This window comes from Equus quagga, unplaced genomic scaffold (assembly GCF_021613505.1).
Source record: "Equus quagga isolate Etosha38 unplaced genomic scaffold, UCLA_HA_Equagga_1.0 203_RagTag, whole genome shotgun sequence".
In the NCBI taxonomy this organism is placed as follows: domain Eukaryota; kingdom Metazoa; phylum Chordata; class Mammalia; order Perissodactyla; family Equidae; genus Equus; species Equus quagga.
The window spans coordinates 3,479,052-3,767,409 of NW_025798627.1; the positions used below are offsets into that span (position 1 = coordinate 3,479,052).

At 40.0% G+C, this 288,358-nt stretch overlaps 3 protein-coding genes and 1 long non-coding RNA gene across 8 annotated transcripts; 3 read left to right on the forward strand and 1 right to left on the reverse strand.

Annotated features, from left to right (window-relative positions):
• Positions 1–5,972: 5,972 nt before the first annotated feature.
• LOC124233480 (E3 ubiquitin-protein ligase HECW2) lies at positions 5,973–224,389 on the forward strand. 4 transcript variants are annotated; one of them, XM_046650597.1, is made up of 28 exons: positions 5,973–6,299; positions 84,950–85,057; positions 92,721–92,815; positions 97,105–97,180; positions 101,304–101,473; positions 103,820–103,962; positions 108,594–108,694; positions 109,107–110,456; positions 111,693–111,788; positions 120,214–120,364; positions 121,062–121,165; positions 121,990–122,114; positions 132,329–132,514; positions 149,054–149,188; positions 152,467–152,569; positions 154,558–154,654; positions 170,008–170,091; positions 174,234–174,343; positions 184,422–184,542; positions 186,006–186,119; positions 196,445–196,597; positions 198,384–198,482; positions 201,820–201,949; positions 202,983–203,129; positions 203,779–203,893; positions 206,698–206,783; positions 207,808–207,920; positions 222,637–224,389. In XM_046650597.1, exons 1-28 carry the CDS (start codon positions 6,008–6,010, stop codon positions 222,746–222,748), a joined length of 4,716 nt encoding a protein of 1,571 aa, XP_046506553.1. In that variant the 5' UTR covers positions 5,973–6,007; the 3' UTR covers positions 222,749–224,389. The 4 variants fall into 4 exon arrangements, with proteins under 4 accessions (XP_046506553.1, XP_046506557.1, XP_046506556.1 ...); XM_046650601.1 differs by lacking the exon at positions 5,973–6,299 and adding an exon at positions 29,054–29,072; XM_046650600.1 differs by lacking the exon at positions 5,973–6,299 and adding an exon at positions 70,294–70,650.
• Positions 121,547–128,963, reverse strand: LOC124233481 (uncharacterized). Its single transcript, XR_006887065.1, has 3 exons — positions 128,886–128,963; positions 128,031–128,129; positions 121,547–121,647 (listed from the first exon to the last, which is right to left on the reverse strand). It is a non-coding gene; the product is annotated as an uncharacterized LOC124233481 (long non-coding RNA).
• An 11,367-nt stretch (positions 224,390–235,756) lies between the features above and the next one.
• Positions 235,757–249,948, forward strand: LOC124233444 (translation initiation factor IF-2-like). Its single transcript, XM_046650548.1, has 4 exons — positions 235,757–235,795; positions 248,208–248,444; positions 248,560–249,418; positions 249,833–249,948. Exons 1-4 carry the CDS (start codon positions 235,757–235,759, stop codon positions 249,862–249,864), a joined length of 1,167 nt encoding a protein of 388 aa, XP_046506504.1. The 3' UTR covers positions 249,865–249,948.
• LOC124233497 (serine/threonine-protein kinase 17B) lies at positions 248,556–283,733 on the forward strand. Of its 2 annotated transcripts, none has more exons than XM_046650637.1 (8): positions 248,556–248,787; positions 258,166–258,330; positions 264,776–264,988; positions 274,940–275,084; positions 277,008–277,134; positions 278,946–278,994; positions 280,141–280,320; positions 281,712–283,733. In XM_046650637.1, the coding sequence occupies exons 2-8, from the start codon at positions 258,209–258,211 to the stop codon at positions 281,992–281,994; spliced, it is 1,119 nt and encodes a 372-aa protein (XP_046506593.1). In that variant the 5' UTR covers positions 248,556–248,787; positions 258,166–258,208; the 3' UTR covers positions 281,995–283,733. The 2 variants fall into 2 exon arrangements, with proteins under 2 accessions (XP_046506593.1, XP_046506594.1); XM_046650638.1 differs by having other exon boundaries at positions 248,580–248,647.
• The last annotated feature ends 4,625 nt before the right edge of the window (positions 283,734–288,358 follow it).

The window sequence follows — 288,358 nt, forward strand, 5'->3', positions numbered from 1 at the left end:
TTACAATCGAAATGTGAACTCTAAAAGATACATTACTTTTCCTATAGGGGAAAAATGAAGTTTTCCAAAGCAGATTTGGTGATAGTCCCTCATTGTCATCTAAGCATTCTGGTTTTATTTCTTTTGCATTGATCTAACTTATGTAAAGTATGACATCTGAATGAGGCTTTTAAACCTTGAGCTAAGCCTTTTAGAGATACATTAGCGTCTTCAATTGTAATTAATCAACACTAAGGCTATTATTAAGCAGAAACTTGTATTTGAATATTTGTTTTACCTCTGTCCTCATAATAACCAGCAATTCGAGCTCACCCTCACAACAGTCTTTGGGACATAGTTACTTGGATATATTGCATTTACTTTAAACTCACCCAGAATGATATTGATTTTCTCAGCCCTGTCAGTGTTTCTGGGGTTCTATTGTCACTTGATTGAGAAGTCAGAATTTAGTCCTAATGCTTTCCTCACTTTTATCCCCTATATTCAATCTGCTGCCAAGTCTTTGTGCTCTTTCTTTGAACTATTCCTGTTGATCCTCTTCCTTTTTGTGTTACTAAAATCCATTCTTGGGCACTCAGGGCCCCAGGCCTTAACTAATCTGTTAGCTCCTAACTGGTTTCCCACCCTGTTTTCTTCCTCTTACAATCGGCCCTGCATAACCTCTCCGATTAAATTTCCCATACTTAAATTTAGTATTTTGACGCCTCTGCTCGAGACCCTGAATGGCTCCCTGCGCATCACTGTTGGAGAGGTTCCAGCTGAATCACTTCACACTCTGTGCCCAAGGTGCTCTAAATCCTCTCTTATTTTCTCTAATCTCATGTCTCACTATGTACAGTTACTGGCTTGTGGGTGGTGGGCTCTAAGAGTTCTTTTACCAGTGGGTTATTTGGAAGTTAGAATTAATTTTTTATGTAGAAATAATTCTTTAAGATCTGTCGTTGAGTTCCTAAGCCATAATTCAAAGACCTGTGTATCCTAATGTAGCTGATTTCTGGGCTCTGGGAGCCAGGAGCCATGTCAAATAGGGAAGCCAGAGACCCATGGACTGTGTTCTCCTTCTTTCCTAAGCACAGGGTCACCAGCACTAGGCAGAACTGATGGTGGTTTTTTTGTGTATAAAGGTGGTCTTTAGCATTTGATTTCTCTTAACTGTCTTCCAGGTCCTAGTGTTTCTGTCCCCAGACTCTTAGGCATGGAGAGCTATTCCAAACCAAATAATGCATTAATTAATTCAGTAATTATGTTGTTTGCTTACTAAAATAACAATAGTTGCTTTTTATTGGTCACTTTTGCATGTGATTTTTCTAATCCTTACAACAGTCTTGCATGGTACATTAAAGTTACTTGCATTTAATAGATGAATACATTGAGGCTGGGTGCACTTCGTACATTTTTTTTCTTTCTTCTAATCCTTTAAGACTCACCTCAGATATGTAACCTCTGCCACAAAGTATTTTCTCTCTCCTTCGGACAACCTTCTGCTTCACAGATCCTCAGTTTCCTCATCTGAAAACAGATAATGGTGATAGCGCTCAAATTTAATTCACAATATTCTGGGGTCTCACTTGAGAAAATACACGGGAAAGTGCTGTGGAAATGTTTGAACACTTTATAAATAGTATATTGCTATCACTTCCTGATGCCCCACAAGCATTTATTACCTCTGTCATGTATTTGTTAGGACACATTGTACATAGAGATGAAGTGTCATTGATACCAGATTAAATTCTTTTGTATGTGAATATTTGGTCTTCTCTCCAAAAATCCGACGTTCCTGGAGGGTAAGGGCCATGTTACATGCTTTCGGAAAAGAAAAGAAAGAATTTGAAAGAAAACCTCACTCTTTTTCCTGTTTAGCCTCCTTTGAGGCTTTATGCTAGGTATGTACCGGTAGATGCTTCATACGATTTTGCATGGTTCAATTAAACTAGCAAATTCACACTTTTCTAGCTTGTATTTTCTTTTCCACTAAAAGTAAATATATTATTTACTCAGCTTTTGGATCCATCTATTACATATCTCTTCTTGTAAAAATGCAGGGTTCCCAAGAGCTGGGCCTTTGTCTTTTGCTCTGTTGTATCCTTAATGCCTTTCACGTGGGAGGTGCTCCGTAAAATTTTGTTGAAGGAAGGAATGAATGAATGAACCCAATACTGGTGAGAAAGTCAAATTTCCACCTGTATCTCTGGATTGAGGACCAGAAAATGGCTCTTGTCAGGATTATGGGGTCAAGGCTCACATTTCAGAGTAGTTGAGTCCCTCAGTGCCTACAAGGCTCTTTTTTTCCCCCTATTTTTGGGGCTGTGGCCTTGAATAATTGAGGATGCTGACAGCCTACTCTCCCAATGGCTGGGGGATGAAGGGACTAGAATTAAAGTAGGCTGCAGTCACATCATAGTATTAATAACAACTTGATTGATTATTACTGTATATCAGGCCCTGTTCTAAATGCTTTACCTGTACAATTATTCAGTTCTCTCCGGTATCCTATGAGGCAGGTGTCATTATGTCCTTACTGTACAAGTGGGAAGATGGAAGCACAGAAAGTTAAAACAAATTATCTGAGACCACAGAGCAATTTAATGTAGAGACATGACTGAAACCCAGAAATCAGGCTCTGGGCTTATTCTCTCTCCACTGTGCTAACCTGTCTCCCTGATTAAATAGAGGTCATTTTAAAACAACAGTGTTGGTGTACTTACATGTTTTTTTCTTTTTTTCTGGAGCCAAGTAATTTTCTGTAGTTCTTCTGTTGTGACTTTAAGGTATGAAGGTTCTGGCCTCTTCCTTTCTCTCGGGGATGTGGTTCAGTGATAGACAGCCTGCATTTGCTGTCTGACTGCAACGTGTTAGCAGTTAATTATTTATAGTGCTCCTTGAAGCTGATGTGGTGCTTTCCTCACTCTGCATTTACAAAGAAAGAACGGCCTGTTGAAACCCACTGAAATGAACATGTCATGAAACCCTCAGATTACAAGTTGACCTGTATTTTAGGCTTCATGAGTGTGAGGTTGTGCAATGGTTATGGGTTATATTGTGTCAGAATTACTATATACCACATCAGGAAAAGAACTGTTAAGTTTATGAAGAATATCAGTTTCTCTGTTCATTTTATTTTTGTCCTTTTCACATAGGGTGTCTAGCCCGCCAATCCAAGTTATTTTAATTCAAGGGATAGTGCTAAAAATAGGAGATCAACTTTATGACAAATTAATTGAATAAATACATTTACTAGTACCATTACCCCAGCAATGGCAGAATTTGGGTCCTCTTCACTCAAAGTGTTTATGAAATGGTTTGGGGGATTGGAGAAATTAGGGAATTCACCTGTTTTCTTCCCTGAGACTCAGTATCCAAGGTTTTTAGTTGTAATGTAACTATTGCACTAAGACTAGTTTTTTGTTTTTCTTTTTTTAGTGGAAGCTCATGCTGACTTTGCAGGACATCTTTGTAGGGGTGGCCTTTAAATGAAACATGGTGTATCAAAGAGGCCAGCACGTGCGAGGGATGCAGAGTAAATGTTAAATTCATAAATTTATAAACTGCTGAATTATGTAGTTCCGAAATGGGTAATATAGAGGAGAGCTAGATTCATTCTGTGCAGAGCCAATAGGATCCGGGTGAGGTGGTGTGAATCCATGGGCAGACAGGAAAGGCACTGGCAGATAGAACCTCAAATGCACTAGATTACAGTGCCCAGGTCTTAGAAAGAATCTCTGTCAGAATCTGGCAGTGGAGAGAAAAATGGATATTTTAGGGCTAGACTCTCAGTGAGCCAAAATGGGACTGTATCTGTGTTCCAACAGGAAAAGCCCTGTTTCTTTAGATGGAGGCCTAGTGGAGCCAAAGGAAATAGCTTATCGTGGGTCCAGATGGTAGAAATAGTGTGGACTGGCCAGAAAATCAGAGATGGCGAGGGGCAGCCCCAGAAAAGGGACACAAGGTGTAAGCCGTGCCCCTAGGAGCTTAAGAAGTATCTAGGAGAAAAATGCTCACTGTTCATTTAACAAATATTTATGAATACCTACTGTGTACTGTGTACTGTTGCAGACACTGGGGATAAAATAGTGAACAAAACAGATGAAAATCCCTGCCCTTGTGAAGCTTACATTCTTTTTTTTTCCCTTTCAATTTTATTTAGGTATAATTGACAAATACACTCTACTCTCTATGCTACACTTCTGCTCTGTTTCTAAGAGTTTGACTTTTTTTAAGATTCTACATATAAATGATACAATGCAGTGTTTGTCTTTCTCTGTCTGACTTATTTCACTTAGCATAATTGCCCTCAAGGTCCATTTATATTGTCGCAAATAGTAGGATTTCCTTCTTTCTCATGGCTAGATAATATTCCATTGTATATATATAATAAATCTTCTTTATCCATTCATCCATTAATGGACACTTGGTTGTTTCCATATCTTGGCTATTGTGAATAATGCTGAAATGAACATGGAAGTGCAGATATCTCTTTGAGATCCTGTTTTCACTTCCTTTGGATATATACCCATAAATGAGATTGCTGGATCATATGGTAGTTTTATTTTTCGCTTTTTGAGGAAGATCTATACTGTTTTCCATAGTGGCTATACCAATTTACGTTCCCACCAACAGTGCGCAAGAATCCTCTTTTCTCCACATCCTCTCCAACACTTATCTCTTGTCTTATTGATAATAGCCATCCTAACAGATATGAGGTGATATCTCACTGTGGTTTTGATTTGATTTTCTTGATGATTAGTGATCTTGAGCACCTTCTCATGTACCTGATGGCCATTTGTATGTCTTCTTTGGCAAAGTATTTACTCAGTTCCTCTGCCCATTTTTTAACTGGATTGTTTCTTTTTTGCTATTGAATTGTTTGAGTTCTTTATATTTTATATTTTGGATATTAACCACTTATCAGACATATGATTTTGCAAATATTTTCTTCCATTCAGTAGGTTGCCTTTTCATTTGTGTTGATGGTTTCCTTTGCTGTGCAGAAGCTTTTTAGTTTGATGTAGTCTCATTGCTTACTTGCCTTTGTTGCCTGTGCTTTTGATGTTAAGTCCAAAAATTCATCCCCACAACTGATGTCCAGGAGCTTGCCTCCTATGTTTTCTTCTAGAAGTTTTATGGTTTTAGTGCTTAGTTTCAAGTCTTTAATCCATTTTGAGTTGCTTTCTGTATACGGTATAAGACGTCGTCCAGTTTCATTCTTTTGCATATGGCTGTCTGGTTTTCCCAACACCATTTATTGAAGAGACTGTCCTCTCTTCAAGCTTACATTCTTGTTGGGGGAAGTACACAATAACCAAACAAATAAGTACATGGTACTGTGCGGTACATCAGATCATAATAATTGCTATTGAGAAAAATACAGCAAGAAAGGAGAGATGGGGAAAGCTGGGGTGCTGCAGGTTTAAATATGATGGCCACTGTGTTTAAGTGAGGAGATGATATTTGAGCAAGCTTTTGAAAAAGACAGTAAAGTTTTTTTCAAGAGTTAGGTTCCTATGCTAAGGAAATTGAGCAAGTGAACTTGTTCTCAATGGTATATTTTAAGTATGTTTAGCATGTGTCAAAATTTTGTGTCCTGCTATTTTAAAATTTAGTTGCAGCAGGAAATAAATACATATGTGGGGTGAAGGAGAAGAGGATGCCATTTCTGAAGGTGGGGTGTCTGGTAATGAAGAGACCTAAAATGGATGGTAGAGAAATCCCCTTCTCCTTAATTGCTAGGAGAAGTTGTGCCGAGTGAAATTGAGGGCCACAGGTGTGTGATGGTCTTTGCCGTCGTGTGACCTCAGTCTATAGAAATTGTTTCTGACATCATCAGTTGACAGTAGAATAATAGGTTTTGACAGCAGAAGATTATGATATGGTCAGGCTTTAATAAATGCTCCTCAAGGCTTTATATCTGGGAAGCTTAAACCTGATTCCTCCCGTTGTAGCGCTAATGCTTTGCGCCTGTCTGTCTCTTGCAGCTTTGTAGGAAGCCAACCTCAGAGAGGCAGACGGGATGGCTAGCTCAGCCAGGGAGCACCTGCTTTTTGTGCGGCGTCGAAATCCCCAGATGCGGTACACACTGAGCCCAGAGAACCTCCAGAGCCTGGCCGCCCAGAGCTCCATGCCCGAGAACATGACCCTACAGCGGGCCAACAGCGACACGGACCTGGTGACTTCTGAGAGCCGCTCCAGCTTGACTGCCAGCATGTACGAGTACACGCTGGGGCAGGCCCAGAACCTCATTATCTTCTGGGACATCAAAGAGGAGGTGGACCCCAGTGACTGGATTGGTCTCTACCACATAGGTGAGTCAGGTGAAATGGACCTACCTGTGACTCAAGAGCATCCCCTTTTACTCTGATGTCATACTATTCTGTATTTTCTCCTGGAAAAAAAAAATCACACACACAAGTAAGCATAGCAAGACTCTGGGAATTTTCCTTTCTTCTTTGAGAGTGAAAGAGTCAACAGTTACAAACACCTTTGCTGATATGAATTTTGTGGTTACGTTTCTGCTCTGATTAAATGCCAGAACCTGCAGATTTTACAGTATTTTCTTTTTAAAACTTCTCTTTGCCCTTGATCAGTAGTCCTATTCTGGAAAGAGGTGCTTATTAACGTTTACTTATATTTTTACACTGATGAGAAAGATATCTTAGATTTAGATAACTGATGTGAAAAAATGTTCTGTATTTTCTAAAGGTTGAACTTCATTAAGAACACCTTGCAGTCTAAGGTATCTTTTCATTTGAAAATTCCTTGATGTGTCCTGGATCAATTAGATGAAGAAAGTGTCGTATTTTCCTAACAAATAAGTTAGAAATAGATCGCTATTTGTTTTAATAAAAATGTCCCAGTTCTGTGTGGCTAATTTGCATCAGTTATTCAAAGGTGAGTGAATGATGAATATGCATCCCAGAAAATACAGAGTCTGCTTTATTTGAAAGCCAAAGTCAAAACCTACTAGTCAACCATGAAGAAAATCTAAATCCAACCTGATAATGAAATCTAGCATTCCCCAAAGTTGGAGAGCTTTTTAACGGAATGAAGGGAATTCCTTTCAAAGTTTAACATCAGATATGTTATTAGAAAGACATCGTTGGTTTCAATGCTGATCATAAACCAAGCAGCTCCTTCCCCCCTTTTTAATGAATAAATTAGCAGGAAAAACAGACCCATCGTTTATGGCAGTGCTGCTCAGTCAGGGACGATTTTCCTCCCTAAGGGACATTTGGCCATGTCTGGAGACGTTTTTGGTTGTCACAACTGGATAGGGGATGGGAGACCAGGGATGCTGCTAAGCATCCCACAATATGCAGGACAGCCTCCCACAGTAATTATCTATCCCCAAATGCCAACAGTTCCGCCGTTGAGAAACCCTGTTTTGAAGCAAAGTAATATTCTTGCTGAAATTTTATTAAAATGTTAAACCCACTGTACTTTATGTTTCTCTGGGACCCAGAATTTATTTTATGTTGACTAACATAAAGTTGGTTCGTATTTACCTTCGTAGCTCGTAATGTTTAGTCATGCTGGATAGCAAGAAATCTAAAATGACAAAAAAAAAAAAAATCAATGAATTCTTCTCTTTTTTTCTCTCATGACAGCAAAAGGGGGAAAAGTCTTCAGAGTTTAGCATTTTCCCCAAGTTTATTTAAATATATATTAAAAGTGAGGAAGTGCTTAATATGAGACAACAAATAGACTGTGTTTTTCTTAAATGCTTTTTATGTGATATTTCTTTGGGACACAATCAATTTTACTTTCTTGATTGAAGAAAGTAATTTTTGTATGAATAACTTAATCTGTAAAATGCCGGAATCACTTAAGACAGTAATGCCTATTACTTCATACTTTTTTCCCTGACTTTCTTCCTGTTTCTCCATCTCACTTGTTATATTTCCCTTTCTAAATGTATTCAGGAAGGAACTCAAGTATTCAAAGCTGAGTTTATCTTATCTCCAAGTGATGAAAACCACAAAATCTTGGTGTTCTTATATTTTACTTTCTAGAGGGAACAATATAGGTCAAAGTTCTAAATCTGGAATTAACCCAAGGATATAGCTAGGAAAGTAGAATTAGGAAATAAATCTGTTTAGAAAAATACTAACTCTTCCTCAGTCTATTTCAAGAGGCTTCTGTATCTTTCTCACATAGCATTGTATCTTGGCTTTGTTGTATGTAATGTCATTTCTTTTCCCCTTTGGCCAATTTCAACATTTTCTCTTTATCTTGGTTTTTAGCAGTTTGTCTACGATGTACCTAGGTGTGATTTTCTTTCTGTTTATCCTAGTTGGAATTCTCTGAGCTTCATAAGTAAATGTTTTTGATGAAATTTTTGGCCATTGTTTCTTCAAATACTTTTTCTATCTATTTTCACTTTCTTCTTCTTTTTCTGAGACTCCGGTTACACATATGTTACATCATTTCATGTTGTTCTACAAGGCCCTGAGGCTCTGGTTAATTTTCCTTAAATCTCTTTGATATTCAGATTTGTTAATTATCAGTCTTCAAGTTCACTGACTTTTTCTTTTCAGCTTCATTCTGCTATCAGTCTCATCCAATGGATTTTTAAAATTTCAGTTGACTTCTCATGTATGGAATTTGCATTTCTCTTTAAAAAAAAATTTGTTTTTTCTCCCCAAAGCCCCAGTGCATACTTGTATATTCTAGTTGTAGGTCCTTCTAGTTCTTCTATGTGAGTCACCACTGCATAGCATAGCAACTGACAGGTGAGTGGTGTGGTTCCATGACCAGGAACCAAACTTGGGCCGCCAAAGAGGTGAGAGCACTGAACTTTAACCACTAGGCCATCAAGGCAGGCTCTGCGTTTCTCTTTTTATAGTTTTCATTTCTCTTATGAGATTCTCTATATGTTAACTCGTTCAGACTACATTTTTTAATTGAATTAATTACAGTTGCTTTAAATTCTCTGCTACATCCAATATCTGGGCCACCTAAGGAGCAGTTTTTATTGTCTGTTTTCCTCTTGGCCATAGATCCCATTTTCCTGTTTCTTTGCATATCTAGCAATTTTTTTCTTTTACATTGGACACTGAAGATTCTATGCTGTAGAAATTCTGAGTTCTGTGGAATAATTTTATTTGAATGTTAATTTTTATTCTAGGAGGCAGATTTATTTCCTTGTACTTGCTAGGTGTGATTTTTACACTTTGTTAGGATGGATCCATGGAAAGCCCAGTGTAGTTCCCCAGCACTTCTGACTTGATGGGATTCAGCCTCCAAGTTTGGTCTTGCCTGTGAATTTTGTTAGGGCTTGGTTTGGGGCTTTGTTAGGTGGGTCTATGGTAGACCTTACTCTAGGACTTTGCACTTATTCCTGAGTAGTGGCGTTTCTGAGGTCTTAGCTGGAGGCCCAGAATGTTAACCAGATCTCGCCGCTCTGGCTGGGCTGTAACTCTGGGGTTCTCCAGCATGGTTGACCTCTAGCAACATCACTGTACTCTCAGCCCTGTAGCAGCTGCTCTCTGGAAAGCCTTGGTAGTCTCACCCTGCACATGTGTAGCCCAGACTTTAGCCAAGGCCTGTAGGGGATCCCTGTGTCCACTTTTGGCCTTCACTCTTGCATAGTTCTTTCTTTCCAGTGCCCTGCCTTGAGATTCCAGTCACTTTGGTTGACTCACACGCTGATCTCTGCCTCCCCAGCTCATTAGAACTGCCCTGGACCCCGGCCTCCCTGCACTGTGCTCAGAAAATCATCCCCTGGCTGAGATCTGGGTGGTCATAGAGCCACCTCATAAGTTTCTCTTCTCTCTGGGATTTTAGTCTTATACCACCTCTTGTGCAATGTCTGAAAACCACTGCCTCCTACTTTTACAGTTGTTTACATTAGGAAGAATAGTCTGGAACTAATTACTTCAGTATGACCTGAAGCAGAAGTTCCTCCCATGCTTTTGATTTAGGGTAGGCAGTAAGAGGTTCCACTTAATTCTCCCATGTAGCATTTGCAGAGAATTCTGAATAAAACTGATGGTTTGAGGCCCATGTGTTCGTCAGTTTTTCTTAGTGTATTTTCTGATTGTTTCTGATCCCTAGCAGGGAAGAGGCGTGAGGAACTGGCACCCCTAGACCTCTCAAGGGATTGAGATGAACACAGACTAACATTCACGAATGAAAATAGCGCACAGGTAGAATGAGGTACCTGGTGTTCTCAGACATGTTGTTGGTTTTGGCAGGTTTTCCACAATGAATAATTTTAAAAGGCATCTAGAATATTAAATATGGTTCACTTATATAGTTGCAGGGTCGTGGCTGTTTAAAAGGCTTATCTGGGACCTCAAAATGAGTGAGCAGAGGCCCTGGCTTTAAGCAGAGACAGCCATTTATCTCCTGAGGTTAAGTCAGGCTGTTCTGACCACTAGACTGGAGGCAGCCTCGCTTCTGTGGGGACTTTGCCCTTCCACATGGAGAGAGATGGGTGACAGCACTGTAGTCTTTGACTGACAGCCATTTCTTGATCCCTTCTTCCTGATGGGGTTGAGGGTGGGCAGCAAGCCCTTGATCCCCAGCCTCAGGAAAGGTCTAGACCTACATGGGAATTCAAATAGTGAGTAGTCTAGGAGAGGGCATGAGACCCAGTTCTGGCCAGTGAGATGGAAGGGGAGACTTAGGGGGACTTCCTTTTCCAATGAAAAGCCAGAGCTTCATGGAGAGAGAGTCTTTAAACCTCCCCTTCTCTTGTACTTGGGATTCTGGTGAAAGGATGTGTAATCTTGAGTTGTTGCATCCGTTTAGCAACCATAGGCATCAATCAAGAAGATAAAAAGCTAAGGACAACAGAGCAGAAAGATAGTCCAGACTTCTTGGTATATAAAAAAAGTCTCCCCCTCTTTGTTTAAGTCATCATTTCTTTCTTGTATGAGCATTTATTCCTAACAGAGCCTCTGGGGTGGCCATAAAGATGGGAAAAGGAAAGGAGAGACACAAGTGCTTTTAAAGGCAGGTGAAGACTGAGTGGGCCACTTCAGGAGTTGCTGCTCCAGGGAGAGTGCTTGGGCTGCTTTAGTATAGGTAAAAGCCACTAGGTTATTTTTATAAGAAGTAACAAAAATTTGATATAAAAATTTTGAAGAGAGTAACCCCAAGCCCTGGAAATTTTTGAAAGTTTAACAAGACCAGGAAAGTGATGGGAAGAATCTTTCAAATGAGTAATTAGTAACTTGAAAATATGCAAAAGAGTTTTCGTGTACATCATTAAGTGAAGGTTGGTGAGGTGATATGTTTGGAGAAGACCTGAGAGAAAAGAGGAAATGCAAGGCTAGGATGGGGAAAAGAATCTCAGGGTCCAGGTTGTGTTGTACTTTAAGGCTATAATGGCTAAACAGGAATATGCATAATAAATTATCTCAGGCTCTGGGAAGTAGATGCGCTGAGAATCCAGGTTTCATGACAGTATGTCAGGAAAGTCTTCAGGTTTCTATACCTCTTGGTAGGAAGCAGCCGCTCCCCACCAGTTGTGTCCCAGGAGCCGGACTGTTTCCTAGCAACGTCTGGTTTTATTTGTGGAACAGAGAGATGGTCTCTATAGAAATAAGTCCCGAAGGGGAGGGATTTGGGCGGAACACCGGGCTGGCGAGGTGTGGCCTGTTGGCACACTCTGCATCTTGATTGTGTTTCTCTTGGCTTACATTTTCTTCCTCTCTAGAAGTGTGGTTAGTTTTGTTTGGCTAATTGTTAATAATGTTTTGCACTGTACAACTCACTCCAGATGACTTATAGCACTGTGAATCTGGAGGGAAAATATATTCTCCTGAATCAGGAAAATAAATCTTTCTTTAGGCAGTTTAGGCTGTAGGGGAGAAAGACTTTTCCTCTACCTAAATGTGGGTTCGTCTGGCCGGAGAACGAGTTAAATTCACATGAGACAGAATAGCAAGAGAAAATTGAACAAAGCTTTATGAGGACCATGGCCTGGGGCCTTTCTTCCCAAAGGAAGAAAGGGCACCGAAGAAGTGGGGTGCACATAGTGGTTATATACCCCCAAACAGGATATTTCACATATGATTGAAATGTCCCTCCCACAATAGTCACAAGATTGCCCTGTCAGCACAGAGCTTGATGGACACAGCAGGTAGTGGGTCTGCTATCTCAGAGGGCTTGTAGCAGGAGGCAAGTCTATTGTCTCGAGCTGGACGGTCATAGGTGAGCGCAGCAATCAGTTCCTAGCCTAAGGAAAGATGCTTAATCCTTAAGGAAATGCCAACGTTGGGAGGGGGAGGGAGTCAGTTACAGGAGGTTACCAGACAAGCACAATAAACAAATGCAGATTTAAGTCCTTGCCTTCCCCATTGATTAAGAGTTTCTAGAGACAAGGTCATCTCCCCTTCTTCCAGGTACAGAGGGAGATATCTTTACAGATATCTTTACAGATGGAGAGTTCTTTTACAATGTAAATGTCTCTTGCAAAGAGTAAGTAAATTCTACTTTTCAGTTGCTTTCCTGTCTGCAAAGTAACTAGCCTCAAATAATCATCATGCCAAAGAGACATATCTTGGGGTGGCCAAATCCAGGTCCCCACAAGGCAGTATGTAGATCCTACTGGGAATACAAAGAAAAAAAGTTGAAAATATCAAGGCACCACTTAGAGACACTTTGGATACGAACTTGGTTCTCAAAACAGATGCTAATTACATCTTCTCCCTTCAGGAAGTTTCACATACATCCTGAGATTTCCGGAGAGGATCGCAGTGTGGCCCTGAATCTCCAAATTACAACAGTTAATACCTTGCGGATGGTTTTCAAAAATCACTAAGTTTATAATTTATGGTTGGTCTCCAAAATTGGAATCGACCCCTCACAAGTTTAACCGTGCTGCTCGCTGCCTCCTCCTAAGCTCTCTAAATGAAAAGAGCCAAATGCTCATCTCGTGTAGAAACACGTAGGGGGCCCAGCTCACACAGCTTTTCACGAACAGCCAAGTGGATGCCTTGGAAAGAGGGGGCAGAGCATATTAAATTCGTTTCAGGTTCACTAATTCTCCTTAGCCTTTCGGTTTGTGCGTATTTTTCTGGCTATTCAAAAGAAAAACACTTCAAAAGGCTGAATTTCCTTTTTCTCATTTGCAGGCCACTTTAGGTACCTGAACAGAGCTAGGAAAATGCATGTTATGAACATTTTTAAGGGTCTGCTGTGCTGTCCAGGAGTGCTACTCAAAGCGCTGATCTGCCAACCATTTGTTACTGATCTGTGACTAGATAAGAAACTTTCTCCAGGGTGTAAATCAGTGTAACTGTTTCCTTCACTGAGAAAATCTTGCTATTAAAAAAAAAATTCTCTTAAGCTAAATAATGGGCTTATTGAGGTAGATGTTTCATAGTCTGGCTCAAGCTTCTTACCTTGCCATGGACCAGTGACTAGCAGTTGACCAGAATCTGTCTGGACCACACTGAGTATACCTCTCATGTCCATCTGTTGATGAGCTCTTCAAAGACGAAGGGCAGAACAACTGTATATTGACTCTGTCTTAAAAAAATATCATGGCTTATGTATTATGATGTTTCTCAGATTTCTTTGCAATTGGATGGTAAAATAAAGTAAGATTGCAACAGTCAGCCAAAGCATTAGGATCATGAATTTTAGAGCTCTGATCCCAATGTTTAAGCTGATGTTTTATGGATAAAAAAGGCTGAGGTCCGGAATGGTGATGCCATGCAGCTAGTTGAAGGCCGTCAAGGCTGGAGCTCACATGTTCTGTGTCTCAGTCTTCATTTCTTCCCCTCTGTGTTGAAAAATATAGTCTAGTGTTTTCTAGCCTTTAGTTATTCACTCAGCACCTTCTAGATTTTTACAGTATTGGATTATCACCTGTACTCTTAATATTTTTCTGTAAACCATCTGATTAAAACAAAACAAGCTGGTTATCTATCCTGACCTTGTTCTAAGCAATGAGGTCTGGGAGAGTTTTGCTGTGTTAGTTGTATTTCTTTCTAACATGGATTAACTCTTCAAAAATAGCTTTTGTCGATGAACCACCCAGGATCATTCCATGCAGCGCGCTTTGAGAAATTCTGAGGTTATCAGTGGTTAAGAGCACAGGCTCTGTCGTCAAATAGACAAGTCAATTCAAATCCTAGCTTGGATGAATTATATAATCTTTTAAAACCTCATTTTCCTCATCTGTAAAAAAAAAAAAAGACTAAGAAAAGTACGAATATCATGAGAATTAAATGCGATAATGTGTGTAAAGCTCTCAGCAAGATGCCTGGGCTCGTTGTAAGGTCCTGCTGATTATAAACTCTCATCATTATTTTGGCTACTGTTAATGATAGTGAAGTCATTTTCCTGGTAGTATAAAGCTTCAGCACAAACTTACCACTAAATCAGTCCACGAGAAGGGATTTCCAGATTGAAGTGACATACTAGGACAATTCTGCTTATAGAAAACAAAAGCCATTCCTTTGAAACTGAACTCTAGGAATTATACAAAGCACTAAAAATATGAATGCTAAATAAGGCAGTATTTTAATTTGAGTATTATGTAGGTTCTAAACCAACATGCTTTCCAAAGTGATGGAAAAGTTGCCGTTTAATCTGAAATTCAATCAAATGGAACAAAGAATTTATGTATAAGGTATTCAGTTTCCAGAATAGCTATCAAATAGTTGAGTGCCTATTCTTAAGCTCTTTTTGTATTTTTACATGATTACTGCCAAAGAGATATTATTTAAGGTCATGTCTTTACATTTTAAAAAATGCTCTTAGAAAATAAGAGGTTTGAACGTGACGTTATTTCTTGGAGCAACTTAACTCTAAATTACTTTTTGTTACTTAGTAGTATCAGTCAGAACAGGTCAGATGCTGCAGTAATTAACTAACCCTGAATCCTCAGTGGCTTACCAGAACAAAAGATGATTTGTTGCTAATGCTGCCTGTCTAGCATGGGTTGGCAGGGGGCTTGAATTGTACTGTAATTTAGGGATGCAGTCTCACAACCCTCTTGGTTTTTACCATATTGGAATATTAAAGGCTGACCCACCTTGTCATTATAGCATCTGTAACACAGGGCCTCTCAGGCAGGTGTGAAGGGAAGAGAACTGGAGATTCTTTCGCCAGCTCTTAAATGCTTTGGCCCCAAGGCGACACATTTCACTTCTACTCAGAGTTGATCATTCAGCATTAGTCCCATGATCTGCCTCACTACAAGGGGACTAGGCAATGGGGGGAAGCTCCTGGGTAATTAGTGAGCAGTCAAGGTCTCTGCCATTAGTAGATATGTCTTGCTCGTGTGGGGACCTGGAATTGGCCACCCCAAGATATGTCTCTTTGGCATCAGGATTATTTGAGGCTGATTGCTTTTGATAAACTGGGACAGGGAAGGAGGCTCTGAGGAATGGAACTTGCCCTTTGTTAGGACACTTACATTTGTAAGGTAAATCTCTATCTGTAAAAGGTGCCTCCCTCTCTGTACCAGGAAGAAGAAAGGAGATGACCTTCTCTCTAAAAACTCTTAATCAATACCAAAGGCAAGGACTTAAATCTGCGTTTTATTGTGCTAGTCTGGTAACCTCCTGTAACTGACTTCCCTCCCCTTCCTGACATTGGCGTCTCCTTAAAGATTAAGCATCTTTCTTTGGGCTGGGAACCGATTGTGGCGCTCATCTGTGACTCCCCCCACCAGCCTGAGGCAACACACCTGCCACCCCGCAGCGTTCACTGGGACAGCAGACCTATCTGTCGTTTCCATCAAGCGCTGTGCCGACAGGGCAATCTTGTGACTATTGTGGGAGGGACATTTCAGTCACATGTGAAACACCCTGTTTGGGGGTATATAACCACTATGTGTACCCCACTTCTTCGGTGCCCTTTCTTCCTTTGGGAAGAAAGGCCCCAGGCCATGGTTCCTCATAAAGCCTTGTTTAATTTTCTCTTGCTATTCTGTCTCATGTGAATTTAATTCGTTCTCCGGCCAGACGAACCCACATTTGGGGAGAGGAAATGTCCTCCTCCCCTACACTCACAGCATCTCTGGTCCTCTGATCTGTTGCAAAGCCTAAGGCAATCCTTGCGTTGTCACTGCAAGAATAGATGCTGGGGGTTAAAAAGTGGCATGCTTTGGAAGACACTTTGCAAGGTGTTCAGGAGCCTGAATGAGAGCACACCTCTGGGGGTGGGGGACCGAGAACAGTACCTGACATCATGGATGCACAGTGGCAGTGAGTGGAATCTGCATTCACAGCATTGCATTGGTTTCTCAGACCATCATGGAGCTTTCTTTTTAAACATGCATGTCAAAGATTTGGTTCACAGAGAAGAATGGTTGTGGAAGACTTCCTTGGGCATTAGGTAGATTTTAAAAAATGGTATAGCTCAGTGTACTGAAGAGGCTAGAGTATATTTTATCCCCTAACGTACTGGTTGAAAGCCATACTTGAAATAGACATTCATCTCTCCGTATATTGAGATGGTTTTTATTTTCTGTCCAGTTATTCTATAAACATTACCTGAGTTTTTTTCCCTCGTGGCGATTTGTGTCACTTTTCCGTAAAGGAGGCTTATTTAGGTGCCATAATTACTCACGGTTACATAATTGTAAATATTTTGTGAAGATAGCATTGGTATGAGGTTTAGAAACTCTTCATTTTGGTAAAATCCATTACTAACCCACGGAATAATTGCTTACCACATCTTTTAATTTTGCACTGTTTGTTATAATTGGCTTTTCTTACTTTTCTAGGGACTAAATAGTGGACACACCAATAAAGAACACATTTTTAATGCCATCTTTTTATCCTGATATCACTCTTAAAGTCTGTTGTCTGTTCTTAGCTGCTGTATCAACTGCCTTTTAGTTGTTGCTGATGTACCTTTTCCCACCAATTCACTTTCCGCCATTCTTTGGCTGCTTCAGATACAGCTGCTGTAAATCATCTATAGCTTTATGGTTTTAATCCAATCTGGGTGACTAGCTTTTAAAATTTGTGCATTTAGTGTTTTTACATTTGCTCTTATTTTTTTTTATACATTTGGATTGATTTCCACATCTTATTTTGTTTTCTGTATTCCGTGCTTTTTCTTATTTTCCCCCTACTTTTATGTCTTCCATGGAAATGATGAGTTTTCTTACTCCGTACCTTCTATATTCTTCCTCAGTGTGTTTGCTTGGAAGTTCAACATTCTGGTTCTAGTCCGTTAGTGGTTGCCTTTAAAATTTTGTCATGTATAATTGAGTTAATAAACGATATAAGGAATCAGTATCTTTAAACACCTGCGAACTGTCCAAGGATCTTAGGACATATTCATTAGAATCGCTTTCCTCCCCATCTTCTCTTTTATTGTTGATATTTAATTCCCTCCTGTTTCAAACCCCTTCTTCCATGTTAGTCATTATCATTATTGTTTTGTTTTTTTCATAGACAAGAATCGTTCTGGTTATATATTCTGCCTGACAAACCCCTACAAAATGTCGTGGCTTAAAACAACAATTTACTGAATGAGTAGACAATTTAATGATGAAAAAAAGACATCTGAATCAGCGGCACTAAGTACATGGGATTTGGTTTTCCTATAACACTCACATACACACATACAGACACACACCAAAAGTTGCGTTCTAAAATAAATGGAAGCAAGTAGGAGAAGTTTAAAATTTAACTTCAAATCCATGTGGATTTACCAAACCAAAGAATACTTTTTTCCCTCTGGTTAACGTAGGTAATGATAAAAGGGGTCAGATATGTCTGAAATCTTCTCTTCATTTTCCCCAGGGCGTTTGTCCCTCTCTGGGCTCTCACGTGTTCTCTCTTTCATTTTGCATCATTTATTTTTATCCTTAGTTTAAGCCAGGCTTAAATCTGAATTACAGTAGAGCTGTGATAACTATCAAAGTCATTATGTGAATTTCTGTCAGTTGTCTTCCACAGTCTGGCTGGCATTATTGTGGAGTTTTCGAATAAATACAGACTCGCTTCACAATAGTGTGTACTTCATATGGACTTCAGAGGATCTATAAGGAGCAATTCAGATTTTCAGTGTGTTTTAAGTTGTGGAGACAGTGTTATAACTCAGATTTAATGGTGACATTAAGGAATTCTTCCTCTAAGTCCTTGTAGTTTTGCCTTTTGTGTGTATTTTATTTAAATTATGAGTTGCAAAACTCCCTATGTATGCATGCTCAGGAAGAAAGCCTGATTTTTCTTTTCCTACATCAAAATTTATAAAACAACAATAAATACTATAGATGGTCACATTTTCTCGAGGTACTGTATAAAATAGTTTCGAGAACCACACTAATGTCTTAATTACAAACAAAGGTTGAAGTGGGTAGAGTCCAGTGGATCCATTAACCTTGGCACTGGGGAGTAGGTGGCCAAGAGGATGGTTTTGGTGTCGGGATATGGGACAGACCTGGGTTCAGATTCTGGCTCTGCCACTTAGTTGGTGCTTAGGAATTATTTAACCATTCTGAGCCTCAGTTTCTTCATGTACAAAGAGGGAACAATACCAAGTTTACAAAATTGAAAGGAAGATGAAACGAGATGACATTTGTAATGTGTGTACAAAGGTAGTTGCTTCATGAGAGGTAGCAGCCACACCCCCCACAAACATTTGTTGAGAGCCTACTATTTGTCTGCTGCTAGGCAGAAGGACACCAACACGAATCAGATCACATTTTTGTGGGGTGAGAAAGAGGTCAGAATGGTGCAGTGTGTTCAGAACAATATTACAGAGGCCATGAGAGCACGGAGCAGGAACAGTTTAATGCCTGAGGTGGGTTCAGGGATGGGAAGTGTACAGAAGGGGCTTCACCAAGAAGGTCATATTTAGACTCATCACGAAATAGGATTTTCTTTCTTTCTTTTTTTTTTTTTGGTGTTCACATGAGAAAGTCATTCTGGGAATTGGAAATATCCTATGCACGTGCCAGGGCTTCCTTATGCTCTACTTGAAGATTGCACCTCCTGTCCTCATCGCCCTTTCTGCTTGGCTGACTTCTGTGCATCCTTTTAGACAGGAGTCAGAAGTCACCCACTCTGAAACAGTGATGTGAAAAAATTGCTAAGGGACTCTTTCAGAGCTGGTGACTCTGTGTTGTAATTTGTCTTTTTCCATATTTGTCTTTTCATGCCCTCTTAGCTCCTTAACTGCGTCCTGTTCATGCTGTGTCCTGAGCACCATACCTGGCTCTCAGTGCTGCATTATCCATACAGATTAATTCATTTCATTAAAGAGTAGGTTTTAGCCAAGAACCATTATGACATTAAATACTTTTTTATTGAAGATTATTCCATATTATGTAGTTTTCTCCCAATGATTTTTATTCAACAGATTATTTTTGGTATTCATTCATTCATTCATTCATTTGTGCAGCAATATTAGGAGTTTACTATGTACCAGGTATCAGAAAGAATTTTTTAAATATCTATATTTAAGACTGTAGTTAAAGGGCTGTCATTCTAGATTTTTCAATTATTATATAAAATATTGGCCTTTTGCCTCCTATTTCCTTACCCATGGATTCTGTCTTGATTAGGAAAGCATTGTATGTTTAAATAGAAATAAATGTATTCCCTGAATTCAGCTTATTTATTGCTTTAACTCCTATTTTTTTTGTCCTGTCTTGTTCTCTTATTTCCAAAAATATGCATCTGCTGCTCTAAGCAATCATGAATGTTTTTCTGAAAATTGTGTGTAGTTTGGCGTGAAGAATATCTATAGTGTTTCTGATGTTCTGAAATATGTATTTATATATTCACAGTATAACTGTTACCTCTATTGCAAACAAGTGCTGTTATAAATTACTGATGGGTCAAGAAATGGTCGTCCTGTTACTCTACAAAAATAAGTACTACATTTTGAGGGGGATTATAGTTATAGCACTAGGCTAAAATATTATAAGCAAATATGTTACCGAAAGACAAACTGAAAAAAAAAGCCGCCTTGAAAATTCCAACTGAGGATTTACATTAGGTTATCTAGTAGGATCTAAATATTGATTCTATTTCTTTTTAAAGCATCCAAACAGACAGGTTTCTTTAAGTGTAAGTCTGTGGCCTATTTTTGATAGGGTAAAACATTCTGTGTGAAAAGGAAAGCATTAAGAATTCAGTGAACCTCCGGAGGAGGTTAAATTCTTAATTTGGGGCTGTGTGACAGCCGTTTCTTCTCCTGTTCGCTTTAACTACCAAAACCTGTCACTCCTGAGCCATTTCAAGGAGACAAACAAGGTGAACTGTGCTCTGCCCATGACCCACTGTAACTTCTGATTTGAGCAGGGTTCCAGGGCATATGTCAGGTAACTTCGAATTTTCTGGTCCATCTTGTGATTCGCTGGCCTGAATGGAGTGCTGCTGAAACTAATAAAATTTCTTTTAAAATATCATTATTATTGCACGTAAAAGTCTAACTACAGCAATACAGCTGAGATAAGCAGCAACGTTATCATCTTTGTGTTGTGCTGCTATCCATGGGAGCTCCAGAATTCCTCATTTTCCATAAGTTTCACTCAAATGTAAGGAAACTGTGTTACTTATTTAAGGAAATTGAATGCTGGTCGTGAAGTACTGCATTTTTCATCATTTGGAATCATTAAAATATATTATTCGTCTGTCGAAATTTATTTTCAAGCTTAGAGTCATAGAGGTTTTAGATTTAGAAAGGAAATTAGTGACCACTTACTTCATTGGCCTCATTTTACAAATAAGAAACAGAGGGCCCAGATGAATTAAGTAGTGTGTCCATGGTTGATAAGCAAGATCATGGAAAAGCATGCAGTGTTTAATAGGAATTGCCTCCACGGTGGAGTTACTCGTGAAGGGAAGTTAGGTGCTAACGTCAGTTACTGCAGGTGATTTTTGAGTGTAGTTGAAATTACCCTTGAAAAGGCAATGTGGCTTAACAACGAGTTCAACACAGCCAGGTTTTCTTCCAGTGTTGGAATAGACTGCTGTTAGACAGAGTGCCAGGGAAGAAGTTGGCTTGTGTTTAGGGGCAGTTTTTATACCAAAAAACCCTATCATTTAAAACTAAAATTCTGCCCAGCCTGGTGGGCTGCTTGGAAGAACTGTGTATTTCACGCTCCCTCGAGGGCCGTACACTCAGGGGCTGGCCTGGGTCCCGTGCTATTTAGATTGTTCTCTTTCGCAGCCTCTCTCCTTGTCCCCAGTGGGCCGTGTGCTTACACCAGAGTATGCAAAAGGGGCATTTGCGGTGGCTCCTCTGAATATCAGTTCACCTTTGAGGATTTGATAGAATCTGATGAGTCGCTTCCTTTAATGAAGGCTCTGAGAGATTTATTCAATAAATTGGTTTTTTTACTAGTTTTTAAAGCACTGTCTGAAATATCTCCCCAATACTTACTGTCAGTTTGTCTGAGCAGTACTTCAGTGAAAGAGTTTTTCTTTTACAGCTGTCACGGTTTTCAGATGACTTCTCTTTTCAGATACATAAGCATATTTTTTGTTCTGTTGTTTCTTATGCTTCTTTTTTCAGTTCTGCTCCGTTCCTTGGGATTTGGAGTCCACAGGGCTGAGTGTGAACCGCAAACTCTGGGCCTAGGAAAGGCTCAGATGATTGTTTAGGGTACAAAAATTCCTTTGCCGTTAAATTTCAAACCGACTCATCTTTCCCTAAACTGTCACTGATGTAATTTATTGTTTCCTAAGGGCAGATGTGACCAACACCAAAAGGGTCCATGAGCTGAAGTATTTCAAATATTAAAATATTTCAAAATTTCTTCAATATCTCTTGAGAAAAGAACATGAAGAAATAAATGATGTATATGGAGGATTCTTATTTATGAGAGGTTACGTTTCCCGTTTACCAAAACCATGACTTGCAAGTCAACAATAACTCTTAAAAGTGACACCAGACCTTTGTCAGTCTCTGCCGCCCCGCCCCAGATGCTGTCCGCTGCCCTTTATTGTTGACGCTTTTCTTTTCCTTGGCTGTGACACTGTCCTGGCTCCCCAGTTTTCTGGTCATTCATTTTTTCCTCTTTACTGAAACTCCTTTCTCTCCTTTTTCTCTAAGTAGTCGTCAGGCTTTATTGTGATCCTTTTCTTTTTAATAACCGTCGCCTTGGATGCTTTCATTCACTCCCAGCTTTAGGCTGTCGAAGCTTTCTAACCAAGGGGGGCTGGAGCCATCTCTTCCTGGCTCATGCACATTTCTTCCCAATTCTGCATTCAGTGCCCTCACCTTGGTGCGTGAAGTCAGTTGTGATGAGAGCATGTACACCACAGAAAGGGGCGAACACTGCACCACAGGGCCCCCAGAACCCCAGCCAGCCCAGCGCTCGTTTGCCAGCGTACCAGTATTGAATCCTAACCTCTGTCTGAAGCTCCCAAGATCATCTTCTTCTGCATAACCTACTCCTTCCTCGAACTCAGCTCGTTCAGAACAAATTGATTGGCATGCCAAACCAGTTCTTCTTGGTTTCCCTATTTTTGTTAGTAGAAACCCCAGTTTAGTCTGTCAGCTTTGAAAACCTTGCCCAACTTGACTCCTATACCGCTGTCAACCTGCACATCTAGTCTGCTGCTGCGTGATGGAAGTTTTAAGTCAGCCAGGTTTCTAACTGGCACTGTCGCATCGTTCAAGTCTTACTTTCTTTAGGTCTTTATCATTACCTTCCTCAGTAATCTCCTCAGTCTAACATACTTTTGTCCAAGCCATGTTCCACATTATTGCCAAACATTTAATAAATAACAGTTTATTTTTGCTAGGCATTAAGCTAAGTGCTTTACATATCATACCTCATTTAATCCTTAAACAACCTCGTGGAGTAGTGTATCAGTTAGGATTTGTCAGTGACTAACAAAAACAACAAACTAATCTAGCCCTTCCCTGGACCCAATGTCTGTGGCCAGGAGGATGGCGGAAACAGATTATCCTTCGAAACCACAAGGCCACCTGGAGGTAGGATGGGACTAGTGTCATACAAGCTCCACTGCGGAGGCTGGGGAGAGGGATGGATGCCAGGTAGTGCCATAAGTGGCTAATTTAGGCAGCTGTTAGTATTCTCATTTTACAGCCAAAGTAATAGACCAAGAAGTTAATTAACTTCTCCGGGGTGTTTTCAGTTAGGATAAGGAGGAGCTGAAATTTTCCTGACTGGGCAGCTTAGGCCATCCATTATCCTTTGTCATAAGCCCCCAACTCATGTAGTAGAGGCTGTGAAGTTGGGTAGACCTGTGCGACACTGGACAGGTTACTTACCCTCTCTGATAATATCAGTCTCATAGGAAATAATAAAATCCTCAGCAGGATTTTTCTGCATACATATAAAGTGCTTGGCACAGGACTTGGTTTAATAAAAGTCTAAGAAATGTCAACTATGATAATGATGATGATAATTAAACTGTATATTTCAGCAAGGCAAAGAACATATTTTTCTCTTTCTGTTTGCTCTACTGGCAAGTATAGCCTATTGCTTTTGGATAAAGTATTTGTTGAGTCAAAAAAAAAAAAAACCTAAACACTATGTGTAGGAAAATGGGATGATGGAAATTGTACTTCAAGGATTACTAGCATCATTAACGTACAAGGATGTTAAAATGGAACTCATCCGGGATCAGTTTCAGCTGAGGCCCCCAGTGAAAGGTGACAACCACCTCCACACTCCAAAGTGAGGTACTTGCCCATCCAGGCAAGACGTGGGGAGGAGGTGGCCCAGAATCATTCTCATGACCCTTACCTGGCCATGCAGGTGAGAGAGGAGTTGTTGGCTTGATGGAGGATTTCTTTGGGGCTATCGTCAATGTGCTGGGGAGCCCATTCTCTCTGTCAAACACGTACATGCTGGAGAGATGCGGGGAGCTTTCCTCCACCTCAAGTCAAGTGAGGGCTGTCCGAGGAACTGCTCCGAGTGCTTCGTGAGTGTCCTCTGCAGTGTGAGGGACACCGTGGACTGGTGTCTGACCCCACCTGAGGACTCTAAGGGCGAGAAGCTGTGGCTGAACTCCGAGTGAGGAGGGCTCGCTGGAGTGGCCTTCACTGCCTGAATTGTTGGGACGCGAAGGCATGTTTCTTGTGGGCCAGAGGTAGGATCCACCCACAATAGAGCTGGTGCGGGGTCATTGTCACACCTGCTCCAAAGGACTACCTGGAGGAGCTGATGTTGCCCAAGGGCCACCTGCAGGGACAGGATGGAAGACCTCTGCTGAAAGAGGCCAAGTGTGCTCCTGGAGGCCCAGCATCTGAGGGGCGGAGGGTTGTAAGTGACTACATTGAGGAAAGTGCAGGTGAGAATCCCTGGAAACGGAGCATCTCTCCAGAACCGGGGAAGTGTCCCCTTGAGAGAAAAAGACACTCCAGGCTCATAGAGTGTGGCATCAGATTGTGGCAGTGCCAGCTCAGCCAGACCATCTCTGCCTCCTGACCTCTCCTTCCACTGCTGTCACGCTGCTAGAGTCAGACGCAGGTGGGCGATGGAGAATGCAGCCACGCCTGCTATCTCTCCGCGGGCTCCCTGCCTGAAGGAGGCCTGAGCTAAGACAGAGGGAAGATTTCATTGTAACTGAAGTTTGGAGTTTTGACCATGACACAGGACTGGACATTTTTTTACAGAAGCAAACATTTGTGTGTCTTGATGTAACCAGAGAACTTTTCAGTTATCTCAGCATGGCCAGAAAAGCCAAGGGGCCTGCTCTCATTTCATCCAGTGTGGAGCACAGAACTAGTCCCACAGCGCAGACTGGAGCAGGCAGCTGAATCAACGAACAATGCTGCTTTAAGTTGCACCCAACGCGCCCTGCCTGCTCGGTGTAGTAGTTCACCGAATACCCAGTTATAAAATTCATACTGGAAACGATAGGGTTAAGCATTGTCTTTGGAGTGTGATGTGGAGAAGACATCCTGAGATTTGTTTGGTTTGATTTTCAAGTTGCAAATTGAGATGTTACAGGAATGGGGGCCAGGCCCGGCTTTAGTCTTAGATTTAGGGTGAACTTGAGCTCACCGCCCCTGGGCCGAGTGGGATAGAAAATGGAACTGCTGGGGAAAATGTTGCCTTTCTCTGTCTCTTGCTTCTAAGTCAAGCCAACTGACAGCTGTGCTCAAGTCCCCTGGAGAGAACCACTTTTGAAGAAATATGCATGTGCCATCAGGCTCTGAACTATTTATGGAAAAGCAAAGCACTTCGCTCAAAAGCTGCAAAGAAGAAAGAGCAAATCAGAGGACCGTGTTCTCCGTGCTTTTGACGACGTTGGTGGGAAACAGCCGGGTGAGGAGGTGGACAGCGGAGTAGTAATCATCACCAACAGCGACAAACAACACACTGAGGCAGGAGCTGCCTGAGTTCTTGAGGCGTGAAGCACAGAGAGACTGAAGAGAGGCCTCCTGTCCCTAAGAACGGCCTTGACATTCCTATAGACACCCGCGCAGACCGACAGGCTAAGAGAAAGGAGGGATGCTGTGTGCCGTCTGTGTGGCTGGGGTAAACTTCGAAGAAGGAAGGGGGAGCTCCAAATTAGCAAGCGGAAAAGAAGGCAGCATTAAGGTTTTAAGACTTTGGTCTTCCCTCCAATTTACCCATGATAATGTGTCTATCGTGCCTTTATGTGCTCTTTCAGGAGCATTTCATGGAATTCTTAGAGCAGCTCTCCGCCTGATTGTGCCACCTGAGGGTGGAAACCAGCTGAGGAAACTAAACGGGTGACGTTGCTTACCCCAGGTCAGATGGGTGGTAACAGAATTTGATCAAATTTGTCTTACAATTTCCTAATTCAGAGGGCTCTTGTGGTGTACCAGCCTTTCGTGCTGTGTTAACAAAGTGGGGTGAGAGGATTTCAGATGGTTTGTGGGCAATATTTTTAAAATTTAATAGTGATGTGTTTATTTTTAAGGTTATGTTATATTATTGGCAGGAAGACTGGTTTTCCATTAATGGACTAAGACAAACTTATTTAAGTAAAAAGAGTAGAAATAAAAAATCATCAAGTAAATAGTGCTGCCGAGATTTGTTGGTGATTGTGAACAGGGCCTGTGCACTTGTGATGTTTAGGAACCCCTGGTCTAAAGGCTTATTGGCCAAAAACATAGAACTTATACTTTGATTACATCCTCTGAATCTTATACTTGAATTGTCTCATGTGGCTCGGTCCTAACCTCACAAGTGCATTATAAACTCTGTGAACAGGGACTGTGTCTTATGTAATGTAGGTGTTATGGGTTGAATTGTGTCCTCCCAAAATTCATGTGTTGAGGTCCCAACCCCAGTACTTTAGAATGTGACCTGATTTGGAGATAGGGTTTTTACAGAGGTAATCAAGTTAAAATGAGGTCATTAGGGTGAGCCCTAATCCAGTATGGCTGGTGTCCTTGTGAAAAGAGGAAACTTGGAGAAAGATGTGCCGTACAGGGAGAACGCCATGTGAATGTGAAGATGGCCATCTCCAAGCCGAGGAGAGAGGCCTGGAACAGATCCTTCCCTCACAGCCCTCAGAAGGAAATAACTCTGTCCACACCTTGGTCTCATTCTTCCAGCTTCCAGAAGTGTGAGACAATAAGTTTCTGTTGTTTAAAGCACCTAGTTTGTGGTACTTTGTTTTGGTAGCCCTGGGAAACAAATATAATAGGTATTTGCTTAAATACTGGGAATGTAACTAAAAAAGCCTCAAACTGAATAACACAGTCTCCTTCCAGTGTAATTTTGATCACAGTTGTAGCAAGTTTCAAATTAAAAATGCTTCCTCAGGAGCTTTAAGGCTTTCCCGGGCTGCCTCTTCTCTCTTTTTCTGCTTCAATAATGCTCTCCCTACCCCACTCCCACCCCAGCACCACCATCTCCTGAGCTTGGCACCCTCTGCTGTGTCTCTTTCATGTACAGTGCCCTAAATGTCTTGACTTGGCCACCCTGAGTCATGTCAAGGGCTGTCTTCCTTTCCACAAGCCTTTGGTATTGAACTGGATTGCTTTTTTTAACTTCCATTGCTTTGTGGTTTTTTGATTTCTTCTGACCAGGAAAGAACCTTTAGAAGTGGTAGCACCCAGTAAAAAGAAAGGGCACTATTTGAATTCACCACAGAACCTGGCCCTTAATTAAAAGATGCTGCTGCCTCCCACTGAACTATTGCTTTGTGTGGCACTTGGAGCTCAGAGTCTGTATTTATCTCGGACTAAATGTTGAGTTATCTCAGCACACTGCATCCTTACCATTTGTGGGTGTGTGCCTTCCACTGGATCCTGTGAGCTTACAGACTGGCCGTGGCTTCATCATGTTTGGATCCCCAGTGCCTAGTACCCGATTCAAATTCAATAACAATCTGTTGAATCATGACCATTTTAAAGGAGAACAGAGATTCAGTGTCCTATAGGCTGTATTTCAATTTGACATACAGTGAAATTCTGTGATATGATGCACCTGAAATGTTCTTCTAGTCTTTAGATTCAGAATCTTGTTGATAAGGAGACTGCTTTTAGTCCTGAACTGGGTTCCCAAGATTTTGTAGATCCTGTATTCCTAGGGAGCTTTAGGAATTGTTTTCAATGGTTTAGGAAGTGATCTATTTAGACACAGGAGATGGACCTAAATAACTCCCCCTTTTTTCCATGATTTCTTAAAGATGTATTTCTATGAGTTAGATTGGACAGATATGATCATTTTCTAGAATCCATCTAATTTAAACCACTCTGTCTATTTTTAAGTTCTGCTCTCTGTGACTGAATTTTTAAAACTCTAACTGTCAGCACCTGACACATTGGTCCTCCTGGATGATGTTATACTTTTCATCACTTTTAGGATTTTGTCCAAATGTAATGTTGCCATTTACCGATGGAATACTTCCATCCAAATGTGTTATATGCACTTTTGTTTTGAAGAGCAAGACAATGGAATGATGATGATGTTTATAAATCTCTGCTTCCAGAAATGAGAACACTTGGGAAAGCAACAGCAGTTTTACATCTTTTCATGATCAAACCTTGCGCGAGGATGCTGCCATTCTATCCCATGGGATAAGTCTGTGCTGGCTTGTCGGGGGCAGCTATTTTAGAGTCTTTGCTGCTGTGGGAGAAACAAGTAACTAAATGTTGTTTCCCATATCCCAACCTGGGGTTGATGAACCAGGGAATTCACTTTAGTAGATCTTTCATGATTCTCACGCCAGGTTTTGTGGGTAATACACAGTCTCTACCTTTAAGGGAGTTACTGTGTGATGGGCTCAGGATGGTGGCTCAGGTTCGAGGCTGGGATCTGGCATTAATTAGCACCTGTGCGTCTTCTCAGTCTTATTCTGGCACCATGGCACGTTTCATTCCTGCCCTCACGCCCAGAGGGCTCCTCACTGAACCTTACCACTGCCACAGGATGTAGAAGTGGCACCTACTTGACAAATACGGCTGGGAATGCTCTGTGAGCCTTTAGCCTAATTCTACAGGAAATCCTTGGGTCAGCTGGAGGCTTTCTGAAACTTTCTTTGATATAACTCAGTAATTAAGAGATCCTGGGCACTTTAGAACTGTGGCTAGGTTTGAGTCTGGTTGGTTGGCCAAAAGCATGGGATTGAAGTAGCGCCATTCTGTGCACTACAAATGGAGGGAAGATTGGTCACTGTCTTGGTGGTGCCTAATTTTTGTTTCATGGAGCATTTCCTGTAAGAAATCCTCACTTCCTCAGGAGTCAGAGTAGGTATGACTCAGACAGAAAGCCATAAAGTTCTACGTTTTGTATCCTAAAGGAATCTTTGAACTCACTTGTTTAACTTCTCTTACATTTTAGTCAGCAAAACAGAGGTTTATAGACTTGCTCCATTTTTCACAGCCTGTTGGTGGAACTGTCTAGCTCTAGAATTCGGGTCTTCTCTTTGTCCTCTGTTGGTCTTGCGTTGTCTGTTTTGCCCAAAATCTTTCTAGCCAAGCACTGTGTTCAGTGATATGTTGATAAACTGGCTCTCTCTTAAAAAAAAAAAAAAAAAAAAAAACCTCTCTGATTTGTAGTGTTTATAGATTTCCATGGTATAAATACTTCCACCATGGCCAATTTCAAGCTGCCAACAATCTAACAACCAGCTTTCAAAATTCTAGAAACTTAACGATTGGCTCCAGCACACGGCTGATTGTATTCTCCTGCCTCTTCTTTTTAGGCATTGTTGGTGGCATGTCAGTGACCAATGTCCTGTGAGGTAGGTAGACCCTGTGGTGATGAGAGAAAAAATAATGTGACTAAGAAAAGGGCCATTCATTGATTAGCTCAGTTAAAATAAGTCCAGCATTCCCTGGTTCTAATCTCTTCGTAAGACTCTGTAGTCTTCTTGAGTTAACATGTGATAATAAATACCGGAGGCTAAGGGTGCATGTTTCTTTTGGTTCTAAAGCATGTTAGAACAGTCACGTTGTGGGACTTAGAATTTCCTATTCCTGAAGATTCTGCATCTTGAAAGAAAGTCCAGTGGAGGAGTGCAGAACATTTCCCATCCATCTCATCGTTTATTTATATTTGACTATCACCACTGCACCCAAACCCAATTTGGCACTCCTCCATCTAGCTATTTTGAGTTTAGAGACCGGAGGGGACAAGATATTGGGGACAATGTCATCAGAATCACAACTGCTTACAGAATAACAGATTCTAGAGCTGGGTTGACCCTGTAGGTAATCATCACTCATATACTATAGTTGAGGAATCTGAGAGACCGATGGAAACCTGAACATAACCACCGGGCTGTTGGGAGTCATCATTTGGGATTGTAACATATGATTCTTGATACCCCATTCAGTGTTCTTTCCATGACATCATTATGACTATTTGTTTTTTTCACCACATTCAGAGCATGGGAAGAAATATAGCATATGTCACTAGCCTCTGACTTCAGATGATAAATCTTGGATTTTCTATATGTCCTTTGTTCATACCAACAAGTGGGAAGTGAATAGAGTACTGATTTGGAGGACTGCCTAGGAGTCGTTTAACCTCCTGCCACTTGTGGTGCATAAGTTGTCAGTGAAAGGACTCGGAAGGTACTGGATGATGTGAAACTTGAAGCTTTTCAAAAGAATCATTAAAGGGTGTTTATATATTCGGAGTGAAATCTTCAGGATTAAGATAGAGAATACCCCAACTGTCTTGCCTTGAGAGGAAGACTTGGCTTTGTATGAGGATTCAGTTAGATCCTTCAAGAAATTAAACACCTACAATGTGCCAGGCATGTGCTAGGCACTGGGAATACACAGATGAATAAAATAGCAACTTTGTTTTCTAGGAACATACAGCCTGAGGGAGAAGAGACGTGTCAATAAATAACTTGAGTATATCTTTCTAAGTGCAGCACATGCACAGAGCACGTGAAGGCAGAGGGTCCAGTTCAGTACAGGTTTTCATTTGGTAGCCTAGGCTTAGGAAGAAGAGCACTGATCAGGGAGTCCAACAATTAGGTTTTGGTCCCAGCACTGCACTGCCTGACTGACCTGGTATAAATCATTTAGCATCTTTCTCTCAGTGTTAGCAAAAGGAAGAGTCTTGGTGACCTCCTAAAAGGTTCTTGGGAGGATTAAACAAATGTCTATGCAAGTGTTTTGAAAGTATTGTCTGTCACATAAATGCAAGTATATTATTTTCATTTTGGAAACAGGTAATTTTTTTTTTTTTTGACCAGAAAGCTCATACTCTTTGACTCAGCTCTCCATATAAGCATTCGTTATAAAATATTTATTGAGCACCCTCTTGGTGCTAGACATACTTCCAGGTCCTGGGCTACACCAGTGAATAAAACAGACTGGATCCTTGCTTTTGGAGCTTATATTCTAGAGGCAAAAGACAGAAAATCAACAGAGAAGAAGAAGATCAGATAGTAGTTCAAGCAAGTACAATGCAGATAATAAAAACAGAGTAATATGATAAGAATGATTGGGTAGACTTTATATTAGAGATCAGGAAAGACCATTCTGAAAGGTGACTATTTTTTCTATTTTATTTTTTATTGAGATTATGATAGTTTACAACCTTGTGAAATTTCAGTTGTACCTTATTATTTGTCACTCATATTATAGGTGGACCACTTCACCCTTTGTCCTACCTCCCACCCCCCCTTTCCCCTGGTAACTACTAATCTTTTACCTTTGTCCACATGTTTAACTTCCACATATGAGTGGAGTCATACAGAGATTGTCTTTGTTTATCTGGCTTATTTCACTTAACATAATACCCTCAAGGTCCATCCATGTTGTTGTGAATGGGACAATTTTATCCTTTTTCATGGCTGAGTAGTATTCCATTGTGTATATATATATATGTGTGTGTGTGTGTGTGCGTGTGTGTGTGTATACACCATATCTTCTTTATCCAATCATCAGTTGATGGGCAATTAAGTTTCTTCCATGTGTTGGCTATTGTGAATAACACTGCAGTAAACATAGGAGTGAATGGGTCTCTTTGAATTGCTGATTTCAAGTTATTTGGGTAGATACCTAGTAGTGGGGTGGTTGGCTCATATGGTATTTCTATTTTTAAATTTTTGAGAAATCTCCATACTGTTTTCCATAGTGGCTGCACCAGTTTTCATTTCCACCAGCAGTGTATGAGGGTTCCTTTTTCTACACAACCTCTCCAACATTTGTTATTTTTTGTTTTGGCTATTTTAGCCATTCTAATGGGTGTAAGGTGATATCTTAGTGTAGTTTTGATTTGCATTTCGCTGATGATCAGTGATGATGAGCATCTTTTCACGTGCCTATTGGCCATCCATATATCTTCTTTGGAGAAGTGTCTGTTCATATCCCCTGCCCATTTTTTGATTAGGTTGTTTGATTTTTTGTTGTTGAGTTGTGTGAGTTCTTTATATATTATGGAGATTAGCCCTATGTCAGATATATGCAAATATTTTTTCACAGTTGGTGCATTGTGTTTTTGTTTCAATCCTGTTTTCCCTTGCCTTGTAGAAGCTCTTGAAAGGTGACTTTTAAGCTGAGTGACAAGAAGGAACAAGCCTTGCAGATATCAGAGATAGGAGCTTTCTAGGCAGACGAAACAGTTCCAGCATAAGCTCTAGGCAGAAATGAACTTGCAAGTTTCAGGCACAGAAAGAGGGGCAGTGTGGCGAGAGCACTATGGATAAGGGCAAGTAGGATGTGATGGGGGTCAGAGAAATGGGCAGGTTGGATCACAGAGCACTTTATCAGCCAGTGGGAGGAATTTTGGTTTTATTCGCAGTGCAGGGGAGACCAGTGAAGGGTTTTAAACAGCAGAGTAAGAAGATTGTTTTGTCTGCTGGTGGAGAATGAGTTGTAGATCAAAGTCTTGTAGCAGAGAAGGTAAGAGAGAATATGGGCTTATAGCAGAGAAGTTGATAGGAATAGAATGTATATATGGTGTTATTGAAGATACTATCAACAGAATTTCCTCGTGGCTCAGATATTGGTGTGGGAAAGAGAAGAATCAGAGATGACTCCTTAATTTTTGACTAGAGCAATTCAAATTACTAAGGGAGGAGTAATTGTGGGGAATGAGGAAGAAGAGAAGAGGCAGTTAAGAATTTTTCTGTCCCTGTCAAATTTGACATGCCTATTAGACATCCAGGTGGAGATGTCAAGAAGGAAGTGTGGTCCTTGAATCTAGAGTCTAGAAATCATTGAAAAATAGATGGAGCTGGAGAAGTGCAACCCCGTACTATCTTGAAGGGGTTTAGCATGGAGGCTGGGCAGAGGGGAGAAGGAGTCACAGAAGTCTGAGAAAGAGTGGTCGAGAAAGAAAACCATGAGAATGAGGTGTCCTGGAAGCTGTGAGGAGAAACTAGGGAATGATCAAGTGGGAGGGAAGTAATCAACAGCGTCAGTTAGAGTTGAGAGGTCAAGTACTGTAAGAGCAGAGAAGTGACAGTTGGGCTTAGCAACATGGTAAGGGGGGTCATTGGTGTCTTGACAAGATTGGGGGGGATAGAAGTTGGAAGGAAGTGAGTTGGGGAGAAAATGTGAGTGAGAAAGTGGCTATTTTGGCTGCAGACCATTCCCTCAAGAAGTTTGCTGTGAAGGGGCGTAAAGCAATGGAGTAGTGCCTAGAGGACATTCGGAATAAAGCGAAAGCATTTTTGTGTTTTGTGTTAATAGATGTGACCTAGTAAACATTGTCCAGGTGACGTTGGTGATGCAGGAGAGAGGATAATGGCAGGAGATAAATCCTGGAGAAGATGAGAGCAGATGCAATTTAGAGCACAAGTCAGTGGCTTAGACTTTAGCAGGAGCAGAGGTACTTGATCCAGAAGGGCAGAAGGGAATGTAGAGAAGATGTGTCTAGAGGCAGGTGAGTGGTAGATCTGGCAGTGAAAAGGTGAGTCTCTTTGCTTGTGTTTTTTTTGCATTGGAAGGCAGTAGGGAGGCAGAGGAGAGAGGTAAACACGTGACACAGTTACCCAGGGAAATGAGAGAGTACGTATATCAGAGCAGTGTAACAAGGTTGCCTGGCAGTGTTGAGTTCCGTACAAGATTTGTGGTCACGAGTCTAAAGTAAGACCAGTGAGCATCCTTGTGTTTGGTTTTCTTTTATTTCCACCAGCCAGGCTGCGAGGGTGTTGTAAGTAGGTAGCTAGGTTTAACTACTGCTGAGCTTTGCCATGAGAGTACAGCAGACGGGGAGAAGGAAGATGGAGTTAGAGGGTAAGTGTAAGAATAGATCAAGGAAGCTATTGGGATAAAGAAGATATGGATGACTTGGGGTGATTGACAGAGAAAGTGAATTGGAGGGCTTGAGATGGAAGGATTTCTGGAGTGAGGACACTGGAGCTGGTGAGCTGGAAGATCAGGAGGTGTTTGAATACAGAAATATGCCAAAAGACGGGAAACAGTTTCCAAGATGATGAAATGAAAATCTCAGGAGTAAAAATCACTTTGGGGTTTGATGCAAGTATTTAGAGTGTTTCTCCACGATAAAAGAAAGTGTCAATACATTCTCAAGTTATAAACTTTTGACTAGGAGAGGCATTAGAAGGCCCTCCAAACCTTCCTGGCTGGTCTGGAGAGGTTTATTGGGTGTTGGGAAATGAGAACATCACTTTCTTCTACTAAAAGACTTTGAAAAATCTCTTTATTCCTAAATAACCCTGGGAGACATGGCACAAAGAAGCGTGACTAATACTTTGGGCAAGGGACTAAACATTCATGGGGAGAGTCATAGGGAGAATTATGCTTTTTAACTATAAAAGTTAGAACGGGACTCATCGCCAGCCTCCAGTTCCAGTACCATGTGTCTCCTTACCAGTAAGAATGATTTAAAAAATCAGCTTCGTCCAATGTGGACACTACGAGTTGCTACAGACACTTCAGCTGTAAGGAAGCTGTTTGTTGTGTGGATTCAAACAGAAAACTTTCTCCTGGAACTTAACTGCATGTAGTGCAGTGGTTAGCCAGCCACAGCCAGTGAGTAGTTCTGTTGTATATTATTAAAACGAAGCGTCACTTAAAGCATTGATCTCAGGTGAATATGAGGCCTAAACCACATTCATGTAACATAATTTGAAAAGAAATTGTGGATGCTCTGGAACATGTTGACAGTGTGGTGGTGAAGTAGACAACATGTTTGATATACAGCCTGAGTGAAACCTTGAGAAAGTGTCTGGCTTACAATCTGGCTACATATATTAAGCTGGGAGACAGACATGTTTCTATTTTTTGTTTTTTAAATTTCCTTCAAAAGATCTGAGGCCCCATTACATTTTGTCATTCTTCTTCCCTGTGTGTTTCCTTACACCTACTGATCTTATGGCTATCTTATGGTTATCTTATCTTCCCTGCAGAGAATGAATTTTCCAGAATGTTGTGCTTCATTTCCTTGAGAGCTTTTCAGCTGTAGAGTTTTTTCTCTGACAAGAGATAGCTGTGAAACTTCAGGGAAGTGACTCAGTCTCCTAAAATAAATCATGGAAGTTGCCGAGGACTTTGTAATCAAGTCACATTTTGCAGAAATGAGCTACATAGTATAAATGTCTTTTTGAAAGGACGTTTTAAAAATTATGGCATCTTGAAGATCTGAAGGTTTGCATTTACTGAATCCTTTTCACATGATGAGATGAACTTTTAATGACAGAGTCGACCTTTCCTGGGAAGTCTTTTTAACAGTCTATTTGTGTACCCAGGTTTATGTGAAAAGCAGAAACATTTAGTGATCTGTTGCTTTATTAGGATGATCATGTTCCCTAAAACCTATCTATTAAACACTTTCTTGCACATTACATCAACTGTCAAACAAAGAGTCAAATACAACATTGAGTTGAGCGTCACTTTGGTAGCCTGTGGCTATTCGGTACTTCAGGCTCGCCCTTTGACCAGGTTCTGCCCTGCCCAGCACAGTTACAACCAACCGGTCATCAGTTGGGGAGAGCCACAGAAGGATAAAAACCCCAAGGCAAAGAGGTCCGTTTGTTAGCTAATTCTTGCTCTATTTGGTTGACAAATACTTAAGTTTCTTTCATAAGTACGTATTTGGTCTCCCAAATTAAATTGTTGGCCATAGATGTTTTGTTTGCTCACTTACAGTTTGTTTTTTGGAGGGGTTCTGAGCTCTTGTCAAAGGCCCACTGCAGTGACTTGTATTAGGTGCATGAAAAACACATCACTGGCTGTGCTGCATTATTCATTCTGAAAAAAACGCTGTTAATGGAATGACAGAGAAACGTTCTGGAGCATTGTATCTCTCTGGGGGACTGAATAATCAAAGCAAAAGTGGCCGAAGTAACCCACGATGTGGAGAGGCACTGGGTACAACATTTATGGCTAAAAGTCTCTCACTTGGATTCTCACTTTGGACAACAGTTCCAAAGTATCTTTGACTAAGAATAAAAATTATACTGCCTGCAAACCCTCTCCCAAAAAACGAAATCCGAGGTCTGTTAAGTGGCCAGGTACAACGTAGCTGCTTGATGATTGAATTTTTGACTAAAGCTTGCATTTCTTTTTTTCTTTTAGTGAGTTAAGGTTATTATGGCAAGTTTCTCTCCTTGGGATGCCTAGTTACTGCTGGTCCTCCATCCGTCTGATGATCCTACAAACAGTAGCCATCCCATGATTCAATGTTTTAACTTATCTGGGAAATTTTGTTTTCTATTGGAAATCATATTGATGAATTAATAAATTTCTCTCATTAATAAAACTTTTTCTCTAAGATGATAAAGGGAAGCTCTTTAAATGTTCATATTTCGTTTTAAAACATCTGTGGATGTATATTCATATTTGTGTGTATAAAACCTCTATGAAAGGTATATTGTTACCTGATGTGATAATTTGAAATATTTGGTAAGAGGAAGGGATGATTCATATTTTTAGAGGTAGAGTTTTTAAAGAAGAATTTTATTTAAAAATTGCTACAAGAGTATTATATTTTTTTGTAAAATTTTGAGCAATATGAGTTGTTTCTTTTTTTCCACTAAAGGTAAGAAGTATTAATGAGGGACTATATATAATAATACGCATACATAAACACACTTGCACAAATAAACTTTTAAACAAAAAAAATGTATCATGCTAGACGTATTCTTCTGTAAATTGCTTTTGTTTTCTCTTTGTAGTACATCTTGGACATCCATCTGTCTTAATATTTATTGTTTTAACTTTTTTATAATATTCCCTAATATGCTTGCGCCATAATTCGTTTAACCATGACCCTACTGATAGTTATTTGGGTTGATGCCAAAATTTGATATTACAATTAGTGCTGCAGTAAACATTCATACACTTACATTTTTGAACATTTGTGTTAATATTTCTAAAAATTTAATTTCTAGGCATGGAACTGCTGAGGCAAAGAATGTGCACATTTAACTTGAGTGATACGGCTAAGTATCCCTCTAGAAATGTTCTATCAATTTAAAAGCCTATTATTAAGCATGAAACCAAATTAGAAATTTCTCAAATGATAGAGATTACAAGTCTGCTGAATGATTAGGACATACATCACAGATGAAGTGGTATACCTTTTTAGATTTCATGGAAATTTAAAAATTGTATTTTAAGTAGACTCAAGTTGAATATAAGAATAGGAAATTATTTTAAACTTCGTATTTTGCATTTTCTGAGAATGCAGGTTAGTGGCACAGAGAGAGGGCAAAGAGTCACCGTTTGGCCTTGGAAGGGGCGGTGAGTGAAATGCATCTGTCAGGAAGATGCTATCTGGAACAAGATGGTATTTAGTTAGGTTTTCATGATTTTTAAGTAAACTAACAGTGACTGGGATTCCGTCCAAGAAGGTCTTTGTGCTGGGACAATGCATATCTTTAGGCTCTGGAATGGAAGTAGAATAACAAAATTTCCTGTGCATATTTGGTTTATAAAAATAACCTCTTTGAAAGCACATTTTCAAGTTTCAAGTATCCCGTGCTTCTGAACTATTTCTAGGCTATCCTGTTTCAGTCAAAGGGCTTGATTTTAATACAATACACAAGCTTATCTTTTCACTCAAGAGCAGAATGCTATATCTTTTCCAGAGGTATGCAGGCATTAGTCATATACCCTACTCTCCTTCCCCCCAACACGAAATCCTTCCTCTGTCTGTCCCACTTCCTTGCTGATGTATGCAACGGGAGGATGCAGTTTCTCTGCAACGTTGGCAGTTATAATTAGGCTATCCCTTTTGGAAAGGCCTCAAGAAACCCATAGTGGAGGTTCCAAAGGCACCGAACACTATTCACTGTGATTAGAAAAATTGTTGAAAATTTGAGATTTGGTTCTTGGATGTATGGATAATGCTCCTGAAGAACTGGCCTGGGGGAGGGAGCCAGTTAATTTCATGTAAGATAAATTCTCCTTGCTTACAGATTCTAGCATAGTTTATTATTGTAGGGCCTACTCTGTTATTAGTTACTCTTGTAATTCAATTACGTACAATATAATTGTTGAGTACTACTCTATTAGGACCTTCTCGAGGAGTTTGTTTAAATCCAGAGGACCCTCTCTTGTGCTGAAAACTTGCCAGCTTCCAATGCTGCTATTCTCTTGCCTAGAAAACATCAGTAGACACAGCAGTGAAAAACTGTCGAACCGTTTGTTTAAAGATGTGTTAATATTTGTTTATAATTTGAAGTATTCTCTTGAAAACTAGTTTGGCCTCCAAGTCCAAGCACCCATCAGTCCTTCTTAGGAGACTGTGTGGTTAGAGCGCCAGCGTTGGGGTTCAGTAGGCCTGGGTTTGAATCTTACCTTTGTCACCTACTAGTGGCTTACACTTGGGCAAGGTACGTAAATTTACAGTTTTGTCGTCTGTCAAATGGGCACCATAACTCCTGTGGGACTGGAGAAAGAAATGAATAAATGTTTGTGAAGTGTATAGCGCCATATTTGACCTGGAGGAAGATCTTGATCCTGAGTCGCTGTTCTTGTAGTTGTCACTTCCTTCTCCGTTTTGTGGAAACTTAGACTTGTACTCCCCAGAATTTTGCCTCAGAGTTCCCACTGCAGACAGTGGTGAACAGGTATTGGTCTCTGGAAGTTTAAGCCAAAGTAGTCTGCTACTAGAATAGAATTATTTGAAATCTTGTTTTATCTCAAGCTCTTGGTAATGTAAGTGTGCTTTCACATAGAAATGCTTTTTTGGGATTACTAGTTAAATTACTTAATGTTACTCCCCTTTCTTCTTTAAATCTTTAAAAGAAATTAACCTCCAAAAAATACGCTTCATGTTTGTACTGGGACCAGGGTGGCCCCTGGCACACCAGTGTGTTCTTCTGGAGTATGCATACCCAACTGGAGAACCATGGCCAGTGGCTGAGGTCCACAACCACAGCCCCGGGAACAGTAGAGAGGGACTCTAGGACTATCAAGGGCTGTATGCAGTTGTCCTTTTGAGATTAAGAATGAATTTTTTGGCCAATACATCATCACTAATTGAAACAAAATCATGTAATAACATTGGATTGTAAACATACGTTGGTTTGGAAGCCATACTTCTATCGCTATTTTAAAAATTTGTTTCTCCTCAGAATTGTTGAGCGCCTGAATCTGTAGAATACTAGGAACCTTTTACTCTCACTGTGGAAACAAAATTTGGGGATACAAGATATCCAGAGAGTCATAGCTGCATACAGCGACATATGATGAAAAATGAGTGGTGTGGTTAGTAAATGACATTTTCTTTTTTTTAAAAGATTTTATTTTTTCCTTTTTCTCCCCAAAGGCCCCTGGTACATAGTTGTACATTCTTTGTCGTGGGTCCTTCTAGTTGTGGCATGTGGGACACCGCCTCAACGTGGCTTGATGAGCAGTGCCATGTCCGCGCCCAGGACTCGAACCAACAAAACACTGGGCCGCCTGCAGCGGAGCACGCGAACTTAACCACTCGGCCATGGGGCCAGCCCCAGTAAATGACATATTTAAGAGAGAAAGATTCTGCTTTGGACTGAAAGCCAGAGGTGGCTTCGTAGACATTCATAAAGGACTTAAGAGTTTGAAGAACAGGTGGGATTTGGTTGGTTGGAAAAGAAGCTATTGTAGGGGTATTTCTTCTCTTCCCTTCTCATAACCAAGCTGTTTCTAAGTCTTAACTGCTACATCCTCTACCAACACCCAATTTATTAAAACCTATAGCAATATCTCTTGCTTTCACAAAGACCTACAATAATTACACAACATCTCCCCAGCTGAAATTGTTTATTTAAACTGTCACGTTTTGCGATAGATATCCCTGTTTCTCTGCATGCGTAATTAAATTATTTTTCCCCACTGACTTGGCCATGTTGTTTTGTTTTCAAAACCCGTAAGTTGATCATTAGCCTTCCTTGTCAAATTCAGTCCTTCTCATCCAGCTGAGACTGTTTCCAGACCAATGTGTCCTCTCTCATTTCTTACATGGACACATTCAGACTTTCCAGGCCATTTTATCCTCCTCTCTCCCTGCCGACCACCCCTTTCACCCCAACCTTTTTTCCTTCTTTGCCTTCTTCCCTCCCCTTTGCTGTCCTGAAACAACCTTCCCTTTCTTAAGAACAGCTCCACTTCCTGCTCATGTATCTCAGGAAGGACATGCTTTCTGCGGGGCTGTCCAACCTTTGTGGAACCTAGCCCTTACTATTATCCGGCTCACCCTGTCTCCAGTGAGCCCTTCTGTGAACATTTTGGGTGCAGGTGAGAAGGATGCGGCAAGTGAATCAGTGGTATTGGGGCATTCTGTTGAGTTTTAAAGGGCTTGGCATCAGAAGCATTTGAAAAACAATGTCTTGGCGTGTATGAAAGGAAGTGATAGCTAAACGCGTCAGTGAAGACCCATAACCCAAAGAATTTAACTACTTCCAAGGGAAGACTGATTGTGGCAAGTTGAGCACCTTAATAAAAATGGGAAAGGTGCCTTGAGTGTTTGCAGCTGATGATGCTCTCTGCCATTTGCTGGGAGATGAAGGGGGTTCTGTCACGATTACCTGTGAAGTTATGCAGAGAGCTAGCAAACCTGTTGAGCATAAACATAATACGTTCTTTAAAAAATAATAGAAAGAAACCACAAAAACCAAACTCACTTACGTCTTCACTATCCACTGCCTCCCAACCCACCAAAGGATTTAAGATTTGACAAATCCAGGTCCCTAGAGGCTGCCTGGGAGGAGTTTGTGTGTATAGATGCAGGTCATGGAGATGACGTGAATGGGGTAGGGACAGTGGCCCCAGGATGTGAACATCAGTAAGCTTTTGGGGAGGTGAGTGAAAGGCTTACTTTCTGAAGAAGTGATATTTCTCTGGTACCTGCATTTTGCTAGGCACTACCTATGGATGCCCTCGTTTGTTCTTCTGGAGCCGGAAGCAGGACACAGTGTCTTTCCTCTGTCATGCCTAATTGGATAAACAGCTCCCATTCTTCCATATGTGGAAGACTTCACAAAGGCAGTTTTTTTGAGTTGGAATATATGCAAACCTAGGCCTCTGTTATATCCGCAAGACAATTTGCTGGAACTGGCAGGGACGTGGCCACCGTCCCACCTAAGCGCTTTACTCATTCTTGTTCCCTCCCTGACCTCTGTGAACATTTCAGCTTTATCACCACCACTGAGAAAATGCCTGGAGGCAAGTCTCTGTGTATATAAGGGCGTTAATTTGAGGAGTATTTCTCCAAAAGGAGACACAATAAGGATACTTTTATAGCTTATGTTGAGCATTTAAAAATTGTTCTTTTTAAAAGGTAGAAACAGTCTTATACATTGCAACCAGAAATGTATAAGAATGCCTGTTTTTGCTTGTTTATTTTTATATCTTTTACTAGATATGCAGAGAATCTTTAAAAACGGCATTTAAAAATTATTTTATTTTATTGAGGCCATATTGGTTTATAACATTATATAAATTTCAGGTGTATGTCGTTAGATTTCGATTTCTGCGTAGACTACATGAGGGCATTTTTGAACTCTTCTCTGTATGATAATTTGCTGTCTGTTTTTGGTTCTGTGTGTATTTTCTTTCATCCCTTTGATGAAAGAGATGTAAATCATTTTGTAGAAATAGATCACTTTGATGTAAAGAGACCCTGGGAATTGACCATCTGTGTTTATCTAAACACTCTCTCTGTAGTTTGAATTATAAACTTCTCAATTACTTTTATGCTATTGCTTTTCCTTGTATATTTTTATTGCATTTAGACATGTGACCCCCGCCCCCATTCTCTATCCCCAGCCCTGGCAGCCAACATTCTACTGTCTGTCTCTATGAATTTGACTACTTTTAGGTAGCTCATTTAAGTGGACTCTTACAAAATTTGTCCTCAAGTTTCATCTATCTTGTAGCATATGTTAGAATTCTCTTCCTTTTTAAGGCTGAATGATATTCCATTGTATGTATAGAACACATTTTGCTTCTCCATGCATCCATCCATGAACACTGGGTTTGTTCCACCTTTTGGCTATTGTGAATAATGCTGCTATGAACACAGATATACAAATACCTGTTTAAGTCCCTTTTCAATTCTTTGGGTACAAACGCAGAAGTGGAATTGCTGAATCATGTGGTAATTCAATGTTTGATTTTTGGAGGAATCACCATACCGTTTTCCATAGCAGCTGCACTGATTTTCATTGCCACCAGCAATGCACAAGAGTCCCAATTTTTCCCCTCCTCACCAACAGTCATATTTTGTTTTCTTTATAATAGCCATCCTAATGGGTGTGGAGTGGTATCTCATTGTGGTTTTGATTTTCATTTCCCTAGTGTTTAGTGATGTTTAGCATCTTTTTATGTGCTTATTGCCCATTTGTATATCTTTGTTAGAGAAATGTCTATTCGAGTCCTTTGTCCATTTTTTAACCAGGTGGGTTTTTTTTGTTTTTGCTGTTCAGTTGTACAAGTTCTTTATGTATTCTGGATTTCAATCCTTTACAGATACAGGATTTGTAAATATCTTCTCCCATTCCGAGGGTAGTCATTCATTCTGTTGATAGTGTCCTTTAATGCATAAAAGTTTTTAATTTTGGTGAAATCCAACTTATCTATTTTTTCTTTTGTTGCTTGTGTTTTGGTGTTATATCCAAGAAATCATTGCCAAATCCAATATCATGATGTTTTCTCCTTAAAATTTTATAGTTTTAGCTCTTACATTTACATCTTTGATCCATTCTGATCATTGTTTATCATAGTATATGAGAAAGATACAGCTTCAGGGGCCGGCCCCATGGCCGAACTGTTAAGTTTGTGCTCTCTGCTTCGGTGGCCCAGGGTTTCGCCAGTTTGGATAATGGGTGCTGACCTAGCACCTCTCATCAAGCCATGCTGAGGTGGCGTCCTACATAGCAGAGCCAGAAGGACCTACAACTAGAAATTACGACTATGTACTGGGGGGCTTTGGGGAGAAGAAGAAGAAGAAGGGAAAAAAAAAGAAGATTGGCAACAGATGTTAGCTCAGGTGCCAATCTTTAAAAAAAAAAAGAAAAAAGATCCAGCTTCATTCTTTTGCATGTGGATATCCAGTTTTCTCAACACTTGTTTAAAATTCTGCCCTTTCTCTATTGAATGGCAAACATTTAAAAAAATAATATTTGCAAACCCATTGTTTTTTTCTCTCAGAGAGGCATTGTGGAATATTGGGTTTTGGAATCATACAAACCTGAATTTAGATGTAACTCTACTACTAACTAACTATATGATCTGGGTAAGTTAACTGACCCTTCTGAGCCAAGTTATTGGATGGATGATCCATCTGTCTGGCTTCTGATCAACTTCTAGATGGTCTGAACTCTGTATGGACTAAAGGGGTGGTGTTTATTGACTCACTGAATTTTACACCAGCCCCAAGTTCAAGCAAAGGGATGGACAAAGCATCTTATTCTCAAAGTCAAGATACAGCAGAATTTTGTTTCCCTTTATCTAATTGATTTGCCTTATATTTATGTAATGAGAGAAATAGAAAGCAAATTCCTTCTATCTTCACTCTTTTTATCTGTAATATTTTTTCTACAGTCATTTTCTGGGATCATAAAAGTTTTGTATGCAAAGAATGATGTTTCCATGTCTTCCTTTTCTCTATTTATTTACTGTTTTTTCAGTGTTGATTTCTATTGTTTTTGTATTTATTTAATGTTTTCCAGCGATATTTCTGAAATATATTGGTAACATTTGACATTTTTGTATTTTTTTTTTAAGGAGAATGATTCATGCTTTTTCATTACCTTCTCCTACTTCTGAGATTTATAAACTATTATTTTGATGTTTCGAAGATAGATATGTGTTACATTGCTCACAAAAACACTAGCAAATCTTTTCTCCTAAGTCCTTGACTTGAACATTTACTATTAAAAAGTAAAGTTTGTTTATATAATAAATTTCCTTAAGCTTTTGTACATAGCATTTTAAATAATAAGTATAAAACTTAAAATCAGGGGCCAGCCCCGTGGCCTAGAGGTTAAGTTCGAGGGTTCCACTTCGGTGGCCCAGGGTTTCACTGGTTCAGATCCTGGGTGTGGACGTGGCACCGCTCATCAAGCCATGCTGAGGCAGTGTCCCACATGCCACAACTAGAAGAACCCACAGCTAAAAATACACAACTATGTACTGGGGGGCTTTGGGGCGACAAAGGAAAAATAAAATCTTTAAACAAAACCCAAAACTTAAAATCAAAGAACTGGAAGGCTCCTTAGCGATCAGACAGCCCTGGCACGGAAAATAGGTTTTATCTTACATGCCTGTTTGAGCTGATTAGTAGAAGTTACATAGAGTGCTGTTTAGTAAGATTGAAGCTTCATTCTGGAAAGAGCTGTATAATCCATTAGTGGTGTTTAGTGTGAGTAAGAGATGGAGAACAACATTATTCAATTTTTTTTTTGAAGATTGACACCTGAGCTAACATCTGTTGCCAATCTTTCTTTTCTTCTTCTTCTTCTCCTTCTCCCCCCTCCTCCCCCTCCCCCTTCCCCTTCCCACCTCCCTCCTCACCTCCCCCCGCAAAGCCCCCCAGTACATAGTTGTATATTCTAGTTGTGAGTGCCTCTGATTGTGCTATGTGGGACGCCGCCTCAGCATGGCCTGATGAGCGGTGCCATGTCCACGCCCAGGATCCGAACCAGCGAAACCCTGGGCCTCTGAAGCAGAGTGTGTGAACTTAACCACTTGGCCACAGGGCCGGCCCCCAACATTATTCAATTTTATTCTATTCCATTACCAATCTTAATATAATCTATTTTACAGGTTTAAAAAACTTAATCTAAAAGGAAAATGATTTGCACAAATTTATATAGGATATCTGTAGTGGGTTGAATGTTGTCCTCCCAAAAGTCTTGTCTACCTGGAACCTCAGAATGTGACTTTATTTGGAAATTGGATCTATGCAGATATAATTAGTTAAGATAAGGTCACACTGGATTAAGATGAGTCCTAAATCCAGTGACTGGTATCCTTAAAAAAAGAGGAGAGGACAAATAGAAAGACATAGAGAAGTCCAGGTGAGGACAGAGGCAGAGATTGGAGTGATGTAGCTACAAGCCAAGGAACACCAAGGATTGCCAGCAACGACCAGAAGCTAAGGAGAGACAAAGAAGGATTCTTCCCTGGAGCCTTTAGAGGGAGCTTGACTGTGCCAACAGCTTGATTTCAGACTTCTGGCTTCTAGAACTCTGAGAGAATATATTTCTATTCTTTTAAGCCACTCAATTTGTGATATCTAGTTATGGCAGTCCTAGGAAACTACTAGAATATCTGGGACTAGAATACATAATACACCCTTATTCTACTTTCAAAGAGTTAAGCACAGCACGAGAGAAAAAGCATAGAAGACCTAAATGTTGAAAAGTGGAAATTCTATAGATTTTGTTAAAATTTTCGGCGCCAGATGTTGAGATCTTAATCTAAATTATATATTCATAAGAACTAAATATTATAGTGAGAGCAATATCAATTCAGTACAAAAATGGAACAAGGAAGATCTTGATTGAGCGCTGTATCAGTCAGGGTCTGTGCAGGATGCAGGTAACCATCTCAATTTAGATAATTTGAGGAGCCTTTAATACACAGACTATTTACAAGGGTATGAGAAGGGCAAAGGAAAATCACAAGGGCTGATACATGGCTAGCAGCAGTGGTGTGGGGTACCATTACCACTCCTAGGCCTGAAGACGCAGGAAGAGGGGACAGTCGACTAGAACCTGGATGATAGAGAGCCAGGTGGAGAGGGTCACCTGGTAGGAGCTGTGTAACCTCCAGGGGAGCTGCATATTTAAGACTGGGAGTTTAATATCCTAACCTTACTCTTCTCCCTCCCTTCTATCACTTGCTATTGCTCCCTGTTGACTAAGCCCAGAGCAATCTTGAAGACAAAGGAACTGAAGGATACAGTCCATACAAATCAGTTTCCCAGGGCAGAGAACAGAATGGAGAAGTGTGCAGAGTGGATGGGGTGAGGGTGGGGCAAATGGAAGACATCCAGCCCACTGCCAATGAGTATAAGAATATCATGATGTAGAATTTCTTAGACAAGATATGAAGTTCAAGTCAGAAAATCCTCTTGTCTAGACATTTAGCCCATTCATCACACACAAAAAAAATTTTGCCTAGCATGAAGTCTTAATCTACTTATCGGTAAGTGTCTTGTTTCTTATGGTGATAAGGTCTGTAGAAGTGTGTATTTGTTTCCAGAACATTGAATGCATTGGCCCCAGCTGGCATTAAGTATGAAAGCATTGTGTTAATAAAAAACAACAAAGTTGAAGATGGCGTTATTTCCCCCAGGAGGCTGGAAGTGCAGTCACAATACTCTCTCTGCCACGTTGTGAATTAGTACAGTGTAATTTCTGTTTTACAGATGAGAAAAGTCAAGGACAGAAAAGACTAGTAATCTACCCGGGTCACTTCTAGTGATTTTAGTATTCCTGCAGGGACTTTTGCCGCTTAGTTTGAGAAGTGATCAGCCGGCTGCTGTGAAGTCATGATATCTGATAATTTGGGGTAGTACAAGGAGTACTGGCAAGAATGTAAAAATAATTCCCTCTGAGAAGTAAATTGTAAAGTCGACTTATTGAGTGTGCCAAGTAGCCTTAAAGAACTTGCACAGTTCTGACTTGAAATCCCTGAAGCAGCTGGTGAAGAGCATGGATTCCAAAACCTGGTGGCCTCAATTCAGATTTCACTTGGCCACTTTTTCCCTGTGACATTGGGTAAGCCACTTAACTTCTCTGAGCCTCAAGTACCTCAGGAATAAAGTTGGTGTTGGAATAGAGTCTACCTCATGCAGTGGTAGGGAAAATTAAAAGAGTTAATGAATATAAAGCACTTCATACAATACCTGACATCAAAGAAATACTGAATAAGTGTTAACTGTTATTAGGCCAAGCCCTGGCTGTAACAGACTTAACATTTTGAAATGTCCAAAGAGGTTTTCAGAAGGGGCCTTGGCTAGCTGTAGAAGCTTAGAGCGAGCAGTGTGGTCCTTGGCAATGTCCATCTAATCACTGTCCAGGGAGAGGTCTGCCCAACGATAAGGTCTGTGTGGTCCCAAGGGCCAGAGGGGCATGTGTCAAATGGCATTAGCCAGAGGCCTTTAAACATCTGAAGTCACTCCCCTACTTCTGATTTCTTGCTACCAAGTAAACTTGTGATGATAATTTGGCTTTCTGTGTAGTTTTCCTAGAAGGCAAGAGGATGGAAGAATTAGGCCCCCTTCAAAGTCATCAACTTAGTCTGCCTCTGATTCTGCCCAACTCTGGGGGCCTGACAAGAGCGAACCTCTTGCAGAGCCAGGAGGCAGATCTCTAATATTGGGGATCTCACCAAGTCACAGTCTCCCAAACCACATTCCCCAGGCTGTTTGTAGTATTCATTGATAAAGCTTCCCTGGTCGGATCAGTTTCAGACACCATAGGAGTCCAAAGGCTTCTGGGAGCTTTTATATTTGCTAATGCATGTTGTGAGCCTCTAAGAGGGGTATAGTGTCCACCACATTCTCCTCTTATTTGACCAGGAGCCGCTTTTCCTCATAACTTCTCAAAACGCTAAGGTTTCTCAAAACACACTAGAAAATGCTGTACTCCTAGGGAACCATCTCTCTGTAAGGCTGCTTGGTAGCACATCCATTTGCCTGCAGCAACCAGTTCCCCAATACGACAGTTACTTTCATGCATGGAATATCGTTCAATTAATGACATGAGGTCGCTGTGCCATATGGAGAGAGAAACCAGACATGGGTGAAAAATTTGTCCTGAATGGTCCATAAAGTGACTAATCCATAACAGACTGCACTTCAATCACAACTCATTATACACTGATTTATTTATGCTTCAAATCCTGGGAACTGGTACTTTCCTGTCGCCTGTCAAGGGTCCCCCATAGAGAGGTCTGTACTTTCGTTCTGTGTTTCACAGGTGCTCCTCCTCGTGGCAGGAGCCACGCCCCCAGTGCCCGTCTTCCCTGCCAACAAAAGTAACTGACATAATAATCAGAAAGCAGCTCTTTGGACAGTGACTCTTGTGTCTGAGAAGTAGACATCAAGTAACCCTAATATTTTTCCTTCAGAACTGCCACAATATTTTGCTTTTGGTACCCAGAAAAATTTACCCCTTGTTTTATTTTTCTAGGTTTCCAGTCTTATCTATTGAAAATCAAACATATGATTAGATGCTGTACATACATTAAGGAAAAATAAAATAGGTGTAGTTTGAAGGCCCACAAGTAAACAGAAGGTTGTGTAGCATAGTAGTTAGACTCATGTACCTTCAAGCCAGATATCTGGATTGAATCCTGGCTCTGCTACTCGTCAGTTGCATGCCTGTGGGCATATTACATAATCTCTCTGCGCCTCAGTTTCACTATCTATAATACGGGAATAATAATAGCATTACCTCTTAGGGTTGCTGTTAAGATTAAATTAATTCGTATTTAGAAAACACTCAACATGACTGATAATACTATATAAAATGTTAAATACATATACCTAAAGAAGGTCATGAAAAAGCAAAAAATCAGTCTTTCGAAAATAACCTTTTTGTACAATTAGAGTAATAAAATTGTGTTTTAAGGAATGTGTTTGAATAACTCAGTGCTCCTAAACCCTGTTTAATTTAATTGAGGCAAATGAGGGCTTGGAATTTGATAAAAATTATCCACTGCTGCTACTCTTCAGTGAAATAAGCAAGTTGCCAAATGATGGTCCCACAGTCACAGCAAGGAAGACAAACAGTGTAGTGTGGCGTGTTCTTCTCTTAGCATCACCTCACCGCACGCACCTCAGTGGTCTCTTCTCTACTACTGACTGAATGCTGAAATGGGGCCACAAGATCTCTATCCTGGGGGACGTGTGTGCATATTCTCAGGGGTGTGTTTTTTACAGTAAGTTTTAAGTTTTGTGTTTCTGTTCCAGGGATAATCTCTCCAAAGTATTTAAACATATTCTGACTCATTAAGATCATCAGTTTATAGCATTGGTGCTTACAATGTTGCTGTCACCAAGGAATACTGCTTTAATTGTCTGAGCTTAGGAGAAAAGGTAAAAGGTAGGTTTAATACGTAAATGATGTGCTTGTGCCAAGAAAGGGCCAAAAACAAAGATTTCACAGTAGTTTTAATAGAGAAAAATGAGAAGAACTGAGTCATCACCCAGCATCATACATTATATTTTTAAAATAACCTTTGCCGTTGGTAGCTGGTGTCGTAGTCTCATTATAGTTCCACAAAACACCATCACCAATGACGGTAAATAAGCATTGTTAATTAGGATTTTGTTTTCTAGTTTTGCTTGTGTTTAATGCATAATTTTTTTGTTTTATGAATTTGTTTAGTACTATTGATATTTAGTTATATATTTGTGTATATTAAATATTATAATAAAAATAACCTATCTATGCTAGGGATCATGCCAGAAATCTTTTTCCCCTTTATATAAGGAATTTATTCATTAGTCAAATTCAAAACACTGCCTAGGAAGGAGATGGTCTTGGCCCTGAGAGCTTCGTTTTGCTTAAAAGAGACTCAGGACACAAAATGTGGAGGAGATTTTTCCCACCTTTTCCTAACTTGCAGTGCTGGGTGCCCAGCTTACCAGCCTGGACAAACAAATGCTGTACATTTTCTATACAAATGCTGTAAATGGTGGCAGTGACAGGTAATTCAGACAGGTAGTCTGTTTCTTTATATTGCCCTCAGTTTCTCTGCTCCTTTTACGTCTTCAAATTTTCCCTTTATCTCCTTGCTGCTCCTCGAGCATTTTCTGGCAAGCTTCTGCCTTAGGGCCTTTGCACTGGTCATTCTCTGCCTAGGACACAGAGGCGACCTCTCACACCTCACTCCCTTCTTTGCTCAAGTGTCACCTTCTGAATGAAGCCTATTCTGCTTTTCTGCTCTCGAGCCCCTTACCCACCCTACTATTTTTCCCTGAACACTTATCACCTCCCAATATACTCTGTAATTTACCTGATATGTTTATTGTTTCTTGTCTATCTGCCCCTGCCATCTCCTGCTAGAATGTCAGCTCCATAAGGCCGGGAATGTTTTTGTTTGTTTATTTCACTAATGTGTACCAAGGGCTTAGAATTGACCTGGCACAAAGTAGTCACTCAATAAATAACTGCTGAATAAATTTGCATTCCACTTTCTCCTTAGTCCATTTCTTCAAGTCATAGCCTACATTTCTTCTTTCCCAACAGTTTTGAGGATGGGAGTGGAGGTGGCACATTGTATATCTTGGTACAAAGAAGTTCAGGATACACAGCTCTGCACTGTCCTGACATTTTTGACATTCAGTGAGGCATTTTACATTAGATGAAGTATATTTAATAGATATTTATAGATAGGCTTCTATCTATCCGGTTAGTTTCCTTTGGACTAGTTGAAATAACTAAGTAAGAGAACAGAACTCATCTCATACAGCAGTTATTTTAATCCAGCTAAGTTACATTCCAATAAAATACTCTGCGTTAGTATTGCACTTGACAGTTTGAAGAGCACTTTGGTAAAAGCGTCCTTGTATGTTCTTTTCCACAACTTTGACTAGACTGAACAGATATATTCAGTCCTCTTTCACTGGAGTTCCAGAGAAGTTAAAGAACTAGCACCAGATCACAAAAATGGGCTTCTAAAACCTGCAGCCTCAGTCTCGAGTCCTACCTCAGTGAGCAGAGCCCTGTTTTTGTAGCAGTTGCGGCATCAGATTACAGGCTGTTAGTAGAGAGAGATGACTTGGGAAGGTGTTTTACAGGACGAAATTTCTCTCTAATGAGGCCATTATAAAAGATTTATTTTAATATTCCCATTTTCAGTGGTTTATTGAGTACTTTTCATTAAGTAACTATAGCTTTAATATTCTGATTAAGTAAATGGGCTGTTGTTTGTAAGGCAGAGAAAGCTTTTACATCTTAATGAGATTACATTGTGATGTATTGCCTGTGGGATACAGGAAAGAAACCATGCAGGAGGTGACTCAGGAGATTTATTGTAATGTCATGAAGTTATTGAGAAATGCGGAGAAGAATAAAATAGATTAAACACAGGTGTTCAGGACAAGTGACTAATATTTTATGAGGCATGCAAAAGAAATGAGTCAACTGGCAGCATAGCTTTTTTTTTTAAATTTTACTCAGGACATTGTAATAAGGACTGTAAAAAGTACTAGGGAGGGGTATCACAAGTGTTTTCATGATTTCACTGTGTAAATACCTATAAATTTTTATTCTCTTGTCTGCTTCCCTACAACCCTTATAAGTAACCCTTTTAATAACACTTCTGTTATGTGACTTGCCACGTTGTGATTTTTTTTAATGTAGCCATTGCCTCCTCTGGCCTGTGAGAGATGGGACCAAACCTTCATCATTTTGGTGTTCCTGGGATCCAGCATGTATTTGGCCATGGAAGGCCATGCACAGTGCATGTTCATTGTCAAGTGAATGAGTGAGCTTAATGAGCAGTCCTGGATGAGATTGTTGCTTTAAATAATCAGACCTTCAGTTGGGGAGATCCACATTTCATTTCTTTCTGGGTTTGCACAGATAGAATTAGGAAAAAGAACATCTGAATCTAGAGTGAGCAACACCAAGTTAATTGCTTTGCACGCGTTACCTCATCTAATCCTCAACAACCTGTGGAAGTTGTACAATTCCCATTCCCGTTTTAAAGATGAGGAATATGGAGCCTGGCCCCATGGCTGAGTGATTAAAGTTCCGTGTACTCCGCTTTGGCAGCCCGGGTTTGTGGGTTTCGATCCCAGGCACAGACCTACTCCACTCACTAGCCATTCTGTGGCAATGTCCCGCATACAAAATAGAGGAAGACTGGCACAGATGTTAGCTCAGGGCTAATCTTCAAGCAAGAAAAGAGGAGGATTGACAGTGGATGTTAGCTCAGGGTGAATCTTCCTCAGCAAAAAAAGATGAGGAATATGGAGCCCAGAGGTATTAAATTATTTGTCCAAAGTCATACCAGTAATAATTGATAGAGTAGGGTTTGAACACAGGGAATATATTTAACCACTATGCTAAACTGCTTAACTTTTTTGCCATGAAGTAAAAGAAAATATAGTTTCCCTTTTCATTTATTAAAGATTTGAAGTGAGTGGTGTGCACGCAGTGTGAAAGTTCACCATGGAACGATTTAGTTTGATTAGTTGAAATGTTCACCATCCTTTTTACTCCTCAGCTCACCTCAGTCTAACTTCCAGCTCCGACATTTGACTGTCACTGCCCCTACGAAGGTCACTAGGGACCTCATCATTGCTGAATGCAGTGGGCATTCTTCAGGCCTTATCCTCGAATCTTTCAGGGTTTGATGCTGTTGATCTTGTGCTTTCTTTTTTGAAAACGCATGTCTTTTGGCTCACATAAGGCCTTTCTCTCCTAGTTATTTGCCTATATTTGTTTCTGCTTTGTGCTTCCCCGTCTCTTGTTCCACTTTAAATATTGGTGTACCCCAGCCTTTTCTCTTATGTCATTTTCTTCTCAATTTCTTGGACCTCTCTGAGCAATTTCATCCATTCCCATGACTTCGGTTAACACCCATACACTTAAATCTCCAATCCTGATTGTTTCTGGGTGCCATTATTGTATTTCCAGTGTTGACTTGACATCTTTATCTGGATAGGCCCCAGACTCCTCAAGCTCATTATGCCCACACCGAACTTGACCACATCCTCTGTCCTGTAACCCATTCACCTCTTCTTTTCTCTATGTTACTGGCGGCAAATCAGAGATTTCAGACTTATTGTTAAATTTTTCTTTATCACGTCCACCCAGTTGGCCTGGTTAGTTTACCTCTTCAGCTTATCTCTTTCCCCCCCACTGGCTCTGATCTGTCCCCTACCTTTGGAGCCCACTTCTGACTAGTGTTCCTGCCGCCAGTCTCTTCCCGCTGCACTTCATCCTCCATACGGCCACCAGAATCAAGTGTCTCATAAAAAATAGAGTTTTATCCTTGATCATGAAAGTTAAGCTCAGTGAAAAACGTGGAAAATACAGGAAATAGAAAGAATAAAATAAAAATTTCTTGTAGTCCTGCTGCCATCTCCAATATAATTCTTACTAATATTGAAACCAATTACATCTTTAAAGTACAGTGTGATCATCTCAACTACCCTGGTTTAGAACCTTCACTGTGAAGCAAGACGGAAGTGCAGTTTCCTCTGGAGTCAGTTGCTGTAGATATGTTTTAAAGCCAGGCCATTTATAAATAAGGAAGACAAAGTGGAGCGTCTCCTACTACCAGATGGAGAACACAATTCCCCATCACCTTGTACAGACTCTCACTGTATCCTTTCTGGGCTTCATCAACTTTCTCTTGACTACAGTGATTTGTAAAATTTGGACCCCTCTCTAGATTCTAATTTTATTTAAAAATAGTTGTGTTAAGGTAATTTTAATATTGAGTCTTTTGTCATATTTGAATACCCGTGTAACAAAGATCTTTTGTGATTTAAGTGATATTGTTATATGGCTCAAAACTTTCTTAAATGCAAAAAGGAATAGACTGAAAAGTCTCCTTTCAACCTCTCCTGCGTTTCCAAATTTCTCTCTTTCCCTCCGACAGGTAACAGTGCTTATTAGTTTCAGGTTTGTTTTTCAGAGTTTATATGTATATGTAGTTTTTATAAGTAAATGCAAATATATATATTTTTTGTTTCCCCTCTTTTTGTATAAAAAGTAGCAAAATATATACCTTCTTCTGTACCTTGATTGCTTCACTTAATATATTTTTCAGATTTTTCCATGTCAGCACGTAGAAAGAGTCCCATTCTTATATGTTTGTATACTATTTTATTGTTGAAGTGTACCATAATTTATTAACTGGCATGCCTGATGGAGATTAACATTTTCTCCAATCTTCTCCTACTATAAACAAATAAAGCTATAATGAATATATATGTATATATACATATATATATAATCACTGCAATTATTCTTTTTTCAAGTGAGGTAAAATTCACATAGCATAAATTAACCATTTTAAAGTGTACGGTTCAGTGGCATTTAATACAGTTATAATTTTTCACAACCACCACCTATATCAGACTCCAAAATATTTTCATCGCCCTAAGAGAAACTCCATATCCATTAAGCCGTCACTTCCCAATACCCCTACCCCCAGTCCATAGCAACCACCACTTTGCTCTCTGTCTCTGTGACTTACCTAGTCTGGATATTTTATATAAATGAAATCATACAATATATGACCTTTTGTATGTGGCTTCTTTCACTTAGGATAATGTTTTTGAGGTTCCTCCACATGGCATGTATCAATGCTTCATTTCTTTTTATGACTGAATGATATTCCATTGTATATATATATATATATATATATATATATATATATACCACATTTTCTTTATTTGTTCATCTGTTGGTGGATATTTGGGTTATTTCAACATTTGGGCTTCTGCGAATAATGCTACTATGAGCATTCATATACAATTATTTGTTTGAATACCTGTTTTCAATTCTTTGGATATGTACACCTATACATGAAATTGCTCAGTCTTATGGTATTTCTTTATTTAACTTTTTGAGGAACCTCCAAACTTTTCCACAGCAAATTCACCATTTTACATTCCCACCACTAATGTGTGAGGGCCAATGTCTCCACGTCCTTGTCAACACTTGTTATTTTTATAGTCTTCCTCGTAGGTGTGAAGTGATCTCACTGTGGTTTTGGTTTGCATTTTCCTAATGACTAATGATGTTGAGCATCTTTTCATGTGCTTCTTGGCCAATTATATGTCTTCTCTGGAGAAATGTCTATTCAAGTCTTTGGCCCATTTTTTAAATTGGATTGTTTGTCTTTTTGTAGTTGAATTGTAAGAGTTCTTTATATATTCTGGATACTGGACTCTTAACATATATGCGATTTGCAGTTATTTTCTCTCATTCTGTAGGTTGTCTTTTCCCTTGCTTGATGGTCCTTTGAAGCACAAAAGTTTTTAATTTTGATGAAGTTCAACTTACTATTTTTTTCCTTTGTTGCTTGTGCTTTTGTTGCCATAACTAAGATTCTCTTCTCAAATCCAAGGTCATGAGGATTTACTCCTATGTTTTCTTCTAAGAGTTTCATATTTTTTGCTCTTACATTTACATCATTGATCCATGTTTGAGTTAATTTTTGTATATATGGTGTGAGGTAGTGTTCTGACTTCATTCTTTTGCATATGGAAATCCAATTATGCCAAAACCATTTGTTGAAGAGACTCTTCTTTCCCCATTGGAAAGTCTTGGCACTCTTATTGAAGATCAGTTGACCATGAATGTATTGGCTTATTTCTGTACTCTCACTTCTGTTCTGTTGGTCTGTATGTCTATCCTGTGCCACTACCACACTCTTTTGATTGCTGTAATTTTGTAGTAAGTTTTCTAATCAGGAAATATGAGCCCTCTAACTTTGTTCTTTTTCAAGATTGTTTTGGCTATTTGGGGCCCCTTGCAATTCCAAATGAATTTGACAGTCACCTTTTCTATTTCTTCAAAAGAAGGCCATTGGAATTTTGATAGGGGTTGCGTTGAATCTGTAGATTGCTTAGTATTGATATCTTAAAAATATTAAGTTTTCAATCCATGAACACAGGATGTCTTTCCATTTACTTAGGTCTTCTTTAATTTCTTTCAGCAATGTTTTACAGATTTCTGTGTACAAATCATTCACCTGCCTGGTTAAATTTATTCCTAAAAATTTTATTCGTTTAGGTACTATTATAAATAGAATTGCTTTCTTAATTTCCTTTTGGGGTGTTTATTTCTAGTGTGTAGAAATACAACTGATTTTTGCATTCTGCAACTTTGCTGAATTCATTTATTAGCTCTCATAGATTTTTGTGGATTCTTGAGAATTTTCTATATGAGATCATGTCATCTGTGAATAGAGATAGTTTTACTTCTTTTTCAATTTGGATGCCTTTTCTTGCTCTTTCTTGCCTGATTGCTCTGGCTAAAACTTCCAGTACAATGCTGAAAAAAACGGAAGTGGCAAAAGTGAACATCTCTGTCTTATTCCTGATCTTAGGGAGAAGGCTTTCCGTCTTTCACCATTGAGTGTGATGTTAGTTGTGGGTTTTTCTTAAATGCCCTTCTATTCCTAGTTTGTTAAGGATTTTTATCATAAGGGTGTTGCATTGTTTCAAATGTTTTTGTCTGCATCAATTGAGATGATCATGTCCCCCCGCCCCCCCTTCATTCTGTTTCTGTGATGATTACATTGGTTGATTTTTGTGTGTTAAACCACCTTGGCGTTCCTGGGATGAATCCCACTTGATCATGGTATATTATCCTTTTAATATGCTTCTGGGTGCAGTTTGTGATGTAATTACTTTTATGGCACATATAGGTAGTCCTTTGGGAATGTGATGAATGCTATGGGCCCTCTCTACAGAAAAAAATGAAATATATACATACACAACAAAGTCTGCCTGCCATTTCATGGATTTCACCATCCTCAAAAGTCCACCGTTAAGGATCCAAGAACTTGAGGCTAAGAAGGGCTTTTTAAGGTTATAAAGCAAGATTGCTGCTAACCATAAATGGGAATATTGTGGTTCATCCATTTGCTTCCTTTTCTTTTTAAGATTTTATTTTTCTTTCTTCTCCCCAAAGAACCCCGGTACATAGTTGTATATTTTTAGTTGTGGGTCCTTCTAGTTGTGGCCTGTGGGATGCTGCCTCAGCATGGCTTGATGAATGGTGCCATGTCTGCGCCCAGGATCTGAACCGGCAAAACCCTGGACCACCGAAGCGGAGTGTGCGAACTTAACCACTCGGCCACGGGGCCAGCCCCATTTGCTTCTATTTAATCTTAACTTTCAAGGGACTTTATTGTTAATATTATATTTAATTTTATTTCAATTTGAGCTGGTTAAAAAACTATCAGCCATGTCTTGCATTAGATGGTACACTTCCTGGCAGTTTAGGAAAGCTCACTTCTTTATATCACACTAAGCTTCCAAATCATGGTCCACAGAGAGCCTTAGCATAAGGATGTTGCCTCACTAATGACCCTTCCAACCTCAACTGGGTCTGGTTTCTGGGAAACTCTGCCCTCCTGATAGGAGGTAAGTGTCTGCTTCCTGACTTCCGAGAACTTCTCCTCTGCTTTTATTTATTATGATTTTAGAAACATTTTCTACTTACTAATAGACTAAAACCTGCCCCTTTATAATCCCTTACACTATGAGAAACCAGTGACCAGCTTGAAAATTCCACTTTTGATTCATTTTTAGTGAGACTTTTGTATGGACATTTATTTTACTTTATTTTGCTATGCTGGTTTATAAGTTGTTAACAATCAAGGTGACAAAGCCTTATGAAATGATGATACAACCTTAATAGAAACTGCTGTCGTAGCCCACATGGTCAGTAGGGCGTGTTGTACTTAATTGCTTTTCCAATAGGAGGGATGACTTTGTGCTGAACTGATCTTTAGAGTCAGTGACATGATAACCATGTGAGGTTATCAGTCAAGTTTGTAGTCACAGAACAGTGTCGTAAAAGACTTTTGACTTCACTGAGGATCATGCTTTAAGCAACTGTGCTTGTTGAAAGTGGCCGCTGGTGGAACTGAGGAGTTCAATAGAAAAACCCCTAATCCGATCTTCAAGAGACGACTATGAGGAGAAGCACTTCTAAATAGTAGCGTTAGGACCTCCAAAAGTCTGCTTCTCTAAAAAGCAATGAGAACACTGGAGAAGATTTTCAAAATCAGCTTTTTCAGAATTCTGGAAATCAACCAAAGGCTTACAAGAGGAGCGTTTATTCGGGGAACAGGTTGAGTCTCAATTAGAACAGCAGGCTTTGGATCTGTGGTGTTTTAACTTGCCTTATTTCTATCCCCCTCTGCCCAGCTCCACAGTAGCTTTGAAAACCAATAGCCTTGTGACCATGGTAGCTAAGAGAACCAACAGCTTAACAGCTGCTAAAAGGGGCAGAATGGATTTCCAGCTCCCCTAAAAGCCTCATCCTTAGAGAATTGTCACTACTTGACATGTCTGGCAGTTCTCTGGGGAAGCCCCATTCACAGGGCCTCCCTTTATATGACCTAGTTCAGAGCTTACTCAGTGCAAACAGCCCTATCTCCAGGACATTTGTCAAAAACAATCAATGGCAATTATTTAGCATCACAGCTGCCTGAGGTGACGATACGGCTTGGGGCACACAAAGGGCTGAGCAAAAAATGGTAAAAGGAAAAAATGGAGAATGACTTGTCCATAGGGGCTTTGAAAAACTTTGATATATTCCTGGGAATCTAGAAGGCCACCCATTTATGCAGGGCTGTGTGATGCTCAGGAAGAGTGTGAAAAGGCCCTCATTTCTCTTATCTAGCCAACCTTGAGGCTCTGGGCAAGCAGGAAGTGAAGGCCAAGGTAGAATTGTAAGCTGCTAGAATGTTGAAAGTGTGATCCGTCATACACACAGAGTCTATTAGCAAAGGCTGGGAGACTTATTGGTTCAAGGCATTTAAAGAAATCTCTGTTAAACTGTTGTCTGACCACTAAGCTATCTAAGCATAGACTTCAGTGGCCTCTCATGACAACTGTTTCACCCCCATAAACTTCTAATAAATAGGGACATTTTCTTTTTTGTGCTGAGGAAGATTAGCCCTGAGTTAACATCTTTTGCCAATCTCCTCTTTTTTATTTGCTTGAGGAAGATTAGCCCTGAGATAACATCTGTGTCAGTCCTCCTCCACTTTATATGTGGGTCGCCGCCACAGCATGGCTGATGAATGTGTGGGTCAATGCCTGGCATCCGAACCCGCAAACCCGGGCCGCCAAAGCAGAGCACACCTACCTTAACCACTACACCACGGGGCCAGTCCCAGGACATTTTCTTATAGAAATACAATGCCTTTTTACCCTTAATACAATACAGAAGAATTATCCAATATTAAAATTGTATTGTTTCTCAAAAACCAGTTGATTTGCTTCAAACAAAATCCAGCAAACTATTTATTATGTCCCCTTTAATATAGTGTAGTACCTCCAGCCTTCACTTTTTCAAATTGGAGAATTACATACATACTGAAAAGTAACCCTAAGTTTACAGCTTAATTAATGGTCTCAAAGTGAACATATTTATAGTGAGAGTGCTCAGATCAAGGAACGAAACATCTCCAGCACTCTGGAGGTCCTCTCCCGCCTTTCCCAATCACACTCCTAAAGGCAACTGTTGTCCTGACTTCTAACACCACACCACACATAGTCATGCCGCTCACATTGTGTTTGCTGAGGAATAGCACATACTTTGGAAAGTCCTTAAGGTGCTTTAATCTTAAATATACAGCATGGTGAATTTTTACATATGCACACACTCTTATAATACCACCTAGACTGAGACGTAGAACGCTCCCATCACTCCAGAAGCCCTCCTCATGTTTGCCTCCAGTCACAATCTGCCTAAGGGTTGACTTCTAAAACTACAGGTTAGTTTTGCCTCTTTTGTACTGTAAAAAAGAATCATATAGAATATTTTATTTTGTGTCTGGTTTCTTTCACTCTCTTTTCTCCTTTTTCTTTTTCTTGGTGACACTTACAACTTTATCAGTTATCCTGGAGAACGTCCCATATTCTGGATTTGTTGTTTGCTTCCTGGTAGTGTCCCACTTTTGTTGATGTTCATTGATCCATGGGTACAGATTGTGACAGCCTAATGTAAGTTAGGCTCATTGTAAAGTTTCCCATTAAGTTTTTAGGTAATGTTTTCAGTTATGTTATTTTCTTAGGTGTTGAAAAATTGTGAATTTTTTAATTCTCTCATTCCTTCCACGTTTGTTTCCTGGAATTCTTGTGTAAAAAGCACTTCCCCTCATCAGCTATGACTCTTTGGTTACTCTGAAATACAATTTATACTGTAAAGACAAGATAAATGCTTAATTCTTTAATTTTCGTTGATAATTTATTTTCAGAGTACTTGAGCATTGGTGGCCTAGTTATTATCACTTGTGACGAAAGAGGTTTGCTTCTTTTCGGTGAGTTGCTGTGTATACTTTAATATCGTTATGAAGTTCTGTGCTTAAAAATAAATTGTGTTTTAATGAGTTGCAGATTTTTTGTAATACTCAAATTGTACCATTTGGGCCAATGGAAAAACTATATAAGAAGGTGTTTTAAAAGCGGTTTTATATTTTATCCTTGATCTCTCCACCCTGAACCTTCATTCTCTTTGCAGCTAACCATTTGTGGTAGCTTCTTCTTTATCATCCCCTTGGTTTTTTTCGTAAATAAAAGCAAATTGTGTGTGTATGTGTTCTTGTGTGTGTAGCACACTATGTCACTATAAATACTATCTTGACCCTATGCAATGGGAGCTAAAGTGACTTGGCCAAAATGACAGAAAGATGACAAGGCAAGATCTAGATTTCAACCCAGCAATCTGACTCCTGAGCTTGGGCTCTTAACTGCTGTACTGTACTTATGGCAGTCTCATTGACCCACAACCCAAAAACAAGGCCAGAGGGGAGGCATTTGTGACTTTGTTTCTCTCAGAGTCATGAGTGGAAAAGTAATCTGAATACAGAATTAGCAATGAACCTGTTTTTACAAAAAATTGTAAAAATGCCATTTGAAAATGCATCAGAATAAAGTTATGCCAAGAAAAAATATACTTCTTGATTTTCTTTCTTTTTTTCTCTTTTATATTTTATTTGTTTGGTCCACATTTTCTGCTTTTAATTTAGCAGTATTGATTTAATCTGTAAGGATAGGAAGAAAAGCTTATTTTAAGCCCTTTCAGATGTAACCATTGTTACTGCATGGTCAATTTGTAAAATGGAAGCTTTGCCTCGTTTGTGCATTAAGTATTCTGAGGACATTTCAGGAAAATCTACACCAAGATAATTTTAGCACCTTCAAGCAAGAATACAATTCTTCCAAGTAGATACCCTTAGCACATGAAGAATTATGTGACCGTAATATGATTTGCGTCTTAGGGTATATTTGAGACTATCCGTCTCTTTCCTCAGGATTCTGAGAATTTACTCACTGGTGCATCTCCTCACGTCCCAGCTGCTTTGCCTTGGCACTAGCTAGAGTGCAGCTTCAACCAGCTTGGTTTCCATTTGATTTAGGGAGTAATGTTATTAAAACTTCCTTGGCCTGTTTATGAAATTGCGACATCTTCAAAGAGTAGTCTTTGTAGTTTGTAATTCTTTTCTGCTTTTCCGCTGAAGAATGAAAAACTATTTTATGTTTTGTTATCAGATTCTTTTTTACTTGTCAGTATAATGAGATTATTTAAATGTGGCTTTGTGTTTGTTCTGCTCTTAGCGTCTCTTCAAATTTTTGTTTTAACCATTGCTCCTAAATACATAAACTTGGAGACTTACTGAAGTTATGAAGTACTTCACATCCATGATGTTGAAGGGAAATGAAAACCAAGATAGAGAGTCAGTTCTTATTCATTTAATCAAAAACACGTTTTGGATGTTTCCCAGCATTGGATCATTGTTAGGAATATGAAGATTAATAAAATATCTTCTCTGTTCTTATCTTAGAACACAGACTGACAGAGGGGATTGGATATGACAGTATATCCAAGTGGACCAGACTGTCTAACATTGGTGTATGAGGACAAGATTGAAAAAAAAGAGCGTATATGAAAGTACTTTGCATAGTAGCTGATACATGATGGACATATAAGTTTTAAAAAATGTTGTCTTAATGAAAAAGTAAAAATTGTTTTTCTAGTAGAATCTATCAAGTTTCTTTAAAGAGAAACTGGAAATGATATCTGTGGTCATGAATGTTTATGATGGTTGATTGTACTATGATTTTTCCCTATGTGTGTATGCGTACGCGCTTGTGTTTCCAGTAGGAGTTAGACAGGCCCTGAGAGAGCCGGGGCCCTGATCTTTCAATAATTACGTTTGATTTAAATTGATGTGATAATTCCATTTGGAGCAGGTCTCTTTGGGTTCATGACTGTTGAGTACTTGAAATTTTGAATACAATTTTAAACTCAGTCAGATTCAAACCAGTTTTCATGTGACGTCTTTTGCTTCAAACTTTTTTTTACTGTTCCCTTTCCAGATGTATCCTGAATCTCTGTTTTGAATCTCTGTTTTGTCCCCCTGCCTTTATGATGGATGATACTTGTGTTTTTTAGTGTCTTGAGACGTGGGTTATTCATAATATGTGGTTAGCTACAAGGTCACTTTTTTTGACAACTCCATTTGATGAATAAAAATTCCTTATGAATGAGTACTTCATAAATCCACAATATAAGTAATATTTTCAAATGTCAGAATAGCTGATGGTTAAAGATATATTCACAAGGGAAATACAGAGGCTGTAGAAAGGTAGGAAAAAGATGCCAAACTTCATTTTTTTCTGTATTACTGTTTCTGTCTTTCTCATCACACTTAGCCAATTGAAGCCTCTCTTTTCTGATTATTAAAGTAATGCAAGTTCATTATAGACAAGTTGGAAAACATGAAGAATATAAAGAACACTTAAGTTTTCTTGCCACATAATAATTACCATGAACATTTTGGCATATTCCTTTTACAATTTTATTTTTGTAAATATTATACTATATATTTTTAAACTCAGTTAAGCTCATATAACTCTGTAGTATGTTTTTCCATGTATTGTATCATGAACATTTCCCATGTCATTAAAAATTATTTGGGAACATCATGTGATGGCTACATAATATCCTATAAAATGGCTGTGCCATGGTTTACCTATTAATTTTTTTGGACACATATAGTTTCTAATTATTCCAGATCATGACACAATGACCACTGAATTTATATAATCTTTGGTGGTACATGTTTCTTGAACATGCATCTTATTTTGCTTATGAAGCCATGGCAGATAATTTTTTTTTCATGTGTAAAATAATCCTCACTTTTCTGCTGTTTCTGTTTTTTTTTTCGTTTTATGCCATTATCCTTTACTGAAGGAAGTTTTTAAATTTGAGAAACAATAGCTTTTTTTAAGTTTGGAGGAGATGTTTATAAATAAACTCGAAGACATTAGAAGGTAAAATTACAAATCCTGATGAAGGCAGTTTGTAGTGGAAATGCTTACAGACCCTTAAATATAGCTGGGTAGGGAAGGGCGGAGGGAGCCCAGTTGTTACAGTCTGTTCCAGGAAAGGCAGTTTGGATGAACGCCATCTGCTTTTACAAAGATGTCTTGTGATCTTACTTTTATCTGCTCCACTTAACCTTTCCTGAAGTGATCACTGAAACAAATGTATGTAGTGCCGTAAAAGGAATTAACATAAAATTACAATTCCTGGAGTTAAAGGCAATTCTTTTTCTCCAAAGATGTCACTTGAATTTTAATAAAAGTACTGAATTGGAGCCCCATTTAATCATATCAGATAACCTAGATCGCGATGACTCCAGAGGTCGGTCCATCTAGCCAGCTGCCTTCCTGGCAGACTGTCACTCTCTGCTTAGTATAAGTATATGTCACAGAAATAAAATTCTGAAAACTTCTCCAGATATTTCAGTGATTTAGAGTCTTCTCTGTTGAGAATAATGACAACACTGATGTCTGAGAGTTTTCCGACAATGAGTAAATACTCTGCACCAGGCCCTGTCTGCTTGCTTTGGGTACCTTTGCAATCCTCTCAAAAGTGTGCTGGTTGTGCATTGTTATCATCCCCGTTTTCTCGATGAGGGAACTAAAGTTTAGAAAGGTTCATCATTTGGTCAAAGTTGCACAGCTAATAGATGTCCATTTAGGCTGCAGAACCGGTGCTATTCTGTACTGCCCATAAGCTGTCAGAGAGTTCTTACATAATTAACTAAATGAGAAAATGTCTTACAATGGATTTTAAAATGTTAAGAAAATATAATGAACAAATTTAGTGCATGATTTATACCTTTTGAGCATCACAGAACAAACTTGCATATTTAAAGGTTGACTTTATTCTCTTTTAAAAAAAGGGATGCAGTTATTTAGGGGGGAAAAATCCTCATTTTTCATTCTTCCTGGCTAGAGATCTTAGCAACTAAGAGTACAGTTGCTGTGATAGTGACTTTGTCTGCTGTGTGTACTGATCCATGCTCCCAGGGTCACCATCCTACACCTTTTATAAACACCGTGTTTTCCTTGGAATGGGACAAGTTATTCTTGGCAACACTCGTAGAGCAGAAGTAGCAACTGCAGGATGTCACCAAGGGTTATATCGACCCGAAGCAGGAATTGTAGGAATATGTCTAGAATTGAACTTGAATACTATTTAGGATGCAGGTCTTCAACAAGGGAGAGAATTATTATTCAAAGTTTCTAGGAGGCAAGAAAACTGCAAAATGAGATCTGTGTCCCATGCATTCATGCTTGGAAGAATATATTGATGCTTTGTGCTTCTTCCTACTGTTGTCATTGGCAAACATCAGTAAAATCGTTAGATAGCTGACAGGAACCCCACATAAGATGACCAAGGCCATTAAAAGACCTGCTTTTTGAGAACAGCCTGAAACAATAATTTCACGTCAGCAAAGATTCACAGATAGGGTGTCTATACCTTAAAGTCATGAAGTTCATCACTGAATCCTCAAATATTAAAGCTCAAGGGTCTCTTTGAAAGTTGAAAAATATACATTTCTAATAAGTAAAACAAGTGCTGCTTTATGCTGTTGAAAGTAAACTGTTAGGAAATTTTACTAAAATGTTATTCTTAGAGGTGGTACAAGCTAAGAAAAAGTCAATTCACAAAAAACAAAGAGTGGTGTATTGCTGAGAGATTCAGAGTGAGTTGTTATGAGAAGTTAAGGATGTTCATTCAGACGTTCATTCAGTAAATCCTTTCTGGCCCCTGAACTTTTGAGATGATAGCACAGAAAGCCACTTTTGTGTCAGATCCTGGGCCAGGAGGCTCACTGGACTGGCCAAGATGGCTGCATTCTTCTATCTAGAGTCTACCAATGCTTCTCAGGTTACCTATGATCATTCAGTTCCATCAGAGACACTGATCCTTTTGTAAAACAGAACAAAAATAAACCATTAGAAGAATGATATAGAATAAAACAAGATCTACAAACTATTAGCCCACATTTTCACTGCTGGATTAAACAGACTTAAAATGACTCTGACAGATTTCTGCAGAAGTTTCTAAAGGCTTAGGCTTAATTTCCATACATATCTCAGATCATTGCCAGCCGGTTTGTGGTCCGGCACTGGCCATGGTATGTATTTTGGGGAGCAGTGTTTGAGACTTGAATACAGACGAAATGTGTTTCCTCATGTTAGTGTCCCATCCTGTCTTCATCTTCCCTGTACTTGCTTGCCTTCCTACTGTACTCTTTTTTTCTTCTTTTCAAAAGGATCGAACGTATTCATCATGAGAATTGTTAGGGTAGGGGACACTGCAAAGGTACAAAGATACATGTCTTTTTTTGAGTTTTCTAGTAAAACGTATTTGCAAAGTCAAATGTGACGTTCACATGTACATGTACATTAACATATAGTTTATTAGATTTTGAGACTGTAGACCAGTGTCTCTTAAAGTGTGGTTCAAGGACCACCTGTATCAGAATTAGCCGGGGGACTTGCTTAAAAATGCGGACTTCTGAGACTCGTCCTATACCTACTGAATCAGAATTTCTGTGGTTTTCTCTGCGGAGTCTGAATTTTAAGCATGAGCCCCAGATGATTCTACTACACAATGAAATTTGAGAACTATTCTTTCTGGATTTGGGAATCTATGTGATTATTTGATTCTGTATCATACATGGTGGTAAATTATAAATGCGGATTCTGAAAATGTTCCCTGATGTGAATGTAGTGGAGTCTCTACATGTGTGCTTTCAAAGGAATCTCCAAGGTATATTATTGAGTTCGTTGCTGTCTTAGCCCTATGCAAAGCATTATTGGAAAAAGGCAGTGTTCTCATTTTACAGACAGGAGCAAAGAACACACATACACAAATAAAATAATTTTATATATATACTTCTCTATTGGTTTCATTTTATTTGCAGGGTTTTACGTGCCAAAAATCTATTCTTAAGTTCACCCTGCTTTACAATAATATGATTTTATTTGAAATAGTAAATAATGTAGCTGCGGAACCCATTAACCATGCAATTAAACAATCATTATGCATTGAATGAGGGAAATGGGATTGTATATAAACTGCTTTAATATTTTATTTAAAAATACTTGTCTTTACATTAACATAGGAGTAATAGAAAGTTCATCAGTAAGGAAAAATATAATGTTCTTCGATATGAATACAAAATTCACTCATAAGGAAAAATATATCCTTAGAGCTTCAAGATACATCTCAATCAAATAATGGAGACACCGCTATAGCTCAGTCTTAATACTGTCGTGGAAATTACTGAAAGGAAAAGAACCACATTTATTCTTATTTGTGTATGCCTTTCAGAGTTTTGGATGCATTACATCTGCTTGCACATATCTGTCTGTTGGAAATAGAAAAGTGAGGGTCATTTCTTGTTTATGAAAGCGATGGATCGCAATCCTAATGTTTTGCCTTGCATGGACATTCTTAAATGGATTTCCTCATCCACCTAAGATGAGAAAATCAGTCCTTTGGGGACTTTTCTTCCAAAGCATAATGATAATTTCCCAGATAAAACTATGAAACTCTAAGAAAGTCTGCCCATACCTGCTTGTACTGAACTCAGAGTACCACAAAAATGTTGCTGTCGTGAAATTGTGCAGCCTCCTGGAAAATCTTCCTCTGCAGCTGTCAACCTTCCATTGTTTGCCCTTGATCACGTTACTAGGCCTCTCTGAGCTCAGTTTCCTCATCTTGGGCATAGTAATGGCTCTCAGAATTGCTGTGAGAATTCTGTCATTCAGTGAGTCTGAAATACCGAGCACAGTCCTTGGCACATGATGAATGGTGGTTAGTCATTCTTGGGGACGTTGTGTAACAGTGGGAAATGTGTGGATAAGTTTTGACATCATCAGACCCCAGATTTGAAGTTCAGCTAGTTTCTTGCTGTGTGATCTTGTGTGAGTAAATTATTCAGGCTCTCTCTCAGTTTTCTTATTTTGTGAAGTGGGGATTGTAAAGACTGTCCCAGACAGTTATTCTGAGGATTAAATGAGGGAGTGTGTATACACACGTACAGTACCTGGCACGTAGTGAATTCTTAATAGATAACAGGTGAGAGCCATTATTATTTGTATTGAACTTGATTGTCTCCCACTTTCTAAGGTAAGTTTTAAAAACCACATATTTCATGTGCGTGTGTCAACCTGGGTTCAGATTTGAGGTCCTACTCTTCATCTTTTATCAGCTGTCTCGTTTATGAACATATTTATAAGTTTTCTGATTTATACACAAACTGATATGTATTTCCGTTGGAAGATTTTAGGAATCGGAAAACAGAGTGATGATGAGACATGCATTCATCTGGCTGCTGTATGAGCAATGTCAGAAAAAAAAGCCTCCAATAAAAACTGCAGCAGATAGGCAGATACTTGCTGCAAGACTTAAATAATGCATATGAGTGATGTCAGACTCAGAGGCATGCAAAATGCGTAAACACAAAGGAAATTCATAATGTGCTTTTCAGGAAAAGGGTTGTTCCTTCCTGATGTGCTAACCTTGATTCTGTTTTGTGTTTTTGGTGCCAGCATAAAGATACATGGAGGAGACACGACTGAATTTTTCCATTGTATTGTAATCTGAGAACTGTGTCTTTGCTCTTCTCTGCTTTACTGTTAATAAATATTCTGTGAGCTTTTGGGAATAAGCTACTTTAGTTAAGTGATGTCTTTAATTTTCTATGATTAATCCATTCAGTGTTCACAAAGCACAGTTCCACCCCTGAGCATCCTTGCTAGATCGATAAATTTGAATGTTGACAACTGTCATAACCAATTGGCTTTCCGAAGGACATCTTATGGAGATGGGGAAAAGGGACAATTTCTATTCCCTTATTCTTAACCTTCCCTTTCTCTCCCTATACACTGATGGTTACAATTTCTAGGCTTTTCTCCTTCACTGGCCACCTGTCTCCCTCACCCTCTGTGCTCTAGTCACTCCTTGAAAGTGCCATGCATGCTGCTCCCCACCAGTGGGCCTCTCCACAGCGCTGCTATCTGGAATGATCTCTCTTTCCTCTCCCCTCCCCTGTCTACTCAATTCCTAATCATCCTTCAGAGCTTAGTTTGCACACTGATTCTCTGATTTTCTGGCCCAAGTCGTGTCGGCAGCTCATCTGTTCCTTATAGCCTTTTCTTTTTCCTTTGTAGCATGTATCATAATCATAATTAAAGCATTCATTTTATATTTGTGATTTAATGTTTCTCTCTTTCTCTAAAACCAAAGCTCTGCAAGAAAGAGCTGGGGCTATGTTTGTCTTTTTCCCAACTATCTCCCCCATGCCTGGAACCATATGATATCATAGTAAGTGAAAACGCTACAGTGTTAGATGGATGCAAAGTTAGTGTTAATGTGCTTCCCCATTTTATTTGTTGTTGTGGTTTTGGGGGGTTTTTCTTCACACAAGGATGTGGTTTGGAGAAAGCAATAGCATTTGTAAATTTGAGGTCTGACACCATGGTCTTCTGACTGTACCTTCTCAATACAATAGTTTACTGTGATTAAAGAGGTACTGGCTGAACTCCTTGAGTTAAGAAATACCATCTCTGTGATAGGGTACATGTATGTGATGGCCTTAAGTCTAAGCTCCAACATTCATTTAACCTCCCTTGTTCTACGCTGTAAGTTTCTTTTGTGATCAACTTGGAAATCTAGTTCCATCATGACAATGGCTTGTGCTGTGGAAAAGTAGGTTTCCTTTACATAAGAAAAGAGCCTATTTGTCATATGTGGACATCGGTAACACATGAGTGGACCAGAACCTAGAGTTCAGCTAAAGTGGTCTATCTGGCAAATGTTACAATGTTTGGGAGGCGAAGGATCATGGCTTGGAGGGCCAGAGTGATGGGAGCATCAGGTGGGATCCAGAGACCCAGGAGTGAGTGGCGGTAAGATTGCACGATGAGCAGAACGCATGAGCTTCTCTTCAGCCCCATGGACAGCCTATTGGTCCATAACTAGGAAGTAGTTAAGAGTTCAAGATTATATACTTTCTTTGACTGGGGATGAAAACAGAGATGCTGACATTGTTGAGAAGTCTGTTGTTCATAGGCTGTAATCACCTTTGATGCCAATAAGAGGAAATGAATTCATCCTTTCTAAATTTATTTTTCCTAATTTAATGGTGACTGAGCCTACTGTGGACCCATTGGTCACCTGCAAACTAGTGAGGTGGTTGGCATATTCAGGAGAGTTATTTGAGAGGCAGTGTGTTGTAAAAGAGCTTGGGCTTGGGTGTCATTCAGATCTGACTTTAAATCCTGGCTGTTGTTACTTCTTCTCTGTGAGCCTCAGTTTCCTCACCTGTGACATGGGCCTAATAACAATATTGACTTCAGCCTTAGAGCACAGTGGCATTCATTAGAGACAATTTTGAAAGCCTGTATGATGTGTCCCTGGTACATAGTAAGCAGTCTGTACATGCTTGCTGTTGTTATTGTTTGCTGGGACACACCTGAAAATTGACAGTGATTTGTTCTAAGTTTCGGCCGGGTTTGCATGTCCAGAAGAGGCCCGGGCCCTATGTTGGTGATTCTGGAGTGCCCGGCTTACCGTGTCCACTCAGTCTGTTCAAGAATTAGCCCAAAGCTCTGTGGCCCCCTGAAACTTCATGGCAAAGTATATCTGGATTAAGGAAACAGTAGGGAGGAAATTGCTGCCATCAAATGTAGTGTGGAGCTTAAATCCAGTCAGCCTCAGTTCACAGCAAAAGCACATGACAAACGAGGACATTTCGTCTTGCTTTCCTGGAAGTTTGCTGGAAGGAGATGATCTTGCCACCTTTAGTTGCATTCACCCATTCAACCAGCACTTAATAATTGCAACTACTGCCTGGGCTGGGCCAACAGCTTCAGGAGGCCCCTTTCGCCATTAAAGAACAATGCGTCTGCACTGCCGATGCAGCCCACCCCAACCCTTCCCAGCAGAAGACAAGAGCACAGCAAGGTTGATGATTGTGTCTATTGTTGCATTAGAAGTGAGGTCTGAAAATAACTTCTGGAGTGATAACCACATTTTTGGATTTTCATTAAAGCTATATGCTGTTTGAAAAAGTTTTAGTCCTTTTTTACAGTTGAAATCACAAGTCCACAAATTCCATTCTGGCTTAGTTAGGATGTGCGGTAAGCCTATCTGTATCTGAGTAATGGTGATAGTAAACTGGAGTGCGGGGATAGTGGTCCCTGTATTCTGAGTACATCAGACAGAAAGCTCTCCTCTCCGTGATAGCAGTCAGCTTGTTGACACAAGCCCACTGTGTATGAGAGAGAGCGAGAGAGAGAGAGATAGTGTGTGTGTGTGTATGTGCGTGTGTGTACACGTAACTCATTCTTTGGAATTCTCCCGTGGAAAAGCAGAGGAAGGAAGCTGAGGGGAGGATGGGGCGATTGCATCCTGTACCCTTCGCAGGGGTGTGGCCACAGCTGCCTCAGCCAAAGGGACACTAATCCGTTACGTTTTTCACTTCAGGAAGCCTGAATGGCGATAAGTCTTGATGAAAGGCCGAGTGGCTCGCAGTGTCGTTCTTAGCTGGACAGCAGTCTCCTGGTGGAGGCCTGCTTGAATCCCTCTTAGTATTTCATTTCTAGAACTTTTGGGCAAGAGGCAGAGAAGCAGGCGCATCAGTGAAGTGGACCTGCAGAGCTCTCAAAGCCACGATAGGACTCCAGACTCACCTCGACTTCAGTTCTGGCCACTCCTGTGAATGAAAGTGCCAAGTGGTAGGCCAGGTACAGGATTTTAAGGAGAATGAAACGTATTTCTTCTTGCTGCTTCCTAAATCTGATTTGAAAAGATGGATTCTACTGTGGCAAAGGCAGAGGGAAACTCTTGGGGATTATATGAGGTAAGGTATTAGAAAGTTCTGTGAAATGGATTAGACTCTCACCTGATTTCTGTGTCCAGCTGTTTGAGATTTACAGTTGTCCATACCTTTCTCTTTGGAAAGTTCTTAAGTGCGGTCCCCTCCCAGTTTGGTTAGGTCCAATTATTACCAAAGTATGTGGTGTGTTTATTACATTTAGTCACTTGATAACTCGACATCGGAGATCAATGCTGGATTAAAGCATGTAAAACTTTTACAAATAAATATGCAGTCCCCTCCCTGTGAATTTCTGGATTCCACTGGTTTTAAATGACTTAGTTTACTGCGATAGTAAGTACTGGGTCTGCCTACAAGAATGCTTTTGAAATGGCATTAGATTGAGTCTAAATAGATTTCATGACAGGTGATCTGCCTCTGGAATAATGTTTTTTGATAGATTTTAAAGCTCTTCTCTCATGAATGAGATGTTAAAGCAGATTTACTTGTGATGTAACATTTATACGGACAAGTATTCATAGATGGTCACATTCTAGACACTGTCGATTTAGCAACAATCTTAAAACAAAACTTTAACTTGAGAATGAAACCATGTGTTTTAAGATTTTCTTGTGGCAACAGTGACAAACTGACCCAGTGTATTATAGGCCTTCAAAATATGCTTTAATTGTTTAAAAACCAGGAGGAATCCAGAGCAAAATTTCAGTTCTATCCTAATTCTTTACAAATTAATTTTTTCCAGTGAAAATTTCTGCTTTTTGGCTATAAAATGCCAGTCGGTCGTTCTCAAGGGATGTGGGCATGTTATTTTTTATTGTCGTTTAGGGTGCAACCGCCATTTAGTGCCTGAAAGCCAGGGATGCTAGCATTCTTACAATGCACTGGACAGGCCTCACAAAGAATTATTTTCTAGAATGACAGTAGCACCCTCATTAAGAAACGTTGATAAATGCTGAGTTTAATGAAAATTAAGGTGATGATTTAGTAAAGATTCAGGGGAGCGGTCTAATCTCGAGGAAGGTCATTCATCTTCTGAGTACGCCGTTTTGGAGAGGGACCCACAGGGAGCAGCCACTTCTGCAAAATTAATTTTTAAGATCAGTAGCAATGAAAGTTCCAGAGAACTTGCTCCCACACACGTCTAGTTAATATTTTCAGACCTAGTTTGGAGTAGTGCCAACGAGTATCTGGTTCACTTCAATAAGGATAACCTCCTTCTTTAAATAAAGTTAGCTGTTATTGGTTCCTGATGCTTATTGTATGAGCTCATTAAGATCAAAGGAGTAATTTACCCCTAACCAAAGGATGCTTTTGTGCTAAACATTATTTTTTATAATGATGGTACAGTTCTCGAAGTCATCAGCTATTAGGTGAGGTAAAAGTAACATCCTGAAGGATCTAGAGGTTGCTTTTAAATTTCACTTAGTATTAAAAGGAATTATCTCTGAGTTGAGAGCTTAGTGTATGCGTGGTATTTTTAAAAAAATAATTGGAGGAAAGAAAGAGGGATGTATAATCAAAACCTCGTTGTCGTTCCTGAGGACTTTTTACACATACAGCGCCACGGCAGATTCCCAAGTTACACGCTGTGTTCAGAGTCCTGGTTTCGTTGTGTGGGGAGATGAGGGCGCCTCCGCCTGGTTCTTTATTGAGCCAGGCTCACAGCTCATTGACAGCGTTTGAAGCCTTGAGTGAGCTTGCATCCAAGAACTGGGCAGCACTGAGATGCTCTGTGAGAGTCTGTGCTCCGTGTGTGACGGCATAACGTACCATTACTGTGCGTCTGGGCTGTCCTTGTGCTGCCTAGTCATTTGGCGTCCATCGAGTCTCCGAAAACATATAAATAAGCATGCTTTTGTTTTAATTTATGTCTATTTATAGAAATTAAAATAAAATAAATTTATTTAAAAGAAATAAATTTAAAAAGTAAAAACTAAGGAAATGAAGCTGAGGAATTGTGCTTTTGGGTAGTATTTTAAAAAAAATAGCACCCTTTGAAAGAAGGATGAAATGGATTGAAAAATTTGAAAAACTCACACGTTGAGCTCCTGATACGTGCCAGGTTCCCATACTGCACTCAGGTACTCCTCACAGCTTCCTGAGCTAGGTGCTGTTATCATTTAAACTCAGGCCCACCGTTTCTCTAAGTTCTAGGATCTTACCGTCACCTAGCAGCCACAGCCTGGTAGCGTCATTATCAAGCGGTGTATTACTTTTATTGCACCTGCAGTAAATGCTATGTACCTAAAAACGTACAGCATACTTCTGTTGGTGCATAGAGGGTCCATGTGGACTAATCGCCAGTGATCTATTAAGCATGTTGCACTAAGGGTTTTATTGAGTTACTAAGTGATGGAGAATTGGAGCTTTATATTTTGACTGATCAAGGTTGAGTGTGGGAAAGTTGGACTTTCAGGAATTGTTTGAATAAAGAGAGGGAGGGGAAGAGTATGGTGAACTTAGTGAAACTGCAGGATGGTGGTTGGACTTGGCCGCGGCTTAGCAGTGGATGAGTCACCCCACAGGGTCATTGTACCGAAGAGTCTGGTATTGGTTCATGGCCTTTTGCACTGAGGGTGGATGTTTATAGTTACTGCAGCTCTGTCTACGCAGGAACGATGGAGACGGGAGGAGGGTCACATTTAGATTGTGCTGCCACGCTTGGTGCTGGGCCTAGGCGCGAACCATTGTGAGCCGTCGTCTCTTGTCCTTGTACAGTCCACTCTGCACACAGCAGCCAGAACGATTGTTTTTTAAAAAAATGTAGATCATGTCACTTCCCTGCTGAAAATCCTCCCGTGACTTCCCATCACCCTCAGAGTGGAATCCAAACTCTTCACTGTGGTCTGCATGGAAAGGGTGGTGTGATGTCGAGGAGCGTGGCCTCTGGAGCAGGGCAGGCTGGGTTCACTCTGCACATACTAGTTTCGGGATCTAGGACAAATTTCCTAACTTTTAGTTTCCCATTGTTAAAAATCTGATAATAGTACCCCAAAGGATTGTTAGCGGTTTCAATGAGTTAATAAAGGCAGAGCAGTAGAACAGCGCCTGGCCCGGAGTAGGCGCCATGGTGTTGTTGTTGTTGTCCTTATGTCTACAAGCTGGTGCTGCCTAGGCTGGCGCTGCCTTCTCTCTGATCTCCGCTCTCCAGCTCTCTGCCTCGCTTGCTCTGCTCTGGCCGCATCAGTCTGGTGTTCCGCGGAACGCCGTGGGCTCGTTCCTGACTCAGGGTCTTTGCATTTTTGTTTTTTCCCTCTTCCCAAATCTCTCTGTGGAAAACGCTCTCATTTCATTCAGGTCCCTGTTGAAATGTTTTCCTAACTAACCTACGTATAACAGTACTCTTCCACCAGCCTCTCTCCCCACCTCCCCTGCTGTCTCTGTTCAAGCCATGTTATCACTACCTGACAGTACATTCTATCTACTGTACCATCTGACATAGGCATTATTTTGTATCTGCTTTTTTTTTTTTTTTTTGAGGAAGAATAGCCCTGAGCTAACTGCTGCCAATCCTCCTCTTTTTGCTGAGGAAGACTGGCCCTGATCTAACATCCATGCTCATCTTCCTCCACTTTATATGTGGGACGCCTGCCACAGCATGGCTTGCCAAGTGGTGCCATGTCCGCACCTGGGATCTGAACCAGTGAACCCCAGGCTGCCAAAGTGGAACGTGTGCACTTAACCGCTGTGCCACCAGGCCGGCCCCTGTATCTGCTTATTGATCATTTTCCCACTGGACCAAAATCTCCACAAGGACAGGAACTTTGACTCTCTTATTCCCCCTGGAACTCCTGTACTTAGAATATTGTCTGACAGATGGTGGATGCTCAAAAAATATTTGTTGAATTAAATTTTCAATAAACTTCATTTTCCCCGTCACTTCTATATTGCTTTTCTTTCTATCTTTAGGCCTTCACTGTTCCTTCTAACTCTCATCAGCCTGTCGTCACCGTGCCCCAAATTATGGACCTTAGAAAAAGATCGTTTACTTTACTCTTTCTCCTGAAAGTTATTTAGCAATAGGAAGTCTTGTTCTAACCTGTCAGCCTTGGTACATGGAATGGATTGAGGCATCTAGTGTCGTTTTATAGAATATTCCTGAAGGGCCTAATGTTAGATCTTATGCACAGGTGTTTACCAAGTTACCAAATGCTGGCCATACTTGACCCTTTAAAAGAACCTGGGCTTATATTCTCTGCGTAAAGTGTCATTGCTGAGGAAATACTCATGCAAACTGTCATGGCGAAAATTAGGTACCGACTGCAATGTGTACTTCAGAGAGACTTTGGAAATTTTTAAGCCTCACATTTTACAAAGAGCACCTAATTCTTGCTGATATTTTAATCATAAAATTAGATAAAACTACTATAAATTGCGTGTTCTGGTTTCACAATGATATTTATGATAAATTTGTACAACCACCAAATAAAATATAGACTTCTTGTTTGATATAAGTGAGCCTTTAGTGATTTTTCCATTTGAGGTATTATCAAAGAATTTGTTTCCTATATTTTATATAAGTAAACATCCAGTTGGGGAAAAAGTAAAACAATTTAGAAGTTCTCTGAAAGTCTTTGTCAAGAAAGAACTTGTTTAAGATGTTTCAAAGGCCTTTACTTGAAACTGGCCATGCGATCTTAGGTAAGCCAGTTCATCTTTTTGTGCATTGGTGTGACCAACTGTAAGATATAAACAAAATTGAATGTCCACTCAGCACAGCAGTGTGGTTAAATTAAGTTAGTTAGAAATTCATGTTACAAAGACTGTGAATTTAAATAAACTGATCTTGTTAAATTAGTCTAATAAAGCTTACCATGGAATTTGCAATGTTGTCCTTGTTTTTCTCTATTCTGAAAAAGATGGAGATCTCTTGGTGAGGATTTTATTTCTCTTTTGTGTATTTTAACACTCTAATACTAATATTCAGTTGACACTGTATCATCGTAATCAAAAGAAGATATCAAGACATCATTCATTCAACCAAATCTGAGCACCCACTATGTGCCAGATATTGTTCTAGTCACTTGAGATACATCAGTGAACAGAACAGACAAAGTCCTTGACCTCTTGGAGTTTATATTCTAGAGAGAAAGATAGACAATATATGAGAAGTATTAGTAGATGATATAGTATGTTAGTTGGTGATAGGGTTTCAGAAAAGACAGAGAGCAAACCAAGATAATCCAGGGATGTTGGAGGAGCTGCAGTTTTAAATGGAGCAGTCAGGAGAGATTTCATTGAGGTGATGTGCAAGCTAAAAAGAAAAAAATTGAAGGAGTGGATTGAGCCATAAGGATATATGTGGGGAATGTTCCAGACAAATGGACCCTGAGGCAGAAGCCTGACCACTCCTTTGAGGACATTGTAAAGGACAAAAAAGACTTTTGTTTTCCCTTGTAGGTTCACCTACTGGACCTGCAAATCAGACTGACAAAAGACAGATTAGCAGGAGAAAAGACATACAAACTTAATTAGATGTTAACCTTTTAATTCTATGTTCATGGAAGCCTTCATGGAAATGAAATGAAGACCCAAAGAAGCAGTTACACTCAGGAGCTTATATACCATTTTAACAAAGGACAATATATTGTGGAGAAGTAACTAGACAAAGAAAGGGGGGCTTGGCTTCTAAGGGTGGTAAATTGTGGGAAGGTAAATAAATATATGGGGGAAACTAATAGGAGGTAAGGGTTATTTGGTAAGGTTGTTTATGCAGACTGAAGTCGGTTCCTTCTCCATAAGGGTAAGGATAAGGGTAGTCTCCAGTGATTGAGTCATCCTCTTCCTCCTGGTATGGGAGAAGGAGACACCTTTACAAGTGGAAATTTATGTCTCGCTTTTAGACGTAAAGGGGAAGAGCAGAGAGCTAATTGCGTTCAACTCAAAGGGGCCAGTTTTGCCATGGCACTCTGATCGCCTTTGATGTCCAGAAGTCCAGTGCAGCTGGAGGGGAGCGATGAGGGATGGGGAGAGGGTAAGGAAAGACAAGGTCAGAGCTGTAATTTTTGGGGGGAGTTGGGGGAAATGGGGCTGCCCATCCTGTAGGGCACTATTAGCCATCGTAAAGACTTTGAATGTTACTCTGAAAGAAACAGGGATCCACTGAACAGAAGCGAGACATGTTTCAACAGTAAACATGACCTGTGTTTAAAATGAATTCTTCTGTAAACCATCTCTGAGCTGCTCTTTATTATCTGGCATTCTGGGCCATGACTGAAACTCTTGGGAAATATGTGCTGAAATGAGTCCAAGTGTTTCTTCCCACTGGTCTGTCGGTGGCTTCCTCCCTTGTCAAAGTGAGTGTTTAAGTGAATGGTTTAGGACCAGGTATTTTATACAGGAAGTTGCTTAGCAGAACCTCCTGCCTCTGCCCGGTGTGTGTGGGAGTGTGAATGATCAGGAGGCCCCTCGGGGTTGTGGTTGGGACTTGGCTATAAGTTAGAAGTCACCCAGCATGGATGATGGATGTAGTGAAACATTTAGCTCTTTGGCTTGGGCTCCACTTCCCCCTGGTGAGGCCTCCTGTGGGGAGGCAGTGACAGAGCCTCTCTCTCTCCTTGGTGGTGTGTGACGATGAATCAGCCTGTGCGCCCCCACTCCACTCCACTCCACTCCACTCCACTCCACTCCACTCCACTCCACTCCACCTGCCAGTGCTGCCGTCGCGCGGGCGATGAGCACGCCTTTCAGTGCACACATCTCCCCGAGACCAGGCCTTGCCGACTTGTCAGGGGCTCTTCTCAGCCTCTGTTGCTTTTCTCTCCTGGAATGTGCTGGTGTCTTTGTCCCATCTCTGGCACGTTATGAACAGCAAATCTTTCTGGTATCTATAAGAAAATTGCCATTCAAGTGGCTTCAAAACCACAACCGCCAGTGGAATGGTATCGTCACTGTAGTCTCTAGGCATGTCTGACACTCACACTCTCTTTTGCATCTAGAGAGCTTCAGTGTAAGGAATTGGGTATCTAGGGAGATTGAGTTGAAAACTAATGCCAAGTGTGCAAATTCATGAGGGAGTTTGTTCGTGAATTCTCATGGTGCTTCATAACATTGGTGCTCACTCTCCCTCCCCTGCATTGTAGTTCACATCTCAAAGTCGTTGGTGGGGTTTTCCTGTCTCATTGCAGTGGGATTCTGTAATCTGCCCAGGACATGCTGGTAAATTTGCGGTTTTAATAGCCAAGCAGTCCCTGTGAAGATGTGTTCTTTGCTCAGGTCTAGAATGATCGTTTTGATTCAAACTGTAGCTTAGTATTGCTCTTCAAATTGCACATCCCAGACAGGGCGTCTAATTCCCAGGTGTAGCGAGAATAAAGCCAGGCCCCTTTATGATCCGATCTCAGGGCATAGTTATATTCAATTTGTATCCAAAAGGTAATTTAAAATCAATTTAGATGTTTATGCTGGTTTTTGAGAAAATGTAGAGAGGGATTACTTTAAAGCCAAAGCAAATTTATGTGTCATTTTTCATCTCTCTGGCACAATCTGTCATATGGCAGATTTCTCACAATGGCAAATTTCTCATCTTTTCTCAGTTTCCTTGGGTTGATTGATAGAAGAGTGAGGGTTTTCAATCCTTTTTCTTGGTTCCTCTTCTATCTCCAGTGCTATGTGGAGGTTTTGGAAATACTGAGGTAGACGTAGAAACATTTCCAGAACTAAATTATGTTTGATATGTTCGGTCCTGTCTCCTATAATCTTTTATTGTCATAAAAGCCTATTCACAGGACACTTTCTGGAATCCAAAAATAATGTACAAGAAAAAAAATTAATCTTTTTTTTTTCTTGCTGGGGAAGATTAGCTCTGAGCTAACATCTGTGCCCATCTTCCCCCACATTGTGTGTGAGTTGCTGCCATGGCATGGCTGACGAGTTGTGTAGGAATCCAAAAATAATGTAAAGGAAAAAATTAATATATATATATTTTTTTGCTGAGGAAGATTAGCCCTGAGCTGACATCTGTGCCCATCTTCCTCCACTTTATGTATGGGTTGCTGCTACTGCATGGCTGACGAGTGGTGTAGATCTGTGCCCGGCGTCTAAACCTGCGAACCCAGGCTGCTGGAGCAGAGTGCCCCAAACTCAATCACTATGCCATTGGACCTGCCTAAAAATTAATCTTTTAAAGATGGTTTTCACACTGATCTCTGTGTGTGAAATATTGTAGGGAAGAAAGAGTTTGAAAAAACTTAAAAGACTTTATCCTTACATTGTTTTAGCTTTTTGTGGCATTTCAAAAGAGAACTCTAAATTTAAAAACTAAATTTTTAAAAACTAAATTTAAAAAAATTATCCTTTACAAGCACATTATAGGTTAATGTGATTAATCCTACTTTTGCAGGGAAGAAAAGGATAATGTCCTGGGTCCCAGGCAACAACAGTAACTTTTCTTTCTTTTTTTTTTTTTGGTGAGGAAGATTGGCCCTGAGCTAACATCTGTTGCCAATCTTCCTCTTTTTGCTTGAGGAAGATTGTCACTGAACTAACATGGATAGCTCTAAATATGGCCATTTATCTGTTGCTTCTGATGACCATTCATGGAACCAAAAAAAATGAACCCTCAGAGGTAAAAAAATATGTATAGAGAATGGTGAAACAAAGGAATAGATGGGACACTTTAATGAGTGTTAAACGTGTAGATCTCCCAAAGGATATCTTCATAGGCATCTCCCAAAGACACTGCAGACTTGATGGGTCCAGAGCCGTAAGAGTTACACATGGTCACAGGGAGCACTGATCCCTCTTCCTCAGATCTGCTTTAACACTTTGTGAAGTACGCACACCTCTGTCATAACACTTTTTACACTGCGTTGTACCTTATGTGGCGGTCTTCTCCCACTACACTGTCAGCTCCTTATGGCAGGAAATGGGTGTCTTGATCTTCATAGTAGGCAGTCAATAAATGCCCTTTGAAGGAAGGAGGGAAGGAAGGAAAGAGCTAACAAATGAGAGGGACAGTAGTCAAAGAGATGTACGTGGTCCACAGCATTGCTATAATTGTGCGGTTTCCCTGGAAATAACCATGGAACAGAATTTTTCCATGGGTAGTGTTTGTACCTCCTGTATCAGGATCACCTGGTTGGGGTATTTTCTAAAATTCAGATCCCTGCATCCTGACTCAAATCTACTGCATCAAAAAAATCTCTGGAACACCAGCACAGGAGTCAGCATTTTGAAGAAGCCCCTAGGATGTTCATTTGGAGCGATGGAGTTTGGCAGTCATTGCCCTGGTGGATCAATTAACTAAAGGGGAAGGCAGCCAATGATGAATTGTGACCTACTGAATGTGCAGGAGATGTTAGTAGATCTGCTTACCTATAGATTTTGTTTAAAACCCCAAGGTTTTCCTCCTAAAAATCGTGTAGTTTTAATTAAGAAAAAGGGGCCTGTTTCTCAGCTAATTAACCAGCTCTGAGAAAATTCTCTGAGCCACTGAAGTCTGTAGTTAATAGAAGAGAGCTGTGTGTGTGATCTTATATCTCTACTCCTTTACTCCTGGGTCCAGACACTATTTGCTTCTTCCTTAGAAAAGCAGACTTAGCAGAACTAGTCCAGGATTAATAACAGAACTAACTGGAACAGCCCTAAAGAATAATTTAAAAAACACTGAATGATCGTTTTGGAAACGTTCCATGAATTGCTAAAATAAGGCAAGAGTAAAGATTTTCTAAAGTTTTGTTAATCGTGATATTTGCAAACAGATAGGTATAAGATTATGTTGGAAGGATTTAGGGCTTTTTGTGAGTTCTGTGCTTTTCTATTTAGAGAAAATGTACTGCCAACTAGACTTGTAAGAGAACAAAGGAGATTTATGGGACCTGATGGACAGGCTTTATATAAACCTTCCCAAACAAAATTAGATTTAGAGAAGGTATTTTGGTGTATGAATTAAACGTTGCCAACATTTCTTTTTTTGTAATATTATTCCAGTTAGAAAGTTACCTAGGTATCTAGAATGTAGATTCTATTGTAACTGGAAAGCAGACACTTTAATCCTAGTATGAAGGGAAATAAGAATGAGGATGGGAAAGGGGGCAGGGAAAGTAATGGTCAGAGAGCAAAAGCAAAAGCAAAGCAGGGGAGTGTGGCGCGTAGAAGCTGACATGTTTCCAGGTTGAGAGGAAGAAGCTGAAGGTCAAGGTGAGAGAAGGTGACTGATGGAGGGGATTGGGTCAAGGGCACCATCATGATGGAGGGGTGAACCTGAGCAATAAACAGATACAGATACAGAAAAGATGGTAGTACGGAGATGGAGAAACCAAGGAGAAGAAGCCTGATGTCCTCCAGGTTTGGGATGCTCTAGGATGCATGGTACCCTGCTCCTAGTAAGAGGGTGGAAATTAGATCAGGAATGTGAGGACAGTGGGACAGATTTGAATACTTGTTAAGAGGAACGGGGAAAGGAAGTGACCTAATATACATGGAACAATTGGTAATTGGTTTTAAAGACCAATGACATCTCTTTGATCTATCAGAACTTTTATTCAGTTAAAGGAAGAAAAATATTTATAAGTGCATCTATATTAAACATGTAGGGGATTTAGAACTCTTCCTCTGGTATACCCTTTTATACTTGGTTATTTTTCTTATTTGGAGTGGAGGCATTTTAAAAAGACTGAATCACCTAATACAGATGTTAAATGAGGGTCAATAAAAACAACTCATACAATCTGGGAAAAAATATCCTGTCCTCAAATATCCATGAAAAATAGATTTGAGCAGAGAAATGCTGTCACCGAAAAGGTGCTCCTGGGCTGGACTAGAACTGACTGCGATCTGAACCAAGGTGTTAAGCTACTTAAAGAAAAAGGTTTTAATCTGAAGGACCAATTAAAATTGGTCTTCCTGAGACAAAGAAAGGCATGAGTCATTCTAGACATTCTGTAGCCTGGTGTGACCAAGGCTGGCCAGGGCTCTGCACACTTACAGCAGTAGGAGCAGTAGTTGCGGTGGAGGTTGTAATGTCATATCAAAGTAATTTGAACTCTGTACCCCTAAACTGGTTTATTTCTTGGAACTTTATCTTTTCAATTAAAGGTCACTGCCACTCAATGGCAGAAGTGCTTGTATCTGTCAGGGATAATGAGCTATCCGAGACATAATCTCATCAGAGAAAAATTTCAATCTAGAGTAACCAGAATATTAATTAACTTGAGTATCTGCCACGTGACAGACACTGTGCTTGGGGAAGGAATAAGACCTTCCCCATGAAGCTTATGGGATGGTCTCGCTGTGGCATTTAGATCTTTTTTTATCAAAACAGACCCAGCAAGCTTCTTCTCTGGGCCTGCTCATCCTAATTCTGACCCATTTCTCATCATATAGGGGACGTTTGAGTTTTGAGTTCCAGATAAACCTGGATGCTCATGGTACATTTTCGATATTTTACTTTAAGAGGCTAGCCTTTATTTCTTTAAATATCATAAGTTTAACCAAAGGGAGTTGTCTTCATGGACTGTGACCCAATGAGGGGAATTAAAGTCAGAGATATATGGTTTATCCCAACGCACACGAGCTGGTGGGTGAATTGAACGCTTAACTCCAGGTTTATTTTTAGCTAAAGGGTCTGGGAAGGAAGCACCCATCCCTTGTTCTCCCTTATTTCCTCCTTCTGAGACCGAGGAGGGATATTCACCTCGTCCAGTATTTCACTTTGAAGTGAAGGTGGCTGGCAAAGAAAGTGTTATTAGTGACGGTCTTGGAACAAGAGATGTCGACACTGGTTCTCTGTCAAAGTTCTCTCTAGGGACGATGGAAGGGGCTGTGTGAAGCCTCAGGCATCACTTCTGTCAGGGCCCAGACCTCTTCCTGTAGTTCTCCTCATCCCATCACCGCCCTGCCCTTCTGTCTCTGTTTCTCAGTGGTCCATCTTCCCAAGGTTGTTATGGCAGAAGTGCACTTAGTCGGACTCAACTGCTGGCCTGTGGAGAAGAAGTCTAGCAATCCCAGAAGCACACACCCTCTTACAGTGAGGTCACATTAACAAGTACAGTTTTATTACTGTCACTCCTTATCATCATGATCCTAGTGCTTGCTCCTTAAAACAAGATTTGATGCTGCCTTATCTTTCCTGAGGCCTCAAGAGGAAACTGCCACAACAATAATTTCAGAAAATTTCCCATGTGCCTCGTCATGTTTTTTTTTTAAAAAAGCATTTTGAATAGCTGGACACCATCTACTCCCTTTGCCTGTGTCTGTTCCCTGCAGGGTCCAGCTTTCTGTGCCCTCAAAGTGACCAGTAGCTAATAGAGTACATTTATTTGTGAAAACATGAGAGTTGCTCTCCCCATCCAAGCAGCTCTGCCCATTAAAGAATCTCCTAGAAGGGAAGCAACCACCTTTGTTGTCTAACCTGGAGAAGTGAGGCATCTTGGAGATTCTAGGTCAAGTCAGGCATGAAGAGTCTAAATCAATGGGTGATTGTTGTGATGGTGAGTATATCTGTTAGGAATTGTGTGCAGCTGCAAGTAACAGAAACCCACCCACAGAGGCTTAACCAAGTAGGAGTTTATTTTTGCCTAGGTAGTAAGAAGCCAGAAGATCATTCAGGGCTCAAAGAATCATCATGGTTGCTTCTAGCTTCTTTCTCTACCATCCTTAGCATATGGCTCTTGTCTAAGAAGAGGGGAGGAGCAAGAATAAAAGGATGACTGAGTTTACTCTTTTATTAATGAGGAAAATAATAGCTTTCCCAGAAGTCCCATCAAGTAGACTTTCTCTTATGTCTCACTGGCCAGAACTTAGCCGCAAGGGATTCTGGAGAGGTAAGTGTTTTTAACCTATGGGCACATCACTGCCTGGGACAAAATTGGGGTTCAGTTGGCAAGGAAGAAGTTCAATGGATAGGCAGTGAGCAGGATGTGCCCTCAGGCGCCACATGACATCTTTGAAATCCAGTTTTTGGTGATTGCCTGAGTGCCTTCTAAGTATCAGCGTTGTGGGTATATTTCTGTGATGGAGTGGACTGGTTTCCTTGTATTGTTTGTCTAGGATTGGAGGTGTTGCCGTGAGTGGTGTATGCCTTTCCATTCTTGCAAAGAACAGTGGCTACTTCTTGGCCTTTCACAGTAAAGAACTTTTGACTTATCATATGCTGAATGCAAGTAGCATGAAAGGACAGTTGCACCCAAAGTTCTCTGGCTTATCGATATGATAAAGCCAGTGGGCCCCAAGAACAACCATGGACAGAACTCCTCCAGAGCTGAATTATCCGAACCCTCCCTTTAGCCCACTTTCTGTTTCCTTTATGCTCAAAAGAAGAGAGGTTTTTCTTCTCGGGATTATTCCCTTGGGCCTGGGACCTTTTCTCCATCTGTCCTTTTTTAGTGTAGCTCTTACTTCACCCTGTCTGGTTTATTCCAGCAATGAGTCAATCTTTCCTCCTGGGAAGGGGATTTGGGGAAACAAATGAGGAACCTCTGAGAGCCAGTGTCACTGCACACGTTTCCATGTACCTATAAAACTCTGAGTGGTCTCTTTTTCGTGTTTTTAGTTTCCTTTCCTACTCTGGGGCCTGGGACAGAGCTTGAGACCAGTGTGATATGAGCAAGTTACAGAACATGAATCTCTTAAGCCTTCGGGGAGGGGCAGGTGGGGCAGGCAGAGCACCCTGCCTGTCATCTTCAAGTGTAAAATCTGTTCTGTTTACCCCGGTCTGCCTACAAATATCATCATTGCCTGTGTGCCCTGAGGTCAGAAAGCTTGCAAAATGCTGCTCTCAGGCCTATTCTCTGGGTCTGTTCTTTCTATCCTTCTTCCGTACAAAAGCCTAAATTCTGTCTCTTTCCTTTTCTTGTATTGGCTCAAGATCTGCTGCCTTTGGCCTTTTGTAAAATGTTGTCCTAGCAGACCCAGTGGCATGGTGTCTCCTGAGCACCATTCATGGCAAACCTGTGCTGTGTCCTGACACAGTTTCATAGCTTAATGTCCTTTGTTTTCATCAGCTCTTCCTTTCCTTTTCATAAAGGATTTTATAGATGGGCGCGCACCCAAGCCCTTCCTCATATGCATCAGCTGAAGCTTCAGCACTTGTACCTTTTGCTCTTTGCAGTTTTCTCTTTTGGTAACGTTGGTCAACCTGGCCAAGCCCAGGGGTGCCATCTTCTTTCCACGGCCACCACCTCCGCCCCAATTCTCCTGTGTAAATGCAAGTATAGAAATTCAGGGGAATAATCTGCTGGGGGATAGTCCTTGATGATAGTGTTCATTACCATTGCCCCCTGCATCTTTTTTCCATTTATTTTAGAACTTATATTAGTCCTTGAGCTAAAGAAGGGCAAAGAGGTTATAATTAAGCTGAAAAGTGTTTCTTTGGTTTTTCCAGATGAGAATTCTCCAGCCAACTTCTGGGATTCTAAAAACAGGGGTGTGACCGGAACACAGAAAGGACAAATTGTATGGAGAATTGAGCCTGGGCCCTACTTCATGGAACGTAAGTAACTAAGTGTGAAATCTGAATTTGTTGTTAAACATTGCATAAACATGCAGAAATCTGTGGAGTCTTTTCTGAATGTTGTTTTAAAAGTTTTTGGCTCTGATTTACATGTTTATGCCATGTAGCCCCAAACTGGAAAATACGTTGTTATAGAAAATGTTCATTAGAGGATGTTCACTGGAAAATACGTTTTTTAGAAAATATTCATTAGAGGATGTTCACATATTTTGAAAAAAGTGTGTGTGTGTGTATGTGAGTGTGTGTATATATATGTATATATTACCTATACCTTATGAATGTATGGTATATAGATTATGGTTATTTTAATACTTTATACATTTTTCTATAGCCTTGTGTCTGCATTTGTGATTAATACTTAATTATATTAACTTTAGGGAGCAGAAAGAATAACTCAAGGTTTAAGTGAAATTTAAGAATTTAACAACTTAAGGATTTTATTTGCTAACTTTGCTATTATTTTTCCCAGCAGCAAAATCACTTTTGATTTGAGTCCTGCTCTTTGCAAGCGTAGATAAGGTAGTCTGGGGCCCACTGCCATAGAGGTCGATTTACTGGGAATCGGAAATTGGCTGCAGATAACTCAACCATTGGCCAGTTGATCTGATGTTGTATTTATTTGTAAATACTAATTCTTCTATAAAATACATGGTTTACAGAAATATTTTCTCTCTTTTTATTTGGGGAGAAGGGGAGTGTTTTTATTTGCCATGAATATTATTGAGAACATAATAAATACATTATTGTGGAATAGATAGAGGCGTGAATGAGTAAATGATTTACTGGTTGATCCAGGTTAGTTTGCATTTACAGAATTTTTCTTTAATGTAGAAAAACATGGACTCTTCAAAATTTTTTTGAGTTGTTTAGCTCTGTGTAAGAATTAAGCTTTCTATAGGCAAAGGATTTAATATTAGAGAGGGTGTGTGGATACTCATACTTAAGGGTAGGAATTACTAAACCTTAAAATATAAAGTAGAGTTTGACTAAATGGAAACCTGCTGTCTTCATATCTTTACTGAAGCATATAAAACTTGTGTAATGTAAAAAGTTATTTTAAAAGATCAACATCTGTTGCTTTGAATTGCCATTAAAGGCATCAGATAATTTCTTACACGTCCTTACTGATAGGTCAGCATTCCAGAACTTTCTGTAATCCTGTTTCTGCCCCCTAAGGAATGTCCTCTTTTCATAGTTCAATTTCTGGCTAGATTCTCTCTTTAAACTTTAAATGGAATGTAGTTTTTAAGGGAATAAGCTCGGGGTTGGCCCGGTGGCGCAGTGGTTAAGTGTGCACATTCTGCTTCGGCGGCCCGGGGTTTGCCGGTTCGGATCCCGGGTGCGGACATGGCACCGCATGTCAAGCCATGCTGTGTGGCAGGTGTCCCACATATAAAGTAGAGGAAGATGGGCATGAATGTTAGCTCAGGGTCAGTCTTCCTCAGCAAAAAAAGGAGGATTGGCAGATGTTAGCTCAGGGCTAATCTTCCTTGAAAAAAAATTTTTTAAAAACGGAATAAGCTCATGATATAAAATTATCATGATATATCAATAAGCAAGGAGAAAAAAGGAGATACGTGTGGCATAATCCCAATTAATATCATAGCATGTAGGAAACAGTCTAGAGGAGATTTGCTAAAATGTGAAGAAGAAAGAGTTGTGTCTGGGAGGTGAGATTATGGGTGATTTGTTTTTCTTGCCTATTTCTACTTTTCTTTACTCTCCAATGTTGGCCCAGCTGGCGTTACTGTCTAAGTAATGAGAAAAATAAATGATCCAAGAATGTGGGGAAAAAATGGAATGGGGACTAGCCGGGTTTACTTTCAATATGGTTCCTCGTTTGGAAGGCTTCCAGGGTTCGATAGGGTGATCTAACTGAGAAATATTGCCAGCTGAACTTCAGGGGAAAGGGTAAAATAGCTTTCCTATTCTCTTCAAAATGCTGAAGACTGCTAGGAATGATTGCCTTCTTATGGAATGTGCAGATCCAGCTTATGGCGCTCACATGAACACCTGGGGAGAAGTCAGTATCGCACGCTGCTATAAGTGGGACATTATGTGTGAAAAAACCCATTTACGGAGTATCCCATTTGCCATGATTGATTTCCCTTCCTCTGTCAAAAGTGTTAGAGATTTGTAATATCCTAGCTGATGTGGGTATAGTAAATGTTTTTCTTGACCCCTCGCTCTAGTATGAAGTAGAAATGGGCTTGACATTGAAGCCAGGAATTGGAAATGAAGAAAACAATAGGGTTTCTTTCCTTTTTCTTTTCTCCTCAAATTTAGCATTCCTACCTTAATTCTTCACACACAGAATTGGGGATATTGTGTAGCATGATTGTAAAACTGAAAATATTCTGGAATGTACCTTTTAAGGACTGAGAAAAGTCATATAAGTTAATGTCCTGGGCAGTGAATAGGAATTACAGAAAGATTTGGCTTTATAATAAGTTTATCTTCATTAATCAGAATGAGGCCTCCCCCAACACATCCCTATCCTTTCAATATCTGTTCACTGTAAAAAACCTCAGGTGCTGTTTATATCAGTGCTTAGAACTGGAGTCTGTGTCTTTTAGACATCATTTTTTTACCCCATGTCTGGCTAGAGCAGACCTAAGGGGACTTCACAGCATAATGAAGTTTTACTTGAATCTCTGGAGTTGATGGCATGGAACTTAAAAAAAATCAGGGTAGGGGCTGGTGGTTAGGCAGCTTCTATATTTTCTACCCCTGATCTTGAAAACTTAAGACATTTAAAAACTTTTGCTGTTATCTTCAGGAGAAAAATTTATCTTTAGCTCATCAAAAGTCCAAGCAAAGTAAAATTCTCTGAAAATTGATCTAAGTTCACGGGCAGACCTGGATTTGAGCACTATCTAAGCTATTTGTGAGAGTAAAGATGGCTTCAATTTGTCTGGATAAACCCCAGAGGAGGCAGGTGGCTCGGACTTATATTATTACTTGGGGCCTACTTGAATGAATTTCAAGGACAAAGGTTTAATTTGGGGTAGATGGCCCTCGCAGGCGTCGGAGAGGAGGATCGGCTTCATCTGCACTTACTCGTCATAAGACTGTCAAGTATTCCTCAAATGAGCTTCTGCTCCCAGAAACGGAATGGGTCATCTGTGCAGTGTACATTCTTGAGGTTTGAAATGTAAGAGGTTTCAAAAGTTGTCTTTGCATGCCAGGATATCTATTTTATTCTTATATAGTTCTTTATAGATCATGGTTATTCATTTATTCATTCATTCAAGCCTGTCCTTCCTTCATTGTCCTTCCTTCATACCTGTTAGCTCAGTGCTAATCTTCCTCAGCAAAAAAAAAAAAAAAAGAGCACATAGGACAATGGTTAAAATACTGTTTTAGGATAAATAATAAATTGCAGGTAGCTTGATTTTCTTTTAAGATATTCTATTTTAATGAAATAGAAATGATTAAAAGAACAAGGACATTTCCATTCCATTTATCTTTATGGTTCAAAATATTTAACTTCTAGACACTTGAGGAAAATCCAGACTTTCTAAATAGGAACAAGCTATTTACTACAGCCTAAGTGAGTTTGTAGCTATTTAAGTTGATAGACCAGATCCCAGTCTTTGAAACAAAACCATTTCTTGCAGGAAGTGGCCTGTGGAACCTTTTTTCAGAGAGGGCTTGAAATGGAATCTTATGCTAACACCTGGAGTTAATGTAGCTGAGTTGAGATTGCTTTTAAAAAATAATTTTTGAATAGATAATATATGACAAGAGTATAATGTTAAAAAGACAAAAAGTGAAAGTAAATATCTCCCCAACTTGATGCCCCAGTCACCATTTTTCCCTCCCTGAAGGCAATCACTTTTACCAGTTTCATGTGATACATCTGGAAATATTTTATTGACATACAAACCCAGAAATATATTCTTCCTTTAAACAGATGGTAGAATGATTGCTTTAAAAATGCGATGTCAGACTCACACAATTACAGAAGCCCCTTTCCTTAGGAACAGTAAGTTAAGTTCCTGAACACTGTCCTCCAAGGTCCCTTCCATCTCCACAAGTACTGAATGCGTGTTTGCACAGTGATCGCCTCCCATCTGCGTTGGAGATGGGGTTGGTGCGCTGTCTATTGCTCTGGGGGGCATCTTCATTTGTATTTATGAAAGTTAACAAGTTAAAAATTTGAAAATAAAAGAGCTTCTGTGTCTTATCAGCATTTTAATAGAGGATAGAGGCTGCCAAATCTTTATTTTAGTATCTCCATAGATGAAACTGTCCTTAAGATTGTTGAAAGGGGCCAAAATGTATTTCCATGATTCATGACTGGCTTCAGCCCCTCAGAAGGGACCTCAGAGAGAGGAAGATGCTGCTCGGGCCGTGCTGTCTTCCTTCCGAGGCTGGCCCAGCAGACTGTAGGTCCTTGCAGGTTAAGGGGAGAGCCTCACCCTTCTCCTGGCTTCCCGCCCTCGGAGGCAACATCCTTGTTATAAGTGGATTTTTTGGAGAATATACTCTTGCTTTTTATACTCCAAAGGAATGGCTATATATGTATATATTATAATGGCTATATATTATGGAGGGGAATGTATATATATATTTCCCCCCCATAATTTGAGGCCACAAGGACGAGATGTTGGCTGCCGCCTCAGGCTGTGGAGAAAGCATCCTCGGGTGTACAGGGTGGTGCATAGCTCCTTAGTCCGTATCCTCCATCTCCCCTGCCTGTGAACAGGGCTCCCCCTGTGGGCCATGGGCTCCTCTCTTCTCTGATGCTCGGCCTTCGTGCCTGCGTTTGCTTTCACCTGTCCTATCTGTTTCTCAGGAACAGCTTTTGTTTTCCACTTGCAGTTGGGAGTTCAAAATGTAGTTAAAATGGAAACATGACACCAGCTTCCCTTTCCTCCCTTTTCAGTATGCTTCTAGTTACCTTTTCTCATAACTAAAATGTTCAAGAACATTCATCAAAATGCTGCTCTCTCTCTTCTCTCTCTTACTCAGAGGGGATGTTGTTTAGTTACACCATTTTTTAATTTTTTATCTTGAGTGAACTCCTAAAACACTAAATAATATTTGAAGAAGGAAACTCCCACTCAGCATGGAACATTCCTGTATTTTAGGGGCAGGAATCTTCACTGGTGTCCTGCTGAAAGGGCCAGCTGGTTTCAGCCCAGGTGCAAACAGCTCGTTCTGTCCAGTCCTGTGTTTCTCTCCCTGGTGACCAGAGTGTGTGTTTGGTTTTGTAATGAGTGAACTGTGTGACTCCCCTTGGCTTTGCCCCGAGCCTTAAAGCATTATGAAGCTGTCAGCTTTGTGGTGTTTTTGGTGATCATATCCACAAAATCTGCTGTGTGCAATTCAGAATGAGTTATTTTATAGCTTCAGGGATTTTAATTTGTCACCGGGGTTGGAGATTTTTGTTATAGTAAGGAATAAAACAACCCCCAAATGGGTCAGCTAGTGGAGCTGGCCTGGCTATCCACATCCTATAAATAAAAATCAGCAGTCACATTTTTTTTGTGTCTCATAATCTGTTACCTAGCTGACTATTAAAACTTTAGAAAAGAGGAGATGGCAGCCTAACTTGAGAGGGAGTTCGGGGAAGATGTCTTATAAAAATGCACTTCTCCTCGTTGGAAAATGAGCTGCTCACTCACTATCGGTTGATTTGATCTGTGGGGTGCTGCTGCCGGCAGAGTCACAGCCTGCTGGGCCCCAGCATTTGAGTGTGATTGTGAGCTCCTGCCACAGAATTCAGGCTTCACACACGTCCCCATGCTTGTTCTCCGTTGACAAGCCTTGTGCGTGTTGCTTAACTTTGTCCTTGCAGGATGCGTGCTACTGGTCTTGGAAGAAAGCGAGTGGGAGAGTAAGGTTTGCTCAGATCCATACAGCTATTACTATTTCAGTAATAACCAAAAACCTGTGTTAGCGTTCAGGACGGTCATTTGTGGCGTATGCCCAGGGAGGGGAAGTAAGAGTAAAGCTGGAATTCCTTGCTGGTCCTCCAACCCAGCATGCTAGTTCCTGCCTCGTGCTTTGCCACTCCTCAGTCCTAACTCTCTCCACACCCTTTTTCTCATCTGTAGCTTTGAGTCCTGACCCATTTGTTCCATGAGGCCTTTCCGACTCTCCTGTGTCCCCACTCCTCTTCTTTGTGGTCACACTTTTCTTCCCTGCACCCTTCCTTTTGAGAATTTATCTTCTGTATTTTGTCATGCCTGCAATTCTCATGTCAACAGCTACACTGGAAGTCACCTGCTAGACACACACCTTTCTGTGATTCCCTCGTGCTCTCTGGCTTAGTGCTGGGCATGGGTTGTGGTGGGGCCATGGTAAAAATCTTTTGCAGGACTGTGCTGACTACATTGTGAATCTCTGCATAGTGATTAACATGCATGATGGAAAGCTCAATATTTTACCCAATGACAGACGGGGTTTTTTTGAGATTTAGCATTTCATCATTGATAGGAAAAGTATAATAATATAAATTCCTAAAAGAGGATTTTTTAAAATCATTATATTGTTCTCTTAAAAGAAGCAAAGCAAATACTCTGGAGGAGGCCATTTGGTACAGTCAGAAGAGTCTGTGAAGATTAACCTCCTTGGGGAAATAGATTGAGTGGCCCCACTTTGGTAATCCGGTGACTCAGCTGAGAGAGGAACTCCACTCCTGTAGGCTGGGACTCCCCCTGGTCCCTGCCCTTCAGCATCATTGCCTATAATGAACAATACCTTGGGAAAAGGCATCTGCCAGTGACACTTCAGTGACTCAGACGCTCTGTATACAGAGAAATTCCGGTGACTGTGGCTTTAACCTTTGACACATTTTGGCTTCATGGTCTTGGAAATTGTAGTTACTTTCCAAAATCAGTAATTGACATTTGTATTTCTTTTTATCAAGTTCAAATTATATATATATATATACACACACACACATATACATGTAGATTTAGATACACATGCACACACACTTGTGGAGATGATATCTATAATCTGTATCTGTCTACATGCTGGTACTCATATATACCAGAGGTTCCTAAATTTGATCTCTGTCTAGTGGCTGCATTTAAGTCACTTGGAAAATTGGAATAATACAGATTCCAGCCCCTACCACTGCAGAGTCTACTACAGTGCTCTTTCTTGCTTTGTTAGCCTGCTTTTCTTCTATTTCCACTGACAGCTGCAGTCTGTCTGTATTGTGGAGGATAGGAGCGAAGGCTTTGGAATTGGGCTTTTGAGTCCTGACTCTGTCGTTTCCTGTTTGTTTGGCCTTGGACAAACCTCAGCACTCCCTCTGTAATACGGGGGCGGGCAGTTCTGCCTCCCGTGGCTGAGGTGAGGATTCAGTACGACAGGAGCAGACAGAGCCCCTCAGTGAATGGTAGCTAGTCTTGTTCTTATCTCTACACTATATATATTTTGGCATGCTATTTTTGTGCGTTATCTTTCTAATATATTTGGGCTGTCCTTAGAAAATTTCAGAGGCTCATATAAAGTCAAACAGGAATTGGTATATTCTGTTCCCTCTGCTTGGAAAAGCAGGGATCATTCCAAGAGTCATGCGGAGGGTTTCCTGAGAGGCAGTGGGGTGGATTTCCTCGGCTGATTCCTAATTGACTTGTTTTGGTGTTTACATCGTTGTTTTTCTCCAATCAATTTGCAGCGGAGATAAAAATCTGTTTTAAATACTACCACGGCATTAGCGGAGCCCTGCGGGCCACGACCCCCTGCATCACGGTGAAGAACCCCGCTGTGCTGGTGAGTGCCCCCACTGCCCGCTTCCTTGGGATGTCCGGCCAGGATGTCTATTTTTGCCCGTGCAGCTCTGGCAGGGAGGGTGGGGAACAATGAAAAAGAAAACGCAGAACAGCCTGGGCACCGTTTTAGCAGAGGAAGTCCCTTATAAGACTGGCATACCTGAATCCATAGCACAAACCAGTGGGAAATTATGACTGGATTTGTAACAATTCTGTATATAGCAAAGGAACCCTCTCATGAAGCAACTTAGCGAGCGCCCCATCATGGAAAGTGTTTTCAACTTAGTCTGGGTGACTGGTTGGTAGGACACAGTGGCGTTGCATCTTACATGAATTTAATTTTCATAAGTTTAGTGAGGAAAAGAGAGAAAAATAACAATTTAAATAGTGTATGATTCTACCTGCCAGTCAACTTAAGGAGCTTTGGCCCCAAAGAGAATGTGAGACGAAGATCAGGAATGTTCTGTTCTCTCAGGAGGTCTGAACGCTGGGTCCCTCTCGAGGCTGAGTTGAGGTCTAGTGTCTAAAGACACCGCACATATTTTTGGTATGACGAAGCCACTCAGTGGAAGCCAGTCTCTTCACCAGGACCTCAGTTGAAGAAAGAGAGATCTAATTTAGCTTTGGAGGAAACTGGTTGTATTGGACTTTTGAAGGAAAGTATGTCTATTTCCAACACGGCGCTTTCCTAAGGATTGCTTTTCACAGTTTTGTGGTTTTTCACTCCATCAATTAACTTTGAAATCTAACAGCTTTGCAAGATGCACTGCATTGTCCATAGGGGTTTGGACTCAGACAGTTTGGGGGGATTCTTAGAGTCTAAGATATGTAAATCATTGCAGTGTTTATTGGTTATTAATAAAAACCAAGTCATGAAAATATAGAAGAAAAATATTGACTTCTATAACATGGAATCTTCATATTATGTCTGTAGTGTGTGTATACACATTTATAGATGCATGCATTTTCGGAAATAGGCCAGTGGCCAAGTTGACCCCCTGAAATTCAGAAAGTAGTCTCTGCAGATGGCATTTTGAAATTGTCCAGACCTACCAATGCAGTATCCAGCGACCTTTCCTTTTATTTTATTCATTCGGACAAGTAGTCTCTGGGTGCCTGCAGTCGCCACTAGGGATGAAAGGATAATCGGAAACACAGTCCTTGCTCTCCTTGGTCTGGTGGGGGAGAAAGACATCAATTAAATTAAATTATATTTATTTAAGTGATCATTGCTCCATTGAGTAAAATGGAGCTGTGAGACTACACGCTAGTAGGATTTATCTCGATCAGGAAGATCTTGGAAGGCTTCCCTGAAGAAGATGTGTTTGTGGGACAATCAGAAGGATGAGTAGGAGTTATTTAGATGAAGAGGGGGAGGGAAGAGCATTTCAGGCAGAGGGAACAGTATGTGCAAAATCTTCAACATCTAAGTACTCTGCTCACGTTTGAATTATATTTGAGGTCCCATTATAGTAAACATAGTATAGAATATAAAAGGATAACCCACACTACCTATAGATCTTTGAAGGTCACAAGGAGAATAACAGTTGTTGACTTCAAAATCTGCCGTGTCACATAGTAAGCAGTGAAACATGCTTTAATTAATAGTCTAAGAAGAAAAATTATAAAACTAGAAATGTGGGGCTGTTTATAATAAAACCTTTGAAAAATTAGCTGTGTATGAAATTAGAAAATAGCTTCCAAGCATGATTTTCTGGAATCAGATTTTCTTGGGCATGAGCAATTTCAATGATCAGGGATCATTGAAGGCATCAGATCTCATTGCAGCCTGGTGAACATTGATCTCATCCATTGGTTTTGCATTGTGATCACTCTGTCAAAGCCTGTGGATAGTTGGAGATGGTTTGCTTCAGACAGGTTTTAGAACACCTTAAAAGCTTCATAGATACAGCACTGGCAATCAGAACAGAATATTTTGGTTCAAAGGCTGACTAATGGAATTGGTGGTCAATATATTTCTGACCAAGCTTGAGACAATTGAGTCTGTATCCAAAATTGAGCGGCTGTGCCATATGGACACCTCATTGCGGGGGCTAGTGCTGTGTTTCTATCACAGCGTGATGGTCATTGAGCTGTATGACATGTGTTTGGTTATTGTGACTGATTAACTACATTGACATTCACAATGCCCATTTGGTATGTTTGTTCCACAACCAGTTGCAAAGAATAGACCTGGAAGAAGTAACTGAGAAACCATAGGGAAGGAAATAGCTGCTGTTCTAATTGTGCGGTCTCCTTTCTCACATATCCTTTTGCAATGAATCAAGGATAAAAAAAATTGTCATTTGCACTTTGACATCATTGTCATTCATCAGTGTACACAGTGAAATGGCTCAGACCCTTGGAGCAGGAAATCCTTTGGCTTCAGAGACAGATGAAAGCTACCATCACTCACGACCATGTACTGTTTCGGCACTTGGTGGACAGTGTTGTTTCTGGGTTTTCCTGGAGTGAATCTAGGGAGCGAGTTTATTTTACAAACCCCTCTCTAAACATGGAGTACAGGTGTGTTTATTATCACTGATGTCCCTGTATCTAGAGGTAATGTTCGATCTTTCCTGGCTTTATTGTAATGAATGATAAAATTGAATTCTTTGAGTGTTATTTCAGAGAAGCATTTTGCCGCAGGTATCTGTGAATTCTGTGGGAATGATTTCACAATAGCCTTTTGCCAGACAGTGAATTACATTTAAAAAAAGGAGAATTTGGGGGGTTTTCTTTTGTTTCTATAGTTTCTTATAATATTTTAAATAGATTTTAAATGAAAACACGCTAGGACTCTTTCCAGTCTCATTTAACTCACTTAGCATGGGTATCCCTTAGCGGGGAGAGAGGTTGTATCCTTGGGGTGGGACATCTCACTGGCTGGCATGGTCCGTTTGAGGGGAAGCCACAGTTTATCAGATGTCTGGCTATGCCCAGGGCACAGGGTGGGTAGGTTACTGAGTGTCTGTCTTAGTTGTCTTCTGCACAACCTCACTACTCACCAATCTATATTCCAGGGTGAAAACAGGACGAGGTGGTCACAACGATCACTTGTCTGGCCAGTATGCTGCTCTCTCTGCTCCAGTTTACCTGGGGGTGATGAGTCAGAGGGGTACAATACAAAATAATAAACTATACCTACCTGTTGAGAGCCAACCCAGCGCTGTCAAGGAGTTGGTTCTAAGGACGGAATAAAATAAAGATACCTGGCTATTGCCCTAGTATATTGTGAATGACACGTGAAACAATCAGGAAGCAGTCACACAAAATAGTCTTAACTACAGTACAGGAAAGGGAGGAGGAAGTAGGAATTAATATTTCAAAATTTCAATGGAATTTATTTTGAAATTTCTCAACTTTGCTTGGAATAGTGAAATTTTTATTTTGGGGAGGTATATGAATTTTACAGGAGTATGGGAGCCCCCCAAAGATGGGACGGAAGGGTTTAATCTACACTTTAGAATTAAAATGTAGTTTCTGTCTCCCAACTATTCAAAAAGTATTCTGCCTTCAATTCTGCCTGTTACAGTATTATGGACTTCTTTTTTAGAGACCCGTGAAACTCTTTTTTCCTAGTGTACCATAAATTAAGTACTGATTGTACATAAATTGAGGTAAGGCCTAAATCTGCTATGCAGCTTATAAATGACTGGTTTTAAGTGAGATATAATTTACTTGAAAGCTTGTAGGAAGAGCTTTACAATACAATAGCATTGCAAATTCTTATTATTGCTAATTATAATTGCCTGTGCCATGTACCTGCAGCACAATAAAACAGAAGCTACAAGGGTGAGGGGACACCCACGTGTCACTCAGAAATATTTGGCAAGAGAAGATAGTTATACATATATATGGATGAATCTGATATAAATCAACTGCGTAGTTTATTCTAGGTTTTCCTAATAAATCTGAAGGAATTTGATGTTTGGTTTTTAATTTAGGGAATTATTTTAATATAGTAATATAAGTACATTTACTACCTTTCAACTATATTCTTAACAAGGGAGTAAAAGGATGTAAAGTAGGTTGATTCATATCTTAGGGAATTTAGAGGCTCATGTCCATCTGATTTGGAGTTAAGATTAAATTTAAGTATGACTCTTTCTCTTGTCTCAGAGAATCTGCCTCCGTCTCAATTCCAAGATTTGTAGCACATGAAAAGACATATACTACAATACAGGTTGGATACAAAAATCACCGTATTTGCAAATGTTGTGGTTCCCTGGGGAGGTTGAGAAGCATCATACTCCTGTGAAACTTCAGATACGTGCTTTTTCTCTGTAGATGGGGGCAGAAGGCATGGAAGGAGGTGCTTCAGGAAATCAGCATTCGCGGAAACTCGTTAGCTTTACATTGTCAGGTAAGGCTGTCTGTAAGCGTGGTGTCCAGTTTGCAAGTGTGCAATTTCAGAGGCATGAATAGTCATTCTTTTCTACACACTCATATGTGATATGTGAACTAGTTGTTTATTTTTTTGGTAATACTTCTAGAAATTCAAGTATAACTCTTACAATGATAAAATTAGATTATTGATATAAACTTACAAATTATTTATTCTACCAAGTTTTCTGGTGATAAAAAGACCATAACTATGTATAGTTACTTTAAAAAAAAAACAACTGCAATGTAACATGTGCTAATCCCACTGGAGAGCTTTGATTATCGAAAGCAATTTGTGCTTACCTTGTCTAAAGAAAGGAAAAATTTGGAGACTAGGAGAAAAAGGCCAAGGGACACTTCTCTTTCTGTGGAGGAATACACATAAAAATTGAAAAGTGGATAAGACAATTTTTTTCATTTGTTTTCTGGTTAGTAAAATATTCTAATTGCTTGTGTGTTTATCATACTACTAAAGCACTGTTTTTCAAGTTGTGAGTTGGAACTCTTTTGTGGTTTGTAAGATTTATTTAGTTGAAATCAACAATTTTTGAAACCAATTTAAAAAAAAATAGACAAAAATCAGAGTTTACCACCAAGGGAAATATTTTTTCATAGAACATCAGTTTATACAAACTGAAAATTTTCACACACAAAAATATACACACCTATGTATGTGTTTACTAGGTTTCAGTTTAAAATGTATTTCACACACACATGTCAAAAAAGTTTGAAAGCCACTGATTTAAAAAAAATTAGTTGGCAGCCATAAAGTCAAGGATATTTGGAATGAGCTCTTAAAACAGACAACTCTGATGCAATGCATACAAAATAAAGTCTAACAGACATCTGCCACTGTAAGACGTTTTGTTTTTATTTTTCCATAGGTGTAGTGCTTCTGAAATTTAAATTAGATTCATTTTTTCTTGGCAGCAAAAAAATGTTGTGAATGAAAATAGACATTTTCAAGAATGAGAGTTAGACGGCTGATTGAGAGCAGAATGGCCATGATGCACAATTATCACATGTGCTTAATTGTGCACCCTAGTTCACTGCTGGTGCCTGGCCTTCCGAGGATCTGTGTCTCTTCTAGCATTTCCTTCTTCCCACTTGAGATTATTTACTATGAAAGCCTTTTTTATTTTGGTTATCTGGTGAGTCTCAGAGGTTGTATTCTGGTGGCTTATGGTTCAAATTTGACCAATAAATATGTTTTGTTTGGAACCCTCAGGGTTTAAAAAATATTTAGGATTTTAGGAGGGCACCTAGAAGTACCCTTGCTGTGGTACTGCTCCCCCAGCCCCTTATCTGTCTGTCTCCTGGAAACATTTCCATTGGCTGCCTGTGCTCTAGACACTCACAGTCCTGAGGGGCAGCAGGTACAGAAATCCTTCATTTGTAGGTAGGGAGCAATTAGCCAACTTCCAGAGCTCAGAAAAGAGTGAGACCATACCAAGAGTTTTCTAAGTTTTGAATCATTGCCCTATGCTTTCAAGTGATCAATGTCATTCTAAACATAACACACACATATTGATTTTGACTCCAGAGGGTATGTTAATTAACTCACCATGGGAGAATGACCATCTGAAAGTCAAAAATCCCAAGACATCTTCCTTAAAAAGTAGGAGCTAAGCTTTGGAGCAAAGCCAAATGCTTCTTCTTTAAATACAACTTCCAACATTTCACCTCTATACACATGGCAGCTGGCTACCTAAAATCTGTTTTATTTCCTACCACAGAGTCAGATATTTGCAGATGGTGTACAGAAATTGCTAAAAATTATAGAAAATGAAAGCAATTCTATAATGGCAACTCTAAAAAATGAACCTGATTGTAGTATATTGACAGTGGATGATATTATTTATCCAAGAGCATTGAAGCACTGTAGAATGGCTGCCTGCAAATGTTCTACTCTCGATTATTTTGGATAAGTAGGGACACAAATAATTGAACTCTAGGACAAAAACTGTGTTCTGATTGATATCTTAAACCTCTTCTCCAAATAAACCTTTAAACTAAGATGTTTAAAATGTCCTACCTTTGTGACTTTGAGTCCTTATTAGGTGGTGTGGATATTTATGAGCAATAAAATATATTAAAGAAAAAAGAGACAAGCAAGAGCAGAAATGAGATAGATAAAGGGAACTGAATAACCAGACTATAAATAATTGGTAGTATATTGTATTTAATAATGAAGATTTATTTGTACAGTGTCCCTTGTGGGCAAGTTTAGTATAAAGGTTATCTAACAGTGACATCTTTCATCACAGAGACTTAATCTTCTGGTGGCATGCTTTTTGTTCAAAGGAATGTTTGCATGAATAATTTAGCTTTGTCAGATGTCACGGCAGCCATTTCTGTACATGTTACTTCTCATTTACGGCAAAGAAATACCTTGTTTAGAAGTAAATTTAATATCTAAAGAATATCATACTTCTGTCTTTGAGTCCAAGGCGAGCATAATCAAGAAAGGCAAGAAAATAAATATGTAAATTGCATTTTTCTCTCAAAGCTATTTTATGCTAAATAAAGCCAAGTGAAAACGTGTAGCATTATTAAATTGATAGTAAAATGCAAATGGTGTATTAATAGTGACTTCATAGTTTATGAAGTACTAGGAATGGAATCTATAAGGCTAATGGGATTCCGGCAGCTTCTCAGAAGTGCCTATCTAGTTCTTTACTCATCTTTCCCGTCTCCCACTCCTTTTCAGATCAAAGATCTTACTGTGTTTCATGCAGTGTTTTTAACATAAGGTCCTCTTGATTGAATTTTTCAATCTTTGCCAACATATTAGACTGCCTCCCTCTACTGCCGGTTATGTGTCATTAGACAGTCCTGGTCTGTTTTCATCACACGCATCTAGGCCACTAGTTCTTGTTGGCCATTGGCGTACTCCTCCAGGGAGTGCTCCCTAGAGATATGGCTCTGTGGGCAACCCTAAGCCAATTCTGTCCTTGTGAGAAAGACTTTGTGTCTCAGGAAGGGCCTTGTGTAGGATGACCCTGGTGACCTCCTGTAAATTTAGGGTCACTATACAAAGTCTGTTCCCTGGCCGATCTGGGTAATCCAAAGGTCTTTGAAGGTTCCAAGGCCATCTGCAGAATTTCTATCTGAACCAATGGTCAGGACCTCCCTAGACTGATCATAACGACATGACGTTACCCAGAAACAGTCTATTCTTCCAAAAGCTTTCAGGTTCACTTGGCTGTCAGGCCAGCCTTATTCAAACTGATATTCTCAGAAAGGCGTTGGGGGACTAAGCAAAGCCAGCTTTGTGTCCTGACATTTTGTATCTCGTAGCCTGACCACTTTTAAAATGTCGGTCTCTTTACTAGCCAGAGTTTGGCCAGAACTTTTAGCAGATCCCATATTAGGAAATAACAACTGGTAAATCTAAGATGAGTTGTGGGATATTCATCAAATACTTGTTAGCTAAAAGTTATTGAGCAAGTAACCTTGCAGTTATTTAAAATAGCAGGTAGCATTCAAATTTTAGAAATATAAATAGATATATAAATCTCCTCTGTTCCCCTAACATTCATTACATTTGTGGAATATATGTAACATTCTAAATGTGATACAACTGGATGTGTGCTCCAAAGTTTCATCCCCAATTAAACTTAGTCAGTGCATTCCATACATGTATGTAGAAGATTCATTTTTCTCTCATGAAGGAACATATTGGTGTTCCTTTTTAATAAACTGTTTACTAAGGATTTCTCTCAAGACATTGTTTGAAATGCTGGTTGCCAAACCACGTTGAAAAAGGTGGTGAAGATGCACATGTTAGAATGAAGATGGTTCCCAGGAAAACTCAGTCTAGGTATATAAGGTGGTGGTAAAAGTTTGGCTTCATTTTTGCAGCCTGTTAGGAAACACCCTGCTAGAATTAGTCATGACCCTCTTGTCCTCACTTATCTAAGCAATCATAATCTGAATAACTTGGTTATTGTTTTGCCAAATAGATTCTGTTTAGAGTGTCCTATGTGATTATTTAACAACAAATTGTCATTGAGTTGCTTGTTCTAATCAGGATATGTGAATCCTTCCTCTCCCTCTCTCTTCCCCTACCCCTCTCCTCCTCCCTTTCTTTGTCTTTAAAGATCTTAGAGCAGTTGGACTAAAGAAAGGGATGTTCTTCAATCCTGACCCTTACCTTAAGATGTCCATTCAGCCAGGGAAGAAGAGCAGTTTCCCCACCTGCGCCCACCATGGGCAGGAGAGAAGGTCCACCATCATCAGTAACACCACTAATCCAATTTGGCACCGAGAGGTAAGATGATCCTCCAAGGTCTTCTACTTGACGGTTAGGATGTCGGCCAACTCCATCTCTTTCCTCTGGACTCTGTGCATCATTGAGCTCTTTATGGGCATGGGCAGGATGGTTGAGGTGTCTAGAGCGTCTGTCAGAAAGAGGGTACAATGAGATTGAGATGGTCCTTTCTAGCCAGGGCCAGGTCTGGGGTAAGGCATGTGAGGCACTCACCTCAGATGCACGATTTAAAGGATGCCAAAAAACCCAATAATCCAAATAAATATTTTCATCTAACATTTTTTTAAAACATCAAAATCAATGCAAAAAGTTCCTGATGAACAAAATATCAAAATTTTAAGTCAGGGCAGGATCAGTAACAGCGCCTTGCAGAGCCATATTGGAGCCCGAGGCAGGAGGAAAATCAGTAATACTGATTTTGTTTTTATTAAAAATTTTGATATTTTCTTGTAGCCTATAACAGTACAAATTAAAGGAATTTCTCTCCCTATGGACTTTGGCAAATGTTTTTTGGATTTCTAGATTTCGGTTAATTAAGTGAGCCATGCAGAGAATTGTCATCCTGAGCGAAGCCGGGTTGTGTTGACGGTACTTAGACTTCCTCACAGCTACGTCCTGCTTCCAGTCATCTTAGTGCACCTGTCAGTGAAAGCAAGTGAAGGGTTTTCTCATTAGAACTGCTGAAAGTCAAAGAATGAACAGAGACATCGCTTCCCATGGAGTGAGCAAAGCATGAGTCTCCCACCATTTCTCGCGGATGCGAGGCACTAGTGTTAGAGTGTCCTTGGGTAAACCTTTATTGGCACAGGAGTTACACAGTTAATTCAGTCATTCCCTAAATGTTTAATGGCAATATGTTGCAACAAGGTTGTAGAAATATTTCACAGGAGAGGGAGATAATTCAGGGGCTCTAAAACCAATTGGAGAGAAGGTGTGGCTATTTGAGACTGGCCAGCACAGCAGGATGTTCCTCCGGGGCAGTTCTTATGGTTATTTAAATGGATAAATATTGCATGTATTCTTATACCTGATTTAAAAAACTATTTATGGTCTCCAAATAGTAAATAACTCTTAAAGGAATGCCACTTAAGTTAACACATTAGAAGCCTAGAAGAGATAAAACTTATCTCAGTATGAGCTCTGGAAGGCACATAGTGGATATACTAATGACACTAGCAATAACTTTATTTCCCAACATTTTATATTTACAAAGTTCTTCACCATGTTCCCAGTGCAAACCTGATAAGGGGGCAAGGGGATGAGATGTTCAGCTCTCCAGTTTGGTGATGAAGAAGCCAAAACTTAGAGTGTTTATGTAACTAGCTACTCAGAGGCAGAAATAATGCTTAAACTCAGCTCTCTTATTCTAAGCAAGTGCTTTTTCCGTTAAGCAGATTACTAAACTGCATGGCCCTTTGGAGAACTTTAATTGTTATGACTAAATAAACTTAGTGGAGCCTAAGTGTCAAGCTGGCTAGCACCATTCACATCACTGTGGTTGCATGGATGCTGTCAGGGAAGGAGTGAAATGATTCAGGTTAGATTCTTGGCTCCATCACTTACTTTTCCTGAGATCCTCATCATCAAAAAGAAAATTTTATCTTTGTAAAGATAAAATGAAGACAATATATGTGAAAGTCGCTATAAATGAGGAAAGCTCTTTCTGTGAATTTTGTATCCTTATTAATGCCCAATCCCATTTTCTCCAGTGGCATCCTTGAAGAAAACAAGAAAGCTTGTCTTAACCTCATACTTTTATTTTTCTCTCCCAGAAGAAATGACCCTGTGTGCCTTTTAAATTAAGTAATCTCCATTTAAACATTGTTTTATTTTAATATTGATCAGGGAAACCACAGTATTCTGCAGATGTTCCGACTTTAACCACTAAGTGAAGGAGTATTTTAACCTGTGCTGTGCAACTAACTTCATGATGACATGGGATCAGGAATTCAAATTGCCATTAATCAAATACGTTGGTTCATTCTAAACCTTCCTATAGCAGGATATTAAATTTCAAAGCATTAAGATACAATAATGTAGTGAGTACAAAAATTGTATTGTGCATAATTTAATATTTGATAACATCTGAAACCGTTGAACCAGGAAGGGCTGGATGATTGAAGGGACTCCTTCGTCATGCGGATCCTTCACTGTTGCTTTTTAATCATTGTGAATGTTAATGATTCTGAGTGAATAAAAGATTGACAATAGCTGCAGATAATTCTAGCAGTGGAGAGTCTATATGTCGTTAGGATTTAAGAGATACCATTTTCTATAGTAATAAAATGATATAATTTCATACTTGTCTTTCTTTTGAATCAAAATGTTATCTGGTTTTGTTTCCAGAAATATTCCTTTTTTGCACTTCTTACCGATGTCTTAGAAATTGAAATTAAAGACAAATTTGCCAAGAGCCGTCCTATCATCAAGCGTTTTCTGGGGAAACTCACCATTCCAGTGCAGAGGCTGCTGGAGCGGCAGGCCATCGGGTAATCAGCCCTCACTGTGGGCATCTCGTTGAGATTCGTTTGTACAGAAGCAACTGAAATGATACTTTGTAGTCCTAGGACTTTTCTTACTGATAAGAAGTGGTAACATAATTCTTTTAGAAATAAAAGTACCGGATATTCATTAAAATGTGCAGGACCAAAAGTCCACTGTTTTAATTATGTACCTTGTTTTCCCTTGGTCTCTGTCTTTCCCATCATGTACCTACTGTTAGCACTTCAGCGTCCTGTCAGAGTGCACGATTGTTTTTGAGTGTGTTGAAATCTGCCGTGAATGCCTCTCCCTAGAGCGAGAGCCTAGTGTCAGGCTGACGTCTCCCTCATCCTGATTATTCCCACCCGGAGAACTTGTGATTCCTGAAAAACAAAGCCACCTTGTTTTGGATCTGTTTAAAACATGACCTAGAGCCTGAGGGGGTGTTACAGTGGAGCTCCCAGACATGTGCATTCATCCGGGCAACTAAAATGTACTCATTGAGAGAATTTTAAAATGTGATTCGATGTCTGTTCTCTTTCTGTGAGGCTTTTGTAAGTTGTCAATAAGGTGGTGAAGAAGTCATCACATGCCTCCATCCCTCATTAGAAATGGTGTCTATATTTTTACACAGTAAATACCAGCAAAGCCAGTTACACTGGTACTCCGAGGTAGCACTGGGAGCAGCTTTCTTGTCTCTTTTTCATTGTAGGAGAACATTAAGAACAGATGGCAATAGCAGTAGTGGTAGTAAGAGTATTGGTAGCAGTAGTAGTCGCAGCAGCAGCAGTAACAGTAGTAGTAGCAGCAGAAGTAGTAACAGCAGTAGCAGTAGGAGTATAAAACAAAAGTAAACGAAAGATGCTGAGAGCTTCCTCTATGTCAGGAGTTAAGAACATCACGCCCATTAGCTCCTATAATCTTCTCAACAACTCTGCTAGTTAAATAATGGGATTATCCCCATTTCAGAGATGAGGAATCTGAGGCTAGAGAGCAAGTGGTGGAGCGGAGATTTGAGCTCAGATCAGTTTGCTCTAGAACCCTATAAGGACTGGCGGTGTTGCTACATTTCTCTAGCTAACTGAGGGAGCTTGATGGTTCATAGTCATTCTGCTGCTAATTAACTGTCCTATTTCAGAAGTCACAGTTTCCCTGGGCGTTAGTTTCCTTATCGGAAAAATCAAGCATTTAGACCAGATGATCTCTAAGGCCCCTTCAAAATCTGAAACCAGTGAGTTGTAATTCTCTGGTCATCATAGGCAATGGAATTGTGGTTGAGCCAGCCCATGTGAAGTAGAAATATTATACTGCATTCTAGCATCCTGGTTTATCTGATAAAAGCTGGGAAATCACATTTTTAAGGATAATTATTGCTTCTTGTAGAGGTAATATACTTTGGGAAATTTTTAAAAATTATTTTTAGGATTTATAGAAAGTGAAAGATTATAAAGAGTGAGAATTAACCATGGGAAATACATCTATCATTTGATTTATATAATTATAATCATGTAATTTAGGAAATTCCTGTGACACTTGGTAGAAGTGTTGATTTCTCTATGCCAGTAAGAATGATCAAGGGAAAATAAAATCTTGTCAGTGCTTGAAACTCTTGTTGACTTTTCATTTAGTCTTTTAAAGAACTGGACACCAGAGAAATGCCAGTCATGGATTCCATGTATACTGGAAGAAAGTCCAGCATGAGCTCATAAAATTCGGAATTATGATATGTTTCTATATAAGTACGTTAAAAGCATTCCCTGTTACTGATACTTAGGGATTTGCTTTATTAAGTAAGAATGACAGTGCACATTAGTATATCAGCTAGTAACATCGAAATATATATTTCTGATCTAATTATTGCTTTTCATCAAGTAATTGATACATCTTGAAGAAGTCTGGGTTTTCAATACTTACATGTTTGGTAGATTGCAGCTCTCTGAAGTGGTTGAGGTTTTACAGGGTTCAGTTTTAGAGGATGGGCTAGACCTCCTTGCTATTTACTATTTTGAGAGCATTTGTTTGAATGTGACATTTTTCATAGAGTGGCCTGCATTCTGTCCAAGAATCACATCACTTTCCCATGCTTTGTGAACCGCTCTGATCACATCAGTGAGAGACTGTCTCAGCCAGGTAGTGCGAATTCTTGGCACTTATTCTTTATAATTACATATCATAATCATATATAATATATTGTTCACAATAATATATCACAGCAACAGGCAGGATGACTCAGATGCGACTGGTTGAGAACAAGAAAGCAGGTGAATCCCTGACAGGCACACAGCAAAGACGGAGCCCTTGACTCAGAATCTCTGAATAGGGAGGATTTCCTGTATTTATAGGTGGAGTAGTTGAACTGAGTATCTTATCAGTTTGGCTAATAAACAGCACTAACACCTGTTAACATTCTTTTCTCCCAGTAAAGAGTCTCATTTGTTCGACAAATATGTGTGTCTGTGCACACGCAGATGTATATAATGTCGACTAGATGTTAAACACTGTGTGGTGCTGGGGAGTGTGATTGCGAGCAGAACCGATGGATGCCGTTCTCTCCTTACAGTTCCTCCTAAACGTTTATTTCCTAGTTAAAATCCATCACTTTTATAAATCTTTATCATCAACAGCAACACTTTACTTTTATTGGCCAAGGAGGAAGAAAGGAGAGTCAGTTTATTTTTTACAAAGAAGTGACGATTTTATTATTCCAGGACTGAATGTCCAAAGAGATGAGTGAGGAAGCACGATGTTGAGAGCAGGGCCGTGCAGTTTGCTGCTGGGTTCATGCATTAGTGGGCAAAGGTGGAGCACCTGTGTGTGTCAGGCACTGTCTGAATGCTGGGAAGACAGTGCTAAGCGAGTATTATGCAGATAGAGCCATTCTATAATGTTATTTGAGCACTCTAATGTAAAAGCATTTAACATACCTGTAATGTCTAATAGTTACAAACGCCTATATATCCCTTTACAGAAATTTTGTTTTAATTCCAGTTTAAGTAGAAAAAACATTGTGATAGCAGTTGCACTGAGGTGAGCCACGAGTAAATGTCATTAAAATGCATGCTACCAAAAGCAGCCTAGAATCGCTGAGAATATACCTAAAATGAGATCGTGATATGGTGACTGCAGAGTAGGGGCTCTGTGTCAGCTGAATCTGTGTTCTAATCCCGGTTGTGTCACTAAACAGGTGTCTGGCCTTGGGCGAGGTCCCTACCCTCCCTGTGCCTTAGTTTCCTCCTCCAGAAAACAGGACCACCACCTCCCTCACGGGGAGGCAGAGCCCTTAGCAGAGTGTGCGTGGCACACAGTAAACACTCAGTGTGGGGAAACAAAGCATTTTAAAAGCATCAATCGAGTAAAAAAATTATTACCATGTTTCTAGGGAAGACAAAGAAAAAGGTAAAGGAAATAATCTTATTGTTTTAAGAAATTCTTGAACTAGGATTTCACATTAGCGTGTGTTCTTTTCCATGGATAACATCTATTTAGACTTGTGCTGAGGGGGCAGAGAAGAGCAAACAGAATAGTTACGCAGATTAATGATAAATAGCAGACTAGAGGCTCTAAACTTTGTACCAGTGCAAATATGAGGTAGACGCATTGCTTTCCTTCTGAAGTTGCCATTAGAGGGCAGTGTGAGAGCAGAAATGGTGAGATTTGGTACTGTCCCTTTGATTATTTTCCTTAATTAAGAATAAATCAGATTCAGAATGAAAGTTGTTTGCATACAAGGAAATGATGTAATTGCGTTTGACTTTGATAAATAAACAGGGAATTGAAAATGATGGACAACTCAATCCTTGAGGAGGCTGGTAGCCTGGGCCTGGGCCTAAGGTGCTGCAGAAACTGGGCAGGCCCAGTTCTGGTCCCCTCCAGGATGCCACCAGGTGTGGCGACAAGACCCCGCCCCAGTGGCATATCTAACTTGTCCAGCCGTCCCGTCAGGACCGCTCACAAGCCACCCTGAGCATCAGTGAGAACCAGGCTCCCCCCAGTGAGGGCCAGCAGCTCCAGCGCCTTCCTTTCCACCTGAGGATGGGGAGGCTCAGCACCTGCTGCCCCTCACACAGCTGGAGCAGCTGTCAGGGTGCGGCCTGTTCTCACACTGCTCTCCCTTGACTCCCAGCTCCTGTGTTGCAGAAGACAGCAGCAGGTGCCCTCCATGCCGTCGAGTGACAATCCTTACCTGTGCGTGTCCTTTTAGAACTAGCTTCCAATCGTGCTAAGTGCTAAGGAGCCAGGCCCTCTATACTTTAACACCTGAGTCAAAAAACACCTAAAATTTTAGGCTTTTCACAGCTCCTTAATGACTTTCAAATGCCTTTTCCATGGTCACCCTTGGCAGTGACACAGCAAATCAGTGCCCTTTAAAAAAATCATATAATAATACTGTTTTGGATTTTCTGCATCTACTAATAATTGTCCTTATGACAAGATCTCCTTTTATCCCTGGGTTTATAAGTATTTGTTTATGTGAATGAATAATATTGCATTGGACTGTAACATGCCTTTGAGCCTTTTATTTTCTTGTAAGTCTGAAAGTTTTAAGAGCAATATGTGGGATTTGGGGGGTGGCCAACGGGAAGGAGATTAAGGCTGGCCCTGGTGTCGTAGGATGAAAGGACCATTTCTCCTCTTACAGTGATCAGATGCTGAGCTACAACCTTGGCAGAAGGCTCCCGGCTGACCATGTGAGTGGATACCTCCAGTTTAAGGTGGAGGTTACATCTTCTGTGCATGAAGGTGAGATATCTGTATAAGTATGTCGCTGTTGGAAGAACCTGTTAAATCTTACTCAATTGCAGGTTGCATTTGAATGGAAATGATTTGTGTCCTGTTCCAAAAATAAAATAGCTACCAAAGGATTACCTGCTGGAGTTTTCCAAGCAGATATAAAAGCCTATTTATCAAAAAATATCTCTTAGGTTTATGCCTGCATTCAGAAACTGAGCTGTAGAAATTCCAGCCCGGTCAAACTTACCGGCAATGTATTCGTTTAGTAAGGAACAGTGAATCTTAGCAAGTCAGTGGTCCTGTAAAAGGGCCTCAGTGGGATGGCCAAATTCTTTGAACTGATTGGTGGTAAAGGAATAGGACATTAAAAGTTCTTTCCTTATTGCTGCTTCATTTTCATAAATGCTGCTTTCTCCTTCAGATGCTTCTCCAGAAGCTGTTGGCACCATACTTGGAGTCGGTACTGTGAATGGAGACCTGGGAAGCCCTTCTGATGAGGAGGACCTGCCAGGGGGCCATCAGGACAGCACGGTTTGTTCTAATGGCCCAGTTTCTGAGGAGAGTGCCGATGGGACGCCCAAGCATTCTTTCAGGACTAGCTCTACTCTGGAAATAGACACAGAGGAGTTAACGTCTACTTCTTCCAGGGCCTCACCTCCCAGAGGACGTCAGGATTCACTCAACGATTACTTAGATGCTATTGAACAAAATGGCCATTCCAGGCCGGGCGCAGCTACCTGCTCAGAGAGGTCCGTGGGAGCCTCTCCGAAACTGAGGAGTAGTTTTCCCACTGACACGAGGCTCAATGCAATGCTTCATATCGACTCCGATGAAGAAGACCACGAGTTCCAGCAAGACCTAGGTTATCCATCTTCCTTGGAGGAGGAAGGAGGGTTGATAATGTTTAGCAGGGCTTCAAGAACTGATGATGGGAGCCTGACATCTCAGACAAAGCCAGAAGACAACCCAGTGGAGATGGAGGAAGCCTCCATACATGAAGCCGCTTCCTTCGAAGATAAGCCAGAAAATCTTCCAGAGCTTGCAGAGAGCTTCTTACCCACAGGCCCTGTCCCAGAGGAAACTGAAAATGGCCCAGAGTCTCAACCAAGTGCTGACCAGGGCAGCACCGAATTGTGTGGCTCTCAGGAAGTAGATCAGCCCACAAGTGGAGCAGACACGGGCACTTCCGACACATCGGGAGGAAGCCGAAGAGCCATCAGTGAGACTGAGTCCCTGGATCAGGGGTCTGAGCCTTCCCAGGTGTCCTCTGAAACAGAACCCAGTGACCCTGCCAGGACAGAGAGTGTGAGCGAGGCCAGCACCAGGCCTGAGGGAGAGAGTGACCTGGAAGGCGCGGACAGCTCCTGCAATGAGAGCGTTACCACACAGCTGTCCTCGGTGGAGACTCGGTGCTCGTCTCTGGAGAGTGCGCGGTTTCCCGAAACCCCAGCCTTTTCTTCTCAGGAGGAGGAAGATGGAGCCTGTGCAGCAGAGCCCACCAGCAGCGGCCCTGCTGACGGGCCCCAGGATTCCATATGTACTCCCGGTTCTTTACCTGTGCTGCAGGTGCCCAGTGGAGAGGAGGAAGGGCCAGGGGCAGAATCAGCCACTTTACCTGACCAGGAGGAGGTGGGGGAGGTCTGGCAGCGGAGGGGGAGCCTGGAGGGAGCTGCTGCTGCTGCTGAGAGCCAGCCCCAAGAAGAGGCTGATGCTGGCGAGGCCCAAGGGGCTTGCGAAGGGGCCACTGGCCAAGAAGAGGGCGCCACTGGAGGTAGGATGTAGAAGACAGCATGGCTCTTGGCTCAAGCACGTCTGCTCAAAGAGAAGTCTTGTGGTTTTGTCCCTCAATGTGAATTACACTCCCGTCAAAGATTTTCTGAATTCTTCACCTTGGGGTTCAACAATTAGCTTTTTTTTTTTAAAAAAAGTGGATCTTCTATTGCTGAAATAAGAGGGCTGTAAAATAATAGTCTTCCAACTTAAATAATGAATTTGGAGGCTGCGCATCAGGAGTGCAGTGTGGGAACTTACCCTCCCCAGGAAGATGGCCTGGTGGGCGGGGCGGCCCCTGTCCACACAGGTCCTAGGGCCTGGATGCCTGAGGGCTGGTGCATAGGAGCAAACTGCGCGTGTGCATGTGTGTGCTGTGGGACAAGGCATCCTGGGTGCCCAGAACCGGGTCCCCTTGTCTGGGCAGTGCTAAAAAAACAAATAATGAATCTCTGGTGAGACCTGGGTTTGTAGATACAAAACCAAACAGGTCAGCGGCTTCTACACTAGTGTAATACACAGAGATTTCCGGGAACTCCTGAAGTCACTCCTTCTTATATAAAACCTTCAAAACAGAAGGTTATGTGTGCTTTGCATCAAATGTGATATTTTTGCCTTCTGCAGTATAAGAAATGTCACCTCAAAAAAAAGAAATGCCAACTAAGATAGGTGATGCATTCTGAGACTTGAAGGAGAGCTGTTTGAGTGTCTGAGGAGGCGAATTTACACCTGAAATTTGTATTATGTCTTAATGAATGTGGCTCGGTAGAATGACTCTTTAAAATGTTCTATTATAGATGCATCAGAAAGTCTAAGGATAATTTCATATGCCTAAATAGCGTAGACTCAGAAATAGGAAGGATTTTCTTGTTCTGCAATTTATTTTTCTACCTAAAGTATCCCCTTCTTTTCTTCCTCCTCCTTTTTTTGCTTTGTTCTTGTTTCCTTCATTATCTTGCGTCCATTATGTGACCCTGAAGCATTAGTGCGTGAGCAGGACAGAGGCCCCCATGGGAAAAGGTAGGGAGGGACAGACGTCTGCCTAGAGGACCCGCTTCTGACTAAGCATTCACCTGCTGTTGTCCTCTTTAGTTTCTGGTTCCTCATACGGGAAATAAGACGAAAGAGAGATAAAAGATTAGCCCCAGAAATTAGATGTTAGATGTTTTTTTGCAAAGGCTGTTTTGACATTGATGGGGAAAACAATACCTGGGTAACTTTTTACCTTTAATCCTAGGTTCTCAAGCCAACGGCCACCAGCCATTGCGATCACTGCCTTCAGTGCGCCAGGATGTTAGCCGGTACCAGAGGGTGGACGAGGCTCTCCCACCAAGTGAGGACCTGTTAACTAAAGAGCTCGCCTTGATCAAAGGGGGCAAGGGTGGCAGGACCCACAGGACCTAAAAGATGGCTGCCCAGTCCCTGAGGTGAAGGGATCTGGAGATATTAGATGTAGTCTGGAAAGTGCTAGGCTGATGACTGCTGTCTCGCACTGTTCCTCCGAATGAAAGGGCAGCTGGGGGAAGAGTAAATACTATAATGTCATGGAGTAAATATCGTAATCAGGAAATTAGATCCAGATATTTTGGATAGTTGGGTATATAATAGAATTTTTCAAAACTGTGCCCAACCGGTGGCATGAATTTTCAGTTAGTAGACAAGTTGGTATCATCTTAGAAAAGCCTCCTTCTGTGTAATATACTGCTTTTTATTCACTTACAACATTATAAATCATTAAATACAGACCCCTGATTTCTTTTCTTAGGGATATTCAGAGAAGTGTTATTAATTTCAGAAATTAGTCTACCATTTATCTGGATCATGACAATTATCTGGGGATTTGAAAGATAATTTATTTCTCTCGCTTTCAAGAAACACATAGCAGTTAAAGGAGAGATGGTTGATGATCTGGGATGCTGGGAAATAGTTGTGTAACCTGAATTCAAAGGTCAGAGTGCTACCCATTGCCAATCATAATCTTGACATAATTTAAATTCTGTTTAAGTTTCTACAATCCCTTAAAGCAATATTGCTCTGTGAGAGCAAAGCATTTTGATGAAGAGTAATAAAGCTCAGTAAATACTGCTTTTTAAGAAACATTGGAAATACATGTTTCAGCCTTATTGCTTTTCCTTCTCATCCACTCTCTCTACTCACCCCTCTTATGTGTGACCGTGACAAGAGGCTGAGGCCTTTGGCCCTCAGGGTTTTAAAAATGGTGGGACATAAAGGGAGGGACTATGCATTTAAAGGGCTAAAATGCCAAGTGGTTAGTTTTGGTGAGTGCTGACAGAAAACTGAATGGTAACTATGTACAATTCATCAAAATATTGGCTTGATCCTTTGGAAATTCTCTTGTCTGCAGATCCTTCTCTTGTTCATGTATTTAGGTAACTGAGGATGGTTTCTCATAGGAAACATATGTTTTAAGCAGTTTTAAAAAATAGACTAAAATTAATTAACCATTGTGTTATCTTAAGCAGATGGGGGGAAAAACCCTTCTGTATTGTTTACCCTTGGAAAAAAATTAGAGGCAGAAAAGATAAATATCCCTGGGAGATATTTAGATATAACTGGAGGAAAATGAATTAGGAACACGAGGAGAGAATTCTGGGAGAGCTTTATTTATAGGGGTATGTGGATTACTAGTAAGGAATTAGAGTTTCAGGGGCCTGGACAGGAGGCATAGTATTGCACTATGTGTGGATAAATGGCCTTCTCCCGGCTACATCCAATAGCTCTGAATTTTGTTGGACCATAATATGGGTCTCTAGATTGCATTCAATAAAGACAGGCACTTTCTTGCTGAAATTATGACCACTATTTGTGATAGTTCAATGCATTTGTTTAAACACTGATATTTGTGTTACACAGAGTACATCTTAGAATTTTTAAAAATAAACAATTGGCAGTTCATTTTAATATGTTGATAAATCCAAAAGTAAAAAAAAAAAAATTTAATAGTATGTCCAATTTAATGAGTGACTGATGAACAGGAAGAAAATTCTTAAGACATATTCCCTCTTATGCAACTTGCAAATTTGGGGATTTGTATTATCAGGGATGGGTTACAGATTATGGTCTGAGCATACCTGATAACTGTTCAAAGCTGTCCCCACACTGCTTTGCCCCTTCCTATCACCAGTCTGTTTCCTCCTTCCAACGGTCTATTAACACTTTGCTGCCCCTGCTTGTTGTCTGTCTCCATCCCAGCCTGTTCTCTGCCTTCCTTTCCTCACCGGGCAACTCTGCTGCTCTCTCTGGCAGTGCCTCTGCCTTAGAGCTGGGCATTCTGCATTCCGCCTTTACTTCTGCCTTCTGCCTTCACACTGCGTCTCCCGGGAGGCTCAGCTAAGGGGCATCTGGTTGGAGCGTGCAGACTGATCCGTCTCTTAAATGACCTGGCTGAATTCTTTTAAGGCCAAGACTTAGACTTTTAACACTATTAATTTTAATAGCTCAAACTTGTGTAGTTACTTACAGTTTACAAAGATCTTTTACATGCTTTATCTGTTTTTTATTCTTTGTAACAATTTTGTGAGGTAGGTCAAGCAGGTCTTGCCTGTAATTCATAGATGTATGGGTGAAAACCAGCTAATCTGATTCTTTAATTTTATAGATGAAGAAATTGAAGCCTGGATAAATTAAGTAACTTGCTTAAGATTGCATACTAGTGAGAGTTGAGACAGAGGCTCAGACATTCCTTCTCTTCTGTTAGGTATTCTGGTCTAAGATTAGAAGGGGCGGGACTATTGTGTGGGTGGGGAATGTAAATTCTGAAAGCCTGGTTATGTTATCTATTAGGCGCACACGACACTTCAAAGCAAAGGGTTTGGGAGTTTCACTGAAAGTTTATTGTATTGTAGGTTTTGAGGTCAGACCTAGGAAAGCTCAAAAAGTGCTCAGCTTTCTTCTCCTTCTTCCCAGCGGAGGGCCCTCATTATAAAAGAAGTGGTCACAGTCACTGGATGAGCAACTATCTCATGGCCCAGACCCCAGACAGGTCTGCTCTGTGAAGCATCTGTATCAGACTCAGAATTGCCTTTTCCTCTCTGGAGCGTGTGCAGGTCACATCCCCAGACCTGCAGGACAGGCGTCTGAAACATTGCGCCTGGAGCTCTGATGCCCCTCATTCTTGATTCTTGCTTTTCTTTTTCCTTATGATTATTGTTGTTATTTTAGCTCATTTTCACCTTAAAAATACTTGTGTACTAACATATAGTGAGGAAAGCATCCAGCAAACTTATGCTTTTCTCTGAAGATTTCCCCACTCAATTAGGGGGAGTCCGTGGTGCCCTTGCTGTGCTGCCTCACTCTTAGAGCTGGCCCCGTGCTGGTCTTCTCGTCAGTGTTAGAACTTAGTCTCTGAACATTGAGTTGATCTCTTTTGCTGCAAAGCAATTTTCCTTGTTTGTTTGCTCGTTCTTGTAGTCTTCTTCCTCTGGCCTCAGGATCTGGGAACAGACCTCAGACTTAGTACAAAGACTGCTCAGCTGTGATGATGATCCACCAATTGGTTCTCCAAATCTTACTCTTGCTTTAGGCTATGGACCATGTGCTGTGACCCTGTGGGCTATGTAACTCCAACCACTGGTTGAGAGATATCCTAATGATCCATACAAAATAAGAAAGTGCCAGATCTCGAGGGCAGCGAGGCACTGTTGAGAGCCTCCCAGGGAACAGCTTGAACTTGAATATGCGCTGAGGGTCTTAAGAATGTGCTGCGTCCTGCTCTGAGATGATTGATGGTGTTGGGCTGGAGGCAGCTCAGGGCTGAAGTCCACTAGAACATCGTCAGCATGACAAATCTTGGTCTTTTTAGCATTAAGATAAGTGAAAAAAGAATGACCAGCTCAGCCCCTTCTGAAAAATTATTTTATTTTTCTCTTTTGGCTCCAGTGTAATTGTGACTTAACCCATTGCTGCACTGGAGACAAAAGGGAATTGTTGAATAAGTGTTTTTCCCCCAAAAGGGTAGGAATTGGAACAGATTCAGGATGAACAGTCTGGATTAATGGGCTCATAGGATCCCAGGATTGTTGCCATAGCGTTAGGACTAATGTGTTACTTATGTGGTGGGTTCAAATGGGTAGGTCTGGAAAAACACGAGGGAATGTTTATCATTTTTGCGGTTGTGCACTTTCATTATTAAAGCATCCTTTGAAATGAAAGTTTAAAAGAAGACAGTGAATCTGAAAAGTATAATTAATCTTCACTTAGAGTTTCTACTATGTTTAAGGCTAGGAGCTCTTATGCTCTACAGCCTAAAAGGTAGTTTTGAGAAAATAATTGATACTTTTAATCTAAAAAGCTACTTTCTTAAAAGTTGAATATTAAGGTCCAAAATATGCAGCTACTTGAGATTCTTTTTAAACTTTTTATTCAAATATAATATACATACAGAATAAAGCAGATTCTCCCAAAATGAACACGCCTCTGCAACCAGCACCATACCACTGGCACCTGCAGGTCCCTTTGTGCCTCTTCCAGTCACTAACCCCGCTTCTGAAGGGGAAGAAGAGTGACTATCCTGCCTCCCAAAATCATAGATAAGTTTCACTTTTGTACTTTACACAAATGGTATCATACTTCCTTGACTATTAAAATAAGGAAAAAAATAATCTTTTAAACACTGCTGTCTAGCATTTATCACAAAGCTTAATTTTTTTCCTTAAAGTGCCTTTAGTTCATTATAACTTCATCATCTTGCCATTTTGGTGAAGATGCCATGGTTATTATAACTTTTTTATAGGGGGTTTATAAATTTGTTTTACAATGTTCAAGTACTTCGTGTGTCTAAATCCAGGTTGGAACCAGTTCAAGCCCCACTCAGAGTCCTCTCACGTCTTTGATTCATGTAGACAGCCTGATGCTGGTTTCCCCTGGTAGGTGATTCATTCTGTCTAGACACTTTCTTCCCAGGCTCAGCATTCACTGAGATGTGTTCATATCTTCATCTGATCACCTGGATGGTACAGTGGAGACCAAGGAGTGGTTTGAAGGGAGTCAGAAAGAAGAGTGACTACAGAGGAATCATAGGGACAACTCCTGCCCCCTTCCCAAACATGTTGGTTCTCAAAGTTGAAAATGTCTACGACCTCACATGTTCCTGCCTCTGGTGTCCTGTCTAGGGATTGATGCCGTGACAGTGGCCTTGCATAATTTTACATGCTTTCTAACTCTCGGACTTCCCCTTATTGTTCAGCTATTTCAAGGTGCTATTATATTTGAGTCTCAGGCTGTCTCCACATCTACTTGCTCCTGGATTTCCGTTTGGGGCGTTCAGGCTAAAGTTTAGTTTCTTGTGAGCTTGTCCTTCAAGACCTCTGAGAAATCTAGCATGAGCTCCATGGTTTGTCCAGTACATTAGCTGCTGTTCTAAGTTCTTACTAATTTATGTCAGTGTTCCTCAAATGTTAGTGTGTCTAGGAATCATCTGGAAAGGTTGTTAAAAATGTAGCTAACTGGGTCCTAGTTTCAGATAGTCTGATTCTGAAGACATGAGATGTATCCTGGGCATCTGCGTTTTTATTGATCCTCGAGTAATCCTGACACAGGCTGAGTCTCACAGCTTAAGAAACAGTTCTTGAGATAATAGTTTTCAAACTTTATCACTGCCGTGGCTCTTAAGGCAAATGAAATCTTAGGTGGAAGACCAATATATGCAACAGATAATACTGAGCTGCAGTGGCTAAAATGGGACTGGCAGGTGGTTCCAGAGCCCTACCCCTCAGGACCCCAAAGCCCCTGGCGCTATAAGGCTTAAATTTAATTAGAGTTAAATTTGGAAATCGTGGCCTAGACAAGATATTGCTAGATTCTTCCTGAGCCTAAATTTGGAAATCGTGGCCTAGACAAGATATTGCTAGATTCTTCCTGAGCCTAATGTAGTAAAATCATTTTGCAGATTCATAATAATTTTAGAACTGAAAGGGACCTTAGAAATGTTTAATTCTGTCCTCTAATTTTTCAGGTAAAGAAACTGTAGTCCATAGAGTTATAGTAATTTGTTGAAGGTCATGTAGCAAAGGCATGACAAAGCCATGGCCAGAAACCAGGCCTTCTACTTCCCAGTTTAGTGCACTACACATGCATACCCTGATGTGTTGTTCTCAGGCTCGCTGCACGCTGATCATAGACCCCACTTCACAGTGTGACAAGACAAGGGAGTAAATGCTATGATCCCAGTCTTGTCTGATTTTAGCATTGTCTGTGAGAGAAAACTTGGATGAGTGCTCATGTGCTTTCTTGTACCAAGAACAAACTGTGGCCAATATAAAAACTTATCAGATGTTAAAGCAGCTCTACCCTCATTTCCACCCCACGAAGTAACTCTGATAGATACACTAGAGAGCTGACTTTCCTACTGGCTCCTCCACTGTCTGTCTGGACTTCCACTTGAAGAAGAGTGCATATGTAGTTCATGAATAAGTCAGCAGCATAACCGTCTTTCTCTATCCACTGCCAAGTGTCCACTTGAAACCAGCAATATAGCATTTCTCTTTATGGAGACCCAAGTGACAACCTTGATTTAAAGATACGATATTTAATAGGGCTGGTCTTAATGTGCATCCAATGTCCTGTGTTCTTAGAAAGCAAATTTTCAGAACTTATTTTCTTATTCTCCCTATTGCACATAGAAATGTCTTTACGGAAATACAAATTAAGGTTATTACCTTAATAACCTTTGCAGAAAGTGAATACAAGAATCATTCTTCTTTATGGCTTTATGTTGTTTAAATTATTTGTTCATTCATTACATGCTGTGTGCAAGGCACAGTGGTGAACACATTTGGAGATTCACCCCCACCCCCATATGGGCCTCGTCCAGACCACATTCCATGAGGTAAATTTTTATTGTTTGTTCAAGGAAAAAGTTCCATCTTTGAAGATAATTTTTTGACTTTCTTTTGTCAGCAAATGGAAAGTATGCAACAATGTGTTTTCTTTTCTGCCTTGGCTGCCAGAAAACTTAGAGCCAAATTTTACTTACAATCTTATCTTGGGAGTTTGGCAGCGTCTCTCTTTCTGCTTCCTTTAGTTGGTTTCTGTTCTGTTTTTATCCCTAATTGACCTATTCTACATTTTTTAAAATTGGAAGCTACTGTAAACATTCTTGGGGGAAGGAATGGCCATTTGTTTTCATATGCATTTGATTTGACATATAACATGTGCTTGAATGATCCTGGCTCTAAGGAGAAAGGAATGCGATGGGAATAATCAGCTCTCAAAGTTTTCGAGATGGGAAAGTACTCAAGGAGCAAGGCAACACACTGGAATAGATCAAAGCGTTTTGGAAAACAGTTCCTGAAAATGCTTAATGTACTTCCTGTTTGTCAGCATATGGCAGGCTGAGCATGAGGTCTTTTGGAAATGTCCTACTGCTGGGACTGTGGCTGTGAATTCAGATTTGGCAGGCTGGTTCATTGTGAGTCTAGCTTACCTTGGAGGATGAGACATTGAGTTATTTGCTGTTTGTGTGGTGCTCTTCCTCAGCCCAATTTTTCTTTCTCTTGCCATTTGTCATAAATCACCATGTGCTGAGATCAACAACAAGAAAATCTTTTCCACTCCCCACGAAGGCAGCCTTCAGTGATTGCCTGGAGCTGGCTGGGATCTTCCAGGCAGGTCTTTCCAACCCTAAGGACTTTGTTGGAATCCTTGTCCTTGCTCCATTCACCTCCAGAGCAAATGCCACCAGTGGTCAGGAGCAAACCTGCCTTCCTCCTCGCCTCCAGGATTAGACCATGGTGTCTGTTATGAGCTATGTGAGCACATGGAGAGTTTTGAAATAATCTAGCTGCTCAGGAGAAAGGTGCTTACTAATTTCAAAAATTAATTTACAGATAAATAGAAATGTATAAGGAACTTTCCTGGTTAAAGCATAGATCTCTGCTGTTTTCACGTGTGCCTATATAAATTACCCTTCCCAACTTGCATCAGTTTCAAAATTTTTGCCTTTTGCAAAGATCAGCCCACGCTCTTCATATTTTAATAGGGGAATGGCCTTTTAGAGAGTCACAGAGGTGGGATGGCTGGCTCTGAAGACCAGTCTGCTTGCTGTTTTTATTTAACATGCACTTACATATTTGTTTACAAAGATTAACACACTTCAGCAATGAGATTGCTTCAACATAAAATTAAATAATCTTTTAAAACATTGTATTTATTTGAGATTGGAGGAAAGTAATTACCCTTGCTCTAAAAATGTATTCATCTTTGGGAAACTGCAAATGGAAGTTTGTAGATAATGATACTGTTTAACCACTAGGCTAGCATTATTTTCTTCTGAAGACTACATTTATTAAAATTTTATGTAAATATGCACGTGGAAATTTCCAACTCTGAGTCTTTCATCTAAGTTGGAAAAAACAGAGAAAAATCCATTTTGGGTGAAAACAAACATCAATACCAATTTTGATGTGAATATCTAAAGTATTATGATACCAACTGCTTGTATTTTTAAAATGCTGGCACTCATACGTGAAGGATGAGCATTGTGGGTGGGTCTGGAAGAGTCTCTTCATTCAGAGATTCTTTAAGGGGTTGGTGTTATACACACAGAGTATATTTACTAACCGGCCACAACAGATTCTGGTGTGGACTGGGGGCAAGTGTAGGATTATGCAGTGAGGGGAGTGTTATTAGCCCCAAATTATAGCGTGTCTGAGAGAGAAATCACGTGCTGCACTTAATGAACCACACTGATGCCTTTGGCTTCTCCTCCTAACCCCTCTCGGTGCGTTGCTGCTGTTTAGACTGGGAGGCGCGCATTGACAGCCACGGCAGAATCTTCTACGTGGACCACGTAAACAGAACCACGACGTGGCAGCGGCCCACGGCGCCCCCTGCCCCGCAGGTGCTGCAGCGCTCGAACTCCATACAGCAGATGGAGCAGCTGAACCGGCGGTGAGCACGTGTGCCTTGGTCTGACTCTTCTGTTTTGCGGTTGGGCTAATTTTTACATGGTGCAAAGTAGAGAACACGGTTGTCTCTTTCATCTTTGGGTGTCTTGTCATTAAGGTGTAGCTGTTACCTCTTTTGATTCGTAGACTTCATTGATCTTCTCTTGGTTAAGAAAGTAATAACCATACACATACACAGCTTGATTGGAAACAAGAGAGGAAATAAGTAATGATGACCCCTTCTGTCAACCCAAGGCATTGATTTTTAGTAAAACAGCACGTACATTCATAATTTGAAGCCAAATAGCTTTTTATAGATATCTAGAATCTTCATTCATGATGCTTCTTTATTATCAACCGAAGCCTTTTAAATGTCATTCTTTTTCAAAAACGAATTGCTATGGAATAAAAAGTTCTTTTCTTTAACACTATAGGAATTTAATTTTCTTTGGTTAAGGGCCATGCTTTTTAAAAAAAGTTTTATTAATTTGTTAGGAAAATGTTTCCTAAGCCATGAGCAGAAGAAATTCAGTGCAATGTGTTTACTTAAACAACAGATGGCCCAGACAGTCAGGGAATAGGGGTCTGGGCAGAAGATGGTTGAGGGTGAGAAGACGGTGAAAACTTGTGGGCTATAGGGGAGCGGTCGAGTCCCAGGTTTTAGAGGCCGCTGTGGTGTAACTCCAGGCTCGTGACTTTAGATATCAGAGTATCCGCAGAACCATGACGAACGAGAGGCCTGAGGAAAATGCCAGTGCGATCGATGGGGCCGGGGAGGAAGCTGACTTCCACCACGCCAGTGCGGGTAAGAGCCTTTGGGTTGGTTTGTTTCATCATCTCACAAAAGTAGAAAACAAATAAGTAAGGATTTCCAAGAACCGAGGCTTTTCTTTTAGTGAACTTTTGATCTTCGTTAAGATCTGATAACCCAACTCAAAAAGTTTCATTCACCAGAGACCTCTTCCAATCCTTGACTTTTTAAAATTTAATTTTGTTTATTTATTTATTGTAAAGATTGGCACCTGAGCTAACATTTCTTGCCAATTTTTTTTTTCTTCTTCTTCTCCCCAAATCCCCCCAGTGCATAGTTGTATATTTTAGTTGTAGGTCCTTCTGGTTGTGGCACGTGGGATGCCACCTCAGCATGGCCTGACCAGTGGTACCATGTCCGCGCCCAGGCTCCGAACCAGCGAAACAGCAAAACCCTGGGCCACCACAGCAGAGCGTGCGAACTTAAGCAGTTGGCGATGGAGCCGGCCCCTTCCAATCCTTGACTTTTTATTAGTACTAAGAAAAGAATCACACAACCAAATACAATATAAATTACCTTAATATCTGCATGTGTGAGATAGTGGAAAAAGATTAAATCCCATCACTTAGAAAATCTAAGCATGCATTAAAATGTTAACAGTGACTAGAAATTTTATTCAATTCCATTTTGGTGTAATTAAGAAAGTCAGGTTTTATATATGAATTTACAGCAAAGGAAAAGGTACTTTGGGGATTAAAATAATAGCAAGTGATATAGGTATTCTTTGGTTCTTTGAAAATGTAGATGGAAGTGAATAGATATGTGTCTCCACCTCGTGGAGAAATGTCCCTGAAGCCTTTGTGGTCTGCCCCATCTAGATTTCCGACGGGAGAGCGTCCTGCCTCACTCTACCTCCAGATCCAGGCTCACGTTGCTGTTACAGTCTCCCCCCGTGAAGTTCCTCATCAGCCCAGAGTTCTTCACCGTGCTGCATTCTAACCCTGTGAGTGTCAAATCTGAATGTCTGAGATGGGAAAAGCAACAGGCCAAAGGAAATGATCCTCGTTTATGTAATGAGAGTAAGAAGGATAATAGCTGATGTTTACTGAGCACTGCCTGTGTTCCAGGCTCTGTGTTAAGCATTATTATGTTAAGCCAAAACTTCTTTGTATGAAGAAAAAAATTAGAGTATGATAGAAAGCATTTCTTTGTGATGTGAATCTTAAGTTGTGTCACAGAATCAATAATGGACACTGGTTGGTAAAAAACAGAGTAGGAGGGCCTTCCAGGTGGAGGATATGCATGAGCAGATAGAAGTGAAGAGAGTGTCCTAAATGCATAACAAGTTATCTCATTCATCCAGTATGTATTACTGAAAACATGATTTATGCTAGAAATTATGGTAAGTGCTTCAGACACAGTGGGCAGTAAGATTAAGTTCTTACCCTGGAGTGGACAGAGCGTAAAGGCCACTTTAGAAAGATGGTTATAGAATGCCTGTCTGAAGAAACAGTTTTGAGTTGAAAGCTGAAGGATGAGAAATCGTTGACCATGGGAAAAGCCAGGGGAAGGTCATTTCAAGCAATTGAAACAGCAAGTGCAAGGACCCGAGGCTCCGAAAAGAGAGCAGAGGGGCTCCTGTGTTGTGATGGAAAGAGGGAGTCTGGTGATGGTATGTGGAAAATCAGCAAGATCCAGACCATGAATCTGGCTGCGGGACATGGCAAGGAATTAGGATTTTATTCTGAGATGAGTGGGAAGCCATCATGTGCTTAGAGTTACTGCTCCCGTCTGGAAACTGTAGAAAGGCAAGAGTGGAAGCAGAGTGATGACAGCGAAGGCTCTTCCATGGTCCAGGGGAGAGACAAGGATGACTGGGACCATGATGTTGACATGGAGCTGGGGAGAAGTGCATGGATTCAACAGGCATTGAGAAGGTAGAATCAATATGACTTGGTGAAATTGGTTGTCAGGGATGAGAAAAAGAGAAGAAGCAAGAAATACTTTTAGGCTTAGGTTTGACAGACGAGTTAGCTTGTTGGGTCAGTGGTGCTAACGTGGGACTAAACAGCTCTCAGTTTGACTGGGTATGAGGAAGACACGAAGAAAGAGCTTTCTGTATCTCTGAGGTGTTTGGGTATAACAGGGTGGGCAAAGGGGATTGCTGCGCAAGTCTCTAGTGCTGAGGGAGTGGCCTGCTGAAGATATTAATTAGAGGAAGGTTGTCTTAGCTGCACAGAATGATCTAGAATAAGGGAAACACTTGCCATAGAAGTCCAGCTGTATAATCCATTCATCAAGGCATGAGTGGCTAAGAGCCTGGACTATGAGGTAAAGAAATAGAGAAGAAGGATCCAGCATGAGAGGAGTCACAGGCAGAGAGCTGGCAAGATTTGGAGGGTAAATAAAAAGAATAGAAACAAGAAGATGACCCTGAGTGTTAATAGTAATACATAAATAATAAACAATAATACATAATGAATAATAAGAGGAGAGTTAGAATGAGAGGCTTGTTAAGGGAGTAAAACAACATATTGAATTTAACAAAACAGATGATGCGGCTTAGGAAAAATAGAGTAGACTGTGGGAAAAGTGGAAGTCAGCATCGTCCAGTCACCAGGCGTTATCATGGGGTTATTCATGTGTACGTGTTTATTGACGTTAGCATATTTCTGTCTTATTTTATTAGCTTTGCTTTGTAAGTATAGCATCTGTCTGGCTTTAGTGATCATTATCTCCTGGTTTACAGGTTTAGCTTGAACAGAGAAGACTTACGAGGAGGGTGAGCAATGAATAGGGTTCTAGCTGTCTTCAGATTTCTTGCGAGAGGGATTAGATGTCAATAAATTGTGTGTTCAATTTAGCAACAGTTTGTTGATGTCCTATAATGTATGTAAGTACGGTACTAAGTCCCAGAGGTACAAAAATGACAGCAACCATGGGCCCTGGAATCTCAGACTTGAAAACACATTCCAATGCAATGACCAGAGTTATGAGTGCAATAATCAAGGCTGTAGAAGCTGTAGGAGATAACCCTGCTGGCGTGAGTGACTAAGGCACATGGAGGGAGCCATCGATGGGCTTGCATTTGAGACAGGTTTTAAAGCTGAATAGGAACTTGCCCTAGAAATAAGTTGGGCCAAAGCAGCATTCACAAAACAAGAGATTCATGAAGTTGCAAGGCTGTCTCGATAATTACTACAAAAGTGCTGAAACTGAACTAGAGGAACAGCAGTTTAGTGTTGCTGATGTGTTGAGAGTAAAGCACACTAGTGAGGGTCAGATCTGAGCCTGGAGAGGTAGGCAGAAGCCAGGTTACAAGAACCTAAACTCGTGATTGGGACACTTCTAGGAGATGGTAGCTTTCCTACAAGGAACAATGGGCTAACATGTAGAGCTGTCACTCCAAAACAGAAAGTATCGTACTCTGGTGGGAAGAGCTCTGAACTTGGAGTCAGAGAACACGAGTTTTCCTTTCTTTGTTCATTTGTTCATCATTCATTCAACCAGTGTTTTTTAAATGCCTGTGATTTGCCTGGTACATTCTAGACTCTGGGGATAGAGTGGTAAGCAATACAGGCAGAGTGGTATGTGATGACAAACTAGTGAACAAGAAAAGATAATTCAAGTAGTGCAGCATGGCAGGAGGTGCAACTGAAACAGCACCCCGGGCTAAGGTGACCTCGGGACGAGCCCCTGGACACACTGCTTTAGATTGGGTAGACAGGAAGGCCTCTCTGAGGGAGCCACACTCAAGCTGTTGCAAAATGTCTAGAAGCCAGTAAGGTAAAGATCTGGGAGCAGCACCTTCCTTGCCAAGGAAGAGCAAAGGCTTGAAGACAGGCATCAGCTTGATGGGGTACGTAATAAGGTCAGAGAGGTGAGGGCAGGGCGCCCGAATGCAGGGCTCGTATGATCTGGCAAGGAGTTTGGGTTTTATTCTAAAAGGACTTATTCTAAGGGGATTTCCTATGGAGTGTAGTTTCAATTTTTAAAAGTTCTTTCTAGCTGCTGTGCCAAGAATTGGTTTTAGAGGGTAAGATTGGCATCAGGGAGACAAGTGCAGAGGCCCTGTGGTGAGACATGGAAGGAGCTTGGACTGGTGCAATGGCAGTAGAGATTGTGACAAGTGGATGCATATGGAACATATTTTGGAGGGAGAGCTGACGTTCTTGCTAGTAGATTAGTATGTGGGAATAAAAGAAAGAAAGGCTTCAAGAAAGAGCAACTGATTGGATAGTAGTCTTCAGGAATTTGCTGGTAAATGTTCAACAACCAGCTCTGTGGGAAAAAAGTGTGTGTGTGTGTGTGTGTGTATCTCACATATATATCTATCATAAATTTTACTTATGTAAAGGGTGTGTAGCACACAATTTGCAAATAATAAAAATTAGAGACAGAATGCTTCTGTTGATTTTTGCTGAACTTCTTTATCAGTCACCAACCTACAGTTGTAGTTGATGAACAAGTATAGTTCCAACATGACTGTTTTCATTAAAGTTAATGCATAAGACCACAGTGAACAAGGGAGATGCATGTTGGGACTTCACACTTCTGTGTCGGTGAGCTCAGCACCTTCTCCGTTGAGCCAGATAATAGTTAATGAGTACTGGATTTGTATTTCTTTATTTGTGTGTGTGTGTGTGTGTGCTATTTGCAATGTAACGGTGCAATTTGAAGTCTCATCTGTATTATTAGCATTTTATTTTCTCCACCAACTTCTGAAGTCTAGAGCTTGTATCTAGGAAAAAGCAGCGAACATTGTCTATAAAGGACCAGAGAGTAAATAGTTTGGGCTTTCGGGCCAAGAACAACATATAAACGAGTGGAGGTGACTGTATTCCAGTAAAACTTTGTTCGCAAACACAGCCAGCCCACCTGGGGGGCCGTGTCTGCCCACTCCTGCTCTAGACAGCCTGCAAAACAGCACATCAAGGCCTGATTTGCATTTACTGGTTTCTATAGTGTTAATACGCCTGCTATGGCCAATTTCAAGCTACCAATACTACCTTCCTAAGCAGAGAGTTCTGACTTCTCTGTGGGCTGCCTTCTTTGGTACAAGCTTCTCATCACTAATAGCAGAGTTTCAAGTAGAGGCTGGATTAACAGTCACTGGGCTGTGGTATAAGCTGCAGTTTATAAACTTGGTAGACTTTTATAAATAAATGCATATTCCTGGTTCCCAAACCTTAGCGATTCTGGTTCACTAGGTTTGGTGTGGGGTCCAGGAGTCTGTATCTTTATTTTTTAGGCCCCTTAAATGATTCTGATGCAATTGGCTGGTGACCTGTAATTTGGGAATTCCTAGTGTCCAGAGATGCTATATAAACTGACCTCCTCACTCCCTTTGTCACAACCATAACTCATCCAGACTTTTGACAACTAACTTGTTTTAACAGTGGAAGATCCTCAGCAGCTTATAGGTTTTTCCTTTATTTTGTTGTCGTGTTGTCATTATTTTTCTCTTTTCTTTCCTTGGGCATGATTTTAAAACTTCTTTTCCTGGGCAGCCCATCTTGATTTGAAAGTTTTTCTGCTAAAACATTTTAATTTTTTTCTTCCTCCTGCCTGAACTGCATTCATTACTGGCTCAAAAGATGACCCATGCTGGGCATCTATGCATTTCTGTATGATTTAAATTCTCTTGGGTTTTGGAAACCTTCTTTCCCTGACTTATATATGGCAGGAATTAAAGTAGCTGGATTTTTCTTGCTAATGGTCTCAAGGTATGAATTATGAGCTTAAGTCAGACAATTTTTTGTAAAGGGCATTACTTGCTGACATTCCCTCTTTTTCTTAGATTAGCAGAAAATGTTACAAAATAAACTTTTAATCAGTTTTCTTATTTTAAGATTTATTATCTAGTTTTTTTCCCTCGAACTGTTTATAATCGATAACTATTGCAGTGGATTCCCTGTTTATATTATTGAAAATGTTCAACATGAAAAAGCAGCATATTAATTTAAAAGCTTTCCTAATTCTTTTTTTATGATTTGAAGATATCAGTTTATGTTGAAAGATAAGCATGAAAAGTAGATTTCATGTAACAGTAATTTACCTAATCATCTTTATTGAAAAGAACAAAATTAAGTAGATATATGACTTCAATAAAGATGAAAAGAACAAAATTAAGTAGATATATGACTGTCATAACTCTTAGAGAAAACTTGGAAAACAAAATATTGGGTTTTTTCTTTGTAGCGTTGTGATTGCTTTGAGATCTATTCTACTGCCCTCTGCTGGTTGTGATCAGATTTCTTCCAAAATTGTCTTGATAAACTATTTCTCCCGGTAACTCAAGATTTAGTTATTAGTGTCATGTCTCTCATAGTTGGTATGCGTGTGTTTGTCTAATTAATGTCATTCATCAATACATTTCATTATATGCAGTTGAATAGTGTTTCCAGCATACTTGCCAAATAATTATTACTCTGGCTTTTAATAAGCTCTAGAAATACATTAATTCCAACATCTAAACTCCTTGTACTTAATGAGGAAAAATACGTGTGTATATTCTTACAGGTCAGGAATACCTACTGTTGCAAAATGCATGAATTGATGGTTTACAGTTAGTTTTGTTAGTAAGTTCAATTTTCTCTTCATTTTACTCTTTAGCTAGATGAAAACAATGTAAAATCCTTTATGATTAAAAATATTATAAAGACAGACGGGTGAGACATGATTCATCTTATGGAATCCCAGCATACGTCTAACGGAAACAATGTTTCTTGGTTTTCTTTATAATAAATTTTGTTTAGCAAATAATGTATACAAATGCCCACATCTCCTCCCTTGTGAATATGAGAGACATTTGCTATAGATTCAGTGATGATATTTTCCAAGCCTGAATTCAGAATACCCATCCTTGGTGAAAGATTTCTGAAATATGAAAGATTTTATTTAGCAGTAATGTACTCACCTAGGTAAGGATCTTTCAATAGAAAGAACAGAATTTGGTGAAATCAAGACTGGGCCATGTAAGCCAGGACATATGGTCACCATAACACTAAAAAAAAACCTGCCAAAAAAGGAAAAAGGATTGATTATTATTTGCATTGTGGTTGATTGATAGGAACTAAGTGTTTACATATAATTTCTTATTCTGCTGCCAAATGGCTATAACATTCCTCTCAAAACCCTCAATACTTTTCACTTCTAACACCTCAAACACTTAACCAAACGAAACACATTAAGCTCTAAGGAGAGTTATTTTAACTCCACTAAAATTCCACTAAAAAGTTCCACTAAATTCCACTAAAGAAATTCAGTTGCTCACGCACTCAACCATGGAGTGTTTATTTCCTGCTAAGAAGACAAGAAACAACCAAGAGGAAGGTTGGGAAAGGGAGTTTGGGAATAGAGAAAGAATAACTAAAAAGGACATTTTAAATCACATCGAAGGAAAAGAAAACTGCACCCTTCAGAGATCCCTTAAAGGAGTGTCTCCTGTTAGCAGTTGCCAGCTGGCCTCACTGCTCATGAGTCCACACGCGGTAGCTTCCCAAGTGAAATCTGTGCATGATCATGAGACTCTGCTGTGCAGTAGGTCCCATTTGCCCTTGGCTAATCTACTTTTGTTTCAGGTAGAAGATCAGATCCCTTTACTGCATCTTTTTCTATAAGCCCAAAACAAAACAACAACCGAAACACAGAAAAGGATCCCCACCCCGTTAGAACCTCTAAACCCCAGAGGGAGAATAAAGATGGCTCTTCTCTCTTGACCCACAGCTTTGGCCATGTCAGTGAAGACCAAGCTCTTTCAGTCTACTCTCACCTGTTTAGGGTCTCTCGCCTCTTTGGACCACTCATTCCCAGCTTTGCTGGTTCCATTAGTGTGTCTCAGTATTTTCACTGCAGCTGTGGCCTTTGTTTCCCAGACTCTGCTTTCTGCCTCCAGTGAGCCTCTTCCTCCCGCCTCTCCCTGTAATTTTCCTTCCCCATCCTTTTGAGTGATCAGGCCATGCTCATCTCTGTATCCTTGGGGTTTAGCACAGGGCTTAGCACATAATTAATGAACGGATATGAGATGCTTCTCCAGTTGATAGAAAGTGGGATGCTGGCCCAAGATCTTCAAAGACTAAAAATAGAAAACAATTTTATTACATTATTCTGTTATAACATAGGTACGATGTGTCTAATCCCTTATATATCCTTTTACTTATGTCTACTCTGTATTTTTATGGTGATTTTTACCTCCTCAAAGCACTTTTACATCCTTTGTTCCATTGGATTTGAATCTCACCTGCCCATAAGACAGCAGGGTTATTATTATCTCATCTTACAGTTGGGCAACTGAGGCAGAACAGAGATTCAGTGACTTTCCCTGTCTCTGTTCATGAGTGACAGAGCTATGACTGGCATCCTCACTGTAGTTCTGTATGAACTGAGTATAAATATCCTTTGTGAACAATATACATACATATATATTTTCAAAAATAGTATATATATTGAATAAACATATATAAAATATATATTTAAAAACAGAATAAACATATGCTATATGCTATGTAAACATATGTAGCATGCATGTGTGGATATATGTTACATATACAGGCGCGTATGTAAATAAATGTATGTATGTAGTTTATTAAAATGTAGCCGTCTGGAGGGTTGTTCCTGTTTGCCTTACAGGTCTTATATAGATCCTAATGGTTGTATACGTATTATTTAGACGTGAAAAAGCTTTGGTTCTAAAGGTTGTTTGCTAGTTACTGGTGAGAGAAATCCTTCTTGCACTTAATTTACTTTGGTAGGTGCTTTTTGCAAAGATCGGTCGAACTTGGCACTCTATTACACGTCTCATTGAGTGGAGAGGAGGAAGATGAAAGGGCATAATAATTAACTATAAGACCTGTCTTCAGACTCCCATGCTTAAAGAGCTGTCCCGCCCCAGGGAATTACTTCAAGCCTGAGGCTGGGATGGCTTCCTCCACCTAATTGCCACTACTTCTTTCCTAATGAAGTTCTGCTTTTCTTTAGCAGAGTGAGGAGCGTTTCTGGTGCTCTAGATAAAGAATCAGGATGTGACCTATTTACTTATTTGAAGGTGGGGGAGGAGAAGAGCGGGGGACCAAGAGATACACCTATTTAGGGCAAAAGTTTATGTAGTCATTTATCTGATGGCATTATCCCACAGTAATTCGTCCCCAAAGAGACTTATTAGGGAGTATGACATGAAAGTGCATTACCGTCTCCACCACACAAGCCGGTGTGGTCTCAGGCCTATGAGCTTGCAACGGCTTATGTGAGACTGTATCAGCAGCACAGAGCCAAATGCAGAAAACAGATGCCTTGCTGAGTGTACGTAAAACTCCAAGACAGGGTCAGCCACAGGCTAAACTATTCGTTAGTTTATTGTTTGTCTCTAACAACCTCCAACTTCTTTTATTAGTCTCCTTCTCTGCTTTCATGGTATCACTTTCTTATTCTCTCATGCTCTCTAATTGCCCAGAGCTCCTGCATAGGCCTGCCTGCTTTGGCAGTACTCTGTGCTCTGAACCTCACAATTTCTCACAGCCATCAAAACCTCCTCTCATTTAGACTGTCAGGTTGAAATACGACCTCAAAACATTTTATCCTCACGTGTACTAAGGAACTAGTACACTGGTATTTGGGGACGGTTCAATATTGTCTTCCTTCCTTCCTTCCTTCTGTTTTGATAGGGGAAAAGTATTTTAATGAAAAGCAAAAAGTATATAATGATGATAAATCAATCAGAATAGCTATAAGAAGCTTATTTTGTATAGTTCAGGTTATATGTCAATAATATTGTCCAACAAATCTCAGTGCCTTAAGCTAACAGAGATTTGTTTCTCATTCCAAATTGGGTTGTCAGGGTTCTCTGATTCCTGTGGTCACTCAGGGACCCAGGGACCCAGCCTGGGGGGCGGCCACCCTTTCCAACATTGACCGTTGCTGTGCTTACTGTGCTAAAGGGAGGAAAGTTTTAGAGGGACTCACACTGGCAGTAAATGCTTTGACTGGACGTGACACATCTTGAAGGACCCTGGAAAAATGGGAGCAATGTTGACTGTCCTTGTACTCATTCATCTTTCATCCTCAAGAACTAACAGAGTACTGGGCACAGCAAAGGCAGGAAATGTTTATTAAAATGAAGTGAGTTCCAGGGATTCTGGTTTCTTTTGGATTTGCCTTGGTCTTAGACCGAAGTAAATAATGGAACCCATGAAGTAAAGACTCAGTCTAATGTCCCTGGGATACCAAAAGTAAGAGGACTCCAGGCCCTTTGAATCTATCTGAGAAGAATAGAATTCCGGGATAGATTGTGCATGTCCTGGTCAATTTCATGAATATCATGTTCCTTCTGGTAACTCATGGAAATAACTCCATACAGTTATTCCTTTTCTACTGCTTGGCACAAGGTATTGTGCATTGAATTTTTGTGGACTGACTCATGTGGACAGCCCATGGCTTATGGTCAATTTTTGGAATCTTCCTTAAGCCTCATAGAGATGAAGACTGTGGAGTTTTTGACCAAACAATCTCTTTTTTGTATGGTGGTATAATGGAGCTTTATTAAATGTTCATTTCAATCGTGTAATTCAACCGTACGTATACACAAGGAACAAGAGAAAAAAAATAGTGAGATGTATAGTCCAGGGAGTTCTACCTACCATTCTGTTCACTGAGCTTGTGCCTCCAAGGAGGTGTGAAATGAAAAACTTCAGTCTCCTGTGGTCTTGGTTGAACAGGACTCAACTATGAGAGCAGCTCAGCCCATCACATGTACTTCTAATATTCAGATATACAGCCAAGCATTTTTCCACACAGCTTGACTCCTGAATGTCTGCCAGCTGCATCACCTGGCACTCACCCCAGAAACAATGTTCAGTTCCAATGCTGGAGGGAAAACTGGCTATGTTGGGGCTCACCGTGAGGTGTATATTTCTCTCCAGCATGATGTGATTTTGACTGTATGTTTTTTGTCGAAAACCAACTTTAGGACCTAACATCCCCTGTAGAATGAGACTCCACAGCAGTCTTGTTCTTTAGAAAACTAGACATCATCAGGGAAGACTACCTTACTTTCTGTCGTCTTTCTATTATATTTTGCTCTGTTGTTTGCATGTGTAGGCCTAGGCTTATGTTGAAGCCCGTGTATGTACCCACCAGGAAAATAGATGTACCGTGTGCAGTATGTATTTTGCTCTACACGTCACAAGCAAGTGAACATTGCTCCTCCATCCTCTTCTCCAGAGTGCCTACCGCATGTTTACAAACAACACGTGTTTGAAGCACATGATCACCAAAGTCCGGAGGGATACCCACCACTTTGAACGCTACCAGCATAACCGGGACCTTGTGGGATTCCTCAACATGTTCGCAAACAAACAGCTGGAGCTGCCGAGGGGCTGGGAAATGAAACATGATCATCAGGGCAAGGTAAGAGGCAGGAACTGCTGTGGGGAAACTGCGATGGCCTGCGGGCTGCTGTGGCTTTGGCACTTGGCTCTGCTCTTCCAGTGAGGGCTGAAAGCCCTTTGTGAGATGAACCTTTCTGTTCCATCTCCTGGTTCAAGTGAAACCTGGACGAGCGGATTGTTTGTTACGACACTATTCTGAAGTAGTGTGTGCAGTGGACGGGGATGAGGGCACTGGTTTGGCCCAACGCTCAGTTTTGCCTGGACGTTTTTCTACCTGTAATCTCTCACCGTCTTCTGCTGATTAGAGAAGAGGTTTCTTAGGCACTGACACTTCCTCCTCCCTCAGCACACAGCCTGTGTTGTAGGTAGTTGAATTAAAGTTGGGGTATTGTTTGGAGAAGGTGGCTAGGAGGTTGCTGAGCAGTCGTACAAAGTGTGTCTTTGTGGCACTGTCTGGGTCTGGGCCTCAGTCTTGTTGGTTCAGACCCCTGCTTTTGTTAGCACATTAAACAAGACTCACAGACTGATGAAGTTAGGATGAGAAATATGTAACTGTGTCGCACAGGCCAGAGTCGCCACGTCTGTACTTCCTTCCTAGACAGATGAACGAGAAAGCCGGGTTATGATCAGGAGATTGTTATGGGAGTGAGAAATCAGAATGAGAAAGTAATTTTTATCAGGTGTTCTTCAGCTAAGATTTTATTTACTAAGTCTTGTTTCACACCTCCTGTGAGCCATGAACTGTTTAAGTCTTTATCTGGTTAAGCTCCTCACAACAGCTCCATCAGGCAGGACTATTATGACTATTGCCTTTTACAGATGAGGAGCCCCAGGTCCAGAGCTGTCTGGGGACTTGCCCGGTGTCACCGAGTGGCAGTGACTGAGCTGTACTCTTACCCCGGTGGTCTGGTTCAAGGGTCACGCTCTTCACCCCAACATGATGCTCTCCAAGTATTGAGGAACCAAGCTCAATTTCCCTGTCTATAAAAAGACTTGAAATACGTGACTTTTATGGTGGAAAGGATTAAAATGACATGATATTTAATTATGCTTGGCTCATTCACTCAACAAATATTTATTGAGCACCTATGCAAAACAGATGAGCCACCCAGTTCGTAGAACTGCCATTCCCATGGGAAGAGATGGGCAGTAGACAGATAAGTAAATCATAACGTGCCAAGAGCTGATGAATACTGTGATTTAAAAGAAAGCAGGGGACGGGGTCTGGAGAAAGACAAGGTTGGAACTATTTCACACAGGTTTGCCAGGGAAGCCCTCACTGATAAGACTGTCCAGGTGCAGAGACCCGAACGAAGTGAGGAGTAAACCAGCTCAGGCAAAGAGCACTCAAGGCGAATGGAGCGTGTGAAGGACTCAGTAAATGCCATTCTTCCCCAGACTACTCTCCAGCAGTAAGACCTCAGTAGCATCTTATTCATCCTGCACTCAGCCTCGGCAATCTTATCTGAGAACCTATAGGCAGTCAAATAGACGTTACAAAGTGCATGTGTTTTAACACATGTGAGGACCCGTGAGACTCTCATTAGAACTAGTGACTTGATTTCTGTAAATCTTTTTAATAAACCTCTAATTCCCAGCCCAGAGAAGATTAGAAGTGGCAAGCGTGAAGTTTAGAATAGATGGAAGAGAATGGATTTGTGATTATGTCCCAGGACCCCAGGTAAAATGACATTGTATCAGAGTCAGGGGGGCATGACAGGGAAGCCTTTCCAGGACACTAGAAAGCTAGAAGGAGGGACACCTGGCACTTCCTGTGCCCTCCCCTCCCAGAGGAGCAGGTCGAGTTGCTCCTCTGAGTTTGGTTCAGCAGCTGGAGAGCCCAGAGTTTGTAAACATTCTACTGAATGGAAGGGCGTAGACGGTCCGAGTAAGGACTCTGGAAAACACTGCTGGTGTCATACCTGGGTATAAAAGAGGAGGAGTGTACCAAGCTGTGTTCTCAGCTCTGACCAGATTTTGCCTGCTGTCGTGAAGAGCTGTACTCACTAGAGAACCCGGGTCCAGGGGAAACCCAGGGCCAAGTAATGCTGCCTGTGTTTCTGCTCTGTGGAGAGACTGGCTGAGTCACTTTGTGGCCCTTGCCACAGGGGATGGGGAGTTTATCTTGCACACGTGGGGGAGGAGGGCCCTTTCTGCCAGTCATAACTTGCCAGACACCCTTCAGGAGAGAGCTGCTTATTAATAAGCCGTGGACCTTCAGAAAAGTTTGTTCCATTTAGGATACTATTTAGGATGAGTTACGATGTATTCTTAAGAACAAGTTCTGCCTCAGAGCTTTTATAAAAGTTTCGGTAGTTAAACAGCAGTAAGTATTATCTTGGCTCTGTGGGTAACATGGCTATCCACCTTATTCCCTGAGGGTGTTGGACTCATTTGGGGGTTTCGACCTAAGTTGTAGCATTATAAAGAACCCTGACTGCGGGCTGGTAGATAGCTGACCTCACAATCTGCTGGTGGCTTTGCATTTGAATGCTGCTTGTCATGAAAGACAGAGAAATGGATTCTCAGACACACCTGAAAGCTTATCCCTTTAGCCTAATCTCTCTGCTTCGTGCATTAGGACTCTAATAAGATTTTTAGCGAAGCTGGATGCCTTAACTCAAGCAGGTCTGTCTCCCTGGGATCCCCCCTGTCCTTCCTTTACGAACGACTGGCTTCCAGGGACCTAAAATCACTTACAGGAACATTGGGAGAGGCTTGTGCTATGTCTGTATTTGGCTGCGGCTGCTTTTCCTTACACCTTAGAAGTCAGGGTTCCCATCCTTCAGGCACTTAGTAGGTTTTCTTCCAGCCCCGAAATCTTAGCCGCCCCTTTTTTAATGAATTGCTTTGCTTCCAGAACATTTAAAGGGAGTGAACTTTTTTCCACGTAATATAACATCAAAAGCCATTAAATACTACAAAGTTATTTTCCCACATGATGGCTGATTTCTAGAATTGATGTGGAATAAGATGTGCAAATCCTCATCTATGTGAAAAGGAATGATCCTAAGAGGAATGTTCTCAAACTTAGCTCTTCGGCCTTATGCAGTTTGGCTCCATCTTCTCTTCTCAAGTGCAGCATCTTCCTTTCGTGTTTTCGTTTGTTTAGTCATTCACCACTTCTGATTGCCTACTGTGTGCACACCAGTGTGATACCAACAAGAAAGGCTAAGGCTTAATGTAGCGTCTTGTAGTATGGAACATTGACTGTGTGCTAGGCACCTTTGTTAGCACTTAGATTAGTTCCTTTCGTGCTCATAGCAGCCTTGTAGATAGCTGCTATTTTTGTCCACATTTTATAGAAGAGGAAACTGAGGCACAGCATGGTTAAGTGAATTGACCAGGGTCCCTCAATCCCTAAGTGATAGAGTTGGATTTGAACCCAGGCAGTCCAGCTCCAGAGCTGCCCTCTTCGCCTGCTTCTCACAAGTGCATAGGGTGAAGGGTTGTCTTCAAGCAATTATCATGGAGGTAGAAGGGCTCTGCAGGATGCTGTGGGCGCCTGTGGTCGGGTCTCATCGTCAAGGAGGGGGGGGCTGCCAGATGCATCATCCAAAGGCAGCATGTTGGGTGGGGTGAGGGCAGCAGGAGTTGCTCTTAGCTTCTCAGCCATAAGTGGTCAGTCTTTTCTTGAATCCCCCACATAAGTTCACTTCTATTGTTTCTTGACATCTGTCCCCATCTGTCTCATGGTATAGTTGATAGCATGTTTTGTCTTCCCAGGCAGATGAGCCCCTTCTCGAGATTTCTTTTACTTATTTTTTAATTACTCACTCTTCCACCCTAGTGCCTTTCACATGGAAGGTTTTCAAAACCAGTTTGATGGATGAATGAAATGTCACCTGTAGTTTCACGGTTATTCCGTCATCTCTGCTTTGGACAAATGACCGAGCTGCCAGGCTCCCTTCCCCGGATCTGCTCCCTCCTCCTGTGCTCTCACCAGAAGCAGCTTCTAGATTTGCCCCACTTGACCTCTCATAATGCACTGTTATCTTGGATTTTTTGCATTGCTTGTTTGAACATCGTGGTGATTATGCTGTACTGCACGTTAGCTGTCTTCATATTTTAGAAGAGACTTTTTGTCTTAGTTATTTAAGGCCAAAGGTTTAAATTGGGTGAGATTTTATAGGATTCTAGAGCCAGTATGCTATTTTGGGGAGTTTTAGGGTGAAAAATATCTTTGACTCACGTAAAAGAAGAGAAATAAAATATTCTTCTACAATTAACCATTAATTAAATAATAAGACCAGAATATCAGGACTTGCTAGATGATGCTGATGATCATGATGATGACAATGATGGTAATGATGATACCTGCATTTATTAAACTCATACCTTGTGCCAGGCACTATACTAGGCACTTTTCCATGGATTATCTTATTTACACTTCCTGGCAATTTATGAGGTGGGTATTATTATTATTATCCATATTTTACTGAAATTTAGAGAAGTTAAATAATACGTATTAGCAAGCAAGTGAGAAATCCAGGATGGAAACTCGAGCAGTGTGACTCTTCACTGCTACACTCTACTGGGAGGGATTGTCTTTGGAAGTGAGAGATACGTTATCATCCTAAAGAAGAAGAGTGCTGGGCCAGATGCTGGGGTTACTGGTATCCTTCAAGGCTGAGTCATACATACGGGTCTCAATTAGATCACAGGTGTTCTAGCAGAGGACACGCCACTAGAACACATACATGACTTCATGCTTAAATAGCATAGAATCCTTATGCTAGGGGCACATAGAATAACGGAAGGGAATGGAGTTCACATATGTTGATGACTTATTAGATGCCAGGCTTTCTGCTAGAGATGTTGTATAAGCTCATTTAACTTTCACAATAATCCTATGGAATTGGTTTTTCTATAGATGAAGAAACCAAGGCTCAAAGAGGTTAAGCGTACAAGTCAACTCAGGTATAAATCCATGTATCTCTGTATGGAGAGCCTGTACTAATTTTCCTATACAAGGTTAGTCAAGACCTCACTGACTAACCACCTGACTAACTTGGGATACATCATTTAAATTTACCAGATCTGAGTTTCCTTATCTCTACAAACAAATAGGTTGGTCATTTCATGTGCTTATTGGCCATTTGTATATCTTCCTTGGAAAAATGTGTATTCAAATCTTTTGCCCATCGTTTAATTGGGTTATTTGTGTTTGTATTATTGAGTTGTAAGAGTTCTTTATATATTTGAATACTAGTCCCTTATCAGATAGATGCTTTACAAATATTTTCTCCTGTTCTGTGGGTTGTTTTTTTACTGACTTGTTGGTATTGTTTATAGTGCAAAATTTTTAATTTTTATGTAGTCCAGTTTATTTGTATTTTCTTTTGTTGCTTGTTCTTTTGGTGTCCTTTCTAAGAAAGCATTATCTAACCCAACATCACAAAGATTTACTCCTGTGTTTTCTTCAAAGTTTAAGCTTTTACAGCTAGGATCCATTTTGAGTTAATTTTTTTGTATGGTGTGACATAGGGGGTTCAACTTCTTTCTTTGCATATGGATATCCAGTTGTCCCAGAACCATTTGTTAAAAAGACTATTCTTTACCATTGATATAACTAATTATTAGAACAATGCAGATCAAAACCACAAGGAGCCACCTCATTGGCCATAAAATACCAAACCCACCTTATTTAGGCCCACCTGATTGGCCATGAAAATACCAAAACAAAACAAATCTGGGAAATAATAAATGTTTAGAAGGATGTGGAGAAATTTGAACCCTCACATATTGCTGATGGGATTTAGAATTGTGCAGTCACTTTGCAAACAGTTTGACAGCTTCTGAAAAATGTTATACAGAGTTGCCACATGATCCAGCAATTCCACAACTGGGTATATACCTACCCAAGAGAAAGGAAAAGATCCTTCCACACAAAAAGTTGTACGCAAATGTTCAGTAGCATTATTCATAATAGCCAAAGGGCAGAAACACCCAAATGTCCGTCAACTGATAAATGGATAAATAAATGGTAGCAGATCTGTACAATGGAATATTATTTGAAGACACGAAGGAATGAAGTACTCATACATCATGGATGAACTTTGAAAATATTTGCTGAGTGAAAGAAACTGGCCACAAACGATCACATGTTGTATCATTCCATTTATATGAAATGCCCAGAATAGGCAAATCTATAGAGATAGAAAGTAGATTGGTGGTTTCCTTGGGTTGGAAGTGGGATAGGGAGTGAATGCTAAATGGATATGGGATTTCTTTTGGGGGAAGAAATGTCCTAAAATTAGATTATGGTGATGGTTGCACAACCCTGTGTATATACTAAAAGACAGTGAATTAGACACTTTAAATGGGTGAATTGTATAGTATCTGAATTACAGCTCAGTAAACCTGTTTAAAATATTAATAGATTGGATTAGAGGAAGGCCAAGATTCCCTTTTTAACTCCTAGATTCTTTAGATCCTTAATTCTTCAGTCTTGAAGTTTACATGATATGGTTCCAAACTGGATTTGACATCAAATGTGTAATGCTTTTCTTTCTGCTTTTAATTACATTTGGAAAAGTCTCTTGTTCAGTATTCCACAGAGTGTTTTCATCAGTATTTTGTTTGGGATCTGGGTTACAGTGTTGGTATAAACGTTTTATACTTTTGCAAGAAATACGCATCAGTAGTACTAAAATGTGATGCTTTAAATGCTTCTGGTTTTTGGCTGGGTTTGATCATTAGTATGTGTTCATGGGGATAATGTATCTGGAAGATGAATACGGGCTTTAATAAGGAAAACCAAATGTTATTTAACCTGGCAGTCTTTCTTTCTTTCTTTCTTTCTTTCTTTTTTGTGCCATTGTTAATTTGATGAATTTGAGAAAATTATGCTGCAGTGGGATCAGGATTTCTGGGTCCACTGCTATCTGATCTGCCCTCTATGACCTCTAAGTTTTCTCTACACTTGATCTTAGCCAAACAGCCGAGAAGCGATCTCAGTATTCTCTTACGTGAGGGTTAGGAACACTGTCTTGTCCAGCTCCTGGGGCTGTGGTTAGCATCAACTTAGATAATGGTGGGATTACAAATAGAAGAAAAACAATTAGGATTATAATTATCACAGTTTACTCCATAATTGACTTATTATTCCTTGATTTATGGTATAGAAGATAGAAGCTGAACAATTACAAACCTCTAGAGGTTTATGACTTGGTTTAGGGAAAGCAAAGGTATGGAATTTTCAAGTACCTACAAAGTAAAATGGAATATTTTATTTTATTTTTATCCAGGAGTACTGCTCACCAGGTGATTGCTACCCTGCTCACGAAAATCTTGATTTGAATGGTTAGGTCAAAGCAAGGATCTACACAGAACGATAACTAAAGAGTCTCATCAATTTAGAATTTTATGAAAATGATAAAGATTTGTTGTTAATGGCTGCATCCTTACTGTAATGGGAAATATACAGCGGTTTTATAAAGGATGTACTGTAGGATTAGTATCAGTGTCCCATTCCTCCTTTTAATGAACTGCTGATCTCCTTTCACCGGGATGGTCCAACAGAGTGGTTTTTCACGGTAGACTTCCTCTTCTTGTTCCTGGTCTGTGTTGTCCGTGTTGTCCATGTTTTCTGTGACCCCTGCAGGGTAATCTGCCTTCAGATGTTTGCTCCTGCCCTAAAGGTGTACCACAACCCAGAGGGGTGTCTGTTTCTCTACCATGAGTGCTCTGTTGTTGTGGTCATTCTGGAAGATTTGTTCTCTTGCCTTCAACTCTGGTGGTTACCGTCTCCATCAGCCATGGTCACGAAAGTAGAGTTTTGAAAACATCCTTAGCAAGATAAGTAACTTCCTCCTTAGAACTAGAACTGAAATCAGACCCACACATTTGCACAGAATCTTGCACTTCCTGTGCAAAGCCGCTAAACACTCTGCTCCAGACTGTTTTACCCCGAATGCCTCTCCTTTGCACTGTAACGGGACGTGCACTGTGCACTGGGTCTGCAAGGGTCCAGTGCAGAATGACTCATTTCTGGCATGGGATACTTGGAAAGTTTTTATAGCAAAGATAGGATTTGAACTGAACCTTGAAGGATGAATAAGATTTTGATAAAAAGAGATTGTGGAGGAGAGGAAATAGGGGGTGGGGAGGAAAAACACCCAAAATAAATGCATGGAAACAGGAATGCACCAGGAGGGTGTGTGTAGTTCCTATGAAGAAGTGATGGGCAAACTTTGAGTGACTCTATATTAGCTGTATATAGACACACAGACACACATGCACACACACTTGAAAGCTGATGGTGTCACTTCCAATCCAAAACCTGAGAGGCTCGAGACCCAAGAAGAGCCTATGTTTCAGTCTGAGTCTTAAGGCCGGAAAACACCAATGTCCCAGCTCACTCAGCTTCACTCAGGTGGAAGGAGTTCCCTCTTCTCGGCCTTCTTGTTCCATTCAGGTCTTCAGTTGGCTGGATGAGGCCCACCCGCTTTAGAGAGGGCAATCTGCTTAACTCAGTCTGCTGATGCAAATGTTCATCTCCTCCAGAAACACACTCCAGACACACCCAGAATGATGTCTGGTCAAATGTCTGAGCACCACATGGTCCAGTAAAGTTGACACACAAAATTAACCATCACATATCAGTCAAGTAAAATCAGTGGAAGCTCCATTGCAGAGGGTTAAGGATAACAGAGAGAATGATGCAAAACGGCATGGATAATGAGAAAAATACTATGAAGTTTGTTATTTCTTAAATTCACATTATGGGCTTATGATGTGGTTTAATTTTTAGAAAAAGTATTGTTTTTTGACTCCTCTTTCAGATGTTAAATATGGAATACTTTTTTTTCCTGCCCCTTTTTTGTACCCCCTAACAGTATTAATATAGGGTGTTTTTCCCAGATCATTCTACTTGGGCTTAAATTAGAATATTAAGAAACTTTGAACTTTAAAAATGGCTGGCCCCATGGCTGAGTGGTTAGTTTTGCATGCTCCACTTCCATAGCTCAGGTTTGTGGGTTTGGATCCTGGGCGAGGACCTACACCACTCGTCAGCCATGCTGTGGAGGCATCCCACATACAAAATAGAAGAAGATCGGCACAGGTGTTAGCTCAGAGCTAATCTTCCTCAAGCAAAACAAAAGGAAGATTGGCAACAGATGTTAGCTCAGGGCCAATTTTCCTCATCAAAAAAAAAAAGATACCTCATAAACTTTGTGTCTTTTTAATAAAAATGTAAATTAGTAACCATCTCCTTATTTAAAGTAAAATATCCTTTCCCATAGTTTCCCATAGGTGTTTTTCCCTACAAAAAATCATATGCTGTAATATCTCCCAGCTAAATTGACATCCATATCTGTATCCAAGCTTTGTAACTCAAGGGGTTTGTGACTTTGGGGTCAGATTAGGGGTTTGAGTATGAGAATGGTCCAAATACCCAACTTTGATGACCATGGCAAGTAGCAGTTACGGATATGAGGATAGATTTTTAGAAAGGAACAAATGTTTGTACCATGACAGTTACCATGACAGTCAGCCTACTTGGTGTTCCCGTTTATTGAACCCTAACAGCCTTTGTGGCTGCAGAAGTTGCCCCAGTGATGGCACACTCTGGTTTCAATCCCACGTGAAGCTGACGACCACACTTCCCAGGGTCAGGTTCATCTCAATGAGTAAAATGCAGCTTCCTATTTGGAGGTCTCAAGTGAATCCCAAAAGTCTGTTAACAGGATAAATTCTCTACTTTGAAAAGTATGTTTTTTTGTCAATTTGACACAACATTTGTTATTTTTGTGGCAGATCTCTTTAATTGCTTTGAAACGACTAGTGCCTCTTTGTGGTGGTTACCTACTTTAATCACCTCAAGTGACATAGCCATTCAGATAGACGTGGAATTAAACACTAAATTTATAAATAGCACCTGCTTTTTAGAAAATCTCTTGCTAATTTTTAAAGGGGTGAAAAGGTGTTAGATCAAAAAATAACCCACATAAATACACATAGAAGGCAAAAGGAAAGAATCTTTCAGGACAGCATACCTTTTTGAATGGGAGAATAGAGCAGAGGTTGGTTTTGTGAATGTGTTTCTGAGTAAAATGCTAGACTCATGGAATCCTGAAGGAATCGTTCAAGTATGGAGATGGCTTTGCTTTTTATTTTGTTGTTGTTTGTTTTATTTAAAAAATTATTTTTGGTTTGTTTGGTTTTTTTTTTTTGATGAGGAAGATTGTCCCTAAGCTAACATCTGTTCCAATCTCCCTCTATTTTGTATGTGGGATGCTGCCACAGCATGGCTTGATGAGTTGTGTGTAGGTCTGTGTCTGGGATCCAAACCCATGAACCCCAGGCCACTGAAGCAGAGCGCACGAATTTAACTGCTGCACCACCAGGCTGACCTCTGCTTTTTATTTTTATTTTTTTTCTCTTTTCTTCTTCCTCTCCCCAAAGCCCCCCAGTACATAGTTGTATATTGTAGTTGTGAGTGCTCTGGTTGTGCCACGTGGGTCGCCACCTCAGCGTGGTCTGATGAGCGGTGCCATGTCCACACCCATGGGCCGCTGAAGCAGAGCATGTGAACTTAACCACTTGGCCATGGGACCGGCCCCCTGCTTTTTATTTTTAAAGTTGTCTTCATGGATGGATCTTTTTTTAAAATATAATATGCTATTTTAAAATTTCATGTCAATGACTTCTGCTCTACCTAAAATGGGCTGATCTGGGTAACTCTATTCTCAGTCTTCCAGAGGGACGTGCTGGTAAATGTTTAACAACCAGCTCTCCAGGGGAGGTGTGGAGGAGGACCAATTTGTAACGTTTGCCATTTTCCATGGTGTAAATTCTCCCACCACAGCCAATTTCAGGCCACCAGCATCACTGTTGGCCAGCTCCCGGAATACCTTAAAATTTCACAATCAGCTCTCATGAGCTAGTACAAGCCATCCAGCATACCATCACTGACTGTCCTATTATATTTCCAATGCTTAAATACCGCCACTCCCAACGCATAAAATACCTCTCCTTTAGCTAACATTTTACCTCTAACGGGTTGGGGATATTGTACTTATCCCCATCTACTAATACACCAGCTGTTTCCCTAATTCTAGCTCAAGTACCATGGATTCCTGTTTTCTCTCCTAGCAGCTTTAGCTCTCTGAGCATAAGAGTCTAACAAAATAACCTTCTTTAACTTTTTTGTGACTGATATAAATGTCCTGAAATATTTGGGAGCACTCTCTCCCAACTTTGATGAACCAAGTGGTAGAAAGTGTTAGCACAGCTATTTTTTACTTATAATAAACTGTACCATTCAGCCTTTTCCACTTCTACTGTTGGTAAGAGTTCTGTTTAGGATATAACAGAGAGGAAATAACAGCATGTTTATTCCTTATAATTGGGGAATTACTATGGAGGGAGCCAGGAGCTGAGAAGACACTTAATTTTGGAAGGGAGAGAATGTGTGAGTAAATACAACCTTTATAAAAATTAAAGTAGATGACAGTTAACTTTTTTCGAGCATTTCTAAGACTTTGTAGAGTGAAAAGCCAGACGTTAGAACAGATTCAATACAGAGTGCTTCTGACTTATAGATTGTTTTTCTTTCGTTGTTTCCATAGCTCTTTAGAGAAGAAAAGATAGAAGATCTGGCCTTCTGTCTTTCTGTAGCATAGTTACAAGTGCTTTTTGTTTTGTTTTGTTTACGTGGTTTTTTAACGTGGATTCCTGGTTTGGCCAAATGTTAACTGGAAACAATTTCAAACTTCTGTAACTGAGACTTGTTGAGCCTGAGGTTGGTATTTCTTCACAAATATTGATGGCTCTTTCTTTTCTTAAAATAATAGAAGCTTTAAAAAAAGAAAGAAAGAATTGTGCAAAGAGAAAAGTGTATTTTCTTTGGCCTCACTAAAATACCACTTGGCTCCAACCGGCCCTATTTCCTGCCTCTGACCATGCCCCAGAGCAGTGAAAGGGTAGACGTTCTTAAAGTGAGATTTGCCTTTGTGTATTTGCATTCCTTTCAGTTTTTGACTATCTTGTTAGTCTTAGTTGGTCCAGCACGTGTGAAGCTCAAGTGAATTTCCTTAATGAATCTTAACAGTAGGGGATCTGTGTTGTTCAAAATGTGCTTTGCTAGTGGCTCATCTGAAAAAGACTTATTTTTCGATACAATTGCTTTTTTTCGCGTAGTCCACATTCTCAGCATGCTGTTCATCGAGACAGTATTTATTAATACATGTTAGATACTTTCATAAATAAAGGCAGGCTATTCAAGAATGATAACATAAAAAGGGACCCAAATTTTTTAAAAAGTACTAGGTCAACTTCATTTCTGGCTTGAACTAGTTAGGCTGTCCTGTGGGAAAGTGATCCACTTTTCTGACATAATTGGTTTGTGTGTCACAAATAGAAATGGCAAGCCTAAAATTTGCACGGTAATTTTTCTATGCTTTCCTTTTCTATGCTTTCCTTTTCCATGCTTTGATAACTCACCTGTGAACCTAGCAGTCCCCTTTACGTGGACAAAGCAGAACACCAAGGAGACTGTCCACACTCACCCAGCGCGTGGAGCAGAGCCCAACACAGGCTGAGGAGCCGCATGCCCGGGCTGCGTTCTGTTAGTGCTCTAGCTGGGTGGTTTTGAACGAGGTCTTAACTGAGCTCTTCCTCCCCAAGCGCCTGGCACACTTAAAAAGCATGTGTAAAGGATCTACACATTCCACTGGACTCTGAAACTGAGCCCCTTGTGGGATCCAAATAGCACCCCCATTCGCCACCCACAGCCAAGCCTGCAGCAGGTTCTCAGTGCGAACTGTGCAGCACGTGTCCAGCTTGCTATCTGGCATCGGGAGCAGCCTTTACTGTGTTGAAGCAGTGGTGAGGCTCAGCGCTGTGTGTGGCTGTTATTGTCAGCCTAACTCAATAAATCCTTAAATGCTTTTCTAAAATCAAGTACTATGTGAGGTGTGAGGGAGTGGGAAGAACATAAAAAGAAAGAGATAGGAGACACAAAGCAGAAGGGAAAAAGAGAGAAGATATCTGAAAAGGAGAGAGACAGGAAAGAGGGACTCCTCACTGGGCTTTGGAGTCAGACAGAAGGAGGGGTTCAAAACCCAGCTTTATAGGTTCCCCACTATGCATTTCACTTAAATTGGGAAGTTACCCAGCTGTGTTAAAGGTGACTAATAAAGAGATCTTTATTTATCAAATAATGAAAATCCTTATTTATAATGGTGGTAGCTGGCTTATGTGTTCTGTGCTTTTAGTTTTAGAAAGACTGTGTTTCCTTTACATTGCTGAGGCTTCAGGGTCTCAATTAGAATTTGGTTTGGCTGCGTTGTGACAGAGACGCATATAAAGTTTAGTATACAAGATTTTCTTCTCTCACATAAAGAAGTTCAGAGGTCAGCAGTCTAGAGCCTTTAAGGTGGTTCCTCAGATTGTGAGAGCCCAGACTCCTTCCAGCTTTTTGCTCAGCCATCCTTCATCTTCATGGTTCAGTATGGCTGCTGGAGCTCCAGTAATTACATCCCTGTTTCAGGGAGCAGAATGAATGAAAGACAAAAGGAGGGCTGACCTTATTAAAATCTCCTTGTAAAGAAGTTTTCGAGAAGTACCATGTGACACTCTGTTTACATCTCAGTGGCCAGAACTTATTCTGGGCCACACATACTTTCTAGGAGCCTGGGAAGTGTAGTTTCACTGGTTCTCCATTTTTTGAGCCTTGTGTATGGACTCTAGCAAGAAACACTGTGATGCTTAGAAAAATGTCTTAGAAGTTAAAACTGTTATTATTAGGAATAATATTAGTAACTCATATTTAAGGGGTCACAGGCACTATGTGCAGAAGTTTATATGAACCATCTCATTTAACCTTCCTTTGATGTAGGTGTTATTATCCTCATTTGACAGAAAAGAAATTGTGGTTTAAACAAGTTGAGTGGTTTGCCCAAGGTTACATCACTAGTAAGCAGTGGAGCTTAGAGCTCAGAACCAGACTTGTCTTTTACTAGATTCCAGGCCTTTAATCACTGCTTTGCCTCCCACTTCTCAAGTTTTAACTTTGTAGCTTATTCAGATCTACAATGGGATGTTTTAAAACCTTCTCTCCTGTTTGTGGTTTTGTAGTCGTTAGCTCTCTACCCTTTTTACCAAACACACCACACACACACACACACACACACACACACACCCCTCTCCTTTATTTTTTTCAAATCTTTAAGTATTTTTATGCTTATGGAACAGAACTTGACTTTTAACACTTTAATTCATTGTGAGTTGTCTTTCTGTATTTTGATCAGGAATCTGGATGTTAGAGTTTTTGGCCATCTCTTTCTCCCAGATGCAGCCCTAAAAGCTATTGGGGATAACAGGGTAAGAAAGAGTCCCTAGCCTCAAGGCATTTACAGTATAATTCTTTAGAGAATGGATTTTAGACAAGCCTCTTAACATCAAATTATACTATGACACTACATGTCAATCACAACTGACCCAGATGTGCACACCCATTTGTCCTTATAATTACGTGAGCATCACTGTGACCTCTAAATGACTACCCATCCCTTCAACACATTCCTAAGAAATTAGGTTGAGTAAATAGGCAATTCTGTATTAGTACTCTTTGTATTTTTAAACAACATGGCTTATTATTATTATTTTAGTAATAAGAGCTTAATTTACATAAAGAAGATATGGGGTGGATTATAATCCCTGTTATTTTGAAATGTCCATTTGTAAAAACAACTGAATTCCTATTTTATGACATGTTGAATAGTGGCAGAAATAATGTTCAAGTGTATTATTAGAAGCCCAAATCAAAGGGGGATCTGTGTGACATTTGGGACCAGAGCCTGCCAATAGCAGCCTTTGTAGGGTTTATCACTGGTATGCTTTTTTGACAAGATCAGAGAAGAAAGATGTTCCACCTGACAGGTTAGGAAAAAGGGAGCAAACCCAGGGATGTGAGGCTGATGACACCATCTCCCTACGAGACTTCCATAAATCTAGTCTTTGTACCTGGAAATCGGATATTGAGAGAAGGGGCTGGTAAGGATTCTCATTCTATCCATTTCTCTGCTTTGTTTTCTAGTGCATCTACTGCTTAAAGTTATTTCTTTACAAAGAAGTCATTTTTTTTTTCTGTTTGGGGGCTACCTACAAATTATTTTCCCCGTTTCCTGATATGTGTACACAGAAACATTCTGTTTCATAATGGGAAGGTGATTTTTTTATAGGCATAGATATGCTGTCTTCCCCTGGGATTTGCCTAGAGGTATTTACTGCTAGTCTTTAAGGTACTTTGTTAACAGCTCCATCAGTTCTTTTCTTCTTAGGTTACTCGGCACACTGTATCATGTGCCCTGACACTTGATTTATAGGTAAGAGTCTGCTGGCTCTCCTAATAGTCCCTTTCATCTTTGATGACCTAATTAACTTTATCTGATCAGGGAAAATTGACATTTCCCTATTGTCCTTCAGATAATGGGCTTCATTATTACTGTGAGTGAATTTTACTTTGAAAACTTACACCATTGTAAGTTGGCTCCTAATGATAATGATAAATAGCACTTGTGTAGAGCTTTAGAATTAAACAAACCAAAAGAATAAAGAAGGCCTTTCTACACGGTGTGCAATCCTTACTGCAGTGCTGAGGGAGATGGTGCAACTCATTCACCATTTCCCGTCCCCAGGGATTCTGCGGTAAACCGAGAACTGGGTTTCCTCCCTCCTCTCACATCATGGGGGAGAAAAGTTGATTATGAATGAGGGAGACATGTTGTTAGAAGAAATCTGTAGTTCGCAGAACTTAAGTGGCTTGCCCAAAGTTGTTGTACATGATAGAATTTGTGTGGATGTGTGATCGATGACTAAACTGGAAAGGTAAGTAGGAAGGAGATTTTGAAGTCTTGGAAAACGGATCAGAGTTGGAATGTTTTTTCTATAGACAGTGGGTAGCCAGGAGAGGCTGAGGATTGGAGCAGTGATAAAATCAAAGCCTTAGAAAGACTATTCTGATAGTGAGGTGCTGGTTCAATGAATATGGTTGTAGACATGTGGAACAACTGAGGAACTGCTAATACTTATATGCGTAAGAGAAAGCCCTGAAACAATGGATGGTACTCAGGCTGGGATGGGACAAATAGAGGAGACACTGCTGTGGGAAAATGGAGCGGACTTGGGGGCTGACTGCATAGGAGAAGGAAAAGAGAAGGAGAAGCCAATGATGTTTGAAGCTTCAGGTGATAAGAAGAACTAAGTAATAACTGTGGACAGCAGTAGGAGCTCAGAGAGCGTCAGTTAGAGAAACCCAAATGGCTTCTTTCTAAGATCCTATCTTTGATGACTCAGAGTATTTCCTAAAACCAGGAATAATGTTCCTTCCTGCTCTCTTCATTTTGGATCCAATTTAAGAATGGCTTTCCCTATTTTGGTTTGTCTTGAGGGAGTAAGGAAGAATTCCCCCAAAGACTTAAAGTTGTGAGAAATTGGAGCTAAGATCACTACTCGGAAGTGGGTCTCTTTCCGAATGCGTGAAACGATAGGTCAGCTAAGACCAGTGTGTGGCGTGTGCTGACTACTGATTGAGTGGACTGTTTCCTAGGCATTTTTTGTCGACCACAACTCCCGTACCACCACGTTCATCGATCCGCGGCTCCCGCTTCAGAGCAGTCGACCCACCAGCGCGCTGGTTCATCGGCAGCACCTCACGCGGCAGCGCAGCCACAGCGCGGGCGAGGTGAGTCCTGGGGGCGCCCCGGGGACTGACCGACCTGCTGCTGCAGAGACGCTGCGGGCATGGGGGGCTTGGTGGAATTGTGCTGGCTTTTATTATTAAAGGTTTTATTTTTCTAGTTTGATTTAGAGGTTATCATTTGGAGGCTGAAAAGTGTTGGAATGTTGACAGGCTTCTCTGGAAATAGCTAGAGCCTAAATTACAAATTTAAAAAGTAGAAGATAAGAAGAAAGATTGAAGAAATTAGAGACTTTTTTTTTAGTTCAAAGGGTGATGAGAGAAAATTCATAATGTAACAAGATGGTCAAGAGAGGAGGATGACCCATTTTGCACACGTAAGGGCAGCTGGATTCATGGGAAGAAAGGAATGTAATTTTTAGTGTGCTAAAATTTGGTTAAATATAGGGAAGTTCCTCAAGTGAGGGTTGCTGGATTAGATTTAAATCATTGACCAAAGCTATGGGGTTGTGGTATCCTCACTAATATTTTTTAAAATTCGGATATATCTGAGAGTTGATTTACGTACTCTATGTACCCAGAGAAAATGGGCGGAATTAATTGCTAAGCGCTCTACTGGGCTCGCCTTTCCTAGTTCGCAGTGTCCCATGGTGACCACAAGAGGGCACCCTAACAGCCTAACCAAAGGAAAAAAAAAGAAAAAAGAAAGAATCTCTTCCTGTTTCCCTTTTTCTTTAGCAGTTTAAACAAAAAAACTAATATTTTAGGTCAAAATTTTTCTCCTTAATACAGGCTTATGCTTTGAATGTATATCATTGCTTGGTACACATTGTTTCTAAAAATTCCCTTAGATAAACAGAATTAAGATTCTTTTCCTGCATGCCTTTTCTACATCTACGTGCATATCGTATTTTCAGTATTATATTGTAGGTCAAATATTTTTGTAGCCTCTATTATAAGAAAAACTTACGACTACAGTAAATAACTGGATTTGATTCATCAGAATTCCACTCTTGGAATGTCCCCTCATGATTTACGTACTTACTCTAATGCCTCGTGTGTGTTTGCTGGTTGTAAGTGCAGCCATAGAAGAGTATACAAGAGAAGCTCATATAAAAATGATATATAAATCTATTCCCTTATGAGGTATGCACAAAAATATTTGTTTTATGAGTAGCTAATAAATCTTTACCTTGCTGTCGTATAAACCATTAATGGTGAACTGGATGTTGCTAACAGCATTCATCTTAGAAGCAGAACAGACCTCTCACCTTTGGACCGTGTGCGTGATGTGTAGCATGAATAGGGCCCTGCCTGACTTTATCACACGACCAGTGCCCTTTAGCCATTTGCCTTATCTTGACTTCACAATATGAAGCTGCTGTTCAGTCTGGTCAGGACTACCTGTGAGATTAATAGCTATCCTTATATTTTCTTTCAACCCCTTTGTCTCAGAACTTGAATTCTTTTCATGGTCTCTTAGTCATCTGTTGTGGGAGAGGGATCCTAAGGTACACATTAAAATTTGGATGAAGATTTCTCTTCCTATTGATGGAAACTGAGCAGTGGAACAGAGATAACCCCATGAAGACTCAGCGTTCATCCCCAGCGTTGATGGACCTTTGAGGAGAATGTGCTTTCTGGCCCAGCTGTTGGAAGCACGCACATCCTGCAGCACTACGCACATTTATCAGGGCTTGCCCACTGTCTAACAGTCTGGTTTGAAGAACTGAGGTGTCAAGGAGAAGACTGTCGGCTGTTCTGGGAAATGATGACACATGACGTATACTGACAGCGGGGAAATTTATGTTGGTGTATTGAAATGACGAGTTCTGGGTCTGACAAACAAGGGGTGGTTAATGACTGAATCTCCCCCAAGAATGGCTGACTTCATTCCTCCGAGCTGATAACTCAAGAAAAGCACTGTGAGAAGCTTCTTGTTACATCCGCGAGTCTTTCCAGCCACTCTCTTATACTTACTTAGCAAACATTCCAGGTAGTAGAAATTTGGGATGGAAGATCCAACAAATTAATGTTTACCAAACACCTGCAGTGTAGAAATATGGTGGTTGGTGTGAGAGATACAAATGAATAGGATATATTCCTGTCTTCTTATTAAGGAGGGAATACATGAAACTACCCATAATCCAAATGAATAAAAATATGAGTGAAAATGCTTTCTAAACTGGTACTAATGGCAGCTGCTTTCGAAATGTACACCACGTGCCGTGGGAGCGCAGGGAAGGGCGCATCTAACGCCTGCTCATAGGGAAGGGAAGGCTTCCTCCAGGACGGGCTGTTGGAACTATGCTTTGAAGGATGAGTGAGAGCATTCTTGAAGGATAAGCAAGCCGTGGAGGGTGGGGACGATATTTCTCATTTTAGGGCCTTTAGAAAAACCCTCACCAAACGCCTGACTGATGGAATGTGATAAAATGGTCGTGAAGATTTGAATGGGTGGGAGTAGATGCTCTATTTTAAAAGCACCAATTTCTAAATCCACTGTGTTATTCTGGCTTTTGTTCTCTTTCTCTCTTACACTGCTGTTCTGCTGTTGTCTTAAAAGGCTTCTGTCATGGGGGGAGAAATGCTAAAACAGAAGCTAAAGCAATGTTAGAGTTTTCTGGTAAGAATATTAATGGGCATTTTTGTTTATCTACTTGGATGTATGAGTTCCTAAATCTATGCTAGGACAATAAATAATTCAGGTTAGGGCAACCCTATTTAGCTGCTCCACACCTGCTACGATTAGCTCCCTGGTGTGGGAGGTTCAAACCAGAAAGAGCTGTTGTACTGGGTGCTCTAATGGGCATGTAAAATTGCTCCTAAGGAGATAATACGCCAACTCAGAAAGCCACACGAAGACTGCTGCTCTTCTTCCCTCCCTGCCGAGGCCCAAAGCAGGTCTATCCTGGCAGTGCCCCAAGGTGTTTTGTAGCACCCAGGTCTTCTCTCTGACCCTCATGTTGCCGGCTGTGTTCTGTGGAGGCAGAAGTTCCTCCTGATGAACAGGTCTGCAGTTCAGCTTCTATAGCCCCAGTAATTGTAAGCCTAGGGAAGCACTCCTGTACCCCTTGGTAAATAGTCACTTCCCTGGCCCCTCTCAAGGATGTGGAAATGGATGCCCCAACCCCTCCCGTCAGTTCGGCAGCTAACGCAGGGCTTCTGAGAATCCTGTGTCAACTCCTCAATTGGCTTCTGTGCTGATCACTTGGTACTTTAACAATGCTCATTGTCAGTTATTTTGAACAACTCAGCTCGAGGTGCTGATATAAAGCACTCTAGGTCTTGGGGCAGAACATAAATGATGCTTTTGTTTGCAGGTAGGAGAAGATTCTCGACATGCAGGACCACCAGTTCTTCCCAGGCCGTCAAGTACGTTCAATACAGTCAGTCGGCCGCAGTACCAGGACATGGTTCCAGTGGGTATGTCATCCCTTTTCAGAAATCTTTATCTTTGCTTTTCACATCAGTATGCAACATGCACTCTGTGCTGAGACTTTCCTATTGTCAGCCTGCCTCTTTGCCCTGTACTGAGAAACGATTGCCTTATCCCTAAGAAATTGATTTGAGTCTCAAAACACTTATGTCTTGTAAAATCCTATAGGGTGAGATGTTTTTACACTACCCTAACTTTTTCTGAGTAGAGCTATTATATTAGATTGTTGAAGTTAAGGAAAAGTAAGTTATTAAGGCGACTGTATTATGTGGTCATTTCAAATTAAGCATTAGGACAAGCATATACTTAGTATATATCTAATGCTTGGGACAGAATTTAAATGGTGTGTGAGCCTATAGTAGCCTCACAAACAAGAAAGCAATGATGGCACATTCTTCAGGGTTTTTGTAGCAACTACAAGGCAGCAAGAGCCTCCAAAATTGTAAAATAAAAATAAACGAATTTGGGCAAATAAGCCTAAAGATCAACTTGAGTTGTTATTAAAATGATGAGGTTGAGTAGATCAGTTTTCAAACCTGGAACCTTACGGCAGGTGGAGCGGACAGACTGGTGGCCACATGGGCTTCCTGTTCCATCTTAAATTTGAGCAGCTCTCCATTTGTCTGTTTTTACTTTAAAATTTTGACTTTTTTAGGAAAAACTTTACCATGAAATGTAATGTAATACCCTTGACCTAAAGAAGTTTGACAGCCACTAGGTAAGAAGAAATCTTGGATCCAAGTCTAACGTCTACATCTTATTATGCCCCTAACAATAGGATGCTAAATACTGCACGTAGAAGTTTAAAGCACTATAAAAGTGTGCTCAACAAGTCATCTAGTCTCTCGTTATGGGTGGAATGTAAAAACCCATTGACAACATTTCAATTATGAAAGTGTTTTCATTATTTATATATGGTGAAATGTACACTTAGCGACACTTTGAATTTGACAATGGGATTCCATGTTAGCAGATTGTATTTTCTTTTTAATTTTTTCAAATTTAACTGAAATGTATACGTACAGGCAGCACGATGCAACTACAACTTGAACCGGCAAATGTCTAGAGAATTATACTTCTTTTGTTTGATCATTTGTTAGTTTAAGAAGGCACATTTCTTGATCATATTTATAAACACAAGAGTGTTGACTGAACTAGAACCGCTAATGTTTGAGAATTCAGACACTCAGTTCTGTGATTTAAATATATCTTTATTTCTGATTATAAATAGCTATAATCAAGATGAATCATCTTAAGTAAACAAATTAGTTTTCTTGGCAAAAGAGGTATTAACAGGGCCTATACTAAATTTTAATTAGCTTTTTAAAGTTCTGTGAACGAACATCAGCCAGCCTTGATTAAGATTTAAATTTTTCTTTTAACGTATTATGTTTCTTTTACTGTATTATGTTGATGACACTGATTGTGTTGTAGCTGTTGGTATAGTTGGTTTGGTAAAGAGCTATGTGTGGCTCATGGCATTTATTTCCACCTAGAATTTGGGAATGGTTTGTCCCCTGCATTTTGTTGGTAGCTGTTGCTGACAGCTATTGCATTTTGGCAACTTGTTCTGCCTCTTTACCTCTCTACTCCTCTAGATGGCTGATATTTAATCAGAAGATGGTTTTTCACTTCTAACAGTTGCTTATGAGGTTGATTTTGGTAACCAGTAGCTCACAACGATCAGCGTCTAGAATCTTGCTGGTGATCTCATCTTGCACTGTGATAGTAAATATGGCTCATCGAGTGACTTTAAGGAGTGCTTCAGTGACTCACACCCAATAGATGGAAGTCCAGTCCTCATATGACAGGGTTGACACAAATTGGAATTTAAGCATCTGTAGTGACTACAAGCTAGGACTTTGAGTATAAAGAATATTAACCAGAAAAACATATTTTTAAAAGTTTGGATTTATGTGCATAAAACTAATAAGAGATTTTTTTCAACATTGTTATATTTTCTGATTTTTTTCAGCTTACAATGACAAGATTGTTGCATTTCTGCGCCAACCCAACATCTTTGAAATTCTGCAGGAGCGTCAACCTGACCTTACCAGGAATCACTCACTCAGGTAACCGTAATATTGGTATTTGGTTCAAGTCGTGTAAACCCAACTGTTACATCTTCAGTAACATTAATAATCATCTTGGAAATTCACTCTTTTCTTTCTGGCTTTCTGAAAAGCCATCTCGTGCACCAATACTTTATGTCATCAACACCGTATCATTGTAGTCCTGGCTTTTCTCTAAGTTCAAGGGTTGAATAAGATTGACTGAAGAACGTAGAACCCTCCTTAAAGAAGAAAAAGAATGAAAGAGAAAAAAAAATTCACAGCCAACAACGCATCCTAGATGTGCAGATTATAATGAAAATAATAAGACGCTAATCTTTTTGAGAGTAGCTTGAGTAAACAAAAGTAACACAGAGTTTATTGAATTGAGATTTATAAAATCCTAGACTTGGTATTCACATTTTTCCACAATAAAAATGCAGTGGAACCCAGGGAAGGAATCTGATCCTCTCCACAATCCAGCATTCCCCTGCACGAACCCTCTCTTCTAAACAACACTTTGAAGCATCACGCTTCAAGCCCGATTTTACTTTCCTGAATACATGCTGTTCCTTTTCCCTGGCAAGTTTTTCTCTTCTTCTGCATTTGGCAAGAAAGATATTTCCTATTAAACTCAATGCAAGCTGCCCCTTTTTGAAGCCTTTCAGCTCCACTGTGCTTTCATGATCTAGTCTGTATTTCTCAACTTCAGTGTTCTAGGCATCAGTGGAGATGGAAAAAAGTGCGAGTTTCTGCTGAAAATCTGACGTAACTTAAAGCCCGTTTGGTTTACACGTTACTTTTGCTGGTAGAAATACTTTTGCCGCATGGTGCCATCCTGGCCCACAGCCGTGATTCTCAAATACTACTCAGTTGGACCAAACTGTTTTCATGAGGATCACCTGGGGAGCTTCATAAAGGACAAAATGCCAGGTCTCATCTCCCTTCCCTGAGTTCACACCTCCTATCCTCCCATGTCCTGCCCAGAAGTTTAGTTCAGCAGGTCTAGGGTTAGAGCTCAAACATGTCCTTTCTTCAAGCCTCTCTATGTAATTCCGGCGGCACAGCCAGGTGTAATAACCTCTGGTCTAGACACTAATTTGATAATTAATTGTTAAAGTTATCAAGCTGTCCTTCATACTATTTTGGTTATGTGACTTTTGTGCTTTGATTTGACTTTTCAAGTCCTTATGCTGTATTTCCCAATTAGATTATAATCTCCTTACAAATAGGGATCTTATCCAACTCATCATTATTTTTCCTCCTTACTCCTCAAATCTATAGAATAGCACTTTGCATATAGTGAATATAAATATATATATATATATATATTTGTTGATTTGATAATAAATTATCAAATATTCTTATGGTGCTCTCAGTCTCTTGTATCCTTTTTTTATTGAGATATAATTGACATACAACATTGTATTGGTTTCAGGTGTACAACATAATGATTCAATATTTGTATTGTATTGTATTGTATTTGTATTGATCATTGATATGATCACCACAATGTCTAATTAACATCCATCACCATACCTAGTTATAGATTTTTTTCTTGTGATGAGAGCTTTTAAATTCTACTCTCTTAGCAACTTTCAAATATGCAGTACAGTATTATTAACTATAGTCGCCATGCTGTACATTACATCCCATGACTTATTTATTTTATAACTGGAAATTTGTACCTTTGGACTCTTTTCACCCATTTTGTCTACCTCCCACCCTCATCCGTTTCTCATATCTTTAAAGTTGCCGTTAACCTTCTAAAGTTTCTAAGCCTTAAAGCTACATATAATTTCAAGTATGACACTACAAACGTTGCTCATACAGAAATCCCAGTTTTGAATTAGTTAACATGTAACTCAGGTCTCAGTGTTGCCAACTTGACAAGCATGCTGTTCTCAATTACAGAGAATTATAAAAATTATACAAGCTATCATTTTGTATATTTTATATTATGGCATCCACTCAGTAATCCATGGTCGACTAGAGAATCTTGTATAAGAAGTTTTTGTTCATAAAATTGCAGAAATGAGCTCCTTAGTTGTCTAATGAGAGATCTTAGAGATTCTGGGTCTCAAAGCAAGACAAACAAACAAAATCCCTCCTCTTTTGCGAATCATGAAATAAGGAGAACTCTATTTTCTCTTTTTTCTACCAATTCCAACCCCAACACACACACACTTCTAGTCAATATCTGTTCCTCTGAAAGTACCCCACCCCCAAAAAATAAGAACCAGAAAGAGGAAACTCAAGAAATTTTCCAGTTTTGCTCTGCACTCCACGTTCTTATTTACACCAATTTAACATAGCCTCAGATCTCCACCATCGGAGAAATCGTGTGATTTAATATTCCTGAACAGGGCATCCAACTTTACCATTATCCTTTAATGACTTGGCAGAACCTTAGCAGATCCTAACAGAGGAAGAGCTGCAGGCCCCAGTGGGGAGCTTCCAGTTTTGTTTTTGTTTTTCTCTCTGCTTTTTCAAGTTGTAAAAGTTTCTAATCTTCTAAAGATTGCCGAAGATTTTTATTTTATGGTGATGTCAGAGGTCCTCGGTTAAGTACAGTTCTTCTTCTAACATAGATCTCACATGGTAATCTATTGCTAAGAAATTATTTGATAGGTTTTGAAATGTTCCTCTCTTATTCCAAAACTTATTTTTAAGTTTCCATTTACATTTTCTAAAACTATTGACAGAGTTCAATCATAAAAAGTGTAGCAGTCATGACCAGTAGAAGGAAGCAGGAACTTAAATCAATGAGATAATGCTCTTCCTCTTACAGTGTGTGTCACAGTGCACTTTTATTTTCTGAAAAGTTTTCGGTAGTTAAGCATTTTGGTTATCATAGCAACGTAATGGGGAAGTTTGTATATCTAAGAGAACATTCTGTTTCATAAAGTTAAAACTGCATTGTAAGAAGCATTCCCACAAACTCAGGGTTCGGAACCAGCCGGGGTTCTTTAATCTCATATTTCAGTGATATTTTTGATAAGAAGTTTATGCATGGAATACAGCCAGCGAGTAATTGTGTGTCAAAGGTAACTGTGGACCTTGCAGTCGTATTCTGAGCAAGGGTTCCCAAGGCCAGCGTAGCTCTGTGTGCATTCTTTCTCCTCTGTGTCACAGTGACTTGAAAGAAGTCTCCCTTCTTATTTCCTCCATAATATAATGAGGAAAAAGTGTTAGCCCTTGGGAGATTCAAATAGGTGCACCTCTTTGCTTTGTGTTTTTCTTCTTTTGCTTGTGATTCCTCCTGAACCAGAGGATAGCAGCAGTTTATTTAGTTTGTATCCATATAAGGCTTCCTCTTCCTTGAGACGCCACTTGTGTATCTTTTCCTGTAGAATGGCTATGGTTTTCCATGCAAGGGGCTATGGCTTTTGCTTTCAATTTCCGTATTTAAATCACTGCTTCAACTTCATCTGTCATGCAAATGTGAATGCTAAGAAGTTGTCCTCTTTTTTCCTTTTTAATCTCAGAAGAGGTTTATTTCCTTAGTTAGAAATATCAACCTCAGTACCACCTCCATCACACGAGCAGTGTCACCATTGGATTACTAAATCCTACTGTTGGGCCTCGTCGAAAGACAGTAATCATACTGAGAAGCTTTTTGTATGCTGTGACATTGAAATAAAAGCTAAAATAAAATGGTCTAATATTTTATCTGAAGGCAAATATAGTCATGAATAGAACAACATTTTAAGTATATTTTATAGGTGAATGTAATGAATTCAAATTCAATAAAGTTTTTGGTAGTGGTGTTTGTACAACATCGTATTATGAACAAGGATATAAGTGTCATAAAACTGAATTAAAGTTGCAAATTTCCCCTCTTGTGTGATGATTAGTTCCAGCCAGTAAATCTCTTCCCCACTAGTCCAGCTGTCCCCAGGCGTCAGTGATAATTAATTTGGGCTCCAGGCTGATTCCTCCTTGACTGTTTCCTAAATAAGTTCCCTTGCCATGAGGATGTGATCTGTGATCCTTTTTTTCATTCTGTGTAAATTGGGCCATTCTATTTTTTGTGTCATTAAATCAGCAACTTGGAAGTCAAGAAATTCTGAGCTACAAAAGGCAAATGGATCGTGTCTCAGTGTTCACCAGAACAGAAGCAGACACAGACTATATGACCTTCTATTTCTTTCCATCATCCTATTTTAAGAGCCCTGGAATTTTTTTATTGCTCAATTATACTCTTAAGTTTTTTTTCTTTTTAAAAATACTATGTGCCGTTGTAGAACTATCAAACAGAATTACAGATTTTATGAAATAAAAAGTTAAAATTTCTGAAAGCTTGCTTTCATAAAACAAACCCCAGTGTTCAAAATTTCTGACCTATTTCGTGTCTAGTTTTCTAGTAAATGAGTTTTCCTCCATTTAATATTGGGCTGGAAATATTAATCTCAGCTAACATCTGAGCTACTTGGTCAAAATAGCCTAAGTTTACTTCTGCCGATCCTTCAGCGTTTTCTTGTTAAGACCTGCCTAGCTCTCTCTCATAGTCCTCTCCTACTTTGTTTACTGCTCACTCAGATGTCTGGAATCAACATGACAAACTTCAGATGTCTGTTGTATCAAATTTAAGTAACAGGAAATCGGGGTTAGAACTATTATTTTCTTAGGGACCATTTACATAGGCATAATTACTGAATTTTCTAGAACACCTGATTAAAATAAGTTATTGATACCACGTAGTAATGATCATTGGAGAGTCCTGGTCTGTCTTTCACTGAAAGACCAGCATTAATACTGACTCCTAGAAAGTAGTAGAATATAGATCTTAAGAGTTCAGGCTTGACTCCTATAATGTATATGGAACCATAAAAGACCCCAAATAGCCAAAGCAATCCTGAGAAAGAAGAACCAAGTGGAAGGCATCACACTTCCTGATTTCAAGCTATATTATAAAGCTATAGTAATCAAAACAGTATGGTGCTGGCATAAAAACATACTCATAAATCAATGAAACAGAGCAAGAACACAAATAAACCCAAGCATATATGGTCAACTCATATTTGACAAGGGAGCCAAGAATACTCAATGAAGAAAAGACAGTCTCTTCAGTAAATAATGCTGGGAAAATTGGGTTTTCATGTGTAAAAGAATGAAAATAGACCCCTGTCTTACACCTCTCAAAAAAATTAACTCAAAATGGATTAAAGACTTAAACGTAAGACCAGAAGCCATGAAACTCCTAGAAGCAAACATAGGAAAAAAGCTCCTTGACATGGGCCTTGGTAATGATTTTTTGGATGTAACAGGTAAAACACAAGCAACAAAATCAAAAGTAAATACATGGAAGTATATCAAACTGAAAAGCTTCCACACAGCAAAAGAAACCATCAACAAAGTGAAAAGACAACCTGCAGAATGGGAAAAAATATTTGCAAACTATATATGTGATATGGGGCTAATATCCAAACTATGTAAAGAAGTATACAACTCAATAGCAAAAAAACAAATACCTTGATTAAAAAATTGGCAAAGGACCTGAATAGACATTTCTCCAAAGCAAATAGACAAAAGCCAACAGGTACATGAAAAGATGCTCAACATCACTGGTTATTAGGGAAATGCAACAAAACCACAATGAGATAGCTCCTCATGCCTGTTAGAATAGCCACCATCAAAAAGACGAGAGATAAGAGGTAAGTGCTGGCAAAGATGTGGAGAAAAGGGAACACTTCTGCACTGTAGGTGGGATTGCAAACTGATACAGCTAGTATGGAAAACAGTATGGGGGTTCCTCAAAAAATTAAAAATAGAACTACCATATGATCCAACAATTCAATTTCTGAGTATATATCCAAAGGAAATGAAAACACTAACTCAAAAAGATATCTGCACTCCCATGTTCACCGCAGTGTTATTTACAATAGGCAAGGCTTGGAAACAACCTAAGTGTCCATCGATGGATAAATGGATAAAGAAGCTGTGAGATAGATACACACACACACACACACACACACACGTATATATACATACACACAATGGAATATTATTCAGCTATAAAAAACTAGGAAATCCTGCCATTTACAACAATATGGATGGAACTTGAGGGCATTAAGCTAAGTGAAATAAGTCAGACAGAGGAAGAAAATGCTGTATGATCTCACTTATATGTGGAATCTAAAAACAAACTCATGGAAAAAGAGATCAGACTTGTGGTCTGAGAAGTGAAGGGAGGGGGAATTGGAGAAAGGTGGTCAAAAGGTGCAAAGGTACAAAGTTCCAGTTACAGGATAAGTACTAGGGAGGTAGTGTACAGCATGAGGACTATAGTCAACACTGCTGTATGATATATATGAACGTTGCTAAGAGAGTACATCGTAAGAGTTCTCAGCATATGGAAAAAAAGTTTTTTTCTCTTTTTGCTTTCTCTTTTTATTCTGTCTATATGAGATGATGGATGCTAGCTAAATTTACTGTGATAATCATTTCACAATATATGTAAGTCAAACCATTATGCTGTACACCTTTAACTTATAAGTGATGTATGTCAATTATATCAATAAAACTGGAAAGAAAAAGAAAAGTTTAAGTGTGGAGTCAGACAGACCTGGTTTGAATTCTGGCTCTGCACCTTACTCACCAGGTGACTTTGAATGAGGCATTTAACCCCTCCAAGTGATAGGTTCCTCTTTTGTAAAACACCAATAGGAATTTCTAACTTGCAGAGTCCTTTTGAAGATTAAATGAGATAATATATTTAAAGTACTTGGTATTGTATAAGTGAAAGTAAGCATACAACAAATTTAAGTTAATATTATATCAGTAGTCTGTCCTTCACTTCTTTATTGCATCACAAGGACTCGGTTTAAAGTAATTTGCTCGTAGATTTACTCTGATTCTCTACACCATTCCTGACACTGGACTATGAATAAATGGAACCACATGACTCTGAATACAGTTAGAATACAGAAAGGGGCTCTTGTGGTCTATGATTAACTTCCGTGTAGGAAGGTGTTCTAGTGTTGGGCTCACACTGTGCCCTACGTGAAGATTTGCTCTACAATTTTTTACATGTGTAAGATGAAACCAGCCTTCATTGTTCCATGCCTACACAGAGGACTCAGCCTTCCGGCTCATGGTTCATCAGAAATTTCTGAGGGTCGAAACGTCATGGCAGTGTCATTGAGACAGCCATTTCAGAAGCCCTCCAAAGGTGTATTAAAACATCTTCGCAGGCAGCTAATCTCGTAGATCTAATGAGAGCTTTGGGATTTTGCTACCTAGGACAGTAAAGAACACAGATTCTTAGAACCTGTCATCTATTGCATGGCTTCTGCAGAAGGAATAATTGCGACTTATTTTTATTTGAATGGACATGCTAATTTATAGTTGTATACAGGCTTTTGACATATACATCATGTATATGTCTAATTTCATGTCTTCCATGCATGGAATTTCATAGCTATTAACTTTAAAACAACTGGACAGTCAATCACTTAAAATAAAAAAGGCCCAAAAGAAGAACTCTCATAGGCAAAATTAGTTTAAATTCTTTTAAAGTATTACATCCAGGTATTTGTTAAATTGTCTTCCCATAAGTATAGTTCCCTGATGTAACTTGAAAGATTTCCCAAAGTACAAATATGTTCATCCACTGGATATTTCTCCAAAACGTTATATTTTTCTTGCTAACAAGTGGTTCCATCAGGGCTTTCAAACCATTTTCTAGCATGAAGAATAACCATGTTTTAGGTATGTCTGTTCCACTATTGATTTTTGCTGTATTCTATTTCGTTTATCAAGAAAACAGTTCAGCAAAACATCGTCTTCTTCAGTAGCTTATCAGACATGGACTCAGTGTGGACCAAAGAAAAATGTCACCGCTGAATCCAGCCTCAGCGCTTTTCCCAAACCCAAAACAATAATAGCCATTTCTAAAATCATAGAGAACTATGCATTATCATTTATGATAGCACAAAATGGTTTTTAATGAATCTGCTTATTACGTATATATTTAGATTAATTGCTAAGTTATTAGTGAATCAGAAGCGTTTCTTACAAAGCAAACAAAATATGCATCCCCTCTATATCAATAAGGAATTTTTTCCTGTCTCTCTCAGTGGATTTTGGTAGTCATGGAAACTGTCTTCAGAAAAATTAACTTGGGTAAAATTTAAATCTCCTTGTTTCATGCACATTGTCTTACGTACAATGGGACACTATTAATATATCCCAGTGAATCAGTTATTACTCTCAATCCTTGGGGGTACATTTTATAGAACACATTCTTCCAGACCCAGCAGAGTGCCATTGTCCTAAAAATAAGGTATCCTATTTGTCTGACTTTTATAATTTACAATAGAAATGGCATAATAGTACCATCTGTGGCTAAAATGTTTTAAAACATCTTGTATTCTTCTACCATATGCATTCCTATGTACTTATACATGCCAAAGCAAGTGTAAGCAACATGAAGTCAAGGTCTATATCTCAACTCATCTTTTTAATCCGCATATCTTATATTGCATAGAGTGAGTGAGAAATATTTGGTAAATCAATCAATTTCATGGGCAGTATATTTGGGACTTAATGATAGCTTAATGATAAACAATGAAAAACTTGATAAAACTATTTATCTCAAAGGGCAAGTAACTACATTTCCATTACACAAAATCGCATATATAAAGATACAGAATCTACCCTTTTAATAGAACAATTTATACATCTTTGTATATTCTAAGACGTCATTTTAGATCTCAGGAAATGATAACATAACAATTATTTACTTTGAAAACTTGGCTAAATTTCTCTAGCACATAATATTATTCTGAGTATTGAGATGGAATTTTGAATAATATTCTCAACTCTTAAAATTATGTCCAGGGGAGGGAGGAGGGGAAAGGGGTGGTTAGGCACATGTGTGTGGTGGTGGATTGTAATTAGTCTAAGGGCGGTGAACACGGTGTGATCTACACAGGAATTGGAATATATAACGATATACACCTGAAGTTTTTTTTTAAAATGTAAATGATGATCCCATTAAATAATGATTTTCATTCAAACTCAACAATCACAAAATTATGTTGCGATTTTGATGGGAATTGTCTTTTATTTTTGAGTTATTTGGATGTAATTAAAATATTTATAGTTTTCTGTTTTTCTTCTACAACCATATGTATTTTTCCAGTATTCAACCCTTTCATTTCTTACAATAAAATTTTCTTGTTTATTTATTTAGGAACTGAATGAAAGTTTCTTATTTAGGTTCTCCCAAAGTATTTTATGTTTTTGTTTCTGTTTTGAGTGGGCTTTTTTTTTTAAGTCTTCTAAATAGTGACTGCCAAAATGTAGGAAACTACTAATTTTTGTAGTACTATTTTCCAGAAATTGGTGCTTCAAGTTCTTTTTTCCCTTGCCTTGACATTTTATATCACTGTTTAGAAAATACTGCCTTCTCCCTATCTGTCGCTTTACGTGCTGCTTAACTGGCTTGTCCATTCTAATTACTTCACAGTAACCAATTTGTTTGAGTTTTTTATGTATATAATTATTTTAAAATAAAACTGCAGGCAGATATAACATAGTATCAATTCCTGACTATATATTTAGTTAAAACACTTAACAAATGCTTAATAAAATATTATAATACATAAGAAAATACAAACCTCTAGTTATACGTTCTAGTATATTCTAGGTATTAATTCTTCAGAATAATGGTGGGCTTCTAGGTTCAAGCTGTTAAAATGCCTTAGGTAAGGTGTCTTATAACCACATGTTTTTGTGTGTAATAACTAAACTCCTTTTTGGAGTCCAAAATGGTTTTGCTTTATATAGAATTTTGATTGATTGAGAATAATGTTTCCTATTATCTATTAAATTATGAGAAGTGTAAAGCCTTCATATGCGTTATCTCTTTGGTACTCACGGCATTTTTTTCAGGTTTATAGAGAGGCCAATGTCTTATCTACTGCATATCATAGAAGTACTCAATAAATATTTGTGGAATTAACCAAGGTAAACAGCATGATTAAAACAACTTGCTAACAACAGAAACAGAAAAAGGAGTTGGTCACCAGCCATCTAGTTTGGCTCTATTTTCAATAGATCATACTGTCTATTGAAAAAGGAATAAATAATTAGGAGGCCTACTTAATAATATACTCAATAGATAAAAATTATTGAGCGCTCCTATGTAATAGGTTCCATGCCGTTCTATTTTATTTGCTTTTGTTCATTTAATCCTTTCCCCAACCCTATGAGGCAGGTACTATAATTATGCTTATTTCAAGAGGAGGAAACAAGCAAAGAGAGTTAACTAACTCTAAATTTTTAGCAAGGGAGCTGATTTATATCTGTTTACAACAAATTTTGCCCCTAAACATATGACTGACTGATGCCACTTCTATGTGTCCACAAGAATCATGTGACCATAATGGACCTATATTTCTAAATCTAACCTATATAATGGAAAGTAGAAAGAAAAGTTGCTCTTTCTACTGCTTGGCTCCATCCTTCGGGTCAGACCATGCCCTGTGACTGTAATAAAGAGTATGAATGATCAATGCTAATTCTCCTTTCTCGACATTACACCATTAGAGAAGTCATGGGGGATTTCTCCAAAATTGCCCTCACGCAGTGTTAAACAACATATGTATTTTTGAAGGTGTTACTGAACCATGTGTGTGCAGAGTCTGCAATCCAGAGAGTTTTGTGGTTTAGAAGCATGGCTGCTTCTGATTGTTTCTGACCACGTGTTCTTCTTTAACTTCACCAAAATGTTGGTTGGTTTCAATGAGATTATTTTCTGTGGGAATTCCGGTCTTGAGACTGTGTTCTTTGTCCTCAAATGATCTTCTGCTAAAGTTGATCTTCTGGGGTGATTCTGTGCACTGGAGGAAGTGGTTACAAAGGTCTAAATATTCTGAGCATCTGAGACACAGCAATCGCTACCAACTTGTTTCTGAGGTTGTCACAGTTTAGCATCTTGCTATAACAGCTGTGAGTTTTCTTATTAAGAGAGTGCCTCTTTACCTGTCTTTGCACTTCCCTCGGTGGGTTCTGTTTTAGTAAATAATCTGTCAGCCTTCTGATTCTTTTTCTCAGCCACAACAAAAAATGATAGCAAGATAGTTTAGTTTATTCTAAACAGTGAGTGGTCTCAGGAAAATTTGTTAGGAGCCAACTTGGTTATTTTGACATTAACTCGTCTTGTGCCCGGTTTATATTTCAATGAGCACTCCTTGTGTGCACAGGATATGGGTATTTGGGGACACAAAGACGAAGGAAGAATGGCTTTTTCCCTTGAGAGATTCACGTTTTAATAGGAACTTAAGTTGTAACTGAGTGGAGGAGTAAGAAGGTGCCATGGAGGAAGTGCTGAATGTGCTCTCAGGGGCACAGAGAGGAACATACCCTTGCAGAGGGTCGAATGATAACATGTTCTTTGACTATAATCTTATCCTCATGATAAGCCGCTAAAATCGAGTAGAATTTCTTCATTAAGGAAAAGGCAGCAGAGAAAGAAATTACAGGACTGTCACAGATCCCTTCTGACTCTATAAATGTGTAAGGTAAACTCGAGTAAACACATTAGTGTAACTTTTAAATGTCCCTCTAATCAGAGTCATATGTATCTTTAACAATATTTCTCAAACTTGTTATGTTTATTTCAGAGACAAGGGGCACTCACGGAAATTCGTGAGGAGCCAGATCTGTTATTTTTCATTCTAAAAGTAGAAGAAATATTGCAGATCTACAATGTTGACTTTAACCACTTTTATTTTAATGAAATATAAATGCCTACCAATATAAGATATTTATAAACTTCTTATCCTTACAGCTTTTATAAACTATCAAACAAAAAGACATACAAATTAAGCAAAAACTAAAAAAGTCAAAAATACTGAATTAATGATATTGATGTGAGAAAATTTTGTTTTTCAAAAGCTACATCACAATGTTGAGACCATTGTCAGTGGAAAGATACATTTGTGCTTTTTGTTTCACTTATTTTTGACTTGATTCCTTTGATACTGCATCTGATGGTCCGTCACATGCATTATCATGGTCATCGTTTCTCCTTCTCAACAAATAGCTTATTTTTGTCTACTGGTTCATTGTTTTTCACAAGTCAATTCATTTAGTACTATACCCCAACTACAATACTGAAGAAAAAATACACCATTCAATTACCCTTGATGATCCAACCACCACTTTTCTATATACAAACTATTACAAAATTTTTGTTCTTAGAATAAGCCATGACATCTGTTATGCTATATTTAGCATAAAGCCATAGTTTACTTTTTAAATCCATTTCTTTTGTTTTCTCTTTAGCCTATGGTAATATGTTTTGATCTTGAAGAATCAAAAGCTATCTCTAAGAGTTAAGCACAGCTTATCTCCTTAGTCTGTCATCACAGTGAATCCAGGCAAACAGAACCAAACCAGAAAACACACCACTGAGCTCTCCCCTCCACTTCCCTAACTGGCAATGTATAAGCGTGACCTTGCCTCACTTCATCATTTTCATTATGCAAATTAATACTGCAAAAGAAAAGGTTTGCCTTTCTAATGGGTAAAAGAATTGTGTGTGAGAGGCAGATGGGGACTGTTGTTCTTATATCTAACGTCAAGGCCCTGCTGACTAAGGACGTGCTCACCAGCACTTTGAAAGTTCATCTCTGGTCACTTGGCACCAGCTGTCTTGTAAATGCAAACATGGGAGCCGAAGTTACATGGCAGTGTTCAGTTGTAAATGTCATCCAGATTATCCAAAATATGCTTACCTCAATTTTAGCAGTTTGGATCACCAAAGTGAAAACACAAAATTTTTAAATTCTCGCAGAACTCGAGATTATGTCTGCAGATTTCTAGTCGACAGAGACACCAGTTTGAGAAATACTGATCTGTAGAACATTAGGCAAATTCCTGATAACGAAGAAGTAGTTCCTGTGTGGGTTTTTTTTTCTCAGAAAAGATTGGTGACATTTCTGAGGCTATCTGCTGACTTCTCTCTCTTCCTCAGCCTTGACCTGCTCTCTGGACAGTCAGTAAGCCAATGCTTTCTTTGTTTCTACATGAAAGGACTTTGTAGGAGTGGGTATACAGCCTAAGAGTTCAGTTAAGTGAATGGAACGGTTTAAATATTTTCATATAATCCTAGAATTGCCCGTTGACTTTCCTCCACTGCACCATGAACTCTTTGAGAAAGGGACTGTGTCTTACACCCTGTTGGATTCCCAGGGTGTGTACCGTGCCCAGCACTTAGTAGGTACTCAGAACACATTTGCTGAAAAAATGAACGAATATAAGAAAAGTATTTAGTGGTACGATGTACATCAGATAACATGTTCCAGGGTCTTGTTCCTGGAAGCATATGACCCATAGCCTGTCATTGTGATAAATTAGCTGCCTGATAGAAAACTAGTCTCAGCCTGCCTGTGGTATGTTCTCGCCTGAAGAATCAGACCAGTTGCCGTCGCTGCCTGATAGTTAGGACCTGGAAAGTGATGAAAAGTTTCCCAATTGACCTGTTTCCTCTGGTGTCTTTCCCTTTCCTTTCCTCAGCCTGTCATCCTTGTGACTCAGGAAGCTATGATCTTTTCCTTATTCACAGGAAGCGTTCGGGCCGCAGTCCAGAGCATGCTGTCTTTTCCTCCCTCAGCCCACTCTGTAGCTCCAGTTAGGGAGGTGGAGGCGAGCACTCCGCTGTCTGTTTTCTGGTTTGGGTCTGTTCGCCTGGATTCGCTGTGATGATAGACTAAGGAGATAAGCTGTGCTTAGTTGGAGATAGCTTTTGATTCTTCAAGATCAAAACATATTGTTACTGACCCTTATAAGAGTACTTCTTTGGTTAAGTTACTGTTTACTTTTTCAACAGGATAACTCTTCTCTATTTTAGCTTCTTTAAGCCAACTTTTAATCTCTTATCAAAAAATCATTCACCGGATAAGGGGCATTGGTTGCCGTCATGTGCTTCACACATGTGAATGTAACACTTGAGGGAAAATGTTCTACCTGGTTTGAGCCTTCAAACTGAAATAACTTTAAGCAGAGAGGCTGGCCTTTCTCTTCTGGACCGGTTCTTTACATGCACATCTGCCATTCATGGTATATATGTCTACTGGCAATGAAGGACAGGAAAGGAAATGTGGCAATACCAAAGATTAGATGCTTCATAAGCTAACATATTGTGTAAATGGATCTAGCCAGAAAGAGCTGAGGACTGAACTCTGTCCTAGTAAGCCGTGTGGCTGAGGGCAAATCATTTGACTTTTCTGTGCATTAGGAAATTTTTCATCTCAACAGTTAAACCTTGCCTTCCCTCTCATTGCCTTCAAGCCTGTAAGCAATCAAGAAGACAATTTGGAATTTGAAAATATAAAATGCAGTGGAACTTTTTGAAAATATCAGACAGAAAAGCAAGATGTTCTATAGATAAGAACTAAGTCTAAATAAATACTTACATCAGAGACTGACATTTTATTTTACATTATACAGGAGTCAGAGTATGTGGCATTAGCACTTAGAGTAAAATGGCATACTTGCGTTGGCCCCTATGTTCCTGTCAAATGTAGTGCTTTCAGTACCATAGTTTATGTTCTTATTTTTTATAATTCGCATAAAAATTAACATGGTGTGCTTTGAAATAGTGTGATTGAAATGAGAGGAAGCAACTAAGAAATTTTTTTTAATTGTATTCATAGAAAGAATTAAAAATAGTGACATGATGACTGAGCAAACAAAAAGAAAAAACTGGTGTTATCACATATATCTATAATAAAATAATGATAGAAGTATCTCACATTGTTGTGTTTGATATGTGTATGTATAAGTATATATACATTTGCAAGAATCTACACACAGTCTTTTTCACCCCCGTAGTAACTGAAAGTGTTTCAAGCTTTCAGTTATTTGAAAGAGCCGTATTCTTTTGTGTTGAATATATAAAAGCATAGATCCTGTATGCTTCCAAGTGAGAATGTGCTCATCACACATAATTTAGAGGTATACCCTCAGGAAAACAGATGAATATCCCTACACACTTCCTTTTTGGAATGACAGGGAATCAACCTGAATGGTCTAGACTGTTGCTTAGAGTCAAGCCCACAAGAGGCTTTAACTCAAAGCAGACACTGAGTTTTATTGGTTGGATGGTCCTGCTACCTATAATATACTTGAGCAGCAAAATGCTGAAACTGATAAAAGAATTTTTTTGCAATGTTAGAACTGGGTGATGTTGATGCTCACGAAGTCTTTCTTGAAGACAAGGACCGTGTCTCTTGAATGTGTATTCCTGGCTTATCACACAGTAGCTGCCACGTATTCTTTTTTAAAATGGTGCCTAAAGCACTGAGTTATGTCCCAAAAGTCTACCACATATATTTTGAGCTGTTTCTTTGCTTGAATAGGGAGAAGATCCAATTTATTCGAACTGAAGGGACCCCAGGATTGGTGCGTCTTTCAAGTGATGCAGACCTTGTTATGCTGCTGAGGTAAGTAATGCTAGTTCTTGTGGAACGTCTCCTGTCATCAGATATTGTGGAGCATTTTAGCAAATAATATGCCAAAATTGGTTGCCTAAAGATATCTCCTTTATTCTTAAAGATCTATGGAATACTCATGTTGAAGATGTAGGGTGCTGGTTTAGAGAGAATTCATTTCAGATTGCATTTCTTATTTCTGAGATCTGTTTGATTTTGTTTTTACTTTACTGGTAAAGGAGGTGGTATGGGAGAAGGGAAAGGTTTGTAGAGGCCAATGAATAGAATGTCCCACTCACAGAATGGAACAGAAGGGCTTATCCCTCCAGCTTACCCCTCCAGAGGAGAAGAGAGGTCATATTTATATTTTCTTTCAAATTATTTTCTCAAAATGTGCTTTGTCCCCTTTTGTAGATTCAACATGATTTATTTACTTTATGGTTTTGAGAGTTTAGATTTGGGAAATCAGATAAGAAAGTTGAAATTTGGTCATTGGTACTCACTGCCAACTTGATAGCCCCTTTCATAAGACTGACTAATTGTATTTTCTTTCCTGATGGTTAGATCAGCTTTGCTTTTAAAGTTTAGGGTAGTTTGAAGGGAAACTGGCAAGTTTTCAAAAGACTTCCTTATTTTTAATAATATCCGTCAAATGTAGGAGGCCAGAGTGAAATACTGCTTTGCTCCCTCCAGTGGCTGGGACGCCCACCTCTGTAACCTCCGTAGAATTAAAGGAAATGCATGTGGAGCCGTATCAGGCCATGTTCTGCTTATCCCAAAGTGCTGACAATCTCGTTCGTGTTGTTCATGATGACCGTGACCCTAACCATTTCTAACTGCCATATTTGTAAAACTAAAGCCAGAAAGTTATTTTCCTTCACTGTATAGTTGGAGCGTAATTCAAAGGGATATAATCACTTTCCCTAGATACTTCACTTCACTTGACCCTGAACAAGACCTGCTGGGGAGTGAGGTCCCTTCTTAGTGTAGGAGGTGACCTCCGACTATGGGGTACTGAGCTGGTTCTGAAAGCAGGGTGTAGTGTGCTGGATGCTCAGGAAGATTATTGGTCTATTAATGTGGAGTGTGATGTTTCTACCATAGTTTGGTTGGTGATAAAATAGTAAGTTTTGTTACAAAATTCTGCCTAGGATATGACTCTTTCACTTCATTCTAGAAATCTAAGTTTTTTCATTTAAACTAAAGAATTCTGCTTTTGGAATTAGTAAAAACAAAAATGGGTACAAAACAGAAGTCATGATTATCGCTCACCTGTCCTTAGTTAAATAATTTTTAGATGGTATAGTCTTAAATATTTTGTCACAAATAGCTTAGAATATTTGTACTTTGGTAAACACCACAGTTTGCATGAGTTTCTTTGTGTTATGTGTTAACTGGGAAAGTATATTCACAACACATAAAACAAAGATATCATGAATACATAAAGAATGCCTTCAAATCAATTTAAAAGAAGAAAACCCAAAAGAAAAATGGGTAAGGGATATAAAAAGGCATTTCATAGAGCTTGAAGTTTGAATAGCCAGTAAACTTATGGAAAGATGCTAATAATCATAAAATGCAATTCAAATAATGAGATCCTATTTCACACTATTAGATTTGAAGAAGTTAAAAAGTCTGATAATACCAAAGGAGAAACAGGAACTCTCATGTTGTCTGGATTTGGTGAGATTTCAATTTCTACAGCCTCTTCATAGTACAGTTTGACAATATCTTATATAGTTGAAAAGGCATAAGCCTTATGACTGAGCAACTCTGCTGTTAGATATATACCATATTTACGCTAAGAAACTCTTTTATATGTACACAAAGTGACATATACAGAATGTTCCATTGCACCATTATTGATAAAAGCACAAAGTTGGGAAAAAAGTAAATATTTGTCAAAAGATTTAGGGATAATAAACAGATTTGTTCATAGAATGGACTTCTACATAGAAGGTAAAAGTAGTCAACTAGATCCTTATGTATCAACATAGATATCAGAAATATATTGTGAACAAAAAAAGGTTTGAGAATGCTGTGTACTTACATAGCATTTATGGAATTTTTAGTGGTGCTTAAGGCGAAACTATATATTGTTCATCTATACATATATGTTGCAAAATATAAAATTAGGGAAGGAATGATACTTATAAAGTCGTGATAGAGAACAAAAGGGACTTCCTATACACACATGCACACACACACACATCTATATGTAGGCACATACACATCTAGAAGTATGCATGTGTGTTTGTCTGAAGCAAAAATAGTAGTTTTAACATTTATTGATCCTGGATGACATTGAGTGTTTTTATATTATTCTATGTCACTTTTGTCTTAAAATTTTCAAGTAAAAAAATTCCTGTCCATGTGAAAGATTTCTGAGTATTGGGTATATATAAAGGACATGATAAATGTCGTGGAGCAAAGAGACAGCTGTAGGAGTCTGAGGCGAGGAAGCTAATTCCACCTCTTCAGTTAGTGTAGCTGTAGGTTTCCAGACCTTTGTGGTATCACAAAGTGATATATGGGTGTTACACAGGACTTTTCCTTAGCAATAAATTCACATTATTACAATGGCTGTTGATTTATTGGAAGAGAAAACTGACTGTTTCAGGGCTTAATTTGGTATTAGAAACATGATTACTTACTGCTTCTGTTCCCAAATCTTTTGCCTTTTGTAGTTTAAAAGTGGAAAGATGGCTTTAAAAAATATCATGCTAAAAATGCTTTTGCTGCAGTGGTGTAGCAGACGTGTGCCTGTGAACGAAGAGCCAGAGAAAGAATTATAAAGTGTTATTGCATCGCTGTCACCCAGGGTTTCTCAGTCTCAGAAGGATTCATGTTTTGGGCTGGATATGTCTTTGTTGCAGGGAGCTATTCGGTGCATTGTAAGATACTTACTAGCATCCTAGGCTCTATCCACTAGATGCCAAAAGCACCCCCCTCCCAGTTACAACAACCGGAAATGTCCTCAGACATCGCCAAATGTCTCGGGACAGTGTAGGGAAAGGGCAAAATTGCCTCAGTTTCGAACCAGGACTATACCCCTTAGGAGTCCTTTCCTTAAATGTGTGTAAGATTAAACTGTTGCCCCTTCTTCTGAATGTTTTCTGAAAACAGTAACAGGCTTTTGGATTTGGCCAAGTTTGAGGAAAACCTGCTTCTACCTCTTAATTAAAAATGTTGGCCCCGTGGCCTAATGGTTAAGCTCGCACGCTCTGCTTCGGAGGCCCAGGGTTTCACTGGTTCGGATCCTGGGTGCAGACCCAGCACTGCTCATCAGGCCATGCTGAGGCGGCATCCCACATAGCACAGCCAGAGGGACCCACAACTAGAGTATACAACTATGTACTGGGGGGCTTTCGGGAGAAGAAGAAGAAAAAAAAATCACATGTCCTCTAATTTTTATTGTTTTAATTCTGTTTTGTCAAGTGTTTCTATGTTTGAGCTTAGTGCGATTAATAGTAGTTTTCTTTATCATAATATTTAGTGAAGTCTTGGATTCCAAGATCTCAGATCCCTGGTTACTATCTTTTAAGAGAGTATTAGAAACAGAAATTTCAATATGGAGGAGAAAGAAGACATTGGGTTGAATAATCTAAGATCAAAATCCTCACATTTGAAAACCATTATAAAGCCAGAGTAAATAAGAGAGCTAATTGTTTAGCAGTTGTTACTATTTAGGAGGTGTTTTGTTTTTTTTTAATAATCCAATTAAATCCTAAGCTCTTTGAAAGCTGAGACCCTGTTGTATATTACTTGAAATAAAGATAGAGAACACATGTTTGTATTTATTATGGGTTCTCTGTAAACATTGTGTGTTTGAATCTCATTCCCAAATCTAAAAACCCAGGTGCTATTTTCAAATGAACATGTCTCAAACTCACATATTTAAGAGGCAAAATTGAAATCATGTTGTCCAAAGTTGGTGGGAAAACAGGCGAATAACCACAGGTTTCACAAAAGCTGCAGCAGCAGGCCGTTTTGTCCCAAGGATTACCTGCAGGAGAAAGGGGCGATGCTCCCTGTGGGGTGTGAACTGGAGCTCGGATGGATTGGGGTCAGAGTGGGAGATCGACTGTCTTCCTCGTTGTGAAAACAAGGCTTTCCCTCCTAAAGCATGCACTTTGTTTCTTATCTTTCCCCAGTTTATTTGAAGAAGAGATAATGTCATATGTGCCTCCACATGCCTTACTCCACCCCAGCTACTGTCAGTCCCCACGTGGCTCCCCCGTGTCCTCTCCCCAGAACTCGCCAGGTGAGTCCCTGTGCTGCTTGCTGTGAATTCTCTGAGGGGTGAGCCCCAAAGTCAGACATTCTGTCCCTCATGTAGGACGGTAAGGGAACACTGTGGACACATCTTTAGTGTTAGTACAGGTACACATTGTGCGGCACTTCCTTTCTCTTAAAACTGGCTTGTTTCCATGGAGATTCATTTTGACAAGAAGATAATGACATTCCAGAACAGGAGGATAAATATTAGTAGTATGATATACTCAGATATAGAATTTACTTTTCGTTATGATGTATAGTACCTAATATATCTTGGAAAATATTAGGGCATAAAATACTAAGTTAGCTTTTTGGATTTAAAAAGTATTAGTTAGGAGACTTATTCAATGAATAATAAAAAGAAATCTCTACTTTCAAAAACTTATAGAATTAAAATTAGTCAGTTTAATGGGCTCGGATAGTTTTCCCCTGCAGTAGTCACAAACTGCATGAGACGGGAAGACTGAAGGTGTGTGGGCAGATTGAACTCATTGACAGATGAAACTAACTAAAACTAAGTTCACATTCTTTTTGAAAGAGGTATGGTGTGAATGAATGAGCGACTGGATGAATGAATGAGTGAATGGTAGAAAATGCAGCTTAGCAAATGAGGTTTTTTTAAAGGAAAGCAGTCATGATGTTGCAAGGATATCAGTTGTATTTATCATTATAGGCAATGTATTGCTCACACTTTATTAGCTATCAGAATTTAAAACTATTTTAATAGAAATCCGTCTCCCTATGTGTCACTAGAAGCTGCTGTATGTTCTTTTATATATAGCTTGTGTTTTCACATACATATACATGATAACAAAGCTGCAGCCTAATTGAATACCGCAAACAGGAAAAGGTCTATTAATTTGTTCATTTAACACAGATTTATTGAGCATCCAACTATGATCCAAGCACTGAATTAGACCCTGGTGTTACAATGATGAATAATACAGTCTCTGCCTTTGCAGGATTCATAGTGGGGCACTGAGTCAACAAATGACTGTAAAGCTCTGTGGTTGACCCTGTAGTGAAGAGATGTACGGGAACACAGATGTGGGGACAATTCCTCCTTCAGGAGGGGAGTGGGGTGTTTGGGGAAAGACGAAGACAACAGGTATTAAGGGGAGCCTTGAAGGAGGATGAATAGGAGTTTCCGGGTGGACCAAAGGAAGAAGAACATTCTAGGTAAAGGAGTGGCATAAGCTAAGCCACAGAAGCATGAGGAGTAGTTTAGGACAAATTAACAGATACAAGTGAAGGCAGGTTCTCAAAGCTCACGTTGGAAAAATCGCCTAGGGCTGGCTGGTCATGGAAGCCTTACTTTGTAGTCCATGTGGAGCCACTCAAAATTTACAGAATCATATCCTGTTTGACAAAGTTCAGTTTGGTTGCAATATGGAGCATGTATTAGGTGAGAGCCTGGAGTCAGAGAACCTATTTGGGAGGCTGTTGCATGAATCGAGGTGACATGATAAAGGGCTGGACTAATGGTGATGGAGAAGAGAGAATTAATTCAAAGACTATCTAGGATGTAGAGACACTAGGATGTAGGACTTGGAGTCTAGGTAGGGAAGAGTCAAGGCAGACTCTGAGGTCCTCACCACCTAGACCGCTAGGCAGATGGTAACACCATTCACTAAGAGAGGAAAAGGATTAGACTGGAGGGGAGGGGTTACATGAGCTTGGTTTTGGACATGTTTTTTTGAGGAATCCTTGGGCCATCCAACTGGTGATACCCAGAGACAACTGGAAAAGACAGTCATGGCGCTCAGGAGAGGTTAGCAGCTAGGAAAACAAGTATGCTGGTGGCTGGTGAAGCCCAGAGGGTAGAGTAGAGGAATGAGGGAGGACAAGTCATTGAAAAGGAGAGAAAATAGGATGGTGACAGGAGGAACTCTAATGTTTAAAGAATGGGCTGGGATAGAGGAGCAAGTGAAAGAAAGAGAGCCAGTGGATTTTGGAAGAGACTTAGGAAAATCTTTGCAGGAGGCCAGGTTCCAAAGAGATGGGAATGGTTAACAGGGCCAAATGCTCAAAGGATTCAAGAAGGGTGAAGTCTGAAATGAGGCCATTAGATTTGAAAATCATGAAGTTAAATATGGCTTTTGTCAAAGCAGTTTCTGTTAATTAATAAATAGGTCATAAACTGGAATGTGACCAGTTACAGAATGATATAGGATGTGAAGTAGCCGCCAGGAGTGTAGAATATTCTTTTCATGAAGTTTGGAAGTGAAAGAAAGCAAAATAAGATAGTACTTAGAAGAAGAAGAGTTAAGGAAGAGGTTTTAGGATGGGGAAGCTGAGCACAGGTGTGTGCAGAGGTCAGAAGATGTGGGTGGAAGGAAAGATGGTCACTGAATGGGGCAAAGAAGCAGCAGTCAACGCAGCACAGGCCTATGGGAAGGGAGGACACTGGAGGCAAAAGCACAGGACAGCTGGAACAAAGTAGGGACACCTATTTTGATGATACAGGATGAAAAAAAATAAATATATGACACTACGGATAAGTTTAAAGGTATGGGGGAAAATTGATGGAATTCATAGCTGGCTGCAGGCCTTACCAACTGTGAGTGATTTGGGGCAATTTACTCCCTTCCCTGAACTTAAATTTTCTTTTTCTGTAAAATGGGAATAATAGTAACCACCTCCCATGGTTATGTGGAGAACACCTTGCCTGGTACCTGGAACATAACAAACATCCAATAAATGTTAATTTATCCCTTTTTCTTTCTTTCTGGAAATCTGGTTCTGAGCAGTGTAATTTGTCAATATTTGAACCATTAAGAACTGGAATATATGAACCCATTTCTTCCTGATTTGCAGAGCTGTCTGCCTAGATATTTAATCATTCTGACTGGTCTTTATCTTAGCTGGAACCTATGGTAAAGTTTAAAAACGGGTCATCCCTTTACCTGATGCTTTATGGTTAACGAAATGATGCTGTGTGGCTCATTGCTCATTCCAGCCAAGACTCACCTTTCCAGGCCTTTTCTGTGGCCCATCCTACCTGAGAGAAAGGTAGATCACCAGATTCAGTCCCTTCCGAGCCCTACCAAGGCATGTGCTCCTGCAGACTGGTTGAACATTCTTTGAGACTATGTGAGCATTCTAAAGGGTGACTAAGTTTGCCTCTCTTTCATTTAGCATCACAAATGTACATGAGTAACCCGTGGTGGCAATAAAATGTGCGTTCTGGAAGCAGCTTTAGAGTTAAACATTTTCCAAAGACGTATAACCCAAATATAGCTGAATTGCTAGCAGTGTTTTTGGTGGTTTTAATTTTCCGGAAGAATCATCTCCATATTTTTGGCCTGCTCTGTTTTGTTGGGCTTTATTTGATCTTGAAATTGGGGTGTACTTCCTGATATCAATGGAAGTAACTATAACTAATGCCACACGATACAAGGGCAGGACTAGCCTCATGTACCCTGTGGCGGAATCTTCTGTTTCTTTGAGTAAAATATCCTCCCCTTCTACCAGTTTTCCTCAAGTTTTTGTGAAAAAGTTTCAAACAGATTTTTTAAAGTGGTCTGAGCCTCCTTCTTGTGACTAGAATTTCATCCCTTTTAGTGATGTGAGAATAATATTGTAAAAATTATGACAATAATAAATTTTAACGGTCTTCTTTCAGAATGCCTAGGAACCTTGTAAACTTTCCACACTTTTCCTCATTCCAAGCACATTTACATGCCGTTTCAAGTACAGAAGAGAGAGGGGCTTGAGAAATTTTGACTGCTTTTTGCAGCTGTTAGAGTGCTCACCTAAAATTTGTCAAAATTTTGGAATGTGAAGGTTTGTTTTTCTAGGACCATTATAATGCCAGTCCTGACCTTCGCTATGCCAGAAGGAAAAACCATATAGTTTATTATGCCAAATATAGGACCCAGAAGTTTATTTAAGGATCTTTGTAGCTGTACATTTCTAGGAATTTAAATGCAATAACACCTAATTTATCTAATATTGTTGGAGATGTGCTCACTTATGTGAATTTTCCACATAACCGAAGCTATGACCTTAAGTGTCAGAGAATTTGTTTAACCGACCATTTGCTGAAACTCTTTCGTAAATACAGTCTTTCTCCCTCTTTCCCTATACTCAGTGACCTGAGGATATTTCATGGTTTGGGGGGGATCATCATAGAGAGCTGTTGTTACTTGACTAGAACCAAACTATATCTGGAAGCTAGTGACAGCACCGGGTCACACTCAATAGAAGTAAAACACAGCAGAGAGCATTAAAGAGCCACGTGGGTCTTTACTGAATGTTGTCTCTGGGCGTGAGATTCGAGAGGGAATTATTTCTCCCAACACACAGTGTGACTCCTTAAGGATCCTCATTTCCTCTCTCTCTCCCTCCAGAGTCTTAGCATCTGAGCTGCTGTTTATCTCATCTCTTGCCCTTTGCACAAACATTCTCTCTTCTCTTCTCTTCTTCTCTTCTCTCTCTGTGTCTCTCTCCCCACTTCCTTCCCTCCATCCTTCGTTCTGGCCTCTCCCTTCCTCCATCTTTCCCACAGTCCCTGAAGTAGCTTTATACTTGTTTTTAGAAAAAGTGTTCTATTGACTTGTCTTTGCTCAGCCCCACAGAGATGATCTGTGAACCAAACAATACAAATGAAGGATGCTCCTGGGCAGGTGGGGATGGGGGGGCGGGTAGGTTGTGATTCCAGAGACTAAAGGAAAGCAAATAGGTCTCTGTCACATGTGGAGGTGTTATTGTTCTTGTTGTTGTTAGTGTCCCTTGTCCCCCACCCCTAAAGCTGTCAGAGGATGCCCTTCCTGGCATGCCCTTCAGCTTTCCCCTTTTAATAGATTGCTTCTAATTTGCCAAGATCTGAGAAACCAGATTAGCGAGTTGGTTTTTAAAAACATTAAATGGTATGTAGGGCCAGCCCTGGTGGCCTAGTGGTTAAGTTCGGCTCGCTCCATTTCAGTGGCCCAAGTTCAGTTCCCAGGCATGGAACTATACCACTCGCCTGTCAGTGGCCATGGTGTGACTGCGGCTCACATACAAAAAGAGGAAGATTGGCAACATATGTTAGCTCAGGGTGAATCTTCCTCAGCAAATATAAATAAATAAGTGGTATGTAAATGGGAGCATGAACAATCTCAAAACAATGACCTAGGGCCTTTTACTGCTCCTAGAGAATAGAGCAAAACCATGAAGACTTCAGTGCTCATGTTTCCTGCCAACTATTTTGGAGGTGTTTTCTTTTTCTCTTAATTTCCATTGTTGAGCTTATGTTCCAGAAAATGGAGTCTTCCGGATATTACTGTAATGCTTGATAGTTTGTTCTCATTCCCTAACGGGGAATTGTAAATAAAATGTCACAGAGATTTTCTTTTTAGAAAGTGAACCAGGAAAGAAGTGGGCTTCTGAACCATTCCAGTTCAGGGGCCTGAGCCGTGCTGGGTTTGGCTGAGCTCCATCCCCGACCATCACAGGGCGGGAGCTAGTCATCAAAGAAATCTGGGTTCCTGGCACACCCGGAATCAAGAAAGACCCAGCCTTCTTAGCAGTTGGAGGCCAAGATTTTTCTCATATCACCTGAAGTATTTTATCAGGTAGAATTCTTTAGTTTGTATATGATTATGCAATTTTGTAACAGTAAATGGAAATAGTATAACACTAATATGATAGTACTTTAGGCCCGCCTAGCAAAGTTAGAGGAAAAAGAACCCTAATATCTGTTACTGAAATTTTTCCTGCAAAAAATGAACATAATGCTGACTCTCCATGAAGTCAGCCCTGCATTTGATCACTTCCTAAATAGAACATTGACCTCTTTGTATCTGACTTCCTGTTTTAAGACCATGAAGTCCATGAAATTACTCTCTCTCTAGGAGTATCGTATCCTAGAACTTCACTTGCAGTTATGATTGCCATGCAGTTCTATTAGCTCAATCATACAAGATCATTTTTGATTTCCAAAGTGGAAGTAACAGCATTGCTGCCCTGGAATTTCTTGGCAGTTGCACCTAACTAGCATTAAGAATTTGACCAGGGCCACTGGCATAATTTACTGTAATTTTTAAACCATGAAGTAATGTGTAAGTGATTTTTCATAATAGAACTATTAGTAAAAGAATTTTTGCATTCAGCAATTTCTGTCTCCAGAGTTTCCATAATTGAATCTCTTTACCTAGAGTGTAAATGGAGTCAGAAGTAGTTTTTATCAAGTGCCTGTATTAATATTGATGGAATGCATTATGGCATTCCCCACATCCTTTTAAGTATCTCAAATTATACAGCAATAGTATATGCTGGGTTTTTGGTTTTTGGTTTTTTTTCTAAGTAATCAACACTTGAAGAATCATGTTTCTTTTCAGTCCTGGAAGATTTTCATTCAGTCTTTTCTTCCTCTTTGTCCTCTTCCCTATCAATGATCATGCTCTTGAACGCTGATTCATTACGGCTGCTTTCTGAGCTGTCTGGGTTTGCTGCTCTACAGGTTCTCAGACAGCCGTGCTCACGGCTTTTTTCTGCCACCCCTGAGTGGGCTCGTGCTGCACTGCCCTGTGGCTCAGGCAGCCAAGACAGCAGCCTTGTGCTCGTGGAGATCAACACATGTTCCTTCATGTTGCGAACGACGCCTTTCAGATACACAGGAAGCATTGCCCCTGCGTTGGGCCCTGGCTGCTGCCCAGGTGTTTCGTTGGTTATATTTAACCTTTCTGTAGGGGATAATGGTTCTCAACCTTGGCTGCTCATTGGAGTCATCTGGAGAGTTGCATAAAACACTTACGCCTGGGCCTCACCCCAACGGATTCTGATGTAATGTGTCTTGGGTGTGGCCTAAACATTGGGATTTTTAAAAGCTTCCTAAGTGATCCTAAGGTGCAGTCAAGATTGAGAACCACTGGCTAGGAGTGTCTTCTGCATCCCAGACCTTTTTAAGGTCAAGTTTATTTGCTTCCTTTATGACATAACTATTAGCAGTTTGGGTAAAAGATTCATAACCGTGCAAACAGACCTCTGGACATACTTGATCAATAACCAGTTTTACTAAAATCCATTCCTAAAGCCCCAACACATTTCCCCATGTATTTATTGTCCAACTCAATGCAGACAATAACAATAACAGCTAACACTTACATGGAGCGGCTTCTGCAACAGCACTGCACGAAGTGCCCAACATACGCTAACTCACTTAAACCCCAAGTGTGGCCTGGATCTCTTCCCCAGATCTCCAGCACCATATTTTCAAGTGCCTGTGGAGTATATCCACCTGGACGCTGTCCTCTGCGGCCCAATATGTATAAAGCTTCACCCGCCCATGTCCACCAGCATCGTTTCCCACACTGCTTTTAGCATCCGATAGACCTGGCTCAAATCCCAAACCTACCATTCACTGGCATATGACTTCAGCGTCCTTAGTTACAAAGTGGTGATGATGTGTAATCATAATAATGCCTGCTTCATAGGCTTGTTGTAAGGATTTCCCAAGATCCTCTACATAAAGTGAATTGTCCCTAATCCATAGCAGGCACTTAACAAATGGCAGCTACTGTGATTGTTTGAAAAACTTTATGCTACCATGAGAGCTTCCTGTTTCTCTTCCTTACTTATCTGCTGGTACTGATTCTTATTTCACACGGTAGATGTTTCTCTGAGTCACCACACTCCTGTCTAGTCCTCATCCCCTCAGGCCTCGATTGCTGAAAGGACTCCTAATTGGGTCTCTTCCCTCCAGTCTCCTTTCCTCTTTCCCACCCTTAATCCAGTCAACACATTGAAAATCATTTCTAGAGTAAAACACCCCTGGTATGTTCTTCCCTTACAGGGAACCTATAAAGGCTTCCATGCCCAAACTCCTCAGCCAGATTTTTTAAAATTTCCTCTCATAATTTGGGTCCAACCTTTTGACTGATTTAATTTCCCACTTACTCCCTAGCACTCCCCTCTGCTCTTGCTTAGTGGTCTCTCCTCAGTGTCTTCTGAACATGTGTACAAGGCTTATCTCAGCTCTTCCTGCCTTGCCCCAGTGTAGACTATAGATTCTCAGTTTATATGGCCTGCTTCTACTAAAGCCTCCTCCCTAAAGTCTTTTCCATTTTGATCTCTACTACCCTCATTTACTGTTACTTTTCTATAACACTGATCTCAAATGCAGTGTCATTGAGTGGCTTTGGTGTGGTTGAGAACAGGCTTCGCCTAATGGAGCAGCAGCCCGCCCAGGGAAATGCAAGCCAGTTGTTGCAAGTGTTCCCAAATAATTTCCAAGAGAAAAATCTGGATTTTTTTTTTTTACTTGAAATCTCCTAATTTTTAAAGATGGTGTAGCAAATCGAATAGATCATTAGGGCTGGAACAACCCTGGGGCTAATCGTTTTATCCCCTCTGCTCCATAGTTTGTATGCCATCTAGTTTAGGACTTAATTATTCTCTCATTGTTTGATATATTTTATTTCTGTCTTCCCAACTAAATTATCCACTCCAGCAACCCTACCTCAATCATTTTGAGCATCTGTTGCTGAACCAAATACAGTATTAGCAATGAACAATAATCACTTAATTGATTCATTCATTAAAGAACTTGACAAAAATAATCCATAACCAATCTATAAGTGAAAATTTGGGAGAGTTTATTCTGAGCTAAAATCTGAGGGCCATGGCCTGGGGCCTTTCTTCACGAAGGGAGAAAGGGCACCAAAGAAGTGAGGTGTACAGAGTGGTTACATACTCCCAAACAGGATGTTTCACATATGATTGAAATGTCCTTCCCACAATAGTCACAAGATTGCCCTGTCAGCACAGCGCTTGATGGACACAGCAGGTAGTGGGTCTGCTATCTCGGGGTGTAGCAGGAGGCAAGTCTATTGTCTCGAGCTGGGTGGTCACAGGTGAGCGCAGCAATCAGTTCCTAGCCTAAGGAAAGATGCTTAATCCTTAAGGAAATCCCAACGTTGGGAGGGGGAGGGAAGTTGCACCTTTATCTCAAGGGCCTTTGTTCTTGCCATAGGGAATATCTAAATCAGATATACAATGCATGCTCAACGGCCTTGATCAGGCCCTTTTGGAAAGACAAGGTCAGGCCTAATTAGGTTTACACCAAATGGCTTCCTCATATACTCCAATATATCCTGTTACTTGCCATTTTTGTTTGTCGAACTACTTAATGAGCTTCGTGGCGTGTAATGCATCAGGCTTCCCAATTCTTGTTTTCTGGTTTCTTTCATTGTGTTGTGAAATATTTAGTAGAAATATCTGATGTTTTTGTCATGGCTCTGCGTCTGATTCCCATATTCAGCATCAGTTTTGTATCCCGGCTTGTTGGTTAGTCACCTTGAGACACAAAGCCAGATTTTTCAATGGAAAGAAGAACAAACTGTGTTACTTTTACATTTTATTAATGATATTTGCCATTGAATGACATAAAACATCTACAGAGAATTACAGAACTTGTCACTTACTAAGTGCAACAAATAGCAGTATTATTTACTCTTTGTGCATCCAGGAGACGTGTGCCTTCTGAAATTATATCTGAATTCTGTCTTTATATCAAAATTATTCTACCCTGCATCATGGAATGTATTAATTATGTGTCTAAAATAATTGTTATAGTGCATATCTAAAAGAAGTTTTTGTAGGTTTTTCAGAGAGTGAAGTGTGGAAACTTACTATTCCTGCTTTATATTCCACATATTTTCACATTGTAACTTCCTCTCTAATTGCCATGATATCATCTCAGCAGCAAGCAAAGATATTCCACCCTGAACAGTTACCCTGAGACATGACTAACTCTGTTTGACTCATATTCATTTGAACTGAAAAGGAGAACATATTTGACTACACATGGGCACCATTGTAACTGTTCAATGTAACTATTCATTGTGACTATTCAGGATTGTTATTCTCAACCAGCTGCCACAAAGGAGACGTCTCTTAAGATCCTGGTTAAGCTCTGTTGTAGCCTTCGGCCTGGGGAGGTGGGAAGTGCAGGAAGTGAAAGTATCGCCTCCTTTTATTTGTTAACTGTGGCCTCAATCCTGCCGTGATGCTTTTTGGTGACGTGATGAACATCAGGACATTGCACAAATCCACACCCTCCTCTTTGTGGTTTGCTGTAGGTACTCAGCGTGCCAATGCCCGGGCGCCAGCCCCTTACAAGCGAGACTTTGAAGCCAAACTAAGGAACTTTTACAGGAAGTTAGAGACTAAAGGATATGGACAAGGCCCAGGGAAATTAAAGTAAGTCAAACTGATACAAACCATGAGATTTGTAGATGGTGAAAGGATGGGATGCACTTGGGAATGTAGGAAATTTGTTGTGATTTGGGACAGCCAGCCTTTGTTTTAGTCAACATAATTATTTTGGCCTGTGTAAATTACAAGATCATCTAAAACGTAGTTCTGGAATTAAGCACAACTAAGCTTAAGGTTTTAAAACAAACAGCAAAGAGACTACCACGTCCCATGTGAAAATATAGGCAAAATCAAAAGCGGATTTATTTCATTCTCCTGAAAAGTACCTCTCTGTTGGTGTACAGTATATTCCTTAGATGGAAGGCTCTCACAGTGGGCTGGACGGCACATTACTGTTGCCTGAGCTGACCTGAGTGTAGGAACACCGCTCAGCTCTTTTTCATTCTGTGAAATAAACTTCACTTGTCCAATAGACTATGTCGTGAATGTTGTCTCTGCCTTTCTTTATCCACCTCCCATCAAATGGGGAAACTGAAACGTCGTCATGTTCTTTGGCCTAGAATTATTTTCATTTTCTACTTACCCCTACTCCTTCCATCCCGCCTCCACCCATGTGCCATGTCCCCACTGGAGACCAACATGCCACCTGAGGGAGCACAGAGGAGGGAGATCTGCCCTGCGGCGACACCAGGACCTGGGATGCCTGAGAGAAGCGCCCCCAGCAGCCCCCGCCCCCATCACTGGCTCACAACCCCACACGAGGGCTTGCTCCACTGAACCCCGAGGTTCCACTCTCATCACCCTGCCCCTAACACCATCCCTCTCTGAGCTCTGCTTATGAAGGTCTTGATGATCAAGCTTGCATGCCTCTGGCCTCCCCATTGTCTCCCTTTCCATTACTATTTGCGTTAAAGGCAAATTGATATCTGCTTAAAGAGGACTTTGTCATTATCACAAGTAGATTAGTCGGCCACAAGTATCATTCATTTTCTCTGTCACCTAGGAAATCTCAAGATTCACTTCTTTTGCAAAGTAAGTTAAGCACAGTAAACTCCTCTGCTCTGGAGGACACTGAGAATTTTCTTTTTCTCCTGTTCTCTCTAGGCACCTTGTAATTGAATTCCTTGTCTAGATGCATTCAGGCCTAAATCATTACCTCACGGGGTTGTTCTTGCTTTACTGAACCAAAGTTTTGTGTTTGTGTTGTTTTGTAACCATTTTCCTTCTGGGATGAATTCATGTGACCATTCAGAAAGGACTCTTGAGTTGCTGTTACAGGTCATAGGTGGGGTGCTCTATTTGCCAATGATTCTCTTATGTCACTTTCGTTAATGCTGTTAAGAGTTAAAGACAAATGTGCACTTGATTGCAGATAGCAATAGAGTAAGTCACTCCACTTTTTGCTTAGGTAATTATGGTAAATGGAAATCAAATGGCAAGTGCCCAGTTCTAGACAGATAAGGATTAGGAAATAATCTGTATTTTTCAAATTCTCTCTCTACGGACAGGTTAATTATCAGAAGAGATCACTTACTCGAAGATGCTTTTAATCAGATCATGGGCTACTCCAGAAAAGACTTGCAGAGAAATAAGCTGTACGTCACCTTTGTCGGGGAGGAAGGGTGAGTTGCACAGAGAAGTGGCCTGCGGAAGGCACGCGGGCTGCGGCTGCAGGCGGACGCTCCACCACAGCAGCTGTGGTTGCCTGAAACAGGAAATCCCTCTGGCAGGAAATACATTCTATACACTTAAACCTCTCAGCTTTTTTCTTTTTTTAAGGCTTCCTCTGGTTTTTAAATCATTTGACATAGAAATTCTTTGGTAAAAACCCGTAACTATAGATCATTTGTGAAAGCAGAAGCCTGGCTTGGTTTCTTCTCTCTGTAACTCTCTTCCTCTTAAGGAGAAAAAGTGGGCTTGGAGAGAAAAAACAAGGAGTTGCATTTGAACGTCTGTGAGCTTATCTGCACTGGGTGTGAGCAGACAAGCTTCTCCTGTTAAGCTCAGTTTCAGAATCATGAATTCGAGTCCTGCCGTTCTACCTGGAAGCCTCAGCAGCTGGGAACTCTTGGGCCCCGGTTCTTATTTTTCTGTCCCTGGTTTTTCTCTTCCTTTGGAGCAGGAGCACACATACCAAAATAACTACCTGCTGTAAACACACATCTCCATGTTCTCTCACTCTTCCAGGAGTGTGCTTATCTCCATAAGAGTGAGGAAGTGAAGGAGTCAAAGACGCCATGGTGTTTATCACTCCAAGTAAACGTAACAGTCTTTACATAACACTTCAAGAGATGCCAGCTCTCCTCTGTCCCAGACCCTTTCCTCTTTCCTCATTTCAGCTCTGAGTTTCAAGTCTCAGCACCTTCTTCGTAACCTAGCCATCACCATCACCAGAGTGACTTTAAAAAATACCACACAGTTGCGTAAACTCTGGTTGTCTTCTCTGTTGATTTGGAAGATTTTAAGACCACCCCCGTCTTGGGCTGGCCCCAGTGGCGCAGCGGTTAAGTGCGCACGTTCCGCTTCAGCGGCCAAGGGTTCGCGGATTCAAATCCTGGGTGCGGACATGGCACCGCTTGACAAGCCATGCTGTGGCAGGCGTCCCATATATAAAGTAGAAGAAGATGGGCACGGATGTTAGCTCAGGGCCAGTCTTCCTCAGCAAAAAGAGGAAGATTGGCGGAAGTTAGTTAGTTCAGGGCTAATCTTCCTCAAAAAAAAAAGACCACCTCTCAGTCCTGCCCAAGAATAAAGTGCATTAAATTATGGAATCATAGTAGTATATCCAACAAAGTCAACCATGTGGTATATGGTTGCTGAAATGAAGGCTCCAGAACATAAAATAACTTGCATGTGCTAACAGAGCTAGATAATAGCAAAATCAGGATTCAAAACTAGGCCTTTCATCTTTCCTCCAGGACGCTTGGACCAACACTGGGATGCAGGCAGGACTCTGAACTCTAGTCTATGCAAATTTCTTTCCTACCCGTGGATTTTTTACTATAGTAACTGGTGATTGATAACTTCTGCTCTTGTCACGTATACTGTGGTACAGTCTCCCAGCTGTGACTAAAGTAAAGCAGTATATGGGAAAACAATACAATGTGGCAAAGTTTAAGCAAAAGCTTGCCTGAGACTTGAGCCTTTGGTTGCCCTGCGTTAATGGACTTCCAGCTCATGTTAGTTGGCTTAAAGATGGAGGTGCACAGTTGAAAATGAAGGCAAATATTTTTAGCCTAATCACAGGTATGAATGGGATTCCAAATATTTCCTTACATAACCATTCTGGTTTGGATGAGAATACGTTTTCTCCCCCACAACTCCAGCTGCCTTCCCTCTTTGTCGGACCCTGGTTTGTTGAGATCTCAGAGATGTGGAGAAGAGTCTTTGGAAGCCCTGGCACTTAAGTTTGAATAGAACAGATGCTTATCATGCTTGATCCTCCTAAGCAGTTGCCCTGTGATCTGGACTGATGACATCCGTTCCTAGGAGGAGGCCCAGGCTGACTGGGGCTTGATGCCCCTGCATGTGATTGCCACTAATATCCAAATGCTTCCTGCTTTCATCACCTGTCTCCTTCCTGTAACCCCAGAGGGAAAACAAGAGGGAGGATATTTTGAGGTGTGACCTCAGCCATTAGGAACAATCTCGTAATCAGGCCCTTCTGCATATGGCTTGTTGAAGCTGGAGTAGGGCCAGATAATTTCTGCTCTCATGGCTTTATCATGTCAATATCATAATACAGATTATTAGATATAGACTTTATTTTGCTATTAAGGCTTTGAAAATACATATACTGTTTTGAAAGATTAAAACAGTCTACTCTTGCTGAAAAAATAGAAACCTCAAAGTAATATAAAATTAAGAAGTTATTTTAGCCTTTGCCACTTGACATTCTCAAACACATTGACTCTATCACATTAAACTAAAAGATCATAGCATTTCTTTCTGGATTATAATAAATACCCAAAATGAAAAGCTACCTAATTTTTCTATTGAACTATAAAAATGGAGCTGGAAGTTTTCTGTCACTTTCCCTTCGTTAATTTTAATGCCCTCAAAATGTATCATTTTGTAAGTTCTTCATGTCTAGCTCTAGTAATAAGTGTTTAAAAACATATCCACGTAGTGCCCATGTCTTGGTTTCTATATCATTCTTCAATCAAAGGAACTAAGGCTCCTTGGAGAAATGGCTGACTCTAGGACTGGGGCAGGAAATACACAAGAGCAAGCCTGAAGCATCTTGCAGTGGCAGAAAGGAAGAAGTGCTCAAAAAGCCTGCAGTGATGGGAGTATGTCACAGGGACACGAGAACCTACTGGAAGAGCTCCCAATGGCCCAAGCTAGAATAATTCAAACACAAAAATAAAGTAGTATTGGATTATAACCCAAAATGTAAAATAAATATATATACTGATCTAAATATGTGATCATGTAAATAAGTAAATGGAGGAGAATAGACAAACCTTCTGTGCAGAAGATTTCAAAGAATTCGGCATAATTCCTCACTCCTTAATTGCGGATTGCACACAGTGACTTTCTTCCAAATAGTGCAATATGGAAACGGGGAAAAAGAAGTAAGTGTACAGTGGAGAAGCCTGACAAACACTCCACAGGTTGATCAAGGTTAAAACCAACAGTGATGTATCTCGTTGATATGACATGATGAGAATGGCACTTTACTTCTGGGGTCTTCCTCCCAAAACCCCATAACACCAGTCTAAGCATGAGAAAAACATCAGATGAATCCATATTGAGGGACATTCTCATGATACCTTACTAGTTCTCCTTAAAATTGTCAAGATCATCAAAAACCAGAAGAATCTGAGAAATTGTCACAGCCAAGAGGAGCCTGTGGAAACATAACAATGAACTGTAACTTGGTGTCCTGGATGGGATCCTGGCACAGAAAAGGGACATTAGGTAAAAACTAAGGCAATCTGAATAAAGTATGGGTTTTAGTTAATAATAATGTGTCAATATTGGTTCATTAATTATAATAAATGTACTATACTAATGTAAGATGTTAATAAGAAGAAAACTGGGTGTGAGGTATACAAGAATTCTCCCTACCATCCTTGCAACTTCTCGGTAAATCAAAAACTATTCTAAAATAAAACATTTATTAAAAGAAAGCCTATAGTCAGGATTTGGGGAGATTGAGGAAATGTTTCCCTGAACGACTTTATTTCCTTGTTGTCTGATGAGTGACTGCCACCAGGGTACTTGTACTTCTGCACTTTGTCGGTAGAGTAATAAGTATATAGATACAGTTAATTCTGTGAAAGTCCAAATTAGTAGGGGTATTGGGACAGTCAGGTGCTGATTAACGACAGGGATACGTTCTGAGAAATGCTTCCTTAGGTAATTTCATCGTCGTGCGAATATTATAGAGTGTACTTACACAAACCTAGATGGTATAACCTACCACATGGCTAGGTTTTATGGCACTAATCTTATGGGACCACTGTCATATATGTGGTCCATCACTGAGCAAAACATTGTTATGCAGCACATGACTGTATATATAGAATATTATTTTGTGTTGCTAATGTCAACTTTATATTATCTATGGGGGAATGATACTTTGCAATTCTTATTGATGCCATCTTGCTGATTATATTTTCTGCCTGTGATAATCAGGGTCTTTATTTACAAGAGATTAGGTAGGGCATAAAGAGAAAGGGATTTATTTTTAAGAATACCACGTCTGCCTGTACTCCAAAAAGTTGTGGATTAGCAGATTCGCAGAGGGACTTCAGCTCTGCTTTAAGCTGTTTGGTTGCATAGGTCTGAAACGTGATGTATAGATTGTTCCTCAAATGGAAGAGCTGAGTCAAGGAAAAGGATGGGAAAATTTATAGTCAGAAATTTACAGGATGACTACAAATTCTATGTGAGGTAGAATTAATCCCGGAATATTTATCTTTAATTCAAAAATACAAAAATAATTCTAGAGCCTGTTAACACAAATATGCTAGTTGACAATTAGCTGACTATTGTGTTTCACTAAAATAATGCTTCATATTATGCTTGGCTTGTTACAAAAAGTAGACAGTTTCTAAGCAAACCACTGTGATTTAATTTGGTCAGAGCTGGAGGTTTTGTTCTAGTCATTAAAATTTCCACCCAACTTAAGTGGGTTATCTGCTCTTGCAAAGTGAAGGAGGAGGGGAGGTCAGCAGTGGTGGAAGGGCTGGAAACTGAGTCATCGTGACTGAATGTGGTGGGAAATTTCGTGCTGCGGTTGCCTCTTTCTGTTGGGCTTCAGTTGGCCTAGAAGTTGCTTCTTTAGGAAGGGGGCCAGTGGAGCACCACATATTCTCTAGCATCTTACTGTCTTCTGAATTAAAAGTCCTAGCAGCTAGAGCTTATGTGGTGTCCGAAGTTAGCTAGGGAGACTTTTGTGTTCTGATAAGGCATCCTGGGTGTTCACTTCTTAGTACCCCAAACAGTAAGGAAATAATGCCTGGATAAAGAAAGGATGTTTACACTGTGATTGCCTCGCCTCTTCTCTTCTCCAGGGCCAACTCTGTAAAAGGCACCTTTCTTTAAGAAGAATGAGTCATTCTATGAAAGGTGCCATCTATGTGACCTCAGTCATCTGTCTTGCAAAGCCCCACTTGGGCTAGGGAGGGGGTGTGCAAACAGTTTTAGTCTTGGGGTTTAAGAACAGGTGAGCTCTCTCTGTGGTATTTCTCCTGAGACAGGCAGCTAGGGAGGATGGGATCCGAAAGGGTTTTCTTGTATCTCTGCTTATAGAATAATCTGCAGCTCTGACATCTGGCCCTCACTAGATATTGTTTGGGGTCCTGAGCTCGACTGTTTATTCCTCAGAAATCTGTAAGGCTTCAAGTTAAATTTTATGGTGCTGCTTGTTTTCTTCCAAAAGCGCCATTTGCAGGATAACCTAAAAAACCCAAACCTTGCTGAGGAAGAGTGCTTCTGTACCCAGGCTTTGGCTTGGGGCCACCAGCTAAAACTTGGTTTGTCATATTAGTTGCTCAAGAAATTCCATCCTCACCCACCAGGCCTCCGTAAGTGGCTCCAGAACTAATGCCTCGCTGCTATAAATATCTGAGGGTGAGTCAGAAGGTGCGCAGGCCATGTGTGCCTGAACCAACTTGCGAGAGAGCAAAGCTTTCTGTCTTCCGGAAAACTCATAGAAAATGGTGGCGTGATTTCCCAAAGCCATCATCTTCCTTCATTTTATGGTGTACTTCTGTTGGAATACTTTGTTTTCGGTAATTTTTAGTAAAACATAAGAACAGGAAAATAAAATTATTTTAACAAATATTAGATGCCGCTAACAGATCGGGTGGTGTCAGCCCAGCAATGCGATGGTGTAAATTTAAAAATGCTTTATCAGCACTGCCTGGGGCTCAGAACTACATTGCCACCCTAAAGACATCTGTGCTTATTCCAGAATGCCCTCAGATGCAGCTGTTGTGTGGCTACACACCCGTTGTCCGGAGTTTGTGTATTTCCGTGCCAAGCCTTTAGCTGTGGAACCAACCTAACTGGCAAAACAGGAATGTAGCAAATGATCCCTGCGATATGAGTCATATTAACTATTTGTATGGCAGAGGTGGCTGAGGCGTTACAGGAAGCGCAGGCACGAGGGGCCCTGCTGGAACAAGTCCTGTTGAAGTAGGTAGACAAACAGAATGTGTAATCTACAACCTGCTCTCAAAGTTCTAAGTTTTTGATTATAATCAAATCAAACCTTAAAAACTGTCTTGGCTTTAGAGTGACTCCATCAATGCTACTAGAGTTAGAAAATAACAGATAAAAACCTGAGCCATTGAGGAAGATACATTTTCCTCCTGGAGGAACTAGTAGCTTTGTTCTCTTTTGGGGAAAAAAGAAGTTTTACTTTTCAGTTTAACTCCTCAGGGGACATTCATCCTATCTTTAGCCAGATTCAGCTATTAACATAAAAAAAGAACCAATCAGGGAGATCCATCTTTGTTGTTTTACCAAACTTTACCGTATTAGAAGATATTAGACCTGGAAATCACAAGCACGAAGCTTTCTTAGCATAATTCATTTGCGAGATTTCTGACAGTGTTGGCAAGTTGAGTTGTCTTTTAGGGATTGGCGTAGCCTGTTAATGTCATCACATTAATAAACCACCTGAAAGCAAACTTGTGAAAAATTATTCGCTCTGCTAGATGTCAAATATCAATGTGAATTATGGTGATTTTCTTTAGAGAGCATCAGATAGCTCCACTCAGTGACTCAACAATATTTATTGAACCTCTGCTGTGCAGCAGGCTAAATACTCGGGATACAAAAATGAGAAAGACATAGTCCCTGCCCTCAGTATGGTTTCAGTCGAGATGTGTGTGTAGAGGAGGCAGACACAAACAGATCATTATCGTACGCTCCCGTAAGTGCAAGATTATTAAAACACTGAGAGCTGAAGCTCAAAGAAAACTTGCTCTTTCTAACTAAATGCCATGGTATAATTTTAAGCAGCTAAAACCCCGTTTTACTTAGACCAGTTGTCCCTTTGTAAGAAAACTGACACATGAAGTGTTTGGCTCATGTGTCAGCTGTCTGTGAACCTTAGCCATTGAGCGCCTTGATTGTCCGAAAGCCCCTGTGGATCAGGGGCCTGTTGACTGGAGCTCACTCACAGGCTCATCCTCAGTAGTTGTGACCACTCCTTGAGGTTGCATACAGCCTGGGGCATTGGAGTCATTTTCTGTTTCCTTGAAGAGATCTTCACTAAAGAAGAGGATTTATGCTAAGCCAAGTATTTTCATAAAGTATCATTTCCCTCCTGCTTTCTTTTATAACGGGTTCATAAACTTTTTTTGTAAAGGGCCAGATGGTAAATACTTTCGGCTTTGCAGGCCATGCATTCCCTGTTTCATCTGCTCAACTCTGCCACTGTAGCAGGAAAGCAGCCACAGACAACACATAAACAAATGGGCATGGCTGTGTTCCAATAAAACTTTATTTGCAAAGCCAGGAGGTGGCCCAGATTTGGCCTGCAGGCGATAGTTTGCTGACCCCTGGCCTACAAGCAACATTTTTTTCAGTGTTGATGAACATTTCAGATTTACTGAAGGGTAGGCTGTAAGGAGTAAGGAGCATTAAACTCGGCGTCAGGAATCCTCCTCTGCACCTTTCATTTGATGCAAGTCCGTCACTTGCCTCAGCTCAGTCCTTCTCCTCAATAAAATAAGGGGATGGACAAAATGACTTTTAAGATGCCTTTGACTGGCGTTCTCTGTTTCTGGAGAGACACAGGGTCTGCTGGGGAAATGCACCATTGATAGGAAATGTAGGGAGATATTTTGCATCCACAGGGATCTGAGTAAGCTGGGGCCACGGACTAAGTCTCACAGAGTGAAATTTAGGAGGGAAATTCTAGCACTTAGGTTTTTAAAAGATCCAGCCACATGCAGACAGGATCGGAGAGTCCCCGGTTAAAGGAGCCTGGGTGAAAGATTTGAGCGGATGTCCAGCTCATTATGAGTCAACGAAGTGGCTGCCCCAGGAGGCAGGATCATTTTAAGCTGCACTGGTGGAGAGAAGTGCCCAGGGGGAGAGAGCAGCAGCCCTTTTGAGTATGGTCATCAGTGTGGGACACCACCCCTTGGGTCAGACTTTGACCCCTGGGAGTGCCCAGAGCAGAGGGACCAGGGTGGCCAGGGAATTCCCAACCTTGCCTTGAGAGGAGCTTGAAAGCATGGCCATGTTCAGGCGTGGAGAAGGGGGCAGGAGGGCAGAGACCAGGGCTACAGAAACTGCTGAACTTAGAGTTTCTACAGAAAAGGACTTTTGGGAAATTTTTGTCTTTAGCATCTAGATTAGTACCCAAAACATAATAGGCACTCAAATCTTTGTTGAAAGAAAGCCTGTAAGTATGTGAAGAACGTTCAAGTGGAAAAAGTATTCTGCTTATTCTTGGCGTCAGGGACCCGACCTCGGACCGTGGGAGGAAGCCCCAGGAAGCGGCCTCGGCCCCCGCATGAGGAGGGCTAGTCCATCCTTGCACCTGGGATGCGCCCGGAGCGCGGCTTTGGGAGTCCCCAGGGCAATCCGAGCATAGTCCCACTGACCCTGGTGGCCACCTGGCAGCCACTTTATGTTCAGCTGCCCCAGAGGGCAGTTCCATCACGTCGCCTTAAGGCCTGTTTGACCCTGAGAGTCAGCTAGGTTTGCATTTTTCTGCACACATAGGTTTCCTGTCAGTCTACACTTGTATCTCCCAAAGTGCAGTGTAGACTGGTGCTGTGTCAGATGATTTTAGCTATTACATAGACTGACATTTTTTATTTTAATATTTATGCATTTCTTTTAATGTGTATTAGGAAAAAATTAAGCTAACATTATAATCTCATAAATATTGTGTAAGACAAAGACAAGCAAGTACCTTTAAAGCTGATTTCATGTTTAAAGTTGATTTCATGAAAAATATTAAATAAATAACAGTACATATGTGTTCAGATATGGTGAAAATCAAGAAAGTGGTATGTGAATAGCTGAAGTGTGTTCTAAGTAAATTCTGTTAAATTCTCAACTAAGACATATAAAAAACCATTTTTTCTTCCTAGTATCCCAACTCCCTATTCCACCTATCATAGCATCCTTTTCTCTATCACGCAGTCCAATCACTAGACAAGATCAGATAATTTCTTTTTTTTTTTTTGGCATTAAAAAAACGCAGTAATGCCCACAGAGTAAATTCCATAAGAGAGAAAAGAAATAGAGTGAACCAAAGAAGTCTTATAAAATCCTACCACCGCGACTCGTCCATTGCTTTCATTCCTCCTTTTGTTTTTGAATGCACGTGTAAACTTTTTATCACAGAGTAGATGTCCTTTAGATTTTTTATTTTAAATTTAGCCTAGCAAATGGCTCTTTGGCAGACCCCCGTTTCCTGCATTTTTTGCTCTCACCATTGTTGACCACTTGTCGTTCCTCAAACCTAACACAGTCTTTTCTCACACTTCACTTTGACCCTGATGTCTTCATAAGTAAAAGGGAATTTACACCGTAGTTCAGGTGCTAGAGTTTCAGCCTCTTCTCCAAATACCTTCCTTAGGAAGCTTTAGACACCCTCATTTTTCTTGTCTATAATTTTCCTTGGTGTTTTATAATTTAAAGTTTTCACTTGAACCCTATCATTCCATTTTTTTGCCTCTGATCTCCCTAGGGGGCCTTGTATTTGTAATATCCTCTCACCAATTCACTAAAGACGCTTTCTTCCCCCATTTAAAAATGTTTCAGAAATCCAGGAGGACTAATGTCCCATGGATGTAGGTGGCTGATGCCCTATGGTTTTACCGTGTTTAATTAAAGCCTTCCCACTGTAGTTCCTTTCCCCATAACCTCACTCCAGACATTTAAAATATTTACCTTTGGGGCTGGTCCTGTGGCCTAGTGGTTAAGTTCACACACTCTGCTTCGGCGGCCCAGGGTTTCGCTGGTTCGAATCCTGGGCTCGGACATGGCCCCGCTCATCAAGCCATGCTGAGGCTGCATCCCACATGCCACAACTAGAAGGACCCACAACTAAAATATACAACTCCATACCGGGGGGCTTTGGAGAGAGGGAAAAAAATAGATTGGCAACAGTTGTTAGCTCAGGTGCCAATCTTTAAAATAAATAAATAAATGAAATATTTACCTTTTTATACATATTTATGCAATCAAATTTATTCACACGCTGCCTGTTTTATCTGTTATCTGATGTGTAGCTTTAGTTTGGGATATGCTCCTTATAAATGTCCGTTTCGCTATTCTGGGCCAAGACATGGAGGAGATCAGGAATCATGATCACTCGATCGCTTGATTTGTTTTGGACAGTCCTGGTATGTGGACAATTAGACTTGTAATGAGTGTTCTATAGAAAGTTGAGCTCTGTAGAAAATGTGCCCAGTATATAGAAAAAAAAATAACCAGTTGCACTTTCTGTGGATTTTTAAAGGTTGGATTACAGTGGACCTTCCAGAGAGTTTTTCTTCCTGGTGTCCAGAGAGCTCTTTAACCCATATTATGGCTTATTTGAATATTCAGCCAATGACACGTACACAGTACAAATAAGTCCCATGTCTGCTTTTGTAGACAATCACCATGAATGGTAAGTATTTTTCCCCCAACGCTTTTCTTCAGTAGGTTTTCTGTGATATTAGTTTTTATAGCAACTCACATTTCTTTTAACATTTTTTTCATGGAGAAAATCATATTTTCAGTTAAATACCTCACTGGGCTCTTGTTTTTGTTGTCAACCTTAAATATACAGGCAGTCTTCAGGCTAGGAATAGATTATGTTCCATAAGACCAATTTTAAGTGAGCTGGGTAGCATTCAAAAGGTTTTTCCCATTGAAAGAAAGTTACAGATGATGATGGGTTCCTGGTGAGATGCCTACATCCTTCTCTTCACCTTTGGGCATCTCTGAGCCCTGAGGTAGTGGTGTGGGGGTGAGTAGGGGAAAGTCCTGACCCAGAGGTCAGGCAGCTTCCAGAGTAGCCCTTGGGGAAGTGGCCGACACTGGGGGAGGGGCAGAGCAGCTGGGACGCTGGCTGAGGAGATGATGGTGTTCTCCCTCCCTTGTGAGAGGGAGGAAGAAGGGGGTGCCCTGGGGGAACTGATGCTGAGAGGGAATCCCGGCCGAAGGGTGGGAGTGCAGAGTCACAGCAGGGGCCACCTACCCTGTTGGCCATTTGAAGTTTGTAGCCAGGGATTGCTGTTTTCCTAATTTCTCACACAAAATCAAGGAAAACTGGTATTGGATTCCCATCTGAGGATTATTTATTCTGAAAATCCCAAATTGCACTCTTCCCAAATGTCCTTAAATTTTTTAAAAATCCCTGCATTTATAGACTTTAAATGTTTTTATAACCCCTGTTTGCTTGTTCCTGTTCATTTTCACTGACAATAACAAAAAAAAAGAACATGAGTAGGACTCATGGAAAAAGTTTCTTTGAGTCACGAGGTTATATTGGTGGGTGGAGGGCATTCACTTTTAGGGCTTATTCTTCAAATTATCTTCCGTTCTGCTACAATTTGGAGGTCCTCCGAACTGTAGCTATTGCAGTTATGCTAAGAAAAGTGGAAATAAAGAGAAACAAAGCTGCAGGACATTAATCTTGAATTGGCTGCCTAATACTAAAATTACGATTGGGTGGTGTGAACCTCAGTGTGGATTTACCCTTCTGGAAGGCTTCAGGCTTTCAAAGAGTTAGAAACTTGAATACTTTTGAAAGAGAAAATAAGTGTACATCTCAGTCAGCAGAGCCAGTCATGACAGATGTATTTAATAAAGTTTCCCAGGTGATTCAGAATAGAATTGAGCCTTGAAATTTTAGAGAACCGAATGTCCCATGAGGAAACCCCCCCAAATGTCCACATGCATAATTCTTGGATGGTGACCGTTACCATCAGAAGGGAGGTTTGAGAGAGAATAGGGACAGAAACTTTCTTATTCTCAGATTGGGCTTTTCCTCAAAAGGGAATTGCTAGTGGGTTTGTATTAGAGAAAGCCTGCTAAGATTCCTGCAAGCAAACTAGAAGGGACAGCACTTCTGTCAACATCTCTCAGAAGTGGTTTGGGGGAATTTCTCAGACATGCTAACAGGGAATTCATGTTGGCCATGGGGGTGCTACATGGTGGACATTATTAACTGGGGTGAAGGTGGAGCGGTACCTAAGTATCAGAGTAGAACAGATTTTTTCAAGAAGTAGATGTGAATATTGGCCTAATGAAGACACAGCCTACACTGCATACAAACTCTCAGGGACCTGGTAGGAATTAATCTTGGATACACTTAGATGGTGAGAGCTGGAAGGCATTCTAGAAAGCAAATAGAACCGTTTAGAAACTGCTCCGTGACGTGTAAGCTTTCTCGTGCTTTTCCTCCACAGGTTCCGGTTCAGTGGCAGGATTCTTGGTCTTGCACTAATACACCAGTATTTGTTGGATGCCTTCTTCACTCGGCCCTTTTATAAGGCTCTTCTCAGAATGTAAGAGTATTTTTATTGCTTGTGTAATTAGCATGTAAGCATGAAATATTTCCTTTATTGAGAATGGTCTTTTGTCAGTGTCATTTATCTGCTCACTGTCTCAAGTATGTTGTTATTAAACTTAATAGTGGTTTAGATTTCTGGAACGAATACAATTTCAAATATGGCTACTGTGTTTCTCCTGCTTCTGATCTTTTATTCCTGTCTCATCCGCAAAGTCTTGTTCCACTAGGAATAATTTATTCTCATTTATTGCAACACATGTTTCTTCAAAACAATTGTGCTTCAAATACAGCACTGGAATTCCTGTGGTATTAATGCCAATTATTAATAGAATAGTTGTGGGTTAGTCTTGGTGACTCACAGCCCCCTTTTCTTTATGAGATACATTTTATATCTTGCTTTATGCAAACTTTCGGCTGCTTACTCTTGGTTCAAATTTTCATTCTCCTTTGTTTTGTTTTTGTCTTTTGTTTGTTTGTTTGTTACATGTGGGCAGTCCCGTGTTTTTCTTGAGACCTCCCTATATGCAAGACAATTATTTATGAAAGTTTGGCATTCACACAACTTTTTCTTCATTGTTATCACAGGGAAAGGTTGTAAGTATTGTAAAACGTGGAGCAAACAGTTTCTGTCCTGTAATCAGTAGTCATTTACAAGGCTGAGCAAGAGGAAGGCAACTGTCGGTGGGGGTTAGTAGCTCAAACTTGCAAGGAGAAAGCACAGAATGATTGCTTGGTTCTGTCCAGCTCATTCCCTAACCAAGGCCATGTACCCACGTTCTGTAAAATGGGGGCCCAGACCGCACATGAAAGCCAAGCATTTCTAATGGGCTCTGAAGAGGATCCGTAGGAAGACTTTTGCCATCCTTCGTTTTGGGATCTGGGCAGGTGAAGTCCTGGGCAACTGGGCACTGGCCGTCTGCCTTTCCGGTTCTGCTGGGCCCATTTTGTATCTTCCCATTTCATTGCCTTCTGTCTTATCTTCTTTAAGCTTCCTGAAAGAGTAGTCTATACCAACTGTTGACACACCTTGAGCACACTTTAGCCTGGCTTCTTTCCCACCAGTAACCTATGGAAGCTTTTAAAGAATATTTTTCAGTCCTAATCTTAATGGACTATTCTGTTGCTTTTTATGCTGCTGACACCCCAACCGCCATCCACTTATCTTGAGTCTTTCCTCCACTGGCATCCATGACACTGAGCTCTCCCAGCTCTCCTGTTACTTTTATGTCTCTTTTGTGGTTTTCTCCTCTGTCTTGCCCTTACACCTCCGTGTTCCAGAAGCTTCCATTCTTGGCCCCCTGCTTTTCTTTCTCTTTATGCTTTCGTGGGGAAATCTCTTCACCTGTCTCGTCTCCTAGTGACTCTCAAACCTGCTCCCTCAGTCTTGATCTCCCTGGCGTTGTAGGCTCATGTGGTCAACATTCCACTGAAGATCTCCCCTTGCGTGTCTCACAGGCACCTCAAAATCAACGTGGTTGAAACAAGTCGTCCCTTTCTCCTGACCTAAAAATGTTCCTCCTCCCACGTGCCCAGCCACAGTTCTCAAGTCGCTCTGGTCAGAAATCAGGAGTCACCCTCAAACAGGGATATGTATTTACATACACATGTTCTGCTCTTCCCCAGCCCCCCCATTCCTGTGGTATAGCTCACTCCAAGTCATTTATGGTACGTTTTCCTGCTTAATTCCTTGTGGCCTCAGGAATCTTTTTCAACTTATAGCCCTTGGGACTGGCTTGCAATATGAGTTCATTTGCCATCCCTATTTTAGATATTCCTCTTTATAACACCAAAAAACTATTTACTAATTTGCACGTTTGCCTCCTAAATAATTCATAATTCATCTTCTCCCCTCCACCCTTAATAGCTGTGCTCTCATTAAAACTCTTACCTTATTTTGGCCAGATTACTGTAGTGGTCTATTCATTGGTCTCCACCCTCTAATGATAACCCAGCCTCCCCCATCTTAAGTAATCCTCTACACAGTGACTTCCAGAGAAACAATTTAAAGTCGCATCTCGCATCTGGTCAGGTCATTCCCTGTCTTGAAACCTTTCAGTAGTTCTGCATCACCAAACTCCTTAGAATGGCATTCAAGGCCTGCTCCCAGCTTCCTTCCCAGTCTCTTCTCTGGACATTCTGCCTTGTGGTTGCCTCTCTGGTCCTGCCCATGTGTTTGGAGTGTCCTGCACACTCTAGCCTCTGTGCTTTGTTCATGTTGTCTCTCCTTTTCCCTTCTCTTTTTCTCTTTCTCTTCCTTTTCATCCATTCCCCTTTACCTCTCTAGCTTTGAAACATCCTGCAAAATTTAACGTAGGTATGATCTACTCCCAAAAGCTTTTCCTGAATCTCCAGGTCAAAGTAAACGTTCCCCATGTTTGCTGTGAGAGCTCCCTTTATCTACCATATCTTTTTTTTTTAATTGGAGTGTAAAAAAGTGCACAAATTCTCTGTGGCCCACCCTAGGCTATCACTTATCACCTTATATTAACTTATCTATTTGTATGCCTGTCTCCCCCGCTAGACCATTAGCTCCTTGAAGGCAGTAACAGTTTATTAAGTAGCTATTAAGATGCCTGGCACATACTTGATGCCTAATAAATGTTTAGACTGAACCAAACAAAATTACCTTGAAAATTGGGCGAATGAGAGGAAATTTCAAAACAACTAAAGCAAATCAATTACTACCTCCTTATGACAGGGCCATATAATAGTAACTCCACCTCATGAAAATCCTTGCTCAGCAATGAAAAAAGAGGAGAGAAATATAGAGAAGCATTATAATTGTAGAGAGATTCTGTGGCTGCTATTTTCAGAATCACGGAAAGAGTAAGAACCATGAAGAAAAAGGGGATGGATGTGAACGTGGACCACAGAATCTAGTCTTTGGGGAAAAAAACAAAGTTAAAGTACAGTATAGAAACATACAAAGAATTCTAATTAGGAGGACAATATTCTAAAGTAGTATAACAGAGTCAAAGGAATACTACACCCAAGTTGTCAACCTGAGTTCCACTTCCTGCTCTGGCGTTAATCGTGGCTAACTGTGCACATGGCAGCCACTCTTTGTACCTCCGGTTCTCTGTCTGTAAAAGAAAGGACAGACTGAGTGATTCCTGAGGCCTTTTTTATACCCAGGATTTTTAAATTTTATATCAAGTGTCTGAATTATTTCGTTGGTTTGGTTGGTGAATTTGACTAAGAACGTTCCATAAATCACTGCCTATTCAGTTGATCTTGTTCTTGTCTTGAATTCTTAGTTTCTTTTCTCATAATTCTGGGTTTTTGCTTACAGCCATGCCTACATATTTGTTTCTATCTGTTTGTCATCTTAGCCTGTGTGACCTGAGTGATCTAGAATACCTTGATGAGGAGTTCCACCAGAGCCTGCAGTGGATGAAAGACAATGATATCCACGACATCCTGGACCTCACATTCACTGTGAATGAAGAAGTTTTCGGGCAGGTCTGTGTGTGTGTGAATAACTGGTGACTATGTGTGTTAATTGAAGCCTATTGGTTGGTGAAAAATTAATTCAGTGGCTGAGATCAGATGCTTATTTTTTTGTGGCTTGATGGGTGATTTAAACCCAGGTTTATGTATGGTTACAATAATCTTGGCTACAAAGGTTATTCTAATACCAACTGCAGATTAAGATGTTCTAATTTACAGATTATAACTATTTGTATGTTCTAAGCAATATTCATTTTATATCCAACTAAAATATTCACGTAAAATATTAGAAGGTGCCTTGTATAAAATAGAGTTTTTAAAAGTCCATACTACCCCAGAGTTGAATATTAAATTATTTAATTGGCGTTTGTGCTTTACTCTCATTCATATTTAAGAACTGAAATTGTTTTGAAGCTGAGGGAAAGTAAACAATATTTTGTTAAAGGTCTGAAAACATACTGGTTTTTTTCAAAGTTGGTAGAAGGATTGGTTAAAAGATTTCTTTCAGAAGTTCCGTACTAGTTCATATGTAATATTCTTATTTAGACATTAATATTTGGCTGGTCTTCTGAATCTCGTGTTTTGCAAGAGTTCTCAATTTAACATTCGCTTGAATGTAATTCTGCTTCCTTAAAGTAAATCTTTACTGAAATATTGGCTTCTGTATGTAGTTGATTCTGAAGCCTAGAGGAATTTGTGAAAATGTGTTTTTGTCAAACATTCAAAGAACAGTGGGCCAGAATCTGGAGCCAATTTCTTTTCTTTTAAAAGACTTATTTGTTTGGTTGCGATTGAAAACTTAACCTTCAGCACTTGCAATATATATAGTTTTAACACTGAGGCTTTCAGACATCAGTTCAATGTCTGCTTTTTCCTGAGCGTCGGCGTGTGCCTGGGCTCCATGCTGGCGCTTGCCTCTGTTTGTGGGATGTGTCCGGGCCAGGACATGGCCAGGTAGCCGACCCATTTCGGCTCATTGGTAGCAGTGTTCTTATAACATCGAGAGTATTGCTTTGTGGTCAGCCCTTTTGTTTTTTAATCTCAGATTACTGAGCGAGAATTAAAACCAGGAGGTGCCAATATCCCGGTCACAGAGAAGAACAAGAAGGAGTACATCGAGAGGATGGTGAAGTGGAGGATTGAGAGGGGCGTGGTGCAACAAACGGAGAGCTTAGTGCGCGGCTTCTACGAGGTGCAGACAGGAGTGGGGTTTTGCAGTCTGATATCAGTGATACCACTGTCCATCTTACTGTACTTTCTATGTGTGCAATATTTTCATTTTTCTTATCCTGTGTTTATCCTATCTCTTTCAATTTAAAAACTCCAGTATTTTATCCTGTATGTTTTAAGAACACCAAAAAAGTTCAATGCCCTGTTACAAGAGATCGCTGAAATAAAATGACCTGAATTCAAGTAGCATTTGAGGATTTAATGACCACTAATAACATGTAGGTCATGCATCTTGCTCATGCTTAGATACGGGTAATCACATCTCATGCTTGATTTGTGAAATGATCGTATCTGTGGGTCAGGATGAATTGTTGCAAGGGTTCCATGTGACTTCTTCTGTAGGAGCACTAGATCTATTTCAAAAGATAGAAAGAGACAGGATTAATCAGTGCTCAATTATAAAACAAAATTCTGTTGAGAAAAATCTCATCAACCTCATACTAAAAATACCTTCCATTAGTAGAGAGCTTCCCGGTCTTTAGAGTGCCCACAGGAAGTACATCCAGAGTGTCGCCAGACCTCCTTGTGCACTCCTTCTCTGGTGAGGCTTAATCGGAGCTGAGATTTCTCCAGGTTCTTAAGCCGTGCCCTGTCTTCTTTTTATTCCACAGGTGGTGGACGCCAGGCTGGTATCTGTTTTTGATGCGAGAGAACTAGAACTGGTCATCGCGGGCACAGCAGAAATAGACCTAAGTGATTGGAGAAACAACACAGAATACAGAGGAGGTGAAATTTGATTTATAGATGGCTGGATTAAAGGGAGGCCAGTGGGTCAGCATGCTGGTCTGCATGCAGGACAGGAAGAAGCGTTTACGCTCTGATCGTAGGTCTGATGCCGTCTCCTTTGAGACCTCAGGCAAGGTACATTCCTTCTCTTCCTACTTACCTCATCTGTCAAGTGGAGGAAGGACTGTTTACACACCATCTGAGGATGTCATACCTCTTTAATTGTTGGTGAAGAAATGTGACCTTAAGAACACTAATTAATTGTTTTATGGTGCTGTCAGTGAAGCACCAAGGAGCTCACATGCAGCTGGTCAAACTCCACCTATTCTACCTTATTCTACCTTGAAGAGGCACACCCGCTGAGCTTCCTGAGGAGCAGGCACAGTTTTTCTGCGTTTCACTGAACTATTTACCTGTTGTAATTCACAGTTGAAACACATGAATGGAAAAAGACACGATTCTCAAAATTCAAGTGTATTGAACAAACCCTTCTAAATTCAAGCATTAAGCTTGACCGAAAAGGAAATGGCTGTAAGATTAGTTGCAAACTGCACTATAGGATGCTTCACCACATGGGAAGCTTTAGAAGTGGCATTTCTGTAGGTCAGTACAAATTTTCAATTAGTAATTGGGATCGAAGCCAATAAAATTTGATGGATGAATTAATACACTTAGAAAGAAACCTGATGGTAACCCAGAGTTAAAGCTTTAGCCAATAATTTTTAGGAAAGAAAGAATACATTTTCTGAAATGTATTGCAGTGTTATAAACTCTTCAGGGAGTCATGGCAGTTAAGTTGTTTTCTGTTTGGTTTTTTAACTCAATGTGTAAGAGGTTAGCAGTGGTTCTGAACTTGGAGAGTGAAAAATACAAACTTTTAAGTCACTGAATTAATCACTTAGCACAATAAACTGAGAGTTGAACACTTCTCCAGTTATTTGTAAACTGAAACGGATTTTTTTAAAAACAGTTTTAAAAGTTTGAAGTAAAAAAATACCTTGACATTTGCTAAATTGCTTCTGTTTTTGCCCATGCCTGGCTCTTCCAGCTCATCACTGTTGCCACGGCTGGCCTTGCTCAGCCATTTTCTCTGAAAGGTGATATTAAATTCCAGTTTCCATTATTAAATGGCAGTTTCCATTGCTGCTAATTCTGAAGTCTGGTTGCTGTAATGTCTTTTCCAATTGGTTCCATGTATAATCCATATATGGCCTGGTTTTTATAACTTTGTTAACCAAATTGTTTTCACAAACTAGAACACAATTTCTCCAGCATGCTACATAACTTACATCTTACCATCAATATTATTAGTTTATACCTTCCCCCGAGGAGATTCTAATAGCGATACCATTAATCAAATCAGCCACTTTTGTATTTACACAGTATAAACTTTTATTCACTGTATATGACTAATCAAGTGCCTATTTCCGTGGTTATTGTAAATTGTATCAAATGAAATCCTCGGGAGGAGACCTCTGGGGGGAGGGCACAGGAAAAGGGCGAGACACCCAGCTGCCATGTTTGCTAAACCCAACTATTGGCACTGAATGAAGGGGCGGCTCTGGTGCCACTTGCCATATGTTCATAGAGCAGCTGTTTATAGAGAATAGATGTGACACATTCACTCCTCCTCCTCCAAAAGGTTTGGCACAAACAGCAAAGGAGAGGCAGAAAAGGGCCGATTCGTAAGTTCAGAAAACTTGAAAGCTATAAAGAGCCAACGTACTTATTTCATAAATAAGGAAGCTGTTTGCTCAGCACCAAATGGCCAGTCTTTGCCAAAGGCGGGACATGGAGCTTCTGCATCACCGTGTCCAGGCTAGTCTTACTTACCCTTTACTTGGATCCCTTTCTTCTCCAAAGGGCACTAACCATCCCTGATCACATGGTGACCAGTAAGGCAGGATTCCCCCCAAATCCTTCAGCCACTGAAACATGTGAGAAAAAATTTGAATTAAAATAATTTCTACCCACCTTCTATTTTGGACTTACTTCTATTGACTCAGAATTAGAGTAGCTTCATGCACATCGAATATGTCAATTAATTGGCTTGAAACCGTAATTATACCTTAATCCTTGCCAGCCTTCTCTCATCTTGATTTTTCTTCATTGAAAGGTTTTGGAATTCACAACTACTGCCTAATCCACCAGTAGGATTTTATTAAATGTTACTAAAGCATAGGATAAAAGTCACATCTAGGTTGATGATTATTTGGGGTTTATTAGTTGAAGGAATATTAGTAATAAAATTACTTTTCCCTTTTTATTAATAAAATAATCTGACTTTAAAATATGAACATTCTATGTTGTTTTAAAATAGATTGCAATTATGTATTTATTTGTATAATTGTTTGGTTAATGTGTCTCTGCTTTACCAGAAACCCTGTGAGGGTCTATTTTCTTTGCCGTTGTACCCTCAAGCTGAGCGCAGTGCTTAGCATAGTGGTACTCAAAAATTATTTCTTAAATGAATGAGTGAAAGAGTTAAGCATTTCTAGTAACAGCGATTATATTTTTCAGAAATGATATGGTTAAAATAACTCATTTGTTGTTCTTCTCTCCACGAGTCTCATTTACTGACCACTGCATGGAAACAGAGACCTCTTGGTTTCATTTACTGTTGTTTTTGTTTGACTTTTGACACATATGATCCTCTTTACAGTGTTATTCATTAGTCTTAAATTATAAACAACCTTTAAAGAATCTAAGATGATGATTTATGTCTGGGGATCTTTTGTCAGCACGTCATGGTGGCTTAAGATAGAAAAGTCAAAGTAATATGGCCTTTCATGATTGGTTTGTAGGATATCATGACAATCATATTGTAATTCGGTGGTTCTGGGCTGCAGTGGAAAGATTCAACAATGAACAGCGACTACGATTGTTACAGGTAAGATGCCATTTGTAATCTTTTTAATGCATTAATATAATTATTGTTGGAACTGCATATTTTTAGTAATTGCTAAATATACTCAATAAATACATCCCATGTTTATCTGCAAATGTGGTATATACTGTTTCCAGACTCTTCTGATTGCATGGTTCTGTGGCTTCATCACTATGCAGAACATCCCCAACCAAGCCCAAGCATTTCCTTAGAGTTGTGAGGAAGTACCAACTCCAGTTCAAGAATCCCAGGAACAACATCTGCCTTCAGGGCAGTTGGGTCCCTTCAACAAGAGGTCCCAAGGTCTCTGCAGGCCAGCATCCCTAGCAACAGAAAGAGATGGTCCTCAATCTCATGAGAAGTGACCCAGCTCCTTGATAAAGAATCCTATCTTTTCCTCCATCCAGCTTTCCACAAATTTGAGATAACAGTGAAGTTCAAGAACACTGTGAAAACTAACTCGTTATTTTCTTGCTGTGTTTCTGGTCACCCAGGGCAATTGCTGGTCCGTTGCAGCTAAAAAATTATCAGACATGAGGAAGCCTTCTGGAGGTTCAAGCAGAGCCTTACAAGTAGACCAGGCTTAACTCCATTAGATCAAGAATCTGGCCCTCAAATTTGCAGGCCCATAAATTCTTTTCTTTTTTTAATTCACCTTGAGTTGATGGGGGATGGATGCTAGGTAGACTTAGATTAATTGATATATCCACTTTATTAATCTATAATGAGAAATATACATGGTTTAAGCTTCAGAGCTGTCAGCTATACAGGGTGCTCTATCTTCTACAAACCCTCCCCGTCCCCTTTCCCTTTATGATGCACAATCCTTCCTTGGTATTCTCCGGCTCTTTGTCAGAATTCTCGTGTTATGGTTATTCCACATCCATAAGTTTGGTCTTCCGAGCTTTCCCTCCCTCGAGCAGCGTGCTGCTCCTCCTCGGGAGCACTGCGCATGGATGACGCCGTGCCGTTGTTGGCAGCTGGTCTCCTGGCTTCACCTTCTCCTTCTGTTCTCTTGGGTCGATAGTTTGTCACAGGCACCTCCAGCATTCCCTATGAAGGATTTGCTTCTCTCCGAGGGAGTAACGGCCCAAGAAGATTCTGTGTGGAGAAATGGGGGAAAATCACCGCCCTTCCCAGGTAAAATAGAGAACATTGCTTTACTGTCACTACAGCGTTCTAGCGGAAACCTTTAACTTTCGTAGATATTGAGTAACTACTGTTTTTATGTTAAAAGTTTGGGAGGGTGGAAAAAGCTTTTAGAATGAATTTATCTCTGATTACCTTTCTAAATGAGAGGGAAAAAAAAAAAAAGATCTTCCTGGTCATGCTTAAAATACATACATACATATCTTAAAATACAAAATGCAACACAACCAAAGCGTTTGTGAGCTTTAGTAAAGCGATGCTGGTCCTCATACTTGTGGCTTCTTATGATTGTGGCTCTAATCTAGATGTTTCCAGAAGCTCTAGTTTAAGTTTATGTTAATAGATACTTAGAATCCCTTCACTAAAAATTACTATTCTAAAGAATATCAAATCGTGTGAGTGCTCTCTGCATTGTATCCTCATTCATAATAAGATGATCCATTTCCCTGGAGTGGAAGAAAATTGCTCTACTGCTGCCACTAATAAATGTAAGAGTCTGGTAAGGTAGTATTTGTGAATAAAAAAGTGTTTGGGGTTGAATGGAGATAACTGGAGCTGAAGCAAAAGAAAAGGAGGGAGCAAATGAGCAAAAGAGGAATGGAGACGAGTTAGTTTTAGAACTCCTTTATCTGATCGGGAGTAATAATATGGAATTTTTGAGGTAAAAAGGACCTCAGGCTGCCTTTATTAATAATAAAACTGTAATTTGAAGAGGTTAAATGATCTTCCCGAGTGATGTTAGGTGCCCCAAGATGTCATCCTAAATTTCTCTAAGTACAAATGACTTTTAAAAACCTGTTATCAAGGCTTTCTTCTTGCCAACTGCAAGGCACTAGTTCTTAAGAATTATGTTGTAAGAATCAACACATGAGAAAAAGGATGCTGAGAACACAGTTACAGGGAGCAATGGCGAGTGCAAGCTCAGGTAACAGTGTTACCCAGCACAACTGATGTTCCAAATTTGGGAGACTGTAATTCCATTATTTAAAGAACTAATCTATTTTGTTTAGGCCTGAATCATGTTCTTTTTCCCCTTAAACACACATTTGTATCTCAAAGCAGATTTACACTGTCTGAGTAAGGCGTTTCACTTTTCTGAGAAACCTAGGGATTTGCATCAAGGAGACAGGAAAGGGCAGAATAACTGTGTTACCTTTCTCTCGAAATCTGTTTTTGTAAAGCCCCTGAAGTAGATGGAATAAACCGTAACGATAAGCAGATATGTCACTTGTTCACATTTAATCACTGCTGTTTTCACCAAACCTGGGGAGCAGAGAAAGGCAACTTGGTATAGACGGGGAGCTCGGCCTCAGAGAGGCTGGGCTGTGTCCCAGTTCTGCCACTTACTCGCAGGGGTCCTCGGAGAAGTTACTTAATGTTTCTGAGTCTCCGTTTCCTCCTCTGCCTTGTAGGTTGGTAATTCTGAGGATTAAACAAAATCATTCATGTAAAACATTGGCTGCTCACCCTGGCCCTGAGTAAGCATCCAGTCGATGGCGGCTGCCATTGTGATTTCTGTCACCATCATCTGTAACACATGTCAGGCAGTGGCATTTTGGAAAGAGCTCAGGGTTGGGGGTTAGAAGACCAGGCTTCTAGTCCTGCCTCTGCCACCAGCTAACTCTGAGACCTAGAAGATCACTTGATCTCTAGGCCTCAGTTTCCTCATCTGTAAAAGGCCAAGGACAAGGTGGTATACAATCATGTGTCACTTAACGACAGGGACACCTTCTGAGAAATGCGTCGTTAGGTGATTTCGTTGTTGTGTGAACATCACAGCGTGTAGTTACACAAACCTACATGCTATAGCCTACCACACACCTGGACCATATGATACTAACCTTATGGGACCACCATTGTATATGTGGTCCATGGTTGACCAAAACGTTGTTATGCGGCGCGTAACAGTGTTAGGTTTGGTTGAGCAAGAAGTAGCACTGACAGGTTGTTGAAGAAATTCAGGGGTCGGCTTGGATTCTCTTTTCTACTTCCCCCTGAGAGCTCCCGGAAGTTCACATGCTGACTCATTGTAAACGGTGGTGCTCTTCAGCATCGTTGCAGACACGCAGTTGGGCAACAGGTGTTGTTGTTTCTTCCTTTCTTCATGATGACCTAAGGCAGGTTCTAGATTCCTAGTTTTACCCAGATGATAAAATAGCATAAACAAAGATGATAAGAGGCACAAGAGACAAGCAGACTGTTTTCATACCCTGTCTATGTCAAGCCCTAGCTCTTTCGGTCTGAGAGGAGGAGAGACCCTCTTGGCTCTTCCACTCCACAGTCAATTTGCACATCCTGGTTAAGAGGCCTGAGTGCAGATCTCAGCCTTGTGACACAGCAGCTGTATGATCCTGAGCAGGAGCCTAGATCCACTCTGCAGAGTCGGAGTCACAGTGTCATGCCCAAAGAGTTAGTAAGATGAGGTCTATCAAAGTCCTTAGGGATGGTAGGTTTTCTTTGTTATTTTTAACCTTTTAACCTGAATCTTCTGTAAGCCACCACACCGCTGTAACTATTAGAATGTGCTCCTCAAAACAAATACTTTTAGAGGAAAAAGTAAAAAGAAGAACTTCATTGCATGACCGTATAATTTTATCAGGAGGGATTTCTTCATTGATAATAATGTTGTCATCACCCTTCATGAAATGTGGGCTGTAACATAAGTGTAAAAAAGATCTGTAAGATTGGCTCTGATCAAAAGAGATTAGTTTACATGACTGAGTCCATTTCGCCTACCATCAGAAAAGATACACTGAAGCCATTTTTCCGGCTATTTCCTGACATGTTTACATTGTAGAATTGAAGAGCAGCTCTGTTTCAAGCTGGTCAACCCCAATGTATTTCTTTTTCTTATTAGTGAGATAATACTTAACATTTAAAATGTAACGGTATACATACTGGAGACGAAATGAATACATGTCCTTCTTACTTAAAAAAAGTGTTCTCAATAATGAGGTACAACTGTAATTTCACAAGGATGTTAACTTTTATAACCTTAATAAAAATAAATAAAAATAAAAAAGTGTTCTCAGGGCTGGCCCTGTGGCCTAGCCATTAAGTTCCCATGCTCCGCTTTGGTGGCCCCGAGGTTCACCGGTTCAGATCCCAGGCACAGACCTAGCACCACTTATCAAGCCATGCTGTGGCCGGCGTCCCACATATAAAATAGAGAAAGATGGGCACAGACAGTAGCTCAGGGCCAATCTTCCTCGGCAAAAAGAGGAGGACTGGTGGCAGATGTTAGTTCAGGACTAATCTTCCTCAAAAAAAAAAAAAGGTGTTCTCTAAGAAGTCTGGCATCATCTCGTGTCAGGCATGGGACACTGTACCCTGGAGAGTTGGAAGTGGCTACAAAGCATGAGGGCAAGCAGTCCCTGCAAATGGGAGGGCGTTTTAGTCTTTCTAGACATGGATGATTGAGGGCCTTTCAAACTTTCAAGCAAACATGAGTCTCATCGTTTCTCAGCCTTCCCAGTCTCACTTCACGGTAGCAGTGAATAGCAGTTCTCATAGCGTGGGCCGAGAAGTGTTTTAAAGTGCATATGATTGTCTCTGAAGCCAGTACCAGTTGAATCCTTGGCTCTTTTACTCTCTCGTGGTAATAAAGTAACTAGAGACCCAGATGATAAATCACGACGAAGGCAGACGCGTGTCTCCGTGGCGGCTAACAGCCTGGACACATTAGTGCATTCCCTCTGCTTCCTGGTTGGTACTTAGCTCTGTATGTTGCATTTCTGTACAAGATTTCCTGTCCCCCAGTGCTCTGATGGACTTAAGAGACAGTAAATTCACTTTATGGCAATTGCTGTTAAACATTCCACAAAACAGTCTGCTAACATGCCAGCCTGGAAAATTCAGGGCAAATCCTCTCTCCTAGTGTGGGCTAGAGTTTATGTGTTCATCTCGGAGCTTCTTGCCAAGCAGGATGATGGCACAGAGGAGTTTGTAAACTGCAGTCACAATGGGGGAGCATTGATTTGCCAAAGCAGAGAACCAGTAATTTTTGAAAATGGCTGTGTCTGGAGATTATTATGAATGAAATGCTGACCCAAGTTAAGAAATAAGAAGCAAGAGTTAATTATGAATTGGGGGGGTCCCAGGGAGAAAGTTTTTCCAATGCAATAAAACTTAAAAAGATAAAATTATTTTTTAAAGATAAAAGATGTTTTTTAATTTTTAAAACTCTGTTTTTTATTTTTATGAAAACGTCACCAAAAATGCCAAGAAATTAAATATATGTATATAATTTATATATCTCAAAAGTCCATTCCTGAGATAACCAGTAAACATTTTGGAGTGTATGCTTCCACTCATTTTTGTACACATAACACACACAAACACACATTTAAAAGCAAAAATGCAATTATACTGCATATACTGTTTTGACCTGCTTTTTGTTTACCAAATATAACTAATCACGAACATCTTTCCATGTCATTAAATATTACTCTCCCACGTCCTCAGTAATTCAGTTTCTCCTCTTCTGGTACAGAGAGTGTTGTCCGCTGTCAAAGTGGACTGTCAGCTGGGAAATAGGAAGGCACTTGAGGACTGGTACTATATTTTCACTTTCTTTAATGAAAAAAAAATTTTCAGAACAAGAGATGGGCACTGGATGGACCCCTTGGTGCCATGTCTTTTCCATATTTGCCTTGAGGCACCCCTCCTGGTCTCCCCAGTTCCCCTCCACCTGCTGGTCAGCTGAGGTGCCTTGTGGTCTGGGAGGGAATTGGCAGAAGATTCTCATACAATAGTCCGCTCCGTAGTTTAATCTCTGATGTAAGGCCCTCTGCACTGCCGCTCAGTTCTCACTGTCTAACAATAATGTTTTAAGTTTTTACTTAATTCTACCATTAAATCAACATGTGCTAACAAAAATATACAAAGTAGTGACTCGTATTATTACCTTATTAAACATCCGTAAATGTGCTGTATCCTTTGGATTGGTCTTTACTTTGGGAAGTGGGTAAAATGATCCTAAAAACATACTGTGTCTAAAAAGGGACTCTTCAGTGATTAAAAGGCAGAGCTACTGAAATGATTTGTGACTATTTAGTGGAATGAAGGAAGGTTTAATTGCTGCCTGCAACAGAGAACAGGATAGTCCAAGTCAAAACGACTAATGGTCCTTGAGAGCTGTTCCACAGTCATGTTTCAGAGGGTATATTTGTGAGCGACAAACAGAACAGCTGTTAAGGCGTGGTTAGCCCCTTTCTTGGCCTCGAGAGCAAGAACTAGCTTGAATTCATCTCTTCCTCCCACCGCGTCCACTAGACCAGCGCCTCTCCTGGACTATTGCAGCGGCCTGCTGGCTGACGTCCTGCTTCTGTTCGTACATCCCGTGCTTCATGCTGCGCTCAGCAACCAGCATCATCCTCTGAAATCGCAAGATCACCTCCCTCCCCTGCTTACACCCTCCAGTGGCTTAGAATAAAATCCAAACTCCTTGCCAACGAGGGCCGGGTGGGTGGCCTGGTCTGGCCTACCACTCCAGCCTCAACACATACACTCTCCCTGCTACAGCCAGCAGCCTCCTCCTGGCTGTTCCTCAAACTTGTCCAACTTAATTCTGCCTCAAGACTCTGGAACTTGCTGCCCGAACTCTCTTCTGCTGGTTTTTCATGTGGCTGGCTCTTTCTCACCCCCAGGACTCAGCTCAGGCACCATCTCCTGGGAAAGGCCCTCCGGGCTTCTACCCCCAGTGCACCTGTCACTCTTCGCACCTTATTTCCTTTAGAGGACTCACCCCAATTCATTCATCTCGTTTAGTTATTGCTTTCCTTGTTGACTATCTCCCCCTCTAGGATATAACCCTATGAGAACAAGGACCTTGTTTGAATTGAATATGGCTTTGCGCCTAGGGCTGTGCCCTCGCACATAATTGGTACTCAGTGAATGTTGTTCTTGGTGAATTCTTAAACCTGAGGTATAACTCTGGATCACTCCAGACAAGATATGCCAAAATCTTTTTTTTTTTTTTTTTGAGGAAGATTAGCCCTGAGCTAACATCTGCCACCAATCATCCTCTTTTTGCTGAGGGAGATTGGCCCAGAGCTAACATCTGTGCCCCTCTTTCTCTATTTATATGTGGGATGCCTGCTACAGCATGGCTTCATGAGTGGTGTGTGGGTCTGCACCCAGGATCTGAACCACTGAACCCGGGGCTGCCGGAGCTGAGTGCATGAACTTAATGCTGCGCCACGAGGCTGGCTCCCCGAAACCACTTTTGTATCTGTATATCCTCATCTGAATAATTGGGATAGGTACTAGTAATTACATTACAAAGTTGTTTAGAAGATTAAATGAGATAATACATGCAAAGTGCTTAAAACGAGGTCTAACACATCATTCAATAAGTTTAGCATTATTACTGTTGTTCCAAACACCTAGCCTTCAGAGCTGGCGTGATATTTTACAGTCTTTAGATATGGAAGAATTGTGCTATATCCACCCAGGATAGTTATATCTTGTTTGACCTTCCGAGAGTTCTCATCCTGAACTGTTCCTTACTGGGTTTTCTTCTATGGGGTTTAAATCCTTACATTTAAAAAGCATGTGCTCTTCATCTTTTCCCAAGGGCCATCCATGGGGGAAGAAGTTACCGCTTATAATGCATATTTTGAAGAGTTTTTTCTGCTAGTTATCCCTTGATGCAGGAATTCCCACTGTGGTGATGTTCCACACTGTCTTTATAGGTCCAGGTGCATTTTAATCAAGGTGACCTAACGAGACTTTAGAAGGAGACATTAATTAGTTAGTAAATCTAATTCCTCTAACAGGCCTGTAGATACTTATCATGGATTTACTGTGAGCAAAACCTTGTGGGAGGTATAAATTGACCTCTGTCCATGTGGACCTTAAAACACAGAGAGAGAAGTCATGGATATTTAAATGAACAGATAACCAACACCATCCCCACCAAATGGTATCTGACAAATGAGTAGTTGGGGAAGTAAGTGCCATGGAATTCCTTTCCATTGATTCCCATTTATTAAACACAACGAGGGTCAGGAGTGTGCACTGTGGGTTAAACAAATATTTGTGAACTAGTCTTAGCAGAAATTCCTAAGTTCTAAATCTCATGGTCTAAGAAAATATTCATGGAGATAGTAGAGAAATTATAGTTTCATTGAATTTTCTCACTCTGTGTGATTGGTCACTTGGGATTTCTCATGCTGATTACAGGCTCTGAATTCATCATTGACCCTCTACCCATTTCCTGTGTTCCCTGTCTTGGTTAATGGCACCTCTGCCATCTCACTCTCCACACCCAATCACTAGGTCCCTTTCATCGATGGACGAAATAGAAGAGGCCTTTGCATGGACACACCTCACTCCTGATGTGGCCCTGCCTCCCCATCTGGCTTCAGGTCCAGCCTTGGCACCTGTCGCTCAAGCACTTGTACGTCTCAGGTTTCCTGATGAGGCAATGCTTCCTCACACGTCCGGGCAATCTACTGAGATCACCCTTCTCCTTGCTGTTGACCCCGACAAACCCTGCATACCTACAAATCGTTCAAGGCTCGGCACAAATAGTGCTCTCCATAAAGCCTCTCCAGACTCTGCCGAAAAGACTTGTAACTCATTGTATTATCGTTGTTTGTGTGCAGGTTCACTAATAGCCCATATGAATCTTTTGGATTAATTAGACAAAGGTGTCTTGTAGTGTCCTGGAGAAGTGCAGCCCTGAGCCAGGGCTCATGGTTTGGCGAGCAGCGCCAAAGGTAGGCTGGATTTCCGTGCCTACTTGCCCCAGCCAGATCCTCTAGTACAGAGCACACACTGCACAACCTGTAGGGGGTCTTATGTGCCTGCATGTTTTCCTGCTAGAGGGTAAACTCCTTGTGGGCAGAGACCAGACTATTCATTCTCATCTACCAGGGGACAGCTCAATGCCTGGCATGCAGTATGAGCTCAGTAAGTGTTTGCTCAATGAATGAATGAATGAGTGAAATATGATGCAAATTGAAAAATTAATTTTTCTTCACCAGGGCACTTTGTATGGGGACAACAAGCTTTCAAAATATGGGATCTTCAAGTGGGAAAATAATGAAAGAGGTTCTACAGCTGAAAGGGCTTGGGTGCTGCCTGAACACTCATGGGCCCTGAATTAGGGGGCCCTGGAGAACCCAAAGGAAGCCCCTCTTGGCCTACTCCGCAGCCCAGCTCCAGACCAACTGCTCCTTCCTCCTGCGCGCCCTGACACCTAGAATGCAGGCGCACCTGAGTCCCGTAGGGGGAAGCCTGTGGACGCTCCCTCCGGTAAAATTTGGACTGGATAGGTAAATTTTAGGTCAGGAATACTCACATTTCCAAAGAAATCTTGACATTAAAAAGTGATATGTTCCAAGGTCTCTTAGGAATCTTCCAGAATGCATTTAAGTATTTGCTTTTGATTTATTAATTACTTGATGCAGAGGGGGAATAGGAGTAAGGAAACCGAAGTCTGAAGGATTAGGCACCACTGCCCATTGAAAAAAAGAGAAAGTATTGATAAAACACTTTCTAAATTATAATGCAAATAACAAAAATTTATTAGATCCAAATATATTTTCTTTCTAGGACTACATCTGTTAAGGCAAAATGAGGCCCATGGTTTTCTCCATCTCTCTCAGCTTAATTTAAGATCCTGTTTGTAATTTCTTCTTTGTCTTATATTTTGAGTCCTTATAAGCTACCAAAAATCACTTCTGGGAAAATGGGGAATAAATTAATAAATAAATACACACACAGAAATACATTAATCAATTAATCGATTTATGAAAATTGAGATATAACTGTGATACTTCTGGCTTATTTGATTTGGATAAATGACTTGTCTATCTATAGGAAAGAAGAGAAGGTAAGCATGTGACCTCCTGGTTAACATTTAAAGAGTCCAGAAAACACCAAGAGATCTATTAAGTCAGACCAGATGTCTGGAGGGCTTTTAAATCTTGTTTATATTGACGCCAGCTTGATTTCCCAAGGATGGGTTTAGGCCTGCCTTCCTTGAGTGGTTCTGCTGCATAGATTTAAATGAGGTAAACTCGTTATAGCCTTAGTGTGGCTGGCTTTGAAAGATTCAAAAAATGTTCTTTTATTGAGACTGAATAACTGGATGTGCTTTTGCTGCCAATATCAACACAGTCCAAGGGCCCTCCTGTTATTTTCTGCTGGAGTTTTCTTAGGACATGGAATGGGGCGGGAGAGGGGGTGTGAAAAGCCTCAGAGGATTGTGTTTTGTTTTGCTTTTTTTTTTTTTTTCCTGTTCTTGGCTCTTACAGCAAGTTGATGGTAAATATTGGGCAAGTTATGTAACCACGCTATTCCTCAATTTCCTCATTAGCAATGCTGTCTTGTTTATAAGGAGTTTTGAAATGTTTGCAAGCACACAAAACGCTGGTGCAGATAGCCAGTGTAGATATCTAGTAGGTTTCTAGTCCACTTGATGTCTCTCCAATAGTGGAGGCCACCTGCAACAGACTCACCTGGAGTGATGGTTAAAATGCAGATTCCTAGGCTCACCCCAAACTTCTGAACTGGAATTTCAGGGGGTGCCGCCGAAACTCTCCATCGTAAACCAGCTCCTTGGGTGATGCTGATGCCCTCCAGCATATCCCTCTGAGCATCTCTGCTTCCTGGTGAGCCTCAGAGAGAACCAGATGGTTTGACCACCTAAAAATCCCCTGGTATCTCCCAGAGTTTTCTGGACTGATCCAACCTGGACCATTTTCCCCAGAGCTGTTGCATGCTATGATTGTCATTCATTTAAAAAATATTTGAAGTTTTCTTTGCCAATCCCTGTCCTCAAAATGTATGTAATCTGGTAGGATGTTGAGGACTAGCAGTTCGTAGACAGGGTTGGGATGAAATTGACGCTCACACTTCCAAAAGTGAAAAAACAGAGCCGACGAGCATCAGTCTCTCTGCTTTCGATTTAATGTTGGACTTCCCCTAAGAACCCAAGGTTCAGGTCCTGTTCTTGATTTGGCCACTGACTCAGCTTTGACCTTGGGAAAACTATTTAATCTTTCTGCACAGTTTCCCCCTCCACGATATATACTTTCTCCATCCCCATGAAACATTTTCTGGAGGAGCTGCTCAGTTTATTGAGAAGGCAAGTTCTGTTATGGTAACCAGCTGTTACGTAACCAGATGGCATTCAGGAAGCAGTGATAGCCTTACATTATGGATCAGTACTGGTGCTCATGTCTTATGACTGAAGAGGATCAGAAAAGGGTGTTCCTTTGTGTTGAGAACTGAATCTGTAGAGAAAAGACTTCCCAGGCTTGTGGATTTACTGCATAAGAGACTACAGAAACTGCGAAGAGACATGCTGAGTTCCTGTTTCTCTGCTCAGAAAGCTGGAAGAATGAAAGGACACCTACTTGCTCCCAGCTTTGCCCCACTGCCTGCCCTTGATAAGGGTGGGCCTACTATGTCACGTTTACTACACTTGCCATCTTTTCTTGAATGGTTTTACTACCTCGAGATGTGTAGTAGTTTTCTGTTGCTGCAACACAAATTACCACAAATTTAGCAGCTTAAAACAACATACAATTCTTGAATTACTGTTTGTGTGGGTCAGGAATCCAGGCACAGCTTGACTAGGTTAAGCTGGGTCTTTTGCTCAGCATCTCGCAGGCTGAAATCAAGGTGCCAGCTGGACGGCATTCTCACCTAGAGGCTCAGCTAGGGAAGGACGCACTTCCAGGCTCCCTTAGGTTGTGGGCAGAATTCATGCCTTGCCGCTGTAGGATTCATGGCAGCTTCCTTCTTCAATCCAGCAACAGTGAGAGTCTCTGACCCCAGATGCTTTCTTAATGGTCTCACCTAATTAGGTGAGGCCCACCCAGGATAATCTCCCCTTTTGAATTAATATAAAATTAACTGATTAGGGACTTTAATTACATCTGCAGCATACCTTCACCTTTGCCATATTCCATTGGTTAGTAGTGAGTTACAGGTCCCACTCACCCTCAAGAGATGGGGATTACACAAAGGCATGGGTGATGGTGGGTCTTTTTAGAATTCTGCCTACCGCAAGACCACAAGGAGTTAAAACTCAGCACTCAATATAAGTATGTGCAAGAGGTTAATTGGGGACTTCAAACATTCTGTTTATGAAGTCTCATTCCCACGTATGCGGCCTTTCGTTAATTCTTGATTCGCTGAAAATTAACCTGCGGTTAAGAGAAAGTATGTGGTTGTCAAGAGGGAAGGAACAGGCATAACTAGGGTGTGATAGATACATTGTACCTAGAGTTGTATCCTGTCCTAAGCAAATAAAACATTAATTAGGGACTATTGCTTACCCAGAGGAAGAGTCATCTCGAATTCCTTTTATTTCCTAGTTCACCCAATATGATTCAGTTCACACAACAGAATTCACACATACCTGTTCAAGATCACAGCTATGTAAAATGAGTTCCTCCTTTAAGAAGAGTTGTCTCAAAAGTTGACCTATCACACTCCTTAATACATCAGCACTCCCAGAAGAAAAAAAAGGCCAAAGACCTTCATCAGGTATAAACAATAGAAATCACACTTTCAACATGTTTCTTATAGCAACACACTGAAGAGAAAAAGAAAATGTGTCAGAAACGGAAGACAAGTAACCAGATTAACATTGCTCTGTAAATAAAATACATAAATAAAAATGTGAACAAGCTGGAAGAGATTAGTGGGAGATAATAAAAGAGTTAATCTCTTTATTTTGTAGTATTTGTACAAATAGTAGGAAATTCTAAAGTTTTAAAAGGTAAATGGACTTCACATTCATTAGGATGGCTATTAACAAGAAACAAAAAATAAGTGTTGGTAAGGATATAGAGAAATTGGAACCTTTGTGTACTGCTGGTGGGAATGTAAAATGGTTCCGCCACTATGGAAAACAGTATGGCAGTTCCTTAAAAAGTTAAAAATAGAATTACCATGGGGCCAGCCCTGTGGCGTGGTGGTTAAGTTCAGCACGCTCTGCTTCAGTGGCCCGGGTTCACGGGTTCAGATCCCAGGTGCACACCTACACCACTCAATCAGCCATGCTGTGGCAGTGTCCCATGTACAGAATAGATGAAGATGGCACAGATGTTCATCAGGGCTAGTCTTCCTCAAGAAAAAAAAAGGAGGAAGATTGGCAACAGATGTTAGCTCAGGGAGAATCTTCCTCAGCAAAACACAACAACAACAAAAAAGAATTACCATATGATCCAGCAATTCCACTACCAGTTATATACCCCAAAGAATTGAAAGCAGGGACTCAAACAGATATTCGTACACCAATGTTCATAACAGCGTTATTTATAATAGCCAAAGGTAGAAACAACCCAAGCGTCTGTCAGTGGATGAATAAATTAACAAAATGTGCTGTGTACGTACAATGGAATGTTATTCAGCCTTAAAAAGAAAGCAAATTCTGACCCGTGGTACAACATGAATCTTGAAAACATTACGCTCAGTGAAATAAGCCAGTCACAAAGGACAAGCATTATGTGATTCCACGTATATGAGGTACCTGGTGTAGTCAAAATCAGAGAGAGAGAAAACAGAGTGGTGGTTGCATGGATAGGGGGAGATGCGAGTTCGTGTTCAGTGGGTGCAGAGTTTCGGTTTGGGGATGCACTAGTTCTGGAGATGGATGGTGGTGATGGTTGCAGAACAACGTGAGTGTACTTAATGCCACCGAACTGTGAATTTAAAAGTGTTTAATAAGCTAAATTTTATGTGATGTGTGTTTTATCACAATAAAAATTCTTTTAAAGAAAAGATAAATAGGCAAAGGAGCTGAACATGTAGATCACAAAGAATTGTAACAAGCAAGCTGACTTGGGGGGAGATCCTGACTCTTGTTGGTAACCAAAGAAATGGAAACTTACAAATGTCTTTTAAAAGAAGTACCATCTTTGAGTCTAGTGGGATAATGAATGTCGTGTGTAACACACAAAGTCTGGAATATAATTATGTTCCAAACATATTTCACCTCTCTTCTTCTTCCTTGACTTTCCTTAGAATGGAGATGAAGTCTTCATTGGATATTTCTATTCCAATGTTTCACACTAGATAGATTTTAAACCATTCCTAGGACTGTCTTTTAGTATGCTAGTTCAGTTTTTTTAAAATAAAGTGTTTTCCTTGAGGCCCAAGTTGAAGTTCCAGTGTTAGGAAGGTATAATAAGAATTATATTAAATGCAATTCTGAAATGTGTATTATATTTTTAAAAAGTGTTCGGCTGTGAAGATTAATTAAATGATTTCCCCCCATATATTCCAGAGTTTGTAATAAGAAGAGTCATAAACTCTGAGCCAGTATCATCTGTGTCCTAAAACTGGTATTCTTATAATAGTATAGCAGAGCCCTTTCGCATCCCTGTTTCTAATAAGCCATGTGGCCACACACCTGCTTTATTATCTCTTTGTTATCTCATAGTTTCCATGGGGCATTATTATCTTTTGGCATTTTAATGAAGGCAATTAAAGTAAATCTTTTTGATGGTAATTAAGTGTAGCTTACAGTACACCCCGTGTTAATTGGTCAGACACTATGAGCCAGGCATTGCATTAAGCATGTTTCTGTTATTTCATTTAATCCTCTCATCCTCTGAGACAAATGGTATTATTCCCATTTTGCAGGTGAGAAATTGAGGCTCAGTTTTAGTAACTCACTCCAGATCACACAGCTGGTTGGTAGAGCCGGACTTCAAACCCAAGTGTGTCCGACTCCACACCTCGATCCTCCCATGATGCTCCCTCCATCTAGGAATACAGCTCTGTTTACTTCATAAGTAGTAAAGTGACGTATAAGAAGGAAACTTTAAACATGTGACTTTGTCACAATAGTCCTTTAATAATCATAACCCCTAAAAATTTCATATTAATTCAGGAGCATTTTTTAAGGTCAAAGTTATTTAGCTCCCACAGACAAGCTGTTGTACATTCAGAGTAAATGCTTCCCATTCCATGTCAAAAGTGCAGATTTACTTCCTGATAAGATGTACTATTTAGAGACTGTCTGTTTTTTATTGTGATTCGGGTGCAAATAACAGGAAAGCATATTTTTTTCCTGTCTTGGCAAAAGGGGGAGCATTTCTAAAAAAGAATACTTAATGTAATGATTTAAATGGCCATTATTTTGCATTATGAATTAGGAGAAAGCAGATTATAGGATTCAAAGAAGCAACAATGGTCTACTGACTTCGACAGGGAAGTCCAGCCAGGGAATTTCCCAGGACTCTACGCCAGGAGGCGGGTCTCCAGAGACAGTTGGTGCTCTTCTTTGCCCAACAAAATGAAAAAATTCAAAACCATAGATGATCAGAGAGACTTCTGGACACATGGCAACTCTGAAAATGAACCCCTTTGCAAGAGCTTATATTCACATCTTGTTTTTAGAAAAAAATCCAACATCAAAAGAGAAACGAAAAAACCCAAACTTGCCTTTGTGTAATTCTTGGACAACTAAAGAAATAGTAATATGTGTGTAATATGGATTGTAAATGGTCGTGAAAATGTAAAGAAAATATTTTTTAAATATCCCATTTTCCTTAGAGAAATTCGATTCTAAATTTTTTAAGTCAAAATGTTTTCAAGTTTTTTCCAAAAGGAGTGTGAAAATTGGCCACAAATCAATTTGACTATGAAAGACCAGCATGCACGCGCGCACACACACACACACACACAATCTTGTTTCGCTCACAGCATCTAAACTATGTACTGATTCTGTTTGCAGAGCTCACACTTGTTTCAACCGTCTGGATCTCCCCCCGTACCCATCCTTCTCCATGCTTTATGAAAAACTCTTGACGGCAGTCGAAGAGACCAGTACCTTTGGACTTGAGTGACCTGGACACACAATGCCCAGCTCCGGATGGACAGGCGATGTCAGGAGCTGCCCTCTAGAAGAATGGCTGACCATGGGAAGTTTCAAGCGTACACTTCCGTTAGAGTAAAGCTGAGTGCTGTTACCTTCCAGGAACACGTGCTCTGTCTCATTTGGGGGCTGGATAGTGGCGATGGGTCCTCCTGGAAGGATTTGGGTGAGCTTGATGCCCAGGGAACAACCCAACAGTCTTTCAATCAACAGTTCTTGACTGCCAAACTTTTTCCATTTGTTTCGTTCCAAGACAAAGATGGACCTCTACACGATCAGCTCCATGGTCACTTTGAGGGACTCAGGAGAATCTTGAAACTTAATCTTTGAACGTGGTTCAAGCCAAACTGGCAGCACTTGGCCCAATCTCCAAATTAGTGCAAGTTAAATAATATAATAAAAACAAATATATTTCCTGAAAGTATATTCATTTAAGCCCTAAATTATAACAATATTCATTTTCTTGCTTATGAGTGCCTGCATGGTGTGCACCATAGGTTTCAGCTTTCAAGGAACATGAGTGAAAATGAAACCAAGTCAATATGAGGTAACTTTAAAGATTTGCAATAAGGTGGTCTGTGACAATGTATATGCAAAGTGATATGTATGTAATTTTGGCTGAAGACAAACTGTTATACAATGAATTACTAATGACAGAGTTTATGCTTTATAATGCATGAAAACAATTTTAAAATAACTAGCAATTAATCACAGCATATCAGGAAAAAGTACACAGTGAGTTTTGTTTATTTTTTATAGGTTCCTTATGTTCTTTAAGATGTATATAAGAACCTACCTATCATCCTGTACGTATCACCTGTTCCATTTTCACGTTCCATGCTTACTCGGGCATCATGCTAGTACGTATCCTTTTAAGCACTCTCCAGGGAACAAAAGGGCCTTTTATTTTTATAAAGGTACAAAAAAATTCCCCGAAATATTTTGCACTGAATGTACCAAAGTTGAAGGGACAATACAATATGGCTAAAAGCAATTCCATCACTTGACAAGTATAATAGAAAACAGCTTCTAAATCAATCTTCCTTCACAGTGCCATGTCTACACTACAAGGACTGTGCATCTAAGTAATAATTTTTTAAGACTCACTATATGTGATAGTATGATGTGCATTTATTTAAAATGCATTAGACTCTCTTCCATCCATCAAATACTTTACAGGATGGCATTTAATACAGATATTTCGTATTTCCCCCACTGCTTTTTATTTGTACAGCATCATGAAACACTAAGCTCAGTTATGGAGCCATCTGCAACACCCAAGATCAGCTCTCTTTAGTAATAAAAATTCCATTTTCCCTTATCAATGAAGACATTACAAATTGAAACTCTCAGTCCTATATTTATAAGCTTGCATTTTCACTGATGCATAATTTTCTTATCAATGTTGAGAAACAATTTTTCTATGGTATCTCAGAAACTGCATGACATCACTAATGTTGTTTCCGCTCAGTTTTATCAGAGGGTGTCCTTCATTTTTATTGTTTTGGGGGTTCCTCCACATCACTGTTTATTTCTTGACTTATGGCCATAACTAATCAGATGTTCAACAGAGTAAAGTTAAATTGTGGGTAATAAAAGCCTTGGATTAACATTTGGTTTGCCAGCCTCTGGTTTTACAGGCATTGCCCAACTACTTCTTTGAGAATTATATTTATGAGTAGCCATGGAATTCCTATTATGGGATGTTGGCAAGCTTACACTTTATAGAGGTCATATGCATGGTTTTCATAGGTGGTTGTAAGAACTGATTGCTCTCCTGTTGGTTAAGCTATGTTTACTATCGGGACCCTCAAGAGGAATACCACTCGTGTTGCATTCCTGCACGAAAGGCAGATACTGAAGTGTGGGGAAATGTTCCGAAAAAAATGGTTACAGAAATCTGGAAATAAGAAAGGAAGATTTATCTGTGCACTGTAATGGAACCATAAGAAAAGTGAAGAGAAAAAACAACTTTAATTGGAAATGTTAGTTTGTACTTACTGATCATGAATGTAAGTATATATTTAATTTTGTAAACTATTTTTACTTGTTTGCATTTTTTTTCATTATCAGGAAAAATAATGTAATATACTTTTTTAAAAAATACATTTTTGATGGTATCTAAGATGTTTCAGAGCTAGCATTCTCTAAGCAGCTGATATAGAAGGTTGCGTTTCTTTCAAAAATACATTCATAGACCATGTTAGCCTTCATTTCGGTTTGTGATACTTTGTTACCATAACCCACATTGTTAGGTAAAAGAGATTTGAAATAAAACGTGTCTGTAATTATTTCTAACAAATATAGTTCTTTGCTGAGGCATTGAACTTCCCAAATAACAGTGTAATCGTTTCGTTGCCACTGTTCTCCGAATTGGGAATTATCAAAGATGTACTTAGCGTATCAGATCACCATCATACCTGATCTATTATTCTTCATTAGTGAAACAAAAAAATCCAATAGTAACTATATAAAATATTGAATAGCATTTCCACAGACTAAATTAGACTTTAATGTCCTCTACAAATAGAAATATCCATAAATACTTTCTTCTGGACTGTGGACCTAGATAACTTGGCTGTATGGTCTTGTCTTGTTTAAGAAATTCATAAGTGATGCTTATGCTCTACTGTCTTATAGTCTAAAAGACAGTCATGATACATCATATATGTTTGCAGAAAGTCTCTTAAATGAGAGAAGAGACACGTTATTGGCATTCACTCTGTGCCGGCCACTGTGTTTGATGATGGAACTACAAGATTCAAAATCTCCCCTTGAGAAGCTCACAGTCTAGTGGAGTAGACACCAAGGTTCAAAAAAGTATTTTCCGTAAAATTTGATATGTTCTACAATCAAGGAATGAGGAGAGAACATCTCGCTCCGTCTGGGAGATCCACTGAAGGCTTTATATATGAGAGATACTGTGGCAAAAAAAAAAATCCAAAATATAAATGCTCTTTCTGTTGGTAACTAATGACATGTGTGTCGATACTGATCAAGTGTTGAAGCCCAAGGTGCATTTACAGACGAGGGTTTAAAGTGTGCAGGTGGGGAGCTGAACCATGAAGGAGCAACTCAGGATCTTCAAATTATCGAAGAAATGCCAAAATTAAGTTTAGTAGTTTCCCTGTTTCCTTTCGTCTGCTCTGCAGTGTACCTTCAGTTTTCAGTGTGAAAAATCCCAGTCTTTGAGCCCACCCCACTTCTGGGGTCAGATTTTCTTGTGTACAAAATGAATGGATCTTGGTTAAAGAAGTACGGTCTCAATTTTCTAGCATATGTTGTGTTTATAATTTAGTAGAAATTTTGTAATAAATGAAGGAAAATCTGCTTCACCTGCATAACAATCAGAAGTGGTAAAACTACATTCAGATGATTGACAGTAATGGTAGCATATGTTTGTATAACGCTTTAGAGTTCAAAGTGCTTTCAGGTGCATCGTCTCTTGCTCCTCACGTGCTTTGTAGGGCAGAAGGTATCAAGTCCCGTTTGAGTTGAGGCTGATTTTCCTGGATGGCTGTGAGATCAGTTTCAGTACTTTATAGTGACAATTCTAGGTTTCATCTCGAGAAATGTGGAGACTAATGTTTCTACCATCATATTCCACGTACAGTGAATTTTGCAAGATGCTTCATCTACCCAAACTCTCATTTTTTCAAACGCTCTTAAGAAGTGACACCCTCTGAAAAATCCATGAAGAAATTAGCATATTCATGGAAAAACTCCTCATAGACTTAATACTTGCATTTTACCACTTGTTATGGGAAATTAAAAATGGAATACAAAATTTGATGGTTTTTCATGGATTTATATAGTGTAGTCGTTTAGTTTTCTCAAATATTATTTGGAAGCAAAATAATGAAAACACTTTAATCAGAAGCCTTATTTCGTTTAATTTTTAATAAGGATGGATTCTAGAAAGTCCTAATAGCTGAGTTCCAGGGATGTGGATGAAGGAACCACTGCACGTTCTCTTTTCCACTCTGTCCTCCTCACATTCGTCCATTTTCTTTCTTTCTTTCTTTCTTTCTGCACAAATTGTGCTTACGATTTGACCACTTCTAACTAAGGCAAACATCTTATAATGAAGAGTCCAAAAGTCTTTCCAATTTAACCCCATTCAGGAAATGCCCAAGGCAGGTGAAATGATGCTATACCATCACTAAAAGGTCCCTGTAACCCCGCATAGTGAAAACATGCAAATGAAGAATGTGGCCCAATCCCAAACTGAGTCTGAGTTTCAGGCCCTTTTGTTCTCTCTTAGCTGCTTTCTGATCTAGTTGACAAGTGAAAACACTGGATCATTGACACCTTCCTTCCATAAAATTTGAGTTTAAATGAATGAGAATGTCACTATTAATTGCTAAGTTTGCAAAACCTATTACCTTTCTAGTTTGTGTTCTCCAGATAGATTTTTTTTTTCTCTCACGAAGGCAAAGGAATGCCAGAGACAGGAAAGCTTTCTCAGTTGTGGCTTAAGGCCAACTGCTGTCCACCAGAAGGCTGATAAACACAAAAAGCAGAGCTGGGGAACCCAGCAGTTGTGCCTCCCCCCGAGAATGTAATGCTAATTATTGACCAACTGTCAAGATTCAGGAGGTAACTGCATTCCGAGGGGCTGGCACAAGGTACAGAGTGAGTGTGTGTGAGGGACCCATATCACAGCTGTCTGGGCCAGAAGGGGTACAGGGATGGTAAAGACAGGACTGTAGCAGCGGGAAAGTTAAAACAAGGGTGGAAGGATCATCTTAGGGCTTGCTGGTGGGGTAGGAACCTACACTTCAATTTGGTTTCTGACTGAGAAGAGGATGCCGTGCTGCCCAATGAGGGCATTCATTGCCTAATAATCTACCTGGTAGGAAATACCCTCATTTTATAACTTCAGAAGATTGATAACATTTTCTGTATTGCAAAACAGAATTTAGTCCCGAAATATTAAAGCTAACCACAGCTTAATCAGGAGATTCGACAGTTTAGCAATAAATTATGTTGTGGATTCTTTTTAACTTAAGAATTATTGTTACTATTATTGAACTTTGTATGTGAAGTAAAGGAGGGGGGGTTGCCTGACATATTTATTATGCTTAATTTGTTTTTTTAGCAGACATTCATCGACATTAGAATAGCTTTTGGGACGTTTTCATGGTTTCTAATGGTAACTTCAATGTTCCCTGTTAATCTAGAAAGCGAACACCTAAGAATCAGGTTACTGAATTGCAAATGGAGACCTAATCAGGGTTTCCAATTTTTCAGGAAGTTAATCAAGACTGAAAACACGTTTGCTTAGATTTAATCTGCGAGGTAGTTTATTTGGCTTCCGTGATCCAACAGATCAGCAGAATTGGAAGGCCCTAGTTGTGTGGTTTCTGAGGAACACCGAAAATTAAATTTATATGTGATTTTTTTACGTCTAGTGGCCTTGGGCAGGTGATATGTTTCTATCCAACTTTCTTTTGAGGTATTACAACCCTGAGGCGTGTTGATAGGTATGTTGTATGATTCAAACTGAATTAGCTCTTACTGATGTGGGGAAGGAACCATCAGTAAACTTCTGGTTACTATCACCTCCTGTAAACTAAGGATGGGTAATGTTCAAGACATACCTGGGAAGGATTAACCAGGAAACATACAGAACTGAATGTTCTTTTAGGACCTTAATGCTCTAAAAGATGTTATTACAGCCTATTTTTCTTTATATGGTCTCGTAAATAAAATCTGAGGCTGTTAATATGTTGGAAAGTGCATAAGATGACATGTTTTTATAATAGGGATGCAGGCATTCCAAAATAAATAAATAAAAATACATGCATCTCTCTCGCCTCTTACTGAAAGTATTAATCTAATTTTATAATAATGCTTACTTTTTAATATTAAGGCTCTGTAAAAAAAAAACACATTTATTTCTAAGATTTCAGCAGAGCACAGGTGGTGTATTTTTTTAAGCCTTTCCATTTCTTTTCACCAACTCCACCCATTGTGTGTCTACACCATGTATCACAGTTAAAAGCTTTGTTTTTATTTTTGTTGAGTTGATTTAGGCGTCATCTTTATTCAGTATGATTTTTAATAGAGAATAATAATGGGAGGTATTTGCTATTTGGCATTAAGATTATACAGCTCTCATTTCACCTGATATTTAAATTTCATCTTTTTTTTTTTTTCAAAGGAAATAATGCAGATTGTTGACATCCTGGAAATGATTTGTGGGTGGTATTAAATGGACCCTGGGACTTTGAAATGTATACTAGTTGTTTGTTTTCTGGAAAGTCTGTATTCTTATCCTCACCTGAACCCCTGACTTTTGTGTTGTATTTTTTTATGATTCCAAAATGCTTTGAGGGAAAGATATTTTAATGTGTACAATTTGTTTTATTTTCATACTGATCTCTATTTTTGTTTAAAACCATGTTGCATCATGAAATCACTTAATCCAAAATAAATCTTCTTTAAAAAAATATGTTCTGACTTTTCTGTGACACGTTTGGGGAAGAAAAAACCCAAAAGGAAAGAAAATAAAGTAGGGATACAGGTCTCATGGGATTGGTATTCAGCTTTGTAGATACAGGAAGTTCTCTTTTCATAATAGTTGTAATTAGAAATCTATTTAGTTTATCTCTAAAAGGATATTTTACTGTTTGATAGGCCACCGATTCATGATGAAGAAATGAATTAACACAAATCACAATCTCTTAACTCACTTGGGTTGGACTATTTGTTAAGCCATCTTGGTTGAATGCTTACTTCATAGACACATATGCACACCACAACTACCACCCACACCAGTCTAATCCAGGGCTCACATATTCACAAGCCTACAGGGGCCAAGTAGTATTTAATGAGTGAAACTGGCTGGGTGTAAGCAAAAGAGAGTGATGGGATTTACCTAAAGGGGGCATTCTAATATTTGGCTCCAGCAGATCCTAGTCACATGAAATTCAGGTCTACTGTTGAAAAATCTCAGTTATCAAGAGAAACCCAGAAATTTAAATTTTTATGTGATATTTCTATATCTTTTTAATCTAGGTGGATCAAAGTAAACATGTCTATAGGTTGAATTTGCCTTGCAGTCCACCAGTTTGGAACCTTTGATTTAATCAATAACATTATCTTTTATACTTTAGTGGGAGCGTAAATGAATTGACCAAATAAATAAAATATTACTGAGACATGGCAGTTAATAGGAAGCGATGGGGAAAGGAGAAAGGCAAATATATGAGGGCAGACAGTCACTAAATGATGTGCTTGAAAATGATCTGTGCTTACCAGTATCTTTCTGAAAACCACCCCATGTTAATTCATATGAGTTAAGAGGATCCCTGTCAAGATTTCATGGGACAGATGTGCCATTAAATTCTTTATTCTGTCTTTTAGACCAGAAAAGAATTTCATATATCACATCACAGCAGTTAAAGCAAAGGCTCGTCCTCTATAAACTGACCAAAGTTAGACATTGTTGTTGAAAGGGAAGAGCAAGAGATTGCATCCATGGCACTGACTTCCTGGTTTTTGTATCATAACATTCCCTCTATAACCTTTGGCCTCAGTGTGCTTTTATTATGATAAATTTATCTGTCTTCATTATATTCTTTTGATAAAACCTGAAACCCATTTAATTAGTGAATGTTTTACCAATGCATAATTCCCGCTATCCTGCTAATCGCCCCCAGGAAGTCTTTCTTGATGTTTTTTCATTTCATCCTTTCCTCTTTTTCTTGATCAAAAATGTTTACCTATTAATGGCTCTTTTCCTTCTAAATAGATACTTCCTTCTAAATAGATCCTAGGTTGACTAGTATTCCATTTGTCAACCAAAGTGAACTTTGGAATCAGGACAATAAATTGAAACAAGAACATCTGATAAAGATGTAATGTTTACATTGATAGAAATGAGTTTCACACATTTTATTTGCCCCGTTATTATAGGTCCTCTCAAAAGATTTTTAGTCACTGCATGTTCATTTAGAAAGGAAAAACAATTTTCCAAAGAACAAATCATTGGAACAGTATATATTTCTTTGACTATTTATAATAACGTTACAAAATACTACCTCTTGCTACACAAAATACTTGGGTAGTGTAATGATTCATGTCTAGTTGGTATTCAGTTGGCACTGGAAGATGGACCCCAAATCCAAATTCTTGAACCTTGTTTTGACATTGCCAACACATCCCTCTCCCTGCCTCCACCCCCAAATTAAATTCCTGAGCTCAAAGCCAAGACCTGCTTTTTATTACTATCAGGCTTTTGCCCCAATGTGCAATGCAATCTCCTTTGAATTCACTTAAACCCTATGTAGGATATCTTTTGCAGTAAGTAGAGTCAGTTCCAAAGAGATCAAAAGAGGTCAAGAGGCTTCCTACACCTATTTCTTCCTAAACCCACACTCAAAGCTTGATTCTTTTCATTTTATGTAGAGGGAAAGGCAAGTTCTCAGAAGACAAAGCCAGCCAATAAAGAGAAGTAAGAGAATATGTTGATATATGAATCTGGATACATAGTATATGAATCTGGAGCTGGTCCAGATTGCCCATTCTACGATTCTCAGGACAGAGTAGACTCTCAATGGAAACTACTACTGATGTATCCAGAAAAACAGGAAAGCCCAAAAACTAGATGGCCAGATCTGACCAAGTCTGGGCAGCTCCCATTACCTTCCAGCCTCACGGCCTGGAAATGCAAGAGAAATCTCAAGTGATGAAATTCCAAAAGGGAACAAGACCCACATCTGGGTTCCTGAAACTGACCAATCCAGACTAGCAATTCTTTTTTTGGGATGGAGTGAGGGAGAATGGGGAAGACCTATACATTTCTCCGGAGGCAAATTCTATTCTTGAATGATTGGTTTCCAAGAACAAAACAACAAAATAAACTGTTTTTAACTGTTGCCTAAACAATTATTCACCAATTAGTGATAATTTACTCTTACTCCAATTTCTATTAGGAAGTCATGTCAACATTTCTTAAATGTTGCATCAAATCACCAATAGTGATAGAGGACCCTCCAAATATGGAAATGTAGCTTGAAGCTAGCCCTAGCAATACAAAATTATTTGTATGCTTCATTTACTTTTAAGTAAAACTTACATATATCATCAAACTTGGTTTTAATTTGAAAAGAGAAATTATTCCCCTTTAGCGTTAAATAACAACTGGTCCCTGACTCTCCAAATATTAAATTTACTGGTCCAGTAAGATAGCACTTTGATTTTGCCTGTTCCTTCGCTGGATGCTGTGTACCCTGGGCTGTGCACTCGCTGGTCTGAAAAGCAATGTCCAGATCATCAGATCCTCTTCCTTGTACAATGCCAATGATGATTTGGAGCTAAAATGTTTGGGTTTGTTTTCTCTCAGCTGCAATTAACCTGTCTGTTATATCACTCATAACAATGTTTAAGGAGGAATGAAGATAACAGGCTGTCTGAATCTTGGAACCAAGCAGGAATGCCAATAGCTTTGTGGCTGGAGTGTGTGTACAGATCTTTTCTAACTAGCCACACAGTTTGGGTGTGGTGGTGGTTGAACACGTACACGCTAGTAAACTAATGTTTCCTAGCTGACTTTGACCTGTCTTGAGCTAAGGCCCTTAGTTAAAACATAAAATCGTATTTCAAAAATTAGCCTTACTCCTTGGAGAAAGGGCTGATTCTAGGAAATATACAAGATGAGCCTGGAGCATCTTGTGGTGCTGGAAAGTAAGGAAGTACTTTTAAAGAAGAAAGCCCCAATGATGGGAGTATGTCAAAGGGATACAGGAGCAACTGAAAGATCTCTACTAGCCAAAGCTAGACAATTTGAGCAACAAAATAAAGTAGTATCAGATTATAACACAAAATATAAAATAAATATCCATGTGTCCTTATTGATAAATAAACGATTGAAAATTTAATAAATAAAGAAGAGACAAATCTTCCGTGCAGAAGAATTCAAGTAATGTATGTAGGTGCTCCACCCTTAAATGTGGGATGTCCACAGTGGCTTCCTTCCAAAGACCACAGCGCAGAATGGGGGAGGGGAGAAGAGTAACTTTACAGTGAAGAAACCTGACAAACCCTACCTCAGCCAGATCGAGGTCAATATCAACAGTCATAAATCATGTGGATAGGATGTTCCTGTATATGATGTGATAAAAAAGGCACTTTACCTCTCTGGTCTTCCTCCCCAAATCCATAACCCCAGTTCAACTATGAGAAAAACAGACAAATTCCGATATAGGAGCATTCTACAAATTATCTGATCTGGACGCTTCAAAACTATCAAGGTCATCAAAATGAAGAAAAATCGGAGAAACACAGAAACAGTCACAGTCAAGAGGAGCTTAATAAGACATAATGACTAAGTGTCAGGTGGTATCCTAGATAGGATCCTAGAATGGAAAAAGGACATTAGATAAATAGAAAGGAAACCTCAATAAAGCATGAACTTTAGTTAATAATATTGTATCACTGTCATACAAGCTCACCTACCATTCTTGCTATATTAATAAAAAGGATGTTGAGGGGCCAGCCCCATGGCTTAGTGGTTAAGTTCATGTGCTCTGCTTGGCAGCCCAGGGCTTTGCTGCTTCAGATCCTGGGTGTGGACCTAGCACTGCTCATCAAGCCACACCGAGGCAGCATCTCACATAGCAGAGCCAGAAGGACCTACAACCAGAATATACAACTATGTACTTGGGGGGCTTTGGGGAGAAGAAGAAAAAAAGAAGATTGGCAACAGATGTTAGCTCAGGCGCCAATCTTTAAAAAAAAAAAAAAAGCAAAACCATAGGATATTGATGAGAACCTGAGGGCTTTTGTTGGATAAAAAGTTGAAAATGCCCGTTATAGAGAATGGTGAGGAGCAGTAGCTTTCCCACCTGGGTGTCGTGTGGCAATAAAATTCAGCCCCATAAACAACCCAAAAGAAAAAATTTAGTTGGTGGGGACAGAGGAATGGCTTAGCTTGTGAGCTTTACATGTAACATTTACTTAGAACAATTAGCAATTATCTTCCACTCTTATCATTGTTATATAAAACGGAATAAAATTTTTTAACTCCTACCAGAAAAGAAGGGCAATCTCAGAATAAAGAACTATCCTTTAAATAAATTAATCTTTATTCATAATCAGGTTGGATTCTGTTATTTACAACCCAACAGTCCTAACTATTGCATTCTCTAAAGTATGAAGCACTATGTCTGGCAGACAGAAAGTGCTCGTAATATGGTGACTGTGGTGTCAAAATGTGATGTCTGACATCTGACCTCCTACATGAGGCGGGCACTTCCTTACCTAAAAGAGTCCTGCTCTGGGGTTCAAAACGTGGACTGGCGTTGATGAGGCCTTATTCACCCGTCTGCTGGAAGTCTCTGGGGCTTTGACCAAAGAGGGGAAAGTTCTCCCTTATGCTGTGACCCATTTCTCTCTCAGTGGGTCCATTTGCCTCAAGCACATTCATGAGCCAGTTGTTAGAGTCTGTTCTATCCATTGGGAAGGCTCCACTTTTTCACCCACTGTGTGTCCAGACATGAGATCCTCATTTTCCTGCAACACTGGAGGCCTGGGAATAGTATCATGTCAGCTCCATCAGAAGCAAACTCTTGGTCTTTCCATTGCCAAAGACTCATGACCCACATGATAAGGCACCAAGGCATAGTTTATAAAAGCATGGCCTTCCTCCACCAGAGTGGCTAAAATGAAAAGGACTGATGATAGCAACAGTGGGCAAGGATGTAGAGCAATGAGAATTCCCTCCATTTCTGGTAAGAGTGTAAATTGATGTAACCACTTTGGAAAAAGTGGAAGGATTAATAAAAGCCACACATGAGCATAGCTGTGACCAGCAATTTCACTTCAGAGTGCATACCCAACAGAAATGAGTGCATGTATTCACCAAAACACACGTTCAAGATGGTTCATACACTTTATTAATAACAAACACTGGAAATAATGCGGATGTCCATCAACAGTAGAATAAATAAATAAATTGTGTTTATATTAATTCACTGGAATATGACAGTGATAAAAAAAAGGAATCAATTACTGCTGCAAGCAATAACGTGGATGAGTCTTGCAGACAAAAAAAGCTCCAACACGAAAGAGGACATATTGTAAGATTCCATCTAGATAAAGTTTAAAAACAGGCAACAGGAACCTGCGATGCCAGAAGTCAAAAGAGTGGTAGCCTTGGGAATATTGACTGAGAGAAGGTCAGGGAGCCTCTGGTGGGCTAAAATGTCCTATTTCTTTACCTGGATGGCAGTTACAAGGAGGTATACATATTTAGATTTTATCAAGCTATACACTTAAAATACGAGCAATTCTTGTACATAAGTTATAGGCCAAGAAAAAATTGTAAGTAAAGTGAATTTGCTTAAAAAAAAAAAAAGCATAGTCTTTGAAATATGACAAATCTAGCTCCATATCCTTGCTCTGCCACTTACTTGGTGCATGACCTTAGGCAACCTCGCCGGTCTGAGTGTCACTTTTTTCAGTTGTAAAATAGAAGGAATTCCTTTTCATGAGACAATGTGTATCTAGCACATTGCCTTGCACTCGGTAAGTGCTTAGTATGTTTACTTCCCTTTCCGCTTCTGTCCCAGTGGACTGACCTCACAGTTCCTGTGTATTGTCTTTGGGAAGTCATCAGATCTCAGGCCTGTTTGTAAGGACAAGGTGACTGACCTACCCCAGTCCAAAAAGCAATCCAGCCTTCCCTAGATGAGATGACCAAATTACCTATTTCTTCAGATCCCTTTGGAAACTCTTCTGGGAACGATTCACTCATCTGTCCCCTCCATCTATCCATCTATCCAGCCAATCAACATTTATTGAGTTGCTACTTTGTGCCAGGCACCATGATAGGTGCTGGGGGAACACTGCTGAATAAAGCAGACATGCTTCCTATCTTTGGGGAGTTTATAATCTCATGGGGAAGACAGGCAGTAAACATATAAATCCATAATTATTAATTATGATAAAAAGTGCTACAAAGAGAGCAGCGATGGACAGGGAAAGCCTCTCAGAGGATGTAACATTTGAGGTGAGAACTGAAGGTGGAAGAGCAGCCAGTCATGGGAAGATCAGAGGGAAAGCCTCTGCAGCATCCTATCATTGAAGTCTTATAACATCCAAAATAATTACAGAGTAAACATAAAAGACAAAATCACTGCCAAAGAGAATCTTCTTATATATGAACGCTTGTTGTAACATCTACTCCGCTTCTCAGAAGGGTTTTTTGCGTATTCCTGTTCCTTCAACTGGCAGATAAGTAGCTTTCCACTATAGTAAAAGAAACTCGTTTGTATGATGAGTTATGGAGATGGGACATAAATGGAAGTAAAACATGAGAACAGGTAACCTACTACTTACGATGCAGTGTGCTATATTGAAAAGGACATGGGATTTATTGTCTGAGTTCCAATTCTGTCTGCACTTCTGGCTGCATGACCTCAAGCAGGTCACTCACGTTCTCTGAGCCTGAGTTTCCTCATCTGAGAAACAGGAATAATAATGGCTACATCAAGGTTGTGTTTCAAGAATTAAACGAAATGACACACATAGCATTTTGCACAAAAAAGTATTACCATGCTTTACCTGTCTTTTCACTACAAAAACATTAATCCTTTGTACTTATATAGTCTCACTACAGAAACGTCAACTTTTAAGAAGTTGTGCTTCTTTCTCCTAAATATCTTCCTTGAACTTTGGCTGTTAGTTTGGAATTCCTAGTTTTGTGCTAAATCTTATTACTTTAGGCGGTAAATCATTCCTGATTTTCCTAATTCCCCACCCAAAACTGCCTCAGACAATCCAGGGCACCAGCAAGGAGTGAGCATGGCCCAGCCAGTTGAGGAGAAGTGAACACTAGGTTTTGGGTGACTTCAGGGCTCGTAGTGCTGCACGTGGCTACTGGTAAGATAGCTGTGGGCTCAGCCTGGCGTTCCATCTGGACTTTGGGTCCTCTTGACAAACTGCATCCTCCCTTCTTCCCCATTGTCTATGGTTGCACAGTTGTAGGACCTCCTATACTGTTTCAGAAAATGGGTGGGGTTGGGAGAGGAGAGAAAGTAGGTCAGATAATTGTGCTCTCTGGATAGTTCTCTCTCTTAGGGGTGGCCCCGAAGGGTCTACAGTCTTCAGCCCTATACTGAGCCATGACTTCAGTTGGGAAAGTCACTCTCAGAGTCTCTTTTCTCATTTGTAAAATGAGATAATTCTAGCCTTGTTTACAATAATCTCAGGATTGTTGAGGCTCAGATAAAATATTGCACATGAAAGCTCTATATCAACTCTAAAATGCTGTAAGACTTCCGGTGCTATTAATATTAATATAGCCTGTGCCACACTCAGCATGCATGACTGGCCTAGCAGCTTTTTAGACCCGCTTAGGACTGAGCCACTAGAAGGGGATTTTTCTAGGTCAGTGAGTAATGGAAACTGCCTCAAAGGTATTGCCTATTTTTACTTTGAAAGAGCAACCTTCTCAGAGATAGACCTAATAGTGAGAAGAACTCAAGGCCCAGAAGACTAAAAGATAATTAAAAACTACACAAACTAGCCTCCTCTGATAAGTTGTGTAATTTATTTGGCCAAATATAAATGCGCTGTCGGCCTTGGTTAAACCGAGCAAGGCCCACTGGAGGAATGGGAACTGATCAAATCTCTATTTCTGCCGTTTCCTGTTCTTGCAAGTAAAGAAAAAGACAAATGCCCTGGGTGACAGACAGGAAGACACAAAGACATGATTTTATGTTTATGCAGCTTCTCTCAGGTACACCGAGATAATCATCTGCAAAGTGCTCAAAACCCTCATATTTTAAAAGATGCACCCAATTTAGACTTGTAAGTAATACGTTATCATTGGTCATTACCTGTTCCCGCTTTTTGATTTCTCAACCTGTTCTCAAGCTGGGAAGTGATAGTTTTCACTTTTCTGTTGACTGCTATAAACAAACTTTTCGTCTGAGGAGTTCACTGTGGAAATATCAGAATCCAGATCCAAGAACCCCTAAACTCAAACCTGGACAATCAAAGAGCATGAGAGGAAGAAGCGATGGGTTGCTTCCCTCGTATGTTTTCTCTAAATTATTTCAAGACACTACTTCAAAGGATCTTAATCTGAGCGAGTATTTCAATGGTAGAAGAAGATGCTTTTTCTGGTCAAAATTAATTTAAGTCCCTAATAAACTGAGTTAGTATGAGATGGGAAGATCTGAAAGGCCTAATGGGCCCACATGCTTTTCACCTTTGAAGTCTAGCAAGAAAGTGACCAGAATAAAAATATTTTAAAATTTTCTTGTAAAATTGTAGAAGGGAGAACCATTTCGGGCCTTAGAAGCTCAAATAGAAAAGCATTATATTTTATATATCACGTTAAATAATAACGAAAAGTAACCTAATAGGAACCAGTTCCAAAATCCTTTCTGGATAATTTGGTACATTTGAAATCGAGTGTGCTTTCCATGCCTTTCTTAAGCACTCTATAAAACAAGATACTCTCAAATGTTTTAGAACATTTCTGTTTTGATTGGCTCAGAACGGCTGGAGGTACTTGAAGTGATTTATAATGAACTAAGCACATGGCATAGCGTCATCAGAGCCTTTTGCGCGTTTTATAGAAATTGCATAACTGGAAAGTAACACAACGAAAATCTTACAGTCTCCTGGTTGAAAGTTGGATCTCAATTTCAAAATTTTGGTATAAATTTATAGCTGGAGTAGAAGGCCAACCTTTTTTTTTTTTTATCTTTCAAAATGCTAAACATTTTAATTTATTTATGTAGTTGCTTGTTTTCTATAACAGATTAAGTAAAAGGTAAGTTTATTTTGCTTTTTCTTTCCTTTAATTAACCATGGTTTATTTGTGGAATTTCAGAAAGGCCGATGTTAAAAGAGTTCAAGATATATAACTACAGAAGGTAACTAAGAAACCAATTTTTGATAGGATCAGCCAGAGTTATTAATTGCAAACGATTAAGCAGCTCTGGATGATTGATGCTGAAAAGGAATTAATTTAAAGGATATTGTATAGCTCATAGACTAGAGATCCGGGCTGGAGAACCAGGGTCAGGACAAGATAAGCAGGAGCAATGTCCAAAGTCACAACTGTAGATCGTTCAGGTGAATACACCTCTACTGTCAGAACACGGGATTCTATGCTGCAGTTTGTGCCGTCGACACCGCTAACAGTGGACAAAGGAGGTGCCACCAGGACTCCTGCTTCCAGGACCTCATCTCCCTGCCACTTCAGCTTCCATCACAGAGTTGCTCCTGGCCCCACCTCACTCGCTTCAGATTCTAAGGCTCAAGTGCATACAGGTGGTTGACAGAACCTAAGGTAACTGCTCCTGCCCTGGCTGCGGGGGAGGCTGGGAACGTAATTGCCACTTCACTTCCATAAACTCAAAAGGTAAGAAAGTCTCAAAACACGGGAGGGGTTAAGACACAAGGTGACCTCAGAGTAACAAATGTCCTAAAGCTGAAAGAGCAAACTGGTCACTAAGTAGTTCTCAATCTTTACATGTTAACATAATAGCACATTTTATGAAAAATAGCTATATTATCCAAAACAAAATAATGAGGGTGGCTTTGTTTTGCATTTTTGCACTCTCTCTAATATCTGGCTTAATGGAAAGCAGTTGGATTCTTATATCTGTTTCTACATTAATCTGCTGTAATATCATACATTCTGTAATCTCTGGAAAACTGAATCCTACACTTGTGAGAGAATAAGAATGAAAAGGGCAAATATCATCTAGTATTATTATAAAAATAATTTCGACCTTGAGGACTCCCTAAAAAGGTGTTGGGATCTCCCTACTCAGTAGGAGAATTGCTAGATCAAAGATTCACTTTGTGATTGGAATTAGATGATATGTATTATATTGAAACAATTCTTTGGATCCCTTTCTGCACTCCTGTCACATATATTTTTATCCAAGTCTTGGAAATTTTGCTTGGAGATTGACAGGTATTTTGAGGAGACTGCAAAAATAATAGCAGGACTGCATTTTGGTTATTTTATGAAGTTTTGTCCTCTCCTTTGATCTCAAAGTTTATTTCAGCCCTAATTTCTGATTCTATAGTTCCCTACATTTGGATATTTTTAGCAATGACAGACTCACTCATTTTTTAAAACAACCTTCTTATTTTAGAACAGTTTTAGATTTACAGAATTATCGCAAAGATAGCACAGAGAGTACCCCACGACCAGTTTCCCCTATTAGCTTTTCACGTTACTAGGGTACATTTGTCATAATTAATTAACTGATATTAACTCATTATTGTTAACTAAAGTCCATCCTTTATTCAGATTTCCTTAGTGTTTGTTTAATGTCCTTTTTCTGTCCCAGGATCCCATCCAGGACACCACATTACATTTAGTCATCGTGTCACCTTAGGCTCCACTTGGTTTTGACAATTTCTCAGACTTTTCGTTTTTGATGACCTTGACAGTTTTGAGGAGTACAGGCCAGGTATTTTGTAGGATGTCCCTCAGCTGGGATTTGTCTGATGTTTTTCTCATGGTTGAACTGGGGCTATGGCTTTTTGCGAGGAAGACCACAGAGGCAAAGTATCATTCTCACTGCATCTTATTAAGGATACACATTATCAACATGACCTACAACTATTGTTGTTAACTCAGATGGCCTGGTTTGAGGTACTGTTGGTCAGGTGTCCTCACTGTAAAGTTACGTTTTTTCTCCCTTTACATACTGTGCTCTTTGGAAGAAAGTCACTGTGCACAGGCCACACTTAAGGAATGAGGAGTTATGCTGCACCAACTAGAGGATGGAGTGTCTTCATAAATCATTCATAATTGTTCTGCGTGGGAGATTTGTCTACTCTTTCTCATTTATTGATTCAATCATTTATTTTTATCAGTATGTATTCATGGATATTCATTTTATAATTTGGGTTGTAATCCAATACTACTTTATTTATTATGTTCCTGAAATTGTCCCAGCTTTGGCCATCGGGAGCTCTTTTGGTTGGCTCCTGGGTCCCTTTGACATACCCCCATCATCGTGTGCTGCTTTTGTTTGTCTGTTTGCACTTCTTTCTTTCTAGCACTATACAATGTTCCAGACTCTTCTGTATGTTTCCTGCAACAGTCCTAGAAATACCAATTTCTCTAAGGAGTTTTGGCTTCTTTTGGTGGAAAATGGTAATAGAAACCAAGACCTGAATGGTATGTGTGTTTATTCTTCCTGGGGTGTCACAGCTTCTAGAACTGCTTCTCAGCTGACAGAGCAAGGAGATATGTGTATATATTAACCCATGTACACACACATATCTGTAAATATTTCTTTATGTAAATACCTGCACGTACATTAAGCTAAACATTAGAGCATACCAATGTCTCTAACTCTAAACCATTGCTACATGGGCCATTCTAGCCCCCTCCTCTTGGATTTGTGTATATTTGTAAGGTCATTTTAACAATGAAGAAATTTTGCAATGGTAGGTGTGAGAGGAAACAAAAGGATGAAAAGAGCAGGGACTCCAGGGACTAAGGTGAATTAAACACCCGAGAACCTGTCCTCGATTGTTAGTGGCTACAGTTTTTAAATATCCTAGTAAAAGGCAGTGTCACAGAGGGAGAGCTTGAATCCTGGCTCCACTAGTTATGACTCCACTAGTAACTCAGGTTACTGGGGGGAAACATACAACTTCCACGGCCCTTTGTTTCCTCATCTTTACAGGAGGAACCTATAACACTTTACACATAGGAGTGTGAGGACTAAATGCATTAACATAAACAGCACATTTAGAACACTGCAAGACTCAGTATTAATGAGCTATGGTTACTATGTACCCTACGGGGTGAGAATATTATTATTTCCATTTTAGAGATGAAAAAACAGAGGCATAGAGATACTATAAGCTGCTCAAGTTCTCACAGCTAGTAAATTACATACCCACTCACTCGTGATGTGTGTCCTTTAAAGGGTTTCTGAACAGCTCTATACCTATATCTCTTTCTGTAAAAATGAAGCAATGAAATGCTACTCTAAGAGTCTAAGGGGAAGGCTAACTACTGAAAAAAACTCAAGGGTGCTTTGAATATTCTCAGTGTCAGGGATATGGTGATCATCACTAGTATTATAATTTCCCACATTATCAACACGTTTATGCCATGAAAGGACTCAGCTAGTGGAGTAGATTGGCTTTTTCAATGCTCATCCTGTCATCTTAAGGCATTTAAGGCAAAGTTCACTCCCAAGAAGGGAGTTGGTAGGGGTTAAAAGTTATCTCTGCCTTATCTATACCTTATCTATGCCTGTTGTAAGAAGACTTACTTAGTCAAGGGTTCCTGGAAGCTTGACTATTTCTTACCTGCCATGTGCTCTGTGGAATGTGACACCAGGTCATGATTCATGGAGTATGCAGATGCTTGTAGAGAAAGTTTCTTAGGAAAGTGAAAAAGGAGGAGATTTGTTGGGGAGAACTAGTAGACATTTATCTACTCAAATCAAATAAATGACAATTTTATACTCCATGTTTATTTCTTCCTTCTACTCAATATCTACTTCCCTTTAAACACTAGCGATTCTAATTTCTTTATCACCCAAAGCCCTGGACGTCACCATTTTGTTGACTTTACAGCTTCATTTTGAACCTGAGTGCCTCCACCAGGTAGATTCTGAATGGGGAAGCAGCCACCTCCTCTCCCTTTCCCCTGCCAGTGACTTCACATTTTTTCCCACTCGTCTCTCTAGCATCGATCATAAGATTTGAGGGAAATCATAAGTATCTTAGAAAGTCATTTGACAAATATTCACTTAGGACCTATTATGTCTAAAGCATTTTGCTCATCACAAGATGCAGGAATGAGCCAGACATATACAGTCCTTCTCCTCAGGGAGCCTGCAGACCATGGGAAAATCACAACAGCTTGTACAACCAAGGGCTTACTCTCATCAGACACTGTGCTCCGTATGCACTATCACATTTAAATCTCACAGAGGTAGCTATTATTATTACCCTCATTTTACAGATAAGGAAACTGAGGAGTGCCCAAAGTCACACAACTAGGACGGAGCAAAACTGGAACTTGAATGCAGGTCTGTCTGCTGCCACATACTTAACCACACACACATCCTCCCCATCTGCCTCACAGCTCTCACGAGGCAGCACCTCGGGGCTCCGTGTTCGCAGCAGCTCTTCCACTTTGCTACAGTTTCTACTGAATACTTTGATTTGCAAATATAAAGGATTCTCTGAAGCACAACCTTAAACAAATTGTGTTAGACAGCTGGAAAGGAGAGCTTAGACGGAAAAATGTGGCCGGATGCTCTGGGGCTGTGGGAGATGGAGGTGCATTGGGGCATCTCCAAGGAGAGGAAGGAGTGACAGGCCGAGGTAAGAGGGACTGACAGACCCCAAACCACAGTGGAAGAAGACCTTCAGTATTCTAGGATGCACTGTCTTTATCAGGTTATGCAAATGCAACTAGGATATAAGTATGCTTTCCTTTGCCCATATCATTCAAGTGGTTATTCAAATAAATTTAAAAATCATTTTTTTCCTGAAGTATGTCTGACATAATGAGGTGAAAAGACCTCAGGATTAAGAATCAGGCAACGTAAATTCTGTCCAGATATGCACCCACGGCTCAGTTGCGTGATCTTCTGCAAGTACCTTGACTTCTCTCATTCCAGGTTTTCTCCTTTGTAAAACAAGGGAATTGAGCCACCAAACCTTAAGGATTTTTGAAATTTCAAACTGCTCTGATGCTATGATTTATTGAGAATGTACATTGTATCTAGTGCTGCATTAAACAATTTGAGGTTTAGAAGCAATTAGAAGGCACATTTCTAGCCCTTTGGATCTGTGCGGTCCAATACAGTAGCCACCCATCACGTGTGGCTCTGGAGCCCTTGAAATGTGGCAGGCATGACTAAATCATAATTGTATTTCATTTTATTTAAATTTAAGTTAAGAAAGTGATATTATATTCAGTTATTGAAACTTTTATGTTTGTAAAAACGTAGGGATGTGAATCTTCTTTTGACAATGGTAAATTTTGTGCAATCTAATGTGGATCAACCGTTTCCAATGAAAATTTAGCATCTGAATTGGGATGTGCTGTAAATGTACAATATACCTGATTAAAGACAATATGCAAAAAGGATGTAAAATGTCTCATTAATAATTTTCTATGTTGATTACATGTTGAAATGACAATATTTTGGATATATTGGGTTAAGTAAAATATACTTTTAAAATGAATTCCATCTGTTTTGACTTTTTTAATGTGACTACTAGAACATTTAAAATGATGTATGTGGTTTGCTGACATTTCTTTTGGATGGTTCTGGAAGTTTATAGTCTATAAACTGTGGTGGGTGATTTGATGGGCAATCTAGATCCTAGTTAACCATGGGTGCTTCGGGGGAAAGAATTATGTCCCTGTTTAAGGAAGACACCTATACCAATCTGAGTCATTGCGCTCATCAGGAAAGACTTGCCCCGATTACGTTTGCTTACAGGGTTTGTTATAAGAAAGCCAGGGAATGCAAGGTCTCTGTGGTCCCCAATGCTTCCAAAATTGGGACATGGCTGTAGGCACCATGGATAAATACACTGTGACTTACCCATCTGAGTACACCAGCACGCCTGCCTCCAGAGAGGGGATCTATTTGGACTAGCTTCAACATGAGTCCCCCTGTTGGGTAGAGGTTTGAGCCAAGTCCCTTCAGAAGCTATTGACCCCCTGTGTCTGGTTGCCTTTAGCCTGGCCACAAATTTCTGGCTTGTTCAGTGGGAGACAGGCAGTAGTGCTTCTTTTGCTCTTTCCACATGGATTGAACTGTAGGGTCTTGACACAAAAAACTGGTAATGCTTTCTTCAGAAGGAGGGTGTGTCAACGGCAGGAGTTTTGCATTTGGGTCCTTCTTCTCTGTATAAAATTCCACCCTCCTTCTCTGCAACTGTAGGGAGTAAAGGTGCAGTCAGGGAGGATCACCTTCCCTGGTCAGTGTGTGGCCAGCATGTGGTGACGAACCCGGTGAGATGAGAGGGGCACTTCCATGGACAGAATGGGGTGAATATCAAGGCATGATCAGAAAGGACCCCCATCCCTGATCACATATGGGGATTCACTTGGGGTTATCCAGGAGGACCACTGGATGAGTCTGCTAGGGCTGCCATTACAAATACCACAGACTGTGGGGCTTAAACAACAGAAATTTATTTCCTCACAGTTCAGGAGGCTGGAAGTTCAAAATCACGAGTCAGCAGGTTTAGCTTCTTCTGTGCCCTTTCTCCTTGGCTTGCAGATGACTGCCTTGTCACTGTGTCCTCACATGGTCGTCCCTCAGTCTGTGTTGTAGTCTCTTTTTTTTAAACTATTTTTTCAATTGAGGTATGCTTGACATATAACATTAGTTTTAGATGCACAACATAATGATTTGATATTTGTATACATTGTGAAATAATCACCAAAATAAGTCCATTTAACATCCATCAGCTTACATAGATAAGAAACTTGTTTTTCTAATGATAAGTTTTAAGATCTGCTCTCTTAGCAACTTTCAAATACGCAATACAGTATTAACTATAGTCACCTGTTCACGTAATGCTGTGCATTACATCCCCATGACTTATTTATTTTGTAAGTGGAGGTTTGTACCTTTTGACCCCCTTCACTCATTTCTCCCCCCAATCCCCACTTCTGCCAACCATCAATTATTCTCTGTATCTATGAACTTGGTTTTTTGTCTTGTTCATTTTTAATTCCACATGTAGGTGAGATCATATGGTATTTGTCTTTCTCTGTCTGGCTTATTTCACTTAACATAATGCCCTCGAGGTCCATCCGTGTTGTTGCAAATGGCAAGATTTCTTTTTTTATGGCTGAATAATATTCCATTGTATATGTATACCACATCTTCTTTTTCCATTCATCCATCAATGGACACTTAGGTTGTTTCCCTCTCTTGACTATTGTAAATATAATACTGCAGTGAACACGAGGATGCATATATCTTTTTAAGTTAGTGTTTTAATTTTTTTCAGATAAATACCCAGAAGTGGAATTACTGGATCATATGGTAGTTTTATTTTTAATTTTTTGAGGAACCTTCATACTGTTTTCCTATGGCTGCACCAATTTACTTTCCCACCAATAGTGCACAAGTGTTCTCTTTTCTCCACATCCTCACCAACACTTGCTATTTCTTGCCTTTTTGATAACAGCTATTCTAACAGGTGATATCTCATTGAGGTTTTGATTTGCATTTCCCTGATGATTAAAGATGCTGAGCATCTTTTCAAGTACTTGTTTGCCTTGCCGTCTGTATGTCTTCTTCAGAAAAATGTCTATTCATAGCGTCTGCCCCCTTTTTTTTAATGCTGAGGAAGATTCACCCTCTGCCGACTTTTTAATTGGATTGTTTGGGTTTTTTGCTATTGAATTGTATGAGTTCTTTATATATTTTGGATGTTGATCCCTTGTCAGATGTATGATTTGCAAGTATCTTCTCCCATTCCGTAGGTTGCCTTTTCATTGTGTTGATGGTATAATCTCTTCATCTTGGATTAGGGACCACCTGTATAATCTCATTTTACCTTAAATATCTCTTTAAAGGCCCTGACTCCAAATACAGTTACATTCTGAGGTGCTGGGGGGTGGGATTCAACACATGAATTTGGCAGGGACACAATCAGCCCATAACCACCACCATCCCTGGTCAGTATGTGGCGTGCAAGGATCAACTTAATGAACTGCATGGTCAGAGGCAACGATGACAGAAAGAGCATTAGGTCACATGGGGGTTTCCTACTCAAGGGAATGAGAGCAAGAACCCGAACCTTTGACATGGCTATGAATGACTTTAGGTAAATGAGGTAGGATGGAGGGACATGTCGACTCCTGAATTTTACTGCAAGGCCACAGATGGTACAGTCTGCTCCTCAGCACCAGGAACTGCTTGTTACTTGAACCACGTGCCTGAGACCAAGGAAGTGTAGCAGAATGTCCTTGGGATAGTGTGCTAAATCCTAGCTGGCAAATCTGACATTAGGCACGAAAGTTAACAACCTCTTTAGGGTCATAAGAGAAACACCCAGAACAAGTACAAGTGAGCCCCGCACCTAGGAACATAGGGCAGAGAGGTGATCAGGTCCGGAGTGGAAAGTAGAAGTCAGCAAAGATTTCTGATTTCTGGGAGGGTAACCTTCTTAGAGTTGGAAATTGATGAGGAGGATGGTGAAAACCTGGAGCCAGGGCAGAGACAGGAAAATGCAAGACGTGAAAAGATCCCTAGCAGGCTGCCTGGTTAGAGCAAAGGGCTTGTGACCACAAGGAAGGTTAGTTTAAAGCTGTGATGGAGAAAGAAAGGTCTGCATCTAGGTGTGAAGTGATGTGGGACCACGTTAATGACAGAGGGGAAGGCAGACTGAGTGTGAGGAGATTGGTCAGAGCTGGCGATTGTTCAAATGTTGGAACTGAGGAGGCCCAGAGTTTCACACACACACACACCAAAAATCACCGCGTGATGCAGTCCTGCGATCCCTAGAGGTGACTGGTTCCGGTGCTGGTGCTGAGACCTCTGGGCTGCTGCCCTGTAGTTCATAAAGCAGAAGCTGGCAACAGTCTCATTGGCTTGTGGGCTCTTAGATAATCATAGATGAAAAGTCCATTTTTTTTTTGGTTTCCATCCTAACTTTAGGCTTCTCTAGTCAGTCCAGTTGCTACTAACAAGAAAGTAGATAGATGGAAGCCATGTTTTCCAAGTGACGAGGCTGTGACATATTAAACTGGGATGAATCAGTTAAGTAACAAGCAGCAGACTTCATTAAATGACTGTGAGGCATTTTACGCTTTTATCTTGGGAAAAATACAGCATGGAAGAGCAAACGGATGGCTTGATGGGAATTTGCTTGGCTTACTGGGAGACAGAACAAGAAAACGTCCACTTTAGATGCTGACTTAGTGTTAAAATCTTTTGAAAGAGCGATTCCCCTCCCAATATATTTTCCCACAGTCTTCTGCAATTATTGTAAATGTACTCTGCAACCACTCCTAGATTACATAAAAGAAAACAAAAACTCAATTGTGACGCACAGAACTTTCAACTTTTTAATTTTCTTCAAGGGATAACAGATCCTGAGTAGTCTGCTGGGGGCTCTCACCTTTTCCCTTAGCACTCTATACGCAAAATCAGCAATTCACCCTGTTGGGACTCTCCTTACACCGCCTTAAGTCATGCCTCAGGACTCAATTCGCTGGAGCGGGCTTCAGCGGTGAGGCCCGGGCTCCACAAATCCCCAGGCGACGTTAACTTTGCCAAGCTGTAGCAAACCGGGCTCTACACCTGCGGGGTGAGTTCAGGTTATAAGGAAGATGACCCGGAAGAGTCAGAAAACAGGTTTTTGGTAGGCACAGGAGTTTGGGGACGAGTCGGAAGCAGATGGGACTAACTTGACTTCTTCCCTCTCCCCAGTCTGCGGATATTCACACCTGCAGACGGACTGAGCACCCCGAGGGGGAAGGGGTGCACCCAGGCACCCTCGCAGCGCAGCGCCGCCGCCTCACCCCGGCCTCGCCGCAATTACCCGGGCGCCCCACCTGCTCCGCAGCTCCGTCCCGCCCCGGCCGGCCGGCGCGGCCACACCCTCTCGCCGCTGGGGCCCCGCCCCGCAGCACGCGCCGCCGGCCGGCGCCCCGCCCCGCCCGTCACGTGACAGCCCCGCCCTCCGCGCGCGCTCCGATTGGCTGTCGCGGCGGAGGGGCCGGGTCCCAGCGCCCAGCCCTGCCCCGCGACGCGGCTGCAGTTTTCAAACCTCAACTGTAAGCTCCGGTTGCCGTCCGCGCTGCCGTCGCCGAGAGCCACCTCCCAGGGGGTCAGGTCGCCCCTGTTGGCCGTTGTCCGGAAGAGTAAAAGTGGGTCCTGCCACGCCCGGAGCTCCCCGGCGCCTCCCCGGGCCGGAGCTGGAGAACGCGTCCCGGGGCGGCAGCGGCGTGGGGCGGGACGGGAGCCCCCTGGAGGGGCAGCCCCGAGGGAGCCTGCTGCGGCCCGAGCGGTCAGTGTCTGCCGCCGCGCGTCCGCGGGCCTGCCGCGGCTGGCGGGTGGGCTCGGGCTGCGACTCCGAACCCCTGAGCCAGCCCCCTTTCCCCTGGGTGCAGAGACCCCCGAATGTGGGAGGGGTCCCGAGGAGGGATCAGGCGGGGTGGGCGGATCCAGGGTCCCCTGGGACCCCCGGGCTGGCGGAGATGGGCTCGGACTCTGCCGCCCCTCGAATGGCCGAATGCTCCGGCCCCCTAGCCGCATTGCGGCTGGAGTCCTGCTCCCCTGGTTTCCTCGGGTTCAGCGCGGGGGGCGGCCGGTGGTCCTCCCGACACCCCTCTCCGCCCGGAGAGCGTGTCTGTGTGTCAGTGAGTGTCTGTGTGTCTGCGCGCTGTCGCCCGGCCGGCCCGGGCTCTCCCCGGCTCGCGTCCCGCCGGGCCCCCCTCGCGACCGGCTCCCTCGCGTCCCTTGCACGTCGCGTCGACGTGGTCGGTCGTGTCCCTCCCGAGTTCACAGCTGTGGTGTGGGCACAGGTCGTGTACACATCTGGACTCGTGGACGCGTCCTGCTCACTCTGCTGCTTGGCTCTGAAGTTTGTGCTCATCCTCTGGGGCATTTTCAGTTGCTGCTCGTGAACAGTTTTTCAAGTCAGTGAATAGAGAAGACCAATTGCAGTTGTTTCAGTGATTTTCGGTGATCTGATTTTATTTTGACGCCGTGTAAACCACTTAAGTGTACGCGGCCCATCCTCAAACTCTACGACTGCAGTAGTTGATGGCTACGATTTTGACATTTACTCAGCTTTCTGTTTTATGTAGGGAAAAGCGCTTCATTTGAATTCCCTTAGAGGGATAAGAAGAGACAAAGTTGAGACTTTATGGCAGCTGGTAGCTAGCTGATAGTAGTTTTTCCTTTGTGATGGGACTGAAGGCGTTCCGACGGTAATTTGCAAATTGAAATTGAGAAAAAGAAATAGATTTTAAAAATCTAGCCACATACTGATCAAATTTCAATAATACTGGGTGTTTGTATCACATTCACTGATTGTTTCCCCGACGTAGTGTTTGCATCTGTGGTACCAGTGATGTGCTGAACCTCGCGGTGATGTTTGCCGTGGTGTGGCCCCTTTAAGTCCTCAAGTCTTGGAGAATGTGCGCCGAGACAGCGTGGTCTACAGAGAGGACCGGGCAGGTGGCAGTGTCTGCAACCCGGCGTTTTGAGCCCAGGAGCACAATTTTATTAAAAGGAAAAGATGATAAGCCTACTTTCTCATTGATACACCGTTTTGTAGTTTTAGAGTGAACCGTTCAGAAAATAGTTTTCGGCTTCTAAAGTGTTTGTTTTATAACTATTAAACCACATGCCCATTGAATTGTTTATTTTTGAAAAAGCTGGTCCTTAGGAGCAATGCGCTAGTTTAAGAGCTCTCTTCTTTCCCCTTCCTCCTCTGAGCAGATGTTCAGTTTTTTAAAATTTCTCCAGTATTTTGAGAATGGAAGTTGTTATTAATAGCTGCTTTATTTTTGAGGTACATCTCATGCATTTTAGATTATTTTTCTAAATTATGGATCTAAAATTGAAGTGAAATATATTTACATGGCAATATATTTAAGTTTTCTAAGTAAAATTTGTGTATAACTTGAAGGCCTTTCTTTTTTGTGTGGGACAGGATGCTTGTGGTTTCTCTTGGGCTCGCTGAATAGTGAGTTACGACTTGGTTAAGATAGAATCAGTTTTAGGAAAGTCGGGACTTGACTAATTGGTCACTGTGTCAGCACATTAATAAGAAATCTGAACAAGACATGGGCATTTTAATGGCATTTTTCTAATCACAAATTTTATTTTTAAGCTCACATTGACAGCATTTTACTGGTGTTAGGTAAACATTTAAACATTATTTTAGAAGCTTTATTTTGAAACTGTTTGATAATTGTTAGGAGAGAACTTCCTTTTCAAAATTTCCCTGGTTTAATCTTAGAAACCCAATTTAAAACTCAGGTATCAAAGAAATCAATTGCTAACACTTTCACTTAATCCTAAAATTGTCTCAAAATTGCATGTATATTATCGTGTAGTGCATGTTTCCTGTATATAAAATTGGCAGCTGAGAACAGTACTCCTAGATTTACTGCTTTTAAAGGATTTTTATTGATTCTTGTTTTTTTGAAGAATTCTTTTGCATCCTGCGGGTATTTATTGTGTCAGAAACATTAACAGTCATTTATGTGCTTCCTTTCCACTTGGGAAAACTTTAAATGTTTTAGTTGCTTTAGTTTTCCCCAATATTGATGAGAAAATTCAATGACTTTATTTTTATATAGTTTATATTCTCAGACTATTATCAAAGGGTATTTCTTTGAATATTTCAGTTAGCAAATTACTTATAAATTGTTACAAACACACACATATATATATATATTATTTTTTGTGAGGAAGCTTGGCCCTGAGCTAACATCTGTTGCCGATCTTTCTCTTTTTGCTTGAGGAAGATTGTTGCTGAGCTAACATCTGTGCCAATCTTCCTCTATTTTGTGTGGGATGCCGCCACAGCAGGGCTTGAAGAGTGGTGCTAGGTCCCCGCCCAGGATCCAAACCTGTGAACCCTGGGCCAACTGAAGTGGAGCGTGAACTCAACCACTATGCCACCGGGCTGGCCCCCAAACACGTGTTTTTATCTAAATATGGTGTGATAAATGTTGCAATTTTCAAGACACACTTTGTTAAAAAATTTTTTATTTCTTTGATTTATTTATCCTTTTTTTCCAAATTCATTTAACCTTGAACTTCGATGCCATTTTAAACATCTAAACTAGCCAGTTTCTTTTAACATTATATGCAACATATTTCAGTGCACCCCGACCCTTTGCAACTTCTTCCCCAAAAGAGGGCGTAGTTATACTTTAAGCATTTAAAAATTTTAATATTAACGGTGAGATGGTAGTTTCATCTTTAATCCTTAAAGGATCATATTCTATTTTGTATTGTAATAGTTACTGAATAAACACTACTTCAGCAATGATGATATAAGTAAACAGTACTGTATTTTACAACAGAAAGTTAATTTTCCATCTGATGAGTGACAGGCACTATATGTTTCTTGGCCGACTATGTTTCTGTTTTCCAGCATCTCCATATCCTGGTTCCCGATTACAGGGTTTAGTTCTCCTTCTAAAGGTAGAAGAGACAGCACAACGCTTACTGTTGTGGCGCAGAAGCAGGCCCAGGGTCTGTATCTGGGACCTGAGCCCTTGGGTGGCATGTACTAGTGTTTATGCTAGGCTGGTTGGACTAGAGGCAGTCAGCTGGCTTCCTTTCCTGCTTTTCAAAGGATTAAATTCTTGAATTATACTTTCTATTCAATCTTTATTTTAAAAAAAACCTGTTAGTAGAATACATATAAGGAATACAGTGTCTTTCTTGACATTGAAAATCAGCTTCATCTCGGTCCCTACACCAGTACCTTTACTTCTAATCAATGACTCATTTAAAATGGATTGTTCTGCCACACTAGCAGAAAGTTCTTCCTTTATTTTGATGGATGCTAGATAAATAAATCTTCAATTCCTCTGTTTCCTAGGGAAAGTTTGGTAGCTATAAATGGCGATGTAGAAAGGAGTTGTTTCCTGCGTGTCTTACTTTGCATTGCCTTTCATATTTACTGTGTGAAGATATAGATTTATCAGTTCTTGGCAGGACAAGTATCTGAATTTCCTGATTGAAGTAACTCTTAAAATGTTGATGTTCTTAGCTAAAGTAGGAATTTACGTAAAAACAGATGGCTACCTAATCTGGAAAGACAAGTAAATACAAAATGATCTGTTGGTATTACGTTACGGTATCTGATAAGCTAATTTTATCCATGTTTCCCGACTTCGTGGCTATCCTGTTTAGAGTTGAAATTGTCTAATAGCAATTTAAAATATTTCTTATTTTATTTAGCCAAATACTGAATTAAACAGAGACTAGCAGCATTTGCAGCTCTAATACTGTAATTTCAAGATGGAGCTTATTCTGCTAAGCCCTTAAAGATATGAGATGTACCTAAAAATTCTTCTTGCTTTATTTCATAATTCTTATCATTCAGTTCATCAAACTTTTTTTAAATTCCTGCCAGGTGCCAGACAGGTGTTGGAAGGTTAGTCACAAAAGTAAATGGTTGCTGCCCTTTAGACACTAAATGTAATTGCAGTCCCACGTGTTACATGTTGAGATAAAGAGGTATGTCAAGGGTCCTCCCGTTTGAAGCATAGAGGCATTTAACCCAACCTGTGGGTTTTAGGCAAAGCTTCCTGGGAGAGATGACATTCTGTGTTGAGACATAAAGGATGCATAAGAAGAGTTAGCCATTTAAGGAAAGGTAGAAAGGGTGTTTGAGGAGAGAAGTATAGCAGAGATGTAGAAGCAGAATGTCGACAGGAGGGTGGCAGGAACCGAAGCTGGTGTGTACCTGTCTCCAGGGCTTTTGTGTGTCATGCTGTCAGGACTTGCGCTTGTGGGGATCAAAGCAGACAATTTAATTCTCTAGATGTTTTTATTTATTGTATATGTTATATTCTATTTTTATAAAACATTTTTATTTGATAACTTTGAAATGAATATTATGATGGATGTGTTTAAAATAGAGCTAGTTAGAGGTTTATAGGGGCTGTTTGTCTTACTTTTGATCACGTCACATTTGCTTTCTCCCTTCAAGTAAATTAAAGTCCAAATCAAGCCTAACGTTTCCTTCTGTCCATCCTTCGCTGACCCATGTCTGAATTCTTACTGTAATTATTGCAATGGGAGTTAATGAAAAGCAATCTCTGAAAACATGTTTGAGATGCCATTACTTCTCGTCATACTGGGCCCTAGACTGCTTAGTTGTACCCTGCCTTCTGATACCCTCTTACTGTTTCTGGTGCCTGAGTGTGTCTGTGGTTGTGTACCCACACACACACATTTACCTACTAAGTCCCTTAAGATTTTTTTTTCGTTAGTGTAGCCTAGTAAAGTGTTAGGAAATGAATTTCAAGTGGGATGAGACATCCTGGTAATTTAGAATCAGTTAGAAGTCCGTGAGCTGTGGTAGAAAACAAGGACAGGTCTGGGACTAATGTTGGGGTTAGACAGTTTGGTGGGAAACTTAGGAAGATGCCAGGAGAGAGAAAGCTGACTGATAACCTTCATGTGGCCAAGGATTAAATCTTCTGTGAAGGGCAGCCAGAGCTTTGTGGAGGGTTTGGTGGACAAAGGTGACATTCATGCTCCACTGTATGCAAAACTGGCCAATGGAGAGGAAATGGAAAAGTATTAGGCTGTGACAGTTGATTCAAGTGCAGTAAATAGAAGAAAAAATACACTCACCGGCTGCTGTATGGTTGCCTAAAGCAGTTTGTAATACAGCTCTATTAGCAATAAGATAAGTTGAAAGGTCAGTCTTCATAAATGTGCTCTTTCTCTTTTCTGAGATATGGCTTGTGTTCCAGCACATTTGCAGTCAGTGACATGTGTCACAATTCGAAAGATGATTTTTGTACTCACGTGTATTTAAGAAACTGCTGCTGGCCCAGTGGTATTTTCAGCTACATTTATAGTCATACAAGTACCTGTGGTATGTTCATCCCTATGCTGACCAACAGTACATGTGAGGGGAGGAAAATTTATTAGGGTAAAAAATTAAACACAAGTCAATGTCCAGTATTAGGAAATACTATTAAGTAATTTGATTAGTAAGTCCCTATTTATATTACCATTATCCATTTCAATCCTTTTTGTTTTAAAAAAAAGCTAAGCTCTTTTTCCTTCTAATATAACTAAATAATATGTATTTAAAAACTTAATATTTATCAGTATATTTGGATATCACATTTTGAATTTCTTTTGGAGGAATCCCAGGATGAGTCTGGATTTTCACAAGTGAAACTCGTAATAAAGACATTTGTCTTAAGGTTACAAACTGTTATTCAGAGTATAGAATTATAACTATAACATTAATTCAGAATTTGTTAAATTGTTTTTTCTGTGCAGCGTTAAACAAGACATTAATTGTTGCTTAGTATTTACTCTAAATGCTTACATGGTCTCTGCATAAGAACTGACACATTATTTGGCTAATGAACACCATCTGCTCTATATAAATGCAGAGAAAACGTTGAGGCCTTAAAAACCTGAGCAATAATGGCTCTTGAACTTCCAAGCAAGTAAACCCTCAATGTGTAAAGAGAGATGTTTTGCTGTTGCATATGGGTAAGTTTCTGCATTCAGAATCTAGTCATCCATATTCACAGCCATCTTTTTTACCCAAAGGTATTTATTAATTTTTGTCGATTAATAAATTAGTACCTGCTTAGTGTAGATATTTAAACACAGGAAAGTATAAATACTGCCATAATCCCACTACCTAGAGGTAACCATGTTAACGTTTTGCCATTGTTTTCCAGTCCTGTCTTCTATTTGCTTTCGTATTTTTCCCACAAACTTATAATACTGTACATAAAGTTTTGTCTTCCTTTTTTCACTAATATAATGAATTAAAAATATTCTTTGAAAGCACAATTTTTGTGTATATAATGTCTTATTATTTAGGTGTATTTAACCATTTCCCTATCGTTGGACGTCAGGGTTCATTCATTCAACAAGTTTTTGATTTTTTTTCACTGTTGTACATCCTGCTTCATTGAACATAAATCAACTACATCTAAGAACCATATTGACTCTTTTTGAAACTTGAGAGCAGAGAATACTTATTCATAAAATATATTTTAGTTCTTTAGAGTTCTTATGAATAGATCACTTTGTTGATGGTATATTACAGCATAAGATCAACTTCTTAGATTCTAGGATCTAGATGAGGTGAACATCTTAGACTCAAGAACCTGTACTCTGTGTCTGTGATTGAGTTTGACACATTACTGTTGTCATGTTTCCCAAGGCCTGATTGATGAACAGTGTTTGGGAATATAGCCCAGTTTGTCTCCAAGATACGGGTGCATCCCTTCTTTCTGTGTATACGTGTATAACATAAATGCAGTCATAAGGATGCATAGTCATAGACTTTTAAATTTAGAAAAAAATTTGTAAAATCTCAAAGATGACCTGAAAAAAAATAGATTGAGAATGGAAATTGGTATTAATTTTTCAGAGAGGAATAAGCGACCAGTGAAACTCAGTTCCATCAGAACTAAGAAAGTACACAAATAGTTCATCAAAACAGAATAGAAAGGCAGAATTTTAAGAGTTGAGTCTAAGCTAACTTGGGGTGAGAGTTTTGTATATGGAAACAGGGTGCAGCTCCTCGGCAATGGCAGGGTACTGCATAGAGAGTATAGAATAGTAACAATATTTATTGAACAATCACGATGGGCTCTCATGGTTAGCACTTTACCAGTGTCATATCATGAGTTCATCATATTTTAATTTTTAGAGCTCAGCAATTGGATTCTGTCATCATCCGTACTTTAGAGGCAGCAGAATTGAAGCTTTCCTCTCTAGTCATCAGAGAAATGCAAAGTAAATCACAAAATTCCATTTCACCTTCGTCACACTAGAGCAGCCAAAATTAAAAGTCTGAATGGGGCAAATGTTGGCAAGAAAATGATAAGCCTTCCCACTCAGGGCTGGTGGGAATGTAAACTGGGGGTGGAATGAAGGGACCGACTTCACCTGTGTCTGTGAGGTCTTACTTATTTTTAATTTAAACAAAATACGGCAAAGTAATAAGATTGAAAAAGCAAGTGTTAGGTTATTTGTATCCTTTCCTGTACATGCGAAATGCTTCCTTCTTTTCTTTTTAGTACCAGTGTTAGTTTGCTAGGGCGGCCAGAACAAAGTACTGCAGAACGGCAACTCAAACAACAGAAATTTATTTTCTCACAATTCTGGGGAGTAGAAGTTTGCGGTCAAGGTGTGGGCAGGGTCAGTTTCTTCCGAGGCCCTTTGGCTTGTAGATGGCCTTCTCTGTGTCTTCAGATGTTCTTCCCTCTGTGTGTTTCTGTGTCCTGCTCTCCTCTTTCTGTAAGGACACCAGTCCTGTTGGATTAAGGCGTGCCCTAATGACCTCATTTTTAACTTATCTCTTTAAAGCCCCTCTCCAAATATGGTCACTGTCTGAGGTACTGAGGGTTAGGACTTCAACACGTGAGTTTTGAGGGAGGGGCACAGTTTAGCCCAGAATAGTAGCAAAGTTAAATAATTTGGTTAAGATCTCGTAGCTGCTATGATGGATCAATGGGATTCAGACCGGATGTGATTCAGTCTAAGTGTTATTTTCGGAAGACTGCGCGGCTCCTCTTAGACAGCTAGAGATGTATCCCCACACTAGTTAGGCTCTGATTCCCCAAAGACAAGAGATTCGGAGAAAAAGATTTTGCTGACATAAGAATAAAATTGAGAAAATACAGAAACTGATAACACTGAAGTCTAATTACACTGCCTGTTGCTAAGTTGAATATAGTTCGCATTTGAACTTGGGAAGATAAAGAACGGTACATGTCAAGCAGGAAATAAGTGGAGGAAAAATGTGGCAGAGAAGGAACAGAAGTCTTGGGGGTCCTTATAAGAGGGTGCTGGAAGAAACTGGATCTTTATTAGATAGGCATAGCAGAAAGTCAGAAGTAATTTGAAATATATGGTCTGCTATTGCCATTTGAATTGTTAATACGAAATAGTAGTTTTGATGTTAAAACCAAAAACTTGTAAATATCACTAAGTTCCAGATAGACAAGAGCATCAGACATAGACCAGAACTCCAGAAAGCAGCTGTGTGTGGTTTGTCCGTCATCCGGCAGAATCATCGAGCTCTTCGTACAGGGCAGGCTCTGTGCTAGGTTCTGCCCAAGAAAGCAACGCTAAGATCTAGGAAAATCTCTGAATTTAGTATTGAAACATACACAGCCTGTGAAGCAGGTTCTATTTGCTATACTCATTCAGATGTCTGTAATATAACTCACAAGATGTGAATTCACCACCAAATTTGTTTGGCCATGCAAAATTAAATTAAAAATGAGTAAGCATTACCTCGCTATGTTAAATTATCTTGTTATGTGAAGATATAATTTTAGAGAGTGAGAGTTTAAAAATGAAATTGAATGATTACTTGTATTAAAATTTTATTGTAACTGTTTTTTAAGAATTTGGGAGGTCTTACAGGATTTTTATAGTAGTGTGAAAGGAAGTCAGTAGCCTGGTTCAAGTGCCACAGAGGTGATACCAGTGTGTGTGTGTGCTTTCTGTTTTCCTTCCTTTTGGTAAAATGTGCTCTTTAAATCTTCTTCTTTTTTGGGGGAGACAGGAGAGTTGTATCTTATAGCTATATTTGGAGGTGTATAATGTAATGCACATCCTGTCTGAGATAACATCTTTTTTTTTTCTTAATTGCATGTAAGTTATATCCTGTGTCTGCTCTCTTTTTAAATAGGTAAAGCTAAGTGGCTGGAGGAGCATATCTAGAGGCATCTGCCATGTCGCGGAGAAGGTTTGATTGCCGCAGTATTTCAGGCTTGCTGACGACAATGCCTCAAACCCCAATGAAAATGGAAAACTTTAATAATTTTTATACACTCACATCTAAAGAGCTAGGAAGGTAAGGCAACTTTGTGATGTGTGTGCTGTTTAAATTGGCATTTTGGATTTCTGTGTCTATAGTTCTATAAAACTCACTTGATTGTTAACAACAAAGATGAGACAGAGAAGTCATCATCTCTGCTGTTATTATACAGGGTCCCGTCCTAACGACTTGGAAGCGAAATGTGTGGAGGGTTAGTGATCCTGGATGATACATCCCACGCAGCTTCAGAGGCCCTGAGAGGAGGCCGGGCTTCTTGGTGGAGGCTGTGCATGGGAAGCGGCAGCTGAGCAGAGCAGCCGAGCCCAGACCTGGGCACCACTGCCGTCTCCAAGCTGCATGACCTCCATTAAAGTGCTAGGTGTCCCTCTTAGTGCTGTAGTTACCCCGTCAGAGAAGTGGGGGTGAAGATAATTGTGTCTGTCTTATATCGTTGTTGTCAGGATTAGTTACTTAGTATTTGCAAAATATTTAGTAGAGTGCTATATAAGTTTTTGTTAAATAAACAATTGTAAAAATTCCTGGGATATTGTGCTGGGCTAAAACAATATATAGGGAAATTCTCCTCTTCTTTCCTAAATGAAAAGAATCGACTCGTATTTGATAGTCTAATTCTATATGACGAAGAATGCATATTCTATGAGTAAAACCTGTGCTTGCACTAATACTAATCGGCTGTGGCTTCACCAAGGTGCAGATTTCCTTAAGGCCATGGAGTGACCTGATGGTACGAGATCATTTCATACTACTGTTTGAATATATCTGCAAGCAACCAAAGACATGCCAAGTGATTTAAGTTATATGTTTAGCATCTTTTGAGCTTTAAATGAAAGGTACCTAACAAAGGGTTGGAAGATGGCAGTCAGTTTCTATCTTCAGTTTGATTTTAGTTCTGGAAGCAAATGTTTTGGCTTATGTTAAAATGGTTTACCCAAGGCCGTGTTTGTATTGACAGATGTACAGTAATACAGTATGATTGATTTTTATCTTTGAAAATCTCGATATGAAAACAAAACTTGACTGAACCGTGACCAGTAATTCTGTTCTCAGTGGTCTTTTATGTTAGGGGTAAAGGCAGGTCCTGGCTTTTTCACTGGTCAGATGTTGGATGTGACATCAGATGACCTTTTGCAAAATAAGGTTGGTAATATCTACTTCATCAGACTAAGACCTAGATGTGAAAGCATATTTCATAATTCTGGAATGTTTATTTAATTTTATGTGCAAAATATTTGGGTGTTTTAATGGTATGTTAAAAGATATAATTTAAAAAACCTTTCAGAATGTTTTTATGACATTGTTTAGTTCTAAATCTATCATTTTATTTTTCTTTGCATTGTAACAGGGAAGAGTAAGTTTTCTTTTTGTTGCCTGTGTCTCACGTTGGTGGTCACAGACCCTTTGCCCTGGAAGGATTTTGTTGGTCAGTGGTCTTCTAATATAATTTTTAAGCAGTGCAGCAGTCTTTCCTCTAATTTTCCTGACGAGCTGGTTAAGCCTCAATTTGCATGATTCAGTGATGGGGAGCTCACTACCTCAGAATGTATCTGTTCCATTTTGTGGGCGCCTCTTTGGCACAGAAGGTTCTGTTTTCTACTCTGCTAATACTTACCCAAAAGACGTGGTTCTCCTTTTGTAGCTGCGTATAATGTACATCTGAAAACCCTTCAGAGCTTTTGCATGTAGCTAAATATTGCCAGTTTCCTTGAACACTCACCACATGACCTGATTTCCAGACAGCCTTCCTTGACCCAGTTATCCTCTTCCGGACCACTTTGTATTCTTCTTCGTCAGTCTTAAAATGAGGAGCTCTAGACTGGACGCAGTGTTGTCCCTGTCTTACATCTAGAATACCACAAAGCTGTATGGAGGTTGCCGAAGACTCCATTAGGAGTTTCCCTTTTCCCCAACAGCCATGTCAATATGTGTCATATGGCATCATATGGTATGTTAGTAAAAACAGGCTAAGCTCAAAAGCAGTTGACCTGTCTTTGCTCTAGATCTAAAGATGTGTAATCTACTCAGTTGTATGATTTCCTTCTCTTTAAGATGAGAGAGTGTGCACAACCAGAGGCACTCACGACTAGAATATACAACTATGTACTGGTGGGCTTTGGGGAGAAGAAGAAGGGGGAAGAAAAAAAGATAGGCAACAGTTGTTAGCTCAGGTGCGAATCTTTAAAAAACAAAAACAAAAGAAGAGAGGGTGGATTAAATATCTCCAAGTTTCCTTCTGTCACAAAAATGTTTGGAGACTGCTTTGAGCAGGATGTTGAATATGCAAAGCCTTGAACAGTACACACAGTAAAGAGTATTCTTTTCTATTTTTCTGAGTTAACTATTTTGATGAGTAAATGTACACACATTTATTAAATTAACTTTGCAAAATAAGGGATATTATGGGAGTTAGAAAGGCTATGAAATATTTTTTTTCTTTGAAGACTTTGGAGAACTTAAATTTTGAGGAGGACAATATTAATAATCCTAAATTGTTTTATAAATGAGGTGGCATCGTAAATAACAATCATAAGCTTGAATCAGCTGTACTTTTTAACATTTTAGAGCAAAAACTCATGATAGAATCTGATTAAAACAAATTCAGATCGCTGGTATCCCATTTTCTAATACCTTCATGAGGAGACCTAGCATTTTTCTTTTAATTGATAAAGGTTAATGAGCCACATGGTAAATATTGATATATCTGATTAGTAAATCTTGATAAGTTGGAAATCATGACCTTTCGTCTGCCAAGAACTTAAAGTTCTTTCAATATTGTTACCAATTTTAATATCCTATGCTTTTGCAAATGGAAATTAGCATCATAATCATGTTTCTCCTGGGGCTTGTACATTTTGAAGTATATAAACATATAATTCTAGCATGTAGTGAACTACAAAGCGATCTTTCTGAATCAATTGGTTTGCTAATTAATTTTAAGATGTTAATTAAGTTAGTTAAGATGTAGGAATTTATTTTCCTATCACAAACTAAGAGAAAACATGTAAAAGTTAACGGTTCATTTTTGACAATTCTCAAAAAACTTTGCATTGTTCCTGTTTTTTAGCATGTTGGGTAAGTTGTTTCCACCCCTCCCCCACTGAGGCAAGGTTTCATAGGACTTCTTGTGGTTAGAAGGGTGAGGCCGGTGCAGAAATAAACGTCAGCTTCCTTTGTGGCTTACCCTCCCCCTCCTTTCACATTTTATTGTGTGTTCTAGAATGCAAAACAGTAACTACTAGACCTTTTCACTGCTGGGAAATCTAGGCAGCTTTTGCCTTTTTAGGATATGAATTAAGTATTATTGTTAAGGGTTTTAAATTTTCTTAAATGCTTCTGTTAAATTTGATATAGGAACATTATGCATTAAAGATTATTTTTGGGCTTCTAAACCACAATTAGCACTTGAGAATAGAAAACAAATTTTTTTTCATAACTCATCTGATAATTATGGTAAAAATGTTTACCTTATTTAACAGTATGTAAGTGAATATATATGTAAAATTGTACTGGAATCTCAAATAAACTTTAAAAAATATAAATGCTTTAAGTACAGCATGCAAAATAGCACAATATATGATATCATAGTAGGTGCATATTCCTTGCATTCATTCAACAGACACTTCAGTTCCTATTGTGTATTAGTTAGCAAAGTGGAGATTTTATAATTACTGCAGTAATTAGGGCCCACAGGGTCCCTGCCCTCATGGGGCTTTTACTTAGTGGTGAACATTGACAAATAAATAATCACCAACGTCATGTGGTCGCCTTTGCTTCTGGTTGAGGAGTGCTATACTTGTTTAAGAAAGCCTCTGGAGAATGCCTGAAACATAAAAAGGGTTATTATTTAATTTTGTTCTTTGTTTCTGAGCAAATTCTGGTTTGTAGATACACTCATAAAATTATAGCAGAACTAAATTGTCACAACCAGTGCTATAAACTATATCTTTTTTCAGATGGACAGTTTTCTTGGCTAACTGGTTTGTGTTTCCTGAGTTTTACAAGGTGAATTTCTTCATAAAGCTCAAAATTTCTTTTCTGTTTTAGACAGATCTTAGCTTCTCAATCTAAGAGTGGGCAGAAGTGAGTGAGTTGCACTGCTTAAAAAAAACTTATCTTCAAAGGAGAAATTGTTTTGTAGTGGTGAGAAGAGAAAACTAGGAATGCACGTTCCACAGTTTAATTCTTGGCACTCCAGTTCCATATGTGACCTTTCATGAGTCATTCAATCTTAGTCTGACTCAGTTTATCCAGTTTAAAATCTGTAAGACAGGGTGGTTTCAATAGAAAGTTAAGGGAACGATTGACTTGTTTGTGTGCTCATTGAAATGCATCCGTTTGTGTTCCTTTTGCATACAGTGAGAAAAATCTTATAGTTAAAATTAAACATCCTCATATCATAAATGAAAAGTTTTTTTCAAAGAATCAGGTTTGTGCATGCAAATTTGTTGCATCGATATATTGTTGTGACAGTTTAGCTCTGCTGTAATTTTATGATTGTATCTACAAACCAGAATTTGCTCAGAAACAAAGAACAAAATTAAATAATAACCCTTTTTATGTTTCAGGCATTCTCCAGAGGCTTTCTTAAACAAGTATAGCACTCCTCAACCAGAAGCAAAGGCGACCACATGACGTTGGTGATTATTTATTTGTCAATGTTCACCACTAAGTAAAAGCCCCATGAGGGCAGGGACCCTGTGGGCCCTAATTACTGCAGTAATTATAAAATCTTTACTTTGCTAACTAATACACAATAGGAACTGAGTCAAATTATAGCTTGGTCACTTTGTTTTTGGCATTAGGAGCTATACTTTTTCAGCTTGATTTCCACTGCTTTTCCTTGGCCCCAGTTTGGAGGAAATTTGGGAAATAAAGAGTAGGAATCTTTGTCATCTTGGTCCTAGTGAATGGCAAGTGAAATACAATCCAGAAATTTATTTTGTCCCCCACCCGCACCCCTACCTCACCTTCGCTCCAAACACCAAGTGTATTAAAAATAGTTTGCCTTGCTAAGCCCCTGATATGCTGTGTTAGAAATACATTCTAAGGGGAATTGGGGCAAGAGGAGTTGTGAAACAAAACTAACTCTCTGAAGATCCTTTATTTATGCCTGATTTGTTAGTATCTAGAGAGTAATTAGAGACTAAGGATAAAGGTTCTTAATTTTGGATACCCTGGACTCAGGCTTAGGAGATTTATGGATGGGCTTTGAAATTTGAAAACCCTCTGGAATTGTATGTAATACTTTCTATTTAAGGGCATGTGTACATTTTTCTGGGTAGGAAGTCAATAGCTTTTATTTGTTGCTTAAAATAGTCTTACTCAAAATAACTTTAGTTCTTTGGGAAACTAGATTTTGGGTGACCATAGTCTTAGAATACACATATTTGCCAGTGTCTTTAAATTTTGGCTGAGATGCTGAGCACTTCTATTGTAGAGAGCTAAAAACATACTTACTCCTAAAATGATAAACATCACTGTAATGGGTGTGTTTGTACATACTGTTGGTAACTTTTCTTAGGTGATTGTAAAGTATCTTTGGATACTGTCCATAGGACACACATACCTTTGATAGCTGTCACAGGCTTCACAGACTACTGAATGATACTAAGATTTACTGGTAAAACAACTGACAAATTGTGGTAGAATGCTTCAAAGCTTGTTAAAAGTGGTGTTGGAAAGGCAAAGTGATTACACTAACAAAATTAAATGTCAAATACCCATTTTCGCATTCACTGTAATTTTTTGTATTTGAAGAAAAGGTATTTTGATTAGAGAGTTAATGTGATACCCTGTTAAGGGTATGGTCTTTGGAAATAGACCAAGATACATATCCTCTTTGGGGTCTGCAAAACAGAATAGTGTTTACTGTATAGGACTGTTGTGACACTTAAACACAGTAATTTATATCAAGAGTATGCCATGGAGACGGGATGCAAAAGAGATCTCCTACAATGATAACATGTTATATTAATAGTGAAGAACAAATAGAATTCTGTCTTATCCTGTTATTACATTTGTCGTTTTCATTTTTTTTTTTTTTAAGATTTTATTTTTTTCCTTTTTCTCCCCAAAGCCCCCCGGTACATAGTTGCATATTCTTTGTTGTGGGTCCTTGTAGTTGTGGCATGTGGGACTCTGCCTCAGCGTGGTTTGATGAGCAGTGCCATGTCCGCGCCCAGGATTCGAACCAACGAAACACTGGGCCGCCTGCAGCGGAGCGCGCGAACTTAACCACTCCGCCACGGGGCCAGCCCCTGTCGTTTTCATTTTTAAGTGATAGTACTATAAATTTTGAAAAGTACGGGCAGTATTTGATTCAGTTGAGAGAACAGATAAATTCCTAATGGAATGATTGTTTGAAAGGATTGACTTTAAGTTGGAGGGATAACAGTATCTGTGTTATAATGATGCTATTTTTTATGGAAAAGTTAAAACTGGTTGTTCTCATTTTTTCTTCCAGAGGAAAATTTGCTGTGGTTAGACAGTGTATATCAAAATCTACTGGCCAAGAGTATGCTGCAAAATTTCTGAAAAAGAGAAGAAGAGGACAGGATTGTCGAGCAGAGATTCTGCATGAGATTGCTGTGCTTGAGTTGGCCAAGTCCTGTCCCCACGTAATTAATCTTCATGAAGTCTATGAAAATGCAAGTGAAATCATTTTGATATTGGAATAGTGAGTATACTCTTCAATTTTAAGTAAATTTAAAGTATCTATTTTAATTGGTGGGATAAAATTACTTAAAATGTCAAGAACAAGAATACGATAAGAACTTGCAAGGATTCCTGCTGATAAAATGTTAGAGGGAAATAGTTTACATTCAAATATTTTCACAAGGCTAAATGTATAGCCTCACACACATACACATACACAAAAACTAATTAAACATCACAAACTAAATAAGTGACAACAGTGCTTGGCGAATGTGGTGAGATGAGTATACTTTCATTGCTAACGGCACAGAAAATTGATGAGTTTTTCTGCAAAACAATCCGGTGGGCAAATAGAATTGAAATCATTTATATATTTTGTCCATCTCTTTGAAAACACATCCAATGAAATGAGCCGAGGAGAATAGAAAGGTAAGCTGGCATGAAGGTGGGCCTAGCACATTGTTTGTTAAAAAAACCAGTTTTATTTAGTATGTGATGTGCAGAAGACTGTTAGGAATTGTAGCAATACGGAGTAAAATCTCTCTCTTTCCAAAGTCATATAAAGTTGAAAATTCCCAAATAATCAGCAGTTCGTCAGGTGGGGTAGAGCATGGTTAAGCTGACTGGTTTGTTAACCAATATATTGACATGCGATTCTAAAAAGTACCTTTATTGCATGACAGTCTGACACATTTATTATAAGTATATAACAAATGTGTTTGAACATCTGCAACTATTGGAAGAGATCAGCTAAATTTATGTTTAGTATGCTTTTGGTTTTTGATAAATCTCTTTTATAATAAACTAAAGAGATCATAAGTGATTTAGAAAAACAAATGTTTAGTATGCTTTAGGTTTTGATAGTATTTCATAAATCTATTTTATAATAAACTAAAGAGATAATAAATGCTTGTATTAGAAAAAGTGCGTTATAAATATGGTAATTCTTTTTGGTAGCTAACCTGCATCATTACCTTTTGAATTTAAAAGTATATTAACCTAATTTTAGTATTCAGTTGTCTTAAGGATGAAGAGGTTTGTCTATATATTTATAAAAAATCAATATGTTTTTGTACCAGGAGAGTTGATTGCCTGGAATCAGTTTGTAAATCAAAATGCTTATTTTGCAAAATGTTAGTGACAAGTAGTGCATTTAAGAGTGGATACTTTGTACAGTTCCCAGAACACCAACATACCAATTAAGGTATATTATAGTACCTTCAAAATAAATTAGAATTGCAGAAAAGCCCAGGATCCTACCAATATGATTTCATTTTTCATATATTTTGGATTGTTTTTGTCAGATTCTTCAGCTGACCTTTAAAAAGTTGTCTGCTTGCACGACATCTTCTTGTTGGAAGTATGTGAAAAGCAGCTAACATTTTTCCAAAACAGTAATGGAATTCTGGGTTTGGAAGGTGACTATACATAGAAGCATTGACCACTTTCATAAAATCCTGTTTTTGTGGTTCATCCAAATAGCGACAACAAAATGCATCACAAAGTATTGACACATTTGATGGAGGGACGCTGTTCATACTCAGAAAATTGATTCAGGTCCCCTGCCCAGTAACTGAGTGCCGTGAGGGCAGAAGTGTTAAGGGTCCCAGTCCCCTGTGGCTGAAGCAGAGCAAGCCCTCAGTAAATGTTGAGTGGATTAATATGTTTAATTTCTTACAGAGCAACTGAGGCCTACTGAAAGTTATTACTAGGACTTTGGTTTAGTTACTGTGCCTATCACTTAGGGGTGGCATTGTCACATCAGACAAAGTTTAGCTGTTTTAATAAGGTGGCATAATTTTTTATATAGCAAAAATAAAATGGTAGAGTCTTTAATAACAGTAACCAATTTGATCCCCTCCTCAAACTATCCTACATACTCATGTTTCTTCCCCAACTTTTTGATTTTACAATATTTCAAATCTACAGAGGAGTTGAAAGGATAGTACAGTTAACGCTCATCCTCTTCAGCTTGATTCACCAGTTGTTGACGTTTTGGCTTCTTTACTGAATCACTTGAAGGTTGTAGGTGTCATGACATTTCTCCTTTGCATGCCAAAGTATTTATTCCAAAGAGTACGAGCATTCTTCTGCTTAACCAACACCAGTATAAACCTGAGAAAGTTAACCTTAATTCAGTAGGATCACCTAATACACAGTCCATATTTAAATTTCTTTGATTACCTCAAACATGTCTTATAGGCCTATTTTTTCCTAAATTCCAATACAAGAGACAGTCAAGATTCACACATTGTATTTGTTTGTTAATCCTCTTTAGTCACTTTATTTTTCGTGACATTGACCTTTTGGGAGGAAGTCTGTATCAGTTGTCACATGAAATAAACTACATTCTGGATTCGTCTGATTGTTTTCTCATGATTAGATTCAGGTTCAGCACTTTTGGCAAGAAGGCTAGTGTAGGCGAAGAGGTGTCTTTCTTATGGAGTCACATCAGACGGCAGCTGCCATCAGGCGGTTCTCTTATTGGCTTTGTTAATTAGAACATGGCTGAGGTGGAGTCGGCCAGCCCGCCCCATTGTAAGGAACCTTTTCCCCTTTATAATTAATAAGTAATCTGGGTGGTGATATTTTGAGACCTTGTGGATATTCTCTTTTTTAATAGCTTATCTTCTAGTGATTTTGGTAACCGTTGACACTACTTGTTTGAATTGTTATAGTGAGTGTCAGAAAATGATGACTTCTAATTCTACTATTCCTTTTAAATTTCTTCAACTGGCATTCTTCTGTAAAGAAGAGCTGCCCTTCCTTTCCCCCTTTTTAATATCAGTATAGATTCGTGGTTTATTTTTTGTGATTAATGAATAATAGTTTCTGCCATTATTATTTTTTTTCCAAAGATTTTATGTTTCCTTTTTCTCCCAAAGCCCCCCAGTACATAGTTGTGTATTTTTAGTTGTGGGTCCCTCTAGTTGTGGCATGTGGGATGCCGCCTCAGCATGGCCTGATGAGCGGTGCCATGTCTGCGCTCAGGATCTGAACCGGTGAAACCCTGGGCCGCTGAAGCAGAACACGCGAACCTAACACTTAGCCATGGGGCCGGCCCCTCTGCCATTATCTTTTGTGCCCAAATTGTCCCCCATTTGTCTAGTGGTACCATTTTAAGCTTCTTACTGTGCCCTTTTGATGTGATCTCTGTAGTGGAGGACTTCCTTGCTTTATGGCACGCCAAGATTTCCAGGGGCACCTTTTGTTTTCCCTACCCCGGACCTGCCATCAGCCATCTGTCTGAGAAGTTCTGGTTCTTTTTAGTGGAGAATGTTATTTAGAAACCAAGGTCGAGGAGCTGGACATGCTCATTGTTAACAGAGTATCGTTTCCAGGCATTTTCTAAGGATAGTGTTAGGAAATAACGTTTTTAAGAACTCATGAGTTCATTCTGATAGCTCCCATTCAAGTCCTATCCCACAGGGCTCCATGTCACCTCTCACTTCCCATATTCGTTTCTCCCGTCACCCGCCGTGAGAATCCTGGTTCTCAATGACATTTACCCACTTGTTTGCCTTATCAAACCACAATACATGCAAAATAGCTCCGGCATAACAATACTAATACCACTTAGTAAAAGTTCCTCAGTGAAGGTCAGCCTTTTTTTGCCATTCTTTTTGTCTGTAGAATATAGCCCACTAAGGATGTACGGTCAGAGTTATATAGTTAGGTACACGTGTTTCTGTTCATATTCAATCTTAGGATTTGATTTTTAAATCCTTTATTTTTTTTGGAATTGTAAAAAAGATTTACATGATTCAAAACTCAAAGATGTTGAGGCCAGCCCAGTGGTGCAGCGGTTAGGTTCACGCACCCTGCTTCGGCAGCCTGGGTTTCGTGGGTTTGGATCCCAGGCATGAACCAACACACTGCTCATCAAGCCATGCTGTGGTGGCATCCCACATACAAAAAAATGGAGGAAGATTAGCACAGATGTTAGCTCAGGGACACTATTCCTCAGGCAAAAGAGGAGGATTGGCAACAGATGTTAGCTCAGGGGCTCAGGGCCAGTCTTCCCCAGCACCCCCCCCCCCCCAAAAAAAACCCTCAAAGATGTCTATAAAGGCATATTACGAAGTGTTACTTCCATTCCTATCCTTTCTACTCTCTTCCCACCCAGCCTTTATAGGTAACCATATTTTCTAGTTTCTGGCTCATTTATGTGTTCCTTCTTGTATATATAAGCAAATTTGGATGCATTTACATTCCCCTTTCTTTCCTACAGAAAAGGTAGCATATTATATATGCTCTTTTGTACCTTACTTTATGTTAGACTTAACATTATATCCTAGAAATCATTCTGTATTAGTTCTTGGGCATCTTTCTTACTACTGTTATTATTGCCCTTTTTTAAGTGGCTGCCTGGTACTCATTGTGTGGTTGTATCGTGCTTTATTCAGTCCGTCTTCTACAAATGGGCACTATTTGTGGAGGTGTGGTTTTATGGTACATTTCTAGAAGCGTGATTGCTGGGTCAAAGAGTAAATGCATGTGTAGTTGCATTAGATATTGTCACATTTCTCCTTATATGGATAGTGCATAATCACTTTAAAAAGGCACTTTTTTGAATTGTTGTATTTGCTGAATATATGAATCTAACTAAAATTTTGTTTTGAAACTGTTATAGCTGTGTGTTCCGATAGCTCTATTTTATTTTTGGTTTTGTGTTTTGTTTTGCCTCTATATTTCACCTAAACCTATTTGTTAACCAAATTAAGTTGTTTACTTTTGTGAATTAAACTTAAATTCTTGCAATCAGCTTGTCACTTTTTAATAATTGCTGAGTCTTTTATTTTTGTCTTAATACTTAGTCCACAGGAAAGTATTTCATTACCAATTATAAAGTCTGAATGATTTTTTAGCCTTTTCTTTGATTATTTGAAAAGTAACATAAATACTCTCTTTCTGGAAGGTAGTATTAGATCTCTTTATAAATTGGGGGGAAATGTTATGATAGTTGAGTCATTCCAGCCCCACTCTCCATGAGGCAATGACTTTTCTATAACAAGTGTTTTAAAAGCATATTTGGAGCATTAGATAAAAGAGATACAAAGCTTTTTTTTTAACTTCTGGAAAGAAGGTATTCCAAATTGGACACATTAATTTTTTAGTGCTGAATTTTGAGCCAGCTAAAATTGATTATGAGGAGTAGTTATTATCATTTGGAGAACATGGGACAAGAACTTTGTCCTAGAAATAGTGGGGTTCAGTAGGGGAATGTGCTTGGATTAATGAGCTCTGTGAGATCGTATGGGAGAGAAAGAATATTTTTTTTTTGTCTAGAAATTACCAGCTTATGTTGTCTACTAAATATCTTTAAATAGTATGAACCCAGTAGGAAATGACAAGACCATATAACACAATAGCAAAGCATGCGAAGTAGAAAGCCTCACCTTCTGGAGGGAGCTCAATCTGAGCACCAGACAGCACATTTTCATGTAATCATAACAATTGCAACAGTAATACATGCTGGGCATTTACTGTATAGCAGACACTGTGCTAAACACTTCATCTGTCTTCTCATTTGATTCTTGAAACAATCCTCCCAAAAGGGAGACTGGTATTCACTTCACATGTTCTGATTTAGAGGCAGGAAATACCCTGACTAGTTGTCTTTCCATTCTAAAATTCCGCCAGCTGTGTTTCCATCATTAGCGTAGGAATATAACTCTAAAAGAGACCCTTAATATAAAAAATTTAAAACGACTTCATGTTGATTGCTAGAAATAAATACTTAATTTAAAAATCTTTACTATGGCCCTCCAAAGCTATATAGATAAAATGAATGGAATCTGTATTTTGTGGATAAGGGAAATAGTACTTTGTTTTACTGAAAATCTTGGCCCTCTAGTACCCAAGGAAATCCATCAGTTTGGATAGGAAAATATTCTGATATTCATCTTTTATATGTTGACTTTATTGTGTTATGGGAGTCTTTCTCAAAGATGTTTTCTACTTCCCTACTAATTTTTAGAGTGTGCTTCAGAAAGCTGGAAAAGGCAGCTGGAGATGTAGATAGTGTGTAGCACCTAGGTTTGCCTGACAGCGTAACTGTAAAGTGCTCTCGTCACACACACAGCATGTCTCCAGATACACAGGCCGGTGAACACAGGCACTGTGGGGTTCCGAATGTGCGCTCGATGTCCCTCAGGGGCACACTCTTCTAACAGAGAAAGAGGAGGAGTACCTGAATGTACTTTCTAGGATGATGACAGTGAGCTACGTGGCTTTTCTGACTGTAGAGACATTTGTTCTGCTGTGTAGTCACTGCTCTGAGTGGCTTGTCTTAACAAAGTGTCTGCTTGTCTGCACCTGCACACTGCTCCCATTATGCTTCCAGCTTCCAGTGTCTGCTCACCTCTGCAATCTGCTTCTCGCGTTGTCTGTTCTTTCCCTCCTCTTAAGTCTTCCTCATTTTCCACTTCCCGTGGCTCCACCTGTGTCCCTCTTTTGTGGGGAAAATGGCACCAATAAATGCTACAAAAAAGCCATTGGTCAGCTCGCCAAACTAAAAGGAAGAGACAGTCCAACTGGCTGACAAACATAGTATTTGTTTGATTTTGTTACTGAATAAACAAAGACCCTTAGGATACTTCTGTTTATAAAAATAATACCTATTCATTGTGTTAAAATTAGAGGGTATAGGGGCTGGCCCCGTGGCCAAGCCGTTAAGTTCGCGCGCTCCGCTGCAGGTGGCCCAGTGTTTCGTTGGTTCGAATCCTGGGCGCGGACATGACACTGCTCATCAAGCCATGCTGAAGCAGCATCCCACATGCCACAACTAGAAGGACCCACAACGAAGAATATACAACTATGTACCGGGGGGATTTGGGGAGAAAAAGGAAAAAAATAAAATCTTTAAAAAAAAAAAAACAAGAAAAAAACGAAATTAGAGGATATAGAAAATAGAAATCATATGTAAACTGTGGTGATTTTTATGACATATTTCTGTATTTTAAAATTATTCTTACGTTTCAGTCTATGCATGTATACCTTTAGAAACAAAATTGTGATCTCCTGGGCATACTCTCTTACAACAGTCTTTCCACTTAAGAATATATTGTGTTTTTATGTGTATGATGCAGTGTTTCTAAAAATGAGTTTTAATTTAGCAAGACTCTTTAAATTGCCTTCCTAATCAGAATTCAACAAGAAACCCCAGAATTCAGAAAGGCTGGATGTCGCTAGATTTGGAATTAACATTTGTCAACTCCCTGTAAGAGCAGCTAATATTTACTGAACATTTACCAGGCGTCAGACACTGCTTAACACAGGTCATCTGCTTTGATCCTTTGAACATGTGCTGTTCTTAGTACTTCACCTGGCTTATCTAACTTAGTTCTTAGAGCAGCCCTCTGCAGTAGGAGCTGTCGTTTTCCTTATGTGTCGTTACGGTACACTGGAAGAAACAGAGGCACAGTTGTCCCAGTTAAGGTAGCGAGTTGGTGGCAGAGCCAGGACGGACCCCAGGCGCTCTTGATTTCAGCAGCAGCCCTGCGAGCAACCTGCTGTCCTGTCTCTTATGTCCCAGGCACTGCAGAGTGCTTTACACACTTTGTCGCAGTTTGTTTTCTTATGTTTTGTTTTGAATATTAGAATTAGTGGAAGGTTCTGGCTATTGAATTAACTTTAGTGAATGTAATGTAAAATGTTGGTACATAAATGATTATAAAGTGTTCAAGAGTGGATGTCTTACCTAAGCAATTTATGTTGCCATATATATGAAGCATTCGGATCTTTCTGGCATTTTCCACATCTTACTAGTGGATGTAAATCCATATCTTATGCAGTTTTCTTATAATTTCAAATGATTTGGTCCGATTTCTTATCAACTTTATCTTATAAAGTCCCTAGCAAGGAACTCATTCTAGGAGAATGTAAAGTGTCATCTCTTCATTTTCTTATTTGCTTATGATTGCATTAGTAATGTTGTCTACAGTGTCTTTTCAGGAATATATTTAGACCACGTTCTGTTTTGAGAGGATTTGTTTCGTTAAAACTAAATAATGTAACCCAAAAGGGAAAGGGTGAGCGTGTCACTGGCAGTCTGGCCTGTGGAGTCCCTCTTCCCTCGGGAGACCCTGAGCAGGGCTGTGACTGTGTACATCTGACAGGGAGACCTAGGAGCCGCTGGGGATGGTCTGTATGTGAATTGTTCAGAAGGATTAATTTATTTGTTTCAGAAGAATGTGAATTTCTTTTTTCTTTCTTTCTCTTTTTTTTTTTTGAGGAAGATTAGCCCTGAGCTAACTGCTGCCAATCCTCCTCTTTTTGCTGAGGAAGACTGGCCCTGAGCTAACATCCAGGCCCATCTTCCTCTACTTTATATGTGGGACGCACACCCAGGATCTGAACCGGCGAACCCTGGGCCGCCGAAGTGGAGTGTACGCACTTAACCAACCGCTGTGCCACCAGGCCAGCCCCAGAATGTGTATTTCTAATACTGTCTTTCTATACCTTACTTTGGAGTTCACTACTATAAATTTTATAGCAAACTAAATTTTTCACACTCAGATTGTCTCTACCATGATACCTTGAGACAAATATTACCGTTAATTTCTCATGAATTTTTCTGGGAGTTTCGGGAGTTTGGGGCAGTTGAAATGTGAAGAATACATGATCAGGGCTTTCCTGTGTATTCCTTACCGGCTGTCCCTCAGTTTTTTCTGGAATGTCATAGATAGAGTATAAAGCAGCAAATCCCTGTGGCCTGTCATTGGCACACTGGGTACACGTGCTTGATGGGAGGTTCATCTGCAGTGGGAAGGTCCATCCTGTGACTTTCAGTGTGGGACTCAAATTTTCAACCATATTGATGTTTTTCTTCTCATGGCCCCTAATACATATGGCATGCTTCTTCCTCTTGGCACTCACCAAGACTTCTGAATTTCAGTTTCAGCCACTCTGAAGAATGGCTGCCTGTTACATCATTCATTCATTCAACAAACACTTACTGACTACCTTCTTCTATATGCCACACATTGTTCTTGTGGCTGTGGATACAGCAGTGAAACAAAGAAAGAAAAATAATAGTGTTTTCGAGAGTGAGTTCCTATTTTATCACGTATAATATGCTTTACTTGAGATATTTGCAAACACACCTTATAAATTTGATGAATAACCATCTAGATGTTTTTGCGTGATCTTCTGACAAATTTTATCTTATTTAGATTTTTGTCCTCAAAAAAAAGAAATCAAAATTTGCTGAGTTCACTGATAACGTCTGTTTCACAGTTGGGGAAACTCAGTGAGTGAGTGACCGTGAGTTATATTGCTGGTGAACGTTGGATTTAGGATTTAAGTTTAGATTATTAGATTCTAAACCTAGGGCTTTTTCACAATGCCTTTATCAATATTCTTTAGATCTTCAGTTCTTTAAAAAAAAGGGGGAGTTGGATTCTGGCTGCCAGTGTCCTGTGTGGTGTGGCAGTGCAGCCTACTGGTTAAGAATCAGATGTTCACGCGTGTAGCAGACTCGTCGTGGCCCCTGTCACTGTGGGACCTTGTGCAAGTTGGTGAACCTCTTGCTACTTGATTCTTCATCTGTCAAATGGGGATAATAACCACCCACCTCACATGGTTGTCATGAGGATCAAACTGATGACACTCATGTGTGTGTGTACATAAATGAAATGAAGGCAGGGGGCAGAGCCGAGCTCAGGAGGTTAGCTAGCTGTTATTTTTGCTGCAGCATTAAGGCAGACTACAATATTACTGAGTTATAAAGCTATTCAATTTTGTTGGTTAATTATTCAAGTAGTCACACCTAGAATTTGAAATATTCTTGTCATTTACTTGCTTCTTTAAAGATCCTTCCTCTGCCCCTCCCGCCAGCCCTGAAATGTGTGTAGAGAGAGACTGAAGTTCAGGTGGCTGTGTGTCTTACTTCATAGATATACAGTATTTAAAAGCTGTTATTTTCAGGTCAGTGATTTTTCAGCTGTCTGTTATTTGAATTTTATTTCAGTGCTGCCGGTGGAGAAATTTTCAACTTGTGTTTACCTGAAGTGGCTGAAATGGTCTCTGAAAATGACATTATCAGACTCATTAAACAAATACTTGAAGGGGTTTATTATCTACATCAGAACAACATTGTACACCTTGATTTAAAGGTACGCAGTGTGATTTTAAGTGACACAAGGTGTGCCGTCTCTGCTCTCCACGTGCACAGTTGCGAGCTGGCGTGGACAGGCCAGGCCTGTGGTCGCGGGCGTCCAGACTGCGCCGCTGCGCTCCTCGTTCACTTGGCGCTGCGTGGACTGGAGTTTGTATTGATGGAGAGAAGACTGTGTGTGTGGGCAGCTGAGCTCAATCACCGGGCTCTTAACCCATCACTGCTGTGTGTTCTGCTCCTGCGCTCGTGCCTCTCCATGTCGCTGTCACCCCCGCTTCCGGGGCCTGCCCGCCTCGTGACGCTGTCTTCCTCTCCGCGCTCATCTCGCTCCAGCTCTCAGCCCCTCCGCCGGCCCTGCTTCCTCGCAGCCCCGCGCTCAGTCTTCTCTCTCCGGAGGCTCCCCGTCTTCTGGCTCCTCCTTTCCCCCAGACTGTTCACCCCCTTCCCAGGCCCTGAAATGCCGCTTCAGTCTCTCCTCTTAATCATCCTTTCTCCTTCGCCTTCCTCCACAGCCTTCCGCGGACGGAACATCTGAGTCTTGTCCTTTTTGGAATGTTGGGCTCCTCTCTCTGACCAGTCTCCCTGTGTGACCCTTTGGCCTCCACGCCCACTCTGATAATAGTGATGGCTCTCAAAGCTCTCCCTGGAGCCCAGGCCTCTCTTAAATTCCAGATCATTTTTTCCAAGTGTAGATTAGATACTATTTGGACGTCCTGTAGACACTTTAAAGTTTGTGTCTCAAACTAGTCTTAGCATCTTTCCCTCTTTATCTCACCCCTTTTTCAAAAATGAAATCTCTTCTGTGTGGTCCCCCTATGGAGGAAGGGCGGTATTTACTCTCCAGCTGCCCCGTGGTGTCCTGTACAGTAAGATAAGGGAAGAGTAGCAACATGGTAAATATAAGGTAGTCATACCGCCCCCCAGCTTCCTGTTAGGTCTTTTTCCTGCTAAAGACAAGTGTGTTACACAGCGTTGCACAGAACTTGAAGTGAGGGAGGGTGTGGGAACCTGGCTTTGTGTCTGTAAAGCCTGCAGTGACGACAGTGGAGCTGACGCCTGGCCCTCCTCTCCTGTAATGGTCGCTGTGATTTAATGACACACAAGCACGGGACCTCCCCAAGGGAAGGCTTGTGATTCTTGGCACAGACTTTGGGAGCAGTGCTGGGCAGTGGTGACAGTGGCAGGGAGCTTTGTAATAGGCCTCAGGCCTGCAGTCAGAAAGCTGTCACAGGGTCCTAGGAGGCAGTGGGCGAAACCTCCCATGCTCCCTACCGTCTGAGCAAAAGCCTGGGAACAGTCAGACCCAGAACATCACACCGTACTGAACCATTTTCTCTTTCTGGAAGTGTGTGCCTTTTATTCCTTCATGCCTTCTGTTGTGCTGTTGCCCAGACCACCTTTCTAACTGGCTAGCTCCTGTTTATCCTTTATGATTCAGCTTAAGTATCATCCAGTAAAGCCTTCTTGGACTTTATAGTGGGCAGATTTAAGTAGTCTTGTCTTTAATACTGAGATATTCTGTATCTCATAATCAGTCTATCAGTGTATCCTTCTAATTTCTTTTTCCTCCAGTTTTGGAAGTGGGTGGCCAGGTCCTTCTTCCTAGTCTGTCAGGTCTGGAAGCTCTGCTGAAACCTGTCCACAATGGGTGACCCTGCTGGTATCTGAAATACCAGTGGCATAGCTTTCAGCGTCACAGCAACACGCAGCCCCCACGGTGTGACAACCGACCGGTGGGTGGTGTGGTTTCCTGACCGGGAAACAAACGAGGCCATGGCAGTGAGAGTGCTGAGTCTTAACTGCTAGACCACCAAGGCTGGCTAGCTTAACGATAAATTCTACTTAATTTACCTCTGATCCCAAACTGGTATTCTTTTATTGTTGTATATTACTTATCATTTTTTTGCTGTGCTTTATTTAGCCACAGAATATCTTATTGAGCAGCATCTACCCTCTTGGGGACATAAAAATTGTGGATTTTGGAATGTCTCGAAAAATAGGGAATGCTTGTGAACTTCGGGAAATCATGGGAACACCAGAATACTTAGGTAAGCATTTCCCTTTATTTTCTACACCATTTTGAAATTTATTAACTAAATGATGCCTCTATAAAACTATATTGTAGAGCGTGTAATTCCAGGATATATTTGGATCAAGTATTTTAATGCACTGAAGTTGGTTATGACACATTTAAATGAATTGTAGTGAATGTGGGATTATTGAGACATTCACAATGACTCACAGGACATTGGCCCTATAAGTTCAGAAGTTTAACATTTGTACATAAAGAAAAATGAGTAAAGGGAAGTTAGGGAATGGGAGAAAATAGAAAAAGAGGAAAACACAGAATCAAGTGGCCCATTCTCGCCTTTGAAGCCTGGCTGCTGGGTGGACGTCGGTCTGCTCTGTCCCGTCCTGACCCCCGAGCTGTTTAGAGGGGGGGCAGCTCCAGCCTTGTGGGATCGGTAGCCCGACTCCTTGCTGTTTGTTGCTGCTGCTTTGAAGTGGGAGGTTTTGCCTAGGGTGGGAAAAGCGAGATTTTGAAGAATGGTGCCAAAAGAACCTATGACTAGGTAATCTAAGAATGTTGTACTAATCAACAAATTAGATCATACGGATGAAAGATAATTTAACTTGTAAGAAGCAGCATATAAATTTAAAGTATTGTAATTTATAGTAAGAATATTTTTGTACTTTTTTGTTGTTGCTGATGTTGATCTCCCCATGCATGCATTGGAAAGATACAACCAAACAGAGCAGATGCTGCTCAGCTAGGCCACTGGCCTTCCAAAACGAAAAGCAAAGCACATTCTAACCTTTGAATGCTAATAGGGGCTGTAGTGTCCTAGAATAAATGGCTGTGATTAGAGATAGCACAGCTCACAGAAGGACAGGAAAGGTTTAGGGGGCCAGCAAGCTGCTGATATTTATGGCTCGAGGGCTTTGTTAACAAAATGTTAGGGTTTAGGAGACAGTTGCTCTTTGGAAAAATTATGAAACCATACTTTGAAATAAGTTATTATTCAAGGGTAAATCCTAGTTTGGACTCTACCAATTTGAAATTTATAGTAATGTTTAGAAAGTATAGAGAATTTATTTTGCACTTTTTAAAAAATTTTGACAGAGGGCCAGCCCCGTGGCCTAGTGGTTAAGTTTGGTGCACTCCTCTCAGCGGCCCAGGTTTGCGGGTTTGGATTCCGGGTGTGGACCTACACCATTCCTCAGCCATGCTGTGGCAGTGACCCACTACAAAATAGAGGAAGATTGGTACAGATGTTAGCTGTGGGCTAATCTTCCTCAGGAAAAAAAAAAATTTTGATGGGCAGAGACAGTGGGAAATTAATTGCTTAGAAAGTTAGGTTTTTGATAGTTTAAGAGGGATATTTAATTTACTTGAAAATCTAAGCAATTCCAGCAAGCATAATTTGCTCTTAATGTCATTGTAAATGCGTATGATTTTATTTACCCTGAAGGGAAAATCTTAAATCAGTCTGGTAAAATAATGCAAACTAATTCATAGCAGTAATAAAATTAAAATTTTGAAAAGATTCAGCTTGTAACATTTTACTTCATAATTGTTCTTCTTGAGATTCATCTTAATGATTTAAAAAAAAAAAACTCTAAGGCTACCTGTTACTCCAGGAAGATTATTGGTGCTTTTGAATCATCTGGTTATATAATTTGCTCAGTGTTAGATATGTGTAAATGTCTAGTCACAGGATAATTAATATAATACTAAATTTCTATTGATCTTATATTAGTTTTCTTTAAAATTAAATCCAGTTTTAATTTAATGTAAAATAATGTTCATGTTTTTAAATTTGTCAGTATTGAATTTGAGTTTTATTTTCTTTTTCAGCTCCAGAAATCCTAAACTATGATCCTATTACCACAGCAACAGATATGTGGTAAGATGTTGTTAGTTACCTAAATGCTTTTGTTAAAAGTTGGGTAGTATATGTTCTAGAGTTCTTTGATTCCAAAAGTAAATAATAAGGCTTTCTTTAAAAGATTTTGTTCAAGTATTATTATTTTGTCGCAGGAAAACATTTACATGCTCATTCTTTTTAAGTAACACTTTGGCTTTGAGCCAAAGATACAGGACTAACAAGGGAAAACCTTTTCTTGGAGGGAGGCTCAGCCTGTGCCCTGCTACCTGTCCCATAAGAAAGATGAAATGCCGTTTAATAAGCATAGAGCAAGCGCAGACGGGCACCAGATGGGAGACACCTGATCTGGGTCTGAAGCGCGAGGAAGGCTTTTGCTCAGCAGAAGAATGAGGTCAGGTGCAGGCAAAAGTTGAGTTTCCTAAGAGTCTCTCTCTAGGGTACTGTGAGACTTTGTGGCTAGCACAGAGACTATCGGAGGGAGGAGAACTGGAATTGACGCTGGAACTTGAGTGGGGACCACCGTGTGGCACTGACTCCACAGGCCAATGGAAGAGTTTAGACATATTCCCTGTGTTCCACGGAACTGTCGTGGATTTGCCGAGGGAAAAGGGTCCTGTGGCTAACTAAGAAGGTGACACGTGTCCTGTATGTAGTGTCTTCTTCCGGCCCTTGAGCACCAGGCTTGTCATTAACATATTTAAGCCTCTGAAAAGTTTTGCAATGAAAAAAATCTGCCCACACAACTTTGTGCTTTGTCGAACCTGCAGACTGTGTTTGCACAGAGCCGCTGTTTATGTCTCACGGATCGTTACTGCGTCATTGGACACCTTTGAGAAATGCTGCTCTTTGAGCAACTTCGTGTCCTCGATAGCAGGGGTCTGTGTGAAGGGCAGACCGCAGATGTAAAGATATATATTTAGTATGTTTATAATTATATAACGTACGTGCATTTCCCTCATACTCTTTTTCTGTGAGGCAAACTTTGATGTAATGCAGTTATTTTAGTTTTAATAATATAGGAACTTTGAAAAGTGATTTAAGTTTGTAGTCAAACCATACAAGTTTCGAGGACAGGAATGTGTTGAGTATTGATTTTACTTTATATAAATGTTTTAAGATTAACACACTTTTTAAGTTCCCCTCTTGTCCCTTATTTGTTTTTAGGAATATTGGTATAATAGCATATATGCTACTAACTCATACGTCCCCATTTGTGGGCGAAGATAATCAAGAAACATACCTCAATATTTCTCAAGTTAATGTAGATTATTCAGAAGAAACTTTTTCGTCAGTTTCACAGCTGGCCACAGACTTTGTCCAAAGCCTTTTGGTAAAAAATCCAGAGTGAGTAATAACATTAATTTGTTTAAATAGTATTACAAAATAAATAATATGTGTCTATGACGAAAGATACATTCTAAGACGATATAAAATTATTAGAAGTATCCTCTCAAGTTTCAGGTAAAATGGGAAGAGAAGTGGTATAAGAAATCATTAACAAATCCGTGACTTCAAACATGGGAAATGTAAAATGTACCACGGGGAATTTTGGATTGAAGAGAAGATTTGGGTTATTTCTCTCTCACCCTTCCACTAATCCCTGAAATTCCCTGAAGGAATTCAGAGCAGGTTTGCAGTGCACGTGGCAGGTCATGATGAGACTTTGCTGTGAACAATCTGTAGTTAAATAATCATAGTTAGGTAACACGTACAGATTACTGATTGTCAAATCTTTAAGGATCAGATGCTCTTTGCCTGCTTACTAAAGAAGGGACTTGGAGCTATAGCTTAGGACTCTTACCTCACTCATTGGCAGCTTCAAAGCAGGAAAAGAAAAAGCTGAACTCCCCTTTCTTCACCCGGATCAGCCGTGTTTACTTACTTGTCAGGCCTTTTATCTCTGGCCGTTATGTCATCTCCTTGAGGACTCAGTTTCCTTATCTGTTTAAGAAAAAAAACCTCATAGGTTTGTGAATTATTTTTTTGGCTTACTACAAGACTAAACAAATTCTCACTGACTATATTTTAGACACGAATGGTTATTTAGTAGAAAGAGTAATAATACTATTTGTTTCTGCTTATAAGCAGTTTTCATTTTCTTAAACATTTTTTCAATTACATTCTAAAATTTCTATAATTAGCACATTAATTTTTTTATATGCAAGAAAAAATGAACATAAAAACAAAGACTAAGGAAACATGTTCTCACGGTAATGGTGGTTGTATTAAGGTTGGAGTTCTGAAGACAAAGAGGTGTTTTCCTTCCTTTGAAATGTTGTGATATTTGACCATATTATTTTTATAATAGAAAACAAAATTTAAAAACTCAAAATGTTGGATAAACATCATTGAAGAGTAGCCTTTGTTTTCAAGATTTAACAGTTATTGCTTTTAAGAATACAAGATAATAGAGATTATAAATTACATATATTTTCCTTTCAAGGGTTTGTAAACCCAAGAGACTTTATAATTTTACTAATTTTTATTTGGGAGGCTAACATGTTCACAAACCTTTTGACCAGATAGTCTCATCTGGAAGCCCCATGATAAGCTGAATTTTGAGCACGTGTCAGAATTAAGGAAGCCCTAGGACCCCCGTTTTCCTATTATTCCCTTCTGTACCATGGATTTGTGTTATTTTCATGATAAATAAAAAATAAGTCTATAATCTATCAAACTGCAGACCTCTCTGACTTGACTTTGGTTCTCAGTTTCCCTTGTTCTTTCTCTCAAAGGAAGAGGCCCACGGCGGAGTCCTGCCTCTCTCACTCGTGGCTGCAGCAGTGGGACTTTGGAAACTTGTTTCACCCTGAAGAAACTTCTGGTTCCTCTCAGAGTCAGGATCATGTGCTGTGGTCCTCTGAAGACAGGACCTCCAAGTCCTCCTGTAATGGAACCTGTAGTGACCGAGAGGACAAAGAGAACATCCCGGAGGATAGCAGCATGGTGTCCAAAAGGTTTCGCTTTGATGACTCGTTGCCCACTCCCCATGAACTTGTCTCAGATCTGCTCTGTTAGCACGGGTCTCTTTGACTCGCTTGGACTGCATTTGGAATTTGAAATCCACTCCCATGTGAGATGGTGGTTTGCAGCTTCACATATGGCATGTTTATATTGTAAATGCACTTTTGCATAGCAGAATTTAGGGAAGAGTTTTAATGCTAAATTACTAGCTGCTAGTAGAATTTTATTTCCTATCCTGAGATATCAAGTCTGCAGAGAAGAAGATATTTAAATATATGACAAAAAATAAAATTGTGCATTTGAGTTTATATATTAATGAAAGAATTCAAATTCAAATGGATTTTTCTAAGTATTTTACATATCAGGAAAAAAGTGGTTTGAATTATATTGTGGTTGATGCAGACTGAACAAAATGAAGACGTTTGAATTTGATATGTTCTCTGAGGTGAATCCTGTACTGTGCTTCTGTTGACAGAATTTTGTGTAGGATAGCAGTGTCAAGTTTAAGCAAGAATATATACTGTTTTATAGATGCTCAAGAGATATTTTACACTTGAAAATGGTTTTCAATGACGAATGTTTTGAAACTGTGTAAGATTGCCATATATATGTTCTGCTATATGAGATAGATCCTTCAACCAGAGCAAAGAGGGAGTTAGAAGCCTGATTTAGGGGTATTCTATACAAGTTGGAGCAGAGAAAAGAGTAGCATGGCATGATTTTTTAACTCAGATGTCTTTTGCCCACTCTCAGCACACTTCAGATTTAACAAGGTCTGAGAAATGGAGAATAGATGGTATACAAGCATAGGGGACTTTCATCCTCCAGAATTTCTGGAGTCGAAGATACTTAGGTAAAACTGAATGTGCTCTCTGTTTAGTCTGCAAAATATATTTATTAATTGAGTGAAGAAGAAAATGCTGACAGACAACTTAACAGAATTTAGATGTCTTTTAAGTCTTAGAATACAAGCCAGTCATTCAGAGTTCTAAAAGTCTGCATAAAAAATATCGTAACACCAGCAGGACTGTGAACACAATACGAGAGTCAGCAGTAGTGACCGTGATCATAAAGCATGGTGGCGTCAACTCCTCGAAAGTGCTTGTGTAAAATTCCTGGCAAGTGGTGGGCGCAGCAGAAGGTGGTCTGCACAGTGGCCTCTAATGACCTTTGCTGGGACCAATGCAAGTCAGAGTCTAGGGACAGCAGAATGTTTGACCTGTGGCTGCTGACTTGTGTTCAGTCCTACTGGGGGCAGATTCACTCCTTTTTGGGTAATCTTTGGTGACTTTGCACCTGGTGACTATCAAAAAGCCTGTTATTATGTTAAGATAACTTTAACCTCATGACCATGTTACTATATCAAAAAGATATTTTGATTTAAAAAAATCTTGCATTTCCCCCCTTTGAATTATATATTACTGTAAAACCTTTAGTTTCTTGAAATTTGGTTAGACTCCAAATAACTTAAAACTGTTCTTAATAACCATCAGGTCACTTTATTTGGCTAAATGGTGAATAACTTTTACATCTTCAGCATTTCTTAAAGGAAAAGTTAATTCTACTTGTGTGTGTGTGCATATGTGTATATGTATATGTATTGTTGTATGTATATATGTATAGATGGATAAAATATAGTCTTTAGACAACTTTCTTTTAGAGATCTTTACTGCAGTATATTGTTCTCAACTCAGGTGCCAAAGGAGCTCTCTTCTTACGACATGTAAATATACGTTTAAATTCTTTAAGAAGTAGCTTGTTGGTTCAATAAACTAGCCATTGCAGAAGCTAAATTGGGCTCTTGTATATCTAAAACTGATGAGTTTTTCCTAAAATGTTGATTGTCCATGTATTTGCCTTCAGTATTAAGCTAATGCAGGTACAGCTTAGTAAGACATTGCAGAAAGAGGAAATGATTACTTTTACAAAAGACCATACTATATTTTTAAATTTCTAGAGGAATTATGCCATACTAAAAAATTTTTAAAAATCAAGGAATGTTTGAATTATAAGCTGGTTCTTAAAAATATTTTATACTATCTTTTACTCTGAGAAATCTTAAAATAGTTCGTATGCCTCCCCTTGGTTAATAGGATTCAGAGCTGTAAATTTCCATACCTTTTTTCCTAACAATTTTTATTGTAAAAAAGCAACTAGTGGTTGCACAAATAGTATAAAAATTCAATTTTTTCATAAAGGTGAATTTAAATGTTTTCACTGATTGCAATGTGAAAATAAATTAAGCCAATTTTTAGAGAGATCTTATTAACAAATGATTCAATTCATACTGTTTTTCTCCCAAGTTTAAAAACAAATGTCTATCAACAGCAGATGATGTTTCTCACTAACGTGGGAATCTAGAGAGCGCCTCTGGGGTGAGTAATGTCAGTAACACTTCAACACATCTGAAGGTTAACGTTAAATTCTGTGGAGTTTATAAAATTTAATTTACCTTCTGGATAGGATCCTTGGATGGATGGGATTAAAAAATAGATGAGTTATAGATGACACTTATAACTGTCATTTAAATTTTTCCCCCACAATACAGTTAACCTAACTCTTAGCAGTGAAATTGTAATGGCACTTGAAAGAAGTAAGCAGCACCCGTTCTCCGGTCTGTAGCGATTTGAGGCGCCTGTGCCAGATTATAATCAACACATCGCTTCCTTTATCAAGAAAGTCTGGTTATAAAAAAAAGTCAGCTGATGAGTGACACACTTAGCTTTCTTTCTGGCACAAGCTCACTCTTTCATGTTGGATGGATCACAAATCGTTCATAGACCATATTTTGAATAGCCTTGTTCTAAGCAACATTTATAAATGTTGATATTTTATAACTGTTTACATTTCTTCTGTTTATTTTTGGATATTCAGTGTGATATCTGACTTAGAAACTTGTCCTTATTCATTGTTGTATAGACAATTGTACTTTAATTTTAAATTGTGTTAAAATTAAGTTATCTGACTTCCAATTTGGGGAATTATTATCAATTTATAATTTTATAAAAGTTTAAAGAACTTTAAACTGTAATTGTAAATTTCACACAAGTTACAACTGCCCTCCATCTTAACTTTTATTAAATAATCATGTTGCTTAAGTCATATTGACCGACATTATTATGAATACTCCAGAAAAAAAAAAAAAACGCTTATTACATCAACTTAATGATCCTTTGGTTAAAAATTAAAAAGCACTTTTTTTATGTTTGTGGTTGTCTTTTGCTTTAAAGTATTTCTAAATTTGTTAGTCTTAAAAGCAAACCTCCTTGCCTGAAGGTTCTAGCCCTTGACCCACATCGTCTTTGAACTCCCTTTCCAATACTAATATGTTTATTAGATACTGTCTTTTGGAAAAGCCACATAAATTTGAAAACAAGATGTATTTTCTGATAATAATAGATACTTTTAGAAAATTTCAATGAATAGCAGTGCACTACATGTTGCATAAAGATGAATAAGGGATTCTTATTCACCCAGAAATAGATAAACTGCTTTGGGGTTTTTTTTAGTTTAAAAAAATCGAATGAAATAACAAAAGATGAGTAAGGGATTCTTCAAGAAGTTTATAATCTGGTTGCAGACCAAGGTACGATCTATTCCCGTTATTTACGATACTTATGTTCTGTAAAGTTCCCAAACAGTGAATACTGAAACATTGCTTCTAGGGGAAATACAGAGTTAGGTTCCTGCAAGCTTGTGTTTGTAATTTTTGTCAACTGATCAATACATAACCTTGTTTTTGTGTGTGTTTCTGTTTAAAGACATTTCTTAAAATAGAACTTGATTCACTAACGTTAAACTCATGGCCAACAGCACCGTAATTCATGCCTGAATAAAGCTTATCTAATACACGTGTTTCTCCATAAGGTACATCATGGCCTTGTGTAGGAACCCTGAACTACACAGCATTTCAGAACTATGCCTTGGGGCCATTCTTAACAGTGAAATCACCAACAAAAAGCACAAAAATGCAGAAAACATGACACTAAAAAGACCACAAAAAGGACATTTGTCTTACAGTCTGAGAGCTGAGATAAGAAGGCAGCGTGTCACCCTGCTCGGCTTCAGCTGGGAACAGGGCGTCAGGCAACTCCATTTCTTCACTATTGTGGACATGTCTGCGAAGACTGTGAAAGCACCATGTGTGTTGATTTTGGGGTTACATACAAATAAATTTTAGCAAGTGGGTGAATTTGCAAATAAGGAATCCACGGATAATGAGGGTCAACAGTACACGCTAAAATCACCATGTAAGAAGTATGAAGTATAAGAGAGAAATGGTGTGCAGAACTTGACAATTAATTGAATCCTTAGGAAGGAGAAATTGGTATGTGTTGGAACTTTTTAATTGTGAGCAATTTCCTTTCAGGTTCTATATCTTATTTTCTTTTTCTAGCACATAAATATTCCCAAATGTTTGTCTTTAGCCTAATTTTTCTCCTGGACACTGAAGTTGTAAGTATTATCTTTATTTGGATATAATGTAAGTATCCGCAAATGTAAAATAGCTCTAAGTAAAATCATGGTCATGTTCTCACATTCTGCATCACCTCCTCAACCAGACTTCCTGACTTCACGTTATCTCCGTTAATTAACACAGCGCTGTTCACCCACACATCACAAATAGGAATCTCTAGCTGTCATTTAAAAATTTTGTTTCCTTACTGCACCTCTTCCAATTCGTCATTAGTTTGTATCAATGATATCTCCTTATATATCTTACAGTCTTTTCCTCTTGATTCATACTGGTACACATTCTTCCCTCTAGTTCTAGATTGTCTAGATGATCTAGAAAGGGCTCAGCAAACTTCTATAAAGGGCTAGTTATTAAATATTTTAGGCTTTGCAGGCCAGACAGTGTCTTGTTACAACTACTCAGTTCTGCTGTTGCAGCACGAAAACAGCCATGGGCAATATGCAAAAGAATAGGTGTGCCAATAAAACTTGATAAAAACAGACAGCAGGCTGCAGTTAGTCTGTTGACCCCAATCTAGATTATCACCATGATGTTCCAACTGATTCTCCTAGTTCTAGCATGGTTGAGATGGGAGGAGAGGCCAGAAAGAGACAGGGCAGTGTGTCTCATCTGAACTGACTTCTAGCAAGCAGACTTCCAAGAGGAAGAGGACTGAGAAATGGTCATTGGATATAACGGTTTCACTAGAATGGTGAGTTTGCACAGAGCTGTGAAAATAGAAAGTAGAGGCCACAGGTATATATCGGTCTCCCAAGAAATCTAGGGAAAGAGAAAAAGAACACTAGCTAGAAGAGTGGGGTTTTTTAAAGGATGATTAGCCCTGAGCTAACATCTGCTGCCAATCCTCCTGTTTTTGCTGGGGAAGATTGGCCCTGAGCTAACATCCATGCCCAACTTCCTCTATTTTCTATGTGGGACGCCTGCCACAGCATGGCTTGACAAGCAGTGTGTAGGTCCACACCGGGCATCTGAACCAGCAAACCCCAGGCTGCTGCAGTGGAACATGCAAAGTTAACCACTGTGCCACCAGGCAGACCCCTTGAAGAATGTTTTAAAAAATGTTTTAGGGACTGGGCCAGTGGTGTAGTGGTTAAGTTAGCACACTCAGCTTTGGCCATCCAGGATTCACAAGTTCAGATCCTGGGTGTGGACCTACACATTGCTGATCAAGCCATGCTGTGGTGGCGTCCCACATACAAAATAGAGGGAGATTGGCAAAGATGTTAGTTCAGGGACAATCTTCCTCAAGCAAAAAGGAAGATCGGCAACAAATGTTAGAGCCAATCTTCCTTGCCAAAAAAAAAAAACCTTTTAGGATGGAGAGGACTTGAAATTGTTAGTAGGAAAAGAGGTGTCCTCATGGAGGCAGCAATTGAAATGTACAAGAGTGCAAGATGATGATAGAAAGTGCCAGAGAAAGTGATGAGATCACAAGGACAAATGGAGGGGTCGACTTTGGCTAGAAGAAGGAAAAACATTTTCTTCTCATGGACAAAAATGAAGGAAAGAAGATGATGAGAGGTGTGAAGTAAGAGAGTGGTCAGTTTCTCCTTACCTTATAAGAAGATTGTAGCTACTCTGCCAAGAGGAAAGGAAGTGGAGGTGGCTGTGGCTTGAGGAGTGAAAATTTGGCAAAAGATGGGGAAGAAAAGAATCCTTGAACAGTGTTGGTCAAATGAATGGAGTTTGCAATCTATCAGGAGAGACAGACATTAAATACCAAACATCTTAATTGGTGATTAGTTTATTGTGTAAAGTGTGTGGCCAAATAATTCTTGTAATACTAATTTATAATTTCTGCCTATAGTTTTTCCTTTTATATCAGGAGACTGCTTCTTTGCATCAGGGAAGGTATATAGTAGCCTTCAAAAGAGAAAAAGAAAAACATGTTCCATTGGGGCTTTTATTTGCAAATACTTATATCTATTGAGAAAAACAGTT

Bases quoted from the DNA above. Each gene is read 5' to 3' on its own strand.
- LOC124233480 (XM_046650597.1), top strand. From the start codon at position 6,008: ATGGCTAGCTCAGCCAGGGAGCACCTGCTTTTTGTGCGGCGTCGAAAT. The intron at 92,816-97,104 runs GTGAGTGCCCCC...TTTTCTCTGTAG, and splicing joins TGAAGAACCCCGCTGTGCTG to ATGGGGGCAGAAGGCATGGA. The intron at 103,963-108,593 runs GTAATCAGCCCT...CTCCTCTTACAG, and splicing joins CTGGAGCGGCAGGCCATCGG to TGATCAGATGCTGAGCTACA.
- LOC124233444 (XM_046650548.1), top strand. From the start codon at position 235,757: ATGGACAGGGAAAGCCTCTCAGAGGATGTAACATTTGAG. The intron at 248,445-248,559 runs GTGACAGCCCCG...CTCAACTGTAAG, and splicing joins CGCCCCGCCCCGCCCGTCAC to CTCCGGTTGCCGTCCGCGCT. The intron at 249,419-249,832 runs GTCAGTGAATAG...TCCCCGACGTAG, and splicing joins GCTCGTGAACAGTTTTTCAA to TGTTTGCATCTGTGGTACCA.
- LOC124233497 (XM_046650637.1), top strand. From the start codon at position 258,209: ATGTCGCGGAGAAGGTTTGATTGCCGCAGTATTTCAGGCTTGCTGACG. The intron at 275,085-277,007 runs GTACGCAGTGTG...TGCTTTATTTAG, and splicing joins TTGTACACCTTGATTTAAAG to CCACAGAATATCTTATTGAG. The intron at 277,135-278,945 runs GTAAGCATTTCC...TTTCTTTTTCAG, and splicing joins GGGAACACCAGAATACTTAG to CTCCAGAAATCCTAAACTAT.